Consider the following 288358-nt stretch of genomic DNA (forward strand, 5'->3'; position numbering starts at 1 on the left):
GCGGTTGCGAGCCGAGGGCGGGAGGGAAGTCCCGGCGGAGGGGGCGGCGTGAGAGCCGCGGGGCGGAGCGGGGGCGGGGCCAGGCGTGCCCGCCGCCGCGCGCGGGGGTTTGTTTATTTTCTCGGTTGGTTGCGGCGCTGGCGCGTGGGTAGAGGTTCGCCGGTGACGTGAGCGCCCAGAGTTGGGGGAGAGAACCAGAACCACCTGCTGGAGAAGGGGAGCTACGGGGGCCGGGCAGGGTCCAAACGGCTCGCGTAGGCGGCGGCGCCGCGGTCCTCGGGGTTACCGGGAAGAGAAGGGCTTTCCCTGGGCGTTTGGAAGGAGGGAGGCCTCCCGAGGGAATAGGGCTCCAGGCCACTCCCCGCAGTTGGGCAGTTTCACCTGCGTCGCGGAGAGCAATCTGGGGCCTTGGAGTGGAAGAGGGTCGTGGGACCTGGTGGACCGGGTTTCACGTCCCGTTAGTGAAGTGAGGATGGTTCTGCAAATGAAGATTTCAGTAACAAGACTGCATCTGCTCTCCCGTGAGGAAAATAACCAACGTAGTTCAGTTTTCTGTAGAGTTACACAGCACTTTAGCGTTCTCTGTCTCTTGGTGCTCCATCAGGTAGTAGGATTCTCATTTTACAAGCCAAGTAACTCACCCAAAGCCTCACAGTTAATAAAAGTCAGAGCCGGAACCCTGCTGTACTGACTTCAAATTCTGTACTGCTTACCATCGATCACAAAATCTCCCTAAATCACTTTGATTTAACTAACAGTAGACATATACACTCCTATAGGTAACATCTGCAGAGTTAGGGAGGCTAAAGATGTTATTCTTGCCTTCAGAGACTAAGAAATAAAGATAAAAGTTACAATAAAAGACAAACCGTGATAAGTGCCTTATGAAAAACACAAAGAGTACTGAAGATTTAAAAAAAAAAAAAAAAAACTAGTTGTGTGGGATATCAGGAAAGAAAAGGCAGCATGGAGGAGGAGGCATTTGGGATTAACCTTGGAGGAGATGGGAATGGTTTCACAGCAAGAAGGATAGCATGAGAACATATATGAAGACTGATAATGAAAGTCATGGTCAGGAAAAAGCAAATGGTTAAACTCCAGGACATGTTGAGAAGTGGCACAGACAAACAGGAATGGGGCCCTATGCCAAGTGGGAGAATTTTGTATTTAATACAGTACTTTGAGTTTTCGTGGTTTAAAAGCCTTCCTTTTCTTTGACATCTCTGTGAATGGATACAGAAATCAGAGGTGGGAAAACTGCCAAACAGACCTGCAATAGGCCAGGTGAAAGGTAATGATGAGTCTGAACTAAAGGTAAGGCAGGAAGGATTTAAAAGAGCTTGGTTAGAAGATGATGTGGAAGCAGCATCCACAGAATTTGGCGATTGATAAATTGGTTTTACAGCGAGAGGGGATAACATGAGAACATATATGAAGGTGGAAGAGAAAAATCAAAGATAGTGGAGGCTTTGAGTTTAGGTAATTGTAGAAGAAATAGAGATAGAAGTAGGAACTGCTTTTTGAAAGATCAGTTGAGATTTGGACACTTTAAGAGTTTGAAAGATTGTTGAGACAGCCAGATAGAGGTGGATAGTAAGAAGTTAGAAATAAAAGCTTTGAAATATAGGAAAGAGGGTTGAACTAGAAAACAGGTTGGTAAGTTAGCAGCCTATCAATGATATCACTGTGAGAGAAAAGAAGAAAACAAAGGGTAGAATCTTGGAGAACATCTTCACTAGAACTTTGCTACTTGAAGTGTGGTCAGTGGCCTAGCAGTACTGGCATGACCAGGGGGTTTGTTGGAAAGGTACAATCTCAGTCCCCCTCATCCCCAACTCGTGCTAAATCAGCATCCTTAACAAGAACCCCAAGTGATTTGTATCACATTACAGTTTGAGAAACTGTGACCTAGGTAAGAGAAGCCAACAAATAAAGAAGGGATCTAATCTAGATGAGGGAAACCAGCAAAGAGAGAGGGAGGAGGAAGCAGGAGGGGAATCAGGATAATGCAGAATCACCAAAGCAAGGTAAATTGGAGTTCCATAAAGGCAGGGGCAGGAAGAAGTGTTTATTGACAATATCTAATACCACAGAGGTTAAAGTGCACGAGGAAAGAAGGTATACTTGAATTTTGTAATTGAGTGGTATGATCCTCTGACCGACCATGTTCCCATTGAAAGCTTGGAAATTGCTCCTTTGTGATAGGGGACGACAGCCTAGAAATATAATCCCACCTCCCATCCCCCAGTCCCCACATATATGAGACATATGGAAGTAGGCAGGCTTATGGATTTGATAGAAATTCTTTTCTAACTGCTTCTATTTTCTCTGTGAACTAAGAAGCAAGATCATTCTGGCAGACTGCTAATTGTCCGTCACAGGCTCTTCTCCCTTGTTCCTGGGCACACAGACTATATTTTTCTCAGCTTTTCTTCCAGTTAGTATGGTCAAGTATTAAGTTATTGCTAGTGGAATGTGAGCAGAAATGATGTCTGCCACTGCCAGGCCAGCGTGTCTCCATACATTTTTCCTTTCCACCAGCTGGATTATGCAGATGACTACCAGCCCCTGGGGGTGACAGAGCCACAAGAAAGAAGGTGCCTGGAAGAAGGAGAGCTGCCCACTGACCAGGAACACCCACTGCCAATTATCATGTGAGCAAGATATACATTTCTCTATTAAGTTGGAGCTGTAACATTTTGGGGTCTACTTAGCCTCGTCTAGCTAATGTAGTCAATAACTGAAGGAGGGGGTTGGGAGGGGGAGGAAAGGTGAAATAGTCTGACTGTGGGAGAGACAATTGACTAGGGAAGCATAGTAGGGTTTTCAGGCACTATTAAGGGTCTGCCTGTGTGAGTGGTCATGAACTTACAGTCAGACCAGTCAATATGGTTGTGCATTTTCCTCCAGCCATATTCTGTTGCTTATGTGCAAACACTGAGTAGGTGGTTTGGGATTAACCAGGACAGAGATTCAGCCAGGTAAGTATAAATGGGGAGTGATAGACAAAGAGGCTGAAGGTAGAAGGAAAGGAGGCATCATAATTTCAGGCCAGATAAGAGGTAAGACTATGAGAGGGGTAGGGAAAAGTGCAAAGATGGTAGGGTGTATAGACTGGTGTTTCTGATCAGGTTGAAGAATGGAGTTTTGGTACTCTAGAGAGTGACCTGAAAAGATAAGAGATGGATTGGAGAGGAGGAGCCTTGAAATTACAATTAGACGAAAATTAGATGTGGGGCTGTGGTTGTCAGCAATGTCAAGGTGTAGGGAATGATCATGAGAGTGGGTTGCTGAGATAGCAGATGGCATAAGATCATTTGAAGGGAGCTGGTCAAGGAATTGAAAGACAGGAAGGGTTTGAATGTATTTATCTCACAAAGGACTGTTAGTCATGTTGGAGTAGTGAATAGCCTTGGAGAGAGTGGTAATGAGCCTGGTGCCAAAATCTTCAAAGAATGAGGGGTTGAGTTCTCTGAATTAGGGTGTTCCAGGCCATCAGTGCTTTAGTGTGTTAAACTCTTGCAGAGGTCATGTTTCATTTAAACAGGCGCTTTTAAGTTTTGTGTTACTAATGTGGGATTTGTGATTGCTTCTCTTTGACCTCTCAGATTACAGATGGTAACTGCTTTCTTTAAGAGGAAATGCCCATCTGTCTGTATTATAAAACAAACACATGCCAGGCTTCCCAGTTTAAATGAATGCTTTAAAATTTGTCATAAACTACTCTGTTCTACCTCCAACATATATCCTCAAATAGATACATCAAACGTGATACTAGCTAACTATGCAGCATCAAATAATGGGCTGTAAATGTTCAAAATCTGCATGAAAAACCTTAGGTATAACTTAACAATAAATAGCAATTCACTAGAAACCTGACCAATTGAAAATAACAAGATTACCTCTAGTTTAGAAAATGATGCACCACATTATCTACCTACGGGCTCTGGAGTCAGACTGATGGGGGTTGAATCACAACACCCATCTCATGGGTTATTGTGAGGATAAGATATATAATATATAATATACAGTACATAGAGGCATTTAGAAGACTGCTTAGCACATAAAAGCGCTCAGTAAAAGTTATTGTATCTAATTCTTATGGAATTGCCTATAACTATACTTTGACTTTTCCAACTTAGAAAATATGTGCATTACATCTATACATGTTAAGACCTAACAGTAAGGAGACTTCCAGTTAAACATGGTACATTGAACACAATTTTTTCTCCACTTACTTCAGACACCTCATTAAAATGACAGTGAAGCAGGGGCTCCTGGCTGGCTCAGTTGGTAGAACCTGCAACTCTTGATCTCAGGGTTGTAAGTTTAAGCTCCATGTTGAACGTAGAGATTACTTAAAATAAAATCTTAAAAAAACAGTTAGGCAATAAAAGTATAAACCCATAACATGAACCAAAGAGGAAAAGATCCCTGCTGAAAAAGGATGTCAACAAACCTTAGGAACATGGAAAGCAGATGGATGAATAATAACTTACCGAAACTGAGAAAATTAATACCTAAGCTTTTGGGAGGGGGGGGTAGAGCCAGCCAGGGTGGACCCATTCACATCATAGACTCTGATGAGGAAAGGCTCTGAAACTAGAGCTGCCATAACTCTGAAAGCAGAGGTGAAATGGGGCTGAAAACCGAAATTTATTGTGAAAGTTGTATAAAGAACAGTCAGATCCTTCCTTCCCCCGAATCCCTTCTCCCATTCCACACTGCCTTAACTCAGTAGAAGATAGGATGTTTACTTTCTGAAGAGGTTGACTCAGAGCTCCGCTGGATACCAGGCAGAGCTGAGGACAGGGGTGACTCACTCCACAGAAAAGCAGAATTAAATGAAGTCATACATATTAAATCATGAGACATATTTCCCCTGTGTTATTCCCAAATTCAGGTTCTAGGTATTTGAAGAAACCTTCTCACATGAAAGGTCCTAAAATGAACTAACAGAAGAGAGAGAAGTAGAGAGAGTAAGGGGGAAGGAAGAAGGAAGGGAGGGAGGGAGGGAGGGAGGAAGGAAGGAAAAAAAGAAGAAATAGAGCAAATAGAGCTAATGCAGGAAACAGAAAAAGATGTCAAAATGAAACAAAAATCTCAAAAATTTTAACTCACATATGCTCAGGTAGCTACTGGAGGGAGATACCCCACCAAGATCAGGGTGTAAAATAAGACACGGAAACACATAGGACCTGATAAACAGGAGCTACAACAAAATGAGAAAACAGAGAATTCCCAAGATGAAGGTGAAGAGAGAGGTTCCAGGATAACACCTATGTAGCAGCCTGGAAGAGTAGCCAGTCCATTCCAACACAGGACGATGGAAGGCTCCAGAAGGGATGTCACCAAGAAAAAACAAAAACACAGAACTGATCGATTACCTAACATGTCTGAACCTTAGGAACAAAACTTCAAAGCTCTTATAGAACATATAGAGATGAAATGGTGACAAGTATAGAGGAAAGTAAGCAACCCCAGAAAGAGGGGATTATAAACTCCAGGGGAAACAAAAGATTGGTGGTGGGCTGTATGACAGAATATTTGATGTTACCTCCCTGGAGGAGAATTGTACTTCCCTGCTCCATTGTGAGTTGCAGTGGCCAGTGACATAGGGGCACAGTGAATATGTCACTCCAGCCAGAAGTTTCAAGAGCCTTGTCTCTGTCCTTGAACAGATGGGCATTGTTCAGATAGAGGCTGCCTCTGGCCATGTAAGTCCTGAGTAAAGACACCATGGAACAGAACTGCAGCTGACCTGCCATCAGATAGGCAGTAGAAATAAGAAGTCAACCTTTATTGTTTTAGGCCACTGAGGTTTTGGTGGTAGTTTGTTAAAGCGGCATAATTAAAAAAAAAAAATGTTTTTTAATGTTTATTTATTTTGGAAGGAAAGAGAGACAGAGTGAGCAGGGGAGGAGCAGAGAGAGAGGGAGACACCGAATCCAAAGCAGGCCCCAGGCTCTGAGCTGTCAGCACACAGCCTGATGCAGGACTCAAACCCATGAACTGTGAGATCATGACCTGAGCCAAAGTCGTACGCATAATTGACTCAGCCACCCAGGTGCCCCTAAGGCAGCATAATTAATCTCTCCTGACTGACACAACATGGGGCACTGTGTACAACATATAATAGACATTAGAATATATATGATAAATACTGAACAGTGTGATAGAAACATACTGGGCAATTAGTAAATGGCACAAAGTGACTAAAACTGAAAAACTAAGATGTGGCAATAGAAATATGATCTTTCAAAATGTGGAATTAAGTAGCAGAACAACTTTTCTTTGGAAACAGCCATGAGAGTAATGATAGATGGAGCAGGGACTTCTGTTTATTGTCATGAGCCTAGTAATTATTTGACTCTTAAACCATATACATTGTCACTTTGAAAAAAATAAAAATTACATCTTTTTAAAAAATTAATGGTAAGTGGAAGGAGGGGAAGGTTGTATTGTTGTTTTTAATTCAACCAGTTTAACAGACTGACAGTTTATCATCCCACAGAAATACTAAGATTGTAAGTAGAACCTAATTTTTGATTAGGACTTTAAAAATACCCTTTTTCCCCCCAGAATATTGAATAAATTGAGGCACTGAAAGCTAACCTTTTTCATTCTACCTTCACACTGTCCACTGCAAAATAGAAATGTTAATGCTATATTTTGATTCAGCTACCTCCTTCCCTTGCCCTTACTGTGATGTTATTTATAGTGTACTATTTATATGAAGTCAAATGTCACTAACTTGAACTTGAAAAATGACCTACATGTATATGGAATTATGTTGTGAAATATTATTTTATACTTCCAAAAATAATTTTTAAAAATATCCTCTTACACTAGACCAAAAACTTTTTTCCTCAGACACCTTACAGTGATTAAAATTGATGTTATGTATAGTTACAGATATATATATGTATATATGCATATATATATATGAATAGAGATATATATCCTGTATATATATATATGGATAATGGGTATATATCTGAACTATAGGTGAACAATGGATATGTATCTGAACTATAGTTAAAAATAATATAAATTACTTGTAAATAAATTATTTGTAAATAATTAGTTCTACTTAATGGGTTTGTAGCTCTCTTCTGGTATTTTGTACATCATTTGTCTATGTCTAAAGGATCTGGAGCAGCAAAAGTAGACCAGTCCAAATTGCTGTATAAATTGGACAGAATAAATGTAGTAGGCTTTCCATACTTTGGATTCTTTGGTGTGGGCCCGTTGTGGTCTGAGCTGTCTTCCTATCCTCATTCCCAGCCATCCCCCATACCCAGCACTAATTCAGCCATTCAACAGATACTTATTTGGGGTCCCCAATGTACTAGCATGCGGTTCCTTGAGTATGTGATGTTTTCTCCCACTTAGCCTTTGCAAAGTGGTTTCCTGATCTGAAATGATATTCCTCTCCTTCCTATACCTTCTAAAAGCCAACTTTTCCATTAAGATACAAGGAGCACCTTCTTGCAGCCACTCTGGAAAACAGTATGGAGGTTCCTCAAAAAACTAAAAAGAGAACTACCCTACGACCCAGCAATTGCACTACGAGGCATTTATCCACGGGATACAGGTGTGCTGGTTTGAAGGGACACACACACACCCCATGTTTATAGCAGCACTATCAACAATAGCCAAAGTATGGAAAGAGCCCAAATGTCCATTGATGGATGGATGGATAAAGAAGATGTGGTATATATATATACAATGGAGTATTACTCAGCAATCAAAAAGAATGAAATCTTGCCATTTGCAACTACGTGGATGGAACTGGAGGGTAGTATGCTAAGTGAAATTAGTCAGAGAAAGAAAAAAATCATATGACTTCACTCATATGAGGACTTTAAGAGACAAAACAGACGAACATAAGGGAAGGGAAACAAAAATAACATAAAAACAGAGAGAAGGACAAAATAAGAGACTCTTAAATCTGGAGAACAAACTGAAGGTTACTGGAGGGGTTGTGGGAGGGGGGATGGGCTAAATGGGTAAGGGGCATTAAGGAATCTACTCCTGAAATCATTGTTGTACTATATGCTAACTAATTTGGATGTAAATTTTAAAAAATAAAAAATAAAGTTTAAAAAAAAGATACAAGAGGCACCTTCTTGGGGTAGCCTTCCCTTACCCCTAAAAGTTAAAAGCCATTCCTCTATACTCTCATAGTACCCTCTATATTTTTATCAGAGCCATTATATTCTCCTTTATTTTGTGAGCCCCATTAAAGCAGGAACTTGGCCTGTTTTACTCACTCGTATGTCACTACAGTGCCAGGCTCATTGTGTACATTCAAATGGTCAAAATGTTATTGTCTGTCCTTCCTCAACATACCATATGCTCTTTGGTGGATGGGTCTGTGATTTATTCACCTTTTTTTTTTCCTTTAGCATTTAGCATTTAGCAGAAGACCTAGCCCATAGAAATTTGTTGAATAAGTTAGCTTTTTCTGCATTATCATTAATCTTTAAAATATACACACTGAGGACTATATAGAAATATCCTCATGATACAGAGAGATGGGGTGCTGAGGATTATTCCTTTTGTGTTTTACTTAAATAGGAAAAGTACATGTGAAAGACCTAAAACTGGAGATTACAAATGCCAAATTACTTAGCTGTGCTCTATGATCTTACCACCCTTAACCCAGATGAACAAAATAGAAATAATTCTTGGAGGAATAATTTTAAAATAACCCGCTAAAAATTTATCAACAGAAGCAACAACAGGTTGGGATTTCTGCTCATTTAGTCAGTTTGTATGGGTAAACATTACCTAAATCCCTTGATTTGTGGTATGGTGTATTTCTAGCAATCAATGGAAACCAAATTATCAATATACAAAAATCAGTTGTATTCCTATACGTTAGCAATGAACAATCTGAAAAGGAAATAAAGAAAATAACCCCAGGGCGCCTAGGTGGCTCAGTTGGTCAGGCATCCGACTTCAGCTCAGGTCATTATCTCATGGTCCATGAGTTAGAGCCCTGTGTCGGGCTCTGCGTGACAGCTCAGAGCCTGGAGTCTGCTTCTGATTCTGTGTCTCCCTCTCTCTCTGCCCCTCCCTCAGTTGTGCTCTGTTTCTCTTTCTCTGTCTCTGAAGAATCAATACATGTTAAAAAAAATTTTTTTTTAATTAAAAAAAGGAAAATAAGTCCAGGGGTGCCTGGGTGCATCAGTTGGTTAAGCTCAGGTCATGATCTCGTGGTTTGTGGGTTCAAGTCCTGCATCAGGCTCTGTGCTGACGGCTCAGAGCCTGGAGCCTGCTTCTGATTCTGTGTCTCCCTCTCTCTCTGCCCCTCCCCCCTCCCCCCCATCTCTCTCTCAAAAATAAACATTTAAAAATTATTATTTTTTTTTTTTTAATTTTTCAACGTTTATTTATTTTTGGGACAGAGAGAGACAGAGCATGAACGGGGGAGGGTCAGAGAGAGAGAGGGAGACACAGAATCGGAAACAGGCTCCAGGCTCTGAGCCATCAGCCCAGAGCCTGACGCGGGGCTCGAACTCACGGACCGCGAGATCGTGACCTGGCTGAAGTCGGCCGCTTAACCGACTGCGCCACCCAGGCGCCCCTAAAAATTATTTTAAAAAAAGAAAACAAGTCCATGTATGGTAGCATCAAAAACAATAAAACATTAAGGATCAGATTACCCAAAGAAGCATAAGACTTTACACTAAAAACTACAAAACATAGTTGAAAGAAAACAAGATCTAAATAAATGGAAAGATAGCCCATGCCCATGGATTGGAAGACATAATACTGTTAAGATGATAGTACTCACCAAATGGAGCTAAAGATTCAATGCAATTCCTATCAAAATTCCAACAGGCTTTTTTTTTTTTTTTTGCAGCAATGCATAAGCTGTTCCAAAATTCATATGGAAACTCAAGGGACCCGCAGATAGCCAAAACAACATTGAAAAATAACAAAGCTGGTGGACTGACACTTCCCAACTTCAGAATTTACTACAAAGCTACAGTAATCAATATAGTGTGGTACTAGCAGAAGGAAAGACATAAGCCAATGGAAAAGAATCAAGGGTCCAAAAACAAATCCAAACATCTGTGATCAATTTTCAACAAAAGTGCCAAGATAATTCAGTAAGGGAGAAACAGTTTTTTTCAACAAATGGTGCTGGGACAACTGTATATCCACATGCAAAAGAATGAAGTTGGATCCCTATCTCACATCATATGACAAAAATTAATTCAAAATGTGCCCAAAATATAAATGTAAGAGCTAAAACTATAAAACTCTTAGAAGAAAACATACATGTAAATCTGTATGATCTTGAAGTAGGCAATGGTTTCTTAGCTATGACAACTAAAGCACAAACAACCAAAGGAAAAAATATAAATTGGATTTCATCAAAAGTAAAAACTTTGTAATACAAAGGCAACTATCAAGAAAGTGAAGACAACCCACAGAATGGAAGAAAATATTTGCAAATCATAAATCTGATAAGAGACTTATATCTAGAATATATAAAAAACTCTTACAACTCAACATTGAGGAGACAAATAATTTTAAATGGGCAAAGGTTTGAATAGACATTTCTCCAAAGAAGATATGCAAATGGCCAATAAACACTTGAAAAAATACTGTGTCATTAGTCATTAGGGAAATGTGACTTAAAGCCACAGTGAGATACTACTTCACATCTGTTATGATGGCCATAATAATAATAATAATAATAATAATAATAATAATAAAAAGAGACAATAATAAATGTTGATGAGCTGACCCTCATACACTGCTGGTGGGAATGTAAAATGATACAGCTGCTGTCCAAAACTGTTTGACAGTGTCTCCAAAAGTTAAACAGAATTACCACATGACCTGGCAGTTTCACTCTTAGGCATATACCCAAGAGAATTGAAAACATATTCACACAAAAACTTGTACACAGATGTTCGTAGCATGGTTATTCATAATAGCCCCAAAGTGGAAATAACCCAAATGTTCATCAGCTCATGAATGGATAAACAAACTGTGGTATATCCATACAATGGATTGCTATTCAGCTGTAAAAAGGAGTGAAATACTGTTACATGCTGCCTGAGTGAATCTTGAAAACATTATCCTAAGAAGGCAAATGCTAAAGGATACATACTATATGATATTGATATGAAATGTCAAGAATAGGCAACTCCAAAGAGACAGACAGTAGACTGATAGTTGCCAGGGGATGAGGGAGAGGGGAAATTAGGAATGATTGCTAATAGGGAAAGATTTTCTTTTGTGGGGGTGGGGGGGATGAAAATGTTCTGGAATTAGTATGATTGCACAACATACTAGGTATACTAAAAACTATTGAATTGTGCACATTAAGATGATAAATTTTATGTGAATTATACCTCAATTTGAATTTTTTTAAGTGAAATGTGATCCTAAACTTGGAAAAACATCATAAGCAATTGTGAGCAAAGCAGTAGATCTAGAGCAGTTTTCTATTTATGGAAGGGCAAATGGCCCTGAAAAATTAGTGCTCTTGCCCTCTCATAAAAACTGGTTGGATGTGGGGGCTCCTGGATGGCTCAGTTGGTTAAGCATCTGGCTCTTCATACCCACCCAGGTCATGATCTCACAGTTGGTAAGATAGAGCCCTTCGTGGGGCTCTGTACTGACAGCGTGGAGCCTGCTTGCGATTCACTCTCTCCCACTTTCTCTGCCCCTCCCTCATTTGAGCTATCTCAGAACAATAAGTAAACTTAAAAAAAAAAACCGGTTGGATATGATTTCTGTGTTCAGATACAGTTTTTGATGCTTGCTGTTTTTGAGCATGTGTACCTTTGGTCAATTGAAAAGCACTTTTTATGTCTGTGAGTTTACAGCTTTATGTGTGTGCCTGGCTCAGAAGCATTATTTCCTTCTAAAAAAACCTCCTTGGAGCACCTGGATGGCTCAGTAAATTGGGCATCGTTAGTTGGGTGTTTGCTCTTGATTTTGGCTCAGGTCATGATGTCATGGTTCATGTGCTCAAACCCCACCATCAGACTCCATGCTGCTGCTTGGGATTCTCCCTCTTCCTCTTTGTCCCTCCCCCATGTTCTCTTTCTCTCAAAATAAATAGACATTAAAAAAAATAAAAATAAAAAACCCTTCTTGATTCTCTATTCCTTACACTGCTTTATCTTCTCCATAGTACTTATCATTGGAATGTAAGTTCCCTGACAGGGCTAGAGTTTCAGCTCTGTCCTCAACAATAATAGGTTAGTTAGTAGAAAGCACTAAGCAGGAAAAATGCTTTATTTATAAAATAAAAACTATGGAAAATTTCAATCTGTTGTATATAGATGCCCTTTTTGTGATGTTTTCAGAATACAAGTAACTTCCGTTACTGGTTCACCCTTTGGAAGAGGCACAGATCCTTCCCCACATAAGAGTTAAATCCCAGGACGCTGGCCCTGGTTCTAAGGGGTGTTTTGGTTTGCTGTGGCCTGGTCAATTAAACTCACACAATCAATTCCTTATACCTACTTCCCCTTCTCCTGGGAGGTAGTAAACTTTGTAATAAACCTTAATGAGAAGACCTCAGTACCATTGAAGGTAACTCTTCCAGGGAAAGTGTACATTAGTATTCTTCCCTTCCGATTTATTTGTTCACAATCCACTAGAATACTTCTGACTGTAGGTTCCATTACTCTTCAAGTCTTGGCCTGTTCTTTGATTACTTGGCTGTGCAGGTCTTGGGTGCTCTGATCTAAAAAGAAACAAAATATTCTGTAACACTGGCAGATACTTGCAAACTGAGGGGAAGGAGCTTCCCTTAAAATGCATATGAAGGAGAGACCACCATGGTAATGTCAGATTTAATTCTAATCTGCTTCTTGTATATAGTAGCCAAGAGCATCAAATGCCAAACAAAGACTAACTTTGCTGTTAATTTGATCACATACTTATACATGTACCCAAAATTAACTTACTGTTTTAGTTTCCTTGAGGGGAAAATTTGAGTTTAAAACATCTTTGTGACTACCAAATGGAAAACATTCTTCTCAGTTTTAAGAAGTTACTTTCTGCCAGATTTCATTAATAACTCACAAATGTAACTGTTACTTAATAAATAAGGAACAAATAGGCAAAAAAACAAAAAAACAAAAAAACTGGTGGTTAAAAACCCAGTGAAAACATACTCTTTCATTCATAACTCAAATTGTCATGAAGCACTTCTTACGCCTATAAAACAGACTCAGCCAAGTCTTTAAAATATTTTCTTGGGAGAATAGATTTCACATGAAACTTTTCCAGAGAACACCATTGTTTCGACTGTTGCTAACAAATGTAACTAAAACTCTGATAATTTGTTTAAAAATATTTTAGGATGGGGGCGCCTGGGTGGCTCAGTCGGTTAAGCCTCCGACTTCAGCTCAGGTCACGATCTCACGGTCTGTGAGTTCGAGCCCTGCGTCGGGCTCTGGGCTGATGGCTCAGAGCCTGGAGCCTGCTTCCGATTCTGTGTCTCCCTCTCTCTCTGCCCCTCCCCTGTTCATGCTCTGTCTCTGTCTCAAAAATAAATAAACGTTAAAAAAAAAAAATTAAAAAAAAAAAATTTTAGGATATATGTATAAGATAAGCAACCACATTTGTGCTAAAATGTCCCACTTTGACAGCCAATTCTATGGAAAACCTACTTATAATTCCATCATAAACATATATGATGCTTTAGTTTTCAAAGTGCTTTCATGTATTTGATAAAGTAACAGACTATGTGCCTTATAAAATTAGCAATTTCCCTCCCAATTAATTTAATTACTTTGAGTTGCATTTGGTAAGATTTTGATTTAAAACACAAGGGAGTGATTCATAAATTGCTTTTTTTTTTTTTTTTTAAGAGAAGGCTGGTGTTTCAGAAAAATATTATTTAATGCACTCCATTAAGATGTTAACCTGAGTCATTCTGGTCATGTTGTGGTTGTATTTTACAATCGGTGACACCTGGTACTAGCTGGGAAAATGTCCAGTGAAACAGATAGGCTTAGCTCCAGGCTTCAGATGGAACAATTCAGACGCTGCCCAACCCCCAGTTTGATGGGGATTTCAAAAGGAGATCAGCCTCTCAGTATATAAACATGTTACCCTGTTCGCATTCTTCCCATCTAGAAAAATCATGCTAGAGAGTAAAACAAACAAACAAAAAACTTTGACCATTTTAATACATATCATTTATTACATAAGTCAGCCAAATTCATGGTGGACAGTGAAATGCCACTGCAGACCACAAACAAAAATGAATAACATCAATTCAGCCTCTCAGGCAGGCCAATAGCTGCCGGTTTATAATCATGAATGGGAGTCTTTTATCCAGAGGTTTTTCAGTAGAAATATTCGAGGATATTTTAGCAGACAGAAAAACTAAGCAAAATGGTTACGTGTTGTATAAAGATAAATCCTGGCAATTTTGCCTACAGTGTTTGTTTTGGCATACTATTCATGGCTCTTCAATGGTAAAATCGCTTAACTTTATTTTCTTTGGTTTATGTCTTGGCTGTTGGAATCTATCCAAAACTGTTTTTTGTAATTCTCTATTGAATAGTTCCACAATTTCCATCCTATCAAGGATGGCTTCTTTTATATAATCCTGAATTTTAGCAATCATAGGAAAAGGAACTGGTATAAAGACTGGGATGTATATTTTCAACTGGCAAATTCAGTACTAACTGAGAGTATTCTTCAGGGTTTAGAGATAGCCGAAGATTGAAGTTAAGCTTTAGTGTTGTTGCCAGAGAAATAAAATATATTCTCTCAAAATATTTTTTAAAACTCTTTTCTGGTCTACAGAATGCTTTAAAATAAACCTTTTTACCTAGTGTTCTTATCAGAGCTATTTGAATCCTAGAACATTATGGGAAATGAGGATTAAGTAAGCCATAATTGTCCTGTAATTTGTTGTTGATAATTGGGAAAGAGGGGGGAGGGTCTAAAAAGTGGTTCTTTTAAAAGACTTTCGGATCAAATAAATTCTAACAATATTTACTACTTTGCATTTAAAAAATGATACTTCCCTTTGTGGGGCGCCTGGGTGGCGCAGTCGGTTAAGCGTCCGACTTCAGCCAGGTCACGATCTCGTGGTCCGTGAGTTCGAGCCCCGCGTCGGGCTCTGGACTGATGGCTCGGAGCCTGGAGCCTGTTTCTGATTCTGTGTCTCCCTCTCTCTCTGCCCCTCCCCCGTTCATGCTCTGTCTCTCTCTGTCCCAAAAATAAATAAACGTTGAAAAAAAAATTAAAAAAAAGATACTTCCCTTTGTATATACTGTAATAAGCTTGAAAACACATTAATACAGTATACAAATATTGTTTTAAAATACATTTTTGTTCTACTTGGATTACACAAGTATTAACTAATAAATGGAGTTTTAAATTTCCAACAATCATAAGTATGAAACATTTTTTTTAAGTTTTTTTAAACATTTATTTATTTTTGAGAGACAGATACAGACAGAGCATGAGCAGGGGAGGAACAGAGAGAGAGGGAGACACAGAATCCAAAGCAGGCTCCAGGCTCTGAGCTGTCAGCACAGAGCCTGGCGGGGCTCAAACTCATGAACTGCGAGATCATGAGCTGAGCCGAAATTGAGTCGGACCCTTAACCGACTGAGCCACCCAGGCACCCCTGAAACATTTTTCAACGTTTATTTATTTTTGGGACAGAGAGAGACAGAGCATGACCGGGGGAGGGGCAGAGAGAGAGGGAGACACAGAATCGGAAACAGGCTCCAGGCTCTGAGCCATCAGCCCAGAGCCCGACGCGGGGCTCGAACTCACGGACCGCGAGATCGTGACCTGGCTGAAGTCGGACGGTTAACCGACTGCGCCACCCAGGCGCCCCCCTGAAACATTTTTAAAAATGTTTATTTTTTTACTCTTCTGTTGTGAATGAACTTGTTCCTTGGGCATATAAGGATCTTGCTCAGTATTAACAGCCTGTGAGATTGTTGTATTTTTCTTTTAAAGTACTATACAGGGGACACCTGGGTGGCTCAGTTAAGTGTCTGACTCTTGATTTTGGCTCAGGTCATGATTTCATGGTTCATGGGATTGAGCCCTGTGACAGGCTCTGCACTCACAGCGTGGAGCCTGCTTGGGATTCTCTCTCTCCTTCTCCCCCTCTCCTGCTTGCTCTTGCTCTCTCTCAAAATAAATAAACATAAAAAAATAATAAAGTACTGTAGATAAAACTCAGTAGAAGTGTGTATCACAATTTACCAGTAGAACATAATAGCTAAGTCTAAGTCAATACATTTAGATTCAATCATATTACACTGCTAACATTTCACATAGGGGCTTTTCTCTTGACTCATTATGGAAATTCCTAGGGAAAAAAATATTAAAAGGGACAAAGAACTATGGAAAATATCAAAAGTCAATATTATAACATCAATTTTTTTTTAAAAGTTTATTTTGAAAGAGAAAGCATGTGTGAACAGGGGAGGGGCAGAGAAAGAAGGAGAGAATCCCAAGCAGGTTTCTCACCACCAGCACAGAGCACAGCCTGAGTGGGGCTTGAATTCATGAACCATGAGATCATGACCTGACCTGAAATCAAGAGTCAGATGCTTAACTGACTGAGCCACCCAGACGCCCCAACATCAAGTTTTTCTGAGCTTTCTTTTGATAATTTCTCATGTTCTGATTACCTCCATGTTGGGGTATTGTTGGGGTCAACACAAAGGTCATGATAAAATCAAACACCATGTATGCACTGCATTCCAAGAGCAAGGAATGCAGGCAGTCCCTCCTGGTGCCAATGACAAAGGGGTGCATTGTTTGTAGAGTATTTAAAACATTGAAACTTATGAAAAGTCAGCTTGCTTTTAATTGTCAGCATCGAGATAAACAATGACAGTGATAAAATATTCCTCCCCGCTGGGCAGATGCCCCTACTGCCCTTTGAAAACACTACTGCCCATACGAGCTCAAAAGTATTACATATCTAATGCACTTGAGATGTTTATTGTGGAAGGATCCATTCCCACATTTCTTTTAAAAAAATTGTTTTTATTTATTCATTTTTGAGAGAGACAGACAGAGCACGAACAGGGGAGGAGCAAAGTGAAAGGGAGACAGAATCCCAAAAAGGCTCAAGGTTCTGAACTGTCAGCACAGAGCCAGACACAGGGCTCAAACCCATGAATGGTGAGATCATGACCTGAGCTGAAGTCAGATGCTTAACAGACTGAGCCACCCAGGTGCCCACCTTTGTCTTCAATTTTTGAAAATGTAAGTGTTGAAGAATGTGTTAGTATTAATGAAGGGAGCCTTTGGCCTGTTATAAATTTAAATGTAAAATATACATAGTTAATATTTTTTAATATTCCAGTGAAGTTGAGAGAAGAATGGTACACAAGCAGACACTGAACTTTCAGATATTGATGCACCAGTGTTTTAAGAGTCACATGTACCTAAGGGAATAAATGAAAGAACAAAACGGGTCATTCTTGCATTTGATGCATGAGAATTTAGGTTGACTATAGAATCAAAACTCCCACTAAGGATGTGACTCCCTAGAAATTCATTCTAAGACTTACTATAAGACCTCTATTAACTTCTTTCATATAAGACACCTATTCTTTTTTTTTTTTTTTTAAGTTCTTATTTATTTATTGTGAGAGAGAGAGAGAGTGCAAGCAGGAGAGGGGCAGAGAGAGAGGGGAGTGGAGAGAGAGAATCCCAAGCAGGCTCCACACTGCCAGCACAGAGCCTGAAGTGGGACTCAAACTCACAGGCTGGTAAAATAGCTACTCTTAAATAAGCATTTACCACATTATTGACCTGAACTAATACAAATAAGCCAACGACTAATGGCAATAAAGTCCACACTACTGAAGATCATTTGTATTTTTGCTGACTCTTCGGGCAAAGTCCACAAAGATATGAAGAACACAGGGACCAAAAATCAAAACAAAAACACCACAACCAAAAAACCCATTAGCAAAAGAAAACAAATATTAAAGCACAAAATCACCTTCATTGATATTCTCGCCACCCAGAATTCCCATACTTATACGATTCTCCAACTCTGTTACCTGTAACACTCTGATGTTACAGAAGGAACTAGTACTTTACAGAGGCAAATGTTTCCTTCCAAATGCTCTAAGTGGAGAAAAACCTGTAATGAACACAAAAAGAAAACCACACACATTTTATATACACTCTAAAAGGCAAATACAGTGACAAAATTGTTAGACTAAGGAAAGCATATGACTGAGTAAAATTTATTAGTAGCATTTGTTAAAAAATAAGTTTACTTGCCTTAGGGGAAGTGTCATAATTCTTCTTTCCTTTGTGAGGGCACTAAGCTAGAATGACATGGAAGTTCACTTCCAGAACATATTTATTGTTCAGGACATTACTTATAGGTATGTGTTTGTGTAGGTACATGAAATCTATTATACCATATAAAGGATATATGTTTAACCAAAAGGAAGAAAAATTGTACCTTTCTTATTTAGAAGTCAGTTCACATTTGCATTATCAAATCTAATCACCGTTGGTTTGATATAAATTTTTTTGCTTTGTTAGTGAGTTAGCTTTTAGAAAATACTTTTATGTTTCCACAGGCAAAACAAGTATGTCAATTTCTTAGGGAAGCAAGATTCCAGAGTTAGAATATATTCTTATATTAATAATTTCTAAATCATTACTTAATTTATAAGGAATTTACAATTAGGACCTTAATTAATAACTATGCATTCATTAATAAATATAACATTGTTGTGCTTTGTTAAGGCACTGGCCTTTGCCATTATGTGTGTATATATATATATATATTACACATGCTATATATTGAGTATATATCCTACAAACTAAAGGCAAAAAGAAGAAACTAGCTTAAAACCAGAATCTGACTTGAAATAGTCTCTGCTTAAAATATATTTTCCAAGTTAGTTTGTAAATTCCTTGTCTAAAGTTGTTTCTCATTGGGCCAATATCGGACATTGTGGTAAGTCCATTCCCAGGTAAGTCCACAGCAGTCTATTTAACCTACATTTTTTTTAATGTTTGTTTTTGAGAGAGAGAGCAAATGAGGGAAGGCAGACAGAGGGGACGCCAGAGGATCTGAAGCAGGCTCTGCACATTCAGAACAGAGCCTGATACGAGGCTTGAACTCACAAGCCATGAGACCATGATCTGAGCCAAAATCAGATGCTTAACCAACAGAGCCACCCAAACACCCCTATTTAATCTACAATTTAAATGAATTTCAGTACCATGCTTAAGAGATACACAAACTATTCACTGATTTAGAAGTTTGTTTTGTTTTGGTTTTCTTCTCCTCTAGGAACTGGTTTTTAGCAATGAGAACAAGGAACCCTACTCCCCAAGGCCTAGAAACCAGAAAAACAAAACCATAAGTGTTTGAGCACAAAGGGACAGTTTGGGTCTTAGGTAAGAATGGGTAGGGTCAATAACAACAGAGGAAAGGACAAAAGAAAAATATTAGTAGCAGCATCACATAAGAAAAACTGGAGTCAGCAAGGAAGTGGGTGACTCTAATTGAGTAAACATCCATACGTCAGGGTGGTTTTACCACTGCCCAACCCAAACAGTAATTAGTTTAAGAAAAAATTTTATTTTACAAGTGAAAATGTGGAAAAGTAACACAAATGACAACAGCAGCAACAAAAAGTAACAAAATACCTCTGGTCATTATAATGGGATGTTTTCGTGATTAAAAAGTATGATGAAAAAGTACAAACCGTTTGTTGGGCCAATCAGTGGTCAGTTCTTAATTCCAAACTGAAGTTTAGATTATATAGTAAGATTTAGACTAAAAAAAATCATGAAGAAAAGTTTTCATTTACATATTTACAGTCCCAATGCAGTCTGGCCTGCCTGTGTGCATGACCTGACCTAGGAGGCCGTAGAAAAAAATCTCCCAGTAAGCCCAACGGATCATTAGCTATAGAGCCTCTGGTTAGACGTCAAGTTTATAGTCATACTCCCTGTGACCAGGTGTCTTTTCCTTGAAATGCTGGAATGCTTTATTGTTATTCTATTATTGCTTCCCTGTGGCAAGGAACTGCATTCTTTCCCCCAAATCTAGTAGCCTAATGAGATATATGTTGAATACACAGGGTGGGAGAGAGACGAAGACTTACATTCCATAATATTAGCAAACCAACAATATGACATTCTGAAAACAATCTCAGAAAAAGCAGAGAACCATGTTTAAAAAGTCAAGACTGATCACCTAACCTCTGTGGACACTGAGGACCATAAATTAACTTTAACCATAAACCTAATCAGTTGCCTTCATCCACAGACTGCATTTTGGCACAGATTTTCAGCTATGCCAAAACATATGCAGCAGGAGACTCCCCTGCTCATACAAGGAATATTTAACTGCATCTCTCCAAAATAACAAACACATATTTATATTTGAGAATGATAATAATATGAACTTGTACGATATAATTAATGTATTAAAACATACTTTTATATTATATGGCAATATACATTTGATGGATATTTTAGTTTATAATCCTACTTTTATGTTTTGTTCTTTATATATGCCTGGAAAGAAATTTTAAGCAAAGTTATAAGGGGAAATATTTAAATATTCCATTATCTGATACTATGGGAAAACGTGTTCATTTCGTTATTATGGAAATATCTGCAAGTCATTAAAACTCCCCAAATATACCACAGAAGATACACACGTCTATAGTATATAAAATGATTCCTTCCTTCCCTTCTTCCTTTATCCTGAGGGAAGAACTAGTGAGCATAAGCTTTAATTTCTAACAGGTTAGAAAAAGGAATCTTACACCTCTACTAAATTGAAAATTGTATTATCAAATGCCTATGTTTTAAAGTCACTCGGCTTCCTAGCTACTTCAATGGAATCAGGAGTCATAGATCCAACCCCAACTCCAAGACTGGAACGCCGTAGTGATAGTTCCAAGGCAGAAATCTGACGTAACTCTTTACGACATAACTTTACAGATGTGACACCATGAAGCTGTCCTACGTTTCCCACTGGCTGGATTTGGGGTGATGGTCGACTGTGAGATTTTATGAAATGATACTCGTCTATTTCTTTTTTATCCTCATTGTTTAGCAGATGCCCACTAGTGGGTGCTAAAAAGCTACAGATTGGAGGTAATTCCGGGACCTCTTCCAAGAGCTTCTGAGGATTCAGTTGTGTTCTTAAGCTGCTTGTTGAACTGTCTAATTCTCTTTCTCTTCCACTTAACTTTATACTTTCAGTTCTGGATGCCCATTTTAATTCTTCTGGAACCATGACTGCTTCTTCAGGGTTCAGGACTCCATCTCCAGCATCACAATCTTAAAAATAACCCAAAAAGCAAAAAAAAAAAAAAAAAAAAAAAAAATTAGAGATTTCCTCAAAAACAGGAATTTTAATGATATCCTATTATTATCACTCAATATAAATGATGTCTTTCAGATTAAAAAAACAATTTTTTTAAATCTTTATTTATTTTTGAGAGAGAGACAGAGTGTGAGCAGGGGAGGAGCAGAAAGAGAGGGAGACACAGAATCCAAAGCAGGCTCCAGGCTCTGAGCTGTCAGCACAGAGCCCGACACGGGGCTCAAACTTGTCAAACTGAGAGATCATGACCATGACCTGAGCTGAAGTCAGATGCTCAGCCGACTGAGCCACCCAGGCGCCCTTTAAGTGACTTCTTTAGACAAACAGAAGTGTGAATACGAATTATTATTTCACTTATAGACATTTTGAATGTGAATAGCTGAGAACTTTTAATTCATGGAACAAAAACTGATTTTGTTTCTCCTTGGAAACACAGGAGTACTTTGGGCCTCTCTGGTGCCCTTCCATGCCTGCCCTCCACTGGGCTTGCCACTGTGAACCACTTAGTCCAAACCTTGGCTAAGTGAAGCCAGCATTGGAGAATACTGGCTCTATGTCTGGGGAATCTTTGGGGACATGGCATCACGTGTGTGAAAATCTAATCTTGGTTAGAAGTCCCAGCATGATGGCAGGGTTATGCTCTCTCAGGGTATTCTGGGGATCCACCATCAAAATGGAGGTGACAGTGTATCTCCTCAGTGGGGATACCCTGATGGAATGACTGACAGGAGTGAGTGAAGAGATCAAAGCTAGAGGTCTTCAAATCAAAGAACTATCTAATATCAAAGATAAAAATTTACTTAAAAGAAGTCCATATAGGCCCTAGACCTAATATGATGAAAAATGCCAACTCTAACATACACTGGCATGTGATTAGTACTTTTTGTCCTATGAATACCAAGTTTAAAAACAAGTTGCACACTGGCAGCTTCCAAGCCAAATCTGGCCCACGGACGTGCTTTATTTAGCCTATGAAACAACATGTGACCCCAACATTTTATTTTTATTTTATTTTTCCTTATTGTGTGTATTTTATTTATTTTTGTTTTGTTTCTTTTGGGGGGTTGGTTTTTGTTTTGATAATTATTTTTTCTTTTTAACCCCAACATTTTCAATTGGAAAGTTACATATAAAAATATAGATTTCTGGGGCACCTGAGTAGCTTAGTCGGTTGAGCATCTGACTCTTGATTTTGGCTCAGGTCATGATCTCATGGGCCTGATCCTGCGTCAGGTTCTGCACTGTGTGTGGAGCCTGCTTAGGAGTCTCTCTCTCCCCCTCTCTCTCTCTGCCCTTCCCCCACGTGCCTTCTCTCTCTCAAAATAAATAAATAAACAAATAAAGAGACTACTTTCAAAAACCAATGAACTGAATACCAAGCCAGCTATGTATTAAGGATACTGAGTACTAAATGTATAATACTTTTTAGGGAATTCAGAATTTGATATATTTAAATTGCTGTATTTATAATTCAAACAAACCTTGTTTAATGTCATTATATTAGAGTAGCATTTTGAGATAGGATATATACAGTACAAGCTATATCTCAAATAGGATTCCAACTGTAACTTTTTTGACATTTGTATGGGGACAATATTGAAAAGAATTATGCTAACTGTTAATGGTTGTGGGTAGAATTATGGGTGATTTTTTTGGCTTTGTCTCTATATTTTCAAATTTTTCTACAATAACTATATTACTTTTTAGAGCCAAAAAAATAAAAGTATTTAAGATGTTTCTAGGGGTACCTGGGTGGGTCAGTCGGTTGAACGTCTGACTTCAGCTCAGGTCATGATCTCATGGTTTGTGAGTTCAAGCCCCACATCGGGCTCTGTGCTGATAGCTCAGAGCCTAGAGCCTGTTTTGGATTCTGTGTCTCCCTCTCTCTCTGTCCCTCCCCCACTCACACTCTGTCTCCCTCTGTCTCAAAAATAAATAAACATTAAAAAAAATTTTTTTAAAAGGTGTTTGTAGGTGGGACAGCAGGTTAGCTGAACTAATATCTTCAACATTACTATCAAGACTAGCCTTTTCAGGGCATCTGGGTGGCTCAGTCTATGAAGCACGTGACTCTTGATCTCAGGGTTGTGAGTTTCAGGCCCACATTGGGAGTAGAATTTACTTAAAAATGGATAAACAAATAAAAAAGACTAGACTTCCCAAGAAAATTGGTCAGACAGGTGTCATCACTTTATATATTTTCAAGATTATTTAACTTTTCAAAGTTTTTTGCATTTGTCTCATTGAAGAGCAGGACGAGGATCCAGGACAAGGATTAAACCTCTATACCACCACACCACACTGGCATTTTAAGAGATGTCTAGTTGACTCAGTAATACAAACATGGGACATTGAAACACTAAATATCTAATTTCAGATATCTTAAGTTCGAAAGTGGATTTTTTTAAAGCTAAAATGGCCTTATGCTGATTGTTCTGTTTGCTACTTAATACCTGTTTCCATTTCAAATTTTTATAAGTCATGTTTCAAGTACAAGGTTCAGCTATATAGTGCAGGCAGTATTTCAAGTAAATGTTTTAATTATATCAGTACCTCTCCATTACTACCTTGAAAATAAAAAAAATGTAGTCTCTCTGGCAGGATCTGCATGTTTGTATCACATTTCTATCTACAACAACTTTTATCCTAGAATATTGAACCAGGAGTCATAAGACAAAAGACCTTAGACTATGTTCTAATTACTGTTGTGTTTGTAAGTTACTTGACCTAAGTTTCAATTCTCTTCTCTAAAAATGGGATTAGCAGACACTGGCCTACCTTGAGTTTGAGGGTTGAATGAACTACTCATGAAAATGTCTATAAATTATAAATATCATAAATATAAGGTAGCATTAGAACTACTTGTCTAAGATATTACTGTTTTAAACTTTAAAGCTATGTTAATTCTGCTTACATTATATATTCAGCATGTATCTTTTCATTATGCATATATATAATTTTTCACTGGTCTCTTTACAATCTTGTTGTACCCATCTTTAAGTGGTCTTCTTTATAGGTACAAAATAGGTGTGTGTTCCTAAAAGGTTGTAAAGTCAACTTTGCATGAGCCATACTTGACTTATTAGAATACTTTCTCTAAAGGAAGGCTAATTCTTTTACGAAATGTAAAATATACTATTTTAGAAATACTGATTCTTCTCTCATTGGCAGACTTGAGGAGGGTATATTTTAATCATGGCACTTTCTACTTTGCAAGATTTTGTATCATTTCATTTAGGAAGGTGTTACTTCTACATAACTACATACAATTAGGCAAGAAAGCATCTTTGTCTCAACAGTGAGTTTTATTATATTTTTGAATTTCAAGAGGTCATGGTGAAAAAGACCTGACTGATCTTAGAAATATACACAATATACCTTTACTTGTAGTATTCACTATTTATTTTACATTTTTGTGATTATCAGAACACTTAATTTACGATAATATAGGAAACAACAGCTATCTTAGATTATAGGGTTACTTTAAGTAAGGGGATACAAAAGGCCATGGCACATGACAGCCAATAAATATGTGACATTTCCTTCACACATCTACATTTGTTTCTTCGTTCACTTCCCCTGTGATTCTGTGGCATCCACAGATTAGACAATTTAAAAATTTTAATTCAGTATATTAACATACAGTGTTGTATTAGTTCTAAATGTACAATACAGTGATTCAACAATTCTATATACTGCTATGTTAAGTGTACTCTTAATCCCCTTTACCTATGTTACCCATCCTTCCACCCATCTCCCCTGTGGTAACGACCAGTTTGTTCTCTATAGCTAAGAGTCTGTTTTTCTGGTTTGTCTCTTTTTCAAACATTTGTTTTGTTTCTTAAATTCCACATATGAGTGAGATCATATGGTATTTGTCTTTCTCTGACTTTTTTCACTTAGCATTATACCCTCTAGATCTACCCATGTCCTTGCAAATGGCAAGATTCCATTCCGTTCTTTTTTATGGAATATTTTATGAATATTCCATGGTATATATGTATGTATATATGTATATATACATGTATATATGTACACATACATACATATGTATACATACATATATACCATGATATATATGTACTGGACACTTGGGTTGAGTCCATAATTTGGCTATTGTAAATAATGCTGCAAAAAACATGAGGGTGCACATATCTTTTTGAATTAGTATTTTCAAACTTTTGGGTAAATACCCAGTAGTGGAATTACTCGATCATATAGTAATTCTGTTTTTAATGTGAGGAAACTCCCTACTATTGAGGAAATCCACAGTGGCTGCACCAGTTTGCATTCCCACCAGCAGTGCATGACGGTTCCTTCTCCGCATCCTCGCCAATACTTGCTGTTCCTTTTGTTGATTTGAACATTACATATAGTTCCTGACAGGTGTGAGGTGGTATCACCTTGTGGTTTTGATTTGCATTTTCCTGATGATCAGGACTAGACGACTATTTTTGTTTACCGAGACCAACACAAGTTAAATATCGAATTCTAAATAACCACATCAATTGGAAAAGGCTAAACTCCAAGTCAGTCACCAAATACTAGATACACCAAATACTGTCAGCGTGACAAGTAACACTAAAGGTCTTACGTTCAGATGGTACTTGTTGCCGCCGAACTGTTTCCCCTACCAATTCCTTAAGTTTCTTCTTAAGATCTCGGCTAGTTTTCTTATAGAAATAAAGGTCTTTTTCCAGCTGCTGGATTTTATCTTCATATGTTTTGAAAGTTTCCATAATGCCTTCCCCCTCTTGCTCTATGAAATAGAAATTTACACTTCAAATCAGTTTAAAATAAATGGCTGAAAATTATGTTCTAACATAGTTTCCAGACTATACTTAATGAGTCAGAAGTATGTTACCTGTATCTGGTACCTGAAAGGATTTGTTTTCAGCTACAACTTGGATTCTTCTAGCCTTAGTCACCTTCTCCACCCTACCCCCTATCAATTACCACATTTTCACAATTCATAACTGCTTTTTGAGTAGCACTCACTAGATTTATCCTTAGAACAGCATAAATAAGGTGTTTTCCATTAAAAGTTCATGTCTGGAACCTGTCCATCAGTTGCATCACTTAAACTTCCTATCAGGAACTGTGGATGTATGGAAAGTCATAGGCTCAAGAAATCTACAGCCAAGCCTCTACCTCTAAAAAAAAAACTCCAAAAACCTGTCAAAAGAGACTACAGAAAGATTAAATAACAAAAGCAAATACCCATACAAAAAGACAGGAAAATAGCATAAGTTGTAGTTTATGCTACAATATAACTTAAAGCTTCTAATTAATATTTATGAATGTCTAATAAACTGTCCCTATTGGGTATGTTTTAGAATCAGTAAAACCTAGTTATTGACCCTCTGAAAATAAATACTTTCCGACCTACTTTTTCCTATTGGTAAATTTACAAAATGGTCCTACTGCTTGTAATGATCCTTTGTTGTAACTGGCTGTTTTGAAAAATGTGATCTAAGTATATTGGGTATTTTAAATTAACTCATTATCTTGTATTTAAAAATACTTTAGGGGCACCTGGGTGGCTCAATTGGTTAAGCATCTGACTCTTCAGCTCAGGTCATGATTTCACAGTTCATGGTATCAAGCCCCGTGTCAAGCTCTGATTCTCTTTCCCTCTCTCTGCTCCTACCCTGCCCACTCGTGCTCTCTCTCTCTCTCTCTCTCTCTCAAAAATAAATAAACTTTAAAAAATACTTTAAATTAGGGGTTCATGGCTAGCTCAGTGTAGTGTGCAACTCTTGATTTCGGGGTTGTGAGTTTAAGCCCCATATTCGATATAGAGATTAGTTAAAAAAAATCTTTAAAAAATACTTGAAGTTATTTCTCTCTCTCTCTAAAACAAAAACAAAAACAAAACAAAAACCCCACAAATCTATTAAAATATCACTTTATAGAGACTTAAGACAGAACTAAAATAAGGTAAGGAGAGCTGTTTGAATGAAGTGATGTATAGGATCCTGTCAAGGAAATCCTGTCATCAGACAAACGCTTGCTAATTAACTGGCTACAGAATTAACTTAGCGGCACACTGCTTCAACACTCAAATTTATATATTTCCCAATTTTCTGCTTGCTCAGGTTGTTTCTCCATTGTTTAACCCATTTCCAGCTATAGATTCACAAGAATCAAGACCAAGCAGCTAAGCAGCCTGGATTGAAGCATTACTAGCATCGCCAGGCAGCGCTTCTGTTGCCATGGCAACTACGTACTGGCCAAATGCCAGGTAACATGAGGACCAACTGCTATGACTGCTCTTTCCACACCAGAGTTGACGGCTGAACTACTGTGCACTGATTAACAGTATGTGTCCACTGATGGTAGACTAATTTTGACCTAAGAAATAATCTTGATGCATAAAACTTACAACTAACTGAGAATTGTAACAAATATAACTAGAAATCTGACAAAGCCTATCGCTTTAATTTTCTGGAGGGAAAGTAATTTAAATATCAAGGTCCTATATCCTTGGGTGACAGAAACTTTTCAACTGTGTACCACAAAGCTAGAAGTCATCCCACATTTGTACATAGAAAACAGACCAACAACAGGGCACCCGGGTGGCTCAGTAGGTTAAGCGTCTGACTCTTGATTCGGCTTAGGTCATGATCTCAGGGTTCATGAGATGGAGCCCTGCGTCAGGCTCTATGCTGGTAGCGTGGAGCCTGCTTGGGATTCTCTCTCCGTCTCTCTCTGCCCCTCCCCCATTCATGCTTGCTGTCTCTCAAGATAAATAAACTTAAAAAAAAAAACAGACCAACAACAAACTGAGGGGGGTTCTTGTGTGTAGCACTAGGGACAGGCAGAGGGATGGCATTTCAAGCATGAATAGCCCTACATCACAGTCAACTCTCCCCACGTGTGGTAACCCAACTATCCCCTACGTGTGGTAAACATGCAAAGCACAAAAACAAGTACAAGTAGTAACTATTTATTCATGTTTGACTTTTCATGTTGGAGTTTTCATTAATCAAATTCTGTCCTATCTTCCTTTCCTAGCCCCTCTGACACATCATTTTTCCACAATTGACCAGAAGGGGCAGGTACCTTTAAAATGATGTAACAGCAGCTGCAGTTTTTGCTCATGTTCCTTTTGCTGGAGAGTCAGTCTCCGGTCGCACTGCAATTTCAGATGTTCCAGTGCAGATTCCAACTCACGAACCGTATTATCCCGTTCCAGAATCTTCATTTTAACTTCTTCATTCTCTAACTGTAGTTTCCGTTCAGTTTCTCGCAAAATGACCACCTAGCAAAGAAATTTTTTGACCTTTTAACTTTGTCTTAAATAGCCTAATATAATAAGCCACTTCTCTCAGGCTACCTAAAGAACTCCCTTAGTCCCCATGGAATAACTAAGCGAATGCTTTGTAACATACCCACAAAATAACCCAATAGTCTTTTGAGTTTGTTGGGATTCTGAACTGGTTACAAGCTTCATTTTAAATATAATGTGGCTCTATCACCCCCTCCATCATCTCTTAGACATGGTCTCTACAGTTTATATTTGCAATCCTATAACTATTTCTCTAGTCTAAGAAGATAACAGGAACCTAAAGACTCTTGTAACATCCAGGTAATTCCCAGTTTTAACTCCAAAATGGATGTTATAAATAAGTAACAGACTTTTCTGAAACTGTAAATACAGAGTTCAGTCTCAGACTGTGCATTTAGTCCAATGGGTTCTTCTCTGCACTGCTGTGAAGTGAAGATACTTCACGGAACTCACTAATGTAATGACCTTCTGTCTAGGAATAAATACTCAGGTTCCCAGGGTCAGAAAACCCACTGACCTTAACCTGGGTGCTTTGGGTTAAGAACCTGTGCTCTAACCCGTGAGTTCTCTATATCAGAGCCTCAGACAGCACCACACCATTTTTCTGCCCTTCATACATGTGGTGATAAGGATGCACTCTGATCAATGATAGTAGCTTACTACTGACAGTCATTATTCAAGAAGAGGGCTGTGTATAACATTTCCATTAATTTTTTCATCTTTATTTCACTTGTCTAACAGAACTAGAATTTTATTTTAAAACTCCAGTGTTTTATTTTTCATTAATTGTCTGATATTCCCTTACACTGAATATACCTTTCAGAGAAAAGAGTTATCTGTTTAACACTTCATAATATATACCTTAAGAGAAGACATCATTCAGGTTAATGCTAAAATCTACTACTATCTTCATTTCAGTTCACAGGTCTGATGATAATGTACAGGTACAACCCCCCCCCCCCACCCAGGAACGAAGGAAAGGGAACCCAAAGTTGGAGGGCCCTTGATTTTTCATGAATGCTGAGCAGCAACAAGCAAATCTAGAAAATATCCAAGAAATAGTAACTGAGGAATAGAACTTGAATTCTTCGGTTTTTAAAACTATTACAAAAAGCCCTTCTTTCAAAAGGCCCTTCCAACTTTAAGAACCTCCCAAAGTTGGACATGCACAAAACTTTCAGATGATTACACTCAGTACTGTGAATGGGAAATCATACTTCAATGGTATTTATGCCATCAAATTTTTAGGCCTTTCAATTTCTTAAATGTGAGACATATAAGCATCCTGACCCACCCTTCTATAAGAAAATCCTGTCCCTCAGGAACAAACCTTATTGAAATATCTGAAAAGAATAGCTCTAATCTCAATGGGACTCAGGCAAATTAGTTTTTCCAAGACATTTGCTTCACTACAAGAGAGGTTTTGGAATGAAGCTCTGAGCGAGTTCTGGCGACTCCGGATACTTTCATTCTTGTATTCAATTGCAGCTTCCAAAGCTTCAATCCCTTCTTCAAGTTGGAAAAGAACATGTTCTTCCTAGATATAATAGAAATCACCCATTTTAAATGTAATACTACAACTTGGACTTGGTCATACACTAAGATCTCAACTATGCTATCGGAGTCTAACGAACATTACCATTTGTCTACTGAATTTTAGTAACGTTTATCGAGTGCCTGCAATGCTACACAATGTATGTGTATACACACATATATAAAACATAGAATCATTGAATCCTTGCAATAAACTTTGTGTAGTAAAATGGAAGAGGCAAAAGCTAGGTGAGTTATGAAACGTCCCAAGGTCATACGGCAAATGCCAATAACCAGGAAATACACTTGAACAAAGCCTCAGCCTCCAGGACCAGCACTATTGCCAGGTGTCTCCTTCCACAGCTCCTAAAGTGTATATTATGCATCCGAGAGATCTGGATACTCCCTAGTATCCCTTCAAAGATCTATCGAAATAACAGACTGCCAGGAGGGAAAGAAGAAATAGATTTAGAATAAATTATTAAGGACTAGTCATCAGAAGAGAATCTCTTAGGGAGAGAAGATTATGGCATAAAAAAAAAAGTAGTGAGAATTTAAGGACATGAAACATTTCATAAAATTCCTATGAGATGTCATTACGGGGCAAACAAAGGCATTAAAAATGGTGGTGGTACAACTTTTTTCATATGCTAGAGAAGATTTCCTTCATAGGAAAAAAGAAAAACACAACAAACCTGATGAATCCCTGTCAGTTCTTTGGACTATCCAAACACATAATATTTGGGGGTGTCCAAATTTCTGGCAAGAAATTATTTTAAACTTAGTGAGACTTGGATACATATTTCTGTATACCTGTATGTGTGGTGGAGGGTTACCACAACTTTGAGTTCCTTGAAGCAGACCATCTTGTCCATACTCAAGTCCTTACTGCCTGGCACAGTACCTATCATACAGTTTAAACTCAGTAAGTATCTGCTGAATGAGTTAATGAGGAAAAAGGAGAAAAAAATATTTTCATATGTCTGATTATGTGATCGAAATATTTCTTTCCACTCCTTCCCCCAGCATTTCAAGAGAAAATAAGGTTAATATTTCTGATCTACCTAAAGAATAGACTGACTTTCAGAACTCCTTTTCTGGAATCCAGGGAAAAGGTATGTAATAACTCATTCCAGTGGGAGGTTGAGTAATACTTATTAAAAAAAATTTTTATAAAATATCTCCTGAAAGAGCCATTTTGTTTCTCTGTGCAATCACTAACCATCAAGGATTTGATGATTTGATAATCACTGCGTCAGGAAGAAAATAATATTCACCTTTTTAAGAAAAACAAACTTAAGTCCTGAAAGGTACATTGGTGAACGGATAAGAGGAACCAGAAAATAAAAGTGGACTATCCAAAGAACATATTTAACTTTTGAATGCATACTATATTTTCCAAAAACAAATGTGGCAAGAGTTTACCTTTATATATGTCTGAGAACAATTTGGCCCAAATTTAGTTCCTATAGTTTGCATCTAAGTTAGGGAAGTACTGAGATAATATAAGGTATGAATACAGAACCCTGAGGATGGCCCAATCCAGTGAGGCTGCAGTGTATAAATATTCGTGATTCCCTTGAACCCAGCAATAGGTGTGGGTTGGCAAGATGAATGGCAATGGGAAACTGTTCCAGGATGAAAAATGGCCTGGAGGCAAATGACAGATTATCAAGAGTTGACTAATGTTTTATCACAGAGCACTGCTTTTTCACACATGCACCAGGGATCTTGTTAAGATGCAGATTTCTGATTCAGCAGGTCTGGGTGTGGCCCAAGGCTCTGCATTTCTAACAGGCTCCCAGGTGAGGCTGCTGCAGATCCAGAAAGCACACTGAGAGCAACAAGCACCTAAAGCAGGGGGTCTCCAAACAGTTTAGATCACACATCCCTATCAGTGAAAAACCAAAACCAAAAACAAACACACATAAACACTTTTAAGCACTGCATATATGTATATTTCTCCGTAAGTTATATGCATGTTAGTGATAAAACATGAAATTGAAAGTACAAGTGAAATAAACATAATAGTTCTTATATTTTCTCCTATGCCCCTCTCACTGAGCAACTGCTGTATATTATTTGAAAAATGGAGGAGTTGAAGTATTTTTTTAAATTTGTTTACGGAATTTACCCACAGAACGAAGTATTTGTCTATATTAAGTTGTTGCAGAATCCTGTACTAGTATAATCTAAAATCTTTCTATCACTTCCCATTATGAAAACGGTTTTAATCTATTGTGGCAAGAGAAAATAATTCTAAACTAGTTTAAAGACATCGAAACAGCCAACTATTGCACCTAGATTTTACTGATGTCTTGTGTCACATCACAATCTCATGTTCCTGATCACCTGCTATTGGCAGATCTGTTTGGTAATGTTAATCTTGGTGTTAAGACAGTAGTGAGAGCAGAGCCCACTTGAGACTGACACTAAGAAGAACCAACCTTGTGGAAGAAGGCTGCACGGAAGCTCCCATGGCTGACGGAACCCCACGAATTGTAGGAGGCTCAGCATTCCCTCAAACCAATCCAGACTGGCTGCTACACAGGTATTATGCATGGTGCTGTGTTTTCCCCACAAAACCCTAAATAATGTTTTTTAGTTACAGAATTCTATATGAAATAGAAATGTAAATGTTTGGGGCGCCTGGGTGGCGCAGTCGGTTAAGCGTCCGACTTCAGCCAGGTCACGATCTCTCGGTCCGTGAGTTCGAGCCCCGCGTCGGGCTCTGGGCTGATGGCTCAGAGCCTGGAGCCTGTTTCTGATTCTGTGTCTCCCTCTCTCTCTGCCCCTCCCCCGTTCATGCTCTGTCTCTCTCTGTCCCAAAAATAAATAAACGTTGAAAAAAAAAATTTAAAAAAAAAAAAAAAAAAAAAAGAAATGTAAATGTTTCTTGATAGTGACAATGGAACTTCTACCCTTTCTGCAAAAATAATTTGCTCATTCCCTTCTCCATGCCTTATTCTATCTACAACGGCCTTCTTTCTTGTATCTACCAGTATTGTGGTTTTCATAATTCAGCTCAAGTTTCTTTAAATTTTTTTTTTTTAACATTTATTTATTTTTGAGAGAGCGAGACAGAGCCTGAGCTGGGGAGGGGCAGAGAGAGAGGGAGACACAGAATCCGAAGCAGGCTCCAGACTCTGAGCTGTCAGCACAGAGCCCGATGCGGGGCTCAAACTCATGGACCGTGAGATCATGACCTGAGCTGAAGTTGGACACCCAACCGACTGAGCCACCCAGGCGCCCCTCAGCTCAAGTTTCTAATGCACCAAAGTTGCCTTGATGAATCTTCCCCCCACATGATCACTGCATTGCTTTGTATAAATAATATAATAAGTATAGTTTTATTACATTATTATAACTTGCTTTTTTTATGTTCTTCAGGGTTTAGAGTTTTCTTATATTTGTCTCTTTTCCCCAGATAGAGTATGAATTTCTCAAAAGAAGCATAATGCTTTTTACTGTTTTGGTTTCTTCTATAGGGTCTGGTAACAGTCTTGGGCAGGCAAGAATTCCTTAAATACTAATATTATATTTTGCAGTATCTTAGGCTCTCATACCTCTTGATCTACAAGGCCAGGCTCCAATTTAACAGCCCCAGGAGGACTGTCTGATTCTGTGATCCTCTCAGCTACTCATGTTATTAAACTGGGCAGTGAAGCTTATAATGCCACAGAGCCCCCAATCAAGTTAGTCTTCAATTTCTTTCATCCACACAGTGAACAACAATCTCATTTATGAAATCTTTGCTCTTGTTCCTTCTTACCCATCCCCCTTAACTTCCATCTCCCATTTGCTCCAATCTAAAACCATACGAGATTCGGCAAGGTGCGTGATCCCCAGCTACTCACTTTCCCTTAACAATCTTCTCTTGCTTTGGTCATGACAGGACAGCAACAATAAATATTTGCATAGAGGGGCATGTGGGGGGCTCAGTTGGTTAAGCGTATTACTCTTGATCTTGGCTCAGGTCATGATATCACAGTTCGTGAGCTTGAGCCCCATGTCCGGCTCTGCGCTGACAATGCAGAGCCTGCTTGGCATTCTCTCTCTGTACCCCTCCCATGCTTGTACTCTCTCTCTCCTCTCAAAATAAATCAATAAACTTACAAAATATCTGTAGAGAACACGTAGGCTCAAAAATTCATACTTGTCTGATAAAGTAAGGGATAAGTACCATTGCCAACTGATGTAAAATTTTGAAAAAAGACAAAGTCTGGGACAATTGTGACAGCCAGTAAATATACTATCTTTTATAGAGTTTAAAAAAATAAAGGTGAGAGGAGCCACAAGCTCTCCCAAATGAAAACTGCAACTGAAAGGTATTTTTATTGGGATTTGAGTTCTATGCATCTACTTGGGCTGGAATATGCTCCTGCAGGCTGGGCCTTTCTGAAGGAATTAACCCTTAATGTCTTAGTCATTCATGTATGTAATGAATTACTTAGTATCGTTCAAGAAAGTTGCAGAGAGAGGAGGTAGGTGCTCTCTTTGGAAGAACTGAGAAAAAGAGTTCTTCAGCTCATCTGTGTTCTGTGATGTCAGATGAGAAACCCCAGCTGAGAAAGTCCCTACTCAAGGTAAATGTTAGTTTCCCATCCGTGGAGATGCCAGTAGGAGGCCATGTTCACGGACCCCTGTGTGAGGATATCACAGTCTCTGGTCAAGCATGGCTTATGGCACCTAATGGGTGCCAGCTCAACTCATTACATCTGACAAAGTCTCAAGAAAACAGAGTTTACCAGATTTATCCATTTTTATGTTTAAGTTAACAAAGACGGAGGAAATCATCCAAGTGACCCATCATAGAGCACTTCCAGTTCTAAAGAATACTGACTTACTTCAGGTGACAACACACTACCATTTTTAAGTTTCTCGTCCACACTGTTTCTTCGTCTCTGTAGCTGATCCTTCTCTTTCTGGAGGGCATGAACTTGTTCAGAAATCTTTATTTTCTCCTCAGCCGTGCTGCGTTGCAGCTCTACATTCTTTTCAGACAACTCTTGGTCCAACAAGTTCAGGCGAGTTGATATTTTCAAACTATCTGTGTTTAAGACCTAAAAAGACACAATCAACCAAACACCCCAAAAACAGTTATTAGAAACCCAAACTGCATATAAATTAGGAAAAACAGAAAAAAGTTACTAACTGAATATATTTTGAGCTTCCACATTATTGTTTTCTCTTATGGAGTTTTTTGGGCTGGGGGGTTCATTTTTTAAAATCTTAAGTCGAATGCCTTTTTTTTTTTTTTTTTTAATGGAGATTCCAATGATGAATTTACTGCCAAGTATTGCTTGGCTATACCAGACTACAGAGTATTGGTTTTAAGAGGTAACATTTTTTTGGGGGGCGCCTGGGTGGCTCAGTCGGTTAAGTGTCTGACTTCCGCTCAGGTCATGATCTCATGGTCCGTGAGTTTGAGCCCCGCGTCGGGCTTTGTGCTGACAGCTCAGAGCCTGGAGCCTGTTTCAGAGTCTGTGTCTCCCTCTCTCTATGACCCTCCCCCGTTCATGGTCTGTCTCTCTGTCTCAAAAATAAACGTTAAAAAAATTTTTTTAAAAAAAGAGGTAATATTTTTCTTTTGTATTATTTTCTAAATTAAACTTTTCTTCCTTGGCCTGTTACACAGTTATATGGTCTGTAACTATAAGTTCTCTATAGGTTGAGATTTGGTTTGTTGTTTAAACATATAATTTGTTTCTGCTCTTATTTCATTCTGGTCAGAAAATATGGCCAATTAGAGTAATGGAGATCTTCATTATGGCCTAACTTAAAGGAATTTTTTTTTTAAGAAAATTTTTAAGGGGCACCTGGGTGGCTCATTCGGTTAAGTATCCAGCTCTCGATTTTGGCTCAGGTCAAGATCTCACAGTGAGTGTGAGCCTTGCGTCAGGCTCTACGCTGGTAGTGTGGAGCCTGCTTGGGATTCTCTCTCTCTTCCTCTCTCACGACTTCCTGGCTCATGTTCTGTCTCTCTCAAAATAAACAAACATTAAAAAAAGAAAATTCTTAAAATGGATTTTCATCTAAGTAATTACATGTATATATACCACAGGTTTAAAAGTTTTTAAAAAAGCAGTCTCCCTACCCCACCCTCTTACCTGAGTCCCACTCTCCAGAAACAACTATCTTCAACCTTTCTAGCTATTTCTGCTTGTGTTAATGTCCATGTTTCTAAATAACATAACCAATTTCAAATAGTGCCCACAGATGGACTATTATGGAAGACGAGCACTTGGCACTATTATGCCTCCTCTACTTCCCCTCCCTCTAGTCTCCCAGTATAAGGTGTATTACAGTTTTATGTTAAATCAATATTCAGTTCACATAGCTTTGTGAATATTATTCACAGCTCAAATGTCTCATATAAAATTATCATTTTCCATAGGGTATGACTGCTGGTATGTTCTACTAATTCTTCTCCAATACAATTATACAGTTCCTCTCAGTGCTGTTTTTTTTCACTTGACCAAAACTTAAATCAGGTCATCTTTTTGTTCTATTCTTTTTCTGGAAACATTTTGCCTGAAATCTCCATCCTCTTGCTCCAAACTGGACTAGTTATTCTGGAACTTCCTTTTAGTATTATCCCTGGAATTTCCATGTTGGATCACACTTTCAGTACCCCAAGTCTTCCTTTTTCATAGCTGATGCCCTCATTTTTGTGGAGCATATCCTCTAGTAGTTTCCTGAGAGATGAGGTCAGAGATCATTCTTTTCACTTGAAAATGCCCTTATTCTGCCTTCATATTTGATTCAGAGTTAGGCTCAAAAGAAGTCTTGATTGGAAATAATTTTCCTTGTGAGTTGGAAGATTGCTGCAGGTCTTTTAGTGTCTACTGAAGAAGGTTGAGAAGTCCAATATCATTCTGATTGTTGAGATTTACAAGTGACTCATGTCTTCTATCTGGTAGTTTTCAGGATCTTTTTTTTTTTTTCCTCAGTATACTTAAAACTTCACAGTGATAAGCTTTTGGCACTCATTTTGCTGGGCCCTTGATGACCAATTTCCATCTAGAGTCTCACATCTTCAGTGTTGGGAAAATTTTTTGTACTGTCTTTGATAGTCCCCTCTTCTGTTTTCTCTGTTATAGCTTTCTGAAATTCCATTTTTGGACGTTGGACTTCTGGATTTATCTGCCAATTAAATATTTTTCTCTTATTTTCTATTAATTTATTCTTTTATTTATTTTCTGGGATATTTTCTCAATGTTATCCTCCAACGCTTTAAATTTCCAACAGTTCTCGGGGTGCCTGGGTGGCTCAGTCAGTTGAGCATCTGACTCTTGATTTCGGCTCAGGTCATGATTCCAAGGTCATGGGATTGAGCCCTGTGTTGGGCTCTGTGATGAGTGTGGAGCATGCTTAAGATTCTCTCTATCTCCCTCTCTGTCCCTCTCTCCCTCTCGCATGCTCTTTCTCTCTCTAGAATATAAAACATATGTTGAAAAAATTAAAAATAAAATGTTTAAATTTCTAGCAGTTCTCATTTTATGGATAGACTATATAATCTTTCAACACCTTGAGAATATTAAAGGTTTTTTGAAAGTTTTTTTCAGCTCCTTCCTCTATTTCTGATGTCTCTGAGCTTCTTTTTTTCTTTTGGCCTCTGACTTTCATGTTAGTAGCATTCCTGACATGGGTGTCACATTTAAGAGTTAGGTATGAAAATGCTGATAAGTTCTGTAGCAGGTATACTTTGTCACCATGGGATGTATCTGGGGTCTGGCCACTTAGTTGGGGGCCCCCAAGGGTGTTTTTAGGTCTTTCTTCATGGACTGTTTCAGAAAATCCAACAATGTCTTGTTTGGAAGTATAAATTTGGCTGTCAGCATTTTGGGATCCAAGTAGGTGTTAGGAAATGGCTATCTCAGGATTCCTATGTAGACTGACTTTTATTCATTACCTCTTTTGAGTATTCTGACTTAACGTGACCATCTGCTGTACCTGGTTCAAGCTTCAGAAAATAAACTGTCTGGTCTTCAAAGTGAGAAAAGGGTGGTTTCCTGATAATGTCGTTTCCATCCTATGCCTCACTTCTGCCTTCTGAAAATCTTAGTCCCTTCATTTCGGAGTCTTTTTGTATTCTATGTGAATTCTATCTCATAAAGGTATCATTACTAAAAAAAAAAATGTTTTTTTACATTTATTTATTTTTGAGAGACAGAGCACAAGTGGGGGAGGGGCAGAGAGAGAAGGAGACACAGAATCCGAAGCAGGCTCCAGGCTCTGAGCTATCACACAGAGCCTGACGCGGGGTTTGAACCCACAAACCATGAGATCATGACCTGAGCCGAAGTCGGATGCTCAACCAACTGAGCCACCCAGGCACTCCTCTCATAAAGGTATTATTAAAAAAAACAAAAACAAACAAACAAAATACTAGGGGTGCCTGGGTAACTTAGTTGGTTAAGGGTCTGACTTTGGCTCGCGGTCTGTGAGTTTGAGCCCCACACTGGGCTCTGTGCTGACAGCTCAGAGCCTGGTGCCTGCTTTGGATTCTGTGTCTCCCTCTCTCTCTGCCCCTATCCCGCTCATGCTCTATCTCTCAAAAAAAAAAAGCTCATGCTACAGCTCTCATTCATGTCCCTCTTAAGCTCTCAAGGCATTTGGATTCCAGCCTCTTCTGCTAAGTAAGTAACTACTTACCTATACCTTCCCATCTTACATTTTTTGGTAATCTTTAGTCTTTTGTATCTTTTTTTTTTTTCCTTTATGGGCTTATAGCTTTTTTTTGAGTAATAGCTTTATTGAGATCTAATTCACATACCGAACAATTCACCTAATAATTTATTTTTAAAGATTTTATTTTAAGTAATCTCTATACCCAATATGGGTCTTGAACTCCCAATCCTGAGACCAAGAGTTGCACACTCCACAGACTGAGCCAGCCAGGCGCCCCTAAGTCCCCGATTTAAGTGTATAATTCAATGGCTTTTAGTATACTCACAGAGTTGTGCACCCATCACCACAATCAATTTTAGTTTTCATTGTCCTCAAAAATAAAACCCCATGCCCCCTAGCAGTCATTCCACTCCCCATTCCCCACTCAGCCCTAAGCAACCATTATTCTACTTTTTGTCTCTACAGACTTGCCTCATCTGCACATTGATATAAATTACATGTACATACAACATGTGTCTTTCGCGACTGGTTTCTTTCCCTTAACACAATTTTTTTGGGGTTCATCCACGTGGTAGCCTGTATCAGAACTTCATTCTTTTCTATAGCTGAGTAACATACCCTAGTATGGATATACCACTTTCTGTTTATCCCATTCATCGGCTAATGGGACATTTGAATTTTTTTCATTTTGAGGCTATTGTGAATAATGCTGTTATTATGCACATTCATGTACAAGCTTTTGTGTAGACATGTGCTTTCACTTCTCTTGGATATATACCTAGGAGTGGAGTGGCTGGGTGACATAGTAATGCTATGATTAACCTTTTGAAGAACTGTAAAATAGTTATCCAAGGCAACTGTACCATTTTACAATCCCACAAGCAGTGCATTAAAATTCCAATTTCTTCATATTGTCGCCAACACTTAGTATCTATTTTTCTGACTACAGCAATCCCAGTAAGTGTGAAGGAGTATCTCGTCCATGTTTTGATTTGCATACCCCTGATGGCTACTGATGTTTCATATGTTTATTGGCCATTTGTATATCTTCTTTGAGAAATGTCTACTAGATCCTTCACCCATTTTTAATTGAATTGTCTTTTTATTACTGAGTTAAGACTTCTTTATATATTCTAGAGACAAGTCCTTTATCAAGTATATGATTTGCAAACATTTCTCCCCATTCTGTGGGTTGTCTTTTCAACACCAACTTTCTTGATGGTGTCCTTTGCATAACAAATGTTTTTAATTTTGATGAAGTCCAATTTATCTAATGTTTCTTTTATTGCTTTTGCTTCAGGTATAGCAAAGAAACTATTGCTTAACCCAAGATCACAAAGATTTACACCTTTGTTTTTTTCTAAGGGTTTTATAGTTTTACCTCTTACATTTAGGTCTGAGACTTACTTTGAGTTGAAATCGTATATGGTATGAAAATAGGTTTTTTTATATCACATTCCATGTCCAAAATGCATAGGATTGAACCTTATAAATATTTCTTAAAACACTGGAAAAAAATGTAATCTATTCACACCTTTTGTTCAGAAAAGAACCCAGCAGTATAACATCACCAAGTTTCTCTTCTGTTTCATTAAAACAATCTTCAAAGAATCAATTTTGCTTTGCTCTGCTGTGGGTTTCATTTATTTGTACTCTCTACTTACCTCAGTATGTTCTTGCTTCCTAAATTTTACATCTTGTTCAAAGTAGAAAACTTCAATTTTTCCCCCCCGTATCATGAAGTAAACTTATTTTAGGAGAAAGTTTTTTTTTTGTTTGTTTTTTCCTCTTTTTTCTTTTGTGATATGGAACATATAGTAAAGGTCCCAGTTTATTTTCTTCTATTTACACATTGATATTTAAATGTGTTCATCTCTCTTGCTGTCATTTACATGTTTTGAGGGGTAGCTTTTCAAACTCGGCCCTGACAGGGGCACCTGGCTGACTCCACTGGAGGAGGGTGCAACCTGTGATCTCAGGGTAGTGAGTTTGAGCTCCATGCGATGTGTAGAGACTGCTTAAAAATAATAATAAACTTAAAAAATAAAAAAATATATATAAAAGTAAAAATAAAACTTGGCCATTACAGCCAGCGTGAGCAAGCTACCTGATATGGCACCAACAACAAGCCTGGTTAGAGGGGCTGCCCCTATCCCTGGGTGCCAATAGCTATTCAACATGAATGGGGAAAGGAGGACAGAGCAGAGGTAAGTTCAGGTTTCCACACTTGTCTGCCTGTTGTATTGAGGTGGAGAGGCTAAGAACACATGACCATCATCTCAGATCTTACTGGTCTAGATGCAGCCTGAAAGGAAGGTCTACTAAAGAGGCAGGTCATTGATCCTTGCTGTTCAATTACTCAATGTATAGACTGTCCTCGGCCTGATGGGCAGAAAGTCTTCCTCAAGTCTGGGGCAAGCCAGCTTCATTTTCAGATGCTGTTATTGCTATAGTTGAAAATATACATAGCTACATCCAAAAAACGTATCCCCTGGTTCTTCTATTCCTTCCATAATCATTCCTTTTTCAAAACCTGAAATTGAGGCAAATCCCTTCATAAAAATCACTCCTTTGGCTCATAAAACCCACGTTCTCCAGCAAAAGTTCTTGTAAAGGTCCCCAAGTCATTATAATTTGAAAACTGAACAAATCTTCATCACGTAAAATCTCTCTTTTACAGCAACCCTGCAAACCCCTAACTTTGGGTAGTAGTGATAGCTAGATCATTTTTTTTAATGTTTATTTATTTTTGAGAGAAAGGGGGAGACAGAGTGCGAGGAGGGGAGGGACAGAGACAGAGGGAGACACAGAATCTGAAGCAGGCTCCAGGTTCCGAGCTGTCAGCACAGAGCCTGATGTGGAGCTTAAACTCACAAATGGTGAGATCATGACCTGAGCTGAAGTAGGACACTCAACCAACTGAGCCACCCAGGCACCCCAATAGCTAGATCATTTTTAAGTCTATTTTCCCAAATTACCAGTGTTCTCTATACAGCATCAAATGGTACAATTTATTTCTTAAATATCCACTAAAGTTAATAATAGAGGTTGCAGGGAGAAAAGGAGAGTTACTGCTTAATGGTTATAGACTTTCTGTTTGGGGTAATAAAACATTTTGGAAATAGGGTGATGGTTGTGTAACATTGTGAACGTAATTAATGCCACTGAATCACACACTTAAAAACGGTCAGAATGGCCAATTTTATGTTATGTCTATTTTACCATAATTTTTCAAATACCCAAAAATGTTAATAATAATATACTTGGCAGAACATTGAACCAATGAACATTGAACATTCGACTTCAAAATTGCAATAGATTTTAGTGGTGGTCATTAAATAAGCACTAATATGCAAAAATACATTGAAAACCAGAAGAGTTTTCTTTTGGTTTCTAATTTCATAGTAGTATGCTTTACTTCTTAGAGAGAAAGGTAATCCTAGTTTATATGGCTTACACCCAGAATCCAAGAGCATAACAAATAGCATACCTGGCTAGATCTCAACTTCTTATTTTCCAGGTGGCTCTTCTCCTGTAACAGGGCCTCCTTCTTACAAACTATGGCCTCTCGTTTTTTTAAATCTTCTTCCAGCTCCTCCAATTCTTGGCGTTGGTTCAGGACTTTTTCTACTTCTTCATCTAACCATTTCTTTTGCTCATCCAATTTCTACATTAAAATTTCAAAGAAACGTTATTACATCATTTGTTTTTCTTCTGCCATAGGATGTATATTGTAATAATGTAATTTCAGATTGGCTAAAATACCTTAAATGAACATTTAAAAACTATTGGTGAGAATAATAAAACAGTGTTCCTGTCTAAAATCATTAGGAAGTGGTTCCAGTTAACATCTTGCTGTGTTTTATAGGGAATTAAGATGTATTCTCCAAACATGTTTGAGTCTGGGATTTTCTAAGTTGACAAGAGGACTGACAATTTTTCCATACATATATTAAGAGGTAATTCTGAGAACAGGCTGGGGGATCTTTTTCCCTGTCGTACAGGAACATACCTCCATCACAGCACTTAACACTGTTTGTTGCTCTACAGTCTGTCTCCCCGACTGAGTTCCTTGACTGACTGGACAGACTGTCTTTTCTAACTCTCTATCCCCAATGCCTGCTATACTTCCTGGCCCATGACCGGCCTTCAATAAAATGTTATATGAATGACTGAATGAATGCCTGATCCAACTAACTAATCAACGAAGTAAGTAAACGAATACATAGTGGAAAACACATATAATAGAGCATGGAAATCCACTCTGCACTGTAGCCTGTCAACATCAATTATAAGATAAAATGAGCTGGAAGGAGTTCCAAAACAAGTATCTTAGTATTCTCTCAAATCGAAGATACCCAGAAAGAAAAAAATATGAATGGAATATGACTGTCCAAGGTCAGCTCTACCAAGTGCCCATCCGCACTGTGGACATGGTAATGAAGCAATGCCAGATAAACAACAAATAATAGGGAAACAAATCATTCAGTACTATTTTCCAGTTCTTCTCCAATTGATGAAAATGGTGCTTAGAAATCTATATTTAAAAAATGAGATGGGGTGTCCGGGTGGCTCAGTCCGTTAAGGGTCTAACTCTTGACCTTTGACCCAGGTCATGATCTCACGGTTTGTGAGACTGAGCCCTGTCGGGCTGTGTGCTGACAACACAGAGCCTGCTGGGGGTTCTCTCTCTCCCTCTCTGCCCCTCCCCCGCTTGTGCTCTCTCTCAAAATAAATAAACATTAAAAAAAACACAAAACAATGAGATAGTGAATATGCATGAGGAAAAGAGAGTGAAGTGGCCAAAGCAAAGTAGATCCAGTGCTATGCAGTCCTCCATCCAGACCTAGATAGCATGGCCCTATAAGCACTATCGCATCCAAATAATATTGAAGTAATATTGAAGCCTATAATAGTAGCTCTACAGTTTATAAGAAACAGGAAGGATATCCCAGAACAACTATGGAGACACTTTTGTTTCGTTATATCCAGCTCTACCTTAGAAACTCCATACAGGAGAACCTATGAAGTCTAGCAATTAGCTAAAACATATTCTATGAACATTCCTTGACTTGGAGTGGGGTTTGAAAAATTAATAACAGATCTTTTGTAAGGTCCATTCCAATAGGAGGGAAACCTGAAAAATTATGATTGTTGCTAATAAATGCTGTGTACAGCTAACTCCCAGGTACCATGTCAGCAAAAATGGAGTGAGGGACTGAAATGGCTCTAAGAAATGTCAGTACTGGCCTCACAGAGTAAGAAATATTTTGGCAGTGCTTTGAAGAATGGGTAGGAGTGCACATAATACAGGCTTTTTAGGGAAATAATAAATGAGTGGATTTTTCTGCATTTGATATAATAAAGGTTATGATTTATACAATTCACTGTACCTTAGTAAGTTTTCTGAAAATTTCTTGATTTGTCTTTTCTCCTTTAATAGCAAAGGTTCCTATCACACAGTTCCTATCACACAATTCAAAAAATACTTCCTCATAAAGGAGCTTCATAACAAATCAATATCCTATTCTAAGCTCTTTGGATACCCATATTGATTACTTTATAATCTTGTTCTTATTTAGGGTCAAATTCTGGAAAGTGGGTTTTTCTTTTGCAGTGTTTAAAAACATGAAGTTTTGTTTTTGTTTTATTAATATTTTTAACCCAATATAGTGCAAGCTGTGGAAATCTTTTTATTGTTGTATTCATTTAAAATTTAGATCCTTAGTATTTTGAAAAACAGGTCTCACTGCTCTGTGCGTTCCTACCTCTCCTACTCTCTGCCCTTTCTGCCCAGAAATGTTATTACCAAGCAGCACAGAATGTCAGAGTGATAGCGCTTAACCAATGTCTAAAACATACTAGGTAAAATAAATAACTCGGAATACGTTCATGTCCTCAATTTTACATTAAAATACATAAAATTTAAGAAAGAGCAAATAAATTTTTCAGAAGGTGATGTATTTAGCATTTGAGTGTAATTAGGTTTAATTGCAGTATTTTTAAGATTTTTAGAATTGTCATTTTGAATTTACATAAAAATACAATTTTGTTTCCTTGAACTTTGAGTTAGTTTACAGATATCACTTTTTAAATGTGGCACTAAAACAGGGTACTTGGGTGGCTTAGTTGGTTAAGCATCCGACCCTGCGGTGTTGGCTCAGGTTGTGATCTCCCAGTTCATGAATTCGAGCCCCACATGGAACTCTGTGCTGATACTGTGGAGTATGCTTGTGATTCCCTATCTCCCTCTCTCTCTCCCCCTTCCCCACTCACTCTTTCTCAAAAATATATAAACATTTAAAAAAATAAATGCGGCACTAAAACAATAACTTTTAATACATCATATATGGTGCATATATAATTTGGTTATGTTTGAATGGAGGGCTCTGATTTTTAGAAATGTATTGTTTCCATGGGAATAAATACAATCCAGTGAACATGGATTTCATGTTTACATTCTACAACATTCAAATAAATGCATTCTTTTTTTTATGTTTATTTTTGAGGGGGGGGAGGGGCAGGGAGAGGGGGAACCACAGAATCCAAAGCAGGCTCCAGGCTCTGAGCTGTCAACACGGAGCCTGATGTGGGGCTCGAACTCACTGACCACGAGATCATGACCTGAGCCAAAGCCTGATGCCCAACCAACTGAGCCACCCAGATGCCCCCAAATAAATGCATTCTACTGAAAAAAGAATACAAGCACATTTCTGGATGAGAGAGTAATTTTTTTTAATGTTTATTTTGTTTTTGAGAGAGAGATACAAGTGGCAGAGGGGCAGAGAGAGAGGGAGAGAGAGAGAATCCCAAGCTGTGCTGACAGCAGTGAGTCTGACGCGGGCTCAAATCACAAACTGTGAGATCATGGCCTGAGCCAAAGTTGGACACTCAGGTGCCCGAGAGTAATTTTTTAATAACAGAAAAGCTTTGGGAGAAATATTAGAAAATTTGTAGTCCAGTGGTAAAGTCCAGTGTTTGAAGATTTTATTCAGAGTACACCACTTTTTACCTCTAAACAACCATCAAAGCAAAGAGAAAGCAGGAAACACTAAACAGAATCGACAAACCTGGAATTGGTCTATACTTCCAAATGAACCTTTTCTCTTTTTCATCTTAAATGCATCAAGGTCCTCGGTTTCCAGTGTCAGAGAGTCTTCCTGTTCTGTTTTTGACTTTAGTTCCTGTAGAGAACAGAAATTAAAAACACCTTATTGCTTTTACTTCCTGGCCATCATTAAATATTTATGCAGATAATAATTTTCTTCACATTTACTTTCTTCATTGTAAAAAGAAAGAAAATGCATAGATGAAGGTTGGGGCTACTGGAGAGGAAAATAATGTTAGCCCCTCGTTGAAGCAATAAAATCTCACAGCAAATCAAGGTTTACTAACATCACTTGGTTTTTTTTCATTGTTTGCCAGTGTTATAAATCAGCACAGCAGGTTAAGAGTCTGAAAATTACAAATGTGCTTTTCTCTTCTGCCTTTCTGAGCTCATGACCTTTTAGTTAGTCTCCCCAAGGCACCCATCTGCCATGGGGATACTAGAAGTTATGACAGTAGAAATATGAAAAGTAATATTCAGTTTCTGTCATTCAGAAATAGGATTTTGTGCATGAGAACAGCCTTTCAAGATAGATGATGGGGGGTGCTTGGCAGGCTGAGTCAGTATAGCATGCAGCTCTTGATCTCGGGGTCATGAGTTCAAGCCCCACGCTGGGTGTAGAGATTGCTTAAATAAATAAACTTAAAAAAAAAAAGATATGGGGCCCCTGGGCGACTCAGTCAGTTAAGTGTCCAACTCCTGATTTCGGCTTGGGTCGTGATCTCATGGTTTGTGAGACTGAGCCCCGCATCTGGCTGTGCTGACATCACAGAGCCTGCCTGGGACTCTCTCTCTGACTCTCTCTCAGCCCTTCCCCTACTCGTGCTCTCTCTCAAAATAAATAAATAAATTTTTTTAAAAAGATAGATCATGGTCCTTTATTTTCCATCCACATTTTAAGAAGCCTCAGGAGTTCTCCTGGGTTTAGAGATGATGCCTCTGTCCACCACTACCTTAGCAGGAATAAGGAAGGAGGCCATGAACCAAAGTGGGCTGGTCTGCATTACTATTGCTTATTGGTCCATGATGGATAAAACTACAGAAATTGAAAGTGTTTAGAAACCTTTATAAAATTGGACAGAATAATTTTATGTCTGTTGAATATCAATAGTTACAATAAATAATTAAAAGATTGACTTGTATTGTATATTTTAATTTTTTATTTCATTTTCATTTTAATACTAAAATGGGCTTGACAAGCTAATAATAAAATGAAAACTGCACCTTCTCCACAGGTAATTTCAGAAGTACTGATATAAAGGAAGTAAAAGGAAACTCTATCATGTTCTAGCCCTGGGAATGGCAGAAAGAAAGAAAGAGATGGTAAGAAAGATGTGTGTTCCAGTTTTCCTCACTCCGAATTTTGGCCCAGAAAGGGGGTGATAAGTAAGGTATATCACTGGGGGCAGAGGGGCAACACGCAGACGGTAGTGCAGAGGACCCACCCACAGGGGGCTGCCCAGCCTTGCTGAAAGAGCAGAAAAGTTCAATCAGGGAAAGAGGGATGAGAGGTGTCTGGGTGGCTCAGCGGTTAAGCATCAGACTCTCGATTTTGGCTCAGGTTATGATTTCACAGTTCATGAGTTTGAGCCCCACGTCGGGCTCTATACTGACAGTGTGGGACCTGCTTGGGATTCTCTGTCTCCCTCTCTCTCTGCCCCTCCCCTGTTCACGCTCTCTCTCAAAAATACATAAACATTTATTTAAAAGAAGAAGAAGAAAGAAAAAGAGAAGAAAAAACGGAAAGAGACTTATCATATAGACTCCTTGGCATCAAGTGATGTGGATCCTGAGAACCAATGACCATTTCCCCACGATAACTGACCCCAAAAGTGAAGAAGAGGACAGGCCACTGGGCTAGCAAGATAGATGGGGACCTAGTAGCCTCAATGGGGATTCATAATGCCAGAGGAGGTGAGATGAAGCCAAAGCACCTCCATGCTCTAAACTGAAAGTGAGACCAGACTACAAGTTTATGCCAACTTGGGGCTTCATCACTGGGACCCAGCAAAGAAAAGCAGACAAGAGAGAGCACGTTCCAGCCAGTCACACCCAAGGACCAACTGAAATTCAGGTGATCCTTTTCTCTTCAACTCCATATGATGCAATAAAAGCTGTATACCTGACCATTGCATACACTGGACTGAATATTCTTATTCAAGAGAGCTGAGAGTTACTTACAGGAAATGGTTAAATTACCAGAGTAAGGTTTGAACAGATTGGACATTTAGTTTGTTCCTAGGCTTCCAGCAATTATCGTGATGTGGACTGGGCAGGGTGAGAGGGGTGGTGGTGTCACAAAGAACACAGGTCTGCTGCAGACTAAATAAAAGAAATTTTCTCTGCTCACCTGCATTGTATTACAAGTGAATATGACCCTGTTATATTTACCCATTAATTTTTTCGTGCTTCCTAGCCTCTCGTCCGTAGTTATAACTTAGTCCCCGTCATAGTCGCAGCAACGCCAAGATGCTGAAATAAAGGCACCTTATAGTTGCTTGGAGCAGACTCTCTGCCCTTCCTCTTCTTGTGAGTGTACTATAGTAGGTGTCATCCTCTCTACATGTTACTCTAGACGTTATTGCCATTCTCTTACGATATAATTCCTGTTATAATATTAAAGTAACTGTTCACCAGGTATGATGCCAGGCTTTTCATATCTATTTAATTGTCCCATTTAATCCTCACGATAATCTTCTGAGACAGGGACTATTAAAAACTCCATTTGATAGCTGGAGAAAATTGGTGTTTAGAGAGGTAAAAAGCTCAAGATCACACCATGACCCACAGTTTCAAGGGTTCCCACACTTTTTCTTACAGCCTATGCACGGACTTCAGTTAAGAACTGGTACTCCAAGGAGAACCTACACAGACGTCGTGGTATTCTCCGGAAATGGTTTAGTCAAAGGGAGAATGAAGAAACAGGCATGTTGGAAAGTTAGCCCCAAACAGAAGACTGTGAGCAGCTTTTCTGTTTTTGCATGAAGTAGTGGAAACTTTAATATATCTCTGGAATAGACTTTTTCCTTTTTCTGGAATACTCGTTCTCCCTTTACATAGGGTCATTTCCCTAGAATGAGAGATATGGCTAGAAGAAACAAAACTGCCCTAGATGAAAATGTAAAAAGTTTAAGTTACAGGCAGATTTGCATTCCAGAAGACTATGTATGCACTCTGACCAAAAGAGTTTTCTCTTTTCCCAAAATAGAGACTTAGACAGTGCTATGTCTTGTTGGTTTAAACCATGATGTAAGAGAGCTGAGAAGCTGAGACCCAAAGATCATGTGACTGACAGGCAGACCTAATCCTCACATTGGAGGAAGGACCATAAGAAAGAGACTAGGTTGTTGGTAGTAGAAATGAGAACTGAATAGGTTAAAGATATTCAGAAGATATAATCTATATAGGACTTAGTGGTTCCTTCTTAGGAAGAAGACAGAGTCAAGGATGATTGCTAGCTTACCTATTTGAATGGATTGAAATGTTAGGTAAAGCACATGGAAAACTATGTATTTTCCCCTATGAAGGGAGCAGGGAGGGGAATTGTGGTGAGATAAGTAAGGAAGATCATGAATTTAATCTATAAGACAACCTAATGAGGATGTCAATGGTTAGATACAGGAATCCAGAGCTCCAAGTACAAATCTGGGGTTAAGGATTAAATTTGAAAGCTGTCAGAGTTAAATTGTAGCCATGGAAAAAGATGAGGTCATCAAAGATAGAAGACAGAAGAGGCATAAGCCTAGAGGTTTGGGGAATTCCTATATATTAAGTACTGATCATGCAGGATGAACTAGCAAAGACAGAGATTAAGCAGTCAGAGGGAAAAAACAAGAATATAATTTCACAAAGGCAAAGGGGAAAATATTTCAAGAAGGAAGGAGTGGTGAACTATGCTGGATGCAGCTGAGGTTTTAAGGACTTTAGTGACCGAGAAAGCACTAGTGAGTTTCTCAAAAGCTTTGAAGTAGATGGTAGAGACAGGAACCAGACACCAAACTGGAGAGGATGAGAGAATGAATAGAAGCAGAGGAAACAGAAACAGATGCAGTAAACTTTTCCAACCAGTTTGGTTATAAACGTGAGAAGACAGAAAGAGAAAAGCATAAGGCTAAAGAAGGATAATTTTAAGATGAGAAAAATCTAGGGGCACCTGGGGTAAGCATCTGACTCTTGATTTCGGCCCAAGTCATGATCTCACAGTTTGTAAGTTCAAGCTGTGCTCTGCACTGACAGTGCAGAGCCTGCTTGGGATTCTCTCTCTGCCCCTCCCCTGCTTGCTCTGTCAAAACTAAAAAACTAAATTAAAAAAAAAAACAAAAAACAAAGGGGGCATCTTGGTGGCTTAGTTGGTTAAGTGTCCAACTTCAGCTCAGGTCATGATCTCAATAGTTGGTGAGTTCGAGCCCTGCCTTGGGCTCTTTGCTGTCAGCATGGAGCCTGCTTTGGATCCTCTGTGACCCCCCTCTCTCTGCCCCTTCCCCCTCTCTCAAAAATAAACATAAAAATAAACAAACAAACAAACAAACAAAGATGAAGGGTGCCAGGACGGCTCAGTCAGTTAAGTGACCAACTCTTGATTTCTACTCAGGTCATGATCTCACGGTTCATGAGTTCAAGCCCTGCATCAGGCTCCATGCTGACATTGTGGAGCTTTGCTTGGGATTCTCTCTCTCTGTCTCTCTCTCCCTTTTTGCCCATTCCCCACTCGTGCACACATTTGCACACTCTCCCTCTCTCTCTCAAAAATAAATAAATAAACCTAAAAAAAAAAAAAAGAGAGAAAAAACAGATGACTCAGATCAATGGAACAGAATAGAGAACTCAGAAATGGACCCAAAAACGTATGGCCAACTAATCGTTGACAAAGCAGGAAAGAATATCCAATGGAATAAAGACAGTCTCTTCAGCAAGTGGTGCTGGGAAAACTGGACAGGGACATGCAACATAATGAACTTGGACCACTTTCTTACACCATACACAAAAATAAACTCAAATGGATGAAAGACCTAAATGTAAGACAAGAAGCCATCAAAATCCTCAAGGAGAAAACAGGCAAAAACCTCTTTGATCCTGGCTGCAGCAACTTCTTACTCAACACATCTCTGGAGGCAAGGGAAACAAAAGCAAAAATGAACTACTGGGACCTCATCAAAATAAAAAGCTCTGCACAGCAAAGGAAACAATCAGCAAAACTAAAAGGCAACTGACAGAATGGGAGAAGATATTTGCAAACGACATATCAGATAAAAGGTTAGTATCTAAAATCTATAAAGAACTTAGCAAACTCAACACCCAAAAAAACAAATAATCCAGTGAAGAAATGGGCAAAAGACATGAATAGACACTTCTCCAAAGAAGACATCCAGATGGCCAACCAACACATGAAAAAATGCTCCACATCACTCACCATCAGGGAAATACAAATCAAAACTACAATGAGATACCACCTCACACCTGTCAGAATGGCTGACATTAACAACTCAGGCAAAGACAGATGTTGGCAAGGATGCGGAGAAAGAGGATCTCTTTTGCATTGCTGGTGGGAATGCAAGCTGGTGCAGCCACTCTGGAAAACAGTATGGAAGTTCCTCAAAAAAATTAAAAATAGAACTACCCTATGACCCAGCAATTGCACTACTAGGCATTTATCCAAGGGATACACGTATGCTGTTTCAAAGGGACACATGCACCCCCATGTTGATAGCAGCACTATCAACAATAGCCAAAGTATGGAAAGAGCCCAAATGTCCATCGACGGATGAATGGATAAAGAAGGTGTGGTATATATATACAATGGAGTATTACTCTGCAATCAAAAAGAATGAAATCTTGCCATTTGCAACTACGTGGATGGAGCTAGAGGGTATTATGCTAAGCGAAATTAGTCAGTCAGAGAAAGACAAATATCATATGACTTCACTCATATGAGGACTTTAAGACACAGAACAGATGAACACAAGGGAAGGGAAGCAAAAATAATATAAAAACAGGGAGGGGGACAAAACATAAGAGACTCTTAAATATGGAGAACAGAGGGTTACTGGAGGGGTTGTGGAAGGGGGAACGTGCTAAATGGGTAAGGGTCATTAAGGAATCTACTCCTGAAATCATTGTTGCACTATATGCTCACTAATTTGGATGTACATTAAAATAATAAAATTAAAAATAAAAAAAGAAAAATCTAAGATGTTTAATTTTTTTTAACTGTGTATTTTTATTTTTGAGACAGAGAGAGACAGAGCATGAATGGGGGAAGGTCAGAGAGAGGGAGACACAGAATCTGAAGCAGGCTCCAGGCTCTGAGCTGTCAGCACAGAGCCCGACATGGGGCTCAAACTCACAGATCGTGAGATCATGACCTGAGCTGAAGTCGGACACTTAACCAACTGAGCCACCCAGGCGCCCCAAAGATGTTTAAAGAAAGAATCCAGGAGGGGCGCCTGGGTGGCTCAATCGGTTAAGCATCTGACTTCAGCTCAGGTCATGATCTCGCCATCCGTGAGCTCGAGCCCCACGTCAGGCTCTGTGCTGACAGTTCAGTGCCTGGAGCCTGTTTCAGATTCTGTGTCTCCCTCTCTCTCTGACCCTCCCCCCGTTTATGCTCTGTCTCTCTCTGTCTCAAAAATAAATAAATGTTAAAAAAAATTAAAAAAAAAAAAAAAAAGAAAGAAAGAATCCAGGAGAAAAGAAAAAGTTGAAAAGACTGAAGAAAAAAAGAAACGAGAGAAAGCACATACTGCTTAGAATAGTATTAACTGAAGATAAATGTTAACTGGTGCTATAATAATTACATTATTAAGACTGAGTACTTCAAAGAAATTAAGAAAGTAATTCCATTTACAATAATATCTAAAAGAATAAAATATCTGGAAATAAATTTAAGCAAGGAGGTAAAAGACGTGTATAACAAAAATCAGAAAGGATTGCTGATAGGAATTAAAGAAGGGGGGCTCAGTTGGTTAAGAATCCAACTTCAGCTCAGGTCATGATCTCACAGTTCCTAAGTTCAAGTCCCGTGTCGGGCTCTGTGCTCACAGCTCAGAGCCTGGAGTCTGCTTCAGATTCTGTGTCTCCCTCTCTCTCTGCCCCATCCCCACTAATGCTCTGTCTCTCTCTGTCTTAAAAGTAAATAAAACATTAAAAAAAATTAGAAATTAAAGAAGACCTAAATAAAAGACACCCCATGCTCATGAATAGGAAGCCTTAATATTGTCATGTGGTGTCAGTATTCCCTAAGGACTCTACAGATTCAGCCTGATCCATATTAAAATTCCAATGGCCTTTTTTGCAGAAATGGAAAGGGTGATCCTTAAATTCATATAGAATTGCAAGGGGCCTCAAATAACCAAAACAACCTTCAAAAAGGACAACAAAGCTGAAGGATTTCTTTCCAATTTCAAAACTTACTACAAAGATACAGTAGTAAAAATAGTATGGTACTAGCATAAGAACAGACATATACACAAATGGAATAGAACTGAGCTAAGAAATATATCCATAATACAGTCGATTGATCTTTGACAAGGGTACCAAGTCCATTCAATGGGGAAAAATAGTCTCTTCAACAGATGATGCTGGCACAACTCAATTTCCACATGCAAAAGAATGAAGTTGGACCTCTACCTCGCACTATATACAAAAATTAACTCAAAATCAATCAATGACTTAAGTATAAAAACTAAAACTGTAAAACTCTTAGAAGAAAACAAAGGGGGTAAATCTTTGTGACTTTAGATTTGGCAATAGAATCTTTAAAGGATACCAAAAGCACAAGCAACAAAAGAAAACATAAAATGGACTTCATAAAAAATGTAAAATTCTGCTGCATCAAAAACTATTTTCTTTTTTTTTAACATTTATTCATTTTTGAGTGTGAGAGAGATAGAGCATGAGCAGGGGAGGGGCAGAGAGAGAGGGAGACACAGAATCCGAAGCAGGCTCCAGGCTCTGAGCTGTCAGCACAGGGCCTGACGTGGGGCTCACGTCCCCTCAAGTCACGGACCGCGAGGTCATGACCTGAGCCGAAGTCGGACACTCAACCAACTGAGCCACCCAGGCACCCCTCAAAAACTATTTTCAAGAAAGTCTAGGGGAACCTGGGTGGCTCAGTCAGTCCGACTTCAGCTCAGGTCATGATCTCACAGTTCATGAGTTTGAGCCCCACATCGGGCTCTGTGCTTAGAGCTCAGAGCCTGGAGCCTGCTTCAGATTCTGTGTCTCCCTCTCTCTCTCTGCTCCTCCCCAACTCACGCTCTGTCTCTCTCTCAAAAATAAATAAACAAAATTTTTTTTTTTATCTTGCAAATCTTGCAGACAGGAATTCACCTGCTGTTTAAAAAAAAAAAAAAAAGTTTAAAGACAACCTACAGAATGGGAAAAATGTATAAAAGTCATGTATGTGAGAGAGTTTAATGTCCAGAGTACATAAACAAACTCCTACAAGTTAAAAATAAAAAGATAATCCACTTAAAAAGTAGACAAAGAATGGGGCGTCTGAATGGCTCAGTCGGCTGAGTGTCCGACTTCAGCTCAGGTCATGATCTCACGGTCTGTGAGTTCAAGCCCTGCGTCTGGCCCGCATTGGGCTCTGTGCTGACAGCTCAGAGCCTGAAGCCTGCTTCGGATTCTGTGTTTCCCCCTCTCTCTGCCCCTCCCCTGCTCACACTCTGTCATTCTCAAAAAATAAGTAAACATTAAAAAAAAATTTTTTTTAAGTAGACAAAGAACTTGAATAGACATTTCTCCACACAAGTAATACAAATGGCCAATAAGAACATGAAAAGATGCTCAACATCATTAGTCATTAGGGAAATGCAAATCAAAACTACAATGAGATACCACTTCACTCACACTTGGATAACTATAATAAAAAAGAAACAGAAAATAACACATGTTGGCAAAGTTACAGAGAAATTAAAACCCTCACACATTGCTGGTGGAAATGGAAAATGGTGTTGTCACTATTGAAAATGGTGGTTCCTGAAAAAATGAAACATGAAATTATCATATGACCCAGCAATTCCACTCCTCGAACTTAAACAGTTAACTTACAGGTCGATTTTTACCACAGTATGATTCACAGTAGCCAACAGGTGGAAGCAACTCAAGTGTCTACCAACAGATGAACAGATGGACAAAATGTGGTATGTCCACAAAACAGAATATTACTCGGCCACAAAAAATAATGAAGTTCTGATACATGCTACAACACGGATGAACCTTGAAAACATTATGAAAAGTGAAATAAGCTAGACACAGGCTAAATCTTGTATGATTCCATTTTTATGAAATAGCTAGAACAGGCAAATTTAGAGAGACAGAAGCAGATGAGAAGTTACCAGGGCACTGGGGGAAAGAGGAGAAAAGTTTTGAAAACAGCTAGTGGTCTCAGTTATACAACATTATGAATGTAATCAGTGTCATGGAACTAACTGTACACTTAACTTGATTAAAATAATAAATTTCATGTCTATTTTGCCAAACCTTATAAAAATTAATAATGTAATATACCCAAACCCACTGAATTGTTTATTTTACATGGGTGAATTTTATGCTATGTGAAGTATATCTCAGTACAGCTGTTAAAAAAAAAGAATCAGTAACTTGGCTTAAATTATGTTCCAAGTCTTGGGTTCAGCTTAACATTTCAATAGAAAAGAGCCCGGTACCTAATGCTAGATGAGTATTTGTTATTGCTGTTGCTATGATCATGATCCTCCTCCTCTTTTTCAAAAAAGTCCTGTGAGGTAAGTATGATTGAGGCCATTTTTGATAAGTATAAACAGACTCAGAGAGGGTAAGTGATTTTCTCAATAAACAATCCAGCCAGGAACCGAGAAGGCTGGGGTTTGAACCCATGCTGGCCTGGCCCCAGAGCCCAGGCTGACACCATTAGTTCCTCCACAGCCCAATCCATTCTATAGAACTGCTGGGCATACAGGTCTGATCACTCTTCTGTTCATTATGAATGAAATGGTACTATTTTACCTTGTGCTTTTTCCCATGATGTCACATGGAGGTCAAAGCACTTTGGAAATGGGAAATCCTATCAAATGTCAGGTATTTTTTTTAGAAAGTCAGCTTTATGTTTTTGACAGCCTCAAGTAAAGGTCCTAGTCAGAGAAACTGTTATCACTGTACCCACCTTCTTCTATGAAGTGAAAGCCTTCAAGACAGTACTCAGAATTCAATAAATAGGTTTTACTATGTAAATGAACCAAGCATTAAGTGAATGAGGACAGCAGCCAAGGAAAGGGCAAGGTCAGATACCTCAGAAGCCAAGTGGCTTCATCAGCCCTGAGCCATTTAACATTTCATACTTATGCTTGCAGGAAAGTATGACAATATTACTTTGATTTTTTGTTGATCCCGCTGAATTTCTGCATCCAGTTGCTTCCTTTTTTCATTTTCTTCTCGAAGTCTCTTTTGCAGCTGTACCTTTTGATATTTCATGTGATCGACATTCTGCTCTAGTTCATTAGCACGTTTCTCATTTTGGATTGACAATGATGCCAATTTCTTACTATTTTGTTGCTTCTTCTGTAAGACCTGTGAGCATATGGAATATTTCAAAATGAAAAGCTAAATCTCCCACAGACCTCAAGTAAACTTAAACTTTTCATTCTATGGCGAAGGCAGGCATTTGCCTAGATTTTCGTTAGTTTTGATAGGTTCATAATTGTTTTCTACAAGTCTACTTTTACAATTGGGCCACCATCATAATTTTCACCAGATACAGAGAATGATGAGACTCCCTGATACAGACAGCCAAACAGAACAAATTTGATGTCTCTGCTTTTTTACTGCGTGTTTTAGTTTAAAAATGATAAAAATTAAAAGAATATAAAACTGAACTATATATTTAAAGACTTATCTCTGACCCGAAATCTACTGTCCTGCTCCCGACACAAAATTACCAATTTCTTTCTTTTTTTTTTTTTTTTTAATTTTTTTTTTTTCAATGTTTATTTATTTTTGGGACAGAGAGAGACAGAGCATGAATGGGGGAGGTGCAGAGAGAGAGGGAGACACAGAATTGGAAACAGGCTCCAGGCTCCGAGCCATCAGCCCAGAGCCCGACGCGGGGCTCGAACTCACGGACCGCGAGATCGTGACCTGGCTGAAGTCGGACGCTTAACCGACTGCGCCACCCAGGCGCCCCGAAAATTACCAATTTCTTAAATATTCTTTCAGAAATAATTTATATGCATGCAAATGAATTCAGATATATTCTAAACAGACTGATTTTCACCTTCCTTTTTTCCCACTTATCTTAGAGATCATCTCACAGAGATCTGTTCTCTTTATGTGATTGCAAAGTAGTCCACTGTGCTCTTCTTTTATAACCAGCTATAGCCTAAGTAATTAATCCTGGAGTTAAGATGATCAGTACAGATACCGTTTTCCCTGACAGTGAGCAACTGTTATAATTACCAGTTTAATTATTTGAAATAAAGCTTCTCCTCATCTAGCTCAAATATAATTGAATAGCATAAACAATGTTGAACATTTACTAAGAGTTTATACTAATATAAAATATCAGTGTTCCAATTTACTCCTGAGCAAACATATTAAACGTGTATTATGTGTCTTAGCATTGCACTAAGTACGTGTTACGTTACATAAAAAAGTTAAAGTGAGGTCATTTGTAAATTGTGCAAACTACAATTAATTGTTCCCTTTATTTTGGCAGTAAGTTGTCGGCAAAAACATATTTTGTTTAAACTCAACTAGGTATTCACAGAGGCACTGTAACTTACAGCACTACTGAAAACTGTAGTCTGTGAACCAGTACTAGTCCCAGACTCATTGTTAGCCTGCACCGCTAAGCATGCTATCAGATTCAGCTGACGCTGTTTACGTCAAGCCTTTTTTTTTTCCAAATACATAACATTTATTATTAAAAATTTTTTTTTAATGTTTACTTATTTTTGAGAGAGAGAGAGAGAGAGAGAGAGAGAGAGAGTCAGAAAAGAGCAGAGAGAGAGGGAGACACAGAATTCAAAGCAGGCTCCAGGCTCCGAGCTGTCAGCACGGAGCCTGACGTGGGCCCAAACACACGGGCTGTGAGATCACGACCTGAGCCGAAGTAGGATGCTTAACCGATGGAGCCACCCAGGCGCCCCATACGTTAAGACTTCTTTGATGAAGGGAGCTATGCTCCCATTTGCCTTTATCTCGTCAGAGACCAGAAACAATCTGCAGACAAACTACTTTGAGTCCCACCAGCTTGGAGACCACAGGACTCTGTAGTTTCCTATCCCTAAATCTGGACAGTGGCTTTGCCACACTTACTTTTGATAGTAATTGCAATACTGCAGCAAAAATGATAATATTAGCAGTTTGGTGTCTTTCCACATAATACTGAAGGTATAGGTACTGATAATCTTATTTAAAAGTAAGACAGGTTGCCGTCATCTTTTGTATTTATTCCACACATTCTCAAAAGTGCACCTTTAATGCTATTAGTATTAAAGAATTAATGCATCATATAGGTCTCTGTATATATCTTGACATAAGAATACAGATTTTAGGGGCACCTGGGTGGCTCAGTCAGTGAAGTATACGACTCTTGATTTCAGCTCAGGTCATGATCTCACGGTTTATGACACCAAGCCCTGTGTCGGGCTCTGTGCTGACAGCATGGGGATTCTCTCTCTCACTCTCTCTGCCCCTCTCTTTCTCTCAAAATAAGTAAATAAAAATTTTAAAAAACCAGATTTTAGATTTTTTAAATTAAAACAATTTAAGTTTTAAAAACTGACATAACTTTATAATACTAATAAAAACACTAGTATTTCAACATTTAAAAATGGTATGAGGGGTGCTTGGGTGGCCGTTGGTTAAGCATCTGACTTTTGATTTTGGTTCAGGTCATGGTCTCACGGTTCATGAGATCGAGCCCCACATTGGGCTCTACTCTGACAGCATGGAGCCTGCTTGGGATTCTCTCTTTCCCTCTCGCTCTGCTCCTCCCCTGCCTGTGCTCTTTCTCTCTCTCAAAATAAACAAACATTAAAAATAATAATAATTAATTAAATAAAAATGGCATGAGATGTTAGCATACTGGAAACTGTTACTGTCACCTCCACTATGAGATTCTTGAGCTATTCTACCTTTTTACAACTTAGTTTCCTCATTTGTGAAACAGGGTAAAAATATTCATTCTAAAGGGTTAAATAATGATTAAATAATACTTGTGAAACATCTGGTATGTAGACACTTAGAAGCTGGTAACTATCATCCTCCTCCCATCCCCACCACCATCCTCATCATCTTTATCGTCCCCATCCCCACTGGGTGTACATGAATAGGTCAAAAGCCCAGACATTTCTAAAACTACATGGGAATCCCGTTTCAGTCCTCGGCTATATGGGATATTTCTTTTGAGCTTAACTGTGTTCTGTGTCTTCTTTCCTTTCCTTATCAGTCCTCTTAGCAGAAAAGAATATGCAACAAGAAACATGGAAAACAAAAAACATGATAATTCTCAAACCCTATTAATAGCCTTTCACTTAGAGGCATCTGAGTGGCTTAGTCGGTTAAGTGCTCTTGATTTCGGCTCAGGTCATGATCTCATGGTTTGTGGAATGGAGCCCTGAATCAGGCTCTGTGCTGACAACACAGAGCCTGCTTGGGATTCTGTCTGTCTCTCTCTCCACCCCCCTTTCCTTCTCTTCTCCCCTACTTGCACTCTCTAACCTTTCACTTAATCTTTTAATTCAATCATTTTAGCTGTGTGAAACTGAACATATAATCTTTGCTAAATCCACAAACAAGGCTTAAACCATACATGTATATGATAAACTACCCCTTTTGAAACCAATCATTCTGGCTATTATTGAGTATAAGAATTACAGTCAGAACTGAAGCTTGGATATAAAACTATGAAATTATAAGTAAAATTTCATAATAAACACAAAGGAAAAATCTTAACTTTTGTTCTACTAATATTTTGTTAAAAGGAGTATTTTGTTAGACATTGCAGCCTTAATTTTAAGGGTCAAGAAGTGAAAAAGAACAGATCCCAAGACTCTCTGAGGTGAACTGCTAAATGGAAATATGTATTCTGAAAACAAGTACGGTGAAGGAAAGTAGCCCTCCTCTAAGTAGTTCACACGTTAAGTCATACTATTTTAACTTTGTGTTGAGAGGCTACTTAGCTAAACATTTTAGTGGGGATGGCCAAATGTTGGAGGTGGCATTAAAAACCCTAGAAGGAGGGTTCCTAGGGGGCTCAGTCAGTTGAGTGGCAGACTCTTGATTTCAGCTCAGGTCATCATCCCAGAGTCATAGGACCAAGCCCCTGTGTCAGGCTCTGCACTAAGTGTGGAGCCTGCCTAAAATTCTCTCTTTCTCTCTCCCTCTGCCCCTCTCCCCCGCTCACGCTCTCTCTCTCAAAACAAAACCAAAAATTTTTTTAAAAACCATAAAACCCTAGGAGGAGGGATTTGGTTTTTGGTCTGTTCATATGCAATGAACACGGCCCTTGTTGAGAGAACAATTGTGGCACAGTTTCAAAAATAAATAAATAATGCTCTGAATAGGTGAATGACAATTCCATTCTACCTACAGTGGAAACAACTTTAAAGTAAATAGATTATGAATGAAAAAAAATGGAGACAACATTCTAGCAGATTCATTATAATCAGACTAACAAAGCACTCTGGTCATCCCAAAAGCATCTGAAGACGGCTTCATTATACACAAAATCTTTCTGTAATGGAATATTTCTCATAGAATACAACTTTTAACGGTAGCCACTTCTGAGGCAATAGCTAAATCCGGCATTAGGAAATCAAGGATGAGATGTAGGAGTCAATTACTAACCTTTCGTAAAGCAATCCGTTATGGTTTCAGAAAACTATCTGAAATAATTAGCATTTGTGGCATGTCTACAAAATGCCGTATACATCCCAGATGTTTTACATATATTCCTTAATCATCAATCTTTTGTCCTTCAGAAAAGAACACAACTTCTGTGGTTATCTTTATTTCTTACCATGGTTTTTGACAAAAAGTTTAAAATAATACACTTTTCAAACAAAGGGTGTAGTACCCAGATAGAAAGCAGGCAAATCTGCCAGCACACCGGAAAAGAAAAGCTGCCATCCACTTCCTCCTGCTGGGAAAAACTGAATCCTACTTCTTTCCCAACCAGGTACACAAGCAGTAAACCCCTAAGGAAGTTTGCTCAATCACATTTTTTAAATTACCTGGACTCTTAGCTTTGCGGCGTCCATCTTTTTGCGGAACTCCTTCTGTAATTTTACCTTCAGGGCGATATCAGAAAGATCTTTGTTTTCTAGTTCCTGCAGCTGCTTCTCTGTTTCAGTTAATTCCACTTTCGCCTGTTCTGCTTCGTGCTCAAGTTTTGTTACTTTCAGAGAATACTGTTTGCTTACAGACTTGGCATGGTTACCTTCACCACAGTGGTAACAATTAGAAAGCATGTTAAAAAAAAAAAACAAAAAAAACAGCCAAGTAAAATAGCAAAATCTTTAAAATGCTCTATTCTTCAAAATCCTGCTGGGCAGTATATCTATTTAAGGCAGAGCATTACGTATCCAGCTGTCCCCACCCATCTCCATCAAACACAACTTGCCACCTGGCCTCTTAATAATTAGTCGCTCAATGGCTGTTCCTGTCTGGTGCCATTCCGTCACAGGTTCATCTTTGTGTGTGTGTGACATTTCTGATTTTCTGAATTTGCAGTGTAGCTTTGCGGGCATCAAACTCCAGGTAAGAAAATATTTGGGGTGACTCTGGCTTTTTGCTAACTACACTTTGGTTTCTTGCTACCTTTAAATCTTTTTTTTCCTAGTATGAGAAATTCCCAACATATCAAAAGTAGAAAACTAACATGATGAATGATGAACCCCCCATCACTGAGATTCAAGAGTTATTAAAATTTTGCCATAGTTGCTTTATCTATGTCTTTCTTCTGTTTTTATTTGCTTAAGGATTATAAAGCAGGGGCGCCTAGGTGGCTCAGTCAGTTAAACATCCAACCTCGGCTCAAGTCATGATCTCATGGTTCATGAGTTCAAGCTCCACATCGGGCTCGCTGCTATCAGCACTGTGCCCACTTTGGATCCTCTGTCCCCTCTCACTGCCCCTCTCTCACTCATACACACGCTCTCTCTCTCAAAAAAAAAGCCAGGGGCACCTCAGTGGCTCAGGTCATGATCTCATGGTTCGTGGGTTTGAGCCCCACACACTGGGCTCTGTGCTGACAGCTCAGGGCCTGGAGTCTGCTTCAGATTCTGTGTCTCCCTCTCTCTCTGCCCCTCCCCCACACATGCTCTGCCTCTCTCAAAAATAAACATTAAAAAAAAAAAAAAAAGATGTCATCTTACCTATACATACTTCAATACATCTATATCAAACACGGACATAGCCAAAACTTCTTTCACACCTAACAATATTAATCCCTACCTGAATCTATTCAGACTTCCACAATTGTCTCAAAATGTCTTTTACAAGTGGTTTATTTTAATCGCCATCCAAAATGGCCCACAATACATTTGATTGTTATGTCTCTTATGAAACTTTCATTCTAGAGCTGGCCCCCTCCTTTTCCACTCAACTAAACTTGTTAAAGATGAATTCTTTTTCAATGCTTTTCTTATACTTGGAACAGAGAGGAAAAAGAATATAGATATTTCGGTATCTCTCTTCATTCTAAGCTACTAGGCCTAAAAATTTGGTTTTAATCTGTTCTGAGTAGTCAACTTATCCTTGAACTAGACTAGCAAACTCATGGCAATGGAAAACTGAGTTCAAAGCTCATGGGATGAATAATTACCAGGGCCAGTTTGTTCTGCTACACTGAAAATCTCTAATTTTTATTAGTAAAAAGGAGTTACTGAACTAAATGCACTATGAGTTTTCTTCTGTCTCTATAACTCTCTGATTATTTGACTAACATTAAAATGCACATGACTACTATATTTTAATTAATTAAAGACCCCATATATTGCTCAACACACCAATATTTTATGAGTCACCGAGAAAAAAGGTACAGTGCCCATTATACCAGTTACATGGCAAAATGCCAGGATGCCACTGATGGTAACGGTGCATCCTGATTTCAGAGATATTCAAATGTGAAAGAATGTGATTAGAATTAATGAAATACAGTATAGTTGTCACTTATTGTTGGCTGAAATAGTTGCTACTGGGGGGAAGTCTTCAGTGAGGAGGATTTGAAAAGCAAGCACACATTGACCCTTTTTCTCGTCACCATCCCTAAGGGCAGCTCCAAACTGCCCTTGGTTCTCATAAGTAAGAAGAGGACCTTCTCTGTGTACATTCAGGTAGCCTCTATTTTGAGGCAACCAGGATGAACATACTGGGCTACAAGAGCGTGCTCGTTTAGTGAGAGATCTCATGATGGTGTGACCTATCTAAAAATCATTTATTCCAGAAGGTACATATCCTTAACTTTCACAGGCAGTACCCTGATGGAGAAGCTATTTAAACCCCTAAATCAGGGGCGCCTGGGAGGCTCAGTGGGTTGAGTGTCTGACTTCGGCTCAAGTCAGGATCTCATGGTTTGTGAGTTTGAGCCCCGCGTGGGGCTCTGTGCTGATAGCTCAGAGTCTGCAGCCTGCTTCAGATTCTGTGTCTCCCTCTCTCTCCTGCTCATGCTCTCTCTTTCTCTCTCTCTCAAAAATAAACAAACATGAAAAAAAAAATTTTAAATCCTAAATCAGTTCCTAGACATTCCTACGAGAAATGTACTGGCATTGATCCTGCCTATGAGGAAGGAACATAGTCAAGCTCAATTAAACATCTGGGACCCCGTCTGGGTGGCTCAGTCGATTAAGCGTCAGATTTCGGCTCAGGTCATGATCTTGCTGTTCCTGAGTTCAAGCCCCTCGTCGGGCTCTGTGCTGACAGCTCAGAGCCTGGATCCTGTTTTGGATTCTGTGTCTCCCTCTCTCTCTGCCCCTCCCCTGCTCACTCGCTCGCTCTCTCTTGAAAATAAATAAACATTAAACAAAATAAAAAATAAAAAAACAAAAAACCCATCTGGGACACCTAGGCCTGGAACGGTATATAGCACATTCGTCACTAGGACTGAGGAAGGAAAACACTTTGGCACAGCAGTTATGGAGTGGAGGATGAGAGACGCCAGCCAGACAGAAAACAAGCTCATCAGAAAGAGGAGGGAAGTGGGAAGGCAAGTTGCCCTAGGAGCCACCATAATTCATGTAATCTGAGGGTAATTACAGCCTTGGCTTAAGGAAAAGGAAGATGATATTTCCTTCAGTTCCTTTAAATGGGACCAATGTTCATTGGAACTGAGAAAAAACTCTTATCCCTTCAATTCCTTACTGAATTTCAAAGCAGTCAAAGCTCACACTTTGAGTCTATTGGGGGGGGGGGGGAAGCCTGAGATGTGCTTTCCAAGGCAAGCCTGATAATGTAGCTAAGGGTGAGGGGAGGATGTGGGACATATGCCCAACCAGGCAGAATCTGAGACTAAGGGGAAGAGCTAAAAGCTTGGCTCACTGAGAGAATAGCTCTCAAGAATACATCCTTACATCTTGAGAGAAATAAAAATGATCTACATTTAAAATATAAAGTTTAGGGGCGCCTGGGTGGCTCAGTTGGTTAAGCGTCCGACTTCGGCTCAGGTCATGATCTATCTCATGGTTTGTGGGCCCCATGTCGGGCTCTGTGCTGAAAGCTCAGAGCTTGAAGCCTGCTTCAGATTCTGTACCTCCCTCTCTCCGCCCCTCCCCTGCTCGTGTTTTGCCTCTGTCTCTCAGAAATAAAAGTTAAAAAAATTTTTTTTAATATAAAGTTTATAAATAACGTTAAAAATGAACTATCCAAGAGAATCAGGACTAATAATTTAAAATAAGTATTAAAGTGGGTTAGAAAACATCTTAGACATATTCCCAGGTACCTAGTATAATGTTTCTTAAAAAGTGGCAAAAAACATTAAATGCCCATAGACTTGCAACACAATACAAAATCCACAGAATTCTCTCATTCGCAGATGAAATCCCAATGTAACCACGTTCTTCTGGTAACTAACCTCCACCTACTGGCTATGAAACACACCTTGTTATACCAAATTCTAAGCTACAGTGGATAGTCCTCAGTGTCAAAAACTAAAGTAAATGTTGCAACATCAGAAGCAATTTTAGGGGCGCCTGGGTGGCTCAGTCGGCTAAGCATCCGACTTCGGCTCAGGTCTTGATCTCGCGGTCCGTGAGTTCAAGCCCCGCGCTGGGCTGTGTGCTGACAGCTCAGAGCCTGGAGCCTGCTTCAGATTCTGTGTCTTCCTCTCTCTCTGACCCTCCCCCGTTCATGCTCTGTCTCTCTCTGTCTCAAAAATAAATAAACGTTAAAAATTAAAAAAAAAAAAGGCAATTTTAGACGCCTTTCTTATATAAGCTGGTTCACAGGACATTATTACCTGTTTTTATTAATTCTTTAATTAGATCTTCCTTCATCTTGATGTTAATTGTAAGTTCTCTCATTTTCTGTTTGGCTTCAGTAAGTATGATTTCTGAATTCCTTAATTTTTGCAAATTCAACTCTTGACTCTCCTGGAGACATTCAATCTTTAAATCTTTAAAGAAAAAGAAGCAAAACTGAGAAATAAAACTTCCTGCCCATAGAATTTTCCACAGAAGTGGAGTTAAATAAAAGCAGAAAGAAGCAGTCTAGAGGTAGCAGAGGAAGAGACAAACATAAAGGGAAAGAAAGAAAGGAAAAAATACATGGCAATTGGGACTTTCATTTTCTAGCTGACAGCAAGTTTTAGTCACATCCTGTAGGTTCTGATACATAGGTCATCATTGTCCTTAGGTATGTGATTTGAGTTTTCCTTTAACCTGAGTTATTTAAGAAAGGTATAAAATCTCCAGGTGGACACAGAGTTGAAATTTTTTCCCACTAACTTCTACTTTAATGGTCATCAGAGAATGTGGTCTGTCTGCACCACGCTACCCAAGGTGTAGTCCAGCACTGTTGGTTACTGGAACGTAAGTCAACTATGTCACTGTTTTAATTCAGCGGACTTTTTTCCCCCACAGCAAGACTCCCTCAGTGAAGAAGCTAGTGCACTGATTTACATTCCGGCATGAGTTTCTTACCTGGCTGTAGACCAGTAACAAACAGCTCAAGGATGGCTACTTGAGTAGCACTCTATACTATTTATACATATTTTTTTAACGTTTATTTATTTTTGAGACAGAGAGAGACAGAGCATGAACGGGGGAGGGTCAGAGAGAGAGGGAGACACAGAATCCGAAACAGGCTCCAGGCTCTGAGCAGTCAGCACAGAGCCCGATGCGGGGCTTGAACTCACGGACCGTGAGATCATGACCAGAGCCGAAGTTGGACGCTCAACCGACTGAGCCACCCAGGCGCCCCTATTTATACATTTTTAAATTTATTTCAGTTTTATTTGTGACATAAAGTCAATGCTTTGTTAATAGAACAGGCATAGGCTCTTTAAAAGATAAAATGCTCTCTATTTTCATAGTGGAGGACTTATCTATTGTGTTATTTATATTTGCTATGCTCTTTTCTGTGTGTGTGTCTGACCACTCATAGGCCAAGAGAAATGAGTTAAAAATCTCCTACTACAACATAGTTTTGGCAACACAAACATTTTTTATGCTTATTTGATGCATACAAATTCTCATCAGCTGTGTAGTACAACATTATGAGCACTCAGCAGACGAAGTTGGCTCTAAGGTCACATACATCACTACTGGAAGGCAGGTGTGCCAGGGAAGCAGCAGATACCTGGTACATTATTTAAAATGTATTTTAGGGGCACCTGGGTGGCTCAGTCAGATAAGTGTCCGGCTTCGGCTCAGATCATGATCTTGTGGTCCTTGAGTTCAAGCCCTGAATCGGGCACTGTGCTGACAATGCAGAACCTCCTTGAGATTCTCTCTCTCCCTCCCTCTGCCCCTCCCCTGCTCACACACACTCTTTCTCAAAATAAATAAATAACCCTAAATAAATTATTTAAAAAAAATTTTAATGTATTTTACTGTCATCAATGAACAATGTGAATATCAACTCAAGTTTGGGTACAAAAATCCCCATTCTGAGACATTTATCCTGTAACTCTAGCCAGAATTAACTGGGGACATTTTTTTTTTTTTTAATTAAGGAGTAGCAAGTGAAAACTTGGAGGGAGAACAGAGAACAATAAGGAAGTTCTCCTACCAAGTTCCCATCTTTGAGAATTAAATTATTGACTAAAGAAAAAGAGAAGTGTCATAAACATTAGATCTAAATTACTTGAGAAAGTCTGTGTACCTTCATTCCCCAAACTTGACTTTTGTGTTTGATCCTGAATATCATTCAATTCAACAAGAGAACAAACAGAACTTCGCTTCTGAATCCACGAGCGACTTCTACGTCTAAAAACAAAAAAATCAGGATCAAAGGTAACTTGTCTGTTAGTGTTTTCTAATATGCCCTCAAATTAGTTTCCCCAGAACTGACCACAATGTTAAAAAATTATTAATTACATAAACAGTTTTTTCTATTATTCCTCAAAATAAAAGGATATCTCCCTCAGGCTGAACTCAGGGGAAAATTCATGTTTGTTGCCACTGTGGCAGTAAAATCAGGAAATCCAAACACATTCTCTCTGAAAATTAAAATCCAACAGCTATAAAAGCCCTAAATGCAAAAATATTTTCAATTTTAAGATTGATGACTTGTGTTCAAATGCTGGTTTCATAACACATTAGACACAGTAGACAGTGCTTTAGGCAAAACTTATATTAAATGGTAAAGATACATGTTAATGAATAAAACTCCTATATCTATCTATATTTATTGCACCATATATTATGCTTATGAAATCAGTCTATATTTAACATACCTAATTTCAGATTTCTCTTGGCCTTCTGATTCTTCATCATCACTGTCATCAGAAAATTGGCAGTGGAGGACTTCATCTTGTTCTTCTATATGACCCAGCAGCATCTGACTTCGTGTTCGAAATCCGGCAACTACTCGATCCAGAGAGTACACAGAAGGACTTGTGTAGACCTTACAAGTGATTACCCCACCCAACAACAGAAAAAAGTGATTTTTTATGTTTATTTTTATCCTATTACTCAAAATATTTTTAAAGAGGTTATTAGATAGTTACATGGAAACAGCCAATCACCGAAAATATCCATTCTCCCAAAAAAAGTCAAAGTAAATTTCACCATGCTGTTTTACCCCATAGACACATACTTCCTTCGGAACCTACACAGCTCTTCCTCCTTCTAGAAAGCTATCTTCAATGATACCTTCATGGAAAACAGTATTCAAAAATGAAACCAAAGAGAGGCACGAGTGAAAACATCACTGCTCTTAAACATTGCACGGGTACTTCCCAACAAAAGTGAAACCCAGACACAGTGTGATAGGAGGCAATGACCTATTTGTACTACACTGGAGGAAATCCACATGCATGTATTCACACTTTACAGGTGGCGGTTAGGGATAGCTGACTTAATGCTCTAAAGTGACATAGTTAATATGTATCATGGATAAATAGATTTTCCTGGGCTAGCCTGGGAGCTTTCCATACGATAACATGCTTCTATTGGCAATGCGCCTTCAGCTCTCAAAAAATGACCTTGGAAAACAACAACAGAAAATAGAAATTGCCTTTATACTCTTCTTCTGGTTTTTGTTACAAGTATTTCCTTTTTCACCACCTCTCTGTAACCAAACCTCAGAGTAATTTCTCAAAAAAGGCAGATAATAAAATATTAGAGGAAACATTCCATTTATGAACAGATTTCATTAGAAGCTATTAAAATTATGACATATAGTGGAATGTGTATATCACAGAGTATCAAGATTCAAGTGATGGAGGTCCCTCACATAATCCCTCCCAGAAAAGCCCGCCTGATATGGAAGATTCCTTGATACCTGATTTCTGTGCCTCTGTTGTTGGCCACCTAATAAGGTCACATTGGTACCATGATGGACACAGAGTAAAGTTTTCTAGGTGGACTCCCAATCCTGGGGTTTGAGGGAGGGGGAGGGGAATTATTTACAGAAGAACCAACTCAATAAGTTTTTCTCTAACAAGCACAATTACCCCGCATGTCCATTTTGCCCCAAAACAAACAGGCATCAAGGTTTCTCTTCATCAGAGGAATGTGAATTATTTCAGGAGCAAATAATACTTTCTGTTCAAAGTCAAACATTGTTCTCTAGAATTGTAATCTGCTTTTAAAATTTTTGTCTACAAAAAACCCCAAAGGAGCCAGCCTAATAATGAACACCAAATATATTCTACAACAATCAGTAATATTTAGTAAATTAATTCCTTAACAGTCATTCCACCCAATGCAATAAAACCTGGCACCTTCTCACCTAAGTACTGAGTCCTGCTTCCCTTTAGTTGCTTCTGCGTTCCATAGCTCCCCGCTTTAGCATTTTCAACCACACCCCAAACAGTACTAATCACTAATGTAAGTACTCAAATAAGCTGATTAATATTTCAGATTAACTGAGGTGTATACACTAGAAGCCAACATTTTATTCTAACCATTTTCTTCCCTAGAATTATATAGCCATAAAGCTAGAGAGAATTTTAAAGCTTACTGAGTTCAACTATTCTACCCATATTTGGCTCTTATTTATAACATGACCTCTGCTGAAGCACTGGCTGCCGGGGCCCTGGGGCCTCTGGAATCATCTTTGGCAGTTTTTTTCTTCTTTTTTTAACATTTATTTATTTTTGAGAGACAGAGAGACAGAGCATGAGTGAGGGAGGGGCACAAAATCCGAAGCAGGCTCCAGGCTCTGAGCTGTCAGCACAGAGCTCGACGTGGGGCTTGAACCCACGAACTAAGGTCATGACCTGAGCTGAAGTAGGACCCTTAACCAACTGAGCCACCCTGGTGCCCCACATCTTTGGCAGTTTTAAGTGAAGTATTCCCTTAGCACTTCTTCTCCCTGGTCCTGGAGAGTCCAGATTTTTTAAATATATCCCTTAAGAATACTTAGTCGGTTTTCTTAGCATACAGTTGTATGAAGTACTAAAAGTGGTATTAGTTACCTATTGCTTTTATTTCCACTCCATATCAGATTCCATTGAATCTAAAATGCCATCAACTGTAAGAGACACCATTATTTTTATCCCATCAAGAAAGAAAAAAAGCTGTCAAACTATGACATGCCATCAATTATAAAACATATCCTGGCATCAAAGATGATAAAATGTGAAAACAATGTGAGTCTTACTATCAATGAAACATGGCAGATTTTCATCAGTATTTGTGATATTGTATTACACCTACGCATTGACTGACCCCTCTAATTTTTTTTCTCTCCAAAGTGCCCTCTGAGTGGGTATAATACTGGCTCTTGGCCTCAAGTATATCGTATTTACCATGTTAAGAAAGTAGACACCTCTGTTATATTTTTTCTTTAGATTTAAATCAAGATTCAACTTTACATTTCATTTGATGAGCTTTGGTATCTATTGAGACAAAGGAGTTTTTTCTCTTTTTTCCTATTAGTTTGATAAATAATACTAAAACTTTTTCTTTTATTTACCTATACACTACTTAGTTGTGAGGGGCAATTTCTTTAGGAATTCTGCATAAGTAGATATGTTCTATAATTCCATTTTGGTGTTTAACTTTTCAGATTAAGAACTAGTTGAAAGCAAATGTGCAATAATAGGAAAAAGTACACAAGATAAATATTATTTAAAATACAGGGGCGCCTGGGTGGCGCAGTCGGTTAAGCATCCGACTTCAGCCAGGTCACGATCTCGCGGTCCGTGAGTTTGAGCCCCGCGTCAGGCTCTGGGCTGATGGCTCAGAGCCTGGAGCCTGTTTCCGATTCTGTGTCTCCCTCTCTCTCTGCCCTTCCCCCGTTCATGCTCTGTCTCTCTCTGTCCCAAAAATAAAAATAAAAAACGTTGAAAAAAATAAATAAAATAAAATATTATATTAAATATTTAATATAATAAAATATATTAAATAAACACTTAAGATAATATATCTCAATATATTAAGATAATATGTTAAGGTAAATATTATTCAGCCATTAAAAATCATGATATATTATAAAAGAATATTTAATAACTCTCAAATGTTCATGATATATTAAGTGAGAAAAGCCAGTAATGAAAGTATATGAGTATATGCATAATATAACAAATAATACATTAAGATCTTTTTGCTCTTTTCCCTCCAATATGTATACAGAAGCATTTAAGAAATATTTTTAAGGTGCCTGGGTGTCTTAGTCAGTTGAGCTGGACTCTTGATTTAGGCTTAGGTCAATATCTCATGGCTCATGGCTTTGAGCCCCACATCAGGCTCTGTGCTGACAGCCTGCTTGGGATTCTCTCCCTACCCCTCTCTCTTTGCCTCCCCTCCCCCCCACTCATATTCTCTCTCTCTCTCTCAAAATAAATAAATAGACTCAAAAAAAAAAAAAAGAAAAAGAAAATATTAGCTAGATTTCTGCCAAGGAGATAGAAATCCAGGAGAAAATGAAATGGTATTTCAGATGTCCTCTTGGGAGTAATTTAGTTCATTTCGGTATTCAATATGAAAACTTCCCCTCACTTTTAGAACAAGCAGGACACCAACAAGGCTTGGCATGCCATGTGTCTTCCCACGCAAGCCTGCCTTCTCATGTCTGCTGCAGTAACCAGCCCAAACAAGAAAAGGGGCCTAGATTCTTGGACACGTGGTAGGAACAAGAGTTCTTAAAACTGCCGATCATATGACTTTTGCATCTTCTTTCTTTTCCCCTCCTTTTAATGGCTAGCAGAGATCTTTTGGGGTAGAAGGAAAATTGTAAAAACAAAACAAAACTCATAACTTGATAATTTGAAACAATAACCACGGAAGTCGTTATTCCACTCATGCCTGTTTCAGGCCTATTCAAACAACTAGAAATAAGAACAAGGGTCTAACTTTTCTCAAGAGCCCACAGAGCTCTATCTCCTCACAGAGTGTACGTGTGTGTGAATGTCTAGTAAAAAGAAGAAAGAGAGACTGAGAGGGAATAAATATGTACAACTTTTGTAATCAGGGGAAAACAAATGTTCCTTAAAAAAAATAAAAGAGGGGCGCCTGGGTGACTCAGTCGGTTAAGCGTCTGACTTCAGCTCAGGTCATGACCTCACGGTTTGTGAGTTCAAGTCCCGCATCAGGCTCTGTGCTGACAGACAGCTAAGAGCCTGGATGGAGCCTGCTTCGGATTCTGTGTCTCCCTCTCTCTCTGCCCTTCCCCACTCATGCTCTGTCTCTGTCTCTCAAAAGTAAATAAACATTAAAAAAATTTTTTTTAATAAAAAATAAAAGAATAAACAGAAAATTTATTCACATTACTAGCCAAGAGTTAATAAATAAATCACTTAAATACAGAAGACGATATATAATTATTAAGTTGAAATCATAGTTATCAAATTTGAATCCTGCAAAAATTTACCTTTCATCCCATATGTTCTATGAAAATTTACTGTGTATTCACCCATAAAGAAAATATCAATAACTCAGGGGCACCCGGGTGGCTCAGTCGGTTAAGCGGCTGACTTCAACTCAGGTCATGATCTCACAGTTCGTAACTTCAAGCCCCGCGTCAGGCTCTGTGCTGACAGCTCAGAGCCTGGAGCCTGCTTCAGATTGTCTCCCCTCTCTCTCTGCCCTTCCCCCGCTCGTGCTCTCTGTCTCTCAAAACTGAATAAATGTTAACAAAAAATTTTTAAAAAGAAAATGTCAATAACTCTACAAAGGAAAACTGAAATTAATAAGAACAGTGATTTAAATTTTAAAACTCAACCACTCAGAGCTAAAAACCACACAGGTAAGGATAGCACCTGTCTTACTCTGAAGCACGGAGCCTGGGACACAGTAACACACCCCATAGGCGTGTGTTGAAGACACAGTGTACCAGGCAGTTTTAGCATCACTATCTTATGTAAATCCTCCACACACACCCACATTTCCCCCAGTCTGACAGATAAGGAACCGGGGGCCCACATGGGTTTAGGCACACGTACAGGTCTATACAAAGAGCTTGTGTTCACACCCAAGCCTACCTGACTACAAAGCCCATGACGCTTCCCATATTTCTTACCCCTTTAATGGTAACCATCACATGGCCTTTGGATCCTTTCCAGTCATAAAATTAATAAATAGACACCAAAATTCATGAATCTGCTACTTAGTCTTCTCCACTAGAGATTTCCATTCCAGTAGAGATTCCTTGATTTTTCATGAGAAATCTGTGTACATATATTTACCACCCACACACATATTTATAAATAAAAATTAAAATGAAACTTCATACTGATCTCCACACAGTCTTGATTATGTCAGCTTGGCAAGACCGGATAATAGATAAATATCATTTTGAAAATAATAAAACAGACCAAATAAATCAAACTAAGCACCCTCCAATCTCATCTCAACTTGGTGTGGTTAAAGACAGAAAAAAAATTAATGAAGATATCAGACTAAAACATGAAAATATGAAAATATGATGGCATCTGAAAATATGATGGCAAAGGATAGCTTTTTCTCCTTGGTGGATACAGACATCACCTTCAACTATTCCTTCCAAATAAAACTATATATTCTCCTATTTATTCATTTTTTGTTAAAAATAAGCATGACTGAAAGCAAGAATATACATAAAAGTCCATGAAACCAAACAGAAAAAGAGAAGGTGCTGAGACTGTACAAATATCCTGTGATATTATACATATTTTTTACGTATCAAAACCAAAACCAGAAAGAAATCAATGTTTAGACATTACCTTCCTGGAATCTGATCTGGCTGGGATAAAAATATAATGCCCCAAACGAGTATCAAACGGTACGGTACATGGCCTCTTTCCAGGTGTCCTGGTGTCTGGCCCGTCTCCACAAGTTTCAGTAGCTGAAGATGTCATTGACGGATTAAGTCTTGCTAGTTCTTCACTCAGTTGATCCACAAGAAGTTGTTGTTCTATTATTTTTTCATTCTTTGTAAAAGAGAGATGAACATTTTTAAAATAGAGAACCCCAGTAAGTGTGTAATGATTAAAAATAAATTGTACATTGCCCCAACTCATGACTACCTTAACAGAACCATAAAACCTCACTGCTCCACAGACTAGCCTTCTGGTGTTCACCAGACGGTTCTGAGTGATAAAAACTTTTGAATAGTAAGCAGTGACAAAGAGAGACTGAAGAATTAAATACTCAAAGTAAATGCCCCATACATTTTGATTGGTTGGTTTGCCAACCTGAAGCATTCTGATTAGCTGATCTCTATAAATGTTTGGCCTTCCTGAGTGAAATCCAAGCAGTAACAGGAAAGAAGAAAGTTGAAAAGGGGAGAAAGAACTACAAATGGCAGAGGTGGCTGCAAAGGAGACTAACTGGTAACAGGTGCAGTGAAGTGAAAGCCTTTACTCAGGGCAAAAGAAAGCCTAAAGCACAAAGAGATAAAAGATAGGTAGCTGGTAGTCCTGGGAGGAAAAAGAACTGGAAAGCAAAGGCTGAACAAATTGTGTCAGGAGTGTGTGTGTGTGCGTGTGTGTGTGTGTGTGTGTGTGTGTGTGTGTGTTAGCTTTCTATGTATCCTCTAGAGAAACTTTGTCAACTATACCCAATCCAGAAAGCTCTAACATCAATCTCTGTTTTATCAGCACAAAATTATGTAAACAAGAAACTGTAATTCATCTTAATACTTCACACGTACTACACTGTTAAATAGGGAAAAAAAAAACCCTAAAGTTTTACAGTGCTCATGCTAAGCTATAAGAAAGCAACCTTATTAAAAATTCATATATTCAGATAATTAAAATATATGCCAATGGCATAGAAGTTGAGGCAGGGGGTGTGATATGGAGTCTTTACACTGTCTGGGAAAGGGTGAAAATACCAATAATATTAGACTTTATTAAATCAAGAGTGCATGGTACACTCTCTAGGGTAACCACCAATAACTAAAAGAGTAAAAGTACAACACCTAAGCTAACGAAGTAAAAATAGAAAAATTCAAAAAACACAATTAATCCAAAAGAAGATAAGGAGAGAAAAAGGAATGCAGAGCAGTTAGGATAAGTAAAAACCACAATGGTGGGATTATAACCAAAATATGAAAGGAATTATGTTAAATTCAGAAATGAACTAAGTAATCCAATTAAAAGATTACAATATGTCAGGGGATTGTAAAATTATCTAACTTGCTGCTTCCAAGAAACACAACGAAAATGGACCCACGAAGATTAAAAATAAGGTGGAAAAGAGACACCAGGTAATGTTAATCAAAAGAAAGCTGGTAGAGCTATGTGAATACCTAAGTAGACTTTAAGGCAAAAGCCACTGGAAGAGGTAAAAAATATTAAAAAGGTCAATTCACCAGAATGATGTAACAATCGTCATTTCTATGTACTTAATAACACAGCTTCAATATGTATAATGCAAAAATTGTTAGTACTGGGGAGCCAGGATGGCTCAGTTGGTTAAGTGTCTGATCTCACAGTTTGTGAGTTCAAGCCCTCCGGCCAGCTCTGTGCTGAAAGCTCAGAGCCTGCTTCAGATTCTCTGTCTCCCTCTCTCTCTCTCTCTGCCCTCCCTTGCTTGTGCTAAGATAAATAAATAAACATTAAAAAAAATTGTTAGTACTTCATGGAAAAGGAAGACAAATCCAAAATTGTAGCAAAAGATTGTAACATCACTCTAAATTACTGATATAACAAAAAGACCCAAAAATGAATAAAAATATAGATATGATTAACAAGATTACCACCACCCAATAATTACAGAATACATATTCCTTTCCAGTACATCTGTAATACCTACAAAAATTGGCCTTATGCTAAGCCATGACGCAAGTTTCTTTTTTTTTTTTTTAACGTTTATTTATTTTTGAGACAGAGAGAGACAGAGCATGAACGGGGGCAGGGCAGAGAGAGAGGAAGACACAGAACGGGAAGCAGGCTCCAGGCTCCGAGCCATCAGCCCAGAGCCCAACGCGGGGCTCGAACTCACGGACTGCGAGATCATGACCTGAGCCAAAGTCAGACGCTCAATCGACTGAGCCACCCAGGCGCCCCTGCAAGTTTCAACACATTCAAAGGACTGAAATTATATGGACCACAATGCAATTAAGCCAAAAACTCATAAAAAGAAATCCTCCATGTGTTGGAAATAAAGTAACTTATTACCCATGAGTCAGATAAAAGTCATAGTAAATATAAGGAAATATTTTGAGCAGGTAAACTTAGGAGGAAATCTATAACTTAAATGCACATATTATAAAAGAAGAAAAGCTAAAAATCAATGAACTAAGAATCGTACTAAAGAATTTAGGAAGATTACCAGCAATGAAAGTGAATCAGTAATCAAAAAACTCCCAAAAGGGGCGCCTGGGTGGCGCAGTCAGTTAAGCGTCCGACTTCAGCCAGGTCACGATCTCGCGGTCCGTGAGTTCGAGCCCCGCGTCAGGCCCTGGGCTGATGGCTCAGAGCCTGGAGCCTGTTTCCGATTCTGTGTCTCCCTCTCTCTCTGCCCCTCCCCCGTTCATGCTCTGTCTCTCTCTGTCCCAAAAATAAATAAACGTTGAAAAAAAAAAAAATTAAAAAAAAAAAAAAAAACTCCCAAGAAACAAAAAGTCCAGGACCAGACAGCTTCACAGGTGAATTCTACCAAACATTTAAAGAATAATTCTTCTCAAACTATTCCAAAAAATACAAGAGGAAGGAAAACTTCCAAATTCACTCTATGAGGCCCAGCATTACCCTGATCCTAAATCAGATAAAGACACCACAAAAAGAGAAACCTACAGTCCAATATCCTTCATGAATATAGATGCAAAAATCCTCAACAAAATACTAGCAAACCAAATCCAACAATACATTTAAAAAAATCCTTCAGCACAATCAAGTGTGATTTATTCCTGGGATGCAAGGGTGATTCAATATTCACAGTCAATGTGATATATCACATCAATAAGAGAAAGGATAAAAACCAAATGGTCATTTGAACAAATGCAGAAAAAGCATTTGACAAAGTACAATATCCATTCATGAGAGAAACCTTCAACAAAGTAGGTTTAGAGGGAACATACCAAAACATAATCAAGAACTTATATGAAAAATCCACAGAGAACATCAATGGGAAAAACTGAGAGCTTTTCCTCAAAGGTTAAGAACAAAACAAGAATATCCACTCTTACCACTATTTTTGTAAGTTTATTTATTTATTTTGAGAGAGAATGAGAGGAAGACAGCAAGGGAGAGAGGAGCAGACAGAGAGGGAGAAAGAGAATCCCAAGCAAGCTCTGCACTGTCAGCATGGAGCCCGATGTGAGGCTTGAACTCACAAACTGTGAGATCATAACCTGAGCTGAAATCAAGAGTTGGACACTCAATCAACTGAGCCACCCAGGCACCCACCACTTTTAAAAAAATATTTATTTATTTTGAGAAAGAGAGAGGTAGAGAGAGGGGGGACAGAGAGAATCTCAAGCAGGCTCCCATCAGCACAGAGCCAGATGCGGGGCTTGATCTCATAAACTGTGAGATCGTGACCTGAGATGAAACCAAGAGTTGGATGCTTAACTGACTGAGCCACCCAGGTGCCCCTCACTCTTACCACTTTTATGTACTGGAAGTCCTAGCCACAGCAATCAGACAACAAAAAGAAATAAAAGGTATCCAAATTGGTAAGGAAGAAGTAAAACTCCATTTGCAGAGGACATGACACTATATATAGAAAATCCTAAAGACTCCACCAAAAAACTGCTAGAACTGATCAATGCATTCAGTAGTCACAAGATACAAAATCAAAGTTCAGAAATCTGTCTCATTCCTCTACACTAATTATGAAGCAGCAGAAAGAAAATTAAATAACCCCATTTATGACTGCACCAAAAATAATAAAATATCTAGGAAGAAACTTAACCAAAGAGGTGGAAGACTTGTATAGTGAAAACTATAAAATATTGATGAAAGTAATTGAAGACACACAAAGAAATGGAAAGACACTCCATGCTTATGGATTGGAAGAATACTGTGAAAATGTCTATACTACTCAAAGCAATCTACACATCGAAGGCAATCCCTATCAAGATAGCAACAGGATTTTTCAAAGAACTAGAACAATCTTACAATTTCAATGGAACCACAAAAGACCCTGAATAGCCAGAGCAATCTTCAAAAAGAAAAACAAAACTGGAGGCATCTCAATTCCCAAGTTATATCACAAAGCTGTAGCAATTAAAACAGTATGGTACTGGCACAAAAATGGACACATAGATCCACAGAACATAACAGAAACCCCAGAAAAAAAGCCACAATTATATGGTCAATTAATCTTCAACAAAGGAGGATAGAGTATGCATGAAAAAGACAGTCTCTTTGACAAATAGCATCAGAAACACTGGAGAGCTACGTGCAAAAGAATGAACCTGGGCCTCTTTCTTTCATACACAAAAATAAATTAAAAATGGACTGAAAGCTTAAATGTGAGACTGGAAGCCATAAAAATCTTTGAAGAGAGCATAAGCAGTAATCTCTCTGACACTGGCCATTAGCAACTTCTTACTAGGTATGTCTCCTGGGGCAAGGGAAACAAAAGCAAAAATAAACTATTGGGACTACATCAAAATAAAAAGGTTCTACAGTGAAGGACATAATCGATGAAACTAAAAGGTAAACCTACTGGATGGGAGAAGATATTTGCAAATGATATACTCGATAAAGAATTAGTATCCAAAATATGTAAAGAACTGATAGAACTCAACAACCCAAAAAACAAATAATCCAATTTAAAAATGTGCAGAAGTCACAAACAGACATTTCTTCAAAGAAGACATCCAGATGGCCAACAGACACAGGAAAATTTGCTCAACATCTCTCATCATCAGGGAAATGTAAATCAAAACTACAATGAGATACCACCTCACACCTGTCAGAATGGCTAAAATCAACAACACAAGAAACAGCAGGTGTTAAGGAGATGTGGAGAAAAAGGAACCTTCTTACACTACTGGTGGGAATGCAAACTGGTGCAGCCACTGTGGAAAATAGTATGGAGGTTCCTCAAAACATTAAAAATAAAACTACCCTACGATCCAGTAATCACACTACTGAGTATTTATCTCCAAAATACAAAAAGATTAATTCAAAGGGATACATACACCCTTATGTTTATAGCAGTATTATTTTTTTGTGTGATTTATTTGTTTGTTTTGTTCAAACGCAAGTTAGTTTCTTCAGGTGTAGAACTTAGTGATTCATCACTTACATATAACACCCAGTGCTGATGCCAACAAGTGCCCTCCTTAATGCCCATCAACCATTTAGCCCATTCCCCCAACCCAACACCCCATCAGCAACCTTCAGTTTGCTCTCTGTATTTAAGAGTCTCTTACGGTTTGACTCCCTTTCTGTTTTTATCTTATTTTTCCTTCCCTTCCCCTGTTTGTTTTGTTTCTTAAATTCCACATATGAGTGAAATCATATGATATTTGCCTTTCTCTGACTATTTTGCTTTGCATAATACATTCTAGTTCCATCCACATTGTTGCAAATGGCAAAATTTCATTCTGACTGCTGAGTAATATTCCATGGTGTCTGTGTGTGTGTGTGTGTGTGTGTGTGTGTGTGTATTTGTATAATTTGGCTATTGTTGATAGTGATAGCAGCATTATTTACAATAGCCAAGAAATGGAAGCAGCCTAAGTGTCCACCAATAGATGAATGGATAAAGAAGATGTGGCATTTACACCTATAGCATATATATACACATCATATATATATAATGTGTATATATATGAATATTATTCAGCCATAAAAAAGAATGAAATCCTGTCTTTTGCAAGGACAAAAATGGATCCAGAGACTATAAATGCCAAATGACATAAGTCAGAGAAATACAAATATATTATTTCACTCATATGTGAAATTTAAGAAATAAACAAGTAAAGGAAATTTTAAAAAGAGAGAGACAAACCAAGAAACACTCTTTGCTATAAAGGACAAACTGATGGTTACCAGAGGGGTGGTGGGTGGGGAGATGGGTGAAATAGGTGAAGGGAATTAAGAGTACACTTACCATAATGAGCACTGAGTAATGTATAGAATTGTTGAATCACTATATTGTACACCATATAACACTGTATGTAAATTACACTGGGATTAGAATTTAAAACTTAAAAAAAAAATGAAACTTTCATCAGCAAAACTAAAAGGCAACTGACAGAATGGGAGAAGATATTTGCAAACGACATATCAGATAAAGCATTACTATCCAAAATCTATAAAGAACTTATCAAACTCAACACCCAAAAAACAAATAATCCAGTGAAGAAATGGGCAAAAGACATGAATAGACACTTCTCCAAGGAAGACATCCAGATGGCCAACCAACACATGAAAAAATACTCAACATCACTCATCATCAAGGAAATACAAATCAAAACTACAATGAGATACCACCTCACACCTGTCAGAATGGCTAACATTAACAACTCAGGCAAAGACAGATGTTGGCAAGGATGCGGAGAAAGAGGATCTCTTTTGCATTGTTGGTGGGAATGCAAGCTGGTGCAGCCACTCTGGAAAACAGTATGGAGGTTCCTCAAAAAACTAAAAATAGAACTACCCTCCGACCCAGCAATTGCACTACTAGGCATTTATCCACAGGGATACAGGTGGGCTGTTTCGAAGGGACACATGCACCCCCATGTTCATAGCAGCACTATCAAAATAGCCAAAGTATGGAAAGAGCCCAAATGTCCATCGATGGATGAATGGATAAAGAAGGTGTGGTATATATATACAATGGAGTATTACTCGGCAATCAAAAAGAATGAAATCTTGCCATTTGCAACTACGTGGATGGAACTGAAGGGTATTATGGTAAGTGAAAGTAGTCAGTCAGAGAAAGACAAATATCATATGACTTCATTCATATGAGGACTTTAAGAGACAAAACATGAACATAAGGGAAGTGAAACAAAAATAATATAAAAACAGGGAAGGGAACAAAACAGAAGAGACTCATAAATATGGAGAACAAACAGAGGGTTACTGGAGGGGGTGTGGGAGAGGGGATGGGCTAAATGGGGAAGGGGCACTAAGGAGTCTATTCCTGAAATCATTGTTGCACTGTATGCTAAGTAATTTGGATATAAATTTAAAAAATAAAATTTAAAAAAAAAACCCGAAACTTTCAGAGAAATAAAAAAATTAACAACAAACATTGATAAGCATGTGGAACAAGAGGCATACTCATACAGTACCGGTGTGAGTGTAAACTGGGAAAAGAGTGTGATATTATTTGTTAAAGTTGAAAATTCGCCTTCCCTATGACCTACCAATCCAACTTCCAGGAACAAATCCAAAACAAATGTATGTGCGTGTGCACCAACAGACACCTATGAGAAAATGTCCATCCCAGTAAGGACTGAGTAATGTACAGAATTGTTGAATCACTATATTAGACACCTCAAACTAATACAACATTGTTAATTATACCAGAATTAAGAAAAAAAAAAGAGAGTACCTAGCTGGTTCAGTCAGTAGAGCACACGGCTCTTGATCAATGAGTTCAAGCCCCACTTTGGGTGCAGAGATTACTTAAAAAATAAAATCTTAAAAAAAAAAACAAAGAAAAGAAAATAAACACAACGTCCATCACCAAAAAACATTCATTAAGAGTAGAAGAGAAACATAAATTGCCATATATTCATACAATGAAATCCTATATGTCTATAAACCTAAACAGGCTACAGTTACACACATGATAGGTGAATCAGAACAAAAAAAAAACAAAAAACTTTCAATAAAGGTAACTAGATACTAAAGAATATATGTACTGAATGATTAAATTTCTTAAAATTCCAACAAGTAAACTGTAGTGTTCAAGGATATAGAGTAAAACCACAAAGCAAACCAAGGAAAGCAATACTATCAAGTGAGGAAAGCGGCTCTCTGATCATGACCAACTAAGGACTTCTAAGGGGCAGAGAGCTGACTATTTTTTGACAGTTTACTATTTACCAGCTGGTTACCCAGCTGCTGCTCTCTTTGTGATACAACACTGCATGGTACATTATGTTTTGTTTATGTTTTATGTTTTTAAACTATTATAGAATGAGAAGAGTTAAAAAAGGAAACAAAAATGAAATGTCAAAATCAAAATCTAACTTGTGCTGGATCAGGTTATTCCTCCCTGATAGGAACCTAAAGGCTTTAAATGAAATTAACTGTTTGGGGCTGTGGGAAGTGCCCCACCACGGATGGGGGTGGGGGTGTTCACAGCCGAGAAGTATAATATTTAGGGACATTAGGGAAGCTAAGATAGAAAAGTAGAAAGATTTAACCAAGGTTAAAAAGCAAATCACTGATAAGAGTATAAAAGGATTATCTAATAAATTTTAAAGTATGTGTTTACTTTCCAACTCTTAACAACATCATGTTGCCTATTACCTTGGCAAACAGCAGAATGGAAAAACATGGAGAAAAGGTAACTGTAATATGATATGCAAATTAAGGTGTGTATCACCTTCATATTTGTGAAAGTCAGGCTAACAATAAAAATGTTTTCTCCTCAGGGGGCCTGGGTGGCACAGTCAGTTAAGCGTCTGACATCAGCTCCGGTCACGATCTTGCAGTCCGTGGGGTCAAGCCCCACATAGGGCTCTGTGCTGACAGCTCAGAGCCTGGAACCTGCTTTGGATTCTGTGTCTCCCTCTCTCTCTGCCCCACCCCCGCTCATGATCTCTCTCTCTCTCTCTAAGATAAATAAACATTAAAAAAAAATTTTTTTTAAATAACTGGGATGAGAGGTGCCTGGGTGGCTCAGTCGGTTGAGCGTCCGACTTCGGCTCAGGTCAAGATCTCGCGGTCCGTGAGTTCGAGCCCCGCGTCAGGCTCTGTGCTGACCACTCAGAGCCTGGAGCCTGTTTCGCATTCTGTGTCTCCCTCTCTCTCTGACCCTCCCCCGTTCATGCTCTGTCTCTCTCTGTCTCTAAAATAAATAAACGTTAAAAAAAAAAAAATTTTTTTTTTAAATAACTGGGATGAAATATTTCCTTTAAAAAATAAAATTAATAAAATAAAATAATAAAATAAAATAAAATAAAATAAAATAAAATAAAATAAAATAAAATAAAATGCTATTCTGGGGCGGCTGGTGGCTCAGTCAGTTAAGCATCTGACTCTTGATTTTGGCCCATGGTTCGTGACATCAAGCCCCACATCAGGCTCTACACTAAAAGTGTGGAGCCTGCTTGGGATTCTCTCTCTCCCTCTCTCTCTGGCCCTCCCCTGCTCTCTTTCACTGTCTCTCTCTCTCTCTCAAATAAATAAACTTAAAATGCTATTCTTTTAGCCAAGTACTATTCAACTAAATCTACAGCACTAGATAGGTCAAGAAACTCTACCTGCAATCTATTGACGTTTTGTGCTTCTTTCAAAGATACCACGTGTCCTTTGTTTTCCTGGACCATCATTTGCACTTGATTCTTCAGTTCCTTCACCTGCAGTTCCTTCTGGTTAAATACAACTTCATCAGCAGCCAGTGCACACTGGGAGGAGGGAAAGAAAGCACAAGAGATTCACCACAGAAAGTACGCCAGACAGCCCAGAAAATACCACAAAAACTGGGATTTCATGATGGTTTGACAATGTCTCTCGAAATTTTTCTCATCCTATTCATTTTCAATTTGTTTTGCTTTCTGTAGAAGAAAGGCAGAAACAGTTCGAGGACCTGTCATTGCTATAACCTAAGAATTAATTACCATAAAGATACAAAGACTTTCCTGGTTTTTATTTCCTGAATTTTAAAACAAAAACAGTCACTTGATTTCTAGACTACACTCAGGAGGAGTTATTTTTACAAGTTTGCTAGAATTGCCATGAGATTTTTTTTTTTTTTTTTTGCCATGAGACTTTTAAATGTGGGTTTTTAAAAATCAAAGAGGTCACATTTTCCAAACTGACCTATAGAGTTAAGAACACATTTGGATCTTTTAAATAAAGAATATTTGGTAATTCAAAAAAAAATTTTTTTTAATGTTTATTTTTGAGAGAGAGAGAGCACAAGCAGGGAAGGGGCAGAGAGAGACACACACAAGATCCAAAGCAGGCTCCAGGCTCTGAGCTGTCAGCACAGTGCCTGATGCGGGGCTCGAACCCACAAGCCATGAGATCATGACCTGAGCCAAACTCAGACACTTAACTGACTGAGCCACTCAGTCACCCCAAATATTTGGTAATTTTATGCACTTTCACTATGAAGAGATATTTTGAAGCTATCTAAAAATATGGTTAAACAAATAGTTTTCTTAATTTCCAATGAATTATGCCTGTTTTCAAATAAACTTGAGATATGCAAGTAATAATTTTAAAACAATTTTTAAATTAAATAAACTGAAAGAAATTTAATATTTGTTGAGTGAATTTTATGCTAGGGGCGCCTGGGTGGCTCAGTTGGTTAAGCGTCCGACTTGATTTCAGTTCAGGTCATGGTCTCACAGTTCATGGGATTAAGCCCCCCATTGGCCTCTGCACTGAGAGTGCAGAGTTTTGCCTGGGTTTCTCTCCCTCTCTCTCTTCCCCTCCCTCTCTCTCTCTCAAAATAAATAAATAATTTTTTTAAAGTGTATTTTATGCTAGATAGTGACTTGACATTTTTTTTTTTAAACATTTTTTTTTTTTTTTCAACATTTATTTTTGGGACAGAGAGAGACAGAGCATGAACGGGGGAGGGGCAGAGAGAGAGGGAGACACAGAATCGGAAACAGGCTCCAGGCTCCGAGCCATCAGCCCAGAGCCCGACGCGGGGCTCGAACTCACAGACCGCGAGATCGTGACCTGGCTGAAGTCGGACGCTTAACCGACTGCGCCACCCAGGCGCCCCGACATTTGACATTTTAAAAATATCTCACTGTGGGGCGCCGAGGTGACTCAGTCGGTTCAGTGTCCAACTTCGGGTCAGGTCATGATCTCACAGTTCATGAGTTCAAGCCCCACGTCGGGCTCTGTGCTGATAGCTCAGAGCCTGGAGCCTGCTTCGGATTCTGCGTCTCCCTCTCTCTGCCCCTAACCCACTCACATTCTGTCTCTGTCTCTCTCAAAAATAAATACACATTAAAAATAAATAAATAAACATTAAAAATAAATTTTAAAAAATCTCACTGAATAGACATGATTCTTTTTTCATGAAGAAACCAAGAGATTAAAACCTTTTCCCAAGATGACCCAGTAGATAAACCAAACTCCTGACCTTCAATCCCAGGGTCTTTCTGGATCAAACCCCATGCTCTTTCTACTAAGCTATAGGAAAACACAAGAACAAGAGCTGATTTACAAAAATAGTGTTCCCTTTACAAATAAGATTTAATTCACAAAAACAGAGTATGTATGTGACTACTCAGGCAATGGCATAGAGGGGTAGATGGGCCCCTGTACAGAGAACCCACAGACCAAGGCCAGCCTTGATTTGCCACAGTCTCATAGCACCACTTAGGGCAAGTCCCTTCTTTTCTCTGCTTGGGATCCTCAAGTGACCAAATGAGGAGAGGACACATGACCCTGATGGTCCTTATTTTCATATGTTTACATACGACCTATGTGACTTCTTTCATAAAATGAGATTAAACTATAATTCTCGTTGGTTAATACCCCTCCCATGGTAAACTGTACATTTGAGCTTAAAATGTAATTTGTCACGTAGTACTGCATATTCAACTATTTTTACATATGCTTTACAGACTACAGCTATATTATTTATTATTTATTTCAAGTGTTTAACTGTTGAGTAAATTCATGTTCACATACTGCTCTCGTATTCAAAATTTGGAATAAAAAGGCAACGAAGTCCTTCAAGAGGTGTTTATTAGGATATGGAGTATTCCAATAATTGACTAATGGCAAAAACCAAGGAATACAACACTACCTGACACAGGAGCACCTGGCTGGCTCACTGGGTAAAATGTCCCAACTTCGGCTCAGATCATGATCTCATGGTTCATGAGTTCGAGTCCCACATCAGGCTGTCTGCTGCCGGCACAAAGCCTGCTTCAGATCCTGTCTCCCTCTCTCTCTGCCCCTCCCCCACTTGCACGCGCGCTCTCTCTCTCCCAAAAGTAAACATTAAAAAAAAATTAAAAACAAAAAAAAGAAACACTACCTGACAGCATCTAACAAGGAGAAGATGGTGAAGTTCAAAGTGACACTTCCTTAGCAAAAATCTGGTGGTAATTCTACCTGCGATATGGCCCATGATCTCCTGTTGGCTAGGAATTTTATTTTAAAGTACTTACCTGCTTGTGTAACAGGCTCAAGGAAGCAGGGCTGAGCAAAGAGAATGTCCATGCCTCTCCCTGCACAGACCTGCTGTCTTGCTAAGTAGTTTATCAAGCTGACTTCACAGTAACCCCTGGCATGTGGCCCCACATACAGCTACTAAGTCCAATCACTTAGCTGCCACTGATACATAACCTCAGCACAGGTAGGTGAAAAATAAATGAGAGGAGATAATAATGAGCTGCCTTTATTGAGCCTTACTCCAGGCCAGGCAGCCTTCTCATCGTTTTATGGGAACTAGTGTTTTAATAATCTTCACAGGAACCCTACAAGGTGCTTGTTATTATTGTTTAATTAGCACAGAGAGGTTAAGTATTTTCCCAAAGTCACAGAGCAAGTAAGCAAAGGAGTTGGGATTCAAATCTTAGGAGTTTGGTACCAATGTTCTTAACCACTATGTTATTCTGTCTCAAACAGAAAGTCTAGAAAACTTTTTAATTTTTTTTGTTTATTTATTTTTGAGAGAGAGAGAGAGAGAGCAAGCAGGAGAGGGGCAGAGAGGTAGGAGACACAGAATCTGAAGCAGGCTCCAGGCTCTGAGCTGTCTGCACATAGCCCGATGTGTGGCTCGAACTCACAAACTGCCAGATCATGACCTGAGCCAAAGCCAGATGCTTAACCAACAGAGCCACCCAGGCACCCTTAGAAAACAACTTTTTAAGGAGACATATGGGGTGAGGATTTAGTGGTATCCAAGATTACTACTCCTGCAAGACTTCAGACCAAAAAAAAAAAAAAAAAAAAAAAAATCTGTTTTTTTAATTGGGAAATACTGAATATTGTATCTTTCACATTGAGATTAATTACACTAGCACTTTGAAAGTTCTGAGAAGTCTTGGGAGTTTTGCAATCTAGCATTCCCCAAAGACATCTGATCATGGTGCCCTTTTTCATCAAGACTGTTAATATCCTGGGGCTCCTGGGTGGCTCAGTCAGTTAAGCATCTGACTTCAGCTCAGGTCATGATCTCACAGTTTGTGAGTTCAAGCCCCACGTCGGGCTCTGTGCTGACAGCTCAGAGCCTGGAACCTGCTTCCGATTCTGTGTGTCCCTCTCTCTCTGCCCCCTGCCCTGCTCACACTCTGTCTCTGTCTCTCAAAAAGTGAATAAACATTAACAACAACAACAAAAAAAAGACTGTTAATATCCTTGGGAAATCTTAATCTAGAGTACATAATCTAGAGCAAGTTAATTCAGAATTTCCAACAGATGGAGAGAAAAACTTACTACCCCGCCATCCTCAATCAGGAGGTTTTATGGGCTTCCATTTCAGCCACCTTAGAAGGATGAAGTACTCCTTATTGTCAACTCCTATAGTGCTCCAAAGTTCAAGCTTCCCATCAACCGTATTTCCTGTTCTGCCACTTTCTTATACCAAACAGGAAGGGTCAGGCCTGCTCTATTATGAAGAAGGTAGAGCAGAGTTACTGCTTTAAAAAAAAGACCCTCTCTCTCTGCCCCTCCCCTGTTCATGCTCTGTCTCTCTCTGTCCCAAAAATAAATAAAACGTTGAAAAAAAATTAAAAAAAAAAAAAAAAAAAAGGGGCGCCTGGGTGGCACAGTCGGTTGAGCGTCCGACTTCAGCCAGGTCACAATCTCGCGGTCCGTGAGTTCGAGCCCCGCGTCAGCCTCTGGGCTGATGGCTCGGAGCCTGGAGCCTGTTTCCGATTCTGTGTCTCCCTCTCTCTCTGCCCCTCCCCTGTTCATGCTCTGTCTCTCTCTGTCCCAAAAATAAATAAAACGTTGAAAAAAAATTTAAAAAAAAAAAAAAGAAAAAAATCCATGATTTTTGGGGAACCTGGATGGCTCAGTCAACACAGCATGCAACTCTTGCTCTCAAGGTCATGAGTTCAAGCCTCATATTGGGGGCAGATTACTTCAAAACAAAAATTAAAAACTCCATTATTTTAAAGTTATGACTTTAAATGCTTATACTTAAGTATCAGATGTTGTGAGATAGGGTGCCTGGGTGGCTCAGTCAGTTGAGCGTCCAAATCTTGATTCTCTCTCTCCCTCTCTTTCTGCCCCTTGATTGGAAGATGCACGTAACTTAGTAAACAAATATTTTCCAAATGATCGATGGGTGATGATTGAAAATCACGTGGATGAAAGATCCATTCAAAGTACAAGATAAAGGGGAGCCTGGGTGGCTCAGTCAGTCAAACAACTGACTCTTGATTTCCACTCAGGTCACGATCTCACAGTTGTGAGATGGAGCCTTGTGACAGGCTCTCTGCTGGGCGTGAAGCCTGCTGGAGAGTCTCTCTCCCTCTCCTGCTGCCCCTCTCCTGCTTGCGTGCGCACGCGCTCTTTCTCTCTCTTAAAAAAAAAAGCAAGATAAAAATAAAAATTTTAATGTATAGATCTTAACGTAACAAAAATAGTTTCAAATCCCACATTGCAAGTAACCTTTAGGATGCCGCTACTTGTTGAGTTTTGGTGCAATAACAAAGAAGAATATCCATAATTATCTGAAAAAAAATTAAAATGTTCCTCTTTCCAATTACAAATCTAAATGAGGCTGGATGTTCTTCGTGTACTTCAACTAAAACAACATATTGCAACAAACTGTATGCCGAAGCAGATATGAAAATCCACACATCCTCTATTCAGCCAGACATTAAAAGAGATTTGTAAAAATGTACAACAATTCCACTTTTATTAAGTTTTTTTATTTGGAAAATAGTTATTTTTCATGAAAAAATGTTTTTACTTAACATGTCATTGGGTTATTATTTTGAGTGAATTAATAGCTTAAATTTTTGTGTTTTAATTCTCATATGGTAAATATCAATAGATACAACCCACATAAACAAAAGCTCTTTAGGGGACCTCAATTTTAAAAATATAAAAAAAAACAAACCTTGTATGGGCACCTGGGTGGCTCAGTCAGTTAAGTGTCTGACTTCAACTCATCTCACGGTTTGTGGGTTCGAGCTCCCCATTGGGCTCTCTGCTATCAGTGTAGTGCTATCAGGCCCACTCCGGATCCTCTGCTCTCTCTCTGCCCCTCCCCTGTTTGTGCTCTCTCTCTCTCAAAAATAAATAATATTAAAAAAAAAAACAAAAAACCTTGTGAATAAAAAGTCCAAGAACTGCTGCAATAGAGGTTTCTTTCTAATACATATAAAGAGGTACAGAGGAAAGATTTCTAACTAGAAAGCTGTTTTCAGGGCACCTGGGTGGCTCAGTCGGTTAAGCATCCGACTTTGGCTCAGGTCATGATCTCGCGGTTTGTGAGTTCAAGCCCTGCGTCGGGCTCTATGCTGACAGCTCAGAGCCTGGAGCCTGCTTTGGATTCTGTGTCTCCCTCTCTCTCTGCCCCTAACCCACTTGCATTCTGTCTCTGTCTCTCTCAAAAATAAACAAACATTAAAAAAAAAAGAAAGAAAGCTGTTTTCCTATTTTCAAAAACTGGCAGAATACCTATTTGCCCAACAGAATGCAAACTCCACGTAAGCAGAATAGGTACATCTTGTTTTCCATGATTTCCCTAGGGACACGAAATCTTCAGGTTTTTGAATGGAAAGTGACAAATGTATTTCGGAACTCAATGTACATATATGTAATATGTACACATGTACATACCTACATCCCTTAAATATTGCCACATACAATGATTTTGTTTGTTTAAAAAAAATCAACATTCCGGGGTGCCTGGGTGCCTCAGTAGTCACTTAAGCCTCTGACTCTTGATTTCAGCTCAGGTTACGATCTCGCAGTTCATGGGTTCGAACCCACATCAGGCTCTGCACTGACAACACAGAGCCTGCTTGCGATTCTCTCTCTCTCTCTCTCTCTCTCTCTCTCTGTCCCTCCCCCGCTGTACTCTCTCAAAATAAATAAATAAATAAACTTTTTAAAAAAGCTCAACATTCCACACTCAAGGGGTAAAGTTTTTTTTTTTTTTCTTCAAGAACCACTGACCCAAAGAGGGATAAAAACTCAATAAAGTACTTCATTTTCTTTCTGAAATTACGTTTCTCTTCACCCTCTAAATTAATGACCAGGTCCCCAAGATTCTACTTCATAAATGTAACAAGTTAAAATACTGAAAGAGAGGGGCAATTGGGTGGCTCAGTCGGTTAAGCATCTGACTCTTGGTTTCGGTTCAGGTCATGGTCTCGAGTTTCCGGACTTTGAATCCTGTGTCAGGCTCTGTGGTGACATTGTGGAGCCTCCTTGGGATTCTCTCTCTCCCTCTCTCTCTACCCCTCCCCCACTTGCTCTCTCTGTCTCTCGAAATGAATAAACTTAAAAAAATTAAAAAAATATTAAAAGAGAAAGGAAAATGAGGACAAAGCAGTAGGAAAAGGGAAAAAGAGACTGAGCAAAAGGCAAATGAGAATTTACACATAATCCTTTTTGAAAACTTCTGGAATCCCAAAATGACCCTTGCCCAAATAAACGGAGTCCTTAAACAAGTCACTAACGGAAGTGGTGTCTACGTACCTGGCATTTCCTAAGCTCTCGCTTCAGCTGGAGAACTGTCACATGCTGTGGTCCTTCTTCCAGGTTGCCGACACCGTGGCTCCCTCTGAACGAGGTGAACATCGCCTTCCTGACATCCTGGGTCATGTTAAACCACTCCTGCAGTTTGTGTTGCTGCTGTTGGTTCAGTCTGACAGCACCCTTTAAGTCCACCAGGAAGGTAAAGGCTTCCTCTACACAGGTTTGGTAACTCTGACACTCTCCCTGTAGCTGAGCTACTTGTTCCTCAAGAGACCGGATCCTGTTTTTATCAGGAGTCCCCTCTTGATGGATCTGGCTGGTTTGGCTGATGCTATCCTGCTGGCTTTGCAGAGCTTCTCGAAGCAACTTGATTTCAAATTCCATTTCGTCCATACGGTCAGACTCGGGGCTGAAGTTTAAGGTGGGTTTGTTTCTAATATTGCGTGCTCTGTTGGCATATTTGAGGGAATTTAAGGACTCGTCAAAATCTGAGGAGGATGGGCTGACGCAAGTGATCATGACAGTCTTGGCACTGCCTCCCAAGGAATCTTTCAGAAGCCGGGTGATTTTAGCATCCCTATATGGAATATGGGAGCTCTTCCTGCGTGGGTCCCCAAGAGCACTGATTACATTTCCTAAAGCCAACAGCCCACTGTTGATCTGAATGGATTCTTTGAACCGTTCGCCAGTATTCCCGGTTTTAGTTACTCTTTCCGAGCCCGCCAAATCCACAAAGTGGAACTTTGAGACAATATGCCGATGGGAATACCACGATCCATCTTCAGCTGCCTCTGTATTTTTCTCTACTTGACAAATGCTGATTGTAAAAATTGCATGTGATCTACTGGAGTGCTCGTTCATTTGGGTGGTACCTGTATGCCTGGCTGCATTCCCCATCTCCAGGAGACTCATCACCTCATCTGCATTCTCCACGTGACATTCCTTGGCCCCAACAATCACTTAAAATAACAACAGCAAGTTTTTAAACCAAATTTTAATCAAAACCCAGTAGAGTTAAACTTAACCACAACAGTTATTATTTGCTAAACTTCCCAGGCTAAGAACATGTCTTAAAAAATCAAGAGCATTTCAAACAATAGTGACAGCAATATCATTAAGTAATTTTGGATAATCTCCCAAAGGAACTATTTTAATAGACAGCACTCATTTTGATATTTAAATTCTAAAAGATATTATATATGTGTGTGTGTGTGTGTGTGTGTGTGTGTGTGTGTGTATTAAACAATCTGGTTTCTTTGGAGTCACACATATGTGACTCCAAAAGAAAAGTCATTCTTTAAGATGACTGAGAAAAGAAAAACCTTTTAATCCAGTACTTTGACTTATAGAGTCTAACAGACTTATTTAAATAGATTAATTAAATATTAACTCAAAAGAATTAACTAGTAGTAGATTAATTAAAAGAAATCAGTTTTTTTGAGTTTTCAAACCATCCTTAGGTTTAAGGGTTTTGGTACTGTGTGGTCATAACCAACGATACACGAAAATTTCAGCATAAATACATTGGTTATTCATTTTAAAAACAGGCTTAACCTACGTAATATCAGAGTATAAGATAAACAAACATGTTGGCAATTCACAAAAAGCAAAAAAGCAGAATAAGAGCCAAAAATAAACCAAAGCTTACCACCCACATTATTTGTTTATATCCAAACATATTTCAAAAAGAAGAAGGTGGATTTGGGCTTTGAATCAGAGTCATAAAGCTCCTGATTCTGTGCTTGAATTACAGAGCCATGGTTCCTCTTTATTCAGATCCGGTTATGTCACTGTTTTCTTGAAAAATAATCATTTTGCTTTCATTATTTCCATCATGACACTTTCTTAACAACCTAGTTCATTGAAAGTTCTAAAGTACTTATACTACAAACAGGGAATGCTAACATATCACCAATTATAAAGTATGACAATCTAACTGTAAATCAAAGGATCACTTTCATAAAGTTTTTTAATGTTAGGCTACAGCTTAGCACTATCCATGGTCCTCAAACCTAGCAGCAAATCATCTGGAAGCTTTATAAAAGAGAAAGTACTGATGCCCAGGCTCGATCAGACAAATTCATCAGGATTTCTGAAAAGCAGGGCCCAGAAATCAGTTTTTTTTTTTTTTAACTTTTTAAATGTTTATTTATTATTGAGAGACAGAGAGACAGAGAGCGTGAGCAGGGGAGGGGGAGAGAGAGGGGGAAACACAGAATCTGAAATAGGCTCCAGGCTCTGAGCTGTCAGCACAGAGCCCGACGCGGGGCTCGAACTCACAAACTGCGAGATCATGACCCGAGCTGAAGTTGGTCACTTAACCAACTGAGCCACCCAGGCGCCCCTGGAAATTAGTATTTTTTAAAAAGCTTCCACGGTGATGCTAATTGTGCAGCATCCAGGTTGGATGCCAACCAGTGCTTTACACGAAGGAACTAAATAAGGATGTCAAAGAAATACATTTTGGTTGTGAGTGGAATACCGTATAAAACATACGGCAATTTGTCTTAAGAGCATTTGTCACATCTTTCCAAAACTTTTGCAGGACTGATAACAGCTATTAAGTTTATCAGGGGTGACAGCATATGGGCTATTTTACAATAAATATGTATTATTATTGTATCTTTAACAAAAAATGAAAACATTCAAGAATTACCTTTTATATGATACAGAAGCTCAAAACACTGGCCTGGATTCTGTCCAGAAAAGATAAACTACACTGAATTATCTAATAAGACCATAGACTACCATGTATGCTTTCTTTCTAAAAAACAAAACAGGGGTGCCTGGGTGGCTCAGTCGGTTAGGCGACCGGCTTCAGCTCAGGTCATGATCTTGCAGTTTGTGGGTTCGAGCCCTGCGTCGGGCTCTGTGCTGAAAGCTCAGAGCCTGGAGCCTGCTTCGGATTCTGTGTCTCCCCCTCTCTCTGCCCCTCCCCAGCTTGTACTCTGTCTCTCTCTCTCAAAAAATAAATAAAGGTAAAAAAAAAATTAAAAACAAAACAAAAACCAATTTTTTCAAACATTGAGGAATTCCAGGGCTGCCAAGCCAGGGCTAAAAAGGCAACAAACTTCACTGCCCCCTGCAGGCAGTTTGAACGACCTTACATTCCTACTGCGAGGAGATTCCCTCAAGGGGACACTCCTCAAGCAGGATCCTTTTTCTCCAAGAAGGTTCTACCTAAGTATCCTTTCTTAGAAACACATCTAAGTCATTGTTGTTAATAATAATGAAACTCTGGAAACTGTTTAAATGTCCAACAATGGAATATTAAAGTATAATACATTTAGAAGACAAATTACCACATGACCATGGAGACTCATAACTTTGAGAAATATTTAATGTTGTGTGAAAATGCTCACCATATAAATATTACATGAAAAAGTAAGATGCGATGCTATATGTAGGGTTGCAAGTATATTAAAAAAAATTAGGGGCGCCTGGGTGGCACAGGCGGTTAAGCGTCCGACTTCAGCCAGGTCACGATCTCGCGGTCCGTGAGTTCGAGCCCCGCGTCAGGCTCTGGGCTGATGGCTCAGAGCCTGGAGCCTGTTTCCCAATTCTGTGTCTCCCTCTCTCTCTGCCCCTCCCCCGTTCATGCTCTGTCTCTCTCTGTCCCAAAAATAAATAAACATTGAAAAAAAATTAAAAAAAAAAAAAATTATACATGCATGGGAAAAGAAATCTGGAAGGAAACACACCAAAAACAGAAGTTACTTTTTCTGGGTTCTGGGATTAAAGCTGATCTTTAATAACTTTCTTCCTTAAACTTTTCTATGTTTTCAAAATGTTCTATGTTGAACATATAACCCTTTAAATCAGAAAAGCAGGAGGTGCTATTCTTTAAAATACTTGCATTTTGACCCATTCGAACCTTCTCCCATTTCCAAACAAATTGATATTTAATGAGATTAACAAGTTGCTAGCATAGAAAGTCAGATCTTGAAAAATACAACAAAGTACAGGACAAAATCAAAGAGGACAAAAGGAGAATTCTAGATCGACTTGGACAAACACCAAAGGGAGAAGCCATCTCCAATCTGGGAGAAACTCTGGGAGAAAAAAAAAGTACAAATACTAATTTACCCTATTTCAAAGTCTCACTGATCTTCAGCCCAGAGCGGGAACAATTATAGAATATAAGTATCTTGAATTACAACTTACTAACTTCATCTAACCAACCAGTCTGAACTACTTTTCACCTGGGTGATTTAATGGATATTGGGAATCAAAAAGGTATTCAATTTTAAAGAAAAAACAAATTCCTTTTGCTTCTATGTCTGTTTTAAAGATTCTTTGCAATATATCCAGAAACTGAATTAAATCACATCTTTTTGGTAATGAAGGCAGTCAATGCTATTTACCTGTGTTTCCTTTTTCATCTTCTCGGATGTGAAGATCCTTCATAGATGTTTCCAATTCTAGAAGATCTCTTAGGTCTTCCTTATATACTTCTATATAAGACACTTTGATATTAAAGTCAGTGCTAGAATTTTCAGAGATGTTTTGAAATATTTCTTGGATAGCTCGAGGAATGATACCCTTTTGACCCTCCACAACTGAAGCTAAAAATTTAGAGAAAGAAAGGACATCTGAAAATTAAAATATAAGAAAAGCCAAAACCCCAAATTTATAATGTATACATCTATTTTCTTACATTTCTCTATATTACAAATTTTTTAAAACTGTAAACCATAATATTGATGTGTAAAAGTTTCCACAATTTAAAAAAAAATTTTTTTAACGTTTTATTTATTTTTGAGAGAGGGAGAGACAGAGCATGAACAGGGGAGGGTCAGAGAGAGGGAGACACAGAATCTGAAACAGGCTCCAGGCTCTGAGCTGTCAGCACAGAGCCCGACGCAGAGCTCAAACTCATGGACTGCGAGATCATGACCTGAGCCGAAGTCGGCTGCTTAACCGACTGAGCCACCCAGGCGCCCCAACAATTTTTTAAATAGTTTTAAAAATTACAAGGTAAAGTGTGAAACAAGTCAAAGAACAAATTGGGACTTAAGGTTAAATAAGTTAGGTTAATTTAGAAACCTACCCAGCATTTGTAGCATTGTTCCATAGAAAATATGTTTCAAGCGCAAAGGGTTGGCTTGCAAATGAACCTTAAAAATAACTAGCTTCCAGGTTGAAAATTACCAATGTTTAGATTTTTGGCAACAAACATCCTGAAAATGTGAACCTCTATTAACTTGGACTACCTTTCACCTAATTTAAGATGCAAGACTGCCATCGTGTGGCAAATAAAGGAAGCTGTAGCTTTTTCTAATACAAGAGAGAGTGAAGATTCTTTTTTGAGAGTTTCCAGGAACTAGCCAATAGCATTACCTATGAACTACAGTGCAATATACACATTGTAGATTACCCAGAATATAAAGTCGATTAGAAACAGCTCATTCATTTCCCACTTCAAAAGATAACAAAACACAATAATTCAAAACTTACCAAAACACTGAATTTCAAATATTTATCATAAAGCTTCAATAGGTATTTTGGTAACCTAAATGCCATATTTTCAACGTTACACTTATATTCCGGACACAGCTTCGGAGAGAGAACTTGTAAAGTTTTATACATCAACAGCTATCATTTAGCTATTGTATGTTATTTAAAGAACACACAAAAGTTTCTAGAGAATGTTCTAGTTTCTGGTACAAGTCAGTAAATCCAAGGTTCTGAGAAGCAGGAAAATGACTATTAGTTTAAATAGGCATCCTATTGAAAAAAAAAAGATTATTCTGCCTCAGGGCCTAGCATGGTGCCCTAGGCACTACAAATGCTCAACAAATTATTTATAGGAGGAAAAAACAGCATTATTTAAAAATCAGACAGCAGGGGTGCCTGGGTGGCTCAGTCGGTTAAGCATCCGATTTCGGCTCAGGTCATGATTTCACAGTTTGTAGGTTTGAATCCCACATTGGGCTCTGCACTGAAAGCTCAGAGCCCGGAGCCTGCTTCAGATTCTCTCTCTCTCTCTCTCTCTCTCTCTCTCTCTCTCTCTCTGCCCCTCCCCTGCTCTCTCTCTCTCTCTCAAAAGTAAACATTAAAAAAATAAAGTAAAATAAAAATAACAAGTAGCAACAATGAACTATTGGGACCTCATCAAGATAAAAAGCTTCTGCACAGTGAAGGAAACAATCAGCAAAACTAAAAGGCAATGGACGGAATGGGAGAGGATATCTGCAAATGACATATCAGATAAAGGGTTAGTATCCAAAATCTATAAAGAATTTATCAAACTCAACACCTAAAAAACAAATAATCCAGTGAAGAAATGGGCAAGACATGAATAGACACTTTTCCAAAGAAGACATCCAGATGGCCAACAGACACATGAAAAAATGCTCAACATCACTCATCATTAGGGAAATACAAATCAAAACCACATGAGATACGACCTCATACCTGTCAGAATGGCTAAAATTAACTCAGGCAACAACAGATGTTGTCACTTATATATAACACCCAGTGCTCATCCCAACAAGTGTCCTCCTTATTGCCCCTCACCCCTTTAGCCCTTCCCCCCACCCAACACCCTGCTGGCAACCCTCAGTTTGTTCTCTGTATTTTAGAGTCTCTTATGGTTTGTCCCCCTCCCTGTTTACATTATTTTTCCTTCCTTTCCCTTATGTTCATCTGTTTTGTATCTTAAATTCCACATATGAGTGAAGTCATATATTTGTTTTTCTCTAATTTTCCTTAGCATAATACCCTCTAGTTCCATCCACGCTGTTGCAAATGACAAGATTTCATTCTTTTTGATCGCCGAGTAATATTCCATTGTGTGTGTGTGTGTGTGTGTGTGTGTGTGTGTGTGTGTGTGTGTATACATATATATATATACACACACACACACACACACACACCACATCTTCTTTATCCCTTCATCAGTCAATGAACATTTGGGCTCTTTCCATACTTTGGCTATTGTCAACAGCACTGCTATAAACATTGGGGTGCACATGCCCCTTCGAAACAGCACTCTTGTATCCCTTGGATAAATACCTAGAAGTGCAATTGCTGGGTCATAGAGTAGTTCTATTTTTAATTTTTTGAGGAACCTCCATACTGTTTTCCAGAGTGGTTGCACCAGTTTGCATTCCTATCAGCAGTGCAAGAGAGTTCCACTTTTATTCAACATAGTACTGGAAGTCCTAGCCATAGCAATTCGACAACGTAAAGAAATAAAAGCCATCCAAATTGGTAAGGAAGAAGTCGGTTTAGTGTCTGATTTCGGCTCAGGTCATGATCTCATGGTTTGTGAGTTGGAGCCCCACACTGGGTTCTGTGTTGACAGCTCGAAGCCTGGAGCCTGCTCCAGATTCTGTGTCTCCCTCTCTCTCCACCCCTCCTCTGCTCACACTCTATCTCTCTCTCAGAAATAAATAAAAACTGGAATGGAGGAACAATGGTCCATTCCAATTGTAGAATATTATATAGTCTGAAAAAATGAGTAAATTTCTATGACACAAAAGTGAAGAAATGAAATACTTTATATTGTTAAATGCAAAAAGAAAGTTATAGAAATAATGGTATAATAATTCATTAAACAAAACAAGAAGAATAAAACTACATGCATATTTGTAAAATGCCTAGAAAAATGTCTAGAGCACTCTAGAATACTATACATCAAATGGTTATTTCCTTGGGATGAGACTGGTTTTCATTCATTTTAGTTTCTTTTTTTTTAATGTTTATTCATTTTTTTATGGGGGAGGCAGGAGAGGAGGACAGAAGATCCTAAGTGGGCCCTGCACTGACAGCAGAGAGCCCGATGCCGGACTCAAACTCACAAACTGCAAGATCATGACCTGAGCCAAAGTCTGACACTTAACCAACTGAGCCACCCAGGCACCCCTAATTTACTTTCTTAAGCATCACTTGCAATTCTTTTTACAATGCACATTATTATAATTTTTAAAGAGCCAGGGAATAAGTTTCTAGAAAGATTCCTTTAAAAAATGAGAGAGGGGGCGCCTGGGTGGCGCAGTCGGTTGAGCGTCCGACTTCAGCCAGGTCACGATCTCGCAGTCCGTGAGTTCGAGCCCCGCATCAGGCTCTGGGCTGATGGCTCAGAGCCTGGAGCCTGTTTCCGATTCTGTGTCTCCCTCTCTCTGCCCCTCCCCCGTTCATGCTCTGTGTCTCTCTGTCCCAAAAATAAATAAACGTTGAAAAAAAAAAAAATTTAAAAAAAAAAATAAAAAATGAGAGAGGACCCAAATAAACAAAATTACTAACAGAAGGGAAGAAATAAAAACCAACACCATAGAAATAAAAGCAAATGTAATAGAATATTATGAAAACCTATATGCCAACAAACTGGACAACTTAGAAGAAATGGATGAATTCCTAGAAACATATAATCTATCAAAACTGAAGCAGGAAGAAATAAAAATTTGAACAAACCAATCACTAAAAATGAAATTGAATCAGGAATCAAAATACTCCCGACAAACAAAAGTCCACAACCAGACAGCTTCACTGTGAATTGTACCAAACATTTAAAAAAGAGCTAATACCCATTCTTCTCAAACTATTCCAAAAAATACAAGAGGAAGGAAAACTTCCAAATTCATTCTATAAAGCCAGTATCACCCTGATACCAAAACCAGATAAAGACACCACAAAAAAGACAACTACAGGCCAAGATCTCTCATGAATATGGATGCAATCCTCAACAAAATATTAATAAACCAAATTCAAAAATATATTTTAAAAAATCATACACCACGATCAAGTGAGATTTACTCCTGGGATGCAAGAGTAGTTTATAAGCTGCAAAATAATCAATGTAGTATGTCACATCAGTAAGAGAAAAGATAAAAACCATATGATCATTTCAACAGATGCAGAAAAGCATTTGACAAAGAACATCATCCATTCATGATAAAAACCCTCTGCAAAGTAGGTCCAGAGGGAATATATCTCAACAAAATAAAGGCCATATATGAAAAGCCCATAGCCAACAAGATATTCAATGGTAAAAAACAGAGAGCTTTTCCCCTGAAGGTCAGGAATAAGACAAGGATGACCACACTCACCACTTGTATTCAACATAGTACTAGAAGTCCCAGCCATAGCAATTTGACAACAAAAAGAAATAAAAGAAATCCAAATTGGTAAGGAATAAGTAAAACTCTACTGGCAGATGACACAATACTATATATAGAAAACACTAAAGACTCCACAAAAAAACTCCTAGAACTGATAAATGAATTGAGGAAAGTCACAAGATACAAAATCAATGTTCAGGCATCTTTTGCATTCCCATACACTAATTATGAAGCAGCAGAAAGAAAATTAAATAATCTCATTTACAATTGCACCAAAAATAAAATATCTAGGAACAAACTAAACCAAAGAGGTGAAAGATTTGTACTCTGAACACTATAAAACATTGATGAAAGAAACTGAAGACACACAAAGAAATGGAAAGACGCTCCATGCTTATGGATTAGAAGAACAAATACTGTGAAAATGTCTATACTACCCAAAGCAATCTATACATTAAATGCAATCCTTATCAAAATACCAACAGCATTTTTCACAGAACTACAATAATCTTAAAATTTGTATGGAACCACAAAAGACTCTAAATAGCCAAAGATATCTTGAAAAATAAAAACAAAACTGGGGGCAGTTTTGGGTAGCTCAGTCGGTTGAGCATCCAACTTCAGTTCAGGTCATGGTATCACGGTTCATGAGTTCAAGCCCCACGTCAGGCTCTGTGCTGACAACTCAGAGCCTGGAGCCTGCTTCAGATTCTGTGTCTCCCTTCCTCTCTTCCCCTCCCCTGCTTGCATTCTGCCTCTCTCTTTCTCTCTCAAAAATAAATAAACATTTTAAAAATTTTTTAAAAAGGGGGGTGCCTGGGTTGGCTCATTGGTTAAGCATCAGACGTCGGCTCAGGTCATGATCTCACAGTTCATGGGTTCAAGCCCCGCATCGGGCTCTTTACCAACAGCTCGGAGCCTGGAGCCTGCTTCGAATTCTGTGTCTCCCTCTCTCTCTGCCCCTCCCCCACTCGCACTCTGTCTCTCGCTCTCAAAAAATAAATAAAAAACATTTTAAAAATTTAATAAAAAAATGTTAAAAAAAAGAAAGAAAAACAAAACTGGAGGAATCACAATTCCAGACTTTGTTACATTATAAAGCTATAGCAATCAAGACAGTATGGTATTGGTACAAAAACAGACACATAGATCAATAGAACAGAATAGAAAACCCAGAAATAAACCCACAATTATATGGTCAATTTATCTTCAACAAAGGAGGAAAAGAATATGCAATGGGAAAAAGACAGTCTCTTCAACAAATGATGTTGGGAAAACTGGACAGCTACATGCAAAAGAATGAACCTGGACCACTTTCTTTCACTATATACAAAAGCAAACTGAAAGTGGATTAAAAACCTAAATATGAGGCCTGAAATCACAAAAATCCTTGAAAAGAGTACTGCCATTAATCTCTCTGACATTGGCCATAGCAACTTCTTACTAGATACATCTCCTGAGGCAAGGGAAACAAAAGCAGAAGCAAACTATTGGGACTACATCAAAATAAAAAGCTTCTGCACAGCAAAGGAAATAATCAACAAAATTAAAAGGCAACCCTACTGAACGAGAGAAGATATTCGCAAATGACATCCAATAAAGGGTTAGTATTCAAAATATGGAAAGAACTGATACAACTCAACACCCAAAAAACAAATAATCCAATTTAAAAATGGGCAGAAGACATAAACAGACATTTCTCCAAAGAAGACATCCAGATGGTCAACAGATACCTGAAAAGATCCTCGAGGGGAACCTGGGTGGTTCAGTCAGTTGAGCAACTGACTCTTTAAAAAAAATGGTTTTTTTGGGGGCGCCTGGGTGGCTCAGTCGGTTAAGCGTCCGACTTCAGCTCAGGTCACGATCTCACGGTCCGTGAGTTCGAGCTGGCGTCGGGCTAAAAACGTTTATTTATTTTTGAGACAGAGAGAGAGACAGAGCGTGAGTGGGGGAGGAGCAGAGCGAGAGGGAGACACAGAATCCGAAGCAGGGTCCAGGCGCTGAGCCATCAGCACAGAGCCTGCCACAGGGCTCAAACCCACAAGCCATGAGATCGTGACCTGAGCCGAGGTCTGACGCTCAACCAACTGAGCCACCCAGGCACCCCAGCAACTGACTCTTGATTTCAGCTCAGGTCATGATCTCACAGTTCATGAGTCCGAGCCCCATGTTGGGCTCTGTGCCGACAGTGTGAAGCCTGCTTGGGATTCTCTGCTTCCCTCTCTCTTCCCCTCCCCTGTTCGCACTCTATCTCTCTCAAAAATAAATAAATAAACACTAAAAAAAAAAAAAAAAAGATGTTCAACATCCCTCATCATCAGGGAAGTGCAAATCAAAACTACAATGAGATATTGCCTCATACCTGTCAGAATGGCTAAAATCGACAACACAAGAAACAAGTGTTGGTAAGGACGTAGAGAAAAAGGAACCTTCTTGCACCGTTGATGGGAATACAAACTGATGCAGCCACAGTGGAAAAGAGTATGGAGTTTCCTCAAAACCTTAAAAATAGAACTGCCTAATGATCCAGTAATTGCACTACTGGGTATTTACCCCCAAAATACAAAAACAGTAATTCAAAGGGATACCCCTTTGTTTAAACCCCTATGTTTATAGCAGTGTTATTTACAATAGCCAAACTATGGAAGCAGCCCAAGTATCCATCAATAGATGAATGGATGAAGAAAATACCACAGATATATATAATGGAATATTATTCAGCCATAAAAAATAATAAAATCTTGCCATTTGCAAGGACATGGATAGAGCTAGAGTGTGTACTGCTGAGCGAAATAAGTCAGTCGGACAAAGAAAAATACCATACAATTTCACTCATATGTGGAATTTAAGTAACAAAACAAATGAGCAAAGGAAAAAAGAAAGAGAGACAAACCAACAGACTGTTAACTATAGAGAATAAACTGACGGTTACCAGACGGGAGGTGTGTAGGGTGATGGGGGAAAGAGGGGATGGGGATCAAAGAGTACACTTAACATGGTGGGAAAAAAAATGATTCTTTTAAAAAATAAAAAGATGGGTGCCTGGGTGGCTCAGTCGGTTGAGCGTCCAACTTCGTCTCAGGTCATGATCTCACAGTTCGTGAGTTCAAGCCCACGTCAGGCTCTGTGCTGACAGCTTGGAGCCTGGAGCCTGCTTCCAATTCTGTGTCTCCTCCTCTCTCTGCCCCTCCCCTGCTCATGCTCTGTCTCTCTGTCTCTCAATAATAAATAAACGTTAAACATTTTTAAAAATATATATTAAAAAAAATAAAAAGAATAAGAAAACCGAGGGGATAAAATAAAAAACTGTTTCTAAGGGTGTTATCAAGTATAAAGTACTTTAGAGCAGCTATAATATTTTTTTAAGTTTATTTATTTATTTTGAGAGAGAGAAAGAGAGAGGGGGAGGGGCAGACAGAGAGGGAGAGAGGGAGAATCCCAAGCAGGCTCCGCACTGTCAGTGCAGAGCCTGATGCAGGGTTTGAACTCATAAACAGTGAGATCGTGACCTGAACCGAAATTAAGAGTCTGTCACTTAACTGACTGAGCCACCCAGATGCCCCAAGAATAGATAAACTTAATAACTTTTTCCCTTAAAGAATTAAAATTGTATGTATGGCTTCTTAATAAAAAACAATATAGCTATACTTAAGTCACCAAGCTCTAAACATAACTCCTATTAGTAAAAAGAACATACTGAGTCTTAAAGATCAGAAAACATTTGCCAATTAAAAAAGGGGCTACAGCCCTAAAAAAAAAAAACCCACAACTTATAACAGAAAATTTGAATTTTTTGAGACCCTAAAATAACCTAGTATCTTTAACCTCTTAATCCTATGTCATACTGATTCTAAAAATGGTGGTGTGGGGGGGTACTGGGCACTAACGGCCTCTCCATTTAATCTTTGCAATCAGGGCTTCCTCAACTCAGCCAGACTCCAACTCTACCCCTCACCAGTCCCTACATGTAATTAGAGATGTTTCTGAAAGTCACATATTCTATATTTGAGAAGCAGGAAAGTAGAAAATACGTTAAGAGTCATTACACGTATACAGAACGTAGCAATAATTTTAGACAATAATACGTATATATGTACAACATTCAAAAGTTTGCATTTAGTAAAAAAAAAAAAAAAAAAATCAATACAGTAAACGAGTCCTCAAAAGAGGACTTGGCGGGGCGCCCGGGTGGCTCAGTCGGTTGAGCATCCGACTTCGGCTCAGGTCATGATCTCACAGTTCGTGAGTTCAAGCCCCACGTCGGGCTCTGTGCTGACAGCTCAGAGCCTGGAGCCTGCTTCAGATTCTGTGTCTCCCTCTCTCTCTGCCTCATCCCCCTAGTGTACTCTGTCTCTCTCTCAAAAATAAAGATTAAAAAAATTAAAAAAAAAAAAAAAAAAGAGGACTTGGCATTCAATCCCAGCTGTCACTAGCCCTCTAGCTGAGCAAGCCCTTCAGTGATTGCTCCATGGCTGGAGCTCCTCACTTATAAATAAAGAGAGATGATTTTCAAGGTTCCTTCCAGCTCTACAAGAAATCCTAACAATTTCACCTTTTCCAAACTAGAATTACAAGCAGGAGAAACTATATTCTAAAATATTCAGTATTTAAAACAGAAATCTGTATTTATATGTGAGGTGATGGATGTGTTAACTACATTGGAGGAATCCTCTGACAACGTTTACATTCATCAAATCATGATGATGCACACTTTAAATATCGTGCAATTTTATTTTTCAATTGTACCTCTATAAAGCTGAAAAAATAAAATAAAAATTGGCTAAAAAATAGGGGGAAAAAAGACACTTTAAACCACATAACAAATTCTACCTATTGCTCTAAGTCTTGGTTGTAAGACTCTGATATTTACAAGTGGACTATGTTAAAAGACCAAAATCTGGTCATGTTAACTATTTCTTTCTACTTGAAGTTCTGTTCAAAATGGCAAAGGTTTGTCAGAGGCAAGGAGTGGGGGAAATGGGTGAAGGTGGTCAAGATGTAAAAACTCTGAGTTATAACTAAGTTCTGAGGATGTAATAATATACAATATTGGTGACTGCAGTTAACAACACTGTATTGTGTATTTGAAAGCTGCTAAAATATTAGCTCTTAAAAGTTCTTATCCAAGAAAAAGAAATTTAGAACTATATGATGTGATCGATGTGAACTAAACTTACTGTGGTAATCATTTTGCAATATAGACATGTATAGAAATCATTATATTGTACACCTTGGACTAATATAATGGTATATGTCAATTATATCTCAATAAGACTGGAAAAAAATGGAAAGGGCTGAACATTGTCTTAAACTTGTTTCCTCAAGCAAATACAATAAAAAACTGTTGACTAAAACACCAATATTTAAAAATAAATTTTTCAAAGATGATGGTCTTATGAACTCATCTGACTATCCTTTATTTCATTCAAGTAATATGCTGAGCACCTACTATGTGTCAGGCACTGTCATATTTTAGCTTGATTCTAGTGTCTCAAATAAAAGTCAAAGGTAGGACGAGAATCTTACCAACATGGCCTCCTCCAATGGTGTAGGTCTTCCCGGATCCAGTTTGTCCATAGGCAAAAACGGTTGCATTATAGCCCTCAATGAGCGACAACACTAGTGGCTTTATACATGCATTGTAAACTTCATCTTGAGTGGAATTCTTGCCAAAAACAAAATCAAAAGTAAAGACTCTATCTCTCCCAATGATAATTTGCTGGGTGTTTGGAATAACTCTCACACAAGCTTGATGATTATGAAGAACTTCTTTGCATAGCAGAGGTCGGATTCTTACAGCAACTTTTACTGGTATTTCTTCCATAGCAACTTAGATTTTACTTAATATTCAGTATCTAGTGTGAGAAATATCCATTTTATGTAATTTCTGGACTCCTGTGTAACAAAATAAAAACAAAATTTAGTTATTGACTTCTCTATCCTAATAAATTAACCATCTTCTCAAGCAAAGTCCATTAAAGCAGGTTTTCCTCCAATAGAAGTCGGTTACGAAGAGTAAATCTGTCTTATAAAAATACACCTATAATTTACAGATGAAATGTCTGGATTTATTGCAAAACAATCTAAGGAGTAGAGGCCATGAGTTGGTAAATGATGCAGCAAAGTGATAAGTGCATGGGATTCTATTGTGCCATTCTTTCTGTAGTAAAAATAGGTTTCCCAGTCCATTAATCTAAATACTGAATAACTGGAGAGTTAGAAAATTAAGACAAGGAAATAACCGAATAATTGTACAGCCGTGTTGAAAGAAAACCCTTTACTAGATTTTATAGCTATGTGCTGGAAAGTAACATCTTTTTGCCACAAATATCAGAAATAAATCCATGAAAATAGTTTCCAGGATTTCTATGATATAACTTGAAACCAAGTTATTGATTATTCAAAAATAATCAAAACTAACTGAAACACTGCTTTTCTACTTCTAAAATATGGTATACTTATTTCTGAAGACTTCTGGTAGAATTAATACATTAAAAAATAAATTGCCCACTATACTTATAAGGAACCTGAAAAATTTTTAAAAATTCCACTTACAGTAGCATCAAAAAGAATATAATACTGGGGTGCCTGGGTGGCTCAGTCAGTTAAGCAACAGACTCTTGATTTCAGCTCAGGTCACGATCTCATGATTCATGAGACTGAGCCCCATGTCAGGCTCTGCACTGACAACACAGAGCCTGCTTGGGATTCTCTCTTTCCCTCTCTCTGACCCTCCTCCACTCACACTCTCTCTCAAAATAAACTTAAGGGGTGCTTGGGTGGCTCAGTCGGTTGAGCATCCGACTTCGGCTCAGGTTGTGATCTCGTGGTCTGTGAGTTCAAGCCCTGCATCGAGCTCTGTGCTGACAGCTCAGAGCCTCGAGCCTGCTTTGGATTCTGTGTCTCCTTCTCTCTCTGCCCCTCCCCCATCATGCTCTGTCTCTCTCTCTTGTCGAAAATAAATAAGCATTAAAAAAATAAATAAATAAACTTAAAAAAATACACAGGAATAAGTTTAATAAAAGACATGTAAAACTTATACTCTGAAGATTATAAAAGATTGTTGAAAGTAAAGAAGATCTAAATAAATGGAAAAACATCTCATGTTCACGGACTGAAGACAGTATTGTTAAGATGGTAATATTCTCCAAACTGATCTACAGATTCTATGCAACACCTATCAAAATCTTAGCTGAACTGCAGAAATTGACAAGCTTATCCTAGAATCCATATGGAAATTCAAAGGACAAAGAATAGCTAAAACAATATTGAAAAAGAACAAATTTGGGGGACACATTTTCCCAATTCTAAAACCAAGCAACAGTAATTAAGACAGTGTGGTACTGGTATAAAACAAACTAAAAGATCAATGGAGAAGAATTGAGAATCCAGAAATAAACCCTCATATTTTGGGCAAATGATTTTTGACAAGAGTGCTAAGACATTTCAATGGGGGGAAAGAATAGACTTTTCAATAAATGGTCATAGGACAACTGGATGTCCACATGCATAAGAATGCAGTTGGATTCCTACTCACATCATATACAAAATTCAATTCAAAATCATTCATAGACCTAAATGTAAGAGCTGAAACTTATAAAACTCTTAGAAGAAAACACAAGAGTGACTCTTAGTAACGTTGGATTTGGCAATGGTTTCTCAGGTGTAACACTAAAGCAAAAGCAATAAGCTTTATAAGGAAAAACAGATAAAATGGATTTAATCAAATTTAAAAGCTTTGTTCCTCAAATATATAAAAGTGGTTAATAAGCACAGGCAAAGATGCTCAGCATCATTAGCCAACAGGGAAATGCAATCAAAACTACAATAAGATTACTACTCTAAACCCACTAACACAGCTATAATCAAAAAGACATCATATAGCAAACAGACACATGAAAAGATGCCCAACGTCACTCATCATCACACAAAGGCAAATCAAAACCACAATGAGGTTATCACTTCACACCTGTCAGATGGCTAGAAACAAAAAGACAAGAAATAACAAGTGTTAGCAAGGAAGTGGAGGAAAAGGAACCCTCAAGCACTGCTGGTGGGAATGCAAACTTGTGCGGCCACTCTGGAAAACAGTACGGAGGTTCCTCAAAATATTAAAAATGGAATTACTATATGGTCCAGTAACTCCACTACTGGGTATTTACCCAAAGAATATGGAAGTACTAATTCAAAAAGACATATGTACCTGTTTCTTGCAGCATTTTTTACAATAACCAAGATATGGAACTATGGAAGCCACCCAAGTGTTAATAAATGAATGGATAAAAAAGACATGGTATATATGGGGTACCTGCGTGGCTTAGTCGGTTAAGCATCTGACTCTTGATTACAGCTCAGGTCATGATCTCATGATTCGTCAGATCAAGTCCCAAGTTGGGCTCTGAACTAACAGTGCAGAACCTACTTAGGATTTTCTCTCTCCTTCTCCCCAGGTCACACACACACACCCTTTCTCTAAAAATCAGTAACTTAAAAAAAAAAGATGTGGGGGATATAAATATACATAGTAAAACCTTGGTTTGTAAGCACAATCTGTTCCAGAAACAGGCTTGTAATCCAAAGTACCTGTATATCAGAACCACTGGCTCAGCTGTGATCATGTGATGTTTGGCATCATGTACTACTTGTATTGCAAGACATCACTCATTTATCAAGTTAAAGTTTACGAGAAATGTTTGCTCCTCCTGCGCAACACTCACAGACCAAGTTACTCACAATCCAAGATTTTAGTGTGTGTGTGTGTGTGTGTGTGTGCACGTGTGTGTGTAGGTAATGGAATATTACTCAGCCGTAAAAAATGAATGAAATCTTGACATCTGCAACAACATGGATGGACCGAGAGGGTATTATGCTAAATGAAATAAGTCAGATAGAGAAAGACAGATACCATATGATTTCTTTTTATTTCTTTTTTTTTAAGTTTATTTCTTTCTTTTAAGTTATCTCTACATCCAATGTCAGGCTTGAACTCACAACCCTGAGACCAAGAGTCCCATGCTCCACTGACTGAGCCAGCCAGGTGGCCCCCATATGATTTCACTTATATGTGGAATCTAAAAAACAAAACAAACAAACAAAAAGCAAAATCAGATCCATAAATATAGAGGACAAACTGACAGTAGTAGAGGGTAGCAGGATGGGGGATGGACAAAATGGGTGAAGGGGAGTAGGAGATAACAGGCTTCCAATTATGAAATGAATGAGTCTTGGGGATAAAAAGTACAGCATAGGGTCAATGGTCTTATAATAGCACTACATGGTGACAGATGATAGCTATATTTGTGGCAAGCATAGCATAACATATAGACTTTCTGTTCACCTGAAACTGAAGTAACATTGTGTGTCAACTACACTTCAAATTAAAAAAAGGCTTCAATTAAAAAAAAAAAGCAACTCTTGATTTCGGCTCAGGTCATGATCTCATGGTCGTGAGATCAAGTGCCGTGTTGGGCTCCACACTAGGTGTGGAGCCTGCTTGAGGTTCTCTCACTCTGCCTCTCCCCCACTCGCTCGCATTTTCTCTCTCTCTCTCTCTCTCTCTCTCAAATAAAAAGGATATTAATATATTTAAATTTTTTTAAGACAGTTCAAAATAAGTATTAGGATGTATAGAATATGGAACCTTCACATACTCCCAATGGAATTGTAAATGATGCAGCCACTTCGGAAGAGTCTGGCAGTTCCTCAAAAACACAGAGTTATTATTTGACTCAGCAACTCCACTCTTTGGTATATACCCAAGAGAAATAAAAATATATGTTTTTATGAAAACTTGTACATGAATGTTCAGTCTTGGTAGGATAAAGCTTACACCATATAAAAGCTAAAAAGAAAATGTAACAAACAGTCTATGATAATTTTCAAGTGCAGATAATGAAAAATAATCAGTTTGGGGTGTGGCTGGGCTCTTTCGAGAAGGAGAGTCTTGAACGCTATCATTAAGTAACCTAGTAGACTATTAACAGACTAAAATAACATTTTTGGCACTACTTGCTATGGAGATGATAATGAAGACATATTTAATATTCACTAGCCTTTAAAAAACTCTGCAGCAGTACTTCAGATTATAATTTCGTGAGTGGGAAAGCCTGAAAAGGATCACAGTAACAAATACATTAGTCTACTAAAAGCTCAGAGAGTAAAAAAATACCAGCTCCCTTGGGCTGTAAAATCCCAAAACAGAGTCAACATGCTATGTGTAATGGCCAAAACAAAGAGATGCACCCAACCTTGTCACTTTTAATCATTCTAGTTAAAACCGGCTGTGAAAAAATACTCATATGTATGATAAATCCTTTCTTGTATCCTATAGGACTCCACAGTCACTTGGTACTGGAAACTTTTCCAAAGAAACTACAAAGATGCTGAATGAGTTGGTTCTCTCAAATGTCTCTGAACATCTATATTTGAAGTTTTTTATCATACAGATTAGCTTTTCAAAGTTTGTTTATGGCATCACATTAAAACAAAAGTCATAGTCTATGCTAAGTCAAACTAACTACTTCCAACAAAACTGCTAAAAAAAAAGGTGCAGAGTGTAACTGGGATATTTTCACTTTCTTGGTTTTTGCAATAGGAAACAATTTTGCTACAAGGGCAAATGAAATTCTATTCTATTCCAATAAATAAAGGCCCTTAAACATATGGCTTGTAAAAGAGTAATATTCAAGAATTTAAGCATTTAAAAAATCGATAGCATTTATACTTTAGATTCTGGTCAACTGCAGTAACCAGAAGCATGTGTATTGTCTCGCCAAGAAATGTAAAGAAAGGTGAAATCTGATTGGTAATATTTAGGCATACTCAATGGAGTTTTGAAATTGAGTAAAGGCAAGAGAATCTTTGATCAATGATGCCATGTCACTCACTGATCAAAAAGAAGTGTCTTCTAATACTGTTTCTATCCTGTGCCCACGGCTTTTCAGAAGTAGTGGGTTGTCTAAAAATTGTGGTCTGTTAACTATATTTTTGTAAGAAATTTCCCAGCAAATTAACAATGAATCACAAAAGGATCTCAGAAAAGGTCCCAAATGCATAAATGACTAGATAAAGAATATAGAAAGTGAAGTGGAAAAACAAAAATTTGACAATTTGGAGGGGGCGAAGTGTTATTTAAAAAGTGTTTTGGTGTGCCTGCCTGGCTTAGCCTCGGAATCTGCTACTCTTGATCTCCGGATAGTGAGTTCGAGCCTTATCTTGGGTGTAGAGACTAAAACAAAAAAAAGTGTTTCAAACAAAGAATTTGGGTACCCTCTCTTTCTCAATCAACCGTGCCTCTGAGGGAGAGGGCTTTCAGACTTCTACAGCGTTGCACCAAAGTTTCAACATCCGCAACGGAAAAAGGAGACCAGCGACAAAACGAAACCCCCAGGGGGGATGGGCCTTCCCATCCCGTTTAGCTCCCGAAGTTGGAAGCACCGGCACAAAAAACACACAGGATCAGCCTCGGTGGGGTCCCGTCCGGCGTTCGCTCACGTCCCTAATCCCCGGGCCTGTCTACCTAGGGGGACCCAACTTCCCCATGCCGTTCTCCAGGGGTCCCAGCAACGACCTCAGCCCCCTCCGACGCCCTTCCTCGGCTTTGCCGGCCCCCCAACCGCCCCCGTCCCCGAGCCGTCCCGCGGCGGCCCCTGACTCCCGACCCCTAGGCGGCGCCCCTCCCCGAAACGGCTAGAGCGCGGGCGCTGCGGCACTAGGGCGGGAGGGCGCCGCACCGCACCCGGCCGCATCAGCCCCGCCAGGCCGGCACGCCACTTACAGACCGGCTCGAGAAAGCCCTGATCTCCGGCGGCGAGCACAGTACAGGACTCCCCAGCTTCGCTCCGCCGGGCCGCAGCCGCCGCCGCCGCCCGCGCCTTTTGTTGTCGCGGGTTCTCCCGGCAACGGCGAAATCAGCAGCCAACGCGCCCCCTCCCGGCCGGCCGTTGCGCCGCGCCCCCGACGAGCCCCGCCCCCGAGGAGCCCCGCCCCACCGAGAAGAGTGTTGCGCTAGCCGCCTAGAGACCACCTCCAGGTGTGGTTTTAAAGCCAACTCGCAGGGGACTGCTTTCTGCGTGCCGGTCCAAAGTCACTCCCTACCAGTTTGTAAACTGAACGTAAGAAAGATTTACGTTGCGTTTCCATATTTTAGCTGCTAATTCAGTTTATTTTTATTGAAGTAAAGTTCGTATAACATACATCGAGCCGCTTTAAGGTGTACATGAAGGCATTCTCAATGCTGTGCAACCATCACCTCTGGTTCCAAAACATTTTCATCACCACAAAAGGAGATCCCCGTGTCAGTTTGCAGCCTCTCCAGTTCCCCTCTGATGCAGTCCCTGGCAACCACTAATCTACTTTCTCTGTCTGTATGAATCTACAGATTGGGGGCACTTTGTATTCAGGGTATCATACAATTTGTGGCCTTTTGTGTCTGGCTTCTTTTGCTAAACAATGTCTTCCGGGTCCACCCATGTTGTAGCATGTATCAGTAATTTTATTCCTTTTGATGCTGAATAATATTCAATTGTGTGGACTTACCACCTTTTATTTATCCACTCATCTCTTGATGGATACGCTGGTTGTTTCCACTTTTGGCTAATATGAATAATGCTGTTAGAAACATTCATGTACAAGTATTTGTGCATGTATTTGTTTAACATCTGTTTTCAGTTCTTTTGGTATAGACCTGGGATCTGGGTCATATGGTTATTCTATGCTTAACTTTTATAATTTACTTAAAAAAATTTTTTTTTAATGTTTATTTATTTTTGAGAGAAAAAGCATGAACAGGGGAGGGACAGAGAGATTGGGAGACACAGAACCAGAAGCAGGCTTCAGGCTCTGATCTATCAGCACAGATAGCCCATGCTGGGCTTGAACTCAAGAACTATGAGATCATGACCTGAGATGAAGTCGCTCACTTAACTGACTGAGCCACCCAGGAACCCCTCCTATTTACTTTTAAATGCCTCAATGCCTCCCATTTTTAATAGCACAATCTAAGTGTTTTCTCCCAAGAGATTTTTCTTTTCTTTTTTAAAGTAATCTCTACACCCAACATGAGGCTTGAACTCACGACCTTGACATCAAGAGTCGCATGATCTACTGACTAAGCCAGGCAGGCACCCCTCACAATCTAAGCATTTTTTTTTTTAATAAAAAAAAAATTCTTGTTTTACATATATTTATTTTTGAGAGACAGAGACAGAGCACAAGTAGGGGAGGGGGCAGAGAGAGAAGGAGACACAGAATCCGAAGCAGGCTCCAGACTCTGAGCTGTCAGCACAGAGCCCAACGCAGGGCTCAAACCCACAAACCATGAGATCATGACCTGAGCTGAAGTCAGACACTCAACTGACTGAGCCACCCAGGCGCCCCACAATCTAAGCATTTTCAAAAAGCATCCCTTCTCTCATGGAACTTAGACGTGAAGGTGGAAAAAAAAGTGCTTAGTTATTAAATTGAATTACAAGTATCCCCTGCTTTTCAAAAGTTCACATTATACCTCTTGGCTGAAAGATCTACATTAGTTACCTCTTTTCATTAACCGAAGAAATCTGAAGAGGATTTTCGCTTTTATGATAAAAGCCGAAAGCCACAATAGGTTTGTTTTGCAGCCAATCTTTATAGTATAGAGGCAGCAGGCACCCGGGAAACAAGAGTGGCCCCACCAACTGCCTTCAAGGGAACTATACTGAGCACCTCAGCATCAAGCCCCCATAGCTTTGAACTTGTCTGTGAGCATCTATGCTTTATCTCGATTTATTTTGTGCATCTGTTAGCAAGATGTGCCCTAAGGTATCAGAAAAGAATTAAGAGAAGGTATTTTGGGGTGCCTGGGTGGCTCAGTCATTTAAGCGTCCGACTTTGGCTCAGATCATGATCTCACAGTCTGTGAGTTCGAGCCCCGCATCGGGCTCTGTGCTGACAGCTCAGAGCCTGGAGCCTGTTTCTCATTCTGTGTCTCCCTCTCTCTCTGACCCTCCCTCGTTCATGCTCTGTCTCTCTCTGTCTCAAAAATAAATAAACATTAAAAAAAATAAAATAAAATAAAATAAAAAATAAATAAAAATAAAAGAGAAGGTATTTGGGAGTCTTGGAATGCTCAAAATTTTTTCCATAAAAATTAAGGGTAATTGCTTCTTTGCTTTACACTGTTTTGGCTTACAATTTTTGCAGGACCATGCTACTTCCAGGTAGCAGGGAAACCTGTATTTTGAATTTTTAAAACCCAAAAATGTGAATTCACTAATTATTTTGAATCTTTAGAACTCCTTTTTTTAAGGAGTTCCCCAAACTGTAAAGTGGGTACCAGTCATTGTCTGGTAGTTCCCCAAATCGTAAAGTTCCCCAAACTGTAAAGTGGATACCAGTCATTGTCATCTCCTCCCACACCATCCAGGATGACAGCAGAACAAAGCTAAAGTCCATTCCAACTCCAACCCTATCTCCTTTCAAAGTCTTTATAAGTGGGACTTGGAAGTGCCAAGGAGAGAGTCATGGGGTCTCGGCCTTGTGGCGTGGGGAATAGAGGGTTCACACATGAAAGGCTTTCCTACTAAGTCAAAGGAGGCTCTAAGAGTGACCCAGAGAGCTGCACCAAGAGGAAACTGGCCTTCTGGTGTCCTTCCCGCGACTAGGGGTAGAGGCTGGTTAATGGGCCTCTGTGCCTCTCTAGACTGAAGCAGAGCAGCTGAATGCGGCAGGTGGTTGGCACTGGAATGGAGCAGCCTGCACTTTCACACTTGGCAGGGTGAGAACCTATGATTTCTCCATGTCTCCAGTCTTGCCCTCACAAATCCATCCTCCACACCTTCTCTAGTGATCTATGTAGGACACAGATGTCCTTTTCCTGTAGCCTTTCTGTGATGCAGCCGAGCACAGAAGCACAAGAGCACCTAGCTCAGGGAGGCCCAAACCGACCAGGTTCGGCCACTCGGCGCTGACAAAACCCAAAGGCAGAGAGACTAGTGGTGGTGAAACAGGAAAGGAATTTATTTCAGTGAGGCCAACACTGGGAAGACAACGGACTAGCATCTCAAAGACTGTCTCCAAAGTGCTGAAGATGCTTCCACGTTTAAATAAGGGAAATGTGAGTCAAAAGTTTGGTGGGTATGTGCAAGTAGGCAGTGAAGGTCAAGTTAATCATTGTCTTGGGGTCAGTCATGTGGGGTTTTGCTTGCTCAGGGCAGTCCTTATTGCTTGGGGGGAGGGGGGTAGTTTCGATTCCCATCAGGGGATGCTTTGCTCACAGGATCCTTTGCCTGAGTTAAGAGATAAGCTGGAAAGGGGCACGTGGGTGGCTCAGTTGGTTAAGCATCCAACTCTTGGTTTCAGCTCAGGTCATGATCTCACAGTTCTTGGGTTCTCGCCCCACATCGGGCTCTGCGATGACAGCATGGAGCCTACTTGGGATTCTCTCTCTCCCCCTCTCTCTCTGCCCCTCCCCTGCTCACACTCTTTCTGTCTCTCTCAAAATAAATAAATAAACTTTAAAATGCAGGGCAGGGGAGAGATCAGCTGGAAAGAAGAACTTAATTTGAAAGTTTGAGGTCAAAACGGAGGTAGTTGAAGTCCTCTTTCAATGCCATGGAGAATATTACCTTTTAACAGCTGGAAAGGAGAGACACAATTTTGCTGAGAAGATGCTTTGCTAGTCCACAGCTGGGTTTGAGTTGGCTGGTACCCAGGCTTCAGGAAAGAGGATAATGTTGCTCATATGAGACCAAAAGAAGAATTATTTGAGTGCTCTTGAGAAAGAATGAGGAAGATGGAGGAAGGGGAAGGTGTTGAGAAGAGGCTCAGAGAAGAAGGAGAGGATAGCTGCTGAGGGAATTCCAGAGAGAACAGAAATGGCCAACAGGGATCTTTAGGTTGTATGCTGAGAGGTGTGCAGCATGGACCCTTCCCCTCTCTCTCCTGCAAAATCTTTAATAAAGTCTGTGTTGCTAACTGAGGCATTGTGACAGAGGGTTGTTTTGCAGGGACTTAAAAGATATGCTAGTCCCAGGGCACCTGTAATAAAAATAAGCATATAAACAAATAAACAAACAAACAAATTAATTAATTAATTAAAGATATGCCAGTCCTCAAGTCCAGTCTAGTGCTGGACAAAACCAGAGATTGACCATGTGGACCTAGAAGGCAGATTACAAGAAAGCTGAAGTCTGGCTTGCATTTCAGTGACATTTTACTTCACTAATAAATCAAGCAATGCAAATTAAAACAACAAACCATTCTCACCTGTAAAGTTGGCAGCAACTTTTCATAATGTAAATGCAAGTATTTAGGGAGACAGTCACTTTTATACATAATGGCATCTCTTGTCATCTTCCTAAGAAAATAGATAAAGAATCATGTGCAAGAATGTTTATTATACTATTTGGAATATCAAAAACTTGGAAATTACATATATGTTCGATGAAAGGGATTGATGAATTAATAGTGCATTTAAAAAAGAATATTATGTACTCATTGAAACTCATATTTACAAAAAATTGGTATAGGAGAATGGTCACAGATTAAGGATACAAAATAATATCAACTTTTCTCACCTGAAGAATTGGGATAAAACTTGCCCCTACTTCATAAAGTTGTTGTGCAGTTTGAAAGTAGGAATAAAGCACATAGAACTCAAAAATTGTTAGGTAGCTAGAGGGGTACCTGGCTGGCTCCGTCAGTGGAACATGTGACTCTTGATCTCAGGGTTGTGAATTTGAGCCCCAGGTTGGGGGTAGAGATTCTTTAAAAATAAAATCACTTAAAAAATTGTTAGGTAGCTAGAATGATACTTTTCTCAATTTTGTTCAGGGGAGAAATACACATATAAAAACACAAGATAGTAAAAATATTCAACAAAATTCACTGAAGTGGTAACTGTCAGCAACACTGGGTTAATGGTCATTTTTTAAATGATATTCGAAATACATCACTGATCTGGGTATTTTTAATTTTTTTAATGTTTATTCATTTTTTGAGAGAGAGAGAGTGTGAGTGGGGGAGGGCTCCAGGCTCTGAAACAGAGCTCCAAAACAGGCTCCAGGCTCTGAGCTGTCAGCACAGAGCCTGACATGGGGGCTCAAACCCACAAACCATGAAATCATGACTTGAGCTGAAGTCAGATGCTTAACTGTCTGAGCTACCCAGGTGCCCCTAAAGGTTATTTTTATAGTTGAATCAATTAGAGTCTTCGTTCCAAGGAACAGAAACCAACTTGGGTTTACTTAAGAAAAAAAACAAAACAAAACTTTGTTGAAGAGTTTATCATTAGCGTGCTTTATGTTATGAGTAACAGAAACCCCAAGTCAGATTATTTTGAATTAGAAAATATATTTCATATAACTTCATATAGTTCATGTATATAGAAGTGAAATGTCAAAAACAATTGTCTTAGAACCAATGAAATAGGACAAACTCCCACATATTCATGGGCTTACTTGAGGGGTTCTCTATTCTGTTGCATTGATCAATTTTCCAGAATCAGCAGAGACCATGTATTATTTTTTTGTCCACACTATTGAGCACAGTCAGTGTTTAACAGAGAGTAAATATTCGGATGCCTGGGTGGCTCAGTTGGTTGAGCTTCTGACTCTTGATTTCGACTCAGGTCATGATCTTATGATTTGTGAGATAAAGCCTCACACTGGGCTCTGTGCTGACAGCAAGGAGCCTGCTTGGAATTCACTGTCTTCCCCTCTGTCTGCCCCTCCCCAGCTCTCTTTCTCTCAAAACAAATAAATAAATTTTTAAAAATTATAAATAGGCTCAGATCTCTGGAGAAGGATCTCCTCTGAGTCTGCTGGTGTAAAATAAAACTCAGATCCACCAAGAAAAAAAAATTATAAATAAGTAAATAAACATTTTTAACGTTTTTTTTTGTTTGTTTTTTGTTTTGTTTTGTTTTATTTTTGAGACAGAGAGAGACACAGCACGAACGGGGGAGGGTCAGAGAGAGAGGGACACACAGAATCCGAAGCAGGCTCCGGGCTCTGAGCTGTCCGCACAGAGCCCGATGCGGGGCTCGAACTCACGGACCGCGAGATCATGACCCGAGCCGAAGTCAGACACATAACCGACTGAGCCACCCAGGCGCCCCTGCATTTTTAAAAGATAGTAAATATAAAGCTCATTGCAGAGATTCAATAAGTGTTTACAGAAGTTAAAAAATTAAAAACAGGGGTGCCTGGGTGGCTCAGTTGGTTAAGCATCTGACTTCAACTCAGGTCATGATCTCATGGTTCATGGGTTCGAGCCCCACATGGGCTCTGTGCTGACAGCTCAGAGCCCGGAGCCTGCTTCGGATTCTGTGTGTCCCTCTCTCTCTGCCTCTCCCCTGTTCACGCTCTGTCTCTCAAAAATAAATAAATGTAAGAAAATTTAAAAAAAAATTAAAAACAGAAAACAAGTAATTTGCTCAAGGTTACATGGTTGATAAGTGACAGAGGCATGACTGAAGCCTGGGTGTGTCAGATGACAAAGTCAACACTGCCTCCCCAAAGATTGAACTCAGGTGTCGCTCTCTACATAATGTATCCCTCTCCCTTGCTTACTCTCTAACAGTGTATTTGATCAAATCAGGTCCACATGTAGCATTCAGTTGATATGTCCCTTAATTATCTTGTATTCAATGACAGTTATCTTCTACCTTCTTCAAAATTGTGGTAAAATACACATTACATGAAATTTTCCATCTTAACCATTTTTAAATGTACGATTCAGTAGTATTAAGTGCATTCACCATTGTTATGCAGCCAGTCCCCAGAACTCTCTTTATCTTGCAAAACTGAACCTCTATACCCATTAAAGGTACTCAAGATTCATTCATGTTGTAGCATGTGTCAGAACTTCCTTCCTTTTAAAGGCTGAGTAATATTCCATTATACAGATATACCACATTTTGTCTCTTTACCTGTCTCTCATTGGATACGTAGGTTGTTTTCCAACTTTTGACTATTGCAAGTAATGCTGCTATGCACAAGCATGTACTACACATTATCTCCTCAAGATCCTGCTTTCAGGAACACCTGGGTGGCTCAGTTGGTTAAGTGTCTAAGTCTTGATTTCGGCTCTGGTTACGATCTCACCGTTTATGGGATCGAGTCCTGCTTCAGGCTCTGTGCTGACAGCGTGGTGCCTGCTTGGGACACTCTCTCTCCCTCTCTCTTTCCACCCCTTCCCCAGTCACACGCATATGTGTGTGCATGTGCTCTCTCTGTCTTTCTCTCTCTCTCTCTCAAAATAAATAAATGAACTTAAAAAAAAAAAAGGATCCTGCTTTCAACTTTTTTGGGTATATACCTAAAAGTGGAATTGCTGGATTATATAGTAATCCTATTTTTATTTTTTTGTGGGACTGCCATACTGTTTCCACAGTGACTATACTGATTTACATTCCCACCAACAGCACACAAGGCTTTCCTTTTCTCCACGTTTTTGCCAACCCCCATAGTTTTGAAAAAAATATATATTTAAAAAAATTAAATAGCTTTTTAAAAAAACCTTTCATCTATTGAAGAAACAGCACCATTTGTCCTTCAGAACACTCACATTCTTAGATCTGGCAATCGCATCTTTGTGTTGTCATTTAATTTTAACTTGTTCCTGTATTTCCTACATTTCCTGAAAACTAGCAGTTAGATCTAGATTCCTGATTAGATTCATAGTTCAGTGTTTCTGGCAAGAGTAATTCATATACACAGGTCTGTATACTTCCTGTTGTAACACACCAGGAAGCACATAATGTCTGCATATTCCACTTTGAGCAATGTTAACAATACTAGTGAGTTCACATGCCTCCAGCCTAATCCATCCATTTAAAAAGTTCTCCATCAACATTTTACCTCATGGCTTGAACAGACATTGATGATCATTTTCCAGATCTATTATTTCACTGGGGATTCCAAAATGGTAATATTATAATTCTAATTTTCCTTTTCACATTTAGTAGCTGGAATTATTTTATAAAGAAGAGTTTCCCAGTGTGGAGATTCCTCAAAAAATTAAAATAGAATTACCCTACAACCCAGCAATTGCACTACGAGGAATTTATCCAAAGGATGCAGGAGTGCTGATTTGAAGGGGCACCTGTACCCCAATGTTTATAGTAGCACTATCAACAAATTATGGAAAATTATGGAAAAAGCCCAAATGTCCATCAACTGATGAATGGATTGAGAAGATATGGCATATATATACATACATATATATATATGTATGTATATATATATATATATGTATATGTATATATACCACATATATAAGAAGATGTACACACACACACACACACACACACACACACACAGTGGAATATTACTCAGTGATGAAAAATGAAATCTTGCCATTTGCAACAATGTGGATGGAACTGGAGGGTATTATGGCAAGTGAAATAAGTCAGTCAGAGAAAGACAGATATCACATGATTTCACTCATATGTGGAATTTGAGAAACTTAACAGATGATCATAGGGAAAGGGAAGGAAAAAGATAGAAACAGAGACGGAGGCAAACCATAAGACACTCTTAAAGACAGAGAACAAACTGAGGGTTGATGGGGTGGGGAAAATGGGTGATGGGCATTAAGGAAGGCACTTGTTTTACGTAAGCCATGAATCATTGAATTCTGCTCCTGAAGTCAAGACTGCACTGTATGTTATCTAACTTGAGAATAAAAAAAAGAAAGAAAGGGCTCCTGGGTAGCTCAGTTGGTTGGGCGTCCAATTTTGGCCTAGATCATGATCTCACATTCCTGAGTTTGAGCCCTGCATCTGGCTCTGTGCTGATAGCTCAGCCTGGAGCCTGTTTCAGATTCTATGTCTCCCTCTCTCTCTCTCTCTCTCCCTCTCCCCCACTCACACTCTGTCTCTCTCAAAAATAAATAAACATTAAGAAAAATTTAAAAAAAAAAAAAAAAAGAAGAAGAGCTTTCCCTCTATGGGGTTAATCTGAAAACAGTACAGCAGTCAGTACAGGAATGACAGGATTCGTGCTTGATTTTTTTCCCTTCCATTTATTGATTTTGAGAATAACGAATTGGTCCCTAGCAAGCTCTAAAGTCAACCAATAGGGTTTCTTCTTTTGGAGTATGGGGGAAGGGTGATTATGAACTCGTAGATTTTTATATTTTTTACTTACTGTCCAAAGACCATTTTCACTCTTCAGAGTATTTCTAGACTTCTTATTAAACACCATTAGGAAACCATTATTGTTTCTTTTCATTTTAACTCAGCCTTCATCAAAGTTATTGTGCCTTAATAATTGAATTCCATTCCTGCAACCAAAGAACACTAATTAATTCACCTACCAAATAATCCTCAGTCTATCCTGAGAATGCTAAAATAGGAATAGTGAAAGAAGGGAGTTACTAGGTTTTTCCCACCTTCAGACAGGAAATTGAATTAGTTGTTTTCTTAGACCAATTCAGAATGCAGCCCTACCCCTTTCCCAGCTTTTCTTCGGCAGAGTTCCCAACTTGAAATGATCCTCATCTGCTGAAGAGTTCTGAACTTCCAAAGGTGCAGAACACAAGGTTTGGGGGCTGCCTACCATTCCTCTTCTTCCTACCTTCTCTATTTCCTCAAGAATTGCCCCTGTTCTACCTGCTAGGCCAGCCAATCACTTGGCCTTTGCCCCAGGCCACAGCGGGGACACAGTGGTAGGGGACTTGGGACTCAAGCCAGGCTCAGCAGCCAAGCCCCAGGCTTTGGCTTGTGCTACTGGCAAAGATTTGCACTCTGTGACCTGGAATCACTAGCTGTTAGAGTGAGCTCTTCCAACTGTGCAAGAAGAAAAACAAGGTGTGGTCTTTGTGCATTTTAATCTCTGGACCATAACTAGGTATGGGGAAAGCCAGGCCTTTCCCTGGACTTTTTTTTTTTTTTTTTTTAAGTATTTATTTATTTTTGAGAGAGACAGAGCACAAACAGGACAGGGGCAGAGAGAGAGGGAGACACAGAATCTGAAGCAGGCTCCAGGCTCTGAGCTGTCAGCACAGGGTCTGACGGGGGCTCGAACGCACAAACCATGAGATCATGACATGAGCTGAAATTGGATGCTTAACCGACTGAGCCACCTAGGTGCCCCTCTTTTTTTTTTTTTTTTATATATCATTATACATTTCGTTTTTCACTAAGCTAGTTTCAGCCTGGTTTCTTTCAGTTGAAACTAAACCCAGTGGGATAAATCAAAACAGAAAGGGGCGGGGGGTGCCTGAGTGGCTCAGTTGGTTAAGCAACCAACTTTAGCTCAAGTCATGACCTCACGGTTTGTGAATTCGAGTCCCACATCGGGTTCTCTGCTGTCGGCCTGGAGCCCACTTCAGATCCTTTGTCCCTCCCTCTCTCCATCCCTTCCCTCCTCTCTCTCTCTTACTCTCAAAATAAAGACATTTTTAAAAAGCAGAAATGAAAAGGAAAAGAAGGAATGTAGTTTATGGGAAAAAGAGAAACTTGGATGAATGCCGTAATAATATATTTCTCCGAACTTCTAATGACTTTAGTCAGTGAATTTTATACCAGAAAGAAATCCTGCAAATGATTTAGTCCCACCATAAATTTATTAATTTTTAATCTTATATTCAATATTCTTGGGGCGCGTGGGTGGCTCAGTCTATTAAGCCTCCAACTTGGGCTCAGGTCATGATCTCATGGCTTGTGAGTTTGAGCCCCGTGTTGGGCTCTGTGCTGACACCTCAGAGCCTGGACCTTGCTTCGGATTCTGTTTCTCCCTCCCTCTCTGCCCCTCCCCTGCTCATGCTCTCTCTCTTTCTCTCTCAAAAATAAATAAAACATTAAAAAAATTATACTCAATATTCTTGAGTTAGATAGGAGCTATTTTGCCATATTACTTATTCATACCTGTATTAGGGTTCTCCAGAGAAACAGAAACAATAGAATATATAGAGAAATGGAGATAGATATATAATCTATATCTGTCTATCTACCCGTCCATCCCTCTAGAGAGAGAAAAAGTGAGGCTTATTCTAAGGAATTGGCTCGTGTGATTGTGGGAGCTGGCAAGCCCCAAACCTGATGGGCAAGCTAGCAAACTGGATATTCAGATAAGAATTGATGTTATGGTCTTCAGTCTAAAATCTGCATGAGCAAGTGGGAAAGTGAGGCAGGGTTTCTACGTTTCAGTCTTGAGGCAGAGTTGTTTCTGCTTCTGAAAACCTCCGTTTTTGCTCTTAAGGCCTTCAAATGATTGGATGAGGCCCACCCATTTAATAGAGTGTAGCTGCTTTACTCCTCTATTGATTATAAATGTTAGTCATATCTGAAAAATATCTAGACTGGTGTTTGACCAAACCGCTGGCCACTGTAACCTAGCCAACCTGACACATAAAATGAACTACCACAGTCTCATCCTTCCTCATCCTATAAATGATTTGAGGCATGCATATATTTTATAAAATGATTTAAAAAGGAAATTGGGGGATGCCTGGGTGGCTCAGTTGGTTAAGTGTCCAGCTCTTGTTGCTGGGTTAGGTCATGGTCTTGTGGTTCATGGGATCAAGCACCGCCTTGGGCTCTGTGCTGGCAGCATGGAGCCTGCTTGAGATTCTCTCTCTCCCTCTCTCTCTGCCCCTCCCCTGCTCATGCTCTCTCTCTCAAAAATTAATAAATAAACATTAAAAAAATAAAAGAAAATGAATAAAAAGGAAATTGGAACCAGAACTAAAAAATCAGAGTCAGATTATCCCATTTCATATGTAAATTAAATAGACATAGAGATTTTAACTGATTTGTTCAAAAGCTGATGACAGAACCAAGGCAGTGAGCATATAATGAGTCCCCTGAGGGCAACCCGGGCCCTTGGATCTTAACTCCAGACATTTTATACTGTGGAGAATTCACAGTTCTGGACTTCCTTACTTTGAGGGTCATTACCTCCCATGGTTTGAGAGCAAATAAAATAAATGAGCAAATAAAAATGTTGTCTAGGCCGTGACAGCCTAATTTATTTCCAACCAATTACCCAGGCACAAGAAAGAATTGATGGTGACAACATTCAACCTGAGGTCTGTACTTTAGGAAAACACTGACATTAAGTTTCTCCAAACTTTACTTTTTAACTTTTTTTTTTTTTTTTAACATTTATTTATTTTTGAGAGACAGAGATAGAGCATGAGCGGAGAAGGGGCAGAGAGTGAGATACAGAATCTGAACGAAGCAGGCTTCAGGCTCTGAGCTGTCAGCACAGAGCCCGACACAGGGCACGAACGAACCCACAAGCCGTGAGGTCATGACCTGAGCCCAAGTTGGACACCCTACCAACTGAGCCACCCAGGCACCCTGAGACAGGGTGCTGTCGAAAAAGACCACCAGATGCCGAATAGAAGCGAGGCAAGATTTTATTCACAGCCGGGCCAAATCTGATCTGATCTTAAGGAGGAAAGTGCAGAGAATGGCCCCAAACAAAGGTAGTAGTGAGCTTATATGGATTTTAGCAAGTCAATACGTAAACAATTACAATTTACAACATTTCATGGTAGCCAATTATATTGTGACACACAGACGTTAGTTTGGGCGGGAACCTATCAATTTAAAGGTCTTTGTCCTAAGAGGGTTTAAAATGATCAATCATAGTTTAGACACCTAAGATGCCTCGGGGCAGCGAGTACGTGACTTTTTACATGTTGGTCTTGCCTAGGCCAGATCTTGGTAGAAGGGGTGGGGGAGCGTTTTGCATCCTAAGTTATCTATTTAGCAAGCAGGCGAGGTTACAGAAGTGAGATAGGGCGGTTAGTAATTTCCGATAACCCTAGTAGGGGACTATATAAGCCTTTTATCTCAATTATTTATGAAAGGTGAGTTTAAGCCAAACTTATATACAATAAGCTTTCCGATATAAGTTGACCTATTACACGCCCCTCTCCAGACTTTTGTTTTTTGAAATCCCCCACCCTTTTATGTTCTGGGAAACAGTTTATCCAAAAGGACCACCCTTCTCTAAGTGACTTAAATAAGATTAACTATTGAGTCTCAGGTCTCCCTTGTTCACCTGTGACAGAGTCCAACACGTATCTTTTCCCTTTTGCCTAAACCTGCTAACAAGGCCAGACACAGCCTCTCCAATTCCTCATTCTTTATATTGTTAATGATTACCTAAGATTAGAACTGTCTGTCCCCCTGAAACTAGCTAGACACGGAGATAATCACTGGGAAATCCTGTCCAGTGAACTGAGACTTCTGGTTGCAAAACAACCCACCTGTAAATCCCCCCACCTGTAACTTGTCTACTCCTCCCTATAAAAGGAGGCATCACCCTGCCAAGGGACTCTAGTCTTTGGATCTGGGGTGCCCTTCATATTGCAAATACTGAACAAGATCCATTCCCTTACTTGTTCAGGTTTTATCTTTGATAGTGGCATCGAAAACCAAAGTTTAAAAAAATTTCTTTAATGTTTATTTTTGAAAGAGAGAGAGAGAGAGACAGAGTGCGAACAGGGGAGGGGCAGAGAGAGGGAGGGAGACACAGAATCCAAAGGGGGCTCTGTGCTTACAGCAGACAGATAGCCCTATGCAGGACTCGAACTCACGAACGGTGAGATCATGACCTGAGCCCGTCGGACGCTTAACCGACTGAGCCATCCAGGTGCCCCTAAAACCAAAATTAAAAAAAAAAAAAAAAAGTGATCTAAGAGATCTGGGAGAGATGGATCACAGACTCACAAGGAAAAAGAAGGTGCAGTTGCCTCAGGGCTGATTCCTAAATAGCATACTGTGGCTCATAAAACCTGTACCTCCTCAACCAGGTTATTAAACTATTACCCATTCAGCTTCAGGGGAGGGAGAACAGTGAAGAAGCCCAATAAACGATTTCTGAATTCAATCGAATGAAATCTATTAATTTCTTTAGCACTAATCAGGGGGAAGCTAAAGGCTGCAGAAGGGACAAAAACAGCCCCTTACGAAGGCTGGCCTGGTACAGCTCCACGTGGTGTGTTCCTGCTGAACACAATCCCCCAGAACACCCACATCGGACAAGGTTACTACCCAAGACTATGATAAAGTGAGGTGAAATAAGGCCCCTTGATAAATGTGTCCAAGCACAGACAAAAACAAGGCCATGGTGCCATGCACGTGGTACCAAATGTCCTTCTATCTTGGCTAAAGTGAATGACATCTGTCTTACCAATTTCAACTTTTTCCTCGCTCTAGCCTGCCCTCCTTATAGACAAGATTTATTGAGATAGCCAGGGGTCGAATTGCCCGTTTTCTGACAGCACCCAATCTAGAGAGAACGCGGCTTCTTAAATCCTCGCCCTTGCTTTGGCTGGAGGACACTGACTTGGTCCCATGGCTAACGTACTTGAGTTTATACAGGCAAATCATCTGGCGGCCACTGAAGAATTAGTGAAATATGAAAGAAAAAAAAAAAAGGCCAAAATGTTTTTGAACTTGTTACAAAGCAAAAGCTATTAAAGGAAACCGAGTCATCAAAGAATAAGAACTAATGCTCCAGCTATGCTAGTGACAGTAAACCAAGTGGTCTCTAGATGGAGGGCTCTGATGAGGGGACTCCCGGGGCTGTGCACATGCACATTAACTATCTTTCAGAGGGTGTGTAGAATGAATCAACACAACCAAAACAAGAGACAAAAATCAAAAAAAAAAAAAAAAATTCCAGATCCTATTTCGATATTCTTATCTTCCAGAATGCCAGTGGCCAGCTCCACATTCATTATGTTCCCCAGACTACCCTCAAATCCATCAAGAGTGGTTATCCTTGCACCAGACCCACAAAACCAAGAATGTTAGAACATTACTATTTTGCAATCCCCAGTGAAATAATAGGTCTGCAAATTGATCAGCAGCTGTTAAACACATCAGGTGAAATGTTATTTAAATTCTTAGCCCGTATCAGGTATGAAAGTTCCAAAATCCAGGCATGGTGGTGAAAACTTGCTAGTTGCCGATATCCGTCCATACTTCTTCCAGAGCTTAGCTGGTACACAACGCCTAGAATACGGACTACTTTCCTGCCCTCTCCGGCAGTGAGTTGTGGTCATATGACTAAGTTCTAGTCGGTGACACGAAAGCAAAAACGCATGTGGTAGCTGCTAGAACCTTCCTGGCAACACTTGCACTCTTCAGCTTCATTGCTTCTTAAGTCCTGCTGCCTAGATTAGAATGCAGTCATTTTGGGTCATGAGTCCAAGCTATGCTCAGTGGCACAAAAGAAGAGACAGCTGTCTTGGACACCAGACAGCACCATGTAGCCCTGGGCTGCTTTCCCTGTCTTTACATGATGGAGTAGGCCTGGAGGAGGAAGGAGAGAGGAAACAGGAGAGGAGGGAGAGGGAGAGGCAGGATAAAGGGAGGAGGGGGAAGAGAGAAAAAAGAGGAAAGGGAAGAAAGGGCACAGGGGTAGGCAGGACAGGGAGAGGTGCAGGAAGGGCCGCAGAAGGAGTCTCCTGAGAGCAGGTTAAATTGGAAACTATTAGTTGTGATATTTTCTAGTACAAGTTCAGAAGGCTAATTCAAAATGATAGCAATAATAAAGTAATGTGTTTATTATCTCAGGAATGATGTCCTTGGCTCGGACAGGTTCAGGAAGGGCAGGTGTAGCAGGGCTCTGGCTCCATACAATGGCTACTACGGCTTCTGCTTAGAGAAGAGGGACCTTCTCCTAGTTCTCTTTCTTCAAAGTGAAGAAACCTTTTCCCAGAAGCTGCCCTGCAGACTTCCCCTTTGATGTCTCTGGCCAGAATGAGATTAGATACCCACTACTAAAGCAATCACAGGCAGAGGATAGGATTATCACGAGTAAACCATTCATATTCAGTAGGGTCCACCTTTGGAAATGGGGATGGGATCACCTTCCCCGAGTCACGGTAGGGGAGGGGTGGAAACAGAAGGACGGTGGTGCAAGTTGTGCAGTGCACAACAAAGGGGGCTGGGAGGGGCGTTCACCTTCACTCATTGCCACTTGTAGGATTTTTATGATCAATTTTCAGCAGATGGCAGTAAAGTGCTTGGGGAAAGGATGTCTTTTTTCTCATTCACACAAAGTCAGGGTGAGCTGACAAGGTTGGTAACTAACAAAAACCAAGATTACGTTGGAAGGAAGGTGGGGGGGGGGGGGTAAAGGTGGGAAATGAGTGCTTGGTAGATATTGAGATTTCTGTAACATAAAGTAAATAATCAAATCTGTAAACCTTTAAAAATTATATGTAGTAAATTCTATTTTAATGAAATAATCCATTCCAGGCTTACGAAAAAATTTTAAAATCTTTATTCAATTTCAGTATAGTGGCTCTGGAAAATAAAAAAAAAAAAGAATTCTAGACAGATATCCTAAGCTGCAAAACCCACTGTCAATACCAATAAAACGTTTAAAATTAGCTGTCAAGATTGATTTGTACAAGAGCAGCAGCATTCAGACAGCAAAGACCCTACCCCCCCCACCCCCCATCATATCACATGATTAAGGTATGTAGGAAATTACTACATCTTGAGGAAAAATACCAGTTGAATGGATGAAATATTATCACTGAAGAGTAAACACATTATAAAGCATGATTCATTTTAAGAAATCTGAGATTTAAAGAAAGCATTACAGTTCCTTCATACTCCTGTCATGTGTCCACAGAAAGAGAAAATATGACCAAAACTCAACAAGAAGGCAAAGTTGGGAATACAGAGTGATACGTCAGGAAACTTTTTTTTTTAAGTGAGACTTGGTAATCAATTTTCTTGTTGCTATAACCTCTGCCACCTTCTCTTAGTACCAAGGCACAACTGTACAAGTGATTATGGGATATAAAAATGCAAGGAGTTTTCTTTGGGTCAGTTTACACTTTGGATCAGTAATAAATACAACGCGTGTGATGAAACGGAATTCCCTTCATATCTTCCCTGTGGTCACGGGCATAGTCCCACAAGTAATAATCCAGAAGAATGGAATTGATCTCGCCACTGGTTTTTTCACCCTTGTTTTCAATAAGCTCCAGAAGACAATCCCGGATCAGTTCAACACACCACAGTGAGCACCCTCTGATTTCCACCTCTTGCCTATTCCCATACGAGAGCATTTCTCCTGCAAGGGGGGAAAAACAGAGCAGGAAGTACTAAGTCAGTGATATAAAATCTACTTAGACTTTAAACCACTTCTAAAATAGGCATTAATTCTAAATTACAAGTTCCACAAGAGCAGGGACGATGTCTGGCTTGTCCTAATATTCCTGGGACCTAGCATAGCACCTTGTACATACTAGCTCCCCAATAAATATTTGCTACATGAATTTGGGGTAACCATAAATTTAAAAATATGATGACAAGATTATTAAATTCTTGAAAACAAAGGATTTAAAATTGGATTTGATAGCCAGGAAAAAAAAATTACAAAATTTGGAGGACTCCAAGGGGACCAAAAAAACAATACCTCCCTTCCCCACTTGAAAATTGAACATTGTTGGTGCACCTGGGTGGCTCAGAAGGCTGTGTCCGACTTCAGTTCAGGTCATGATCTCACAGCTTCTGAGTTTGAGCCCTGAATCGGTCTCTGTGCTGACAGCTCAGAGCCTGGAACCTGATTTGGATTCTGTGTCTCCCTCTCTCTCTGCACACCTCCCCGCCCCCCCACCCCACTCACGCTCTGTCTCTCTCTCTCAAAAGTAAATAAACATTTAAAAACAAATTGAACATTGTCTTAGGTACATCCTAAATGCATCAAGGAGAACCCAGGAAATCAAAGTTGTTAATCTGAGCAAGGAAAACCCCCATTGTTCTTTGGATTCAGGATCATTCCACCAGCCCTGCCTTAACACGTAGCCAAGAGCTCCCATAGGACTTGCAGTCTCTCCAGTGCCCCACTCCGGGGTGTATCTGATCCTGCAGGATGGGCATTGACTATGTTTTGCCACTGAGACTAGAACTGGGCTCAACAACTGAACTGCCTGTAAGGATCAGAGAGACAGAGTAAGTGAAGGCAGCAGCCAGATGCAAACTGGTGAGGTAGAGAATGTGTGCTGCCCTATCTAAAGGTAAGTCCACATTTCTCTACTTTTACAAAAGTCAGAAAGCTTGATTTTCATGTCAAGTGTTAGTAACTAATTACAAGTGCTCAAAACACTGTGGAGTCCAGGGCACCTGGGTGGCTCAGTCCGTTAAGCAGCCAACTCTTGATTTCGTCTCAGGTCATGATGTCACAGTTCGTGAATTCAAGCCCTGCTTAGGGCTCTGAGCTGATGGCAGAGAGCCTGCTTGGACTCTCTCTCCCTCTCTCTCTCTGCCCCACCCTGCTCATGCTTGCTGGCTCGCTCTCTCTCTCTCTGTCAAAAATAAATAAATAAACATTTAGAAACAAAACAAAACATGGTTGAGGACAAACAAAACACACCTGCAGGTTACATTTGGCCTCTGGCCACCAATCTGCACCCTAACACAGAGCTTCAGAGTACCTAAAAGGCCCTGTGATCCACTGAAAAGTAGGGCAATGCCCCAGCCCCACTAGGTTCCACTCTGTCACCTCCAGTCTTAAATGGTATTGCTTAGGGGCGCCTGGGTGGCTCAGTTAAGCATCTGACTTTGGCTCTGGTCATGATCTCACGGTTCGTGAGTTTGAGCCCCATGTCGGGCTCTGTGTTGACAGCTCAGAGCCTGGAGCCTGCTTCGGATTCTGTGTTTCCTTCTCTCTCTACCCCACCTCTGCTTGCATTCTGTCTCTCATAAATGAGTAAACATTAAAAAACAAAATGGTGTTACTTATATCCACTCCATCCAATAAATAACTATGTTGAACTGTGTCCCCCAAAAAGTCACATTCAAGTCTTAACTCCTGGTACATGTGAATGTGTCCTTACTTGTAAACAGGATCTTTGCAGATGTGATCAAGTTAAAATAAGGTCATACGGGATTAGGGTGGGCCTTAAATGCCATGACTGGTGTCAGCCCTAGAATCACAGTGAAGAGTATAAATTTAGCCAAATTGCACAGTATTTATAAATGGTTAAAAAAAATATGCCTTTGATGAAGAGGGGTTAAAGATAAAATGGACAGAAAAAACATCTAAATTCATACTACAGTGAAGAGACCACATTTATTTAAAAAAAAAAAAAAAAAAAAAAGATAAAATGGACAGAAATCTGGGTAGGTCTTCCAAGGGCTGCCCTGGAGATATTCAGAAGAAAAGAGAGGAAAAACAATATAAGTGTGTAGCACAACTCAAATCTGGAAGAAGTATCATTGAAGGCCAGTTAAGGAAGGTTCTACCTCATCTAGTCAAGCTACCTGGTTCTAGATTTCACTTTAGTTTTTAAAACTTAGTGTACTATACTAGTGTGTACTCCTTTATGTTTATAGTTTGTTTCTCTAGTTTGCTAGGAAAGTACTTTTGGAAAAAATCCAACTTTGCTTAAATAAACTAAGAGACAGAGAAATTAGTTCGCGCTACGTCAGACTGGCTAAGGATGAAAGAACAAGCCTTTCAGAAGCTGGACAGTTGCAGCTGGATGCCTGGGAAATGGCCTTGGGAATTGAAGTGGACGGCACAAGAATGGTCAGACAACTTTGTTCAGCTATGCCGGTGATCCCTCCTCAGCAGGGTTTTCCTCACGGTAGCAGAGACAACTGGGTGCTACATACATTCAGAAGGAGACGGACAAGTTATAAAGAGCTGGAAAAAGCTAGGCGGAGGAGGCAGCATTTGAGCTAAGCCCCTGCGGGTGTGTAGGATTTGAATTGGAAAAAAGAGAATTTGGGTGAGGGAAACCAGGCAAGAGCATGTTTACAGATAGGGGCGAGCAGTGTATACACCAAAAAAAGATCAGCTGCATATGGCTACATGGAAAAGAAGCCCTGAATGCTTAAATGTTTAAGGTATCCAGCAATTAATGATCCAGGATGTGAGCATTATGACATAAAATAGCTTGTGATGTTATTCTGTGTTATTCCTGTTTTGGGTGATTGAAATTTATTTCACAAGAGAAAGTTAGACATAAAAACTACTTGCTTTTAAAAATAAAGAGTAGCTGAGGGGCGCCTGGGTGGCGCAGTCGGTTGAGCGTCCGACTTCAGCCAGGTCACGATCTCGCGGTCCGTGAGTTCGAGCCCCGCGTCAGGCTCTGGGCTGATGGCTCAGAGCCTGGAGCCTGTTTCCGATTCTGTGTCTCCCTCTCTCTCTGCCCCTCTCCCATTCATGCTCTGTCTCTCTCTGTCCCAAAAATAAAAATAAACGTTGAAAAAAAAAAATAAAAATAAAGAGTAGCTGAAAAGATTGCATCCCAAAGAGATAAATTAATGTGAAAATTATGTAATTATTTTTCTTATACACAGAAATGTTTAAAACACAAAAAGCTGGGGCACCTGGGTGGCTCAGTCAGTTAAGCATTCAGCTTCAGCTCAAGTCATGATCTCACAGTTCATGAGTTGGAGCCCCGCATTGGGCTCTCTGCTGTCAGTGTAGAGCCTGCTTCAGATCCTCTGTCTCCCTCTCCCTCTGCCCTTCCCCCGTTCGCGCGTGCTCTCTCTCTCTCAAAAAAAAAAAAAAAATTTTAAAAATTAAAAAAAAAACCACCAAAAAGCTAATTTTCACACAATTATCTATACTCATCTATTATAATAAGGCTCCCACTCTTGAGAATGATTCCTCAAATCCAATAATGGTAAATAAATAAGCCTAGAAAAGTGAGTCACTTAAGCAAGGTAACCCAGCGGCAGACCCTGGGGACTCCTGACTTGAAACCCACTGCATATTCCCTATCTCTCAGCCCACCTCATATTTCACAATATAGTGTGCTTTTCAGTGCTTAACTAACACTCTTCAGATACTGCACCTTCAGGACTTCAGTGTTGCACACCTTCATGTCAAAGAAATTTGGATTTCATTTTATCGTGAGGCCCTGAAATTATAATGTCCAAACGGCACAATTTCCTACAATATCCATATTCCATTGCAGTGTAAACAACAACCAAAAGCAATTTTCTCTGTATTTCAATTACCCTGGCACTTTTCTTTACATGTGCTTTTAACACTAAACAGTGCTTTTTTATTTTTATTTTTTAAAGGAAAGGAGAACTTCTATGAAAGAAACTAGATAAGAAAGACCGTCTTCATTAAGTTGGCAAACCTTTGAGAAGCTTCTCCAGTAGTTCCTTTGAGTATTTCAGGGCTCCCAGGTGCACAAGAACCTGAGGTAATCTATAGTCAGCAAACATGGTGATACTGGAGATGTCCTTAAAGCAGCCGTCTCCTTCTCCCTCTAACACACTCCACGTATCTGCCACGAGGATTTGGGCCCGTTTGTAGAAAGAAATTTTCTTCCCCTGATGAATGAAAAAAATATAAATGCTACCTGGGTATCTGAAAGCTTTATGCATGCTATAAAAAGAAAGGCACACATTGAAAACATTTTTCAAGGGTGCAATAATTTTACGGTTGGTGAGAATTTATAGACCTTGACTAGAAGAAAAAGGGAGTCTAATAAATATTAAATTATCTTTCACTCCAAATTTACTTCCTAGATTTTTCAAGGCACATAAAATATAATTGTGGTAATTGTGGTATTATTTAGTGTTTCTTTTCAATGACATTACTTCACATACTTATTTCTGCACCACTATAACCCACCTGCTTATTCTTTTTAATGGCTAGACAGTATTTATTTAGACAGTTTCTTAAATTTTTCTGATTAGAACATAATTCCCACTAATTGTGTAAAATACAGAAGAGTATAAAGAGGAAAACAATCATCCTTAAACTCACCTCTGAAGAGAATCACAACATTCATTTTTTTAACTATTATCTTTCAGATTAACTTACTTCAGAGATAAAGACATAACTGCTGAACAGCCAGAATTTATCAAGCCTACCTTTCTGGAAACAGTCAATATCAATTTGTAAACCCACAGAACAAAACTACCTTCCAATTATATTTACACAAGGAAGAAACAAATTTAGCCATGCATTATAGGATATCGGGTTATAATTTAACTAAAAAGTTCTCCATAAAAGTACAAATACAGATCAGCATAAACTATGGAAAAACACAGATAATTAGAATCTACTCCTAGTCCTAATACCAAAGGTAATAATCTCAAATCATCTTTTTTTAAAAAAATTTTTTTTTTTTTCAACGTTTATTTATTTTTGGGACAGAGAGAGACAGAGCATGAACGGGGGAGGTGCAGAGAGAGAGGGAGACACAGAATCGGAAACAGGCTCCAGGCTCCGAGCCATCAGCCCAGAGCCCGACGCGGGGCTCGAACTCACGGACCGCGAGATCGCGACCTGGCTGAAGTCGGACGCTCAACCGACTGCGCCACCCAGGCGCCCCTCAAATCATCTTTTATAACTGCTTGTCTGCTAAAGGAAAATAATCAGTATTATTGGCTCCCAAAATTTGTCCTGACCACCTTGGAGAATGTGTTAAGAGAATGGAAGTAAGTAAAAAATGAAATTAAATTCTTCAAGGAAAGGCTCCATATGAAAATTCCTTAGGATGATAATACAGATTCCTTTACTTACAAGCAAAACAAAACAAAACCAAAAAACACTTCCAACGATACTTTGTCCCAGTGAGAAATAACTTAACATTGCCTGACCTTAAGGTATACCCACTGCAATTGATCCAGACCTACTTTTACTAAGTCAATTGTTGAAGGCCACCTTTAAGAAATTCAGTATTTTGTTTTCCAGGGCAAACACATATGCGCATTTTCTGACATGATGTAAAGTCTGTAAATTAAATTGAATGCTGTGGGGGGGGTGGGGTGGGGGGGTGGAACAAATCACCATTAAGAAGTATCCCTACATCGTTTGGGAATAACATTCCCAAACCTATCAAAATATGACAGGCTGGCAATTGTTGGACTGGACTTACATTTGGGAACTAGGTTTATATTCAAGTCTAGTATATTGACGAGCAAGACATAAAAGTTAATATACAAAACAAAATTGTGGGGGCACCTGGGTGGTTCAGTCGGTTAAGCGTCTGACTCTTGATTTTATCTCAGGTCACGATTTCACAGTTTATGAGATCTAACCCTGTGTCGGGGTCTGCACAGACAGTGCAGAGCCTGCTTGGGATTCTGACTCTCACTCTCTGCCCCTCCCTCACTCGCACACATGCTCTTTCTCAAATTAAATAAAAAACATTAACATTTTTTTAAAAAACAAAATAGAAGAAAACCCAGAATAAAATTGTATATCAGACACAATTAATACATCATGCTTTCTGTAATAGATAAAAGCTATTGTCTCCTGTTTTTAACAAGATTCACAGATCAAACTAGAAAAATATAAGAACCAGACTTATGTAACAAAATCAGTGCTAGCAATGGAACAAAACATAAATTGTCACATCATGACCACTGTTGCCATGGTAGCCAACTAGGATATCACAAAGATTAGATTATAATACCTTAAAATGAAAAAATAAAACAAAAGATTCAAGTGAGGAATCTAAAAACAAATTCAAGTCATCAATAAAACATTTTCTTAACAAGCTGATACGGTTTGAGTAATCAAATGATTTTAGTAATCAGTCTTCATCTCTAAAATATTAACTGATCTCACTGAAAATACCAGCAAATCCAAAATAACAATTCTCTATGTGTTCTATAATATTTCTTTGTGAATATTTTCAAAATAGTAACTTCATAAAAAATTATCAATGAAAAAAATCCATGACCATGAGTTGATTTTCTTCAACAAATTTATCATGAACAAATTAGAAAGGTCAAAAATTACAAACGTTTAGGGGCGCCTGGGTGGCTCAGTCGGTTGAGCGTCCGACTTCAGCTCAGGTCACGATCTCGCGGTCCGTGAGTTCGAGCCCCGCGTCGGGCTCTGGGCTGATGGCTCAGAGCCTGGAGCCTGCTTCCGATTCTGTGTCTCCCTCTCTCTCTGCCCCTCCCCCGTTCATGCTCTGTCTCTCTCTGTCTCAAAAATAAATAAACATAAAAAAAAAATTAAAAAAAAAAATTACAAATGTTTAAGAGAAACATAAAATGTTATTGATTAAAGTATCAAAAAAGTTCTTGTTTTCATGTATGTTTATCAGTATGTCAGAGTAAAGACTATCACCTAAGGAAAGCAATTTATTAGGACTTTTTTTTTTTTTAATTTTTTTTTTTAACGTTTATTTATTTTTGAGACAGAGAGAGACAGAGCATGAACAGGGGAGGGTCAGAGAGAGGGAGACACAGAATCTGAAACAGGCTCCAGGCTCTGAGCGCTCAGCACAGAGCCCGACGTGGGGCTCGAACTCACAGACCGCGAGATCATGACCTGAGCCGAAGTTGGCCGCTTAACCGAGCCACCCAGGCACCCCAATTTATTAGGACTTTTAACATGGTTACCAAATAATCTAATTCAGAGCTGCTTTGGAAGTACATATACAGTATCTGAATTCTAAAGCTTCTTGACTGACTCTAGAATACAGCCGGGTTAGGAAATCCCTAATCTAAATCTGTCTGCATTTAAACTTTCTAATTTTATCAATTTATTTATAATGTTTAAAAACACAAATGATAATCTCAGTAAATAAATATCGATGAAAAACAATTATGACTATTTTATGCAACTTGTTAAAGATTTAAAAACATAGCAACCAATACCATAACCATGTTATGAAGGAGCCGGGAAAAGGGCATTCTCATATGCTGCTGCTGATCATCTTTGTTATTATCTTTTTGGAGAACCGTTAGCATTTTTATGTATTACAAGTCTGAAAATCCAGGCCATGCTCTGACTCAGCAATTCCACTACTAGGATTCCATTCTAAGAAAATAATTACAAGTGTTAAACTATTGTGCAGTATTGCTTATTATCACATACAACTGAAAACAACAAGACATAAAATTCAACTTAAAAAATAAAACTGTGGGGCGCCTGGGTTGGCTCAGTCAGCTAAACTTCCGACTTCAGCTCAGGTCACGATCTCGCAGTTCGTGGGTTCGAGCCCCGCGTCGGGCTCTGTGCTGACAGCTCAGAGCCTGGAGCCTGCTTCAGATTCTGTGTCTCCCTCTCTCTCTGACCCTCTCCCATTCATGCTCTATCTCTCTCTGTCTCAAAAATAAATAAACGTTAAAAAAAAATTTTTTTTTAAATAAAAAATAAAACTGTGTATCAAATAGAATTACTGTGGTAAAATAGTTGGGCAAATAAATATGGGATTGGATAGCCATACAGTGGAATACTGTGAAGTCATTAAAAATGGTACTATGCGAGGTGTGTGGGTGGCTCAGTTGGTTAAGCATCCAACTTTGGCTCAGGTCATGATCTCATGGTTTGTGGGTTCAAGCCCTACATTGGGCTCTGCACTGACAGCATGGAGCCTGCTTGGGATTCTCTCTTTCCCTCTCTCTCTGCCCCTCCCCCACTCACGCTTTCTCTCTCTCTCTCTCTCTCTCTCTCTCTCTCTCTCTCTCCTCTCTCGTAAAAATAAGCTTTAAAAATTTTTTTTTTTTAATTTTTTTTTTTCAACGTTTATTTATTTTTGGGACAGAGAGAGACAGAGCATGAACGGGGGAGGGGCAGAGAGAGAGGGAGACACAGAATCGGAAACAGGCTCCAGGCTCTGAGCCATCAGCCCAGAGCCCGACGCGGGGCTCGAACTCATGGACCGCGAGATCGTGACCTGGCTGAAGTCGGACGCTTAACTGACTGCGCCACCCAGGCGCCCCTAAAAATATTTTTTTAAATGGAAAAAAATTGTGCTGTGAAAGAACTGACATAGAAAAGATGTTCATATGTTGACTTTTAAAAGTTTATACAGCATGATCCTAACTGTCCCCAGCCCACGGTATAGACATTCACACAAACACACACTTGTAGAAAGACCAAATTATGGACAGTGATTACCTCCTGGTAGAATAGAGACTGCTTCTCTGTACTTTTCAAATGCTATAATAAACATGTTATACTCTTGCAATTAGAAAATTCTAAAACATGAATAAAAACATACACTTTCTGAAATTCAAAAGTAGTCCCAAAAGGTCCAGAATTCCTCCAGATTTGGAGTTAACTTCTCAAAGTACTTCAATTATTTACGTATCTTTTATTTAATTAACTAACTTTTGAAGACTTTTTTTTTTTTCTTTAATTTTTTTTTCAACGTTTATTTATTTTTGGGACAGAGAGAGACAGAGCATGAACAGGGGAGGGGCAGAGAGAGAGGGAGACACAGAATCGGAAACAGGCTCCAGGCTCTGAGCCATCAGCCCAGAGCCCAACGTGGGGCTCGAACTCACGGACCGCGAGATCGTGACCTGGCTGAAGTCGGACGCTTAACCGACTGCGCCACCCAGGCGCCCCTTGAAGATTTTACTTTTAAGCAATCTCCACACCCAATGAGGGGCTCAAACTTACAACCCCAAGATCAAGAATTACACACCCCAGGTGCCCCTTATTATTTACATATTTTTTTAAATTTTTTATGTTACTTATTTATCCATTTTTACTTTAGAGAGCGAGTACAAGTGGACAAGAGGGGCAGAAAGGAGAGAGAGAGAAAGAGAGAATCTTAAGTAGGCTCCATGCCCAGCACCAAGCACAACACGGGGCTCTCCAGCCCACAATCCTGGGATCATGACCTGAGCGGAAATCAAGAGTCCAACGATCAGGATGCCTGGGTGGCTCAGTCAGTTAAGTGTCCAACTTCAGCTCAGGTCATGATTTCATGGGTCATGAGTTTGAGCCCACGTCAGGCTCTGTGCCAACAGCTTGGAGCCTGGAGCCTGCTTCGGATTCTCTGTCTCACTCTTCTCTCTGTCCCTCCCCCACTCATGCTCTGTCTCTCTCTCTCTCTCTCTCTCTCTCTCTCTCAAAAGTAAACATTAAAAGAAAAAATTAAAAAAGGAAAAAGAGTCAGGGCTCAACTGATTGAGACACTCAGGCGACCCTATTTATGTATCCTTTCAATGAATATGTAAAGATAACTATAAAATGGACAAATTGAAGCATTTAGTGAGTACCCACTACGTGCGCAGCATCATGTTAGAAATCATAGGAAATATGCTGCTTTTGGGTAACACTAATGACAATCTTTTGGAAAAAAATGAAAAAGTGTAATACTCCTTTAAGAAAATGTCAGAATCCTTAAGTATGATTTTTGTTACTTTTGGGGGATTTTTTTTATAAGAATGTGTTTTTTTTTTACTTTTTTATAATTTTTTAAGTGTTTATTTATTTTTTAGATGGAGAGAGAGACAGAGCACGAGCAGGAGAGAAGAGAGAGGGAGACAGAATCCAAAGCAGGCTCCAGGCTCTGACCTGTCAGCACAGAGCCCAATGAGGGGCTCGAACTCATGAACCTCAAGATCATGACCTGAGCCAACCGAAGTTGGACACTTAACTGACTCAGCCACCCAGGCGCCCCTATAAGAATGTATTCTAGAAATAAGTACTGATGGGAAATGGTTCAGGTACTAATATTCACTTTAAAATATGTCAGCCTTAAAATTAATCTATACCCTGGTACAATTTTTAAAAATTGAGGGGCACCTGGGTGGTTCGGTCGGTTGACGTCGGACTCTTCATTTCAGCTCAGGTCATGATCTCACAGTTCACGTGCGGCTCTGCGCCGACAGCAGGGAGCCTGCTTCAGATTGTCTCCCTCTCTCTCTCTGCTCCTCCCCCTGCTGACATACGTGCACAAATGTTTGTTCACTTGTACTCTGTCTCTCTCAAAATAAATAAACCTTTAAAAAATTTTTTGAGCTTTTCAGCAAAGCAAACCATGTTTCAAATAAAATAGAAACTCAGCACATTTGCTTACTAACTTGGAATTTTAAGCTACAAAAAAAGTTTACTCTTTCTTCCACAAAAACAAAAACTCACGACAACTTCAAAGCAAACTATATGCTGTCATGAGTTTATCCCATTCTGAAATCATGTTAAATTTACTCTTAGCCCTTCTACAACCATGTCGATTCTGGAATACATGGATTCTTAGCCACCTTTGATTTCTTTTATACACTAATACATTTAGATGACCTGAAGGATGCACCAAAGAACTTGATCCACAATTTCTTTAAAAAAGGCTGAAATGACACACTTTAAAGACAAAGATAAATCTCAAAGTAACCTCTGCATTAGCAAAATGCTTAGAACAAAATGAAATTCAGCAGTGGCCTAGGGCTTCTTTTCTAGGAACTGCCTCTGCCCCACTCAAAGCCCCTGCAGCCGCACATAATTGGTCATAATCCATGCCAATTCAATCAGCGTTTGCCCAGGAATTTTAGAAGGTACCTGAGAGAGGGTGTCTACTTCTCCCTCTCTCTCTGGTGGCTGAAGCAATAGGATGCAAATTCATGAACCTTTTCTACTTCATGGAGAAAGCCAGCCTGCAGTCAGAGAAATATGGAGCCAAAAGAAACAGAGAGACTGAATCCTGATGGCACTGAGTCCCTGACCCTAGATGTTCCTATCCCTAATACCCATCCCAAATTCTTCATTTTGCTTAAGCTTTTTATAGTTTTGTGTCTGTCTCTTGCAATTAAAAGAATCTTAACAACACCACCACCAACAACAACAAAGGAATCTTAACATATATAACCAAGCATCTCTCACTTTACAGGAGAATTGAAATGCTAGCTATTTATTTCCTGACTAAGTGAAATAAAATAAACCAGTTAACCTTTCTGTTTAGACTTTGGTTCCTGGTCTGCAAACAGGACAATAATGATCCTTGACCTTAGGCCCACAGAGCTCTTCTATGGATCAAATGAGAGTGTACAGGCAAACACCCTGTAAATCATAAAGAGCAATTTAAACAATATTATTGGTAATTATTGTTAGTTGTTGAATTGTGATTTCAAAAGGGTAGCTTAAAAATGTCAATGTGACTTAAGCATTCATTAACTTATTCAATAGATTTATATTATGCGATTCCTCTCAAGTTGCTTTCACTTCTATGTCACAGTGACACAAAATACACAATGATAACAAATTCGAAAAGAATTTTACAAAAACAGGGGCACCTTGGTGGCTCAGTCAGTTGAGTGTCCGACTTCACCTCGGTTCATGATCTCACAGTTCATGAGTTTGAGCCCCATGTCGGGCTCTGTGCTGACAGCTCAGAGCCTGGAGCCTGCTTCAGATTCTGTGTGTGTGTGTGTGTGTGTGTGTGTGTGTGTGTGCCCCTCCCCCACTTGTGCATGTGCATGCTCTCTCTCTATTAAAAATAAATGAACCTTAAAAAAATTTTTACAAAAACAGACTCTGGGTGTATATTGGGAGGGTATACCAAATGTTAGCCATTTTAAAAGTACATCATCTATTTAAAGTAAATAAAGAAAATAACACTGTTAAAGTACTCTGTGTGAAAAAGAAAACACACAATATGTATATATACATTAGATCTGCCCAAAATTACTTTTTATTAGAGAGAATTTAGAAATATTTTCTGATTTTCATCCAATGAACTAAATTTTTGGAAGTTCCAGAAGGCCCTCATTATTCCTCAGTAGCAACATCATATTGAAGGTCCAGTGTTTTTTATGTTTGAAACATTTTAAAAGGACAAAGAAAAAGGAACAAAAGAATAAAGGAAACACACTAACTAGAAAACATAAAAGAAGTAACCTCTTTGAAACACTACCTAACAATTTTGTTCCTGTTCCTTGTCCACAAGGAAGGAACTTCAAATTTTAAGTGTTTATTCTCAAAAGTAGTTCTGGAAGTAAAAGAGTTAACTAGGAGAAGATAATTAAGAATTCTAAAGTCCCCAACAGAAGCAACTCACCTCATACTGAGTCACATCTCTGTAAGAAGGAAAGCTTTCGACTACCAGGTGCATTAACTTCTGAGCGCTTTTTTCACTTTTTCGGACACAATTAAGAAAAGAGCCTTCAAACTTCTCAAGCAGAATTTTCCCGGTTTCATTAAGAATCCGATGCCTCTCTTCTATCAAAGGCATGGGAACGTCCGTGTCAGAACGGAATATGTGCTGAACCTGATCCAGGGTCACTGTGGCATAGTAGGAAGCACTAGTTATCGGGATCCCTTAGGGAGAAAAGAAAATGCAGAGGAACAATGTCATACTTTTACATTCACTAGACCCTAGCTTTTACAACATACAATAGGAGAGCAAATGAGTGTTGCAGGAATGCACGAAAAGTGGATGAAGATTTTAAAAATCAGAAGCATTTTTTTATTTACTCATCTGTATTTATTCATCCGTTTCTAACAATTGTCATATTACATCAGATGTATTTTGACTGCATAAAATGTTATAGGTGTCCCTTTGTTCTTCAGATGTCATCAAAGTGACATTCTTTAGAAAACTTTTATTCTTAGCTGAGCTGATGATAAACATTAGGATCATTTCTCACTGAGAATGGACTTATAGTCAGCCTCCTCTCACACTTCTATTTTAAACAGAGAAGAACTGCTTCACTTTAAGCAATGAAGAACTTCAAGTTCGCCGTATTAACCCAGACGCCGGACCCGTTCCCTGGGACCCTCCCGCTGAACTGAACCCTGCTTCAGGTCTGACAGGGGGCACCAACCTTCGTCGAGGGCTCTGTTGACCGCGGCGCACAGGGACCAGTACCCGCTGTACGTTTTCCCCCTGTACCCCACCAGACATTTGTGCTCCTCATGCTCCGACCAGAAGGAGAAGTTGAGCGTGTCTGTCACGAACACCCAGTTGACCGCGGCCTCGTCGGCCGCCCTGGGATTCAGCTCGTGAAGGGCCTTCCAGCTCCCCAGGCGCAGCTCGGGCCCCGAGGCCTTGGCGAGCAGCAGCTGGGCCACCCTCCGCACGCCTCCGCCGTCGATGAACACATCCCGACTGTTCTCTGCAATGAATTTTGCAGACTCCCTGGGAGGAAGGGGCCCGTCCATTCCGCCCCTCCCTTTGGGACTGGGGAACGTCGCTTTCACCCGCCGGCTGGCCAAACTCGCTTCCCTCTCTGAGCGGGGGAAGGGCGCGGGTCCCTCTGCAGCTCTCCTTCCCTACCCACCGTGGGATCGCTGCCCTAACGGGGTACCGCCCTCGCCCAGCCGCACCGAAACCGGACAGGGCGGCCGCGTTCTGGGCCCCTCCTTCCACCGCACTCCCAGGCTGAACAGCGGAGGCCACGGGGCCGCGCCCCCGGCCGGGACCGGAGGCACTTCCGGGAAGGCTGCCCCGCCCACTCTCGCCCAGGCGCGCGCCTGGGACCCGTTTCCGGTTCCGAAGACCCGGAAACTCCCCGGAGGGGTCCGGCGGGAGCTGACAGGCAGTTTTCCTCCCTCCTGCCCCGGCGTACTGCTCCGCCATTTTGTGCACGTTTGCACCCTCTCTTCGGGCACGTGGTACTGCGGCTTGGCGCGGTGGCCTGAGTCGCGATGACTGCGAGCGGTGCGCAGCGTTGCCTTCGGCTCCGGCCCCTCGCCACTCCGGGTGGGTGACGTGGGGGCAAGACGCCCTCGGCGACCCCCAGCATCCGGGTTCCTGGGCCGCGACGAGCGTGACGGCGCCAGTCGTTGCAGGGGGCTGAATCGCCCCCAGGCTGCGACAGGGATTGGCGGGTACCCCACAACCCCATTTCCCAAGCACGCCTCTTGTGCTAAATTCCTGGCCCATTTGGAGGCCATATGGACGTTTAGGATTAGTTGGGAAATTTGGAGAAATGGATGAGAAAACAAGTGTATTAAATTGTTAGGTTAACATTATGTGCCTGGAATTGTGCTTACTTACTGACTCTTTTAGTCCTGGCTGTGACAAAAGCGGCGGTTGTGTTCCTTGTTTTGAGAGAGCTGTATGGTTCAGTGGTTAGTCCCTGGTGACAGCAGTGTTCTGGGTTGAGATTCAAACCTTTGTTCATCAATCCCCAGCTCTGGGGCACTTTCTGTGAACCAAACTCACCAATGCCAACCATTCAGGTCAAGTATTAGTGGCCCTGCTGAGGAGACATTGTTAGAGGAAGTATCACCTTACAGACCCAAACTTAAAAAAAATATTTTTTAATAGGATGAGGAGAGAGGTACCCAAGTCAGTTTAGTGATGACCCAAATTTGCCTAGTGATGAAAATTTAGTATATGTATTTTCATATAGAACAAAAATGTATTTTTGTTGTTCTTCAGAGACTTAAATCTCCATGGATAATATGAAATGTTCACACCTTGAAACTCAACTATTAAAAATAATCAACAGTAGTCATCTCTAGTTATTGACAGTAAGGAATCTTGGAATTGGAAAATTTGGGGAGGATTTGGAATTTTTAAGTTTGACAACTGTGCCCCCAGAGAAGCAGAACATCATCCCTCCAGTTTCTTCATTTTGGTAAGAAAAAAACTTTAAGGACTTCACTATGATTTGCTTTTCCAGACAAAGTCACCAGCACATTAATATTGTTGAATAAATGTAAATCTGTTGACTTGGGATTTTTCCTGTCTACCCCAGCAGCTCTAAGTCATGGGAGTCAAAGAAATTGATTAGCAAGAAAAATCTAGCAATCTCAAAAGAATCCAGGACGGTTATATAATTTAGGCTGTTTTCTCTCATTGACAGAAAAAAACCAACAATTTAAATTCCTACTATGTTCAGGATATTGAGTTAAACACTAGGAGTAGTATACATGAGTAAAACATGCTTCCTTCTCTCAACTTCTTGTTGAGATAAATTATACATTTTGCACAGTAGGTTGGTTTATTTTTTTAATATACAAGGTGTTGAGGGGCACCTGGATGGCTCAGTTGGTTAAGCATCCGACCTCAGCTCAGATCACAATGTTACGGTTCATGGGTTCAAGCCACGCATCGGGCTCTGTGCTGATGGCTCAGAGCCTGGACCCTGTTTCAGATTCTGTGTCTCCCTCTCTCTCTGCCCTCCCCTGTTTACGCTCTGTCTCTCTCAAAAATAAATAAACATTAAAAAAAAATTTTTTTGCCTTCCCCCGCTCCCCAAAAATATACAAGATGTTGGAAATACAAAAAGGGAGTCCTTACCTACTCAGCATTCTTTCCCTCCCTTCCTTCCCAACAGAATCTTGATGTTGTTCAGGAATCCCTCTTACAGCTCACTTAGCTCAGCATCCTGAGCTCCAGGAGTGGTCTGGACTGGTCTAAGGACAATTTCACCCTCTTGCAGGGGACTGGGTTAGGGTCATATATGTTTCCCAGTTCACCTCAGTGAATTGCAAAGATAGGTATGTAGGATGCTTCCAGAAAAGCTTTTCCAGGAGAACTTAGAAAGTGATTCATGCTCCCTCTGGACGTGATTGAGCTTGGATATGAGGTGTGAAATTGCTACCGTCCTTTTGACGGGCAACCTGCGTGTGAGGTTAACACACGGAGGAGGCAAAAAGAATAGCAGAGTAATGGAGCTGGAGTGATGGGATTATGTCAACTTGTTTTTTTAAAGATTTTTTAAAAATGTTTACTTATTTTGAGGTGGGGGGCAGAGAGAGAGGCAGAGAGAGAATCCCAATCAGACTTTGTGCTTTCAGTGCAGAGCCAGATGCAGGGCTCAATCCCATGAACTGTGAGACCATGACCTGAGCCAAAATCAAGAGGTGGACACTTAACTGACTGAGCCAGCCAGGTACCCCTGAATTATGTCAACGTTTAAGTCTTTCTCACTTTTGGATCTTGTTATGTGAGTTAAACTTCCTTATAGTTTAAGGCAATTTTGAGTTTTCTAGAACTTCCTATGAAAGCTTCCTATCTTACAGGTAGCAAATATAGACGTGGTTGCTGACGTCTCATGATCTGGTGAGGAAGGCGGACAATCAAATGGCTGGGTAGTATTGTACTTCGACAGAAAACCAGGCTATAGTGACTAAATAAAAAGGGGATTTTCCTATATAATAAATCCAGAGGTAGGCACTCCAGGGCAGATGCAGCCATTTGAGAATGTCAGCAAGGAACTAGGCTCCTTGCTTTTGGTCTTACTCTCCCTCGTATATGACTTTTGTCTTTATGGTTGTAGGATGGGCATTGTGTCCACAGGATGATGAAAATAAAAGGGCAAAGAGCCAAAGGAACAGGCTGGCTGAGTTTATTTCTTTTGAAAATCTTTGCCAGGAGCTCTACGCACAGGCATAGGCTTTTGAAGACATCAAGATGACCTCTAAATACTCCCTAAGCTTGCATTTTCAAGGTTAACAGAGGGAGGAGCCTTGATCAATGATGTTCTGTCCCCATCACCTTTCCTCTACTCCTAAACAGTATCCAAGCTAAACTGTTCTAGTCATCAAGAAGGCCATCATTCTGAATAGCTACATTAAATGTCAAGCTTTGGCAACAATCACTGCTACATCTTCTGTTTTCTGTCATGATAAGGTATGGCAGAAACTTACAGCAATAGTGGGTTAATGGGGCACTTGGTTGGCTCAATTGGTTAAGTATCAGGCTTAGGTTGTGTTGTCAGGGTTCGTGAGATCAAACCCCATGATAGGCTCTCTCTGAGCTGGAATCACGAAGCTTGTTTGGGATTCTCTCTCTTCCTCTCTCTACTCCTCCCCTTTGCTCCTCCCCAGCTCATTCTCTCATTCCCTCTCTCTCTCTCCCTCCCTCCCTCTCTCTCTCTCAAAATAAATGAGCGTGAAAAAAAGAAAAGAAAAGAAAAGAAAACAGCGGGTTAAGAGGTACTCTGGAGGAAAAGTTGCAAAAGTTGGCTAGAGCACCATATAGACAGTAGGAGGCTGTAGTTTTTCATACATACAGAAGGAGGAATGTAAAATGGATTTTTGAAGATAGGACATCTGTATTATTTTCATTTCCCCTGACTCTATTGAAGTGATCAATAGACTAAAGCCCCTAGAAAGGTTAACAGAAAAGAGATGGTTCACTACTGTGTAAGTTTCCTCTGTTTCTTTTCTTTTTGATTAATCCATTTATAGCATTTAAAATTGACCACTTCCAGGGCACCTGGGTGGCTCAGTCGGTTAAGCATCTGACTTCAGCTCAGGTCATGATCTTGCAGTCAGTGAATTCGAGCCCCACATTGGGCTCTGTGCTGACAGTTCAGAGCCTGGAGCCTGCTTCGGATTCTGTGTCTCCCTCTCTCTCTCTCTGCTCCTCCCCTGCTTGTGCTCTGTCTCTGTCTCTCAAAAATGAATAAACATTAAAAAACATAAAAAAAAAAAATAAGATAAAATTGACCACTTCCTTGAAATTCACCCTTGGCTTCTGGGGCATTATATTATCCTGGTTTTCTTAGTACCATTTGAAGTTCTTTCTCTTCTTATTGTGTGTAAAGTGTTCCATCTATAGGCTTTGGCTTAGGAACAGAGTGGACTCTTTCTGGTGAACACTATGAGTCTTAAATAATTCAATTTCTGTTTTAAAATATTTAGTTATTGGGGCACCTGGGTGGCTCAGTCAGTTGAGTGTCTTAATTTTGGCCCAGGTCATGATCTCATGGTCATGAGATGAAATCGAGCCCTGCGTGGGGTTCTGCGCTGACAGTCAGATTCTCTGTCTGCTTGGGATTCTCTCTTTCCCTCTCTTTCTACCCCTCCCCTGCTCTCTCTCTCTCTCTCTCTAAATAAATAAACATTAAAAAATATTTAGTTATAATGGAATAAACATATCATCTTCATGATATATCATTATCATTACAGTTGAAAACCAATTTAGAAAATTTTGAACCATGGGTTGCTTTTAACGAGTGAAATGTATATTTCCTACTTAGGAGAAATCACTAAACATCATAAGTACCAGTGCAGAGCTTCCAGCTGATGAACATTTAGAGATTCAGGGAGATGGGGCGCCTGGGTGGCTCAATCAGTTGAGCATCTGACTTTGGCTCAGGTCATGATCTCACGGTTCGTGGGTTTGAGACCCGCTTGCTCAGAGCCTGGAGCCTGCTTCAGATTCTGTGTCTCCTTCTCTCTCTACTCCTCCCCTGGTCGTGCTCTCACTCTGTCTTTCAAAAATAAATATATGTAAAAAAAAAATTTTTTTTTTCAGAGATTCAAGCTCTGTGCCCCTTCCCACATAACTTGCCTTATATGTCTCTTCTATCTGGTTGTTCCAGAGCTATAACCTTTTTAACAAATCAGTAATCTATTTGTTTCCCTTGCTGTCTAAACAACACAAAAAAGTTGTGGAACAAATCACACAGTCCTTGAGAGGTTCTCTGAGTTCCATTAATGCTCCTTTACAAGGTTATGCACAAGACTTAAATGTCATCAAAGAGGTGACTTGAGTGATGTCGGTCATCATCAGTTCCTGCCGGACAGATTGTCTTGCACAACCCGAACTTGGTGTGTGCACTGCTTTACAATTGATATCTCTTTGAATAATCTTGAACTCACCACTTCAGGATACAATGTAAAATATTGATCAAACAATCACCTTCTCTAGCTCAGGGTTGCTAGAAGCTGAAGCTGAGCTGTCAGTGGAATGGGTTCTGGAAATTGTCAAGCAAGAGGTTGTTGCACAGACAGTTGGAGAAATTTCCAGAACCCAAATTCAAATATGTGGAAGGGAAGCAGCAGGCCTTCTAGTTATTTTATTTCTGGGAAACAGAAGTAGACAGATTGCCTGGTGTATCTTCTATTAAGGGGGATCACGCAAATGTGTTTCCCTTGCACACTTTGATTTGGAGACTCGGTGCCAGTTGGTAATAAATCACTCAGCTAGACTGTAGGGCAAAAATAGTGAGCAGAGCAGGGCAGGGTTGAGGGGGAGGAGAGGACACTCAACAATAATAAATGTAAAAGCCTGCTTTTAAAAAAAGTACAAAAAAGTAAACAGATACAAAGGAATATTTATTTTGAAATGGGGCAGGATTTACCTGGGGCAGGGATTAAGTGCCGATGTTTTATTTCTGAGGTGCAATCTGAGGATATCGACAGTGAAGGAAAGGAGAAAGGAAGTTTCAGATGGAAAGTAATATAAGGGGATGTGATATTGTGCTAGCCACTGCTTTGTGGCGAGCCTTGGAGAGACACAGCTAGTCTTAGTGTAGGAGCGTGGACACAGTCTATGTTATATGGGACAAACTATAGGGAGAAACTGCCTCAGAGCCGTTTGTGAGAGGAAGAGAGAGGAATTTCCCATCTGTCTGTTTCTGTGTCTCTCCCTCTTTTTGGATATTTTAGGATTTTAATGTCCTTCACATATTCAACATAAAATACTGACCATGGATAAACAATAGGGGGAAAGACTCCTAAGCAAAGATCTTCCAGAACTCACAGCATCATTCTGGTCAGACAGTATAAAGAGAACAAAGGATAAGGAAGTTTAACAGAGAATTTTAGTTCAATGGCTTACCTAATTAAAAAATTTTTTTTTTAAATTTATTCTTGAGAGAGAGACAGAGAGACACAGAGCACGAGTGGGAGAGGCGCAGAGAGAGAGGGAGACACAGAATCCAAAGCAGGCTCCAGGCTCCAAGCTGTCAGCACAGAGCCTGACACGGGGCTCAAACTCACGAGCTGTGAGATCATGACCTGAGCCAAAGTCAGACACTCAACTGACTGGGTCACCCAGGAGCCCCTCAATGGCTTACCTAAAACATAAAGAACCAACTATCCAACCTTCTCTTCTACCCATTGGAAGGAAAGCAAGAGTGAATTGGAGAACTTCTAAATCATTTCTGTGAAGCAGCTTAAAAGGTGCAGGGCAGGGTGAGGGCCACAACTGTTACTAATGTAATGTTATAATGCACAGTGTCAGGGACTCTGAGAACTGTATTCTTAGAAATATAAATGCATAAAGATATAAACTATTTGGTATTAAAACAGATTTTGCTATATAAACATATGTCACTTTTATCTCTTTATGAGAATAACAGGATAAAGAAAGATCCCCAGTTTGCCCTTTAGCTTAGAACCCCTAAACTACTCACCACACAGTCAGTGTAAACTTGTATTAACAGATGTAGAACCCAGGAGACCCCACTATGTCATTTTGGAAAGGATCAAGATTCGGTACCCAGAGGACCCCATTCACCCTGCTGTGTCTTTGTGTGTCTCCAGAAGCAATTAACTGCAATTTGCATAATTAAGTCCACAGACAAGTTTGAATACTGGGATCCAGTTAGAAAAAGTAGCAACAAAGATACCATAAACAAAAAACACACACACACACAAAAGGGAAAGACAACATAAACTAGATTTTGTTAGCAAAGCAAGAGGAAGATTCTCTTAAATGTTTCCAGTTCAAGTCAGAATTAAGGTGTCTGTTAAGTCCCACCAGCTTTGCAGAGCTGTGAATGTTTTGCTGTTGTTCTTTGAAAAAAAGAATCCATAATAAAATTTTCATTCAAGAAAAATACCATGTTTGTTAACTTATTGCAGCCATTCCCAAGTAGCTTTAAATTTTGTAGCTTCTTCAAGGGCAGAGTATATATTGGTTAAGTTGTGTTCATAGCTGTAGTAGAAATAAAGTAAGGGAGCACCATTTCTAGAGTCTATGGCTAAAGGTTCAGAGTAGGGAATGTTCACATTTGAAAGCTATGTCCTAAATTAGCAGCAGTATTTGGAGGCTTTGTAAAATATGGACTTTGCCACAGGTTCAATCCCTAGACTGCAGGAAATTAGGATATTGCCTCCATAGGAATGTACATAAACGGGGGGTGGGGTGGGGAAGTGAAAGCTAAGAGGTACAATCCTGTGGAGTTTTTAATATTATCAGCTTTAGTATTTCTATGATTGTGTTTAAAATTGACACAAGATTCTGTTTGTAAAGTTATTCTTTATTTCTCTAGAGACTCATGGGGAAGTGATGATTGCCTTGATATAAGTCATTTTCCTTTTGATTATCATTTTCTTTTTTTTTTTTTTTTTTTAATTTTTTTTTTTTTCAACGTTTATTTATTTTTGGGACAGAGAGAGAGCATGAACGGGGGAGGGGCAGAGAGAGAGGGAGACACAGAATCGGAAACAGGCTCCAGGCTCTGAGCCATCGCCCAGCGCCCGACGCGGGGCTCGAACTCACGGACCGCGAGATCGTGACCTGGCTGAAGTCGGACGCTTAACCGACTGCGCCACCCAGGCGCCCCATTGATTATCATTTTCAACAAAAATTTATGTTGGACTATGAACTTAACTGTTGAAGCTGTCCTCACAATTACATTATTATCATGTGGTTAGAAATGTATATCTGAGATAAACTTATTAAGTAATTAAACCTATTAACTGTTAATAGTGAAAAAAAAATGTGTTCATAGCTGATGCATCTCCAAAGAATTTTTCATGAAGGCTGCCAGATTCTGAACATCTTCTTTCCTGTCAGCATTATACAGAGAGGCTGGATGCCTCCCACAGACCCACACCCTTTCAAGGAGATCACATTGAGTTCAAGAGCTCTAGTGAGTAATCTTTTTTTCCTAAAGCATCGTCTCCTTTGGCATTGCCAATGCAGAATGGAATATTCATCTTGCTTCTATTCTGGGATCCACTGGATATACATAGAATCCTTGAGACTTATCAATAATATCATAAATCATTTGTGCTTTGATGGAGCTGAACTTCTCCACGGCTGTTCTTAATCAATCCAGGACCAAGCCTATGACACAGATGCTGAAACACACAAGGGTGTTGGATGTGGAAATCACACCAAACTAGGAAACATCCACCAGCCTGGATAGGAAGTTTGAGGGCACATAGCAAACCAGCACTGCTCCCTGGACATCAGAAATCAAGGCAAACTCTACTCTGTGAATGGTCTCGTTGGGGCAGCGATGTACATAGGAGGTTCCATGGGCTTGGATCTGGAATGTTCGCATAACTCCCAAGCTTAGGATAGGCAATATTCACATTCCTAAACTTTTAGGCTTCTTTTGCTGCCTTAGCTAACCAAGCTCCTGTCATCTCGTAGGTAGCACACCTCTCTGACCAATCAGGTTTAAGAGGACAGCAGTGAACTGGCCTTGACATGCCTCTTTGCACAGAAATAATTTTGTAGTTGTCTGGAACAACTGACAATTTCCACACAAGATTTTCTGTGTTGTTATTAATCTTAGCAGAGGCTGATGGCCTGTGGCTCATTTCAAGAACACTAGTGCCAATTCCAATTGTACTCTAATAATTCTTCTTGTATCTCTAAAAACACTGAGTACAGCAGCTTAGTGGCTGGGGCAAAACTGACCACATGCCTGGGGCAGTCCACCAGGCATCTGATCCACTGGGCGAGTCGGCTGGAGGCCACAGATCACCCGGCGGTGCGTCTCTCTCCTTGCTCTTATTTCCCTTTGGTCAGAGTTCTCTCCTCCAGAGTTGACTCCTCTTTCATTCCAGATCACATCATCCAGCCCCTTTGGTAGCTGCTCCAGAAGTCAGTTCCCTTCTCTGTGACATATGGCATTTGATTCAAGTCTGAAAGGGGAGGAAAAAGCCAGAAACTTGAGGCAAGTTATTGCACTGAATGTTCAGTGGCAGCCTTGAGAGAGCCTGGCAATGATTGATTTATGCCCCAGATGGCATAACTGTGAAGACCCAAGTGACATTGGTTGGCAGCAGTGGCAGCTGAGACCCGTGCTTTTTGCCCCCCCCCCCCCCGAAATTAGCAATGCTGCCTGCACAAGATAAGCCTCTTTGACTGATGGGCTGCATGTAACAGCAACTGTCTAATTAATTTAAGCAAAAAGAATGTTTTGAAAAGTTATGAGAAAGAAGAAGTGAAGGATAGAAGAAGGGGAGGCTGGGGAACCAGTTTGAGAAACTGCCCAAAGTTTTCTTCTACTAGTGCTGCTGAAAAAACTCACCATGATCATTGTAACTTGGCTTGCAATCAATCATTCTGCTCAAGATTTAAATTCCCAGGTCAGGCAAGCCTTGGTCAAATGCCTACTCTCTTGGTGTGATAAGGACTCTCCCAAGGACCAGGATATAAACAGCTGAGAGAGAAACCTCCAAAAGCAAAGCTGGGTCCTATTAGAAAGGTCAAAGTGAAGCTGTGTTGTTTAACAAAAAGGTACATTATAATTCATTCCTATGGCTATTCAGTATCCAAATAATTGTTGGCATATGTATACTTTCAAAAACACCGCTAGCAAAATGCAGTTACTCTTTATAAAAAATTCTCATCCCTTCCAGAGAAGGAGAGAACTCAATGTCTCATTACTTACTGCATCAAAATCTAAGTCAGGGATGTCTCAGTCGTGTAAATTTCTGCTCTTGCTCCAGCTCAACTGTCTTAGATCAAGTCCCTAGAAGCAGAGCCCTGGTCAGGAATTCTTGTGCCAGTGACTCACTGGAGGAATGTTCTCAGGTGAAAGGAAGCCAGGGAAGCAAGCAAAGGAATCATGAGTGAAGCCATGATTTGGTCGCAACTGGAGATTAGTGTCAGCTTGATCCCACAGAGTTCTGGAGGCTGAATTGTACACAAAATTGGTGCCAGTTTGAAACACAGGTATGAATCAATAATCTAGATAAAGCTACCTGATCTACCAGATGAAGGCTCCAACCCAACTGAGGCTACCTCCACCTAGAACTTATGGTTTGATTGTATTTGCCTTACTTTTCTTGCCTTTTACCTCTTGACTTCTAGGGCTCTCAAATTCCCATATGCCCTCTTTCTCTATACGTTCCCATTCCCATTGATGGTAGAAAAAAACCACATAAACTTGCCAAATTAAATGCAAGTTGAGGTCTTTTCCAGTTTTAAATGGTCTAATTTAAGGGAAATAATTATTCAGTTAAAGGTCAGACCCCTTATTAGGGATGTTTTTTTTTTTTCTAAACAGTCTTTTACCTCTACCTTTCCAAGACCTCCCAGAGGTCTTCTGGGTATAAGGTGTTCTGATAATAGGAGTAAAGAGCCTTTAGCATCAAGTGGTCTCTGCTCAAGCTGAGGTGTAGGTTTGTTTGGGATCTTCTGGTGTCTGACTTCAGTTACCACTGAATGGACCAAAGCTAGTCTTAGCTGGTTTCTCAGCACTCGGCCTAGCTTTCTTCTTGACTAACTTGATCTCATTTTGGCTTTCATCATGAATATTGACAAACCTTTGAAATTCTGCTGTCTCCATCCACCCCCTGACTAGACTATCTTCCTTACAGCCTCTGATATGCAGTAACCTTCCTCTTCACCGTGATGACCCCATGGCAAGCCCATTAGCACTCAACTGGTGTCCCTCTTATGCCATATGGGCATCAAAGGGAATACTGTGGAGTGTGTGTGCAAATCTCAGGGTTTCTCTGTCCCAAAACATGATTGCCTCAATTTCTGCTCTGCTTTACAAGCCCATGTAGTCATGGGGACACTTTGCAGGGCTCCAAATAGGAGTGAGGTTTAAGCCTTCTCTTTCAGCTTCCTAGTCAACCTACCTGGAGTTCCTGCTTCCACTAATCATCCTCTACTGGATGAACCGTAGGGAGGTTTCTGAAGGACCTAGCTGGTACTTTCTATTCTGTTCCTGCCTAATCTCTCTTTACTATCTAAATGACTTTTGCTCTGATGAACAGCTGTCATATGCCACGCTCCCCCCCCCCCCCCAAACACCCCGAGCCTTGGCCCGACCCCACAGACACTTTTGTTCTAAGTGAACTGGCCCTTCTCTTCCAGGAAGCCTATTCCTTAATGATAGGAGGACTTCAAGGAAGAAGGGGGAAAAGGGAGATAGGATGACTGAAAGAAAATATTTCTGAAAGGATTCTGGAAGGTTTATAGTTCTGGTGACATACTTTTTCTCTCATAACTACAGGTGTGGGGGTTACAGGTCTGAGTTTGGGGGAGCAGGGGGCAGTGAGAGGAGCACGGATTCTGGGCAGAAAATGAGGTGAAGACTAGGAAAGTTTGAGGTCACAGGAGAGCTGGTCTATCAGTTAACCACAAGCTTGTTGCTAGTGCCTGTTACGCATTTGGCAAATGGGAACCCAAGCCTACAAAGCATTTACATCTTAGATTTTCCAACGTCCTTGACTCAAATTAGCTCCCCATTTTAAATACAGACAGATGTGAAATGTTTAATTTTCTAGGTATTCTTTTTTTTCCCTCAGGTCGGATTTCTTCCCTGACTGGAAGTGCTGAAGCCTGGTTTGGGCAAATGATGGCCAGCTGTGTACACAAGCGGCATCTGCTAAGAGGTGAAAGGGATAGAATTTTGGGTTAACACAATGGGATTTCTCTAGTTTTAGTTCTACAGTGTGTCCAATCTGCTTGTGAATGTGTACACCTGTATGTACAAACACACATTGGTTTCTGCTTTCCTAAGCACATCTTTTTTTTTTTTCCCCCCTAGTAGATGGTTACTGAACTGTCTCTCCAAAAAAATGGTTTCTAACCACTGCATCCTTAGGGCCCACCGCTGTACCTGTATACGTTGGAAACTAAATAGTTAATGAAAAGGTATGGAAACATTACTATATATTGCTGTATTACACTGGTCTTTAAACTGTTCAGTTTGTTAAATATGCAGATTCCTGGTACCTCTCTCTGGAGATTGTGACTCAGTGGAACTGAGGTGTGGGGGTCTAGATATTTTTTTAACCAGCACCACTGGCGATTTTAAAGGTAGTCCTAGGAACAGTTTGAGAAATACTGATTAAGCTTTTTTTTTTTTTTTTTTTTCAACATTTATTTTTTGGGGGGGACAGAGAGAGACCGAGCATGAACGGGGAGGGGCAGAGAGAGAGGGAGACACAGAATCGGAAACAGGCTCCAGGCTCTGAGCCATCAGCCCAGAGCCCGACGCGGGGCTCGAACTCACGGACCGCGAGATCGTGACCTGGCTGAAGTCGGACGCTTAACCGACTGCGCCACCCAGGCGCCCCTTGATTAAGCTTTTTGTAAGTTCAGTGCCTCCATGAAGAAACAGTTCATGTCATCTCTAACTTGCCAGCAACAGGCAAACCTTGCTAATAGGAGATGCAAAATATTTATAATGGATTTAATTTACATTTAGCCATCATCAAGACTGAATCCCTTTCCAAAAATCCAAAATCCAAAATCCAAAAAAAAGCATTAGACACTTAAAATCCTACTTTGTCAACAAAAACATTTTCATTGGCCTGTAAGAGAAAATTCAAAATGTCCCTTTAGTAGCAAGCTTCACATTCGATTTGTTTGTGGAACAGTGATTCCATTTTGAGCACAAACAGAAGACACTGTAAACAAACCACTAAAATGATTAAGAGAAATATTGCCATGTTCATTTCCCTCTTCAGTCTCTAAGCATTCCAGTAGTTATCAGTGATCAAAGATTTAGAAGTAACTACTAGATCGTTCAACAAAATTGAAATGTTTTACATTACAGTCTCATTTTAAAGGCAAAATTTGAATGGCAGGGAAAGGTTTTAAAACCTTCATTCCTGAAAAACTTTGGTGCAAGCTACATGATTTCCAACGTTTGTTGGCATTTTGGTAGTAACTTTCAAAATGTTAAGTTGAAAACATTTTAGGAATCTCATGTTTAAATTTTTAAAGCTTTAACAAATCAGCGTATGTATTACTCACTTCTTATAAAATTGGTTCAACGTTCCATTTAAGGGTATTTTAAACTTCATGTTTGCTTCTGATAAATTTCTCAACCTAACTCAATTTCTAGCCCATATTCCAACACCATTTACAAATACGTAGCAACACAAAAGACCTCTCTCTTCCCAAGTGGTACATCCAACTTTCTAATGGCAGATATTCTCTCATCTATTTAATTTTTTGGTAGGTTTATAGGTTCAAGGTCAGAATTCTTTGTAAAAGGCAAAAGTTAAAACCCTTTCACACTAATAATCCAGGAGTAACTTTTGAATGACCAATGAGTGCTCTGAAAGCCAGTGTTCTCCAGGGATGTCCTCCTCCAGTAAGACTAACAATTTGACTAAGTAGCACCTGTTAATTTTTCTGTAGGGGAAGGGCTCATTTCAACAGAAGGCTGTACTACCCTAAACAACTCTGCATCAATCACCCATACTTAAAATACCCAAGGGGGATGCTTAAGTAACACCCATGTGGCAATACAGCCTAATTTCTCCTTTTGGGAAACTACACATGTAGCATTCAGTAGTTTTAAATGATGTTTTGACACTTATTTCAGTTATCAAGGGAACACTCAATTCCTCTCCAAACTAAAAAAGGAATGAAATTCTGCCTTTAAATGATGCTTGCATGCACGTACTGCTTAATGTATACTCCAGAAAACCCCCCTACTTCATCTATATGTCCAAGTCTTTTTTCCTAAACCTATAAAAGCAGAATTGCATCCTTGATTGTTCTTTGTAGGCTTGAACTGTTCTCATGCTTTCTAGACAGTCGGAGGTTAATAGAAATTTTTAGAAATTTATGAGCCAGGAACCATACATAGCAAGGCAATTGTTACATTATCTGTCAGCATTTTCAATCATCAAACTGCAGCTATTTTAAAGATAAAAACCTAAGAAATCCAAAATTTCTTGTAGGCAGTGTTGAGAATAGGAAGATCTGTACAACTGGATAATCATGACTCAGCTCTCATTATGCTAGACTCCCCCTTTTAACAAATTAAGAGCTTAATCACTGGGATTTTATATTTACCACCCCTGCCAGACTTCATTTATAAATGCTAGAAACACACTTCACACAAAAAAAATATAATTTAAGATTACTGTATTTCCTTACAAGAGGAACGTTTGAACAAATTTTACAGGTAGTCAATCAACCCTTGTTCAAATTGGGCACACATCAAATCTAGCATTATGGGAGTTTTATTTATTTGGAAGTGAACTTTTAACTATCAATACAAATGCCAAGATACTACACAAAACATCCACAGGAACTTTTTTCATCGTTTTTTTTTTTTGAATTGTTCACAAACATTTCCTACATAATCCAACATACAACAGAGAAATGGTACATCTTTTTCCTTCAGTTTGCATACAATGGAAAAACAAGAATATATATATATTTTACAAAGTTTAACTAATAGACACTAGCAGGCTGACAGTTTGTCTATAGGTGAGAAATTACCTAATAAAAAATAATAAGAATTTATTTAGCATCAGTCACTTCCATAACCAAGTATTATTCTGATTAATAAAACTTGTTGCCATTAGGCTTCTGGCATATATTTAAACCATTACTGAATTTGTAGTATTGCTCCCCACCTCGGTTCTCCTTCACAATTACTAACATAGAAAACTGTTGCAGAGTAGGGGCAAGCATTTGCAAAAACAAACAAAAAATCCCCAGCTTATTATAAGCATGAATGTGTATGACAAAATTTCTTTCCAAGCAATGGACTTTCAAATCATCAAGAAATCACCAGAATGGAATTTGCCAAGATATTAAGCCTAAGTCCAAGAAGAGATGCATTTATTTATATCCAACAGAGGAGCTGAAAATCAAACTTAGTGTTTAGTTTGGGGTGGGTTTGGGAATCCAGCCATTTGAAAAATGACTGTCTTAAAAAAAATGACCACCAAAAATAGGTTCACTAAATTTATTTTAAAAATCATAAAACGTTTCTTACAAAAGAGCATTACATTCTGCACACTGCTCTGAATAGATGCCAGGGACATATGGACTATTATTGTTACTTTTCCTCCCTGTCCCACCCCCCAAAATGTTACAGTGACCACAAAGCAAAGTGTTCACAATAATTACATGGGGGGAATATTTTTCCTTTAAACCACCAACAATGAACAAAAATTAAAATTCACTCACTCTGCTGCTGTTTCAAAATTTCAATGTTAGTTTTTGCACGCCCTTCCCCCCCCCACCCTGTTTGTAAGGAACTAAAACATTACATCTGGTGAACAGCAAAGATTTCACTACACCTCAAATGCAGAACACCTATGAAGCAGAGGAATGTTGGCTTTTTAAACAGAAGCAGATAAAAAAAAAAAGATGCAGGACTCCTTCAGTTCTTCACTAGTCTTAGAAAAACTTTCCAGAATACTGCTTCACACTATAAAAAAGAAAAAATATCTTGCATTAGAATCCTTCAACATCTGCATACTGCTTCACACTATAAAAGAAAAGAAAAAAAAGTACGAATTAGAATTTTTGTTCGTAACATCTTAATCAACATTAAGACAATTTCAATGCTAAATTAAAATGATAAACATGTCCATTACAATTAGAAGAATTAAAACATTAGCAATTACAAAATTAGAGCAATGTAAAATTCAAGAAAAATGATTAATAGTAAATCAGACATTAGTAGAGCAGAATTAGGAAAATGAAATTAAAAGTTGTTAATATTTGGTAGAGAAGACAAAGAAATGCCAGTAAGGTGTGAAATGCTGCGTTTTACAGCACCAATCATTTGTCCTGTAGAGGCATGGCCTGTGCCATATGGCAGACTGTGATTTGTTGTCGATTTAGTTATCTAAAAACAACAAAATCACTAGTCTTCCACACAGAACTAGACCAACATCCATTGAATCTTCTACATTTTCTACAGGCTCTGTATAATTTATAACAAGTGGTTTTGGCAGCAGTTTTCACCAGAGAAATGAGAAGTTTGCTTGGTTAAGGCTTCTTCCAGCAAGATTAGTATTGAATGTCTTCGTTTTTAGTAAGAAAGCAGAAGAAAATTAAAGCAAAGCTATTAGAATGTTTAGAAGTTAGGTCCCCAAAAGGTTGAGACACCATGGCTTCTAAAAGAAAAATCAATTGAGAAGAAGGCTTTTTAAAGTTTTAGTATGTATAGGTTAGCACAAAGCTAAACTCAAACTGACCTGTTCTGCAGCAAATACTGTGCATTCTGTATCTGGTCCTGTGTTCCTGTAATGGTAATGATCCGATCTTCAGACCCTTCTAAAGGTTCATCAATTTTGATCGAAGCTCCTGACTCATGACGGATTTGTTTAATCCGCTGACCACCTTTGCCAATAATAGATCCAGCCAACTGAAAAGATTTTAAAAACAAGTGTTTATGATATACTTTCAAAGTAACCATATTACCTGTATTTTCAATGAATATCAAGAGTACTAACTTTGCACAGTTTATTCTAAGATTACTTAAGGCCCTCTAACCAATCAAGGTTTGAATTATAATGTTATTTACACAGCACACATCAACACTTCCTTTAATAAACAAATCAAGGGCTTCAAAACCCTCAGCTTTTAAAAACAGTGCAAGACTCAAGCCGGAGAAAGATACCTCACTAAAGTCTGTAAAACACAATTTTAATCCTAAAATACAGTATTTTTATTAAGACCTTTTATTAAAAGTCAGGAAACTAAAGAAAAAGACTCATTAAATGTTCCTTGTTAACATTACAAGAATGTAAGAATTCAAAGAATACTCACATCTTTGGGAATAGTTACTTGTGTAGTAATAATAGGTCCACCAAGATCACCATATGAGCCACGACCCCCTGCATAGGAATAATCTGATTTAAATAATGAGCATTAAGTTCATTTAGAAAGCATGAAATAATGTTTTGATTTCACAAAGGAAAAAACTTACCATATCCGGAGCCACCCTAAAAATGGAAAGAAAAAATAAAAAATTACTTTGCCTTCAAAACTACCCTTCAGGTATTTTAACATTCCTAAAATCTTAGTTTAGGAAACTAGAGTCCTCCCATATTCTCCCTAGGTTTTAGAAGACAATCCTTGGGGAAGAAAACACTTCAGGTACATAGCACAAAAACAAACACATTACAGGAGGGAAAAACACTTACTGGCAAGGAGGTAAACATTTTAAGTTATTATTGACATGAATGCAAACACCCATGATACTCAACCTGTGGTTCATATGCCATTTGCCATTCTGATGGGCTCCATGTATCTATTGCAGAGTCCCAAGTTTCATCAGCACTGAAACCAACCTGTGTCAGAGATAGAACTTGTTAACATAACCTGGACTATATATTTCAGCCATTTTATAAGGTTCATTTCTATTTCACTTCACTCTAATATTTATTAGCACCAATCATACATTGTGGGGAAACAAAAATGGCTCAAAAAAGTCTTAATATTTCAACAAACAACTGACAATGATTTAACTAGTTATCTACCAAGTCCACTGGTAAAGCAACCTTTTCAATTAACAATCATCTTCAACAAACTGTCAACTACTTGACTTTAAAACCCTTTACAGGCCCTCACATATACATTGATGATAAATGAAGAGTTCTTACCATGCCGTCATAGCGGTCTCCAGGTCTTCCTCTTCTGTCATAGGCCATTAGATCTCTGCAAGCACAGTACGTGTTGTAATCTCAGTTTGTTTACATGTCACACACAACAAAAATCTATCTACCCATCAAATGTAGCCGGCTGTAAGTTAACTGTGTGGATGTAATAAACTTACCCTCCTCTAGGTGGTGGTGGAGGAGGAAGAGGAAGATTCCGAGCTCTGCTACCACCCCGGCCACCTCGTCCAGGAGGCGGTGGAGGAGGTCCTCGACGAGGGCTCATGTCGTCATAATCTCTTCTAGATGGAGGCATAGGACGCCCACCCCGACCAGGAGGCATTCTATCAAAACCGCCTCTCCCCCGCATGGGAAATCCCACAGGACGTCCACGGCGGTCATCAAACATCATTGTAAAACCACCATAATCGTAGGTTTCATCGTAAAAATTGGGATCGTAAGGCTGTGCACGTCCTTTGATGGGAGACTAAAACAAAAATGTAGCAACGTTAGAGAAAAGAACAAGGAAAAGAGACTGGTTTCATACTAAATGTTAACAAGCCAAACATTTCAAGTCCCTTATCTCTCCTGGGAGGTACTTGGGACAGAAGCAATCAGGCAAAAGGTTAATAGGAGGAAAGAAAGTATTTTTTAAAAAAGCAGTATTTTTGGTGAGTCTGAAAATTTTACTGGCTTGTGGGGGAAGAAGCAGCAGCCTTTTACCCTCAGATCTCAAGGAAGAGAACACAAAACCCCACCGACACATTTCACAATGGGGTCTTTAAAGGAAAAAAAAAAACCATCTCAAGGGCTGAAGGGATCAGTATCCTGGGTAAGCCTCTAACTCATGCTGAAGGACGTCAGTTGGGAAGCTATGCAACGTAGTACTAGTACTATAAAAAGTACTTGAAGGATCAAAAATTATTAAAATTCTCACCAGTAATCAAATAACCACCATCTCAAAAAACTTTTAAATTAAAATATCCAAAAAACAAGAAAACCCCAACGGGTAAAGGCATAAGACAAAAGCCATTTGTCTAAACATTGTGACACTACTTTAGAATAAAAATTTGTTGCACAGAATTGAATGTAAATGAAGTACCTCCGAAATAAGATCAAGGATGATCTTGATGCACTCTACAACCCTATCAGGTTTTCCTCCAATAAGAACGACTCTGTCAGTGGAATGAGGACAGCATTCCTGGAAAAGCTTGATTGTTGTCTGTGTGTTCTGTAATAAGTATATAGTAAAGGGAAGCATTAATTAGAAGACATTTAAAAATACATGAAATACACCAAAAAAAAAAAAAAAAAAAAAAAAAAAAAAAAAAATCCTAGGTTCAGAGAAATTTACATTCATATTCAGTACCCCCCCCCCCCCACCTGACCATATAAAAACCCTGTTAAATAGCTCTAGGACCTTGCCAGTGTATAAAAATTTTGGCAAAAAACTCGCCCAAGCATGTCCAGGCCGTTGTATTTTAAAACCAAACTACATGAACAAAGAAGTGATAAGGAATCTTAGGGAGGGAGGTCAAGTGGGGGAAGGAGAGAAGTCCACTGATCCAACTGTGTATGAACAACTATTCTCTAGTATACAGTAGGAGAAGAAAACAAACAGTGCCTTTACCTCTCGAAGTTCTTTGATTTTAGCACCTTTGACCCCAATAATGCCTCCTGCCAGACTCTGATGAATCAACAGTCTCAACTCGCAGTCAAAGTCGCTTCCTTTATAGTGTTGGTACTGCAGAGGGAGAGTTATAAGATTTTAGTCCCAAATCAAAGAATCCCCAATACACACTTATCTGCTATAAGCATGACAATATACTGTTGCAGTGAGCAACCTGAATTTATATTTCAATAACTTTACCAGTTATGTGCTTATTATCCTCAATAGCCAGGCCCAAAAAGGACATTCTGCACCACCTTAAAAAACTATTTTATTTTCAGGTCCTGCAACACCATACCCACACTGCAGCCATTTAGCATGTCGCTGTTACCACAAAATTATTATTAACATTCAAATAACACCATAATAAAAATGACTGCAAAGCACTTTGCAAATGTAGTTAATTCCCACTGCAGCATGGAGCAGGGTCAACAGTGAGTTGTAAGACCATTCATTTCTCTTGTTTTTAAGCCTTTTTCTATAGAGACGGGATAAGTACACTATGTTAAAAATAAAATTGATCCTATGGGCCAGGCTCCATACTTCAGTGGGGTTCAATGGCACTATGACATACATTTAAGCATTCCACAGCATCAGATTCGAGCGGGAGCTGGCTGGTTGCAGTGGGTGATGGCAACTGCAGGCCCTGAAAGTAGAAAAATAAGAGTAATAGGTTAAGTGTCTAGTGTGATCAGGCTATTGTCGCATATATTGGTAAAGCTACTACAACATATTTCATATCTATACCATTAAATTCTTAAGAATCAAAGAGTAACTTTTTTTCTATATATCCAATAAATACATGAATATATAAAATTAAAAAAATCTAACACAGTCCTTTCCAACACAGTCCCCACAATCAATATTCTACCTTAAAAAACACCTCTTCTAGGACTAGAGCCCATAAAATATATGCTACACCCATATGCAAGACCACAGGTAGTTCGTATTTACTCTGGAGTGGCCAAACTACATTTTTTTTTTCCAGATTACATTTTAAAACACACACATGGAGTAGTAACCATGCACATTATGTAGCAGTTTATATGTCGCTGCTACAAACTGTCACAGCCACTGTCTCTCCACCTCCCCTATTAAGCCCCAATAAAACATTTTAAATATTCCCCCCTCAATTGCCAAATACATTAAAAAAAAGAGAGCCTACCTCTTCCAAGGTAGGGATGATTTTCTTCAGAATTTCTCCAATTGTTTCAATATCAGCACTGATACTCAATATGCTGTCAAACATCACAAATACCAGATAGTACAAAAAAGGTGGAAAAGAAAAAATGAGTTTTGTGTTCATCATCAGTAGTCATACAAACTTTCACAGAGAAGTAACATACAATTATTTAATCTCCCCATTTAAAGTAGCCTATTTATAGGTTTTTCACATGCATTTTGTTTTATGCCCAATACAGACATGATAACAATATTAGGAGACTTGCAGAGAGACAGAGAGAATGGGCTCTTGGAAGGGCTCAGATTAAGTGGGCAATAAATTGACCAGAACTGAAGCAGAGTTGAATATTTATGTTCCCCGCCACCACTAAGTTAATTAAGGATACCCTCGCTGTTACATTGGTAAAACTGGCACACCTTCTCTTAGGCAAAAGTGGGGGAATATGCAAGTGGTGAACATTATATCTGGAGTAAGGTTATGGATACCAGTTAGAAATTAGATCACTAATGGGCTCTGCAAGAAAACAAATACAAATGCGAGACAAAACAAAGACAACACAAATGAGAAGTGAAGGAAAGTGAACCAGAGTTAGCATTTCATCAGAAAAAATTATGAACAGGCAATGTTGGGAAGCAAGGTGGGCCACAAAGACAGAGCGAGAGACTATTTTGGTAACAATTTGATTTACAATGCAGCAAATATGCAACACTTGAAGCTGTGCTCCTTCCATCGAAATAAAATTAGTGGATCGTTTGGGTGGGCAACTCACGGTAAAAGTTCAGTGACAAAAAGACTTAATGGGGAAAATAAGACAGAAACTTGAAAAACAATACACCGTCTAAAGGGGATACTATTTAATTATATAAAAGGCAGGTAATAAAATACATTTCTCTCTTTCTAATCAGGCAGTGAGGCATAAACTGTTGGGACATACCGCTCGGGGCCACTGCTGTCTGGGACTGAAACACTGGCATTGTACTGCATTGGTCATTGGCGTTCGTGGATGTTGGCATTGGGCATGGGCATTCAATCAGAAGTTGTCAAGTATGGTACCCGTTTGGCAACGAGCACATTTTTGGGCATAGCCAACCAGGGTTTTCACATGGGCGTTCAGGGGCGGATGGGCCAACGTCATGGTGGGCAACGCAGGGGTAAGTCGATCCAGTACATGGGCAACGGAGATATATGGCCAAAAAAACAAGGAGAGGGAAAAGGGGGAAAAGCAATAAATTTTAATTTAATACAAACTATACTCATACTCTCAATTAATGAAACAAGCTTAAGTTGTTCTGAAGACTAACACAATAATGGACTTCTCTAAATCTGACTGTGGCTTAACATTTAAGGACCTTAAATGATGGTACTAGCTATTTTTTTTTCTTTTTAACAAACGATGTTTCAGTAGCAGGCTGGCTCATGAGGGTAGACACAAAACCTGTCATGACTCAGTTTACTAAAATTCTTGAGGAAATGGGGAAATTGATAACCCAGATAATTATATAGAACATCTGGATTAAGAGGAGAGAGGTTTGTAAAAGACAAAACAAAAATTCCCACACCACCAAAACCCTATCTCTTAAAAGACCAGTTTGGTTTCCTGGAGGTTTAAAACGCATTCCTAGATCCTAGCAGGCAAGTTTGTAAAATTTAAAACAAATTTTCAAGTTCAGTTTACAGGAGGAACATACAAAGATCTGCGACCAAGAGAGAAATGAAATACTATCAAATAAGTATTCAACACAAAGTTATTATTTGCCTCAACTTTAGCAAAGAAACATTAAGAGTGTGTACACTATGAGAAAAAAATTTAGGAATTTTGGTGTAGCCAAGTCCTATAAATATGCTCGCTTCTGGTGATACCAACATTTAATGTGTCTAATCACAAGAGTCAACCCACTATAAAATATGAAGACTCAAACAAATCATTGGCATTGACAAATGGTTTCCCAATTATAAGATTAGGCGTCTATTCTTTACCCATATTTAAATCATGCAACCTCAACATTAATCTCTTTGTGCTCCATGTGCAAGCTGTTAAACAGATGGACGATTAAAAAATAAAAATTTTGGAGTTTAATCAGCCACCTGCAATGGTTTTTGTAATACTGTAATTGATTCACACACGGTAACTAGTGCAATTAAGGGTTTTTACACTGTCGTTATTTCTAATTAAAATGTTATCTTGAAGTGAATAATTTGGTGTAAAGTTATCAGAAAGGGAAGAGGTTTAATACAGATCCCCCCTCCCCAAACTCAATCTGTGCTTTGTTAAATCAGGAATGGCAAACCTTGAAATCAACTATGTATTCAATTATTACAAATGGCTTGTATCTAGACTATTGAATGATTTCTATGATGCAAATCTTTAAATTCCTACAAACACATAAATTGAAGCTGCTTGTGTAGTTTAAACTCTTTAATACTTACGTCTGTACGGAGAGCCTTAATATTCTTGCCTCCTTTTCCAATCACTGCCCCAGCATTCTGGAGAAGATATAAACACAAAAAATTTACTTTCCCTTATATCAACAGGTCTTCCTATGCTTTTAAACTGCAACCAAACCCTTCCACCCCTCAAAAAAACAAAAACCCTAACAAAACTCTAACCTCCCCTTTTTGGTTATAGAGCTGAAAATCTATCTGGGTATCAAAATCAAAATCATGAAGTTAAAAAAAAAAAAAAAAAAATCGAGAGTCTATTGAGTTTTGGGGATGAAAACACCAAGACAGCTTTGCAATATTAAGCATGCCAAAAATACAGAGCGTGAAAATTATGTACTGATTAACTTTATGGTATCATTCCGAAAAAGGTAATTTAAACACACTAGGTACCTTCACACTGTGATGTGATAATGCCCATCAAGTCAACTGCCAGCTAGGATATTTTCCCCACAATGCAATCAAGGTATAATCTTTAATCCATTAATGCTTTAATCATCACCTATACCCTTTCTCCTACTTTTACTCATAGCGTCACTGTATTAAGGGCTTTCATTTTAATTGTCATCCAAATAACACAGTTTACCAATCTGTTTAAAAAGAGCCACACACATCTTTTACATTCCTTAATCTGTAAGGCTCAGGATGCTTCCCAGAGGGCCAAACCAGAACTTATTTTAATTTCTACTTTAGTAAGAACTACTTTAAGATTTTCAAGAGTAAAATTTATACCTTGCTCTGAAGCAGAATGCGTAGTTCAACCATCTCATCAGTGTTTCTAGATCTTTTAAAAGCTTGCTCCTCTTCCATATCTTCTGCAGGGCGTTTACCTAGAAATTAACAGTTCAGATGTCAAAGAAAGCACCAGTAAACAACAAGAAAAAGCCCCTTTAATCCAATTACAATTTAGTTTTAACCCACAGGACAGAGAAAGCAACTCCATTCTGTTTGGAGATTTGTTGCTAACTGAAAAGGCCAAAGCCGCTCAGATTCTAATTTTTTTTTTTTTTTTTTTTTTTTAAATTTTTTTTTCAACGTTTATCCATCTTTGGGACAGAGGGAGACAGAGCATGAACGGGGGAGGGGCAGAGAGAGAGGGAGACACAGAATCGGAAACAGGCTCCAGGCTCCAAGCCATCAGCCCAGAGCCCAACATGGGGCTCGAACTCACGGACCGCGAGATCGTGACCCGGCTGAAGTCGGACGCTTAACCGACTGCGCCACCCAGGCGCCCCAGATTCTAACTTTTAATTAAGGGAATCAAAGCACGTTCCCTTCCAAAAAACTCTTTCTAAACACAAAACAATGAAAGGGACAAAATAATTCAAGGGATTAAAAGTTGTAAAACGCAAAGAAAAATATTTTTTGTTGTCTTTATCTTAAGTTTACCGTCAACAACACAAAAGACAGTTGCATATAGTTCCTAAGTAGAAGAAAACTGACAGGGATGTCACACTAAACCGTTCTAAATAATGAAACAGAATAGAAAACACAAAAATTGCTGAAAATGTGTTCTCACCAAATTCACCATTGGTTTCAGTGTTGGGGAAGGTTTCCTCTGGCTGTTCAGTTTCCATTTTCTTGAATTAAATGGACACACCAATCTGTTGAAAAATAAAGAGGCTAGTACATTTGGTTTATTGGAAAGTAAGCTTTGTGTCTCGCTATATAAAAGAAAAGGCAAAGAAATGACTCTGCTTCTAGAACGTACCAGGTATTATATATCCTTGCAGAGCAGAACTGAAGTGTTCTGGGCGGGACCAACTGACACCCTAGTGCTGCAGTAGCCTATAAAAACCAACATAAATCAGTTTTGCTTTTTGGTTGCTCATTACTAAATACTAATGAACAGTGATCTGAATACAAATAAACTAAAGAGCTCTTTCTAAAACTTGTTTTAGGGTCTTACACTCTCAAGTGAGTGTAAGCCTTAGGAAAAAAAAGTAACCAAAGGACTCTGATTTTTTTGCAAAAGGGAAACCACGAATTTTTAGCCATTGGACTGAGTCCCACCACGGCAACTAATGGTTTTATACAATAAATACAGAAACGACAAAGACCTGTAATAAGCTCAGAGTCTCAATTTTGTCCCCAAAGGTATAAATTTATAGGTACACAAAATTGATTATACTGGAATTTTAAATTGCTCGTGGGTCTCTTCCCATTGCTGACTTGAAAGGCCATTCTCTGAACTCTCTAAAGTTTACAAGCGAAGGCAAATTCAAGCTATATCCAACAATCAGGTCAAAGTACCGGAAAATTAAATCTTAAAAAAAAAAAAAACCTTATAGGGAGCAGACCCAAACCGCTAGCACTGCTCTATTACTCAAATACAGCTAATGGAACCCCAGAACGCTAATACTGGCCCCATAGAAATAACTGAAGTTAGGTTAAAACTCTCTGCATCGTAACAATTATTTCTTTAATGTCAGCGTGATAGGACCGCAAGTCGCCTTTCACCAGCCCTCACAGGACTAGCAGAAAAGAAATAGTCAAGTGGCTTCTGCCAGACAGCCTAAAGCTAAAACTCGAGGATACGTTTTATGCCTTTCATTCTTTCATAACATTTGTCGACAAGCTTCTCTTTTAACGACTAACTGAAACGCTATCCTTACGGCCCATCCTTCAGCTAAGCGTTGGAGTATGCTGGAAAATTTAGATAAAAACGTTGCCGCGGTTCATCGTTCAAGTCTTTTAGTCACCATTCCTCAGACCGTGAAAACCACTAATTACGGGCGCGACTAGCCGAACGCAAACATGCTCCCCCCCCGCCGCCCCGCACGATACCGGGGATCCGCAACGGCCGAGTAACAGGAGTTGAATAAGCCGAAGGCGAGACCAGAAGCGCCGCGCCGCTCCTCACCCGGACCCGACAGGAAATGGCGGCCCGCGTAATGGCGACTACGTGCTACTAGGCGGAGCCGAGCGCGGACCCCCTCCCCCACCCACCACGCGGTCCCGAGATCTCATCCCCCGCACCCTCCCCCCACCGCGGGAGAGACAAAGCAACGGAGGCAGCCTCGACCGTTCCATCTCCCCCACTCCAGCTCCAAGCCTGGGGCCGGGAGGGCCGAAGTGCGGGGGGCCCACACAAAGAGAGCGGCGGCATTCTCCACCGCCCTCGGGTCCCGCCCGCCGGCCGCCTCTTCCTACACAAGATGCCTGATTTCAAGCTTGCAAAACTACAGATCATCCTACAGGCAGTTGCCTCGCAATTCCCCCCCGCAGCCTCTAGCACCACGACGCGGACTGCGGATACACGCTCAGGGAAATGGCGGAGGTGGGGGGAGGGGAAAGCGGGCAACGTTCCCTTCTGAGAAGCGGCCAACCACCAAGCAGCCCCCAAACGCCTCCCTCAAGCGGCAAACTTGGTCTCCGATCCTCGCCCCCACGCACCGTTCGCCCTGCCCCGTTCCTCACCGCGCGAGGCCGCCGTCCCTGTGCCGCCGAGCCGCCTCAGCCGGTCACAGCTAGACAGAGAACGAGCGCAGGCCCCCGCCGCCTTCCCCCGCCTCCCCGCGCTCTCCTACCCCGCCGCCGAGCCCAATTGGTTGCCCGGGCTTCAGCGGTGGCGCGAGGGCAAAGCGATTGGCTCAAGGCCGCGTCAATCAAGGCGCCGAAGGAGGCGACGCCACGCCTCGCGCCGGCGCCTCCCTTCAGGTTGTGAGGCCGCTAAGGGCCCGAGAAAAGCCGGGCTTGGGAGAAGTCAACGCAATCTTTAGGGAGGCCAAACCCCTGCCTGAATCTATAATACCCTAGCGCCGAAAACCCCAATTACCTATAGGCCGCAAAAAAGCGGGACGTAGGCAAGACGTCGAGGTTGCAGCAGCAGAGAAACAGGGAGTAATGGCGTCTGCAGTGCTTTCGCCTGGAGCGCCCTCCTCCTTTCTCGTTCGCGCACTCACTAGAGGCAGAGGAGAGGGAGGGGGGGAAACCTCTCGCGATAACTGAAGGCTACCTCGTTCACGCGCACAGGGAGGGGGCGGGGAAGGGGCGTTTTCGGGGCCTACGGAGTCTTTTAGGTTTGGAGGAGGGGTGTGAGCGCGCGGCAAATCGGGCGGGAAGAGGCAAAAAAGGATTAGGGCGCGCGCCGTAGCGGTTCCTGTTCTCACAGTCGTGCGGCCCAGGGACCGCTGTTGCGCGAGAGGAAGGCGGGACGCCCAGGTCGGTGCTAGGCCCAGACGAATGCCCCCGTTTCCACAGTCCACACTCGCGTCTCCCTCCCACCCAGCACCCCCGTTCTCGCCCGGGCTGCGGGCTGCCGGGCGGTCTGCGCGGCGGTGAGTGCAGCCCGCCCGCCGCCGGCCCCCGCGGCGGAAACCCGCTGTTTGTAACGGGCCAGAGCGGCCCGGGTCGGGGGCCTGCTGGCGGTTGGCGGCCCGTTGTCGGCTCGGACGGGAACCCAGGAAACGCGTGCCGGTCCGCTTGCCTGCGGCCAGGCGGCCTCGGAGTCCCGGAGAACTGGTCTTCCTTGCTTCCGACTCCCCGCCAGCGCTCCCGGAGATCCCAGGCGTCTTCACAGGCTTTCTGACGAGACCATTCTTTTTTCCCCCCTGTGTTCTTCCTTTCCCCCCATTTTTGTTAAATGGGACCTGTGAGAAAAGTATTCGGTAGTGTCGTCGCTGCAGTTTGTGGAAAATTTGCTGGAAGTATTACATTCTATCCCCTAAAATGAATGCGATTCGCACAATAAGTTGTAGACGTCCGCGTTCTGTTTCTTGCAGCTGTTTAAAGCTCCGACCGAGTGAGTGGCGGTGTTCCGCAGTGATTAAACCCCCAAAACCTCCTCCTCAAATGTGTCACAGATCTGGCGTATTCAAGTTTGCGCTTGCTTTGTGTTCGGTTACTTCTAAGGCCCTTGTGCCAAGCTTTGATGACTGCTTTTGTTAAGGCTCTTAAGGTCATTTCGAATCGGTGACGACCCTGGGAAATCGCCTGGCCTGGTAGTAGCCAGTCGCCACATCCTCACTCTTCTACTCTCCAGCCTTCACCCACAACCCCAAATAGGCGTCGAAGCATAAAGATGTTGTGATTTACATATAATTTTAACTCCACCATTTGCAGAATACATATATGTGTATTTTGTCGTGATGAAATGTGCCGTTCCATCTTACTGTAACTTGATTTCCCTCTTGAATAATTTGCAGAATGGATGTAACCAGCACCTTTTTTGGTATGATTGCATTCATCCATGATCTTTCACTCGCCTAATGAGGAAGAAACTCTTGTTGGAGGAGCCGAGGACTTCATGAAGCCTGAACATTTACTGGCTAGGAGGATAGTTAAATACTGTTAAAAGCATAGTGTCTGCGATTGTGGAGTTTATAGAGAAGGTCTCTTTCAGTGGCCATGTAATTTTTTTAAACGCCTTCCTCCATGATGAATGTATCTTCACGAAGAACCTTGGGAGGGTAAAACTTGGTTCACATTTTGGTTTTATATTATATGGTTCAGATCTTTATTAAATATTCAACCATGAATTGATGCATGTATGTAGGGGTTGAGAACACTTGTTTTATAGAGATTTCATCTGCCAGTCAGAATTTGCAGTATTTAATTGACTGCCTTAAAACCTGGGACATTTCACTAACACTTGAAGGGACATATAGGGGTACTGTACTAACGATACTTTCTTTCCATCTAGTATTTCTGGTGTAATTATCAGTTTCTACCCTGATAACGTGAAGAGTGGTGAGCAGGAATGCAAATTAAACAGCCCTATCTAAGAACTTCCTTCTCCGAGTTTCACTGTCTTCTGACTGGACCTTAACTGGTGAAAGCTGTTACTTACCTTTCCTAGATAGTACTGCCCGAAAGGAGTTTTTTTCTTCTTTTTCCATGTGTTTCCTCTTTATCTGTTTTAACTATTAGTTTGCTCTTGAACAGGAAAGTCTCTTTCCACCAGTTTTTCATCCTCTATTGTTTTCAACCAAACTACTGTGTTGTACTTTTGCTCATTCAAGGACTTTAGCAAGTCCTTGCCAAAGTACCCATCAAGTTGGATACATCACTGGCTCCTATCTTGTATAATTTTATGGTCATTTTGAACTCCCAGTGAATTCAGAGCTAGTATTACTTAGCCTTGGGGTTTACTTTAGATGAACTCATATAATTCAGATTGTACACTAGCCAGCTGGATGATTATTTAAAATATAAGTACTATTTCCTAAGGTTCCCAACTATGTGCCCTACCTTGTGCTGGCAGTTTAAAGCTTACTACAGTCCTGCGAGTAAGTTGTGGTTATCTGTTTTATGGATAAGAAAACTTAAGACTGAGAAGTTAAGGAATATGTCTGAGGTCACATAGCAGAGGTGGAATTCTCTTTTCCTATTCTCTTTTCCTTACAGTAGGTTATGGAAGATCCACGAACAGCTCCACTGATAACTTCTTCTGATTTCAGTCATTAAATATAATTTCCCCCCCTAATTTTCAGAGAATATCTTCTCAGAATTTTAAAGTTAGCCTTAATGAGTTTTAAGACACTTTTATTTTTTAGATGAAGCTAGTGTAAACATGGAGTAGTTATGATTTCAACATTTGTTAGTGCTTGTAAGTCTCAGCTGTTGGTTAAATGCCACATGTGTCCAAAAGGATGGTACTTCTGCCGTTTGTTATATTTTTTTAAAAAAGGGGAATAGGTGAGGCCGACTGAAAATTAACTTATACATCAAAGATGCCTAAGTCTTTGTGATGTACGATAGGATTTTCCTACTCTGTTCTTTCCTGGTCAGTTCCTGCAGTCAAGAACTTGAATGTAGATTATTGTGTTTAGTCAAGTTCAGAGAGTATAAAGTCAGCTTTTTAGAAAACATTTTTTCATGATTATAAAATTGACAGGGATTAAGATATATATACATATATGTGTGTGTGTATATATATATATATATATATATATATATATATATAGTTTTATACCTGGCCTTTTTCTTAATAAAATATGAACATATTTTCATGTTATTAAACAGACCTGTAGAAATTTTTTTAAAGACTATAACCTATTTCATGGATCCAGTGTAGTGTATTTAATCCCCGCTTCTCTCCCCCGCCCCATTGTTGAACATTTAGATTATTTCTGTTTTTTTCCACCCTATACAAATACAATGAATGATAAACACTCTGGCACTTAAGTCTGTCCTTTGTGATTGCTTTCTTAAGATTCATTTTGGAGAGAAAAAGAAGTGATCATATGGTATGCACGTTCTTAATGTACAATTTAAGAAACATACCTTTCCATGTTTTTCTTTTCTTGGACAGTGATGCTCATGAGGATCACGGGCTGTTCTTTTGTGTCTGAGTGGTTGGGAAATTGTGCTCCCTAGCTCACACCTCCCCTCTAAGTCGTTTCTACCTGCAGTGACTGTGATTACTCAATTTCTCCAGAAAGAGAGGAAGGAAAACCTTAAGAATTCTCTGAAGAAGTAGATGCAAGTAATACAATTTATTAAATTATGAAGAGGCTCAGTTATTGAAACCCAGTGTAAACTTCATCATGTAGATTCCACATGATAATACTTTTTCCATTTAATTAAATTTTTAAATAAAAATTTCTTTCTATCCTCTTCTTATTACAATTATGATAATATGCAGTTGGGGGGGGGGAACTACATCCATGTTTCTGATTAGTATACCCTACACTTACTTTGCTTTTAAATGAATTCTGTGTAACAAATATTTATTTAGCAGTCAGTTTTTCCCCAAAGTTCTTGACTTTTTGGTAAAATATTGGAATGTAGCTATGTTTGAATGCTTGCACAGGGTTAAGAATCTCGTCACATTTACTTGTGTTTTATATATGTCTCGGTTATCTTTTAGGGTTTTAATCAGAATTTTTTTCTTTGCCTAGTATGGTAACATTATTATAAAATTATAGTATGTCAATTAGCTTGAGAAGTGGAGATTTAAATCCTAGAGGATAGTACTTGGAGAGAATTATTAATTAGGACTGTCACACATTAATAGAACAATTTAGTTGTGGTTCACTGAGCTGTGTTTCTCAGAATTTGTCCCAACTGTCATTTAAAAGGAGTTTGTCACTTGCCATGTTCAACAACACTAACAAGGAGGTACATGTTTGAAATAAGGAAAAAAATGAAAAAAAAAATGGATACATAAGACTTAAAATATCAGTTTGTAATTTTAAAAATTTTGAAATTGTTTTATGTGGTATTTTAGTAGTTATAGCAAAGGAAAAGTAGTACTTAACCATGGCACTGTTGTTTTAAAGCTGTCATAAAGATAGATGCAGTGGGTGATGTTAAGTTTTTCTTTCACTTGACTTTGTACGTGAAATAATTTATAATGCACTAGAGGAACTTATTACTTAAATGTGATCTGAAAAAAGTCTGTTCATTATAACAGCAGTATAGTGCTCTTATAGAATGACTTATGTGTTTTATTTGTAAGTGGGATTTGGTATATAAATGAGGGACTGGCTATACTTTCCCTTTTCACATAAATCAACAGGGTCTAGCAAAAGGCATAAGAACGGAAATTAGAAGAACTTATGTTCTAGTTCTGAGCCTGCTTTGATACATGATCTTAATATGTCTTAATCTTCAAGCTTCAGTTTTATTCACTTAAGTAGATGACAGAACTTACTCTATCATGTTATTTTGAGGTTTAGGTAATACTACAGATGTAAAAGTATTTTGAAAAAAGCTAAACCTCTTACAGATAGGTTTTAACTTTTATTTTCAGCAAACCTTTATCTTTATCTCTGTTTATATAGTTGTACTTACTGGGATCCAGGATTGATGTCTCTGAAATTCATCCTTGTTCATTTCATGTCCTGTCCAGCCTTGACCTTTTCAATTCACAGCCAGGCCATCTTTCTTCCTTTCCCATTTTTTCCTTCCTTCTCCTAGAAGTAGCCATAAAATTATCTCCTGTTATTTAACAGGTTCAGCTAGAACGTGCCATTTGTGTTATATGGCTGCATGTACTGTAATAATTTTAGGGATGTATACTGTACCCAGAGTGATTTATAGTACAAAACATTCTGCAAACAACTTAATTGTAATTGTGGCATTTATGCTTGATAATTCACTTAATTTATAACTCAACTGAAAGTACTCTGTCCTGATTTCCGTTTACTTAATGACTATCATTACATTAATACAACACCTTTGCAAATTATACTAGGCCCATCTGCCAGTGCTGTCGTGTTTAAATTTTAGTGGAGGAAATAGGTAACTTACTGAATGAGCATACCTAAGACCCATGGATCTGGCTTAATTTTTGAGGTTAAAAAATATGACAACAGATGCAATCAAATGGCACTTTGGAATCAGGTTATGTAAGTACAATTGACTCCTGAACAGAGCTGGGATTAGGGATGCTGACCCCCACCTAGTTGAAAATCTGCTTGTAACTTTTGACTCCCCTATAATTAGCTACCATTAACTTACTGCTGACCACAAGCTTTGCTAATAACAGAAGTAGTCAATTAGCACGTATTTTGTGTACTGTATATACTGTATTTTTACAGTAAAGGAAGCTGGAGAAAATATTAAGAAAGTTTAAGAGAAAATACATTTACAGTTCTATAATTATTGGAAGAAATCTGCATAAAAATGGGCCCGCGTAGTTGGAACCTGTGTTCAAGGGTCAGCTGTACAGATCTCTCTGTCTTGAAGATGTCCCTAAGCTATGGCTTCATGAAATCATGCTTGGTTTTAACATGCCTTTATTTTAATTAATTTTATATTCAATGTTATTTTGTTTTAGGTCTGTCTTTTAAGCATACAACTGGATTTGGCTTATTCATTTTGAGAGTATCTTTTAACAGGTGAGTTCATCTATATTTGTTACGATTGCTGGTATATTTAGACATGTTTCTACAATTTTATTGTTTCTATTTATGGTGGTTGGCTGTTTGTGCCTTCTGTTAGATAGTTTTCTTTGTTTTCCTCAGCATGTTTGAAAGTTGTATTTCTAGTTTTTTGGTATTTACCTTCAGTTTTTCTTATTGAGGTAAGTTAAAAAAAATTTTTTTTAATGTTTATTCTTAGAGAAAGAGAACGTGAGTGGGGGAGGGGCAGAGAGAGAGAGAGAGAGAGAGAGAGACAGACAGACAGACAGACAGAGACACGCACAGAATCTGAAGCAGGTTTCAGGCTCCGAGTTATCAGCACAGAGCCCAATATGGGGTTCAAACTTACGGAACTGCGAGATCATGACCCGAGCTGAAGTCAGACGCTTAACCGACTGAGCCACCCAGGCACCCTGAGATAATTTACGTACAGTAACATTTATGTTTTTCTTGGTGTGTATCTCTGTGTGTTTTAACAAACATAGGCATATCACCATCACTACCAAGATCATGATATAGAACAGCTTCATCACCGCCCACATTTCTTTATGCCCTTGTAGTCAGTCTTGGGCAACCACTGAACTGTTTTTTATTGCTAGTGTTGCTTTTTCCAGAATGCCATATAAATGGAATTGTACAGTGTTTGTCTGGCTTCTTTCACTTCACATACTGCATTTGACATTTGTCCTAGTCTGTTCAGGCTGCTCTAACAAAAATACCATAAACTGGGTGGCTTGGAAACAACAGAAATTTACTTCTGTGGAGGCTGGGAAGTAAGTCCAAGATCAAGGTGTCAGCAGTTTTGGTGTCTGGTGAGGACGCACTTCTGTGTTCATGGACAGCCATCTTTTCACTGTAACTTCCCATGGTGAAAGGGGCAAGGTAGCTCTGTGGTGGTGGTAGGGTGGGGAGCTCTTACAAAAGCCATAATCTCTTTCATGAGTGTTCTACCCTATGACCTAAATGCATCTCAAAGGCCCTATGCCTAATACCTTCACATTGGGCATTAGAGTTTCAGCATATGTATTTTGGTGGGGACACAGTCTATAAATAGCAACATTTGTCCATGATAGTGCATCTATTAGCTTATTCATTTTTATTACTGAATAGTATTCCATTGCAATGATGTACCGTAATTTATTGATCCATTCACCAGTTGAAGGACATGTGGGTTTTAAAGCTACTATGCAGTCACACATGCTACCGTTGGGCCATGAGGCTATAAAGCTACTGTGAACATTCACATAGAGATTTTTAATTAATGTAAGTTTTCATTGCTCTTGAGTAGATACCTAATAATGTGATTGTTGGGTTATATGGTAAGTGTGTGTTTTTCTAAGAAATTGCTTGTTTCCCAAAGTGGCTGTGCTATTTTGTATTCCCACTGGCAATGTATGGAAATTTCTAATTTTTGGTATGCTCAGTTATTTTTTACTTTAGCATTGCTAATAGATGTGTAGTATCAGCTGTGATTTTACTTTTCCATTTCCCTAATGTCTAATAATATTGAGCATCTTTTAATGTGTTTATTTGCTATCTGCATATTTTCTTTGGTGAAGTATCTATTCAGATGTTTTATTCATGTTTGTTTTCTTTTTATTCTTTTTTTTTAATGTTTAATTTTGAGAGAGAGAGAGTGCATGAGTGCATACGCATGAGCAGGGGAGGGACAGAGAGAGTGGGGGACAGAGTTTCTGAAGTGGGCTCTGTGCTGACTCAGCAGAGAGCCTGCTGCAGGGCTCGAACTAACAAACCATGAGATCATGACCTGAGCCAAAGTTGGAAATGTAACTGACTGAGCCACCCAGATGCCCCAAATAAGTTTGTTTTCTTACTAAATTTTAAGTATAGATTCTTCTGTATTCTGGGTACAAGTCTTTTGTTAGTTATTTCTCTCAGTCTGTGGTTTGTCGCATGTGTGTGGCTTTATATTCTTTTTTTTTTTTAATTTTATTTTTTATTTTTTAAAATTTACATCCAAATTAGTTAGCATATAGTGCAACAATGATTTCAGGAGTAGATTCCTTAATGCCCCTTCCCCATTTAGCCCATACCCCTTCCTACAGCCCTTCCAGTAACCCTCAGTTTGTTCTCCATATTTATGAGTCTCTTCTGTTTTGTCCCCCTCCCTGTTTTTGTGTTATTTTTGTTTCCCTTCCTTTTTGTTCAACTGTTTTGTCTCTTAAAGTCCTCATATGAGTGAATTCATATGATTTTTGTCTTTTTCTGACTGATTACTTTCACTTAGCATAATACCCTCCAGTTCCATCCACGTAGTTGCAAATGGCAAGATTTCATTCTTTTTGATCGCAGAGTAATACTCTATTGTATGTATATATGTATGTATATATATATATATATATATATATATATATATACCTTATCTTCTTTATCCGTTCATCCATCGATGGACATTTGGGCTCTTTCCATATTTCGGCTATTGTTGATAGTGCTGCTATAAACATGGAGGTGCATGTGTCCCTTCGAAACAGCACGCCTGTATCCCTGTGGATAAATGCCTAGTAGTGCAATTGCTGGGTCGTAGGGTAGTTCTATTTTTAGTTTTTTGAGGAACCTCTATACTGTTTTCCAGAGTGGTTGCACCAGCTTGCATTCCCACCAGCAATGCAAAAGAGATCCTCTTTCTCCGCATCCTTGCCAACATCTGTTGTTGCCTGAGTTGTTAATGTTAGCCATTCTGACAGGTGTAAGGTGGTATCTCATTGTAGTTTTGATTTGCATTTTCCTGATGATGAGTGATGTTGAGCATTTTTTCATGTGTCGGTTGGCCATCTGGATGTCTTTGGAGAAGTGTCTATTCATGTCTTTTGCCCATTTCTTCACTGGATTATTTGTTTTTTGGGTGTTGAGTTTGATAAGGCTTTTTATTCCTTTTTTTATTAAAAAAATTTTTTTAATGTTTTTATTTATTTTTGAAGGAGAGAGAGAGAGACAGAGCATGAGTGGGGGAGGAGTAGAGAGAGAGGGAGACACAGAATCCAAAGCAGGCTCCATGATGCGGGACTTGAACTCATGAACCATGAGATCATGACCTGAGCTGAAGTCAGATGCTCAACCGGCTGAGCCACCCAGGTACCCCTATAAGGCTTTATATTCCTTACGGTGTTTTTCACAGAGCAGAATTTTAAAATTTTGATAAAGCCTAATTCATTAATTTCTTTTATGAATTATAGTTTTGTTGTCCCCAAGAAAACTTTTTTAAAAGTTTACTTATTTACTCTAAGAAAGAGAGCACAAGTGGGGAAGGGGCAGAAAGAGAGGTAAAGAGAGAGAATCCCCAGCAGGCTCTGCACTGACAGTGCAAAGCCCAATGCAGGGCTTGAACTCACAAGTCGTGAGATCATGACCTGTGCAGAAGACACTTACTTAACTGACTGAGCCACCCAGCCACCCCTCCCTAAGAAAACTTCTAAGAAACAAAGGTCACAAAGATTTTGTCTTAACTTTTCTCATAGCTTTTCTATAGTTTTAGTTTTCATATTTAGGTCAATAATTCATTTAGAGTTAATTTTTATATATAGTGTGAGGTATTGGTTGAGGTTCATATTTTTGCATATGAATTGTCCAGTTGTTTCATCACCAGTTGTTCAAAAGACTATCCTGTTTCCATTGAATTGTCACTGCAACTTTGTAGAAAACCAATTGACCATATTATGTGTGGGTCTATATCTAGACTGTCTTGTCTTTCCATTAATTTCTGTGTTAATCCTTTTGCCAATACCTTCCTGTCTTGATTATGAAGTTTTATACCAAGTCTTGAGATCAGATAGTGTGAGTCCTTCAACTTCGTTTTTTGTTTTCAAAATTATCTTGACTATTCCAGTTCCTTTGCCTTTCCTTAGGAATTTTAGACTTAGCTTGTCATTTTTTACAAAAAACAGATGTTGGGATTTTGAATGGAATTGCACTGAATCAATCTCTAGATCAGTTGGGGAGAACTGAAACCTTAAGATAGAGTCTTCAACACAGCTGGTCTCTTCATTTGTTTTGGTCGTCTTTGATTTCTTTCATCAGTAATTTGTAGTTTTCAGGGTAAATATCCTACATGTATTTTTGTTAGATTCATTTTTTTCCATATGACACATTGCAGCTTTGATGCATTTATGAACACTAGACAGCACTTCAGCACTATGCTGGGGACCATTTTAAACAGTGAAATCGTCAACAAAAAGCACAAAAGTGTGAAAAATGGAGCAGGAAAAAGATGTATCTTGTTAACTCATTTATTAGGCGATGTAGCTATTTTGTAGATTCTTTGGTGCTTTCTTGATAAATATTCATATTATCTTTATTTTAGGAGTAATTTTCTTTTTTTCTTCTTCCTTCTTGATTTCCCTCTCTTTTTCTTATTGTGGAAAACACCTACCCTCTAAGCAATTAAAAAAAATTTTTTAACATTTAATTTTTGAGAGAGAGAGTGGGGGGAGGGGCGGAGAGAGAATCCAAAGCAGGCTCCAGATCCGAGCTGTCAGCACAGAGCCTGACGTGGGGCTCGAACTCATGAACTGTGAGATCATGACTTGAGCTAAAGTTGGGCGCTTAACTGACTGAGCCACCCAGGTGCCCCATCCTGTAAGCAATTTTTATTTTAACAATTATGATATTGTTAACTATATACACGTTGTTATACAACAGATCTCTGTAACTTTTTCATCTTGCATGAATGAGATCCCATATCCATTTTTCCTTCCCCTGTCTCTGGCAGCCACAGTTCTACTTTCTATTTTTATGAGTTTGATTACGTTAGATACTTCATGTAAGTGGAGTCTTGCGGTATTTGTCCCTTGTGATTAGATTATTTCACTTAGCATAATTCCCTTAAGGTTAATGTACATTATTCAATATGACATGATTTTCTTCCTATTTCTTAAAGGCTAGATAATATTCCTTCTTATCTATATACCACGTTTTCTTTACCCATTCATCCGTTGTTGAACAATTAGATTGCTTCTATACCTTGTCAGTTGTGAATAATGCCACGGTGAATGTGAGTATGCAAATACCTATTTAAGATTATTTTTGATTCTTTTGGATATATACCTGGAAGTGGGATTGCTGGACATATGGTAGTTCTATTTTTCGTTTTTTGAGGTACCTCCATACTGTTTTCCATAGCTGCTGTGCCATTTTTCAATCCCACCAATAGTGGGTAAGTGTTCCAATTTGTCCACATCTTCACCAACGCTTGTTATTTTCTGTGGTTTTATTTTGGCTAGTTGCCATTCTGAAGTGTGTGATGTGATATCTCATTGCAGTTTTGATTTGCATTTCCCTTGTGATGATGGTGTGCATCTTTTTATATGCTTGTTGGCCATTTGTATATCTTTGGGAAAATGTGTTTTTTGCCCATTTAAATTTTTTTTTGTTATTGTTATTGGCTTCTTTATATATTCTGGGTATTAACCCATTATCAGATAATGGTTTCCAAATGTTTCTCCTATTCTGTAGCTTGCTTTTTTATTCTATTGTTTCTCTTGCTGCACAGTTTTTGAGTTTGATGTAGTCCTATTTGTCTGTTTTTGATTTTACTTGTTCTTTTAGTGATATATCCAAGAAATCATTGCCTGTTCCAGTGTCTTGAAGTTTTTCATCCAATATTTCCTCTAATAGTTTTATAATTTTAGGTCTTATGTTTAGATCTCCATTTTACCTCTGTGCTGACAGTTCAGAGCCTGGAGCGTGCTGTGAATTGTGTTTTGCTGTCTGTCTGCCCCTCCCCTATTCATACTCTGTCTCTTTCAAAAATAAACATTAGATCTCCATTTTAATTTTTGAATATGGTATAAGGGTCCATTTTTATTCTTTTGCATGTGGATATTCAGTTTTTCCAGCACCATTTACTGAGGACCTTATCCTTTCTTTGTTGTGTAATCTTGGCACCCTTGTTGAAGATTATTTGACTGTATTTATGAGAGTTTATTTCTGGGTTCTGTATTCTGTTCTATTGGTCTGTATGTCTTTCTGCATGCTATTTTTTTTTTTTTTCTGTTTTAACTTATAAACCTTTTATTTCTTTATTGCACTCACATGGGCCTCCTGTAAATGTTAAAATGTTGAGAGTAGACATCTGCGTGTGTGTATTGTTGTTTAGTTTTTATTTCATAAAAGCATGGAACGCTTCACAAATTTACATGTCATACTTGCACAGAGGCCCCTGCTAATATTCTGTATCATTCCAATTTTATTATATGTGCTGAAGTGAGTTCGATGTCTGCCTTCTTCTTCTTCTTTTTTTAATGTTTATTTATTTATTTTGAGAGAGAGTGTGCAAGCAGGGTCAGAGAGAGAGGGAGAAAGAGAATCCCAAGCAGGCTCTGTGCTGTTAACGCAGAGCCTGGTGTAGGGCTTGATCCTATGAACCGTGAAATTGTGACCTGAGCTGGAATCAAGAGTCGGACGCTTAACTGACTGAGCCACCCAGGTGCCCCCATCTGCTTTATTCTTGATCTCAGGGGACAGTATTTTGTCTTTCATACCATTAGTTTTTTTTCTTTTTTAATTTGAGTTTAGTTGACACACAATATTACATTAGTTTCAGGTGTACAACACCTCTCTCTGCCCCTCTTCTGCTTATGCTTGCTCGCTCTCTCAAAATAAATAAATAAATAAACTTTTTTAAAAAATTAAAAAAATCTGTATAGCTAAGTTAAAATTTTTGTCAGGTTAGTATTCAGAGGGTCTGTTATGAACACATATGTTATTTATAACTAAGCTTAGTAGTATACTAGTACTGCTTTATCTTTCCAGTACAACATTTTCTTTTCTCTTGAATGGCCTTGTTTTGTTTTCTCTATATTTTTATCAGCTTAACCCCTAACTCCTACAGTTACTTTTATCTGTCCCCTATGTTGAGATATATTGATGCTCTAAGAGAAGTGTAAACCAAGAAAAAGACATGAGATTCTGGAAATAGTGGTCTTACAGGATTTATCTTCTTGAAAAATAATTTCTCTTTGGACCTTCTGGGCTGTTTGTCTTTACATCACGCACATACTTTTTGCTATAATGCTTTTCCTCTCATTTCTTCCTCTTTCTTGGTTTATTTCTGTTATAATAGTGCAGTGCACATCCTCCTTTACAAAAATTGTTTTAGACAATGCTGATCTGAAAATGTTTAATTTCACTGTCATACTTGATTGATAGTCTGCCTAGGTAGAAGGTTGGAAATAATTTTCATTAAGAAATTTGAAGGAATTGCTCATTTACCTTCTAGCTTCTATTGAGAAATCTAAAACCATTTGCATTCATTGATATTTGTCATCCTTTTCTGGACGCTTGCAGCATCTTTGTCCCTGTCTAAAATTTCATAAAGATAATGCCTTGTTACATGTCTGTTTTATTCACTGTATTGGGTTCTTTCCATCTGGAAGCTCTTTTCTTTAAGTCCTGGAAATTGTAAATTTATTTTTGATTAATCCTTCCTTCTCCCTCCTTTGTTTTCTCTTTTTTGTCTTTTTGGAACTCCTAGTCTGTTAGACTTACGGGGCTTTTTTTTTTTTTTTCCCCTTGTGTTTCATTGATTTCTTTGGAAATGAGTGTTTTACTTTTGGAAGAGATTTTATTAACTTTATCTTCCATTCAGTGTACTGTGTTTCATTTCTGCTATCATTTTAAATTTCTAAGAGTTGTTTTTGTCCTATGAATATTTCTTGTTACAGAATCCGATTCTTATTATCTGGATATTATTATCTTTCTGATGATATTAAAAATAGCTTTTTTGGAGTTCTTGGCTCTCTTCATAGTCATTTCATTGCATTTTTTATTTAATGTGCCTATTGTTACAAGATTGTCTTAGAGGGGCGCCTCAATGGCTCAGTCTGTTAAGTGTCCCACTTTGGCTCAGGTCATGATCTCACAGCTCCTGAGTTCGAGCCCTGCGTCAGGCTCTGTGCTGAAGCTCAGAGCCTGGAGCCTGCTTCAAATTTTGTGTGTCTCTCTCTCTCTCTGCCCCTCCCCCACTCACACTCTGTGTCTCTCTCTCAAAAAAAAAAAACAAATATTAAAAAAAAAAAAAGAAATGCTTAAAAAAGATTGTCTCAGATGTCTTGTTGCAGTTAAGGGAAGGGAACTAGAAGGCTGGTTGGAACTCTGAGTCTGGGGGTACCTGGGTGGCTCAGTTTGTTAAGCGTCCAACTCTTGATTTCGGCTTAGGTCATGATCTCATGGTTTGTGGGTTTGAGCCCCACATTGGCCTCTGTGATGACAGTGGGGTGCCTGCTTGAGATTCTCTCTCTCTTTGCCCCCTTTCCCTGCTTGCACTCTCTCCCTCTCTCTCAAAAATAAACAAACACTAAAAAAAAAGAAAAGAAACTCTGAGTCTGTAGATGCATTCTCAAAATGGGCTGTTTAATTGGAGAACCTCTTGTGTTAGTATCTTTAGGTCTTTTCTTTTAGGGTAGTAAGATTGCCCAGAGAAAGATTTTCTAGTCTTTCTAGGAGAGTATAGTCGCTGGTATTTCTGGGTGCTTTGTAGGGTAGAGAGTAGTGTGTTTAGGATTTAAGAATTTATTTGTCCCCCTTATTTTCAGCATGGTTCCTCCACTTCAGAGGTACTCTGGTGTCCCTCAGCCCAGAGGTACTCATGGTTCCTCCACCAGAGGTACTCTGGTGTCCCTTAGCCCAGAAGCAGTCTCTGTGACTTGTGATAAGGATACCACAGTCTTTTCTTTTTTCTTTTATATATATATATATATATATATATATATATATATATATTTAAATGTTTGTTTATTTTTGGGAGAGAGAGAGAGACAGAGCATGAGCAGGGGAGGGGCAGAGAGAGAGGGAGACACAGAATCTGAAGCAGGCTCCAGGCTCTGAGCTGTCAGCACAGAGCCTGACGAGGGGCTCGAACTCACTGCGAAATCATGACTTGAGCCGAAGTCGGATGCTTAACCGACTGAGCCACCCAGGAGCCCCGGGGATGCCATAGTCTTAAATGTCTTTATTAAAGAGTCTTCTAATCAGTCTTTACATGGTCTATTTTTATCACAATAATTAAAAAAATATGTATACATTCTCATTTTCTTCACTATAAAGATTCACTAGTTCTATAATGATAATGACCTTTTTTTTTTAGCTCCTCCTCTAAAATGTTATTTATGTAATCCTCACAACTATAACTCCTTTAAATTTTAACCATTTGTTAATAACATGACCACTTGTTTAGGGTCACAGAGTTTATAAGTGTAATTTGGCTCCAGAGTTGTATTCTGAACCACTAGATTATATAGTGGCTCTTCCATCTGTTTTGTTTTGTTTATTTATTTATTTTGCATGATAGTCTTTGCTTTTAAATGATTATCAGCATACCAAGTAATAACAGGTAGCCAGTTCTTGAATTCTGTCGTCTAGTAATTTTGATTAAGAGAAACTAAAAGCAGCCCAGACAATTATGCTAGTATTTATTGTTCTAACTCTTAGGTGGAAAAGACTATTTTAAGGCTGTCTGCTGCTTAACACAGGTTACAAATAACTATTTACTACTTTCTCATAGATAAAGCCCCTGACTCTCAAGAAAAACTTTTGGGGGAAAAAACATTAAACCCTTTTCTTTTTTAAAAACATTTTTTTTTAAACTACATCTAATAAAGAAAAAGTCAGTATTGATATATGTTGCTTAAGCTAAAAGACATAGGGGACCAGACGATGTATACTCATTAAATTTCTAAGAGACATGAGGTAAAAAAATGAAGTCTTTCAGTAAGCTTTTTTGGTGTCTTTTAAAAATTGAAGTGTAATTGATACAAACATTATATTAATTTCAGTGGTTCAACAATGATTTGATATTTGTGTACATTGCAAAATGACCACCATAGTAAGTCTAGTTAATAGTTAGCATTCATCACCTTATATAGTTACAGATTTTTTTTTTCTTGTCATGAGAACTTTTAAGATTTACTTTCTTGGGGTGCCTGGGTGGCTCAGTCGGTTGAGCTTCCAACTTCGGCTCAGGTCATGATCTCACAGTTTGTGAGTTCGAGCCGTGCGTCGGGCTCTGTGCTGACAGCTCGGAGCCTGGAGCCTGCTTCAGATTCTGTGTCTCCCTCTCTCTGACCCTTCCCTGTTCATGCTCTAACTCTCTGTCTCAAAAATAAATAAACATTAAAAAAATTAAAAAAAAAAGAAAGATTTACTCTCTTAGCAGCTTTCGAATACAGATAGTATTATTAGCTATAGTCACCATGTTGTACATTAGGGTAAGCTTTAAGTTCACATAAAGAAGCTAGATTTGTTATTCTCCAAAAACTGAAAGGACCTACTGTATAATATACAGAAATAATTTAATGCCTTTTCATGAGAATATAATTCAAGCTTTGCTAAAATTTCATATTCCATGAAGGCATGTAAAATTCCGATCCTTTGAATAGGCACTTCTTTCTTATTCTCCTGTCCATTTATGTGGTAGTTTTCATGGATTTCTGCTTGATGTCTTAAAGTCTAAGAGGTTATCTAGGACTTCATCCCTGTTTTGCTGGAATTAGGTCTAGAGGATGGTCATCATCTCCTGGGCTGTCTCCACTGCTGCAACTACCATGGGATCCCAGAGCCACAGTGTCCTCGGCCTTGGACACTTTTCTCTCTCTGTAGGCTGTACTGTTCTGTTTCAGCTTGAGTTGGTTTTGCCTGCTTCAGCTTTCATTTCTTTTGCATGTGGACCTTGGACACTTTCTGGGCACCCACTTCTCAGCCTACAGAAGCTGCTGTAAACCCTGTGACTGACAGGTCATGGTGGTAGGGATGCGGAGTTCAGCTGGATCTTCCCTTTGGGTCAGTTGACCCAGCTGCCTAAGATACGTGCCTGTGCCAGTGCCCTGTGGGCCATCCTCTCCTATCTTTAATTTTTACAGTAGCCCTGTGAGGTTAAGCATATAGATAAAGAAATACACTAAGAGGGAGTGTGTAAATTTCTCATGGTCACTTGCTTCTATTTAGCTCACTCAAAACCTCATGTTTTTATTATTTTACCTTTACTCTGCCCTGATTGATAATAGGAACCCCCAAAACCATACCACCAAACTCTTAACACTCATACAGATAGACCAGTGATTCTTTCTGTGGCTTTGCCTTATAACCCTTACCACTTCTTGTCCCAGGGCCATTTCTGAACAGTAGAGGTTACAATTACTCCACTGAACAACCAGTTCCAAATCCTATCATCAAATCCTATATGTTCCTGTTCCAAATGGTAAGTTTTCTTGTGGACATGTTAAAACTTTTATAAATTTTAACTTTTAGATATTTTGATCTGTGGGAGAAAAAATATACTTTTGTGAACACAGTGTTAATTGGTGTTTGCTACTGCTTTTATATTGAGAAATCAGAAGTACATTTATCTCGTATCTCGTAGGAAGGACCGTTGAGTTTTATTTAGTGAAACAAATGAGATACTTTACATCAGCACAGTCTATTGTTACTATATTTTTATGCATAGACCACATATTTAAGTGCTAAATGGGCAAACAGAATGGTAAAGTGTTTTTTTTTTTAATTTTTAAAAAATGTTTATTTATTTTTGAGAGAGAGAGATAGATTGTGAGCAGGGGAGGGGCGGAGAGAGAGGGAGACACAGAATCTGAAGCAGGCTCCAGGCTCTGAGCTGTTATTACAGAACCTGACGCAGTCTTGATTGAGCTCACAAACTCTGAGATCATGTTCTGAACCGAAGTTGGGTGCTTAACTGACTGAGCCACCCAGGCACCCTAATGGTAAACATTTTAATAGAACATGAATTATACATAGGAGAACAACCTTAGCGACTATTGTTTCTTGACTAAATTTTAAATGATTAGAATCTGGTTATTAATATAATAACTACCATTTACTGAGTGTCTTTCATAGGTCTGACATTATGCTTTACAAATGTTAATTGTATAATCTTCACAACAACCCTGGAAGATAAATGGTGGTATTGACATTTTACAGATGAAAAAACTGGGTTAGAGAAGTTAAGAAATTTGTATTAGGCCACAGAACTTGTAACTTGACAGAACTAGCTTTCAAATCGGAATATATCTGTCTCAAACCTTTTGCTTTTCTCATTATATAATCGGATTACTTGTGGTATTTGAATTTGGCCATGTAGAAAGTCAAAGAATTTTAAGATGTTGAAGAGAGAAAAATCTAAAGGGTGTGATTATACCTGTGCATTGTAGAGAATTGTAGAAACTGTATTTAAATATACTGAATTATCATAATTTTTTTTTTGTTTTTTGTTTTCAGGTAATACATGCGTAATATTTCTTTTATTTTAAAAGAAATGAGTGTAACTAATATTGCATTAAGAGTTGAAACCTGGCTTTTAGCTACGTGGCATGTTAAAGTACCTCTAATGTGGTTGGAAGCTTGTATTAACTGGATCCAAGAAGAAAATGATAATGTTAATTTGAGTCAGGCACAAATGAATAAACAAGTGTTTGAGCAGTGGCTCCTTACTGACCTGAGAGATTTGGAACATCCTGTTTTACCTGACGGCATTTTAGAAGTTCCAAAAGGAGAACTGAATGGATTTTTTGCTTTGCAGATTAATTCATTGGTTGATGTAAGTCAACCTGCATATTCCCAGATACAAAAGTTGAGAGGAAAGAATACAACGAATGACTTAGTTACAGCTGAAACACAAGTAACCTTAAAACCTTGGGAAGCAAAGCCTTCACGAATGTTGATGTTACAACTAACTGATGGAGTTGTACAAATGCAGGGAATGGAATATCAGTCTATTCCAGCTCTTCATAGTGATCTTGCCCCAGGTACAAAAATTTTGATTTATGGAAACATTTCTTTCCGTCTTGGTGTTCTTTTATTGAAACCAGAAAATGTGAAGATTTTGGGAGGAGAAGTAGATGCCCTTTCAGAGGAATATGCCCAAGAAAAAGTACTTGCAAGATTAATTGGGGAACCTGATCCTGTAGTTTCAGTCATACCAAATAATTGTAACCAGACCATCCCTGGAATTACAGATGTTCTGGATCCTGCATTAGGACCTTCTGATGAAGAACTCTTGGCAAGTCTTGATGAAAATGAGCTTGCAGCAAATAATGACACCTCCTTAGAAAGAAGATGCTTCAGCACAGGTAGTTCCTCAAATACTGTTCCCACAAGACAGTCAAGTTTTGAATCACGACATATTATTTCTCCAAAACCAAAGGAGAAACAACCAAATCAACCTATGCATTTCACTGATGGGGAATTAGATGACTTTTCATTGGAGGAGGCCTTGCTTTTAGAAGAAACTGTCCAGAAAGAACAAATGAAGACTAAAGAATTACAGCCATTGACTTTGAACAGAACCCCAGATGAAAGCATAGAGAGATTTTTACATAAACCTAATACTCCAAATAATTTTTCTTTGATTTGCAAAAGTGGAAACTGTAATTGGAATGAAAAAAATGTATCCAAACAAGTGACTAATGAAGACAAATTATTTAGTTGTCCATCTGTTGAAGACAAAAACAGTAGCGTTTTTTCAGTTCATAGTAATGTACCCCTACCCCATGATTTTACAAATAAAGATAAGGACTCAGAGACAGGTAATAAAGTAAAACAAACCTTCAGCAGTGCAGATGGACATTCCTTAAATAAAATATCAAAGGGAGAGCTGGTAAATTATGTACCAAAAAGGAGTTCACACATTTCTAATGAAAATGATCATCATTTACAGTCTTGTTCTTTAAGACCATCAGAGAACAACACTAATCTTTCTATTGCCATGGATTTGTATTCTCCGCCCTTTATCTATTTGTCTGTCCTAATGGCCAGCAAACCAAAGGAAGTTACAACAGTGAAGGTCAAAGCATTTATTGTAACCTTAACTGGAAATCTTTCAAGTTCTGGTGGCATTTGGAGTATAACAGCAAAGATTTCTGATGGTACTGGATATCTAGATGTAGACTTTGTGGATGAGATACTTACTAGTCTGATAGGGTTTTCAGTACCAGAAATGAAACAGTTAAAAAAGGATCCTCTTCAATACCAAAAGTTCCTGGAAGGTTTGCAGAAGTGTCAGAGAGATTTAATAGATTTGTGTTGTCTAATGACGATTTCATTTAATCCCTCCTTGTCTAAAGCAATCGTACTGGCATTACAGGATGTTGAAATGGAACACCTTGAGAACCTAAAAAAGCGGCTGAATAAATAATTTACTAAGATAGTATCAGAAAACAATTCCAAAAAAAAAAAAGAAATATTTAACATTAAATTTAACCTTTTATGTTTGAGACTTTGTTTTGTAAAAGAGAAAAAGGAAATTTTATAACATTTTAGTTTAATTTTAAAATGTTTAATCATGAATGTGTATTTAGGTTTCTTAAATAAATTTTTTTTACAATAACTGTTAGACGAAAGAATTTGGTGACCCATTGTTATTGAGAGTTTTGTTTCTCACTTGTCATTTCACATAACGATTGCTAAAGTATTGTGTTGGTGTTTACTGATGTGTCATATTGTTGGAAGTTGGCAATTATAAATAGATAGTTGTACTTCTAATGTGTTGAGTACCCAAAGAGATTTTTTTTATATTACTATACTTAGGAAACAATGTTAATCCAGTGGATTAGAATGTCAGGCTCTCAGATACAAAAATACTTCTGCTGGTTTTTATTTTGTAAATATTTGTCTGGTATACTTAAGGCAAATATTATATTAACTAGGTACAATTGCAGAGATTATGTTGCATGGTTTAAACATGTTATTTTCAAGGATAATTTATTTCGAATTGTATATGGAAAACTTGAATATAAGATTCAGTAAATACTTTTATTGGGGGAGTTAAAATAAGGTGGTTGTCCATGTCTTTATGTACTATCTGAATTAGCTCAACATGTAAGCTTACCTTTAGTTTTCTTGGGAATATTGTTTTTTTGTTTGTTTTGTTTTGTTTTTTTAATGGAGACGGTTTACCACTTTTCTATTTTGCTGTTAAAAAGTCACATTTGAGGGGTGCCTGGGTGGCTCAGTCGATTGAGCGTCCGACTTCGGCTCAGGTCATGATCTCGCAGTTCGTGAGTTCAAGCCCCTCGTCGGGCTCTGTGCTGACGGCTCGGAGCCTGGGAGCCTGCTTCGGATTCTGTGTCTCCTTCTTTCTGCCCCTTCCTGCTCAACATGCTCTGTCTCTCTCTGTCTCTCAAAAATGAATAAACATTAAAACAAAATTTTTAAAGTCACATTTGAAAGGTAAAGTTATTCTTATTAATCTTTTGTCTTTGCAAACTTAAAACATTCTCAGTTTTTTTTCTTTTAAATGTTTTTTCTGAGAGAGAGAGAGCATGAGCTGGTCAGGGGCACAGACAGAGGATCGGAAGCAGGCTCCATGTTGACAGTAGAGCCTGATATGGGGTTAGAACTCATGAACCACAAGATCATGACCTGAGCCAAAGTCAGATTCTTAATCAACTGAGCCACCCAGGTGCCCCAGTTTTTGTTTTGTTTTGTTTTTTGTTTTGTTTTAAATAAGATATACACCCAGTGTAGGGCTTGGGCTCCCTACCTTGAGATCAAGAATTGCATGCTTTACCAACTGAGCCAAATAAGTGCCCCTAAAGTGTCTTGAGTTTTAAAACCTTAATCAAATACTTAAGTAAGAGAAAACATGGTTTTGTTTTAATTAAAATAACATAATAGGAAAATATCTAGAAGTTAAGGTAAATACTTATATGTAAATATGGTATAGATGTAATAAATATTTTAAAAATCTTTGCCATTATATTTGAAAGATGATAATCAGAGTTCAAGGTACAACACAGATTTTACTGATATGTGCTCTAATAGTAACCTCTTCTGTATACTTGCATAGCCTTTTTACTAGAAGAGATCTAAATGAGATGGCATTATCCTACACTATCTTTCTTCTAAATGTTTTGTGGTACTCTTATCTCTGACTAGTGCTTGAAAGCTGGGATTAGACCTTATTTCCTTTTCATATTCAGTCCCTGAAGACTGGGTACAGTACTTTACCATATTAGTCCATCCTTCTGTATTGGTGCTGTGATTCTGGCTCTGGTCTTCTCTGGCTTTGATATTCCAGCAGATTTACTAATTGATTTGTGCCTTATTTTGTCCTCATACCTTTTCCCATAATTCTGCCTGAATGACCTTTCTAGAATACATTTACCGTTTTTTTCTTTGTTAACCTTCTTATAGGGTGAGGTATAAACTCTTCATCTAGTATGTAAGGTCTTCTGTGATCTGGCCCTTGCCTTCTTTTTAGTCTTCCTCCATTATTCTCCACCTACCTAGTCTGCCCCTAAATTTTAGTCATATCAATTTGTAATTCCCCAAACATGTGGGGGAATATACTTCATGTTCTCATACTCAAGCTCATAGTGATCTCCCTTCTCAAACTGTTTCATATGATTTCCAACTTAACTTAAGCTTTAGGTGTCCATTGAAGTGTTAAATTCCCCTGCCTACTTTCATGCCATCCTGTACATTGTACAGACTAATATTATGTATGTTTTACTGTACTTATTGCTTCTCTCTTATTCTGTTAAATGCTGGATAAAATTCAGTATAGAATTAGGAATTTAAAAAATAAAAACAAAGCTAAAATTAAGAATTTAGTGAGCGAGTTTAACACCAGATGAAATACAGCTGAAGGAATTGTGAATTAAGTTTGGTCAGAAGAAAAAAAATTCAGAATAATGTATAGAGAGTCCAAAGGATGGGAGAGAACCAGAAAAGAATATAACACAGAGATGGGCCAACATTAATGTAATTGCAGTTCCAGAAAGACAAGAAACAATATTTGAAGTTAATTCTTTAGAAACCTTTAAATTTTATGAAAATCATCAAGCTGTAGTGTTGCGACCGGCGCAACAAACACCGAGATCAGGGTCCTGAGGGTAGGGGAATGTAAGAAAAAAAAAAGAGAAGAGAAGCCAGCCTGGGAATAGGAGGGTCCCCTGGGCTGATGGCCCAAGTGACGGCTTTATTGTTGCTGTACACGATCTTATTTATAAGACTCTTATGGATCAGGTCATTCTAAGAACAGGTTTCACATGATCGCTGCCAGCCAAACCATTTAGTTCTGTGTACCTTGTGAACTTCCTTTCTTTTTTTTTTTTTTTTGAAATTTTTTTTAACATTTATTTATTTTTGAGACAGGGAGAGACAGCATGAACGGGGGAGGGTCAGAAAGAGAGGGAGACACAGAATCTGAAACAGGCTCCAGGCTCTGAGCTGTCAGCACAGAGCCTGACGCGGGGCTCGAACTCGCGGACCACGAGATCATGACCTGAGCCAAAGTGGGATGCTTAACCGACTGAGCCATCCAGGTGCCCCCCTTGTGAACTTTCTAAACGGGTCACAACAAGACCTTGTTGATAGATTGCTAGCAAAACACAGTTCCCATGTTTGTTTCTATTTGACCTGGGGTAGAAAAGGGGGGTAACATTACTGCCAACACCCACAGACCACAGGCTTCAGGAATTCACTTTCTCAGCCTTGACAAGGCTTTCGTATGCTTTTGCAAATGGGGGAATGGAAGGGGGAACCACTGGGTTGGCTGAGTCAACAGGGAGCTGTTGCTCCACACGGTCTCAGCCTGGCACCGGGGTCCGGCCTCCCACACTGTAGGTTCTGGAAGTGCCACAAACCTCAAGCAAGATACATTCAGAGAAAGTCATAATTATGTAAATATTACCATTTTTAAGAACTAGGGAAAAAAGTCTAGAGCAGTGGAAGAAATGAGGCATGTTCCAAAGGAGCAAATATATGATAACAGACTGTAAAACCAGTGGCAATCAGAAGACAATGGAATGGCATCTTCAAAGTGATGGAATTAAAATAACTGCAAATCTAGATTTCTATACCAAGCAAAAATGTTAATAATAAGAGTGTGAAAGGTAAAATTAATATTCCTACTCTCCACACTGAGCATGGAGCCTGCTTGAGATTCTCTCTCTCTCTCTCTCTCTCTCTCTCTCTCTCTGTCTCCCTCCCCCCCCCCCCGTCTCCTGCTTGCATGCATGCTCTTTTTCTCTAAAATTAAAAAAATAACATATATCACACAAAAAGTGAGAAATTTTTCCTAACCACAAAAATGATGTCATTAAGTAGAAGGAAAATGATGCCAGATAGAAGATTGGAGATGAAAAAAGGAATGAGGAATAACAGAAAGGGTAAATATGGGGGTTTAAGTTAATAGTGATTTTAAAACAGGGGCACCTGGGTGGCTCAGGTGTTGATCCATGCAGAGCATGGAGCTTAAAATTCCTTTTCCCTCTGCCCCTCCCCAACTTTCATGCATTCTCTTTTTCTCTTAAAAAAAACAAACATATATATATATATATATATATATATATATATATATATATAGTGATATTAAACCTAAAGTAGTATCTTTAGCATTAAAAAGAAAATAGGACTAAAGTACATGAAAACAATGTTATGTAAATTGAGAGGAGGATAAATGGAAAAGTTTTAAAATTATGTCTGAGGAAAGGTTTAAGCCATCATTTTATATTAGACTTGAATATTCAGAGTTGCATGTTGTAATATTTAGGGTAACCACATTAAAAGATTTGTAAAGGTATATTACTATATACTAGTGGGATAAAATAGAACAACGGGAAAAAAAAGTACTCAACCTAAAAAGAAAGCAAGACTGAAAACCCGGGAAAAGTGACAAGGAAAATAATTGTTAAGGTGGTATGTTTAAATCCCAATATATCAGAAATTGCAGTAAGTGTAAATGGAGTAAAATCCTCCAGTTACATTTTCAGATAATGATACAACCCAGTTATATACAAAAGAGACCCAAAATGTCTACAGAAAGGTGAATAGTGAAAGGATGTAGACATATAAACACTAAATGGAAGCTGCTGTGGCTATATTAATATCATAATTTCAGGCAAAAAACTCAGAGAAACAGTTGATCATGCGAGGACTAATTCGCCAGAATGGTTTAGCAATTTTAAATTTATAGAATTCAATAGCTTCTAAATTTATCACAAGAAATAAGAGAAATCCACAGTCATAGATTACACAGTCATAGAAAAAAGGTTGGCATGGTTATAGCAAATACAGGAGCCCTAACCACCATGTGTAGGCTACTGTATTTGACAAATGTATAATACATGTTTTTTTCATGTACATGTGGGACATTTACAAAAGTTGACCACCTGCTTAACAGAAGGGAAGTCTAAAGAATCAAAAAATTATCAATCTTAGTACATTCTCTGACCATAAATAAAATAAGGAGGAGACACCTGGCTGACTCAGTCAGTGAAACATGCAACTCCTGATCTCAGGGTCGTGAGCCTCATGTGGTCATAAGGATTACTTAAAAAAGGAAAATGAGCTAGGGGAAAAAAAGGCTAGAAAATACCATATTTAGAAACTACAAAACATACTCCAAAATCATCTTGAGTTAAGGAAAAAATCACAGAAGTTAGAAAAATTTTTACTATAAAAATAAAACATCAAAATTCATGATGTATAGATGAAGCTGTGCTTAGAGGGGACTATTTATTACAAGGGAATAAAAGCTAAAAGTCAATGAATGGCTTCAAGTTATTAAAAACTAAAGCACAAAGAGGGAAGAAGGAGCTTAATTTATTGGAATAGAAAGTGAACATATTAGAATTAACAAAGTTGAGTCATGTTGAGAAGACATCCACAGCAAGACAAATGAAAAAAGTGTGAAGGAACAAATATCAGAAATGAAATGGAGGGGTGCTGGCTGACTCAGAAGAACATGCGACTCTTGATCTTGGGGTTGTGTTGAGTATAGAGATTACTTAAATAAAACTTAAAAAAAAATGAAATGGAGACATCACTCACTGCTTCTGCATTCATTAAAAATCTTTCAAGAAGGTATGAATAAATGCATGTTGCTGCATTTAAAATTTTAGATGAAGTGGTCAAGTACCTGAAAAAATACAGATAAGAAAATCTAGGGGGTGCCTGGCTGGTTCAGTCAGAAGAGCATGTGACTTGATCTCAGGGTTGTGAGTTCAAATCCCACTCTGTGTATGGAGATTTCTTTCTTTCTTCCTTTTTTTTTTAAAATTAAAAAAAAAATTTTTTTTTCAACGTTTATTTATTTTTTTTGGGACAGAGAGAGACAGAGCATGAACGGGGGAGGGGCAGAGAGCGAGGGAGACACAGAATCAGAAACAGGCTCCAGGCTCTGAGCCATCAGCCCAGAGCCTGACGCCGGGCTCGAACTCACGGACCACGAGATCGTGACCTGGCTGAAGTCAGATGCTTAACCGACTGCGCCACCCAGGCGCCCCTAAAATTTTTTTTTAAAAAAAGTTTTATGTATTTATTTTGAGAGAGAACACGTGAGCAGGCTCTGCACCATCAGCGCAGAGTCCAATGTGGGGCTCAAACTCACGAACCGTGAGATCATGACCTGCGCCAAAACCAGGAGTCGGACAGTTAACTGAGCCACCCAGGTGCCCCTGTGTGTAGACATTTCTAAAAAAATAAAAATCTGAATAGCTCTGTATTTGTTAAAATAGTTGAATCTATCTGATGAACAGAACTAATAGTCTTTTCAACAAATGATGTTGAGACAACTGCATAGCCTTATGCCAGGGAATGAAGTTGAATCTCTCCCTCACACTATCCCAAAATTAACTCAAAATGCATCAGATACCTAAATTTAAATGCTATAACTATAAAACTCTTTGGTAGAAAACATAGTTGTCTCTGTGACCTTGCATGAGGCCGTCATTTCTTACATATGTGAAGCACAAGCAACCAAATGAAAAATAGGTAAATTGGACTTCATCAAAATTAAGAACTCTGTGCTTTAAAAGACACTCAAGAAAGTCAAAAGACAACTCCTAGAATGTGAGAATGAAAGAATGGAGCAATGGGAGCAAATCACATATTTGTAAGAGACTAGTATCTAGAATATATGAACAATTCTGCAACTCAACAGTAAAAAGACAACTCAGGGTAAAAATGGGCAAAGTATATGAATAGATATCTTTCCAAAGAAGATAATAAATTGTCAATAAATACGTGAGATGATGCTCAACATCATTAGTCATTAGGGAGATCTAAATGAAACCACAATGAGACACTATTTCATACCTACTAGGATAGCTATAATTGAAAAGACAGGCAACAATTGAAAAGACAGGCAACGGCAGTTGTTGGCAAGGATGTGGGGAAACTGGAACCCTCCTATGTTGCTGATGGGCTATAAAATGGTACAGTCACTTTGTAAAACAGTCTGGCAGTTCTTCAGAAAGTTAAACATAGTTGCCATATGACTTAGCATTCTTCCAATCTTACCCAAGAAAATTGAAAGCATATCCTCACACAAAAACTTGCATGTCAGTGTTCATAACAGCATTAGTAATAACCCCCAAATTGAAACAAGCCATATGTATATCAACTGATGAATGGACAAACAAAATGTACATATGTATGATGGAATGGTATTCATCCATCCAACAACATGGATGAATCTTGAAAAACCTTATTCTAAGTAGAAGCAATGTAAAAGACTTCGTAGAGTATGGTCCCACTTATATGAAATAATTCGTAATAGTTCACTCCAGCAGGAGGGAGGATGATTGGTGAGTGACTGCTAATGGATGTGGAGTTTCTTTTTGGGATGATTTAACTGCTCTGGACTTAGTGGTGATGATTGCACAATTTAATGAATACACTAAGTGCAACTCAATTTTATACTTTAAAAGGGTGAGTTTTATGGTATGTAAATATATATCTAAATAAAAAAGTAATCAAATCTGTTACTTAAAATCCTCCCACCAATTCCAGGCCTTGATGGCATCCCCACTGAATTCTTTCAAATGTTATATCAAGTCTACATAAATTCTAGGGATTAGACAATGAGAGAACATTTCTGAACTCTTTTTACCAAGCTGACATAACTTTGAACATACATAGGAGATTAAAAGAAAGAATTACAGACAACTCTTTCATGAATATAATTCCAAAATACAAGTTCAACCTAAGTACAATATTAGCAAATTAAATATTAAAATATGAAAAAGAGAATACATGACAAAGTGGGTTTTTTTTTTTTTTCAGGAATGCAGAGATAATTTAACCAATGTACTTCACATTGAAAAAAAACTATAAGGTCATTTCAATAGGTGCAGAAAAAGCATTTGATATTCATATTAAAAACTCACCAAACTAGGAAGAGGGAACCTTCTTTTTTTAATGTTTGTTTATTTTGAGAGTTAGCATGAGTGGGGGAGGGGCAGAGGGCGAGACAGGGAGAGAGAATCCCAAGCAGGCTCCACCTGTCTGCCCAGAGCCCAACCTGGGGCTTGATCTTAAGAACAGTGAGATCATGACCTGAGCTGAAATTGAGTAAGACACTTAACCAACTGAGCCACCCAGGTGTCCCAAGAGGGAACTTTCTTATTTTGATAAAAAATATTGAGGCACCTGGGTGGCTCAGTTGCTTAAACTTCTGACTCTTGATTTTGGCTCAAGTCATGATCTTATGGTTTGTGACACGAAGCCCTGCCTCAGGCTCCGTGCTGACAAGTGGAGCCTGCTTGGGATTCTCTCCCTCTCTCTCTGCCCCTCTCCTGCTCACGTGCACATGCTTGCTCTCTCAAAATAAATAAAAATAAAAAAAAGATCTCTGTAAAATCTACAGCAGACATCATACTTGAGATTGGGAATAAGATCAGGATGTCTGTTACTCAACATTGTTCTGAAGGTCCTAGTCATAGTAATAAGGCAAGAAAAAACAAAAACAAAAAACATGTCAGAGAGGAAGAAATAAGCCTCATTATTTGTAAATGACAGAGTGTGTATGTAGAAAATCCAAAATCTATAAACTATTAGAAGTAGTAAGTGTACTTGGCAAGGTTCCTATTACATATAGAACAATATTTAAAAAATATTTTAAAAAAGTTCTATTTTCATATGCCAAGAAATGAGAAATTGTTATTTATAGCAGCATAAAAAAATCTGAATCTTTGGAATAGATATAGGGAGAGCTATGCAAGACTTGTCCACTAAAAACTACAAAATACTGAAAAACGCTAAAGAAGATCAAAGCAAATTCAGTTATTAACTGAATACTCAACTGGAGTACTTAATATTTTAAAGATATCCACTCTCTTCAAATTGATCTATGGATTCAATGCAATATCATCCTCAGCAGGATTATTTTAGTGTGCATCAAGCTGATTCTAAAATTTATATGGGAATGCAAATTCAAGTCATATTACCTCCAAATAGTTGAGCAACACTTCCCATAAACAGTTATAATAAATGAATATAATCAGAGTAGCACCATCAAATTCAGGAAATATTATGTTACTACCATCTAACTCTTAGACTTCATTCCAGTTTTTCCAGATGTTTCAATAATTTTTTTTTTTTTATAGCAAATGGATCCATCCCTATTTAAGCCCAGAGACAAGCCCTGGCTAGCACCTTGATTGCAGTCTTGCGACCCCAAGTATGGAACCCCCTAATCTGCGCCTGACTCTTCACCCGCAGAAATTGTGGCATAATAAATGTGTGTTTTTTTAATTTTTTTTTTAATGTTTATTTATTTTTGAGACAGAGAGAGACAGAGCATGAACGGGGGAGGGTCAGAGAGAGGGAGACACAGAATCTGAAACAGGCTCCAGGCTCTGAGCTATCCGCACAGAGCCTGACGCGGGGCTCGAACTCACGGACCGCGAGATCATGACCTGAGCCGAAGTCGGCTGCTCAACCGACTGAGCCACCCAGGCACCCCAAATGTGTGTTGTTTTAAGCTACTAAGTTTGGGTTAATTTGTTACATAATAGAAAATTAATACTCATCCCTTTCCAATTGCTTTTAGTTGGGTTATTTCTTTTTAAGTGTATGTATGTATGTATGTATGTATCTCCTACACCCAACGTCTGGTTCAAACTCATAACCCTGAGATCAAGAGTTGCGTGCCCTTCCAACGGAGCCAGCTGGGCACTCTGATTTTAGTTGGGTTGTTACCTCCTGTCTTGATCCCTCTAGCCGTAGGGGTTAGCAGCTTCCTGCTTTCTTTGCTCATCTCTGCATTGTCTCATGATTCCCTCAGGCTTGTCAGTATTTTCAACTCCTTTGTAACTAGTTCTCCATATTAATTATATTAATACATGTGGTTAAGAATTGCTATTCTCGGGGCGCCTGGTTGGCTCAGTCGGTTAAGTGTCTGACTTCGGCTCAGGTCATGATCTCGTGGTCCGTGAGTTCAAGCCCGCCGTCGGGCTCTGTGCTGACCGCTCAGAGCCTGGACCCTGTTTCAGATTCTGTGTCTCCTTCTCTCTTTGACCCTCCCCCGTTCATGCTCTGTCTCTCTCTGTCTCAAAAAAAAAAAAAAAAAAAAAAAAGTTAAAAAATTTTAAAAAAGAATTGCTATTCTCTTACCACATTAAAAAATTTTTAAAGCGGGAGGGGAGGGAAGAATAGCTATTATCTATATATCTATAGCAGTGGTTTGATAATAGGCAATATTCTTTAAGTATTACCTCCAGAACATAGCTCCAATATATTTACTCTTCCCCATCACATTGGAATTTTTATTTTTAAGTTTATTATTTTGAGAGAGAGAGAGAGAGAGTGAGCATGAGCAGGGGAGGGGCAAAGAGAAAGGGAAAGAGAGGATCCCAAGCAGACTCCCTGCTGTCAGCATGGAGCCTGAAGCGAGGCTCAAAACCACAAACTGAGATCATGATCTGAGCCAAAATCCAGAGTTGGGTGCTTAACCAACTGAGCCACCCAGGTGCCTCCATGTTGGGATCATTCTACCATAAGCCACCTTTATCTCTTGATTAAGGATGCTCAGGTAATAGGTTTTCTAACAGATTTTCTCTTTCCCTTGACCTTTGTGCCTCTTGATAGTAGTATGGAAGTAGTTGGAGAGATAGATACAGAATTTTAAATATTCTGTGTTGGATATGCTTCATTTAATGCAGAGTTACTGGTATAGACCTATCTTTCTATAATAGGTTAAAATACTTTTTGACTTTGTTGCTGAACAGTGCATTTCAATTATCTAGTGAGTATGAACTATAATATCAATTGATTTCCAAGATCAATTGTAGCTCAGAGAAGAAATTAAAGTAGGATACAGACTGAACTGTATCCTAAAGAGGTAAAAGAATGAGTAAGGACAACCTGTGATTCTATTCTCCAGTGTTGATTACCTTAAGTCATTTTCAGTTAGCTCTTTCTAGGGCTTATTTAGTTATATGTTTGTTGTGGATATGAATCTTTATAAACTCAGAGATATGAGAAATCTTACATTTATTACCTTCTGTGAAAAAATACTTTACAAAAAAGTAAATTCACGGGTACCTGAATGGCTCAGTTGGTTTAGCCTCTGACTTTGGCTCAGGTCGTGATCTCGCAGTTCATGGGTTCGAGCCCCGTGTCGGGCTCTGTGCTGACAGCTTGGAGCCTAGAGCCTGCTTTGGACTCTGTGTCTCCCTCTCTCTCTGCCCCTCCCCTGCTCGTGCTCTGTCTCTCTCTCGCTCTCTCAAAAATAAATACACATTAAAGAAAAATTTTAAAATAAAAAATAAAATAGTAAATTCAGGCTCTCAGGTATAAAATTGAACAAACTTTATAGATGTTATTTAACTTAAGCAACGAAGGAACAGGCAGATGTTATAACTGGTTGAGAGGAAATACTTAAAAAAACCCACAAATGTTTATGTAGTAAAGGAATGTTGAAATTAATGTATAAATGGAGGCAAAACTGGTCTTTGCACAGTGGCGGGATGGGTGAATGCATCTGTCAGATAGGGCAGAATTCGCATGTCTGTAGACAAGAATTATTTTGCACTATCAGTTATCTACAATTTACAGACTTGTAAAACAGCTTCCATATGATCATTATAACCAGGAGGGGTGTTCTCTAGACAAGACAATTTTCTGTTGCAGCACACATTTTCTCCTATATTTTTAATTTGACTGGACTGATAGAAAACTCAACCACAGATAATAGTTTGCTTTCCATTCCTTAAATTCATGTGACATTCCCAGAGGGCTTTGGAAAGAGTTGAAAGCTTGGTGAGGCCCCACTGATCCCTCACACTGTTTACCTGCTGATATATTTATGGCATTAGCCCCAAATGATTCTTTTTGTGCTATGCGAGGTATATCCAGGTTTGCCAAGGATAGAAGCTCTAGAAATAGCCTAGGGAGTATAAATGGTGCAGGAAGATGAAGAATAATGTAGTGTTTTTTTGTTCTCACTGGAATTTTCAAAGACTTGCTTCTTTTCAGCTTTCCCATAAATTGGCCGTAAGGCTGTTTGACTCCCTTTACTCTGGTTTCTTTAGGTGTTTGATCCCTGACCGCAGTGCCAAGCCTAAGTTTCCTGGGTGCATCCGGCAGCCATTCCTTTTGAGTCCTGTCACCTCTTGGGGCACTGGCAGGAAGGGGGACATGGGTCTCTTCTGTGGGGTCCCATACCCCACCATTTGCTTGGGGGAATTCTCCTCCTCCCCTTTCCGGTTTCTTATTTTTCTCCTTTACCTCCCTCTAGCCTAATTCCTTGAATGATTTCAGGCACACTCTTAACAAAAACTAGGAAGGGAAGCTGAAGCAAGGGAAAGCTTTCCTGGGTACTTAGGGGATTTAAAAGGGGAAAAATCCAGAGAACAAAAAATGCTTATGCCATTTATTTTTTGTTCTTTTACACTGTAAACAAATTAATGTTTCATTAAATGTTCTTGCTACTGTATTTCCTCATTCATTCTCTCAAACATTTAACATTTATTCAGGATTTCTGGTATTAGGAGCTGGAATTATAACAAATTCTTCATCTCCAGGATCTTATAGTCAGGGAGATAGTCAAAGGAGTAATCAAAATGACAGCACAATATTTTAAAATAAACAGAGCAAGATCATCGTAAGGAAATTTAGCTCTTTAAGAGTTAAAAAGTGTAATTACAACATTACAAAGTCAGTTTGTATCACGGAATCTCTGCTCTCTTGGTAGGTTATAAATAAGTTCAAACCTGATTCCGAAGACCAATTTGTCATTTAAGTGACAACCCAAATTCTAGTTTTGTATTAATATAATTGCGGACAAAACTCCTACTTGTTGCAGGTATGAATCTTAGTTCACACACTTGAAGGTGTGAGAAATGTTACTTTTTTTGTGTGTTCTTAAAATCAAATTAAATTTGACTATGAACCTAGCAAAGTCACCTATATGGGTGTGTGACCTGTGTCGTCTTGGCTGCATACCCAGCAGGGCTCCCTTCACTTGGTTCAATGCTCTATGTTGCTGTCTTGAAATTCTTGATAATTTTATCTTTGTTTGGACTTGTGTTTGTAATTGAAGTCCAATAGGACTGCAGAGTATGCACTTGAACACAGGGAAAAGGCACCATATGTGTATCTGATGCTGTTTCTTCCTACCCTGCTGGCACGTAGCATTTGAGGTTCCCTGTGATTTCAGAATTCCAGTGGACACACAATGCATGAGTCAGCAAGTCTCAAAGGAGTACAAAGTTAGAGTGTTAAGTCTATCACTGAGTAAGAGGTAAGGTGGAGCCATGCTTTCTTTTTGAACCAGAACTTCCTTTGCAGAAAGAAGGCAATGACCTATTAAACAACCAAGGAATGCTATCATATTCTTTCTTACTTGTGTTACTTCCCTGTGTTAGCCAACCACTTACCCTGAAAATGGTGACACAGACGGAGAGGCAATGATAGTGCAACCCATAGATCTTTTTTCCATCCTTTCTTCCTTATTCATCAGTAAGCTAAAGGTAGAGTATTAGTAGAATGTGTGCATATTAAGTGAAATAAAAACAGTTGCCTTTTGCACAGTGTTTTCACTGTTCTGGTAAGAATAAGATACATAAACATGTATGAACTACAAAATAAGAATTAGGTAATTTTGGTGATTCCACATAAAGCTACATGTTCTTATATTTGCATTTAAAACCGTCATTGCACAATATAAAGGTGAATGGTTAAATCCATGCTAATAATTTAAATTTTTTCTTTACTTGCAATGACATTAAGTGGCTCAGGTGGTTGAGTGTTCGACTCTTGATTTCAGCTCAGGTCACGATCTTGAGGTTTGTGAGATCGAGCCCTGACTTGGGCTCTGTGCTGACAGCACAGAGCCTGCTTGAGATTCTCTCTCTCTCTCTCTCTCTCTCTCTCTCTCTCTCTCTCTCTGCCTCTTCCCTGCTTGTGCACACTTTCTCTTTCTCAAAATAAATAAGTAAATAAACTTACAAAGAAGGACAAGTAAAAAATACCATGACAAGTTTAGAGATAGGAAACAGCTTTGTATTTTAGTACCTTTAACAGTATTTAAAAGCATTTAAGTAGTGCTTAGTAACTTTAACAGTATTTAAAAGTGAACAACACTTTTTCTCCTGCATTTTCATTTCTTACTAAGCCCCAGTGAAAGGTCCTGAGAAGTCTTACTTTGAGCAGACTAGTTGGACATCTGGTCAACTAGTACACTCTATTGTCCCGACCTGGAAGTAGGTAGGCTTTGAAGATTTTGTGCCATACATAGATGAATAATATATACATACAAGAATCTTTGCCTAAGTGTAAGCTCCTTGCTGAATGCCAGGCACTGTGCTAAAATGCTTTACAAAGATTATTACATTAAAAGCTTTTCAGAACATTACCAAATCTTTTATCAAGGTAGCACATAAATATATTTAACAAAATTGCATGGTATGGAACGACCCATAATGAAAAGTAGCAGTCCTCTTTCCATTCTCTTCCAACCCTGCTCCCTTCTACTCCCTAACTCCTAACTCCTACACTTTGTTTTTAGTGTATCTGTTGATTTTTCCCTACTGTCTAATTAATTTGAGAATTTCCATTATTTAGATGCCTGTCTATGAAGTTCCAGCCGTGATAAAGTTTTTTAGCTTATTTGATTTCCCCATCTCTCTTGCTCTCCCTATGCTCTGGGTAATTATATCACTCTTTTTAGTTTCTCTATTTGTCATAGGAGGAGAGGAAAAACTTCTCCCCTCCTAGGTTATGTGGTTGGGCCGCAAAATTAAACTGATGTAAGACAGATAAACAGGAGAAAAGCATGCAAATTTTGTATAAAATTTTTAGGTTGCACACAGGAGTCTTCAAAAGGAAGACTTTTAAAACAAAGATTAATGAATTGTGAGGAGGTGACAAGACAGGGACTTGAGCTAGGGGCTAGTAAATTGTGGAACAGTGACTAGGAAATACATGGGAGAAAGTAATGGAAAGTAAGGGTTATTTTAGTAGGTTTGTTTGTGTAGGTCCATTTTGGAGTTGACTGTCATGGTGTTAACAAAGTACTCTTCCTGGTACAGGGAGGGCACCTTTCTTGTGGGAAATTTCAAGACTTGCTTTTAGGTAGAAAAGGGGAGTTAGGGAATCTTTCCTGCATCTCCTTCCTGTTTCTCAAATGCTTTCAGGTCAAAATAATATGCCAAAGTGGCATATTTTGGGGTGACATGTTCTGAATCCCTTTGTTATCCTTAAAATGTGAAACAATGGGGTGCTTGGGTGGCTCAGTTGGTTAAGCGTTGGACTCTTGCTTTTGGCTCAGGTCATGATCTCACAGTTTCGTGAATTTGAGCCCCCATGTCAGGCTCTGTGCTGGCAGTGCAGAGCCTGCTTGGGATTCTCTCTCCCTCTCTCCCTGCCCTTTCCCCATTTGTACTGTCTCTGTCTCTCTCAAATAAATAAATAAACATAAAAAAAAAGAAATGATGAACTTACTCCTTGATTTCTTCTATCAACTATAAAATTTTTTTAATGTTTATTCATTTTTGAGAGAGAGAGAGAGAGAGAGAGAGAGAGAGAATGAGTTGGGGAGGGGCAGAGAGAGAGGGAGACACAGAATCCAAAGCAGGCCCCAGGCTCTGAGCTGTCAACACAGAGCCCAATGCGGCACTCCAACCACAAGCCTCAGATCAGTTGGACGTTCAACTGACTGAGCCACCCAGGCGCCCCTCTTCTTTCAACTATAGACCATTTCTTCTAACTGCCCATTACGCAGGAGGATCATTAGTAGTCATGACTTTCCCTTCCATTCATATCTCCCCATTGCACCTCTCAGCTTTGGGCAGTTATACTTTTACTTAACATTATCATACCATTACCATTTGCATTCTGTTAATCAGATTTATGACATCTGTTTTTTTTCTATAAGCTTACTATAAAACTTGAAAATGAGCAGTGATCACATTGTTACAACTATTTAAGTATTGTCATTGCATGAGTATATGTAGTATATTGGGATTGCCAATCTTTTTATAGAGTGTGTGTGTGTGTGTGTGTGTGTGTGTGTGTGTGTGTGTGTGTGTGTTTAGGAGAGTTTTAATTGTCTTTCCACTTTTAGGGAAGTTTTCCACCTTTATTTCATTATTAACTTCTTCCAACTTATTAGGGACACTGTCTAATCTTTTGAATCTCCCCCTTTCCTAGATACCTCTTTTTTTTTAATAATAATATACATTTTAGATTTACAGAAGAATTGAGAAGATAGTACAGACTTCTTAAACATCTTACACTCAGTGTCCCCTATTATTAACCTCTTACATTATTAGTATGATAAATTTGTTACAATTAATGAAACAATATTATTACATTTTATTAACTAAAATCCATATTTTATTCAGACTTTTTAGCTTTACCTTATGTCTTTCCTCCTCCAGAATGCCACATTACATTTAGTTGTCATGTCTCCTTAGGCGTTCCTTGATTTCTTTCTTTCTTTATTTTTTATTAAAACTTTTTAAAAATGTTTTTTTTTTTTTTTGAGAGAGAGGGAGAGACAAGAGCACGAGTGGGGGAGGGGCAGAGAGAGAGGGAGACACAGAATCCGAAGCAGGTTCCAGGCTCTGAGCTGTCATCACAGAGCCTGACAGGGGCTCAAACCCATAAACCATGAGATCATGACCTGAACCACCCAGGTGCCCCTAGGCTTTCCTTGATTGTAAGTTTCTCATACTTTCCTTGTTTTTGATGACTTTGACAGTTTTGCTGAGTGTTGCTCAAGTGTTTTGTAAGATGATCTTCTGTTGGAGTTTTTGTATTTTTTTTTTTTTTTTTTTTTTTGCCTGATTATACTGAGCCTCTGGGTGTTGGGGAGAAAGACCATAGAGGTAAATGACATTTTCAACACATCATATTAAGGATACACACTATCAGCATGATTCATCACTGCTCACATTCACCTTGATCATCTGGCTGAGATAAAATTTGTCTGCTTCTCCACTGTAAAGGTACTCTTCCACTCTCCCCACAACTTTCCATACTGTATGCTTTGGAGAGAAGTCCACTATGTGTAACCTACACTTAAGGAGTGGGGATTTATGACCCTACTCTGCATAAATTATTCAGAATTCTTCTGCATGAAGATTTATCTCTTCTCTCTCGTTCATTAATTTATTCAATCATATCAATATGAACTCATGGATATTCATTTTATACTGTGGGTTATAATTCAACATTATTTTGTTGTTCAAATTGTTCCAGCTTTGGCTATTAGGAACTCTTTGTCTTGACTCCTGTGACATTTTGACACATCCTTTTTTTTTTTTTTAAACACTTCTTTACTTTCTGGTGCTGTGAGATGCTTTATAGTTCCTGCTAGAGTATAGGGTCAGCCATTTCTCAAAAAGCCCAGTTTCCTTTTATTAGAGAATGGTATTAGAAACAAAGATCTAGATACTAGGTGTTAGATACCTCTTTTGAGAGTCATTACTTCAATTTACTCAGTATTTTCTAAGCCTGCCTTTCAGCTTTCATCCTAGATTATTGGCCTTTTTTCTTCTGACTTGGATCTGTAGTTTCTGAGATTTGGTTTTATATGCTCTAATTTTTGTGGGAGTGAATCCTCAAGTAACTTTCTAAAAATGGGGCATTGGAGGTAAATTTTCTAAGTCTGGCATGTTTTAAAACTTCTTTATTCTACACTTACAATTGATGGAAAGTATGGCTGCCTAGGTTGAAATAATTTTCCCTCAGACCTTTGGTGCTGCTCTGACTTCTAGCATTTAGTGTGATTGATGAGAAACATGCTGTCTTTGTAAATGACCTGCATTTTTCTCTCTGGAAGGTTTGAGAATTTTATCTTTATCCTTGGTGTTCTGGTATTTCACTTTGTTGAATCTAGGTGTAGTTATTTCTTCATTCATTAAGCTAGTCTTTTCATTCATTAGTAGTTATTTTCATTCTGAAGACTCATTCAGTTCTGGAAATTTCTCTGGTATAATGTATTTAAAGATTTTTTCCTTTCCTTTTTCTTAAAACAGCCTACTAGTTGAATATTAGCGTCCTAGATTGGCCTTAGTTAGTGCCTATTAACTTTCTCTTGAGATTGTCTGTTTTTCTTTTTTCTTTTTTTTTTCTTTTTGTCTTTTGGTTCCTTCTGAAAAATATTCTTGAACTTCTAACTTTATGCATGTGGTTTTTTTTTTTTTTTTTTTTTTTTGGTGGTCTAATTGTTTATCTACAAAACTCTTTCTTGTTATTTAAGTGAATTTTTACTTTATTTCCTAGCAGTCTATTGTGGTTTTATAAATGTGGTGTCTCCCATGTATCGCTGGTAATATCTACTAGTATTTTAAAAATAGTTTTCTTATATTTTCTGAATTGTCTTATGTCTTTGTTTCTTTTAATTCATTTCCCTGTTTACTTTTATATTTCTCATTCACATTACAGATTTTCTTCAAAAGTCTAGCAATCCTTGAGCCCATTTACTTTTAAGAATGAGGCAGTAGAGGGGCACCTGGGTGGCTCAGTTGGCTAAGCATCCAACTCTTGGTTTTGGCTCAGGTTATGACTCATGGTTCGTGGGTTTAAACCCTGAATCCAACTATGTGCTGACAGTACTGAGCCTGCTTGTGATTCTTTCTTTCTTTCTCCCTCTCTCTCTGTGTCTCCCTGCTTCTCTCTCTCTCTAAATAAATAAATAAACTTAAAAAAAAAAGCTTAAAAAAAAAAAAGAATGAGGCAGTGGAAAGACTTTGAACTTTGTATACCTGGGTGGACTTCTAGGGCAACAATGCCCAGTTTAGTTGCCCTAATTCTTCTTAGATGGTCTGATACATTTCTTTATAGAAACTGCTTGTTAATTTATTATCTTTTTTTCCCCTAGAAGATAGTCACCTGCTTGATAAATATTTTGCTCTCTGGATTTTGAGAGGAGAGTGAGTGCTTTCTATATGCGGGCTTTAAATAATACTGCTGCTTTCAGACCCAGCTCTCACTTGTGTTGTCCCTCCTAACTGGAGTTTCCTAGTTCTAAGGAGTTTGGGATTCTCTGGATAAGATTGCTGCCCTCCCCCATGGCCATCTTCTCTGCTCAGAATGTACTCTAAGTAGTGGCTCCTCCTGCCCTCCTCATCAGTCATTACTTCTCCATCCTCTTTCCGTTTCCCAGAAATTTGTTAAAATCAGTTTGCTGATGGCTTTCCTTCCTCTCTCTTCAATGTTGTGGATTTATATCCCAAACCTAACCTTTTCTATTATTTAAATACGGTCTTAGGAGGGACTAGTAAGCATATAGCTCATCATCTTGGAAAGGAACAAATTATCTAATTCTTAGAACAATCCTATACCTTTCTATTTTACAGATTTGGAAACATTGGTACGGGAGGTTAAATACATTTCTCTCAACCAAATAAGCTGTTTAGTGATGGATTGGGGATTAAATCCCAGGAGATCCACTCCAAAACTTCTTGTTCTTGTTTTCTCTTGAAATTTACTACAGTGAAATCCTAAGGCATTTGGAAATATCCTAGGAAATAACAGAAATGTTGTATTTTGGACTGTTTCATTTTCAAAGACCCAGAAGATATCTGGTTAAGTATATGACTCCTAATTAATTAAGTTTGGCAGATAATTCTAAAATGAATCAGGTTATCTTTGCTCTGGATTATTCCACTTTGTATCCATCATTAATTGCTACATATTACTTGATTTATTTAGGAACTGTTTTTTATCTGTTTTAAAAATGTTTTTAATCATGGAAGTGTAATGGAAAAGAACAGAATATCGTTTGGAGAAAAAAACAATAACAGGAAAGTGAGGTGATTCTAAGTGCCATCATAAAATATAAGTTTGTTCTTATATCCTTTCCCCTGGCAGGATTATTCTTAAGCGACTTCTATAAAACAGAATGCATCAGATGGCAATGCTGAGAGCTGATTAACACTTTCCGGCAAATACTTCTTTGTAAACTCTAGCAGAGACCCGTATGTTTGAATATAGTAATCTATATATTGAATACCAGAAACCTGATTTTGAATATTCAGTATATATCCCGGCAAATGACCACTGAGTAAACTCCTTGATTTTCTCTTCAGTTTTGCCACTGAAAACGAGCAAGTCATGTTTCTCAGAACCTCAGTTTCCTTATTTTATACAGTGAAGAGGCTGGACCAGATGATCTCAAACAGCTTATCCTTCCATGAAATTTTGGTTTATCATCCAGCCCTTCTTATTTTTTTTCTAGTAGTTCTTAATATGCCTTTTAATCAATATTTTATTGCTATGTAACTTACATATGGTTAAAGACACAAATTTTAAATATATTGCTTATGACAACCCAGCTGTTTTGAGATATAATTATCATACCATGAAATTCACCTGTTAATGTGTATAATTCAATGTTTCTTGTCTATTTACAGATTTTGTAACTGTTAACCATAATCCAGTTTTAGAAAATTTCCATCCTCCCCCCCAAAGAAACCTTATATCTATTAGCAGCCACTCCCTGTTCTCTTCCTCCCTCCTTCCCTCTCAGCCCTTGACAACCACTAGTCTACTTTCTATCCTTATGTATTTGTTTATTCTGGATGTTTTATATAAATGGAATCTCACAATATGTAGTCTTTTGTGACTGGCTTTTTTCATTTAGTACAATGTTTTTGAGGTTCAGACATGTTATAGAAAGTGCCAACACTTTATTCAATACTTTGTTCCTTTTTGTTGCCAAATAGTATTCCATATATTTTTTATTTTTTAACCCATTCATTAGTTGATGGCATTTAGGCTGATTCCATTTTTAGTTATTATGAATAATGCTGCCATGAAAATTTATGAAGATGTGTTTATATTTTTCTTGGGTAGATACCTAAAAATTGTAGGGTCATAATGGTAGGTTTGTTTAACATTTTGAGGCATTGTCAAACTATTTTCCAAAGTAGTTGTAGTATTTTGCATTTCCACCAGCAATGTATGAGGGTTTACAGTTCTCTACTTCTTTGCTAATAACACTTATTGTATTTTTAATCCATTTTTATTATTTATTTATTTGAGAGAGAGAGTGCACACCAGCTGAGGGGAGGGGCAGGGAGAGGGAGAGAGAATCTTAAGCAGGTTCCACACTCAGCACAGAGCCCGCTGAGGAACTTGATCTCATTACCCTGAGATCATGACCTGAGCCAAAATCAAGAGTTGGACACTTAACCTACTGGGCCACTCCGGACCCCTTATTAACGCATTTTTTTAAATGTTTACTTAAAATGAGCACAAGTGGAGGTGGGGCAGAGAGAGAGGGAGACAGACTCCCAAGCAGGCTCCACACTGTCAGTGTAGAACCTGACGTGGGGCTCCATCTCAAAAATCTCATGAACTGTGAGATCATGACCTGAGCTGAAATCAAGAGTCAGATGCTTAACCAACTGAGCCACTCAGGTACTCCCTTTAAAAAAAAAAGAAAATGTTTATTTATTTATTTTGAGAGAGAGTGAGAGAGACAGAGCCATTTTGGAGTATATTCTTCTTGTCTTTTTAAATACCTATATAGTTTTTAATAAAAGTTATACTATATACACTACTGTATATCTTGCTTTTCCCACTTAACATGGGACTAGCTTTTTATTTTAATAAGTATAGAGTTATACTGTCATTTAAAATAGCTGAATAGTGTTCTGTTGCCTAGGTGCACAGTGCACTGAAACTAGCCATTTAGCTGTTTTTGAACCTTTAGTTTGTTTCCACTTGTCCTTTTTATGATTAATTAATATTACAGTGGACATCATTGTACAGATATAATTATATATTTATTTATTTGTGATAAACTCTAGGGATAATTGCTGGCTCAAAAAAATAAATTTTAAAGACTTCTGATATTTGTTGCCAAATTGCATTCTGGCTCTGTTTTTTGTTTGTTTGTTTTACTAGCTTTGTGTCCTTGGGCATGTTTCCTCATTCATTAAATGGAGATAATGTGAAAATATATTATTAAAAATTTTTTTTAATGTTTATTCACTTTTGAGAGACAGAGTGCAAGTGGGGGAAGGTCAGAGGGAGAGGGAGACACAGAATCTGAAGCAGGCTCCAGGCTCTGAACTGTCAGCGCAGAGCCCGATATGGGGCTCAAACCCACAAACCCTGAGATCATAACCAGAGCCGAAGTTGGACGCTGAACTGACTGAGCCACTCTGGTGCCCCCAAAATATATTATCTTAAAGCATTTAGTACAGTGCCTAACAACACATGGTAATGACTCAGTGGTAGCTATTATTAACTTAAAAAAAAAAGTTTTTCCAGTTAGTATTCCTGCCTGGAGTGTTTAAGAGTTTGTGGCTTCTCAACCTCTCAAATACTTATATTAAAAAAAGTCCTTTGCCAGGGTGCCTGGGTGGCTCAGTCAGTTAAGCATCTGACTTTGGGTCAGGTCTTGATCTCACAGTTCGTGGGTTTGATCCCTGCATTGGGCTCTTTGCTGACAGCTCGGAGCCTGGTGTGACTCCCTCTGTGTCCCTGTCTCTCCCTAGCTTGTGCTCTCTTTCTCTTTCTCTCTCAAATATAAATAACTAGGGGCGCGTGGGTGGCTCAGTTGTGTCTGACTTCAGCTCAGGTCATGATCTCGTGGTTTGTGGGTTCAAGCCCGGTGTCCAGCTCTGTGCTGACAGCTTGGAGCCTGGAGCCTGCTTCAGATTCTCTTTCTCCCTCTCTCTCTGCCCCTCGAACCACTCATGCTCTCTCTCTGTCTCTCAAAAATAAACATTAAAAAGATTGTTTAAATAAATAAATAATTTTTTAAAAAGTCTTTTGCCTGGAACCTGCTTTGGATGCTGTGTTTCCCTCTCTCTCTCTCTGCCCCTCCCCAGCTTGTGCTCTCTCTCCCTCTGTTTCTCTCTCAAAAATAAATAAACATTAAAAAAAGTCTTTGTCAATCTGATCAAAAGCGATTTCTTATTCACAAATTGTTTTCTTCTCACAGCATCCTTTTGTTTTATGGACCTAGTGTTTTCTTAAATCTTCCTGAGGATATGATTATAACTTTAAGAGCTTTTTTTGTTCTTCCTCGATTCTATTTTCCAGGGTCATTTTTCTTCTTTATTTTGATTTTTTCCCCCATGTTTCCAAACTTGTGAATACTCTGTAGTATATTGATTTCCAGCAATAGAAAACTATTCAGGCAAACTTAAAATAACATTTTGTTTCATTTGCATACATTTTAAAATAGTGTTTTCACTTTGCGGAATTAATAAAAACATATAATTGGACAAATAATAAGATATATATACTTAAGGATATTCACACAGCTTTATTTTTAGTAATAATGATAGCTAGCATATATTGAACAGTTTTTATGTGCCAGGCATATATTTACGTGCTCTGTATTTTTAAACTCAATTGTCACAACAACCATTTGAAGTAGATATTATTATTCCCATTTTGTAGAGGAGGAAATAGATCCAGAGAGATTAAGCAGCTTGCTCATGATTGGATGGTTAGTAAGTGGTAAGATTCTGACTCAGGCGGAGCATCCAGAGTGAGTGTTCTTAACCAATGAGTAATAGCAGTGATATAGTAGGGAAAGATTAGAAATAGTTAGACCTAGGAATGCCTGGGTGGCTTAGTTGGTTAAGCATCTGACTTGATTTCAGCTCAGGTCATGATCTCACAGTCATGGGGATCAAGCCCCATGTTTGGCTTCGTGCTGAGTGTGGAGTCTGCTTAAGATTCTCTCTCTCCCTATGTCCCTCCCCCACTTGTGCACTTGTGCTCTTTCTCTCTCTCTCTCTCTCTCAAAAAAAAAAAAAAAAATTAACCTAAATATTAATAGTGATTATATCTGGGTTGTGTGATTATGAGTACCATTTTTGTGAATTCCCTTTTATATAAGTTAAAAAGTTTGGAATCATGGGTATATATAAATTTTTAACTTGCTATTTTAAATTGAGATGGAAATCATGTACCATAAAATTTACCTGCATAGGGTGTACAATTCAGTGGTTTTTATATGTTCACAGAGTTGCATGACCATCATCACTAATTGTAGAAAATTTTCATCACCCCAAAAAGAAGTCCTGTAATCAAGAATCAGTTACTCCTCATTTTCTCTTCTCCCCAGGCCCTGGCAATCAGTTTGTCTCCTTGCTATCTTTATGGATTCACCTATTATGATATTTCATATAAATGGAGTCATATAATATGTGGCCTTTTGTGTCTGGTTTCTCTTAACAAAACTGTTATCTACCACCTCAGGCAGCCAAAAAAAATTTTTTTTAATTTAAAAATTGTTTCTGATTTTTTTGATAAATGCCCATAGGGAAAGGTTGTTAGCACCGGATGACTTCTGAGTTAAGTCAAACAAAGACAGCCTTCTGAGTGGCAATTTCCAGGGAACTGTCTGGTGAGACAGGTATCTGTGAGTAGGGCTTTGGAGTTTTAACCCCTCTTTTACTTCAAGTGGCTGCCAGACTGTTGGTTTTCACTGTGAATGTGGGACATTGATTTTCGAGGTTTACTGTGGAGATAGGGAAAGGGGGATGGGAACAGGGCAAGTGAAAATGCCCCAAAACTTGCTGTTCTTACCAAGATCAAGCCATTTTTCTGGAATAAATGCTCTGTGGATGGCTACAAGCATTTGATTGCTTTCCAGAGTTATGAAAAAGTTGATTCTGGCTCTTTTTTGCTGGTGTTTTCACTGCTTTTACGGAGGAGAGAATTTTCAAGGTCCTTACTCTGCCATTTTTGTTGATTTCACTGATTACAGCTATTTTAACATTTATTGTCTTTGTGCAGTTTTATCTAATTTTCCACAGTGAGCTAGTATTGTTCTTGCATTGAGCAGGACATTATTATTATTATTATTATTATTATTATTATTATCATCATCATTATTTTGGTTTAAAACAATACAAATTTGTTCTCTCACAGTTCTGGAAACGAGAGTTCTGAAATCAAGGTGTTTGCTGGGCCGTGATCTTTTCAAAACCTCTGGAGGAGGATGCTTCCTTGCCTCTTGCCTCTTCCAGCTTCTGGAAGAAACCCAGACATTCTTTGGTTTATGGAAGTGTCACTCCCGTATCCACCTCCATCTTCACATGGTGTTCTCCCTGTGAGTCTGTGAGCAAGACATACTCACTTGAGAAAAACATGGGGCACCTGGGTGGCTCAGTCAGTTGAGCGTCTGATTTTGGCTCAAGTCATGGTCTCGCCTGATTTCCAGCCCCACGTGTGACTCTGTGCGTACAGCTCACAGCCTGGAGCCCGCTTCGGATTCTGTGTCTCCCTCTTTCTCTGCCCCTCCCCTGCTCTTGATCTGTCTCTCTCTCTCCCTCTCTCAAAAATGAATAAATGTTAAAAAATTAAAAAAAGAAAAAAGAAAGAAAAACATTACTTACTGAATATATAATTTTCAGCTCTGGGTTTTGTTTTTGACATATTTTGTTTTGATTTTTTACTAGAGTTAGTGCAGATAGGTAAAGGAATGCTTCAGAAAGAACACAATGACACTACTGTTTATAAAAATCAGAATCAAAAATCAAAATCACTGATTTTTAATCTCGTGGACTAACAGATTTTATTGTCTATTATGTAACTTAAAATCAGTATTTATTAAATCTCATTGTATTAAGTTTATAATGAATTTTAATCTGTTCTTAGTCAATTCTTCTTTTTGGATTATCCGTTTTCTCCTTTAAAAACTAAGGTTTTTGAAAGTCTGTATAGGTTCTGCAGTGTTTCTGAAATTGTTTTCACTGGTTGTTTCTATACCTGACAAGCTAAGATTTAGGAGTTTCTATATAAGTATTACCTGTTAAGACAAACAAGTAGCAGCTTGAAAAAGATGTCCCAAATTTCAATCAAGAGAAATGAAAGCATATGTGAATACTAAGAATTGTAGATGACTGTTCATAGCACCTTTATTTGTGATAAGTAAAAACTGGAAAACAGCCTAAATGATGAACCTGTTTAGGACTTTTAAAACTGGTAACACTTTAATTACCTCGTCAAGTTCTCTAAGGTTTTGGTTTATTTGGATTTTCAACCTCTTTATTTTTATTTATTTTAAAAAATTTTTAACATTTATTTATTTTTGAGAGAGAGAGAGAGAGAGAGCGCGAGCGCACAAGTGGGGGAGGGGCAGAGAGAGAGGGAGACACAGAATGTGAAGTGGGCTCCAGGCTCTGAGTTGTCAACACAGAACCTGACGTGGGGCTTGAACTCACAAGCTGCAATCATGACCTGAGTTCAAGTCCATTGCTCAACCGACTGAGCCACACAGGTGCCCCTGGATTTTCAACCTCTTTTTAAATTAATTTTGATAATTTATATTTTCCAAAGAGAAAAAGATCCGTTTCATCTAGATTTTCAAATTTCTTGTATTTAATCTTATAATCATAATCACAGCATTAATATTAATCCTACTTCTCCCTGTTTTTCTCTTGTTTTTGTGTTTTATCCTTTTCTTAATCAAACCTCTTAAAAGTTGTCTATTTAATTATTTTTCTTTAAAAGACAGATTTTTGCTTTTATTGATCTGCTCTGTTATATGTTTTTATTTTCCACTTCCATAAGTTCTACATTTATATATATATTTTTTTTCTTAAATTTTTTTTTTTCAACGTTTATTTATTTTCGGGACAGAGAGAGACAGAGCATGAATGGGGGAGGGTCAGAGAGAGAGGGAAACACAGAATCGGAAACAGGCTCCAGGCTCTGAGCCATCAGCCCAGAGCCTGACGCGGGGCTCGAACTCACGGACCGCGAGATCTTGACCTGGCTGAAGTCGGACGCTTAACCGACTGCGCCACCCAGGCGCCCCTCTACATTTATATTTATTTAGTTATCTTTTGTAGTTTAGATTTGTTCTATTTGTTTTTTTTTTTTTTTTTAATGCTTATTTATTTTGAGAGAGAGAGAGTACGCATGTGTAAGCAGAGGAGGGGCAGAGAGAGAGGGAGAGAGAGAGAGTCTCAAGCAGGCTCCACTCTGGAGCCAACACGAGGCTCCACCTCAGGACTGTGAGATCATTACCTGAGCCAAAATCAGGAGTTTGACCCTCAACTGACTCAGCCACCCAGGTACGCCCCTCATCTTATTTGTTTTGTACTTTTTTTTTCTTTAAATGTTTATTTATTTTTGAGAAAGAGAGAGAGAGAAAAAGAGCATGAGTGGGGGAGGGGAGAGAGAGGGGACAGAGGATCTAAAGTGGGTTCTGTGTTGACATCAGAGAGCCCAGTGTAGGACTCCACTTATGAACTGTGAGATCATGATCTGAGCCAAAATCAGACGCTTAACCAACTGAGCCACCCAAGTGCCCCTGTTTCCTAGCTTTTAAAATTATATGCCAAATTCACTTATTTTTAGGGTTTTTAATTTTCTTATAACTACGTGTTGAGTATTGTTTTGGCCATATTCTGTATGAGATGTAGTGTTCAATAATGTCCTGAATATTTCATTTAGTTTTTTCATTGTTGTTTATTTCAAAATTAATTTTTAATTTTTAATTTTTAATTTTTAATTAATTTTGAATTTTGAATTAAATTTTGAATTTAATTTTTAATTAATTTAATTTTAATTTTTTAAAGGCGCTTATATCATTAAGTACAAAAAGATTGATGACATCATTTCTTGGTAGATAGTATTTTCAAATTATTATGCTATAGCCCTTTTTGTTATGCTTAATGCTTCTTGCTTTGCATTTTATTTTGTCTGACATTAATAGTGCTATATCTGCTTTCTCTTTGATAGTATTTTATTCTCTAATCCCTTGAAAACATTTATTTTGAAATATTTTTGGACTTACAGATAATTTGTAAAAATAGTGCAGAAAATTCCCATACAGTTGGCCCTTGAACAATAATGGGTTTGAACTGCATTGGTCCACTTACATGTGACTTTTAAAAAAATATATATACAGTACACTACTGTAAATGTATTTTCTCTTCTCTATGATTTTCTTAATAATATTTTCTTTTCTATAGCTTACTTTATTATAAGAATACAGTATATAACACGTATAATGTACAAAACACATATAATGTGTTAATCAACTGCTTATGTTATTGGTGAAGTCTGGTCAACACAGGCTATTAGTAGTTAAATCTTTGGGGAGTCAAAAGTTATACATGGATTTTCAACTACACAGGGGAGGTCAGTGACCCTAACCCCTGAGTTGTTCAAGAGTCAGCTGTATACTCTTTACCCAGCATCCTCAACTGTTAGCATTTTACTATTGCTTAATCATTGTATGTGTGGGATAAAGATAAACACTTTTTCCCCCCTGAAATTTGAAAGAGTTAAGTTCCACAACTTAACTGACATGATGCCCTTTTATTCCTAAATCATTCTATATTTATTTCTTAAAAACAAAGGCAAAAAGTATCAAAATTAGGAAATTAGTATTGAGATAAAATTATTTTCTAATCTACAGATTTTATTGAAGTCTTGTTTCCACTAATGTTATTTAGCAAAGAAAAATAATGTTTTCTCTGGTGACAGATTAGTTTAGGATCACATGCTTAGTTAGTTGTCATTTCCATTCCTTTTTGTCTTTTTATATGATTTTATTTTAGGTGTGTCTCCTTTGAGTAGAATATAGCTGGATTGATATTTTTTTACTCACCCTAAAATTCCTTGAATTTTATTAAGGTAATCTAGCCCATTCATATTATTGTTACTACTAATTCATTTAGAGTTTCCTCTGTCATCATTTATATTTTCTGCTTATTTAATGTTATCTCATTGTTTCTTCTTTTCCTCTCTCTTTTTTTTAATAATCACTTCTTAAAAATGTCTATTTATTTATTGAGAGAGAGAGAGAGAGAGAAAGAGAGAGAGAGAACAAGTAGGGAAGGGGCAGACAGGGAGAGAGGAATCCCAAGCAGGTTCCACACTCATCACAGAGTCCAATGTGGGGCTCGATTCCAAGAACTGCGAGATCATGACCTGAGCCAATATCAAGAAATCAAGAGTCAGGTGCTCAACTGACTGAGCCACCCCGATAGCTCCCGCCGCTTTTTTTCTTTTTTGTCTCTTATTAAGTTAATGTGTTTTCTTTGTTTATTTATTTATTTTTTTTAGTGACTTGAAGATTGAACATTCAATTTCTATCCTTATAATGGTTAGTTACTCTTAATTCTTTAACATACATACTTAAGTATTTTTTTTCTTGAAATCCAGGATTAATAATTATCTACATTTCTCTTTAATAAGATAATAGTCTTAGCAAGCTCTATCTTGCTTTTCCTACCCTTTTGGCTAGGTCTGATATTGAATTCACTTAAGATTTTTAGTTCCAGATTGTCATTTAAGAAGCAATTAATAATAAATCAGTAAGTTTATACTTTTTAATATTTTACTTTTTTTTTCTTTTGGTCACCATTGTTTCACATATACATCTTTGTATTTTTCATTTTGTTAGATGGGATCTATAATTCATTCTGAAATAATATGATGTTGTTAACTTTCTAAGTTCCTGAATATGTGAAAATAGTTCTCATTTCCCCTTATATTGAATGCTAAGTTTGTTGGATATATAATTTTAGAGTAAAAATCTAAAGAAGTCTATCTTCTAGCATCCAGATTGCTAATGAGAGGTCTGACTTCATTCTGATTCTTCCTCCTTTGTAAGTGAAATATTTTTTTTTTCTCTTTTCATTGGTGTTATAAAATTTCACCATAATGAGTTTGAATATGGGTCTTAAAGAAATCATCTTGTTGGGCACTTGTCAGTTTCAGTTTCAAGACTCATATCTCTTTAATTCAAGCCATCATGAATTTCCTCTTAGTTAGAATATCATAAATATGTAGTCTTCTAACTAGTTTCTCTCAATCTCTTTATGTCCTTCTCAAATCTATTCTCCACAAAACAGCTAAACTGCCTTTGAAAAAACTCTTTATTATGGAAAATTTCAAACACATAAAAGTGGAGAGAATGGTATAATCAACCCCTATGATCCCATTATCCAGTTTCAACAGTTATCAACTCAGAACAGTTTTCTTTCACCTTTACCTTCCCTACTTACCCATCTGATTATTGTGAAGCAAATCCCAGATATCACATCATTTCATCTGTAAATATTTCTGTTTTGAAAAACATAATCAGAATGCCATTAATACATTTAAAAACAATATAATAAGATATCCAGCTAGTAGTTAAATTTTTCTCATTGTCTCATTTTAAAAAATGTATTCAAATCAGGATCCAAAGAAGAGCCATACTTAACAAATGATCAGTATGTCCCTTTGTTCTTCTTTAATCTTTTTGACTGGATCCCCTCCTCCCCAATTTTTTTGCAGTTTGTTTATTGAATGAACCAGGTTATTTATTATGTAGAGTGTCCTATAGCATATGTCTGTGTTTAATGATAATTGCATAGATCCATTAATTAATTAGGAGTTGCAAAAATGATATATTAATTTTATAATTCCTCTTTATTTGTTAGCCAGAGATTTCTGTAAGAGGAACTTATTTTGCTCATTAACTATTTAGTTACCTGAGATACAAATTTTATAGGAAAGACAGGATAAATGATTGATTTTTCCCTTTTATTTTTCTATCAGTTTCAAAATAATGAGCTTCCTAGCATCTTCCAGTAACCAGTGAGTTATTTTCACTTTTAAATTATTTTTTGTTATCATTATAAACTTATGGATTTGAAATGTGCAATGTAATTTCAATCCATGGTAGTTATTCTTTTTTTTTTTTTTTTTATTAAATTTTTTTTTTTTTTCAATGTTTATTTATTTTTGGGACAGGGAGAGACAGAGCATGAACGGGGGAGGGGCAGAGAGAGAGGGAGACACAGAATCGGAAACAGGCTCCAGGCTCTGAGGCATCAGCCCAGAGCCTGACATGGGGCTCGAACTCACGGACCGTGAGATCGTGACCTGGCTGAAGTCGGACGCTTAACCGACTGCGCCACCCAGGCGCCCCAGTTATTCTTATTGAAACTCAAATTGTTCCACCTTTGACCAAAACCCTTCGTTTCATGATGGTTCTTGAGCCCTTTTAATATGACTCTGTTAGTCTTTGAAAACAAGATATTCCAGGCTTGTCTTGTACATTTATTGCTCTAGACATGGATAACCATTATTACCAGAAGCCCTTGCTTCTTGTAGTGGAAAATGGTATTTAGAGACTATAATCTGGGCATCAGGGATACTCTGCTATAGGGATTATTATTTTTACAGGTATTTTCAAATTCAAGAGCAAGAACATTTAATATCTTTTTTTGTAATATAAAATACATTGTGAGATTATGCTGATGTTTCCAATTTAAATTTAGGACACAGGCTTTTAATTAATCTCATGTGGTTTACTTTCGTATATATTTTCTCCCATGCCAAAAAATCTCAGTTCCCATTGGCACCACATCAACATAATAATTCAGTTACTTTATTCCATAACATACACATATTAGTATCAATGTAACAATACCAAAACTATCACTAATGAAATGATTACTGAAAACAGTTTAAGACTTTTAATTTTAATTCTGTTTTCCTTAGGGTATATTACACTAATGATATACAGTCAAAGTAATGTTTAAAAGCACTTGAAAACATTCTTTTCTGTGTGGTCATGCCCCAAACTTAGCACACAGATAAATTTATTTTACTTTGCTTTCTTTTTTTTTTTATTAAAAAAATTTTTTTTTCTTAATGTTTTTATTTATTTTTGAGACAGAGAGAGACAGAGCATGAGCAGGGAGGGGGCAGAGAGAGAGGGAGACACAGAATCGGAAGCAGGCTCCAGGCTCTGAGCCATCAGCACAGAGCCCGATGTGGGGCTCTAATTCACAGACTGTGAGATCATGACCTGAGCCGAAGTCGGACGCACAACCAACTGAGCCACCCAGGTGCCCCATTTTACTTTCAATTTTTAGAGATTGAGAGAGAGAGACAGACAGACAGACAGAGAGACAGAGTGTGAATGGGGGAGGGTGAGAGAGAGTGAGGAAGACAAAGAATCCAAAGTAGGCTCCAAGCTGTCAGCACAGAGCCCAACACAGGTTTCGAACTTACTAACTGCGACATCATGACCCGAGTCGAAGTTGAATGCTTGACCACTTGAGTCACCCAGGTGCCCCCGTTTTTTTTTTTTTTTTTTAATGTTTATTTTGAGAGACAGAGCACCAGTGGGGGAGAGGCAGAGAGAGAGAGAGAGAGAGAGAGAGAGAGAGAGAGAGAGAGGAAGAGAGAGAGAGAATCCAAGCAGGCTCTATGCTCTCAGCACACAGCCCAATGTGGGGCTCAATCTCATGAACCATGAGATCATGACCTGAATGGAAATCCAGAGCCAAAAACTTAACCGACTGAGCCACCCAGGCGTCCTAGAGATTGTTTTTTTAAATTAATTTTACTTTATAGTTATGAAATACATTTACACAATATTTAGTTTAAATTAATAAAATGAGTTGTATTTAAAAAGTCTTAGTTTCGGGGTGCCTGGGTGGCTCAGTTGGTTAAGCGTCTGACTTCAGCTCAGGTCATGATCTCACGGTCCATGAGTTCGAGCCCCATGTTGGGCTCTGTGCTGACAGCTCAGAGCCTGGAGCCTGCTTTGGATTCTGTGTCTCCCTCTCTCTCTGCCCCTCCCCCATTCATGCTCTGTCTCTCTCTGTCTCAAAAATAAATAAACATTAAAAAAATTAAAAATAAATAAATAAATAAATAAATAAATAAAAAGTATTAGTTTTTAAACTTGTTTCCCCTATCACCCTGTTCTCTCCCTCTCCATGTAGTTAACCATTTTTTAAAATTTATCCTTCCCTTAAAAAAATAAATATGTATTATATATATTTAGCTTCACAATAATATGTATACTGACACATATATGTATATATGCATGTGTGTGTGTGTGTATACAGATAAGATTTCTAGGTTCATCTATTAGATAAGTAGTAACATATATACACATACATTGATCTTCTAAAAGTGTCAATAGAGTCATGATATAGTCCTTGGTCTAGAACTTTTCAATAAATTTCCATTGTTCTTAGGATTAAAAAAAATCTTGTAATGGTCTTTGTGGACTGGCCTCTGTCTACTTGTCTATTTTATTTTATTTATTTATTTAACTTTATTTATTTATTTATTTATTTATTTATTTATTTATTTTGAGAGAGAGAGTGAGTGAGCAAGCTGGGGAGGGGCAGAGAGAGGGAGAGAGAGTCCTAAGCAGGCTCCACACTGCCAAATCAGAACCTGATACAGGGCTTGAACCCAGGAACCGTGAGATCATGATCTGAACCAAAATCAAGAGACCAATGCTCAACTGACTAAGCCACCCAGGCAGCCCTTGACTATTTCATTTTAAACCAAGCAAATCTCTTTTACCCTGTAAACTGCAGCCACTTAAGACTTCTTTCAATTCCTTGAAAATTCTCTGTTCCTTTCTACATTAGTATGTTTTCACATGCTGTTCCCTTTGTTTAGAAGGGTTTCTCCTCTCTCATTCAAGTTAGATAATTTCTACTTATTTTTCAGTTTTAAACTTAAAAGTCACTTTCTCAGAGGAACTTTTGATGCCTCATCAGATTAGGTTAGGTATTCATTGCTATAAATTTTCTTAATATTTCATACTTTCTCACAGTATTTATCATAATTATAATTTAAATGTCTTAATGGAAAATTTCAAACTTAGAAAAATGTTGAGAGAATAGTATAATAAATCCCTGCATTTCTTTTTTTTTAATATTTATTTTTGAGAGAGAGAGCATGAATAGTGAACGGCAGAGAGAGAAGGAGACAGAAAAATCCAAAGCAGGCTCCACGCTGTCAGCACAAAACCGCACATGGGGCTTGAACTCACGAATCGTGAGATCATGACCTGAGCTGAAGTTGGATGCTCAATCGACTGAGCCACCCAGGCTCCCCTAAATCCCTGCATTTCTATCACCCAATTTTAACAAAGAACTCAATTTCAGTCTTATTGAACTATATACTGTCTCTCCTCTGATTATTTTTTTTTTAATTTTTTTTTTCAACGTTTATTTATTTTTCTTGGGACAGAGAGAGACAGAGCATGAACGGGGGAGGGGCAGAGAGAGAGGGAGACACAGAATCGGAAACAGGCTCCAGGCTCTGAGCCATCAGCCCAGAGCCTGACGCGGGGCTCGAACTCACGGACCACGAGATCGTGACCTGGCTGAAGTCGGACGCTCAACCAACTGCGCCACCCAGGCGCCCCTCTCCTCTGATTATTTTGATGGAAATCTTAGACATCATATAATTTGATTACTAGTATTTTGGTATTATAATTATTATTTGATAATTAATTGTGAACTCTATTGTTCACTGACTATTTCTACTACAGAACGTAAATTCCCTGAGCTCAGGGATTTGGCTGTTTATTCTAGCTCAGTGCTGTGAATGAATGGAATGTTACAGATTACTGGAGAAAACGGAATATGCATTTAGCATACATAGCACTCAGCACAGCATTTGTCATGTTCTCCCATAGAATGGTATGGTCTAGAGTTAAAAACAAAGGGATCCATTTCTTGTTGATTGATTGCAGCCAAATGGATTAATGAGATTTTAGTTTTTTGTGGTGTCAGAGGATTCTCCCCATGGTCTACTCTTGTTCTGTATATATATATCTTTAAAATCAGTGACTTGGTTAGTAGAGAGGACAATTTTCTCAAATATGGGAGGCATTTTTCAATATTGGAAGATTGGAAGACAGAATCAGAACTCAGAGATGATTTTGACAGCTTGAGGTGACAGAAACCAGTAAGATAAATTTAATAATAACTTAAAAGTCTTATACTTGGAGCCAAAAGACACAATTGCAGGAGCCTAGGGGGGTCACGTGGCCTAGCAGCAGCATGTATTTAAAATTACATGGTGTCCATAATGTAGTCACTTCAGTGAGAAGATAATTCAAACTGGATTTTCAGCATTATAAGGGTAGTGTGACAATTCCAGCCTTCCTACTTCCGCTGGGTGCTGTGCTGACATTGCCTGGGACCTTGTAAAGTGGCTAGGTCCCCATCTGGCTCAGCAAATCAATGCTCTTGTTACTCTTGCTTTATTTTTTAACCGCCCCCCCCCCCCCCACAGGACAATCAAATGATGAGTTGAAGGCCCATAAAAATTAGATCCCATTTGTTGAGTACAGTGCTAAATGCTGTATACGCATTCTGCATGATTATGAAAATGAAAGGAAATGAAGGGCTTTAACATTTTATTTATTTTATTATTTATTTATTTAATTTATTTATTCTTTTGAGAGAGTGTGTGAGCAGGGGAGAGGGGTAAAGGAAGAGAGGGAGAGAGAGAAAGAGAGAGAGAGAGAGAGAGAGAGAGAGAGAGAGAATTTTAAGCAGACTCCAAGCTCAATGCAGAGCCCAATGTAGGGCTTGATCTCATGGCTGTGAGATCATGACCTGAGCTGAAATCAGAATCAGAATATACAACATATATTTATATATGCTTGCAAATGCATGGGATATTTCTGGATAGATATATAGCAAACTGATAACACTTGTAGCTTCTGAGAAAGGGAACTGTAGGTGTAGTGATCAGGGATGGGAGGACAAACTACCTTTTGCTGTATATAATATACTATTTTGTATTTTTGGATTCTTTTTACTGTGTGCATTACTTTAGAAAAAATGCATTAATTTTGAAAAAAAATTTTAAACAAAATAAGTCCTATTAGATATTACACCTCCCATGATTAATACTTGGTTTCTGTAGCATTGGACCTTTGCAAATTTAACTTGTGACTTTTTTCCCCACAATGATCGAGAGGATAGTAATTACAATATAGTAAATGGATATGGATGAAAAGGAAAGATGATTACATTCTGAGCATACTGAGTTTGGGATGTCAGTAGGACACTCAGATGGGAATGTCCACCAGGCAGTTGGAAATGTGGACTGGTGCAAGTCAGGACTGAAGATTGGTAGAAAAGATTAGTAAAATTCCCAAAGGCGAGAGGGTAGAGAGAAGTAAGCAGTGGGCATAACCAAAGGGAGTCCTTACATTTGGGGTCAGAAGGAGAAAGAGAACCAGAGAATGAGAGGTGGATGTGAGAGTGAACAACATTGTAAAACATCAAGGGAGAAGGTCATATGAAGCAATAGGAGTTGTTGATAGTGGCTTGCTGCAGAAAGGCTGAGGGGGATGGAAAGTGAGAAAAGGCTGTTAGACATGCAGGCTGTGAGAAAGAAACTCGATAGTGAAGAGAAGGAGGGAGGAACAGGAATGTAGTTCAAGGAGTAGCCTGGTGAGTGGAGGTGGGGCATATGTGATGTATTTTAAGATGAGAAGCACCTCACAACATTTATTTCATTGGCAGGAAGCAGTCACCTAAGAAAGAATGAATATGTAATGGAATGTCATCAGGTTTGGGGGAATTATTGATGGAGTAAGGCCCTGGAGAATGGATGAGAATGAGGGCCACAAAGGGAAACAGAGAAGGGTCACCTCTTTTTTTTTTTTTTTATACCAATCACTTTTATCTATTTCAAGACATAAGATACTATTTAGACTCATAGATGGTATTAAATTATAACCCTGTGTAAATATCTATAGGATATTTTATTTTTCAAAGATAAGTTCTAAAAATCATAAAACTGAACAGATTAATAATATAACACATATCAAACAGACTTAAATGTAGGTCTTGGCTTTCATTCACTCAGTCCTACTGTTAGAGATGTTACAAAGATACATACTTAGAACACCACCCTGCTAGTCTCTCTTGAGAAAGCTCTATTCAAGTAGATAAGAAGTACCTCAATAATTGTAGACATAACTGTTATCCAAAGGATCTTTCACTGATTTTAGCAAAGAGAAACAGTCCAAATTTTATTTTTTTTGACTACTGACATGATTTAACTATATTACTTTAGCACATAGTCTTACTATTTCTCCCGCTATGGCAAGTTCTAGTTTTCTCAAGTCTTTTGACTCAATTTTTCTGGAAATAAAGCTTAAATATCATATATTTTAAAACTTCAAACTAAAATGTTATCTTTATTTATTCATGTATTAGGTTGATATATTTGCATATATCCTTTCCAATTTCAAGCTAAACAAAGACATGCATTTAGAGCTATATTAATGTATAATAGGAAAGGACAACCCAAGTTAATATCAAAAGAAATTGTGACCCCCACTGTAATGTTTGATAGAAAAAGCATAGATTTTTAAAAAAAGTTTATTTTTGAGAGGGGTTAGGGGCAGAAAGAGAGGGGGACAGAGAATCTGAAGTGGGCTCTGTGCTGACAGCAGCAAGCCCAATGTGGGGCTCAAACTCATGAACTGTGAGATCATGACCCAAGCCAAAGTTGGATACTCAACCTACTGAGCCACTCAGGCACCCCAAGAAAACATTGATTTTGAACCATTATTTTATTTTATTCAAATAGTGGTCTGGTCACACCCGGTTCAAGAACACTCAAATAATAAATCATGTATAATCAGATGTTCATGATTGGGCTTCAAACATTATAGCCAATGATGCCAAGAATGCCTATGATCTTGCCAACATAAAACCACATCCATACCTCAGAGGCCACCAAACCAGTCAGCACAGCTTCCTTAACTGTGAACTGTTTGAAGCTGCCAGTTTGAGCACTAGTGACTATTTTTTACAAGTCTAAATATTCATAGGGATCTCAGTAGAAATTGGAGGAACCAGCGTAACCCTAGTCTAGTGCCAAAATATGGCCAGTGTAGGCTTCAAGAGAGTCACAGCAGCTTTTCCCAGGGATGGAGGCTTCTCCATGAGGTAATGGACAAATTGGATCATGGTTCCAGGATGGCAAATTTGTCACCTGGAACCGGAGGGTTACTTCTCTCTGTGTGACTATAGTGAAGGAAGGGAGGATGGGGAAGAGACAAAGAAGTGATGTTAATGAGGAATCACCTCTTCATTTAATAAAAGAATGCGATCATCTGTAGGGGATAAGACAATGGAATGGAAGGGGTTTTACATTTATAGAACAGTCTTGTAAATTTTTATAATTAGAATAGATACAGGAGGGTTCTTCTTAAATTAGCAAAGCAGGTGGTGTGCAGCAGCATGATGTAATGGAAAGAACATTAATTTTGTGGCCAGAAAGACCTGAGTTTGAGTCCTGGCTTTATTCCTTCTTAACATGTTACCAAACTTTTCTTTCTCAGTTTCTTCATGGTAAAATGGGGACAAGAGTACTTACTTTGTCAGGTGGTTATACATGTTTAATGATGGGACATGTAAGTTGATTTCAGTTCCAACATACATTTATTGATCTTTTATTATATGCCAATATTCCATTATCTCTTTTTTCTCAAGGAGTTTGATGTCTAGGAAGGAATTATCTTCTCCTTCGTTCTCTTTTGGGACAATAAACTGCCCCCCAAACTTTTGCAGAATTGTAAGAGGATTTGCTGACTGCTTTCCTGTCTGTGTGCTTTTAGATACTAGACCAGATCTCATGTGCAAATGTTATTCCGGTCTGCCTGGATTTAGCCACTAATGCTGGGCAAGCCACTTCTCCAAGGCAGTGTGCCACGATTGTGACCTCTTGACCACTGGCCAGTAGGCTTGGCAGAGGGAACCCTTCGCAGCTGCCAGTCATGAGGCATGAGTGGCCTTGGACTCCTGACTCCAACAGTGATTCAGCCTGTCTCATCCTTATCTCCGTAATAAACTTGATGTGTATTTATTTTCAGTCTTCTTTTTGTTATGATTGTTTTAGCAGCTAAACATAGGGTTGTTTAGCTTTCAAATAGTCTCTCAGAGGGAAATGGTCCAAGACCGACGACCTGAGAGCCACTGACCACAATCATGAACTGTAATGATATTCATCTGTTTATTACCTCCATTACTTTTAGGGAGAATGAGTAAAGACATGCATCCTTGATTAGGGAGATTGGAATTAATTATAATGACTGGACTTGGAGTGTGAGTCTAGAGAAATATTAAATTAAATTCTAACAGAAATGCTTTGGCAGAAAGATTATAAATTAAAGCTTTAATGTGTGTATTCTAGTTGCTTAAGTGATTGTAACATCATCTAAGCATTTAACGGCAGTGAAATTGTTCCAATGTCATCTACGATTTGTGATGAAGATCAGCACGTCCAGATCAGAATTGGGTTAATTGAAGCTCATCACCAAGGAAAGGACAAAACATTCTGACCAATACCTGAATTGTGTAATAGACCTCATTCCCTTCTTCAGTCTTTCTTTTTTTTTTCTTTTTTTATTAAAAAAAATTTTTTTTAATGTTTATTTATTTTTGAGACAGAGAGAGACAGAGCATGAACGGGGGAGGGTCAGAGAGAGAGGAAGACACAGAATCGGAAGCAGGCTCCAGGCTCCAAGCTGTCAGCACAGAGCCCGACGCGGGGCTTGAACTCACGGGCCGTGAGATCATGACCTGAGCCGAAGTCGGACACTCAACCGACTGAGCCACCCAGGCGCCCCTTCAGTCTTTTTTCAATGCAGCAGAACATTTAGAAGGACTGACAGGGATCATTAGGTTGGCTCCATTTTTAGGACCCCATAAATATGAACCTTTCAAAGTTGGTGATTGACAGTTTACCGATTTATCTATTTCATACATGTGACCTCTCAGTTTTCCAGGCAGGCCTGTCTGTTTTCTGCAGGACTGATCTACTTGTTCTCATTGTCGGCCTTGCATGAGAATTATCACAGTGTCACAGGCATCCATAGAATGTTGCAGCTGACCTCAGTTAGGCCTTTGAGAAAAGATGGAAAACAAAAACAAAACAAAAACTGACAAGTGCCAAGGTACCTGCAGTGATTAACAATTTTCTTTAAACACTTTGTGATTCTGTTAATATAGAAGCAGAATGGAGAATGGCTTGCTTTGAGTGAGATAAGGCATGAAAGAAAGGCACTCGCTGAGCACGGGACCAGTGCTTAATAAAATGCAAACTCTTAATACCATTCTCTTTACTATTTGGAATGAATGTTGCCTAATCCTGTGCCTTCTCCCACTTTGGTCCTCATAAGCATCTTCCCTTTTCCTCTGAACTCCAATGGTGTGAAGGTAAAAAAACATTCATTTTCTTTCTAAGGACATGCTGCCCTGATGTTGAAGGTGATAGGACAGTCAGTGACCCTGGTAGCCCTACTCTAGAGTCCAGGTAATTTTGCTGGGTCAGCACAGCCTGCAAACTGGCAGCTCCCTGGAAGATTGAGGTCATGTTCTCCATTGGCTGACACGGGGGAATTGCTGTGTATAGCCAACAGTCTTCCCTGTCAGTAAGGAGTGAAGAGCAGCCCTGGACCCCACTTCACAGCATTCCTTTAAATGATACACCCATAAACCAGCACTCAAATGCTGTACTAACAGGGGAACCAGGTTTTGGAGAGTCAAAGGTATTCTGTCATAGAATCATTATTCAGGCCAAGCTAGAATTGCTATATATATGGTTCTGTTCAACTCACTTTATAGACAGAAGAGGAGAATTTGGAACGTCTATAGCTTCTAAAGCAACTTTTATTTCAATGCAGATGGCTCCTTGTCCTAAATAATATCCTTTATATTCTATGCTTCAGACTTGACATTTGTAACTTTTTAATTTTATTTTTATTATTTATTTATTTATTTATTCAATTTTTTTTTTAATGTTTATTTACTTTTGAGAGAGAGAGAGAAACAGAGCACAAGCAGGGGAGAGGCAGAGAGAGAGAGGGAGACATAGAATCTGGAGCAGGTTCCAGGCTCTGAGCTGTCAGCAAAGAGCCTGACGTGGGGCTCGAACTCACTGTGAGATCATGACCTGAGCTGAAGTCGGATGCTTAACTGACTGAGCCACCCAGGTGCCCCAGGGATGCCATAGTCTTAAATGTCTTTATTAAAGAGTCTTCTAATCTAGCTATGTGACCTTAGATAAAGACTTTGTTTTTCTCATCTGAAACATATGATAAGGCTTACTGTAATGTTTAAATGAGCACATAGGTCATGAAACAGAGACTATTGTTTTTATTTAAAAATTTTTATTAAAAATTTTTTTGCGTGTTTATTTATTTTTGAGAGATAGAGAGACAGAGTGTGAGCAGGGGAGGGAGACACAGAATCCGAAGCAGGCTCCAGGCTCTGAGCTGTCAGCACAGAGCCCAATTCAGGGCTTGAACTCATGAACTGTGAGATCAGGACCTAAGCCGAAATCAGGCCCTTAACTGACAGAGTCACCCAGGTACCCTCTATTTAAAACTTTTCAAATGAGGAAACTGAACCATGAGGGAGGTGAAACACCTTGTTCAAGCATAGCCAGGGCTGAGCTCCCCAGTGGTCCATCCCCATCCATGCTTTTAATTGTGTCTCTCTCCCTATTGCCTCCTGGAAGTGGGGACCTGTGGTCTGGGGAGACGGTAGGACCTCAGAGGGCAATGGCTTCATACATCTGCAAGACTGGATCCTGGGTACTAAGGACCCTGGAATCTTTTTTTTTTTTTAACGGTTTATTTTTAAAATTATTTTTAAAAATATAATTTATTGACAAATTGGTTTCCATACAACACCCAGTGTTCATCCCCACAAGTGCCCTCCTCAGTGCCCATCACCCACTTTCCCCTCTCCCCCAACCCCATCAACACTCAGTTTGTTCTCAGTATTGAAGAATCTCTTATGGTTTGCCTCCCTCCCTCTCTGTAACTTTTTTTTTTCTGCCTTCCCCTCCCCCATGGTCTCCTGTTAAATATCTCAAGATCCACATTGGGTGAAAACATATGGTATCTGTCTTTCTCTGACTGACTTATTTCACTTATTTCACCTTCCAGTTCCATCCACATTGCTGCAAATGGCCAGGTTTCATTCTTTCTCATTGCCAAGTAGCATTCCATTGTATATATAAACCACAGCTTCTTCATCCATTCGTAAGGACCCCAGAATATAGTGTCCCAAGACTAGCATGCAAGCTGTTCATCTTTGAGCAGCTGGACCTGGAGCTATAAACAAATGACCCCAATGGACTGAAGGTGAGGCCTGTTCATGTTTTCTTGGCATCTCATAGGTCTCAATGATCTTTGGGTGACCCAAGAAAAAGAGTCTAGGATCGATGGAGATTGCATTTTCTAGCACATGGGTTCTCATTGAAATTGAGTTAAAGAAAATAAGGAAATCGGTGTTTGCTTTATACTTTAGTTTGTCACTGTAGCATCATTTCTACTACACATAGAAAAAGAGCCTGAAAGGCATACACAATAGGTTTTTTTGGTTGTTGTTGTTTTCTCTCTTATTTTTTTCTTTTCTTTCTAAAAAAATTTTTTTTGAATGTTTACTTATTTTTGAAAGAGAGAGAGAGACAGACAGAGCTTGAGCAGGGGAGGGGCAGAGAGAGTGGGAGACACAGAATCCGAAGCAACCAGGTGCCCCTCTCTTAGCTTTTTCCTTTGGAGAAGTTTGGAGTTGGATCGGAGGAGCTCATACATTTTAACTTCATACACTTACTCATCTTTTTGGCCTGATAATAGTGGGTTGTTATGGACTAAATTGTATCTCACCATCCCCCTCCCCCCCCCCCCCCCCATATGTTGAAGCCTCAACCCCTGGTAATCTCAGAATGTGACTGTTGGAGACAAGGCCTTTAAAGAGGTAATTAAGTTAAATGGGGTCCTTTGGGCAGACCCTAATCCCATATCCTTTAAGAATCGGAGATAAGAAAAAAAAAAAAAGAAGAGATAAGGACCCAGAGAAGAATGACCATGTGAAGACACAGGAGAAGACGCCCTCTCTAAGCCAAGGAGAGAGGCTTCAGAAGAAACCAATGCTGCTGACACTTTGATCTCAGACTTCTTGACTCCAGAACTGTGAGAAGGCAAATTTCTGTAGTTCAGGTCCCCCAGTTTGTGGTACTTTGCTATGGCAGTCTGAGCTAATACATGGGCATTAGCTTAGGTTGGGTTTCCCCAGAAGCACAGAGGAATTTACACACCAGTAGCTTATTTGCGAGGTGATTGCAGGAAGCCTCGAATGGGAGACAGGACATGAGAAGAAAGGGAAGGAAACCCATCCAGAGCTGCTGGGGACAAGTGGGGCTAAGTTCCATGGCAGGCCTCTGAAGACTGTGGAGAACATACCTCAGATTGTGCCCCAGGAGGCCTCAGGATATGGGTTGTTCGCTCCCTGTTTGGGGCTGTGGTTGGCTGACTCCTTGGCAGCTCTGGCCTGCCTAATGCAGAGAAGCCCCAAGGCAGAGGTCTGGAGGAGTTTGAAACAGGAAGTTGCAGGCATGTGCAGTGAGTGCACACTTTATTTGCTTTTGCAATAAAAATCAAGATTTAAAAAACAGGAAAGTGGTTGTATGAGTTGGAGAAGTTGTATTTAATTTTAACATTATAATGAAGCGAGTGCCAAGTCCAGAGTCTGGAACTTGGCCTTGAGAGAAGAGTTGCCTTCTCCAGGCAGGGTGTGGAATGTAACATGAACCATCTGCTTTTAGTGCCCTGTGGCATCATTCATCAGGCCACAGTGCCAGCCTTGCTGTCATTCCTGAATTCCTAGGAATTGAGCTTTGTTGGTGCTAATGGTGTCTGTATGGTTCCTTTAAATCAGCGACATACTGATTGAAATAAGCAGTCAGACTTTCCCTTTCTTACTTAAGCTAGCTGAAGGCAAACAGCAAAAATTTTTTTCTTGTATCAAAATCAAAACAATGCTCAGTGTCCTGGGCCATCTAGAAATTGGAACTTCCTACCTTTCCCTCAGGAACTTCCTACCTTTTCCCATCGGTAAAAGAGATAGTAACAACTCAGTACCTTCACCTGTGAGGACTAAAATCAGTAATGCAGGTCAAATTCTCAGCAAAGGGTCTGGCTAATAACCGCAAACATCAAAGCAAATTGATAACGCTGGTAATTTGTGGATACACGTCTGGTAACCAGAAATCTCTGTGTTACATTAAAAAAACAAACAAACAAACAAACAAGAAAGAAACCTGGCACTCAGATGCTATTTCACGTGTGACTGGGGCAGAATTATGACTGTGGATCTTTTGTCCTCACTTAACTATCTCCAGGTTGAATTTTGGGAAGCTTTTAGTTAAAATGGACTATCTGGGGATCCTGGCTGGCTCAGTTGGTAGTGTGTGTGACCCTTGGTCTTGGGGTTGTGAGTTTGAGCCCCATGTTGGGTGTAGAGATTACTTAAAAATAAAATCTTAAAAAAAAAAATTCTAGGACTGGCCCTGGAGGAACGGAGAGGAACAGGGAGGAGGAAGCAGGCAGCCAGGTCCCCAGCCAGGAGTTGGGAGGGGCTGGCTGCCTCCCTCCTTGCGTCACTTTCCCCAAGTCCCCCTCCCACATTCTGCCAATTGTCCTAGTGACTTTGACAGATTGGTGAGGCAAATATAAATGACTAATGATATGACAAAAGTTGCTTGCCCTCATTATAAGGCAGAACATGGGAATTGAAGCAATAGATAATTGACTGGGGGCCTTAAGTAGGGGAAGGATATGGTTAGAAAACTTTATAAATGAATGCTTCATGACTGGAGGCATTACATGCAGCATATAATTCTTTGGATAAATCTCCAAATGAGATTTCAGATTAGGAAAAAACACTAAAATGACTTTATAGCAATAGAATGTGTTTCAGGCCAAAAAAAAAGAACATAGTGTATAATGCTAAAAACCCGTGCTATAGCCCAATGTCTGGCACAAGCCACATAGTTCATAGGTGTTAGTGACAATTATGATTATTGCCACTTCCAATAGGCATCTTTCCCGTGCAGTGTATCACCCTGCACTGCAGAAAATTCAACCAGCGTGGGAGGGTAATGAGTGGTGGAGACTCTGAAGTGAAGCGGGGATTGTGATCAGGCTCACAACACACACGCACATCAAATGACTCCAGTTACCCGGTGGACAAGTGTGTTCTCCAAAAGCCCTTTCTCTTCCAGGCTCTCTCTGGCTCTCCACTTCTGTTCTGCAAACATAACTTTGCTGTCGCCTGGCTTAGGGTTTTCTCCCTGTGCCCTCTTTAAATTCCTTTCTGTGAAGACCACAAACATTCACCTCAGCCCATTACAGTGTAGCAGAGGAGATATAAACAAAAATTCATTGGGTTATAAGAGGTCGGTCACTGTGATATACCAGAGGTATGAACAATAGGGGTTCGGGGGGGGGCAGGGGATGGCCTCCTGGGGGAGTGGTGTAGGCACTGGCCTTAAAGGGTGGATTGGATTTTGACTGAGAGCAATGGAAAAGGATTTTCTTGTTGGAAGAACAACTTGAACAAAGTCACAAATGTGGCCCAGCCCCAGGTCTGATCCTCTCAGCTAAGGAAAGTAGTGGGCTAGGGAGTTGGGGGTGCTGATCCAGATTTAGAGGATCTTGAATACCAAACTAAGGGATTTAGGCTTTATTCCATAGGTCATATTTTTGAGCAGCTCATCCAGGCAGCACTCTATTAGTCTTAGAGTGGTTGCCGTGAGTAGATGGAAAACGGTAGAGACTGAGGGCAGGAAGTCGATGAAGGGGGTCTTCCCACCAGTCTTCAGCTCTCAGGTAATCAGATGTAAACGTGATTCTTGTCACCTCAGAAATCTTTACTGCTTTTCCACTGCCCACAAAGTAATGAACAAACCTCTAAAAGTGGCCTTCAAGTCCTCTGTGTTAGCCAGCTTAGGCTGCCGTAACAAAATCAACAGGGTGTCTTAAATAACAGAAATCTGTTTTCTTACAATTCTGAAGTCCGGAAGACCAAGTTCAAGGTTGTAGCCGGTTCAGTTTCTGGCAAGCGCTCTCCTGCTTGCTTGCAGATAGCCACCTTCTCTCTTTGTCCTAACATGGCTTCTCCTTGGTGCAGAGGCGTGGGCAAGTTCTTCAGTGCCTCCTCTTATAAGGACTCTCATTCTGTCAGATTAGGGACCCACACTTTTTTTTAAATGTTTTTATTTATTTTTGAGAGACCAAGAGAGAGCGTGAGTAGAGGAGGGGCAGAGAGAGAGAGAGAGGGAGACACAGAATCTGAAACAGGCTATAGGCTCTGAGCTGTCAGTGCAGAGCCCAACATGGGGCTTGAACCCATGAACTGTGAGATCATGACCTGACCTGAAGTCAGATGCTTAACCAACTGAGCCACCCAGGCACCCCAGGACCACACTTTTGACAGCATTTAATCTTTTTTTTTTTTAATTTTTTTTTTTCAACGTTTATTTATTTTTGGGACAGAGAGAGACAGAGCATGAACGGGGGAGGGTCAGAGAGAGAGGGAAACACAGAATCGGAAACAGGCTCCAGGATCTGAGCCATCCGCCCAGAGCCTGACGCGGGGCTCGAACTCACGGACCGCGAGATCGTGACCTGGCTGAAGTCGGACGCTTAACCGACTGCGCCACCCAGGCGCCCCGACAGCATTTAATCTTAATTACTTCTTTAGAAGCCCATCTCCAAACATAGCAGCATTGCATGTTAGAGCTTTACCATATGAATCTTCGGGGTTTACAAATATTCAGCCCATAACAGTCTCCTATGATAACAATAACTACCGTCCATGAAGTGCCTGCTATATTGGAGGTTGTGCAAAGTCTCTACATGTATTATTTCATTTAATCCTCATGAAAACTGTGTGAAGTAGATGTTTTGTTGTCTATATCTTACAAATGAGGAAACCGAGTCTCAGGGAAGATAAATAATTTGTTCATGGCCACATGACCTTTAGGAGTGGAGGCATAATTTGAAGAAGAGCTATGTGACACCACTGCTCTTGCCTCTTGAAAGACCTCCTCACCCTTTCCATCCCCCAGTGCTTCCATCTTTAGCTGCTGCTCTGTCCTTCCCACCCCATACTCTAGTCCCACGGGGCAGCTCATTGTGCTCCCCAAATGACGTATGTCCTAATCCCTTGCATTTGCTCGTGCTGTTTTCTCAGATGAAAATGTATTTTTTCTTTCTTTCTTTTTTTATTCATTGTTTAAGTTTCACCTCAAGAGCCAATGCCTCCATGAAACCTTCCTGTATATCTTATTTTTTTTGTTGAATCATATATGTGTGAAGCCTTCCTATATATTCTATTCTGTGTCATTTCATTGCATTCTAGTTACCTTCTAAATGTCTGTATTTCCCTACCCTGCTACCAGATGATAAATATTTGGAGTATTTTGCAGTATTACACATGTCTGTATTTTCCACCATGCCCAGCACATAGTGGCTGCTTTAACAAACACTGAGTGTCCATATGAGAGGTAATGAGGGCATGAACTAGAGAAGTGACAATGGAAATGTAAAGGGGAGGGTAGATGTGGGGACTGAGGGAGGGCAAGAGGCAGGGATATCTTGAAGTTTGTATGTATGTATGTATGTATTTATTTTAGAGATAGAAAGTGAGAGTGGGGGAGAGGGGCAGAGGAAGAGAGAGAAAATCTTAAGCAGGTTCCGTGCTCAGTGTAGAGCCTGAGGTGGGGCTTGATCCCACAACCCTGGGATCATCATGTCCTGAGCCGAAATCAAGAGTCAGACACTCAACCAACTGAGCTCCTTGAAGTTAGTTTCGGGAAGAACGGCATTGTGATTATTGTAGCCAGGAGGTGTTGCTACTTGTGGGGAGAGAGAGCATTCTAGGGGCAGTAGTATTTTTGTGTGTGTAGTGCTCCTCACAGGTACGTTTATACATGCCACAAAGGCAACAACACATCTGCAGGTGCACAGCGACGCTCCATGTTCCCATCTAACAGCTGGCTGAAACTTACAGCCAGACTGACGTCCCATCTGATGTGTACTCCAGGTAAAGCTGGTTAATGATGACCATGAACAGGTGCCGGACTCGAAGATTTCCAAACTTTACTTCTTTTATCAGCACAACTGACTGAACCATTTGGGGTTCCACATGATTGTGTTTTAAGATTTTATATCCCCGAAGGCATTAATTAGGCATAGAGTAGAAGAAGCAATAGAATGGCTTGGGGTAGAAATGTGAGGAGAAGCTATAGCAGATTGCAGCAAGCAGTGAGGGGAGAGTTAGGGGATAGGTTTTTTCCAAAAAGGTAATAGATTGGACCTGTTCATTCTGACAATGGAGTGGGAGAAGGGAGGATTGTGTATATTAATATTATATTCCTGTGATATGAAGAGAGGGTAACAGATTTCTACCACTTTACCATGTTCACTAGGTCAGTATCAAAGGGATTTCATAAATGCTCAGAACGACTTAGCACGGGTAAAGGCGGTACAACAATAGAACATGGCAGATTTTTAAAGAATAGGGTAAATGGAAGGCCGTGTTTCCTAGATTGCATGGTGAATTTTCTTTTAGCTTTGTGACTTTATCGAAGGTGTGGATGTTCTTAGGTTAACACGTGTCAGTCCCATGTTCAGAAGAAGATAGGTTTAACTTCTGTATTGGAGAATAATTTACCCTTTCCCCCCATCTAAAGTGAAATGTAAGTTTTCAAAAATATCCTGCCCTGCAGTTGTTATAGCATTTTGATGTGCTTTTATATTTTAATACTTTTCAATGTAGTATATTCATTTTGATTATAAATGTTCCCACACACATGCCCACTGGTGGTAATATTATATGTTTACCTTCTCGTTTATACAGTTTTTGGAATGCATTCTGATAACTTATTAGGATACATGGCTGGAAAATTCTCATTTTAAAGTAGAATAGTTGTTAAGCAACATTAAAATTTAATTAGAACTGTTCACTGCATTTCATTATGAGGTTAGTCTGTAATTACTAAGCAAGTCCTGGTGTTTACTAATACAGAAGTGACAGCACATAATACTGCTAAATTATTGCCACGTCGCTAGAGAAGACAACTGGAAAATGAGGAACAGATAAAGGCATTGTTTAAAGAGCCCCAGGAGGAAAAATACAACCTCAGAGCATAATCCTTATTTCTTTTCAACTACCTTTTCCCTTGTCCATCTAGGCCAACATATGCATGTACACCTCTTCTATCACAGATTAAGTAGCCTACATATCATGCCTCCAGTCACAATTTTCACGTTGTGCACAAAACCTTTGTCTTGCAAGAGTAGGTATGAAGTGGGGCTTGGTAGATATAGTTCTAAACCACTCAGATGCATTATTTGTGGGGAGAAAATAAACCTCCAAGTAACTGCCATCAACTGAGGTTTCTAAGAAGCTTTATGCTTTTTTAAATAATCACATTTTATTCCTCATTAGCTAAGACATAAATATTACATTATGACCAGAGTAATGGTGTTAGAAAGTTCCATCAAGTGTAACCTGACCCTCTACAACATGGCCAGGGATGTGTGGGTTGCAGTTTTCATATATGGGCACATGGAAAAAATTTTTTGAATTTTCCTTTGTGCAGACCTCATAATCTTGCTGTTAATTTGGTTCCCTGCTTTCTTCCTTCCTTATGCCCAATACTGTCTCTTTACATTTAAAGAGAGTTGAGGCAACTATTTTTTTTTTTTTTTAATTTTTCAACGTTTATTTATTTTTGGGACAGAGAGAGACAGAGCATGAACGGGGGACGGGCAGAGAGAGAGGGAGACACAGAATCGGAAACAAGCTCCAGGCTCTGAGCCATCAGCCCAGAGCCTGATGCGGGGCTCGAACTCACGGACCGCGAGATCGTGACCTGGCTGAAGTCGGACGCTTAACCGACTGCGCCACCCAGGCGCCCCAAGAGGCAACTATTTTGATAATTTGGATGAAAATTAGTTTTAATGAAGACATTTAGGTAATAGGTATGACGTGTGTGTGTGTGTGTGTGTGTGTGTGTGTGTGTGTGTGTGTGTAAGTGAGGTTCGTGTTGGAGTTGGTCTGGTGCTGAGTACTGAGGTGAGGGGATGAGATAACATCTACGGAATGGATTATCTTTATAAATTACTGAACTGTCCTCTTTGTATGCCTTTTCACACTAGAATGAGAGAGCAGACATTCTTGCCATGTTTTTGACCTTGGAATGGGGGTGGTCAAGCACTCAGTCTTTCACCCTTAACGATGATGTTAGCTGTAGGTACCTATATTATTTTGTAGGTATTTGTATCAGTTTGCTAGGGTCACTATGACAGAGTACCATAGACTTTGTGGCTTAAACAACAGAAATTTATTTCTCATACTTCTGGAAGCTGGAAGAAGGAGATGAAGGTGTCAGCTGGATGGTTTCTTGTGAAGCCTCACCCTTTGGCTCGTACGCATTGACCTTCTTCTCCGTGTCCTTACGTGTTTTTTCTCCCCTGTGTGCATATCCCTAGTGTCCAAATTTTCTCTTCCTATAGGGACACCATTACAATTGGATTAGAGTTCTTGCTTATGGCCTCATTTTAATTTAATAACCTTCATTTTATGTAGTATATATGTATGTATGTACGTATGTATGTATTTATTTATTTATTTAGAAAGAGAATGTGCACTCCAAAAAGAGAGAGAGGGGAGGGGCAGAGAGAGAGAGAGAACATGCGCGAATCCCCAGCAGGCTCCATACTGTCATAGTGCGGCAAGACTACCCCACAAACTGTGGGATCATGACTTGAACTGAAATCAAAAGTTGGTCACTTAACTGACTGAGCCACCAAGGTGCCCCTATTTAATCACCATTATAAAAGGCCCTATCTCCAAATACAGTTAAGGCATCAACATAAGAATTTACGGGGGAACACAATTCAGCTCATAATAGTAACTTTCATCAGGTTAAGGAAGTTCTATTTCAGTTTGTGGAGAGTTTTTGTTATGAATGAGTACTGAATTTTATCAAGTGATTTTTTTGTGCATAGACTGATAGGTTCGTGTGTGTGTGTGTGTGTGTGTGTGTGTGTTTTCTTTTACTTTAGACTGTTATCATGATTACCCTTATTTTTGTATATTGAACTAGTTGTAGTATATTATTCTTTTTATATATGGCTGGATTTTATTTTGTAATGTTTTATAGTTTTGAAAAAATACTTATTAAGGAATATTGTTTTCTTTTCTTGTAATGTTTTTGTCTGACTTTGATATCAGGGCAATACTGACCTCATAAATGAGCTGAGAAGTATTCCCTCCTCTTTTCTGCAAAAAATTGTGTGGAATTTCTGTTATTTCCTCTTTAATTGTTTAGTAGAATTCATCAGTGAAATACTCCGAGCTTGGAGATTTATTTTTCAGAAGGTTTTTAACTACAAATTCAATTTCTTTTAATAGTTATAGGATTTTTCAGGTTATCTATTTTACCTTGAGTGGATTTTGGTAGTTTATGGTTTTTGCAGAAGTGCTCATTTCATCTAAATTATTGAATATATGTGTGTAGAGTTGTTTGTAGTCTCTTATTATACTTCTGATTTCTCCAGTTTGTAGTAATATCCCCTTTCTCATTCCTGATATTGGTAATTTGTAAATTCTTTTTTCTTTGTTGATATTATTAGAGATTTATCAATTTTATTGATCTTTTAAAAGAACCACCTTTGTTTCATTGATTTCCCTTATTGTTTTTCTGTTTTTTATTTCATTGATTACTGCCCTTATATTTACTCTTTTCTTCCCTGTGCTTACATTGGATTTATTTTTCTCCAGGGGGAAGCTTAGATTACTAATTAGAGACTTCTTTTCTAATTTGAGTATGGAACCCTTTAAATTTTCAAGTACTGCTTTAGCTTCATCTCACAGTGTTTGATGTCTTTTCATTCAGTTGAAAATATTTGTAAATTTCCTTTGAGGCTTCCTCTTCCACCTATGGATTATTTAGAAGTGTATTGTTTCATTTCCAAGTGTTTGTAGATTTTACTGTTATCTTTGTTATTGATTTCTGGCATAATTCCATTATGATCAGAGAACGTATTTTGTATAATTCAATTCTTTGAAATTTATTAAGGTTTGTTTTATGACTCAGGATATGCTCTATCTTGATAAATGTTCAAAAAGTATGTGCATGGAATTATAATCTGTTTAGGATGGAGTGTTCTATAAATGTCAGTTAGATTTAGTTGTTTGATGTTGTTGCTCACTTCTTTTATATCCTTGCTGATTTTCTGTCTACTAGTTCTATTGATTACTGAGAGAGTAGTATTGAAGTCTCCAACTATAATTTTGGATTTGTCTATTTCTCCTTTCAATTCATTCATTTTTGTTTCATGAAGTACTATTCGGTACATACATATTTATTACTATTATGTGTTCTTAGTGAATTGATCTTTTTATCATTGTGTAATGTCTCTTTATCCCTGGTAATTTTCTTTGTTCTGAAGTTTACTTTCTTATTAATATAGCTATGCTAGCTTTCTTTTGATTAGTGTTTGCATGGTATAGTCTTTCTATCCTTTTACTTTATCCTGTCTATATCATTTTATTTGAGGTGAATTTGTTGTAGACAGCATGTACTCTCATGTTTTGATTATTTCTAAATCCATTTATATCCTTCTAGAAATCTCTGTCTTTTAATTGGTATACTTAGAACATTTGTGCTTATTGTAATTATTGATACATTTGGATTTGGGCCTGCCATTTTATTATTTGTGTTCTGTGTTTTCCCTCTGATTTTATTTCTCCGTTTCCCCTTCCCTTCTTCTTTTGGGTTAATTGAACATATTTTAGTATTCTTTTTAATTTACACATTGTGTTTCTCACTATGTATTTTATGTAATTGATCTCAGAATAATAAAACATGTACATAACCTGCCACAGCAGACATTATTATAGCTTTTGATTTTGGCTGTCATACATATTTTTTTTATCTTTTTAAAAATGTTTTAATTTACTTTTGAGAGAGAGAGAGAGAGAGAGAAAGAGAGAGAAAACGAGTGGAGGAGGGGCAGAGAGAGAGGGAGACAGAGAATCCGAAGCAGGCTCTGTGCTGACAGCTGAGAGCCTGATACAGGGCTTGAACTCATGAACTGTAAGATCATGACCTGAGCCAAAGCTCGATGCTTAACTGACTGAGCCCCCAGGTGCCCCTGGCTGTGATACATATTTTAAAGAAATCAAGAGAAGAATTATCTATATTTGCTTTGCTCTTTCTTCATTCTTACTATGTAAAATTTTTTTCTGGTATCATTTCCCTTTGTCTGGGAACTTCTTTTAGCAATTCTTTTAGAGTAGGTCTGTAGACAATGAATTCTCATAATTTTTCTTATCTGAGGTATCTTTTTATTTATTTTTTATTTATTTTTATTTTTGTTTAGCTTTTTTTTTTTAATTTACATCCAAATTACTTAGCATATAATGCAACAATGATTTCAGGAGTAGATTCCTTAGTGCCCCTTACCCATTTAGCCCATCCCCCCTCCCACAACTTCTCCAGTAACCCTCAGTTTGTTTTCCATATTTATGAATCTCTTATGTTTTGCCCCCTCCCTCTTTTTATATTATTTTTGCTTCCCTTCCCTTATGTTCATCTGTTCTGTGTCTTAGAGTCCTCATATGAGTGAAGTCATATGGTATTTGTCTTTCTCTGACTGACTAATTTCGCTTAGCATAATACCCTCTAGCTCCATCCACATACTTGCAAATGGCAAGATTTCATTCTTTTTGATTGCCGAGTAATACTCCATTGTGTATATATTTACCACATCTTCTTTATCCATTCACCCATCGATGAACATACTTTGGCTGTTGTTGATAGTGTTGCTATAAACATTGGGGTGCATGTGTCCCTTTGAAACAGTGTAATGAGGTGTCTTTTTTTTTTTCAACGTTTATTTATTTTTGGGACAGAGAGAGACAGAGCATGAACAGGGGAGGGGCAGAGAGAGAGGGAGACACAGAATCGGAAACAGGCTCCAGGCTCTGAGCCATCAGCGCAGAGCCCGACGTGGGGCTCGAACTCATGGACCGCGAGATCGTGACCTGGCAGAAGTCGGACGCTTAACCAACTGCGCCACCCAGGCGCCCCATGAGATGTCTTTTTAAAAACAAATTATATGTTGTTTGCCAAATTTGGGAGGTTGTTAGCCACTATGTGTTTTTAAGTTTATTTATTTATTTTGAGAGAAAGAGAGAGAGAGGCAGAAGGAGGGAGAGATAGAATCCCAAGCAGGCTCCCAACTGTCAGTGCAGAGCCTGACAAGGGGCTTGAACCCACAAACTGTGAGATCATGACCTGAGCTGAAACCAAGAGTCAGGTGCTCAACTGACTGAGCCACGCAGGTGCCCCTAGCTACTATTTTTTTTAATGTTTTTTTTGGGGCACTTGGGTGGCTCAGTCGGCTAAGCTTATCCAACTGTTGATTTGGGCTCCGGTCATGATCTCATGGTTTGTGAGACCAAGCCCTGTGTTGGGCTCTGTGCTGACGATGCAGAGCCTGCTTGGGGGTCTCTCTCCCTCTCTCTGCCCCTTCCACCCCCAAATAAATAAATAAACATTTAAAAAATGTTTTTTTTTCCAGTTCTGCATGTTTTTTCTTTTTGAGATTCTTATGACATAAATGTTAGAAGTTTTGGTATTGTCCCACAGGTCCTGGAGGCTCTATTCACTATACTTTTAATATTTTTTTGTATTGTGCAGGTTGGATAATTTCTACTGATCTACTTTCAAGTTTACCAACTCTTTCTTCTGTCATTTTCATTTTGCTATTTAGATCATTCAGTGTGTTCTCAATTTTAGTTTTTGTACTTTTTAGTTCTAAAATTTCTATTTGGTTCTCTTATATTTTCAATTTCTTTGCTGAAACTTTCTTTCCATCTTTTTTTTTTTTTAAGTTTATTTATTTATTTTGAGAGAGAGAGAGAGATAGACAGAGACAGAGAGAGGCAGAGGGAGAAAGAGAGAATCCCAAGCAGGTTCCTCACTGTAAATACAGAGGCAGATACGGGACTCAGACTCATGACCCATGAGATCATGACCTGAGCTGAAATCAAGAGTCAAGCACTTAACCACTGCACCACCCAGGCACCCCTAATCTTTCCATCTTTTTAAAGAATATTTGCCATTATTTCTTCAAGCACTTTTTTCTTTTTTTAAAAAAATTTTATTTTTTATTTTTAAAAATTTACATCCAAATTAGTTAGCATATAGTGCAACAATGATTTCAGGAGTAGATTCCTTAATGCCCCTCCCCCATTTAGCCCATCCCCCCTCCTACAACCTCTCCAGTAACCCTCAGTTTGTTCTCCATATTTATGAGTCTCTTCTGTTTTGTCCCCTTCCCTGTTTTTATATTATTTTTGTTTCCCTTCCCCTATGTTCATCTCTTTTGTCTCTTAAAGTCCTCATATGAGTGAAGTCATGTGATTTTTGTCTTTCCCTGACTGACTACTTTCACTTAGCATAATACCCTCTAGTTCTATCCACGTAGTTGTAAATGGCAAGATTTCATTCTTTTTGATTGCCGAGTAATACTCCATTGTATATATATACCACATCTTCTTTAGCCATTCATCCATTGATGGACATTTGGGCTCTTTCCATACTTTGGCTATTGTTGATAGTGCTGCTATAAACATGGGGGTGCATGTGTCCCTTCGAAAAAGCACACCTGTGTCCCATGGATAAATGCCTAGTAGTGCAATTGCTGGGTCGGAGGGTAGTTCTATTTTTAGTTTTTTGAGGAACCTCCATACTGTTTTCCAGAGTGGCTGCACCAGCTTGCATTCCCACCAACAATGCAAAGGAGATCCTCTTTCTCTGCATCCTCGCCAACATCTGTTGTTGCCTGAGTTGTTAATGTTAGCCATTCTGACAGGTGTAAGGTAGTATCTCATTGTGGTTTTGATTTGTATTTTCCTGATGATGAGTGATGTTGAGCATTTTTTCATGTGTCGGTTGGCCATCTGGATGTCTTCCTTGGAGAAGTGTCTATTCATGTCTTTTGCCCATTTTTTCACTGGATTATTTGTTTTTTGAGTGTTGAGTTTGATAAGTTCTTTATAGATTTTAGATACTAACCCTTTATCTGATATGTCATTTGCAAAAATCTTCTCCCATTCTGTTGGTTGCCTTTTAGTTTTGCTGATTGTTTCCTTCACTGTGCAGAAGCTTTTTATTTCGATGAGGTCCCAGGAGTTCATCAAACACTTTTGTAATAGCTACTTTTAAGTCTTTCTCAGATAATTCCAATATCTGTGTCATCTTAAGATTGCTGTTTGTTGATTATGTCTTCCTTTAAAAAATTTTTTTTAATGTTTATTTATTTTTGAGAGAGAGAGAGAGAGAGATAGAGAGTTCAAGCAGGGGAGGGGCAGAGAGAGAGACACACAGAATCTGAAGCAGGCTCCAGGTTCTGAGCTTTCAGCACAGAGCCCGACTCAGGGCTCAAACCCACAAACCACAAGATCATGACCTGAGCCACCCAGGTACCCCATTATGGTTTCTTATGTGAGTTGAGACTTTCCTGATTCTTTGTATGTCAAGTAATTTTGGATTGCATTTTGGAAAATTAGAATGTTATATTGTGAGACTCTAGGTCTTTAAATGTTATGGAGAATGTGAGTGTTTTTGTTTTGGTTGGCTATTGACACACTTGGGTTCTGGTTGTAAGTTCTGCTCTGTCTTCTGTGGGTTATGGTTTTAATCTCAGTTCTGTTTTCAAAGGCTTTGAAGTGCTAATTGGATCAATTTTATGCATGCACCATCCAGTGGCCAATCTGGGAGCTGGGCAGTGGTCTATCCCAAAGTCTATGATATGCTGCATGTGTTGCTTGGAGGTGAGTCCAGGAGTTTGTAAACAGCTCTACATGATCATTTGCTCCTTCCTTCCTGCAGTCTCCTTTGTCCTTTCCAGTTCTCTGGCTTCCTTTTTGTTTTTCTAGTCAAAAATCTGGGGCTTTAGTTATCACACAGTCTGCCACATAATTCTCATAATCACGCCCATATCTAGGGCCAAGTGGCAGGAGGACAGAGAGAAAAACCCAACAAGGTTTATCCATCTTCTTGGGTGCATAGCTCCTCTGATGGGAGAGGAACATTTCCATTCTACAGAGTTGCAGGTGCCTGTGGGCCCTGCAGCTGCCCCTGTCACCACCAGTCTGGGATTGCCTAGGGTTGGGACATGATAGAGCTGAGATTAAAAAAGATAAAAAGAAAAATAGGGGATTTCTCTTCCACTCCCTGAGTATTAGGAGTCCCCTATTTAATTCCTGGAGCCAAAACTAGAGGGCTTTTCTTAGAGTTGTCCTTGTTTATTCTCTAGCGCCCATCTTACTGGGCTGGTGGTCCTTCAAATTCTGCTCTTCTTTCTCAATCTGCCTGCTACTATTGACTTTTCAGAGTCCTGAAATGGCTGCTTCATGCATTCTCTCCAGGTTTTATATGTCCATTCTGTGGCTGAGAGGGAGTGAACTTATTCCATTTTATTCAGAACTGGAGCTCTTGCAACTTTTCAGTTTGACCTACAAGGTCTCAGGGAAGGTAATTTACTACCACAGCAGTCTTTGTGGTAAATATATGAAATATATTTGACCTACCGGTTCTATTCCAGTGGTAATAGAAGCCTGGGCTGTTCCAGAAGCAACTCAGGAGACAACACTTACTCTCCCTCCACTATATTCGTACTTTGACAACTACCAATGATGCCTTTGGTGAGCCGTGTTATGAGTCTTAGCAGTGTTATGAGTTAATCCTGGGTAAACTTGGGAAGTTGGTTAAAGATGTCACATACATTCCAGCCTCTCCTCTCCACAGCCTTTGCCAACCTCAGTGGCCTCATGACACTCACTTCTTTATAGAAGAGTTCCTACATTTTTAAATTTCTGGGATGGGTAAATCAGGTCCAATCACACATGTATCAATTCTTGTAGTGTGCTATGTTGAGAGTAATTGTTCTGGTTCTGTTAGTCATGTCTGTTATGGTCTTTGAAGGGGCAGTGGGAGCAGACGTTCTGCTGTGTTCTTTGCCAACCTTCTTCCTCTTCTCACATAAAAGTCTTAACTGCAAAAAAGATGTGCTATTGTCAGTTTTTTTTTTTTTTTTTTTTTTTTTTTTGTATACATTTGGGATGATTTACTTCCCTTACCTCACATCTTTTCTACCATTATTCTGCTCTCTAATTGTGAACTTCAGGCCTGGTCATCTGTTTAAGGAATTTCCAGGACCAGTGAGCAGTTGTAGGCAACTTTGGAGGAGAGGACATTAGTGCATCCTGGTTGGCAGATTTCCCTTGAATCCTGTCATGATTCCATGTATATCCAGTAAGACCAATCATGTCCATCTGTGTGTAATAGCATGGGAACCTCCCCTAATTGGCAGAGGGGATGGACAGGCTCAGAGGGCAGGTCAGGCAAATGATATGGTGTTAGCTATTTCTTAGCAGTATCAGTGGCTCCTGTTCCTTTCCTGCTCCAAAAGTTACTCCATTAAAAAAAAACCCCACAACTTGCAAATGCAGCCCAAGGAGTCTTGGCCTTTGTGGAGGCAGGGTAAAAGCATCTGAGTGGGAAGGGCCTACCTGATCTGCACAAATGTGAGTCAGCTTAGAAGAGTGGCTTAAACTACAGCTTTGGCATAACACACACTTGGCGTTGAATCCTGGATTTACAACTCACTAAAGGTGAGGCTGAGACTAAGCTGCTACTTCTCTGAACCTCAATTTCCTCCTCTGTAAAATAGGATAATAATGTTTGTTCACTTCCTTTTCTGGATGATTGTAGAGACCAACTGATGTAATCTGAAGGAAAAAAATGCCTGGTACAGGCAGTAGGTACACAGCAAATGCTATGTTCTGTCTAATGGGGCGCAAGCAGGGACAAAATCATGAGCATTACCTTTCTTGGATGGGCAAAGGAGTCATCATGTTTTTCCTGTTGAAACTAAATCAGTCCCTTAATTCAAATGTTACCAGAACTAACAATGATCTACTTTTTTAGCAACTGCCATGACATTCAGAATAACTTTTAATTGTCTCTTTCTTTAAAACAAAAAATTCACATAAGCAAATGCTCCTATTTCAAGGAAATCCTTCAAGGGACTTTAATTGACACATGTAAATGCTGTAGTTCAATTTGCATTTAAATAGGCATTCTTAATATTTCTTTTTAAATGGGCTTTATTTCTGTCTTATAAAACTAAAAATTGATTTCTTCTTTTTAGCAAAATGGGTGCTTACTAGGGTTCATGGTTAAGAGATGTGGTGCAGCTGTTCTTTTATTTTTCCCACTCAGTGTGGAAATAGCCTTACCGGAGCAAGGCAGAGTGAACAATAGAAATAGTATTTTTTTTAAATGTGCTTCTGCAAGGGATTGATCAGTGGTTTAGCAAAAATTGACATCAGCATGACATTCTCTCCATAAACGCACAAGGCTGCGCAGAAAAATCTACCCTATTTAACAAGTACAGTCAATCTTCCCTCCCTGATTTCTCCTTGCTGTCACAGTGACTCTCTTAAAATGCACTGCAGGGATAATCTTTCTTTGCCTTTCCTCCCTCTAAACGGGGATGGGAGTGTTCCCCGAAAAAGACTTCGGTAATGGAGTTTGGGAGGTAGAATTCTCATCTGGAACTTATTACTAAAGTAACTCTTTTTTTTTTTTTTAATTTTTTTTTTTCAACGTTTATTTATTTTGGGGACAGAGAGAGACGGAGCATGAACGGGGGAGGGGCAGAGAGAGAGGGAGACACAGAATCGGAAACAGGCTCCAGGCTCTGAGCCATCAGCCCAGAGCCCGACGTGGGGCTCGAACTCACGGACTGCGAGATCGTGACCTGGCTGAAGTCGGACGCTTAACCGACTGCGCCACCCAGGCGCCCCTAAAGTAACTCTTGAACAGGTGTTTGGCACATGTTCCCAGGCTCCTAAGAAGGGAATTAAAGTGTGGAGTTTGGAATTTATTGAGTTCCCTTATTCAAGTGTGACCCAACTATTAGGTCTGTGGCAGGAAATACTAGGGGCTCGCCCAAATCCACGTTTTCCTTTCCATTCTGGGCACATAGCTGGACTACATTTCCCTGCCTGCCTTGTAGTTGGGTGTGGTCACATTACCCAAAACTGATACGTCCTATTTCCAGATTTAGTCCACGTAAGCTTCCCACAGGGTCTTTGCTCTTTTCTCCTACTGGCTGGTTAGAGCTAGGTGACTCCTAGGGCAACCTTGGAAGCCATGTGTTCAAGATGGCAGTGTCTCCATCAGCTTGGGTTCTCTGAATGACTGTTAGGCCAACCTGTTCACTTGCTCAGTACTGTTTTGTGAGCAAGAAATAAACTTCTGTTGACGTTGAGGCATTATACATTTAAGGGTTTATTTGCTGCAGCAGTTAACCCATCATAACTATAACTTACTCTTTTTCTACAGTTTAAGTTCTTGTGTACATTTTAACAGGGTATGAGGCATGAGTTCTGCTGACAACGAACCAGGACTCCTTAAGCATCTGGCGTAGCTCTTAGTCCTCACACATCCCCTTTCTTGGGAAGGTGAAGTCTAGATTATTGTCCAGAAATGCTAAAATAGTTCTCTCTCAGAATGTCTGGCATTCCCATCCCACCAAATCACTTTAAGGACTTTTCTCTGCTTGAAAATAGTTGCAATTTATTCAACCACCCATTCATTTTACCACTTGATGAATAAATCACCCATTCGTTTGATTATCTGTTCTCAAAAATGTTCCAGACAGGGAAGGCAATTTACAAGATGAATAAAATGCAACAAAATGGCCTACCCAAACCAGGAGTGAAATAAGAGAGGAAAATAAAGGTAGAATCAACAAAGTAGAGCCAGGAATATAGCTAACATACTTAACAAACATGAACATAGTTCGTCTTGTTAGCCCCTGCCCTCTCTGCCACCTTCCTCCTGAAGCTGCTGCTGGCTGCTTTCTCTTACCTCCTTCTCATAAATCCTCATTTCTTGGGAGACCATTTCTGTAAACATTTCCTGGTGGCCCCAAGTTTCCATCTGCTCCTTTGGGATCTTTGATGACTTCTTATTCCCTTAAATTTCATTTAGGCAGTCAATTTGACGTGGGAAGACTTAACTTGGGAAGTCATTCTTATCACTTATGAGGCTGAGTATTTTTTCATATAATGTACTTATTTTCCATTTACATTTTTTCCTTTTGTGAGTTTTTAAAAAAAGTTTGTTTGTTTGTTTGTTTATTTATTTAGAGAGTGAGAGCATGAGTGGAGTAGGGGCAGAGAGAGAGAGAGAGAGGGAGAGAGAATTCCAAGCAGGCTTCGTGCTGTCAATGAAAAGCCACATGTGGAGCTCAAACTCATGAACTGTGAGATCATGGCCAAGCCAAGATCAAGAGTCAGACATTTAACTGACTGAGCCACCCAGACACCCCCTGTTGTGAGTTTTTAATTCTATTACTGATTTTTCTATTGGGTTTCCTTTTTTTAAAATTGATGTTTAAGAGTTCTTTGTATGTGAACAATATTAATCACATTTTTAATATTTATGTTATGAATATTTTCCCCAGTCTGCTTTTTGTCTTGAAAAATATGTATGCAAATTATATATTTTGAATTTGTTCCCTTTTCTTTAAGTCTTTAGTTTTTTTAAAAAAAAATTTTTTTTTCAACGTTTATTTATTTTTGGGACAGAGAGAGACAGAGCATGAATGGGGGAGGTGCAGAGAGAGAGGGAGACACAGAATCGGAAACAGGCTCCAGGCTCCGAGCCATCAGCGCAGAGCCTGACGTGGGGCTCGAACTCAGGGACTGCGAGATCGTGACCTGGCTGAAGTCGGACGCTTAACCGACTGCGCCACCCAGGCGCCCCTAAGTCTTTAGTTTTTTGAGCATTTATAGATTAACTGCAAAACTGAGGGGAAGATACAGATGTTTCCCATAAGTCCCCTACCCCCCATACATGCATTGTCTCCACCATTACCAAAGTGGTACATTTATTACACTGATGAGCCTACACAATGATGAGTGACACATCATTATCACCCAGAGTCCATGGTTTACATTAAGGTTTACTCTTGGTGTTGTACATTCTATGGGTTTTGATAAATGTGTAATGACATGTATCCATCATTTTATTATCATAGAGTATTTTCACTGTCCTAAAAATTCTCTGTGCTCTGCCTAGTCATCCCACCTCTCCTGATGCCTTGTAACCACTGAGCTTTTTACTGCCTCCACAGTTTTGCCTTTTCTAGAATGTCAAATAGTTGGAATCATACAACGTGTAGCCTTCTCAGACTGGCTTCTGTCTCTTATGAATATGCATTTAAAATTCCTCTATGTCTTTTCATGGCTTGGTAGCTCACTTCTTTTAGTCCTGAGTAATATTCTGCTGTCTGGATGTACCAGTTTATTTATCCACTCACCTACTGAAGGACGTCTTGGTTGCTTCCAAGTTTTGGCAATTAAGAATAAAGCTGCTATAAACATCCATGTGCTGATTTTTGTGTGAACATATTTTCAGCACTTTTGGGTAAACACCAAGGAGAATGATTGCTAGATCATATGGTAAAAGTATGTTTAGTTTTATAAGAAACTGCCGAACTGTCTTCCAAAGTGACTGTACCATGTTGCATTTTCACCAGCAATGTATGAGAGTTTCTGTACTCTAATCCTTGCCAGCATTTGGTGTTGTCAGTATTCTGGACTTTGTCCATTCTAATAGATATGTAGTGGTATCTCACTGTTTTAAATTTGCATTTCCCTAGTGTCATCTTTTCATATGCTTATTTGTCATCTATGTATTTTCTTTGGTGAGACGTCTGTTAAAGTCTTTGGCCCATTTTTTAATTGGGTTGTTTGTTTTATGCTACTGAATTTTAAATGTTCTTTGTATATTTGGGTAAATCCTTTATCAGATGTATCTTTTGCAAATATTTTCTCCAGACTGTAGCTTGTCTTTTCATTTTCTTGACATTGTCTTTTGCAGAACAGACGTTTTCAATTTTAAAGAAATCCAGCTATCCATTATTTCTTTCACAGATTGTGCCTTTGGTGTTGTATCTGAAAAGGCATCATTGTATCCAAGGTCATCTAGGTTTTCTCCTCTGTTATCTTCTCGGGGTATTATAGTTTTGCATTTTACATTTAGGTTTCTGACCTGTTTTAAGTTATTTTTTGAGCAGCGTGCAAAGTCTGTGTGTAGGTTCATTTTTTGTTTGTTTGGTTTGCAAGTGGATATCCAGTTTTTCTAGCACCATTTGTTGAAAAGCCTATCTTTGCTTCATTGTATTGCCTCCTCTCTTTCTCAAAGATCAGTTGAGTATAGTTATGTGGCCTATTTCTGGGCCTCTATTCTGTTTCATTAATCGATTTGTCTATTCCTTTGCCAATACCACACTGTTTTGATTACTGTAGCTTTATAGTCAGACTTGAAGTTGGGTAGTGTCCGTTCTTTAACTTTTCTTTTCTATATTGAGTTGGCTATTCTGAATCTTTTGCCTCTCAATATAAAATTTGGAATTCTTTTCTTTTGCCCTCTATAGGTAGGATATTTTTGTTCCCTCTGGCTTCTTTCAGGACTCTTTTTTTTTTTCTTTTACGATTTTAGTTTTAAGTAATCTCTACACCCAACGTGGGACTCAAACTCATGACCCAGAGATCAAGAGTTGCATGCTCCGCAGACTGAGCCAGCCAGGTGCCCCTTAGGTCTTTTTCTTTAACTTTGATTTTCTGTAGTTTGATTTGGGCTGGGGCTGAATATTTCTCTTTCCCCAGGAAAGAGATGATAATACTATAGACTAGATTCTGGTTAAGTTTGTCCTGGTTAAGCAGGCCTTGTTGAGAAAAATAGAGTATTCCCATCTGTTTCAAAATGGTTTCTTTTTCCTTTCCCCTACCGGAAGCATGAGGAGATTTCTCTTTGATATTTAGTGTGAGAATCTGGTCGAACTCCTGGAGGTAAATCTTACAAAACCGTGGGAGTAACTCCTATGACTGTCCCCTGGTATTTTACCCTTGCACACTGAATATGCAGCAATTTGCCAATCACAGTTCAGATTTTCTTACTTTGGCACTGTTTCCTGGGATGATTTCCCCTTGTAAGCCTGCTCTGTTAAGCCATGACTCCTTGTGTTCACCTGTTTGGGTCTCCAATCTTGGGGACAGTGGTTTGCTCTTTGTCATCACCTCTCTTAGGGATCTTATAAGAGTTATTATTCTTTCAGTTTGTTGTGCTTTTTACTTGTTAAGATAGAGTGGTGACTTCCGAATGCCTTACATGCAGAACTAAAAACCAGAAGTCAAGTTATTATTTTTTACTTTCTAAAAAATTCCACCACCATTCTTATTTGTACAGGTGATACATTATATATACCTATGGAAATTAAAAGAATACAATTATATAAGGAAAATACTCCCTTTTAAACTTCTTTCCTGTGTTGTCATTTCACTTCCCTCCTTGGGGGGAGAAACACTTATCTCACAGGTTGGCATGTATCTATTGAGATATTTAATTTTCGTCTACGGCCATACCACCCTGAACGCGCCTGATCTCGTCTGATCTCGGAAGCTAAGCAGGGTCGGGCCTGGTTAGTACTTGGATGGGAGATATTTAATTTTCTATCCATTTACATGTATTTATTTATTAATTTACTTATTATTTTAGAGAGAGAGAGCACACACAAGTGGAAGAGAGGGCCATGGGGCAGAGAGAGAGAGAGAGAGAGAGAGTGAGAGAGAGAGAATCTTTAGCTGGCTCAATACTCAGGGTGGGCCCTGATGCAGGGCTCAATCCCATGACCCTGGGATCATGACCTGAGCCGAAATCAAATGTTGGATGCTCAACTGACTGAGCCACTCAGGCACCCCATCTCTACACTTACAATAGGAATTACATATTTATATGTGCAAAAAGAGGATCGTGCTGTATATATTATCCTGTGACTTACTTTTTCATTTAGTATATGTTTGGAGAGCTTTCCATGTTGTATATCTAGATCGCTCTAAAAAATTGCTGCACAATATTCCATTACACTTATCCTTTTATCTGTTGCTACTTATGTTGTTTTTAATCTGTTGTTATTATAAGTGATACTACAAAACATTCTTCATTCTACTTTGAACATTTTGGGAAGCATTTCTATAAGGTAGATATCGAGAAGAAAAATTGATGGGTATTTTAAACATTAAAATTTTTTTTTTTTTACAAATCTGATGGGTAAAAAAGTGTCCACTTGTTGTTTTAACATACATTTCATTGATTCCTAGTGAGATTGAGCATTTTTCTTTTTTTTAAAAAAAATTTTTTTTTTTTCAACGTTTATTTATTTTTGGGACAGAGAGAGACAGAGCATGAACGGGGGAGGGGCAGAGAGAGGGGGACACAGAATCGGAAACAGGCTCCAGGCTCTGAGCCATCAGCCCAGAGCCCGACGCGGGGCTCGAACTCACGGACCGCGAGATCGTGACCTGGCTGAAGTTGGACGCTTAACCGACTGCGCCACCCAGGCGCCCCGAGATTGAGCATTTTTCATATATTTATTGGCCATTTGTTTTTTTTTTTTTTATTTTTTTTTCAACGTTTATTTATTTTTGGGACAGAGAGAGACAGAGCATGAACGGGGGAGGGGCAGAGAGAGGGGGACACAGAATCGGAAACAGGCTCCAGGCTCTGAGCCATCAGCCCAGAGCCCGACGCGGGGCTCAAACTCATGGACCGCGAGATGGTGACCTGGCTGAAGTCGGACGCTTAACCAACTGCGCCACCCAGGCGCCCCAGGCCATTTGTAACTTTTGTTATTCTGGAATATTGATCTTTTGCACTGTATGTTGTAAATATTTTCTTTCTGTTTCTTTGCTTATGGTGTCTTTTATGCTTAGGTTTTTCTGTTTTATGAAGTCAAGTCTGCCAATTTTTCTTTTTTTTCCACTTTTTGGCTTAAGAAAATTTTCCTTGCCATAAGATTCCAAATATACCCTCCTAGTTTTCTTCTGAATAAAAATGTATAAACGAGGCAGAAATGGCTAGCTGTTCAGCAAACTCTTTTCCTTTTCCTCTGGGCACCCAGCCAGACTATATCCCAACCTTCCTTATGACTGGGTGTGGCCATGCTATTGAGATCTGAGATCTGACTAATGGAATGTGGACAGAGACAAATTACCATCTTCTGGGACTTACCTGTGTGATCTTTTATGCTCTTTTTATCTTTTGGTTGACTATAATCGATACAACCCCCAGGGAGAAATGGGGAGCTGTGTATTGAAGGCAGTGGAGGCACAATATGGAAGGTGCCTGGAACTGAATCACTCCTTGAAAAAGAGCTATTTGATCAAAAACACTTGTTCTGACTTTTACGTGAATTTCAACCACTGAGATTGGGAATTTTTCTGTCACAGCCACTAATTACCTGAACTAATATATGTTTTTACATATTTCTAATGTTTACTTCTTTAATACACTTGATAAATAACTTATTTTTATGTTTGGTACAAGATAAGGATCTAATTGAGTTTCTCTTCCCCCAAACAGGTAGCCAATATTTATAGATAATTTGTCTTTTTTTTTTTTACCTGTTTGAAATGTTACCCTTATCTTGACTGCATCATACACAATTGCCAATTTTCAACCATTTTGACCTCTAAAAACAGCAATTTCCATGAGTCAGTTTAATAATAAATTCCCTTATCTATTCTCACCCATCAGTCTAGGTCTCTTTTCTAGTAGCACACTGTTTTAATTAGTGTAGCTTTATAGTGTATTTTACATCAGGTAGGGCAATATGGACTTCAAATCATTTGGTCAAGATCTATAAAATGTTTGTTTTATAGATCTTGTTGGGTTTTGAGTGGACTTGCATTAGATTCGTATAGATTAATTTTTTCAAGACTCAGCATCTCTACGTTACAGAGTTTTCTCAATTGGGAGTGTGAACGTAAACAGGCAAGATAAAACTTGTTCACAAATAATTAGAAATGTGTGAGTCACAGCTCTGGGGAAGCAAGAGATTTAATGGCCACTGTTTATATCTTTCTAAATTATGGGCATTAAGGGCAATTTACCTACCATAGCATCCTAAACTTTAGGCTGTACCTGATCTCCTATGGTTTCTGTAAGGGAGAAAGAGAGGCTGTGGTATACTTATTTATTAATTTTCTGTGTCTCTCCACTAGGGTGTAAGCGCCATAAAATTAGGACTTTGCCTTCTTTATTCATTGTGGTTTTTCCCATGCATAGGACAGACCCTGACCTATCACAGACCCTTAATAAATATTTATTGAAAAAAGGAAAGAATGAATATGAGGGCTCTAGCCCTTAATGAAGGTGGTGGTTTACATTTAGCATGTGATACATAAGGTGTATGTCATGGCATAAGGGTGCTTATTTTTTCTGGCCCTTACTATGTTTTCATAGCTGTGTCTGCTGAGCCATGCTGATTTGTTATGGAAAAATGGTATATACATACATGGCAGTGATGATTAAAGTGTTCACAAGCATGGCCTTGGAATAAATATTGCAACAAGCACACAAGGTTACTCATTTCAGCATTGTTTGCAGTAGCGAAAGACTGGAAACAGACTAAATGTAAATTAGTAGGGAAATGGTTAAAAAAACCCAAACAACTATGGCATATTTATACAATAGAATACCATACAGCTGTTTAAAAAGCAAAAACAAGAGAAGAATCAATATGGAAAGATCTCTAGGATAAACTGCATTGTTAAGTAAAAAAAAAGTGTAGAGCAGACTATATAATACACAACCTTTTGTGGACAAAAGGGGAAGAAATAAAAATACATATTCATGTTTGCTTCCAGATGCAGAAAGAAACTCTAAAGGGATGAAAAGAAATTGATAAAAGGAATTACCTGTTGGAGTGGTGGTAGGAACTGGGGTGAGTGTGATACTTTTCACTGTCTGTTTTTATATATTGCTTGATTCTGAAACCATGTGAATATATTACCACTTAAAAATGAAATAAATATAGGATATAAAAAAATAAATGATGAAGATAATGATTATATTTCATCTAAGAAATTCTACCCACTTGTTGGTACAACAAAGAAATGAAAATTATTTTGGATTTGTACATAGAGGAATCGTACTTAGAGGAATTGGTGTCTCTGGCATAGCCGTTAAGCGTTTGCAGAAATAACACATTAGGCAGTGGTGGCACCATCAGTGGCCACCAGCAGTGGCCACAGCAGCCATATCACGTGTAGATTTCCCTTGTTGGGACCTGCTCATTGAGGAAGTTTTTTTCAATCTGTCAGCTCAGGTTAAAGTGCTTTTGTTCCTCATTTCAGACTATAAAGTTCATTGCCCATCAAATCATTTTAGCAAAGTTTCTGTTTTGATGCAAAGTTTTCAACCTTCTCCTCTTGGTCCAAGTTGGATCAACTAAATATCTCTTAATAATTTCAAGACAATAATAATAATAATTTCCAGAAGAACTAGTGTGTGACTTGCCCAAGGCTCACTCATTCGCCCAAATAATTAAATTTGTTAACAAATATGTGGAATTGCAAATATTGGACAGTCTCACTGTCTTGGACGGGTTCAGTCATCTTTCTCATTAATATTAAGCATTCTTTCCTATGTGATTGTAAGAGTCATTGTCTTTTAAATTCATATGGTGAACGGAGTTGATAAGGCTTGCTTATGGTGCTTGCTTATTTTAAAAAACCAGCTTCATCATTATAAAAAAAAAGTCATCCTTATCAGAAAGTATTATTCATTATGAACTGTATCAAGAGAATTTATATAAATTCAGCCAATACCTTCTAAATCACAGGGAAAGATTTTAATTTAAAATTGAAGCTACATAATATAGATTCAATAATAATTGTGAAAGTTCTCTGTGAAATGCATCATACAAATGTATGGTATTGTTATTTTTTTTGGCATGCATTGTAAAAAAAATTTTTTTAAAAAGGTAAAAAATGACATGGAAGGTGAATGGGTAATTCAGGCTGGGGAAGATGGATGAAACTAGTTCTACTAAAACACAATCAGCTTTCAGCTAGGCAGAAAGGCCCCACAAATGTTCAGGTTATTAGCTGATACTCACCAACCACTTGGTAATCATGCTTCTAATGAGAGTGAGCACTAATGGCTCAAGGAAATGTGAGTCAAATTATGAAGTTTTATTAAAATGTTTTCTCCATTTGTCTTCAATTATTTAGATCCAATCTAATTTTCCTTCAAAATTAAAGTCTGGGGCTCAAGCTAATTTATGTGACTGAACATTTAAAAATAGATGTCCTCTCTACCTGAATGTAACATCACCGAGAAAGAGTACGGTACGTTTCCACAGCACTGTCGTTGAAACACAACCATTTTCCCCCCTAAACTTATTCAAATAATGTGCAACGGAACAAGCATAACCAAAGCTTTGTCCCTGAATGCCAAAATGTGGAGAGCCTGCAAATGACCCTTTTGTCACCTGCCCCACCTGCTACTACTCTAATTACTTCTCAGTAGCTGTGGCAAGCTCCCTTGCACTTTTACTCTAACCCTTTGGCGGTTGGACACAGACAAAGCCAAGAACCAAGGTCAGAGTCTAGGTGAGTGAAACATTCAGTGTCCAGGGGAACAATACAAATTCAGCTTTTTGGATAATCATCACCGAACTGTCCCTAGAGCTGGACTCTCAGGGACCATTCAAGAAATAACCCCTTCCTGGTGTCTGGATGTCGGGGACTTATTTTATTTTGATGTGCAGCCCCTGGATGTCATTCAGCATTGGTCAGGAGCTGGTATGGCTACTTGTGGAAGGATGTGTGTGTGGCGAATAGCTTGCTGTCTTTCCTGGTTGAGGTACCTAATGACCAGCTAGCCTTCCTCACCTTCTCCTTCATCTTCTGTTCCTTTTCTCTATGGCTCTGATCTTCCTTCCCTCCTTGTCTTTATTTTTCTATGCAAAATTTACCTTTCCTTTAAGGCCCCAGTTGTATAGCAATTTGTTCGGAGGGGAAAAAAAAACCCCATTTTGATAGAACTGGAAAGAACTGGTAAGAATTTAATAACTTACTAATGTGAGTGTCCCAGGTTAAAGTAGTTATGAGTGTTTCAGGTGGAGTGACTTTTTCCTCAAGGGTAGGCATTGTCTTATTTGATTGGACAGTAGACGTATTTTAAGTCCTAAATGTCTACACTTCTACAGTATGCAGTGATTTCTCAGTTATCTGCATAAGAACGTTGACCAAATGAATCATTTGAAAATATTTGACATTGGAGTCCATGATACATTTTTTTTTTCTCCCAAGAGATTAGTTTCCTAATTACTTAATAATAATTTTACTTACTATTACTAATTTGGTTTGGACTTGTATTAAAAAAAAATACTTCTCTAGAATACACACCAAACTGCTTCAAAGGAGAGGCAATCTAGAAATAGTTGGGACGTAGGCAGTGGCCAAAGGGAAATGAAAAATGTTCAGAATCAGAAGACTCAACATTTAGTCAAATATTTATTTGTACCTTGCTATATTCCAAAAAAGATGTTGAGCTAGAATAGCAGCCATGCTTCATACTGGGGCATTACACCTTCTGAAGCCCAAATGCAAGATTCCAGCTCTTTGTCCAGTGTAGGATTTTGCTGTCTGATAATAACAACAGTAATCATTCCTCAACAGTCTACAGTGTCAAGTACTGTGCTGAATACTTGATATGGTTTATCTTAATTAATCTTCAAATTACTTGCTGCATCATTTTACAGATGAGACTCAGAGAAGTTAATTACTGTGCCCAAAGTCACACAGCTAGTACCTGGCAGAAGCATCAGTTGGAACCCAGATTGTGTGGCTCTGATGCCAGTGTTCCTAACACATTTGCCCTACTGCCTCTGTTTGTGTTGATGAAGATAGCTGTGCAGCTTTTTAGGAAAAAACAACCAGGCATTTTTAAAGTGGATCTCGGAGCCTGAAACACTGTCCACACTGTGAAGGAAGTAGATTTTGTTAGTGTCCAAGTATCCTATCTGAGAAAGGGGCTGTATTCATCTTACCAGGACAGTTCTGAGAAAACAAGTAGAACCCCAAACTTTTAATAATTGTCCAGATTCACTAGTTCCAGACAGGTGTAAGTCTTGAGATCTCTTTATGGCCACATGGTTTTGGCTTGACCAAAGGACCTGGCTGTGGAACTCCTCACCCTGAGTTGTACCTTCTTATTTGCCATTACATTTCTTGTATTATCCCCTGCTAAACGTTCTCCCTCAAATGCAGGTCTTTATCTGCCATGGGCTGTGCCCTAGCCCTAGGGTGGGAAGTACCAGTTGGTGGGCCTTAAACCCCACACTCTCCATAGGCTCTGCTGTCCAGGTGGTAGCCATTGTCACTGTCCTCTTAGTTCAACGTCCTGGCCTTACCTGCCACTTATCCTCCCCAGTTACGGTTGCTGAGAATTTAGTGGTGTTTGAGCCCATCTGTCATCTTTGGCGCAATCTCAACTTAGTGTACCCTCCTAGAGGAAGACTCCTCCTCAGGTTCTTTGTCTACTTCTCTCTTTCCCATCCTGCTGTCTACCCTCCACCACTTTCTTATATCTTAATACAGCCAGAATTAAAGAGCAATGAATATTAAGTTTTAGCTTTTAGCAGCTAATATCAATACTTCCTATAGTTGTAAAGTTTTTGGTAGTTACTCAAAATTGTTAGATTCAATTATACGCAGTTTTGTTTTTTTAATGGGAGAGAAAAAAAACCAGAACCTATAGTAACATGAATCTTGCTAAGCATGCACTCACCCGCCTCATGAAAATTACTTTGCAGAAACAATGCACAGTACCTAAATCATGTCAGTGCAAATCATTACTTTGTCAAGAAGTGGGGACTTAATGCTTGTGTTATTTTAAAATTGTTTTCAGCCTGAGATTGGCATACCTAATTGCTTTTTAAATACACTTGTTAAAGCATCAAGGATATTGCTGATGGTATTTAAACGCCTTTGGGTGGGCTGCTGTCATTAAGAAGCAAGGTTGGCATTTTCTTCTCTAACCTCGAACTTGATGGTTTTAATATCTAGGCTATTAAATTTACACCAGGAGGAACTCTGGCAGATAAATCTTTTACCAAAGCAATTTAAGTAAACAACAAAAATAAAGAAAAGGGTAAAGCATTTAGCTTTCAGATAACATATTCTCCAAGGACAGCCCTCTATTTTTGTGGCATTGTACAGATTTGAGAGGGAAGATGCTACATTTGGGGTTGACTTTTTGCGGAATCAGCTTCTGAATTCAACCCTGAAGCAAATGTTTTGGCTTCAAGTGTGGTGTTAATGAATCACTGGAGAAATTTCAATGGGAGGTAAAGAGCCTAAATTCTCTTTAATTATTTCTTTTTTGAAGGTCAAAAGTTAACTCCTTTGGGGAAAAAAGAAAACAAGATAAGACTGATTTACTTTGCTTCATTTAAAAATATTGCTTCGGTCTTCTCCTATCCCCAAAATCCAAGGGTCCTTCATTCAGCAAGTATTTATGGGCCATTTATGACATTCTCTGCACCAGGAAGTATAGTGACCATACCCCAGAAAGACACATCCCTGGGAGCTTCTCTGTACCAGTTTGATGATAAGTTAACCAGGAGAAACTTGGGCTGAGACTAACATGTCTTAGGAGAGTTGTGGGAAATAAAAGTATAGAGTTTTTGTTTTCTCTTCTGATACGCATTTCCATATGGATTCTATTTGCAAATGGTTTCTCATTTCTTTCTGGTAAGATATGCAACAAAGGAGCCCAGGCTGTTTTTAGAGAACTTGCTTGCTTTCTGTTGTTGAAAGAGTCTTATGTGAAGTAAAAGCACTATGCAAGACTAGGACTATTGGTGACAAACAGTGTTATTTGGATAGAGGAAATATGCTATTTTCCCCCTCCGCTGGTATGATGTGCATTTATTAGAGCATGTATCAAATAATTTGGTTTTCCAATACATTATCAGGAATTAGTGAGATTGGTTATGGACTTAATTATGCTTTTCTCAAAAATGTTTTTAGTGTGCTCTCAAACATTTTGAAGTGGACCTTTATTATAGTTACCAAATTGTATGAAAGCGCATTGCCCTCATCACATAAGGGTCACAGGTGGAACATAGCAGGGCTGAAATGAAGGGTAATGGAAAAATCCAGTACTTGTGTTTGCTACTTAAATGTCATGGCTGGGTAAATGGATTTCTGTACTTCCTAGGACTCGGCTTCTAGTACATTAGCCTGGCAAATTAGGGAGGAGAGGTTGCTCTGCAAATTGGCTTGGCGAACCATGTAGTTCATCTTTTTATTGTGCAAAACAGAAAAAATTGCTTCTAATCAATCCACTTCAACTTTTAGTCTAAAAATTATTTACCATCCCATCAGCTGAAAGTACCTATGAAATGGTCTATTTGAATTAACTGAAGGGAAGAGGTATTTGTATCAATAAGCTGATTACAATTATGGGGGCACAGTCTTACTATGGAATCAATAAAGAGACTGCATGATTATTGAGGTGTCCTTGCCAAATTGATTAATGCTTTTAGGAGAATTAATCTACATTTCAAATATAATTGGACTCTTATTAACTAAATCAGAAATGTACCATTTCATGACTGTTATGCTCAAAAGAGATAGGTTTTCCTCCCAAATAGAACATGATTAATTTTGCACTTTTTGTAATCTTTGCACTTGATTCACATGATTGATCAATCTCTCTGCTTTGTAATAGGATGTGACATTTGGGGGTGCTTAGATGAAAGTTTATTATTCTTAATTTTTTCAAAGCATAAATTAACAGAACTGGTGTGAGGTACAGGGAAATTTCCACTTGGCCAATTACCACCCTCAATGATTTAAAAAAGTGAATGAAAGAATTACACTTCTAAATGAAGTGTAATAATGAGTTTGGGGTAGTGCAAATTACAGGAGTAGACACTTTTAAGCTGTGCCTTAGCACAGCTGGCTTTGTTAGGAAAACACCAAGGATGTCCCGGAAGGAGGGTGTCCCGGAAGGAGAGGGAAGGTGGGATGAGCAGGATGGGCAGAGGGGCAGAGGGGCAGAGGGGCAGAGGGGCAGAGGGGCAGGTTGATGGCAAGGGATTTGTGAGATTCAAGCAGTCTGTGCTGGGTGGGAACTAGGGGACTGTAGGCTGAGAAACCTTGGCCTCATTTGAGAAGAAACTTCACTCACAGCTCCAAATCACGTGAATTTTGTTTGGCTTCTCAAAAGTCAAAGATTTCTTATGCAGCAGGAGTCCAAATTTCTGAACAAAAAAAATCTTAGGAGAGAAGAACAAAAAGTGTTGAAACAAAAAAAATTTTTTTGATGAGTTCTAATTCTTCTGATAGGTTAGATGAAAATCATCTAAAATTTTTTTAAAGTTTTTTGTTTTTTTTAAGAGTTGATTCTTTAAAGAAAAAACTCCCCTCTTTTAGAGGAATGTTAATTATACAATGGCGGATTAGGTAATATCTACAGATAATGTCATGTCTTAATTCGGATAGAGGTTCAAATTGTAAGCTCCCATTTCAAAAGAATCTCTTTAACCTTTCTATATATATATATATATATATATATATATATATATATATATAAAATAGAGCTCCATCAGAGAAGCCTCCCCTTTTGTGTTTTCTCCCTGACTTCCTCGCCTGCCTCCAAATGGGGCCGCTCATGTGCTGGCTTATGCCTACAGAGAGAGGGGAAGGGGCAGCTGGCTTTTGCTTTGATTTGAGCTCCATTCCCCTTTGTCACTCTCCCTCTTGTTACCAGGGCCACATATGTTATTAACACTCAACTAAAGCTTCCTACCTCTTGCAAGTGAGGAGGGTTTAGCTGAAATGGACATTTGTACATTTGGTGCATATGGGGCTGCCCGAGGGGCAGGCAGCCTGTTGCTTTAGTTCACCACTCTCCCCAGACGTGCCTCATTAGAAAACAAGGGCTAGTATTCAAGAAGAGGGAGAGAAGAAAGGAAAAGGGAGGGATTCCCAGATGCACTGCTTTATGCACCAGACTTAGGGCTCTTGGGTAACCGCAACAGTCTCTGTGAAGGACAGCTGCGTAGAAACTTTTACATGGCGGTTCTGCTACTTGCTGGTTAGACCTGTATGTAGGCTTTCAGGCTTTACTTGGTTCAAGGGCTGTTTATATCTTTAGAATTTAGTTCCAAGTGACAACCTTTCAGGGCTCTGTTCCCTGATTGCAAAGATGAGAAGGCTGACTGGATGGATGACTTCTTGGGTCCCTTCTAGACCTAACACTTAACGAAGTAATCTTGCAAATATCCCCCACCAATGTATTCAACATACTGAGAAAACATAATCAGGAATAAAAAGGTCGTGAATTCATATAGAATGGAATAGTACATTTTTTTTCTTTAATGTTCTCTTTCTAAGCCTATGTACACACCGAGTTAAAATTTTATTTGTATCCACTTCAGGCCTGCCCAAAGATCTGGTTATCTCTCATCAAACATTTCAGACTCAGGCATCCCTCAGGCCAAGGATGTTCTGAGCACGTTCATAAATAAACCTGTTTCCCTGTTTTCCACATTAAGAAATGACTGTTCATTCTCATATCCTTGCTCAAATGTTTTGTTTACTGAGAAGTGGGTGGTGGGGTGGGTGGGTGGATGGTGGAGTGGTATATAGTGTTTCATGGGCAAATGTGTAAAAATATAAAACAAAGATCTTTGTGCTATTCATCTTCTAAGAGAGACTACAGCTAACTTCTGTTTGTTGTGTGAGTTTCTTCTTCCCTTTTTTTCCAGAAACAACCTCTGGGGGCAAATGCTCAGGCACTTGTAGAGGTCAGAACCTTGGTGCAGATCATTGAAGAAAGAGTCTAATAATATTTGCCTTGAGAATTAACTCCCCCTCCCACCCCAAGGCTTACATTATTTTGAGCTTATCCTGGGTTAGTTAATTAAAAAATTAGAGGGGCACCTGGGTGGCCTAGTAGGTTAAGCATCCTATTTTGGCTCAGGTCATGATTTTAGGGTTATGGGGCTCTCTGCTGTCAGTTAGGGCCCGCTTGGGATTGATCCTCTGTCCCCTCTCTCTTTGCCCCTCCCCTACTCATTCTTTTTTTTTTTTCTCCCTCTCTCTCTCTCAAAAATAAATAAACATTTAGGGGTGCCTGGGTGGCTCAGTCGGTTAAGCGTGGGACTTGGGCTCAGGTCATGATCTCCCAGTTCGTGAGTTCGAGTGCTGCATGGGGCTCTGTGCTGACAGCTCAGAGCCTGGAGCCTGCTCTCTCTCTCCCTCTCTGTCTGGCCCTCCACCGCTCTGTCTCTCTTTTTCTGAAAAATGAATAAACTTTAAAAAATTAAAAAAATAAACATTAAAAAAATTAGAGTAGTTACTAAAATTATTGTCTACCTCCAGCTCCCACACTCACTCCATCAAGAGGGAGCCAGGTGGTGGGAGCGTGGTCGATTTGACATTACAGTTGGCCCCAGAGCACAGAAACTTAGGAGGCAAACTGAAAGTGTCTCTTGGCTGGTGAGATGTGTAAACCTTTAACCAGACAGGAAGCGCAGTGACCTGGGAAATTGGCACTTGGTTCCCAAGGCGCCCGCACTGGGCAGGTTCCCTGTAAACCCCTCCAAGGAGGGCGACATTCTCTGCGGTTGGAAACCTCCGACCCCTGGATATCACTGGGATCGTGCCGTGCAGTTTCAGGTTCCTGAAGGCAATACAGCATCTTGAGTCGACCAGTTAGCTTGTATTTTCCTGCCCTTTCTGAGTCCAGGTCAACGCTCCAGCTCTGCCGGCGCACGATGCAGGTTACTCTGGGATGACGCCCGACGGACACTTTCCACCGTGATACTCAGCTGCCGCGGCCCAAAAAGAGAAGTGGCCGGGACGGCATGCACGATGGGGACCCTTGTACGATTCCCCTCCCTGCCTTCTTCTGACGTTAGGGACAGGGAAGAAGGAGGGAGAAGCGTCCGCCTACCCAGCCCCTTTCTTAGGTTTAAAAAAATGCTTTTGTATAGCGAATGAAGACCGGGTGTGGGGTTGGGTTTGCGGCGGCGGGGAGGAAGGGGATCGGGCTTGTTTAGGAAGCTATGACAACCCCAGATTTCCCGAAGAGCGCTCTTGGCGCGCCTTTTTGGAAAGCCCGTCCGGAGCCCTCCTCCCCTTTTTTGTGCCGTTGACACAGTTTTAGATGTTTTTTGTGTGGTTTTAGAAGAGGGACAAAACCACAGCAAAACCCACATATAAAGTATAAGTACATACATCACACGGCATGTTAAATTGAGTTGAAAACGGGATTAAAAAATTCAAGTTTCACGATGGCAGCACTTGTGGGATTTTAACCTAATATTTATCCTAACAAAATGCTGTGATGCTCGCTGGGGGTGGTTTCGCTTTTGAAAAAATTCCTTTTTCCATTTGGTAGGAGCTTTCTCAGTGTTTATGAATGAGCTGGATGCTGAGGTTGGAAAACTATGGTGAATTTTAAATAATGCAGCATTTTATCATATGTTTGGAACTAATGAAAACTTATAGTATACGTATATGTATATGTGCATCTATCCGTATGAATAAATAAAATCTTAGAATTCTAGACTAGTAGGACTAACAGTGGCCTTTGTCCCCAAAGAGCAGCCCGATTCACTCACTTGACAGATGGGCTGATCTCACAGAGCAATTCTTTGTCTTCTTGCGGAGAAATAGTGCATTTCTGTTCCTTTGCAGTGGAGTGTTTTCTTAGAATTATTTCATGTCAGATTACTTTGATGACATGCCATATAGTGCTTAACTATATGCTTCAACTCATATTTTTTGAGAACTGAGAATTACTTTTAACCTCCACATTTCTGTTTTCCAAAGACACACACACACACACGCCCCAAACATAATCCTGGGCTCAGATTTTGTTTATGGGCACTGTTAGTGAAACAGGTGCAATGAATTTTCTAGTTTAGGTGTTCTTTTATTCCTGTCCTTACCCTGTATCCCAAGACAGGAGACACTGGAGCTGGGTCGGCTACCGGCTCTTTCCCTATGTCTATGAGGCATTCCAGAATATATGGGTTTGTGATGGTGGCAGTGGGAAGGGGCTATTTAATGAGAGGAAATCCAGAGTGAGTGGAAAGCCTTTCTGAGAAGGTTTCTCATTTCTCTGCAATTGCTGAGCAAGCACTGGCTTCCATTTCTGCCTCAGACTCTGGGGACCACAAAGAGCTTTTTTGGGAACGGCATCTCTAGTGCATGCACTCATATTTCTGCAGGTATTATAAAGATATGGTCATGCTGAGATTTATACACATGTCAGGGAAGACGGTGAGCACTCAGAATTCCTAAATAGGATTAAATTTTTAAAATACCATTCAGCTCCTCTTTTTTTTTTTTTTAAACTCTTATGCCAGTGGATATAGCTGTAGTGTCAAGTACTCCTTGCTTTCTGGTGCAACTCCTGTGACTGACTGTCAGGAATAATGATGGTGCAACTTACTGAGTATATGTTCTGTTCTGGACATGGTCCTAAGTCCTTTATATACATTATTTCATTTAATATTTACAACAATCCTCTGAGGCAGGTAACTTTATTTACAAATGAACAAACCAAGGTTCAGAGAGGTGAAAAAGTTGCCCAAATCCCATGGGAAATAAGAATCAGAACTGGGAATCAGATGTGTTTCTGACTCCTGAAACCGAGTTCTCAATCTTTGTGGAATCATTCAATTGCAGCTTTCATTTACTTTGTCATTTTAGAGCAATAGCTGTTAGTTCTCAGTTGTGTTCTAAGACGATTTCTTCTTATTTTGAGATGGCTCTAACACTCGAAGAAAAACAATTTCTTTTCATAATAATAACAGACATGTGCTTAGTACTTAGTTTCCAAAACCCTGTTCCACACTTGTTTTCAGTAATCCTGATGTCCATCCTGCGAGGCCATGTGTAAAAAAGATGATCCTTGGACTACCAGCATCAGGTTTAGAATTTAGAAGCAGGGTGGTAGTTTAAAATGCAGATTTCTGGATTCCTTGTGGACTGGGATGAGAAATCGGTACTCAGATGAGATTCGGGAAACTGCCTTTTAATAAGCTCTTCAAGCATACGAATAATTAGAGAAACATGAATTTTGGAAGGAAACCTTGATTTCTATCCCAGTTTTAACTCTTTTTAATTGTATGACCCTTAGGCAAGCTGTTTATAGAGCTGTAGTGAAGATTAAATTAGATTGTGTGTGTTGAAACAGTAATGTTTAAGAGCGCTAATAGTGATAAAAGCTAAGAGTGTTTTTGAGCACTTGCTATGTGCCACATGCTGAACTGGAAACCTTGCACATATCAGCACCCACATTAGGGAGGGCTGTCATTATTCCTGATTTACAGAAGAGGAGGCAGAAGCCTGAGCCAGGATTTGGTGTCAGGGGATCTGGCCCTAGGGCTTTGCCCTTAACCTCTGTACCTGCTGTCTCTCATAGTAGGTATTTAATGACTATTACTTCCCTTTGGACCGTCTTATAAAGGCAACAGCAACAAAAGCTGATAAAAATACTGGAGGGGAAACAATAAGAGCCTTTTTCTTTTGACCCAGAACATGTAAGTAAACAGTATATGGTACATTTCTTTTTAAGATTATTCGTTCATGGGGTGCCTGGGTGGCTCAAACAGATACCTCGGATCCTGGACTAAACTGAAGGAATAATCTTTTTTTTTTTTTTTTTAAGCTTATTTATTTATTTTGAGAGAAAGAAAGAGAGACGGAGGCAATGTGAGCTGGGGAGGGGCAGAGAGAGAGGGACAATCCCAAGCAGGCTCTGCACTGTCAGCACACAGCCCCATGCAGGGCTCAAACTCACGAAACTATGAAATCATGACCTGAGCCGAAACCAAGAGTCAGATGCTTAACCGACTGAGCCACCCAGGTGCCCCATATTAAATTATTTTTTTAGCCAATATTTTTTGCAAAGCCCTGGGAGACAGCTGGTCTCTTCTCTACCAGGTAAGGTGCTGGAAAAACTTTACTCTTGCCCCCGCGGGTGTGTCAGGAAAAGAGGTTCTCACCTCCCTTTGTGTCCAGAGGGATGGCTGTGTGTTGTGGCAATCACAAGGTGAGAATCCAGGGGTGTGAGTGCTGGAGTGGCTTCCATAAATGAAGATGCTCTGCTATTCATTTTCTCTGTGGGGGATGAGAAATGGCAGACTTGCTCCACTGAAAACAGCTTTGATCAAACCCACTTGGGCATTCTTTCATATTAAGAGCCACACATTCTGGGAAGTAGAACGGATACAGATTTAAATATAAATCTCATCTAAAAGCTATTTCAGGAGAACTGTGTCACAAATATTTCTATTTATTTCCCTATATGTGTCTCTTTTCTTAGAACCAGAACTTTCAGCTAGGTTTTATAGGGAATGCTCCAGGTGCCCCAAAAAGAACACTGGAGCCTTGGCAATTGGATAATTTCCTCTGCCTTCCTTCTCCTGCTGGAGATTTATTTTATAAATCTGAGTGAGAGAGCAAAAGCAGCAGGAGAGGCTATGAGATTTATATTAGAAAAGCTTCAAAAAGGAGAAGTTTTTGTTTGGGATTTGAGAGCTGCCATTTATGGGGAGGATATGACAGAAATGGGGAGAACAGATATTAAAGATGTTTTGCTATGTGTAAGAATTTACTCTCCTTCATTCCTGGGACCTTTAGTCTTTTGGATAAAAACCATCAAGATTTTAGTTGTTTTTTTTTGTTTTTGTTTTTGTTTTTTGTTTGTTTTTTTGTTTTTAATGAACTGTGTTTCTGAGAATGTGTCTCTATGAAGCACTGAATGGGGACCCAGAGTGTCCTTGGGTTGTACGAGCATAATTTTACTTGAGCTTCGGAAAAGGGAGCATTTATCAGTCTTTTAGAATTCAATAAGGTCACTGATGAGGTTTAAAAGAGGTGGTTGTGCGAAAGAGAAGGGGAAAGGACATAATCCAGAAGCTTGTAGGAAAGAATGAACCATCATTTCCTGGTAGTAGTGAAATAAATGAGGGAGGAAGTTTCTAGAATAACTTTAAATTCTTGCCATTAAGTTAGACTATAAAATGGTTGAGGATGATAAGATGTATTCTATTTTGTTCTACGTAACTAGTAGTTGGTATCAGAGTAGAGATCTCTTCTGAGGAATTGAGGACAAAGTCTTGATATGAGGTTAAGCATGGGTGAGAAGGAAATGAGAAGATTGAAAGGAGAGTAAATGTAAAAAAAAATTTTTTTTACTGTTTATTATTTATTTTTTGAGAGAGAGAGAAACAGAGCAAAAGAGGGGGAGGGCAGAGAGAAAGGGAGACACAGAATCTGAAGCAGGCTCCAGGCCCTGAGCTGTTAGCACAGAGCCTGACACAGGGCTTGAACCCATGAGCCGTGAGATCATGACCTGAGCCAAAGTCGGACACTTAACTGACTGGCACCCTACAGAAAGCAAACTTTTAAAAAAGTGATGGCAACATATACATAGCATAAAATTTACCATTTTAACCAATTAAGCATACAATTCAGTAGTGTTAAGGACATTCATGTTGTGCAACCAATTTCCAGAACTCTTGTCACCTTGCTAAGCTGAAACTCTATACCTCTTAACAACTCCCCATTTCCCTGTGCCTCCAGCCCCTGGCAGCCGCACTTCCATTTTCTGTCTCTATGGACTTGACTACTCTAGTTAACTCATATAAGTGGAATTATGTAGTATTTATCTTTTCGTGATTGCCTTATTTCACTTAATGTAATGTCCTCATGTTACATATTGTAACATGTATCAAAATTTTCTTCCTTTTTAGGGCTGAATAATATTCCATTGTATGTACACCCTATTTTGTGTATCCATTCATCTGTCGATGGACACTTGGGTTGCTTCCAACTTTTGGCTACTGTGAATAATGCTGCTATGAGCATATGTGTACAAATATCTCTTCTAAACCCTGCTTTAAGTTCTTTTGGATGCATAGTCAGATGTAGAATTGGTAGACTGTATGATAACTCTATTTTTAATATTTTGAAGAACTGCCACATTGTTTTCCACAGCAGCCATACCATTTTACAATGCCACCAATATTACACAGGTTGTACAAATTTCTCCACATCTTTGCCAACACTTGTTCTTTTCTTTTTTTCTTTCCTTCCCTTTTTAAAAATGGTAGCCATTCTAGGGGCACCTGGGTGGCTCAGTTTAAGTGTCCGACTTTGGCTCAGGTCATGAGCAGTTTGTGGGTTCGAGCCTGACTTCAGGCTCTGTGCTGACAGCTCAGAGCCTGAAGTCTGTTTCGGAGTCTGTGTCTCCCTCTCTTTCTGCCCCTCCCCCCCTTTCTAAAATAAATAAATGTTGAAAAAAATTAAAAAACGGTAGCCATTCTAACATCTGTAAGGTTGTATTTGTAAGCTGTAGCTGCAAAACACAACTTAGTGGGTTAAAACAACAAACATGTATTATTGCTCATGAATCTGCAGGGTGGCATCTTGGATTAGGATCAGCTGGGTGGTTCTCTGATCTTGGCTGGGTTCACTCACATGTCTGTGGCCAATAGCTAGATTGGCTGTTGAGGGAGGGCCTAGCCATGTGGCTCATCCCAGTCACCCAAGTAGGTGAGCTTGGGCTTGTTCACATGGTGGTAGCAGATTTCAGAAAGTGACAGTGGAAATATCATGAATTTTTGAGACCCACACTCAGAAATTGCTCATCCCTTACCTTAGATCACATTCACTGGAAGACATAAGATCCCAGATTCATAGGGTAGATTCATAGGGTAGAGAGACAGTTTTTTTTTTTTTTTGATGTTTATTTATTTTTGAGAGAGAGAGAGACAGAGTGCGAGTAGGGGAGGAGCAAATAGAGAGGGAGACACAGAATCTGAAGCAGGCTCCAGGCTCTGAGCTGTCAGCACAGAGCCCAATGCAGGGCTCGAACTCATGGATTGCGAGATCACGACCTGAGCTGAAGTTGAACGCTTAACGACTGAGCCATCCAGGTGCACTGAGAGACAGATTTTTAATCATAGGAGCTGCTATGTCACCCTGCCAAGAGCTGTGGAAACAGGGAGGAGTGAAGAACTGTGGCCATTTTTGCAGTGTGCATCAGGATTCTAGAATTTTGGTGGGAGTAGTAGAGGTAAGAAATTTGCCAGAAGATTATTAAAGATTCTTATAATAAATGGTTCATTTTGTCTGTCTAGTACAGATATTCCAGAACCCTTTAAAATATGGAAGGTAAGGGGCGCCTGGGTGGCGCAGTCGGTTAAGCGTCCGACTTCAGCCAGGTCACGATCTCGCGGTCCGTGAGTTCGAGCCCCGCGTCAGGCTCTGGGCTGATGGCTCAGAGCTTGGAGCCTGTTTCCGATTCTATGTCTCCCTCTCTCTCTGCCCCTCCCCCGTTCATGCTCTGTCTCTCTCTGTCCCAAAAATAAATAAACGTTGAAAAAAAAAATTTAAAAAAAAATATGGAAGGTAAGAACTGGGAAGTTATAAATGAATTTGGAATTTTTTCAGATAACCTTGGTATTTAGCAAAAAAGTACCATGTATTAAGTTTTAAAAATAAACTTTGTAATTTTGGAATAATTTTAGATTTATAGTAAAGTTCCAAAGATAGTACAGAGAGTTCCTGACTATCCTTTACTCAGCTTCTACTGTTAACATCTTATTATCATGATACGTATATCAAAACTAAGAAACCAACATTGGTACATTACTATTAACTAAACACCAGATTTGATTTGGATTTCACCAGTTTTTTCATTAATGTTTCTTTGCTGTCCCAGGATACAATCTAGGAAACCACATTTCATTTAGGCAATTATTACTTGAAAAAAAAAGACTTTATTTTTAGGGCACTTTTAGGTTCACAGCAAAACTGAGGTGAATGTACAGAGATTTCCCATATATCCCTGTATCTGCACATGCATAGCCTTCCCCATTATCAGCATCCTCCACCAGAGTAGTAATTTGTTACAAATGAGGAAACTAATTGACAGACCATAATCACCCCAAATCCATGATTAACCTTAGGGTTCACTCTCAGTATTGCACATTCTATAGGCTTGGACAAATGTATAATGACATGTATCCATCATTATAGTATCATACGGAATAATTTCACTGCCCTAAAAAATCCTCTGTGCTCCACCTATTCATTCCTCTCTCCCACTCCTCAACCCCCGGAAGATACTGATCTTTTGATTAGCTCTATAGTTTTGCCTTTTCCAGAATGTCATACAGTTGGAATCATTCAGCACGTAGCCTTTTCAGACTGGCTTCGATTACTTAGTAATAGGCATTTAAATTTCCTCCATGTCTTTTCATGGTGTGATAGTTCAATTCTTCTTAATGCTGAATAATATTCCATTGTCTGAATGTACCATGGTTTGTTTGTTTGTTTATTTATTTATTTATTTATTATATATACATATATATATTTTTTAATTTTATTTTTTATTTTTTAAAATTTACATCCAAATTAGTTAGCATATAGTGCAACAATGATTTCAGGAGTAGATTCCTTAGTGCCCCTTCCCCATTTAGCCCATCCCCCCCTCCCACAGTCCCTCCAGTAACCCTCAGTTTGTTCTCCATATTTATGAGTCTCTTCTGTTTTGTCCCCCTCCCTGTTTTTATATTATTTTTGTTTCCCTTCCCTTATGTTCATCTCTTTTGTCTCTTAAAGTCCTCATATGAGTGAAGTCATATGATTTTTGTCTTTCTCTGACTGACTAATTTCACTTAGCATACTACCCCCCCAGTTCCATCCACATAGTTGCAAATGGCAAGATTTCATTATTTTTGATTGCCGAGTAATACTCCATTGTATGTATATACCACATCTTCTTTATCCATTCATCCATCAATAGACATTTGGGCTCTTTCCATACTTTGGCTATTGTTGATAGTGCTGCTATAAACATGGGGGTGCATGTGTCCCTTCGAAACAGCACACCTGTATCCCGTGGATAAATGCCTAGTAGTGCAATTGCTGGGTCATAGGGTAGTTCTATTTTTAGTTTTTTGAGGAACCTCCATACTGTTTTCCAGAGTGGCTGCACCAGTTTGCATTCCCATACCATGGTTTATTTATAAATGCACTTACTGAAGCACATCTTTGTTGCTTCCAAGTTTGGGCAGTTGTAAATAAAGCTACTATAAACATCCATGTGAACGTTTTTGTGGGGAAATAAGTTTTCAGCTCCTTCTGGTAAGTATCAGAGAGCATGATTACTAGGTCATACGTTAAGAGTGTGTTTAGTTTTGTAAGAAACTGCCAAGCACTTCGAAAGTGGCTTACCATTTTGCATTTCCATCAGCAATGAATGAGAGTTCCTGTTGATCCTCATCCTCACCAGCACTTGGTGTTGTCAGTGCTCTGGATTTTGGCCAGCGTAATAGGCGTGTAGTGCTATCTCGTTGTTTTACTTTGCAGTTCCCTAATGACATGTGGTGTTGGGCATCTTTTCATTGTTTATTTGCCATCTGTATGTCTTCTTTGATGATGTGTCCGTTAAGGTTGTTGACCCATTTTTTAATCAGGTTGTTTGTTTTCTTACTGATGAGCTTTTTTTTTTTTTTAAGGCTTATTTATTTATTTTGAGAGGGAGAGAACACGCGCACGTGAGCCGGGGAAGGGGAGAGAGAGAGAGAGAGGGAGAGACAGCATCCCAAGCTGATAGCACAGAGCACAACACGGGGCTTGAACTCACGAACCTTGAGATCATGACTTAAGCTGAAATCAAGAGTTGGAGGCTTAACTTACTGAACCACCCAGGTACCCCTCTTATTAATGAGTTTTAAGAGTTCTTTGCATAGTTTGGATAATAGTCCTTCATCAGACGTGTCTTTTGCAAATATTTTCTCCCTGTCCGTGTCTTCTTGTTATCTTGGCTTTGTCTTTTATGGAGCAAAACTTTTAGTTTCAACCAACTTTAATTTTAACTGGTAAAAGTTCTCAAACTGAGTAGACACATTGTAACGAAGCTGCTCTTGACGAAAGACACGTTGGTTGTTCGGTGGGCAGTCTGCTGCTTGGAGTGGTACACCTTCTCAGGGCCTAGCTAAGTAACTGGCCACGTCTTACATTAGCCCAGTCAGGCTCCACCTCTTGGCTTCCTAATGTGTTGTAGCACTGAGATTATTTCCTTCTTTCCAAGCTTCAGAAAGCCTCTCTCTTTCCTGAGCTTCTTACAGACTCTGACCTTCCCTCTCTCAGGGGCCCTCCGGCTATTTCTTCACATCCCCAGCCGAGCTGTTTCTCAACCCCTTCTCAGGCCTCTCTTAAATGCCTAGAATTATGTGTATGTGACGGTTGGAGCTGGACCCCCCCCTGGATGGACAGTTTCCTTAGGAAAGTTTAATGGTCTTGGTTTACAGCTGTGAGTCTCAGTGGTGAGGAGGAGCTGCAAGGGAAAGGTTCTTCCACACGCTACTTGTCTTCCCTGCTCGCTTTAGTACTACTGTTATCGATGGGAATATGATATATCTTTTATTAGGTCCAAAAAAACAAAAGAAAAAAGAAAAAAGAAAAAAGACCAACCAAACAAACAAAACACTCATTTAGGGAGAGTTGCTGACATAGTTATCCTTCTGGTCTTTTTACAAATACAACAAATTTGTTCTAAAAGAACAAATAGCAGGTTCCTATTGTACCCCTGGTTTGTTCTATTTTTTTCTGCAGGTCAGTTGGAGACTTTCCCCCTATTTCGACTTCAGGGCCTTCTCCAGAGCCATAACTTTGTCAGGGCTGGGCTGTGCATGCCAGACCTGAGCTTTGGGGAGTGGAGCCAACAGAGGGCTGGTCCCAAAGGCCCTGGAACTTGTTTTCTTGACCAGTTCCTGATGTCAACGAGCCTTGTGGTCATTTGCTGCCTCCTCAGAAGGTAGAATGAGGCACGCACAGCTGCCCGACCCCTGGGTGGGATAATGTGCCTCCCTTTCTAGTGAACTAATCAGCAAGGCAAAGGCAGAAGCAGTTTTTTCCCCTGAGTGATTTTTTGCCTCCAGATAGTTATTATCTTCCCGGGTGTATTCAGTGACTCATGGCTTGTCAGCACCATTCAAAACATTATTATTTCTGTCCACATGACGCTATGCATGTGCCCTCACTTAGAGTTCACATTTTCATCGCACGCACACCCGATACCACCCAGTCAATGGCTCATCCCTACATGCATAATCATACTCGAGGTGCACAAGTTGGTAAGACAGGCTTGGATTTATATATTTCTGTAATAAACAACACAGTGTTCTTTGGGGTCACGAGAAGATCTCATATGAAAGCAAATTATTGCGTTGCTCAAAACACAACAGAGATTTACAAAGCAGCTGAAAGAAACCTTTAGAACTCACTATAGAGGTCTCTAATTAACTTGTGTGAAAAACTAAGTGGGCGTGCCAATCCTTTTTCCCCCCCAAACTGGTGTTTTCAAGCCTGGAGGGTTAGGTGTGCCCCAGCCCATTTTCCTCTTTTTGTATGCATTGAATTTTCTTCCTAAATATTTCATGTTGTCCTCTGTGTTCTGCAAGCCCAGCTGTCTGCTCTCTCTCTGTTAATTTGTGCAGTTAAACAGTTTGCAAGGTCTTTCTTTCCAAGTACCTCAATGTCAAGCTACTTCTATTATTCCTAAGACTTGCTGTCCTTGCTCCCATACCTTATAAGCTCATTGTCTCTCTTTTCTGTTTGGTTTTTCTCTATTTTCCATTCAACTGAGTTTTTCAACTCAGGATGGCCAGCACAGAAACACAAAACAAGCTGCTAGCAAATTTTGCTGAATAAATGCATTGAATGAATGCTCTCTTATTATCTCTCTGCTTGGTCTTTTTCTCGAGTACCTAATCCTTCAGTGAAAGTCAGGTTACCAGACTGCTTCAACAAAAATACCAGATCCTCTTGATACAAATTGCCCCCCAAATCCAAGATATTAGGGGTTTATAGAGGACAATGTATATCACGTTTTTCTATTATAACAGGTTGTATAACTTAGTATTTTTGTTTTTTTTTCCCAAACATTTGTCTTTTGCTTTTGAGCCATTGTGAGCCTTGTTATTTAAAACACATGCAAACACGGTTAAATCTCACAAGGTGATCATACCCAACGGCCTTTGATGTTTTAGAGTAAATGCCCAATTTAATCAGCAAAGGATTATCACTCTTCTTAGAAGTAAGGCCATCATGTTGGGTGAGATCAGATGCAGTGGACCTCAGCATGGCTTCCCTTGGGCCCCAAAGCCCCCAGTTGGGTGGGTCGGTTGAGGGACGCATCTGGATGTCAGGCATAGGGCTCCTTCCTATGAGGTACTGTCCTTACCAAGCCTGGGAAACTTGATTCTTATTTTGCCACTGCCCTTTTATCTTCACTCCCAATCTTTTGTCTTTTATCTTCTTTTTATCCTATATTCCCAATTTATGTGCTTCTGTTTTCATTGTATTTACAAACATCAGTTTCTCCTAGTTCTTAATCCAGATGCAGAAACCAGAAGCCCACATCCTCACCTGAGGTTGGAAAGCAGAGCCCAGGGGCTTCTGTAATATGTTTCAACCTCCAAGACCTAGTGTCCTGAGAAGCCCACTTTCCTGAGACTTTTTACTTATTTGACAATCTCTCATGATCAAAATCTTATTGGTTATCTGTCGTAATCACAGATTCTCTCCTGTGCTTGCTCTTGACAAAGGGATTCAGACAGTGTATTAGTTTATTAGGCCTGCCATAAGAAAATACCAGAGACTAGGTGGCTTAAACAACAGAAGCGCATTTTCTCACAGTTCTGGAGGCTGGGAGTCCGAGATCAAGGTGTCAGCGGTTTGGTTTCTCCCGAGGTCTATGTCTTTGGCTTGCAGATGGCCACCTTCTTTCTGTGTCCCCACAGAAATGTGGGGATGTGTGTTCACGTCCCTAGAGTCTCTGCTTCTTCTTGTAAGGGCACTGCTCCTATTGGATTAGGGCCTCATTCTTTTTTTTTTTTTTATCTTCTTAAAAATTTTATTTTTAGGGAGAGAGAGAACACGAGCAGAGAAGGGGCAGAGGGAGAGAGAAAGAATCTTAAGCAGTCTTCACGCTCAGTGCGGAGACAGACATGGGGCACGATCCCATGACCCTGGGATCATGACCTGGGCCGAAATCGAGTTTGACGCTCAACTGACTGAGCCACCCAGACGCCTCTAGGGTCTCATTCTTATGACCTCATTTGATCTTAATTACCCCTGTGAAGGCCTTTTCTCCAAATATAGCCACATTACAGGGTGAGGGCTTCAACATATAAATTTGGGGGAACACACCTGGGTCTATAATGGGTAGAATATTGGACAATAGTTAACCAGTTTGGAGTAACAGATCCTCTGCTAAAAACATCCTCTGCAAGATCCTCATGATCTCGCAGCCCATGAGTTTGAGCCCTGAGTTGGGCTCTGTGCTGACAGCTCAGAGCCTGGAACCTGCTTCGGATTCTGTGTCTCCCTCTCTCTCTGCTCCTCCCCCGCACATGCTCTGTCTCTCTCTGTGTCTCCAAAATGAATAAACGTTAAAAAATTTTTTAAAAATGAGTGATCTCATGAACACTCAGGGAATGGTACTGTGAGTCTTAAAAGGGAATCAATTTCTCCTATTGAGGATACTTCTGTTACATATTTATGTTCTTAGGAGGAGAGTGTTGGATTACTTGCTTGATAATCCTTCTGAGATGCAGATATGACTCTGGTAACATATATCACACATTCTCAGTCTTTTTCAGAATGAAAAGCACTTCTTTTCGTTTTAAGACAGCTGACTTAAACTTTTTCTTTTTTTTTTGTTAAACATTTCTTATGTTTAGAAGAGTGCTTCTAGTTAGAGAAGCATTAAAGGGAAGCAAAGGACACATTGCCTTGAATAGCACAGCTATGGAGTGAGTGCTCCCTGGCTGGTCAGGATGGACAAAATAACAGTAGCCAGGACTCCAGCATTCAAGCTCTTCTTGATTTCATAGCAGCGACCAAGTCAGGCTCATGTTGCTACAGTGGCCTCACAACACCGTCTGGAGAGCGAGTAAGGATATGTGTATACGTGTCATATCGTTCCACACTAGTGAGCCTTACTTAGGGGAGAATTTGTATCTGATAGTTTTCCTGTTTCTTGAACATGCCCAAAACTGAACCTCTAACAGACAACTCTAAGTGAGAGTCATGTTTACCTCTGAGAAACTTCTGTCATCATGAGGAGAAAATATTGTTTTTGGCAGTGTAACCAGGGAGATAGACTCCTCCACTCAGAGAATAAAACAAACCTTTTCTTTATGATGCTCCCTTTTTTGGCCCCATTGAATTAGGTGTTGCAAACTGGTAGCCCACAGGCCAAGTTTCGTTCACAGATGGGTTCCATTTGACCTGCATGGAATTTGCGCAGGTTTTAAATTTGAGCATGTTTAGACAGAGCGTGCGCTCTCCGATTTGGCGCAATGGCCTGCACTTGCTGTTGTCTTACATTGCCACATGCTGGTTCCCGCTCATTTATGTGACTGGCCTGGCTCCTAGATGCATTTAGCTTGCAGCCCTTGTTAAATCGTTCCCTGGACACAGTGAGAGACTCCTCAGTGCAGAAACAGGTTTTTCCTTTCTTTCTTTTTCTTTCCTTTCTTCTTTCTTTCTTTCTTTCTTTCTTTCTTTCTTTCTTTCTTTCTAAAGCTTTTGTTGCTTATTACATATGAATCAGAGAATACTTACCTCTGCATCTAAGATATTTGAGGGATTTGAAATAGTACTACCAATGCAAATCCTACTGTAGTCAGCAGGAAATGGGCTCCCAACTCCTTGATTTCTTCTACAACCTAAGAAGTGAGTTTGAGTGTTACAATTCACGCAGAGGTTATTCTTACTTCTGATGCTGGACCCGAGCTGTCCAGTATGGAACTGCTGGCTGCATGTGGATACTGGGCCCTTGGAATGTGGCTGCTCTGAACTGAGATGTGCTACCTACGGGTGCAAAGTGCACACTGGGTTTCAAACACCGAGCACAAAAATAATGGAAGACAACATCTTTTTATGTTAATACTTTAACAAAATAACATTTTTGAGATATGGGGTTAAAAGTTAATTTCATCTGTTTCTTTTTATCTTTTAAAATGTGTTTATTAGAACATTTAGGCTTGCATATGTGGCTCACACTGTATTTTTACTGGACAGTGCTAGACGGGAAGCTGACCAAAATGAGTTCTTAACTACATCAGGTTTATTAAGTCCACAGTACCATATGCTGAGTTTATTTATAACAATCCTTCTATAAAACCAGTAATGAATGATTATTTTCAATTTCCAGAAGAAAGCCCCTCTCCAGGTTGGGGCATTAAAGATGAATGGCCTTGCTGTCAGGGAAAAGGTGTGCTAGGAAGATTCTATGTTCAGGCATCAGGTGAACACAACAGAGGAGTTTGGGTTGGAAATTTGTTGTTGCTTTGATTGTGACATGATTTATCAACTTTGTTACTCATATATCTCTATCAGGCAGCTGCTGGGCTTGTTTTAATGTACTTGATCGCACACACACATGTGTGCACACATGCGCTCCCACACACACAAAACTGTGGCCAGGAGCCCCTCTTAGGGGTTCTTTTGGCATGTAATAAAAACACGTTACTGGTGGGATGTGACCTTGGAATTCTTTTAAAACTCTAGTGGCTACTGGAAATCATTCGTGGACTCTTTCTTGGTACAAAAATTAAAGAGACAAGGAAGTACTGAAATTAATATTGAATAGTGTATGAGTAGGTAGGAGGCAGATGGTATACTGGAGAGAGACTAGAAGCTGGAGGAGGGAGACAGAGGAGTTTGAGGGCTGGTTCTACCACTCTCCAGGCTGTACCCTCTGGGGTTTGCTGCTTCTCCTGTAAAAGGTGGTGCCAATGATAAGTCACATGCAAAGTTACTGTGCAGATCTAGGCACATAACAAATGTGAGTGCTTTTTATTTATTATTTTTATTATTTTAATTTGAGGAAGAGGTGAGGAGCAGAGGGAGAGAAGGAGAGAGAGAGAGAGAAAGAGAGAGAGAGAGAGAGAGAGATTGGGAGAGAGAGAATCCAAAGTAGGCTCCACACTGAGTCCCACTGCAGGCTCAGTCCCATAACCCTGGGATTGTAACCTGAGCTGAAATCAAGAGTCTGCCACTCAACCTACTGAGCCACCCAGATGTCCTGTGAATGGTTTTTAAACTCAAAGATTCCCAGGAGCCTGGGTAGCTGAGTCGGTTAAGCATCTGACTTTGGCTCAGGTCGTGATCTCACCATTCGTGGGTTTAAGCCCTGCGTCAGGCTCTGTGTTGACAGCTCAGAGCCTGGAGTCTGCTTCAGATTCTGTGTCTCCCTCTCTCTGTCCCTCCCCTGCTGACACTTTGTCTCTCTGTCTCTCTCAAAAATAAATAATAAGAACATGAAAGAAAAACCTCTAAGATTCCCAAACTAGTACTTTTATTAGGGAGTATAAGTATTTATTCTGTAATCACTGTTGTCAACAAACATTTGGGTAGCTATATGCAAGTTACTGTTCCAAGAGCAGTGCTTAGATTTGGAACAGGCTAAAGCAAAAGCTGTGTTCAGTTTTTGTATCTCCTGTGGCATCCACTGTGGCAGAGAAGGAATCTACTGTTACAAGTATGTTTCATTTTACAAGACCTTTAACCCACATTTTGCCATTTTGAGAATGGTGAATTTAACCTTGGTCCTGTTTGTTGTGCCCAATAGATTATTTAAAAATTGCTTTGCTATCCTTTTACTCAAGATAGGAACAGTTATGTCCTTTTTTTAAAAAAAATTTTAATGTTTATTCTTGAGAGAGAGAGAGAGAGAGAGAGAGAGACAGAGCATGAGTGGGGGAGGGGCAGAACGAGAGAGGGACACGGAATCAGAAGCAGGCTCCAGGCTCTGAGCTGTCAGCACAGAGCCCAACACAGGGCTCGAACTCACAAGCCGTGAGATCATGACCTGAGCTGAAGTCAGACACTTAACCAACAGAGCCACCCAACGGAGCCACCCCCCCGGCGCCCCCAGTTGTGTCCTTTTGATTGAAGCTCTAGAATGGACTTTTCTCAAGGATTGAACATATGTCACTGATGACTTCAGGAGCTGATTAATTTGGTTAGGGCTTCAAGCACTTGGGTTTTCTCCCCTCTACTCTTTTATATTGTAAATTCTTCTTTATACTCTTTTTAAAATAAATACTTTTAGCTCTTCTGATGCTGTGTGCCATCAGAGTAACTTTTCATTATTTCAAAGATCACGTTTCTAAAAACTTTAGAAGAAAAAATGTCCAGTGAGGGAGAAACGAAGCACAGAACGTAAACTGCCTTCTCCACATACTGCGGTGATTTTTTAACTTTTGTTTTAATCGGCCAACTCTATTCCAGTCTCGTTGGTTTTTAGCAGAAACATAAATCTTGGTGAGAGGAAAGAAGATGGGTAAAAGAGATGAGGTAGAAAATAAACCTTACCAGGAAAGAGGAAATGTCACTGTGGATAAGGAGATTAAAAGGCAGAGTGAAAGGTCAATGTGGTGAGCTGACCAAGGGTGTCTCCTTGACCTAACTCCAGCCAGGCTCCTCTGAGCCCTCCTCTCAACTAGGCCTCAACCTTGGTCTATAAAAACTACAGACTGTCAGCACAAATGATGCCATCCACCTCACTGTGCCTCTTCTGATAGCTCAAGTCCACATTCCTAGGATGACCTTCACACTGCTTAAAGTACCTGCCTGAGAGTTCAAGGTGCCCAAAGAATTTATTGTTGGTTCTAGTCAACGCTTGATAGTGGGCCCCTGACTATTCTTTTCTCTAGGGACTTTACTAAAAATGGCCTACATTGTGAATCTTTTGAGATGTAGATGTATATCTTAGGACTCAAGAGTGTCTTTCTCAAGGACCCAAAAGCCACACTTTCCTTTAAATGTAATCTTTTCAAATGTAATCCCCAGCAAGGATAGGACCTCTGTCTCCTAGTCTCTGGGAGGTCAGAATCCTAACTTTGATACTTAGCAGCTAACAGATACAGCTGGCCAAATTGCAGCTACACTGACCACCCTTTATAATTTTTCGTGTCCCTGAGTCTACAGAGTCCCTGCTTGCCCACCTTTTTATTTCCTCTTTCTCCTTTAAAACTCCCAGTCACCTCTGATCAAGTTGAAGTTAAGTTCAGTTCATCCTGGGCCCTCTCTCCTATTGCAACAGCATATTATTGTTACTTTAAAAAAAAAATTTTTTTTTAATGTTTTATTTATTTTTGAGAGAGAAAGTATGAGGCAGGGAGGGGCAAGAGAGAGGGGAACAGAGGATCTGAAGCAGGCTCTGTGCTGACAGAGATCATGACCTGACCCAAAGTCAGACACTCAACTGACCGAGCAATTCCAGCACCCGCAATAGCATATCATTAATTAAAAATCTGTCCTTATCCCTTTAACTAGCATCTGGTTTTGTTTATCTTCAGCAGAATGTACTCTAAGTTGACTCGCGATGAGTCCTGACCTTGTATAATTCCCTCCTCTTGAGTGTAACCAATGGAATATGGCAAAGGTGATCCAATTGTCACTCCCTTGATTAGGTTACATTGTGTAAGACTCCATATTAGCAGATGAGATCCTTCTATTGGCCTTGAAGAACAGTCTATGGAGAGGACCATGTGGGGGTCAGGGAACTGTGGGGGGCCTTAGGAGCTGAGGATGGCCTCTGGCATCTAGCTAGTTGAAGCTAGTAGGAAGCCAGGGTGCTCAGGCATACAGCCCTGAGGAGATGAATCCTGCCAACAGCCTCCAGGAGTGAACTTGGAAGTGGATTCCTCCTAAGTTGAGCCTATAGATGAGAATGTAGCCTAGGCAACACCTGGACTACAGCCTTGGGTGAACCTGAGTGGAGGACCCAGTTAATCCTTGACTGGATTCCTGATCGTGGAGGCTGTGAGATAAAAAGAATGAGTGTTTTAAAGTGCTAAATTTGGGGCACCTGGGTGGCTCAGTCAGTTAAGTGTCCAACTTCAGCTCAGGTCATGATGTCACAGCTCATGAGTTCAAGCCCCTTGTCAGACTCTGTGCTGACAGCTCAGAGCCTGGAGCCTGCTTCGGATTCTGTGTCTCCCTCTCTCTCTGCCCCTCCCCCCCTCACGCTCTCTTTCTCTCTCTCAAAAATAAATAAACATTAAAAAAAATTAAGAAACAAAATGCTAAATTTGTGGTAATTTGTTACACAACAGTAGAAAATGAAAAAAAATTACTACAGACATTTCTATGCTAAGATTATATTTTTACTTTTAGAGATATTTTGTTTTCATTTCCTTGCTATAAAATTTCAAACATAAAGTTGAAAGACTTTTATATGAATACCTGTATACCTAAAACTTAGATCCTACCATTAACATCTTACTATACTTGCTTTATCACCTATCCATCTAACCATCCTTCTATCTATCAATCTTATTTCTTGGTGCATTTCAAAGTAAAATTTGACATCAGTACCCTTTCCCCTAAACATTTCAGCATGCATATCATTAACTAGAGTTCAATATTCCTTAATAGTTTTTTCTTTTAATATACAGTTTACATACAGCAATGTGTACAAATTTTAGTTGTACATTCATCTGACAAATGTGTACACCTGTGTAATCCAGACCCCCATCACAATAATTAGTGGACCTTTCCATTACCCCACAAAGTTCCCTCATGTTTCTTCTCAATCACTTCCTGTTCCCACCCTATTCCCCAGAAGGAACCATTGTTCTATTTCCCCTTTATATTGCTTTTGCCTCTTCTAGAACTTCATGTAAATGCAATCATATAATATGCACTGTCTTGTACAAAGTTTCTTTTATTTAACATGATGTTTTGAGATATATCTGAAAACTTGAAGGGATAGTTTCTTAGGAGATTGTTTTATAATGGAATTGAAAAACTTATCAACTATTTACCTGAAAAAGGACCTGAGGGTCTAGAGGTGTTGGGGGGAAGTGATTTCAAATTGTCAACAAACATAATTTCTACATAGTTTAAATGATTTCTTAGCATAGATATAGATAGAAAACTGTTCACTAAGCTACCAGTACCCCAATACAAAAATCAATCAATATGACACTCAAAAAAGAAGATAAATGAATTTCACTTTTCAAAAAGCCTGAATACAGTATTAAACTGGATCAATATGCCTAATAAAAAATAATGCATAATAACCAAATAGAGGTTATCCCAGGATTGTAAGGATAGCTTAATATTTTTAAGAACCTATTAATATAATGCATAATATAATGCATATAATATAATATAATGCATAATAATATAATTAATATAATGCAAATCAAGATTTGATTATCTTGAAAGATGTGGTAGGAGAGGCATTTGAGGACTTTTAGTTAAACATGAAAGTGGAGCATGTGTTCAAAGACTACCAAAACTCCACTAAAATAAAAGTAAGGGAAATACAAAAGGGTAGAAACTGTAAAGGAGAGAGAAAACTAGGTAAGAGACTGTAGCTGACTAGGGAAGATAATGAAATTCTGGAAGGAAGAAAACAGATGGGAAAGAAAGGAGAGATGCGAACTAGAAACGATAGTTTGCACCACCTATGCTCAGAATAGCTTAGGAATGATGATGACAGGTAAGGATATGTGTGGGCTGAAAACAAGATGTTTTGCTGAAAGTTTTTATCAAGAGGAATTAGACCCTCAGATTCCCTCTTTACCTCCCATAGTCAAATGACTCTACCACTCTGGCCATGGAAGAAGATGGTTTATTCTCTGGAGATGCTGGGACAGAGAGATGTGGACTACCACATCAACTACCAGTGATAGTTGAAGCAGGGTGCCATGTTGGAAACAGGGTAATTAACTTAATGATGAAGAGACTCCAGGTTCCCTTTCAGTGCCCAGGACACTGATAGTTCCCTAGGAGAATAGAGCATTATTCTCTGGGGAAAAATGAGCAGGCCAAAAGAAAAGACCTATAGAAATCGATACTTGTGTTCCCCAATGGCATGGCTGGGTCCATGCCAATTACTCTGTGGTGAAGGCCATCATTCTATAAGCCTTCTCCACAAACAAAAATACAAAGGTTTTTGTTGTTGTTGTTGTTGTTGTTGTTGTTGTTGTTTTTTACATTAAAAAAAATTTTTTTTAACATTTATTCATTGTTGACAGACAGAGAGAGACAGAGCATGGGCATGGGAGGGGCAGAGAGAGGGGGAGACACAGAATCCGAAGCATGCTCCAGGCTCTGAGCTGTCAGCATAGAGCCCAACACGGGGCTCGAGCCCACGAGCAGTGAGATCATGACCTGAGCTGAAGTAGGACGCCCAACTGACTGAGCCACCCAGGTGCCCCGTTTTGTTTTTTTTTAGAGTAAAAAAAATAACTAAGAATAGTGCATTTAAGGAACTACCTTAATGTGAGAATATTTACAACGAAAGAAAGATGTTAAAACAGATAGAAAAAGAAACTCAGAGGAAAGAGAGATAAGACAGAAAGCACACTAAAACTTCAACAAGGCTATAATTAATATTCTCAGAAAGATAAGAGAAGATTGCGTTAATGAAATAAATGCAGGATGCTATAAGAAAGGAAAATTTGGAAACCAAGAAAAGCCTTTCAGATGTACACAACATTAACATGAATTAAAAAAAAATGAAAGGATTGGACGAGAAAGCTAATGAATCTTCTAGAAAGAAGGAGAAGACGTTTAAAGAAGAGAAAGAGAAGCAATGAGAGGCTTCCTTAGAAACCAGGTCTGAGAGGCAACATGGAAATGCTGGTGCTTTATTTCAGTCATAAACCTAGGGAAGACATGAGGACAAAAGGGATGTGAAGCAAGGGATGTCCAGAGATGTAAAGAAGTGATGCATTACCAGCCTGGCTACCCTTTGGTGACATGCCAAAGAAACAAAAAGGTTGGTCAGTTGGTAGGTCCACTCACATAGGAAATTTTTTCCAGGTAGGCTGCAAGGGGCAACCATATTTTAGAGGAATTGATGGGAAAGAGAAAGGAGAGGGAGTTGTTTCTGCCCAGATCCTTCCCAAATCTTGCTTCCCATTGGTCAAAAATTACCCCATGGTAGTTAACCCTTCTGCACATCCTGTTTGTATCAGTTTCCTTTTTAGAAGCTACCAAAGATGCCATATGTAGCGTTTAAAGCTATATAGTTTAGTGTTTCATTTAAGTCCTGAAGTGGAACAAGGAGCCAGAAACTCTGGTCTGGTTGTGCAGCTGTGGTCAGGGAGGGTCTGATATTCCCAGGGCAAGTGACCGGTTGGCAGCAAGTAGTAGAACTGGCCATTGGTGGTAACCAAGGTGAAGAGGTGGCCAAATGCCTGAGGAGGTGTATAAAATTTATCTAAAACTGAAGAATCAAGATAAATCAAGAAAAAAATGTGTATGCTATTTAGAAATAAAGATTTACATGTTTACAGTTAAACCTTTAAACTCACAGAGGAAAAATGTAAGTGAAAACTCATGTAATTCAGGGGTATAAAATTCTTTCTAAGTATAACCCCAATGGAAGAAAGCCATTAAGGAAATGATGGATAGATTTAAAACTTCTTTTTAACAACAATTAACACCACCTACTCAAAACATTTAAAATAAAATTTTGAAAGAAACAGAACTGGGTAACAATACATGACAAATAATATTCTTAAAATATATGTAACTTACAAATAAATGATAATGTGAACATCTCAATGGGAAAATGGGAAAAAGTTATGAACATTCAATTCACAAAATAAAATAATACAAATGGCTAGTTAAAAGACCAAGAAATAGTTAACAATTTTTAAAAATTTATTTTTGAGATGAGAGAGACAGAGCATGAGTGGGGAAGGGGTAGAGAGAGAGGGAGA

The 288358-nt window shown here is 39.1% G+C and overlaps 4 protein-coding genes, 3 long non-coding RNA genes, 1 other non-coding gene and 3 pseudogenes across 21 annotated transcripts; 3 read left to right on the forward strand and 8 right to left on the reverse strand.

Moving 5' to 3' along the window:
• Nucleotides 1–12255: 12255 nt before the first annotated feature.
• LOC123593605 lies at nt 12256–19107 on the reverse strand. The gene is made up of 2 exons (XR_006710398.1): nt 17990–19107; nt 12256–12727 (listed from the first exon to the last, which is right to left on the reverse strand). It is a non-coding gene; the product is annotated as an uncharacterized LOC123593605 (long non-coding RNA).
• On the forward strand, nt 12676–27786 carry LOC123593604. Its single transcript, XR_006710397.1, has 2 exons — nt 12676–12824; nt 27491–27786. It is a non-coding gene; the product is annotated as an uncharacterized LOC123593604 (long non-coding RNA).
• Nucleotides 19578–111682, reverse strand: KIF27 (kinesin family member 27). 3 transcript variants are annotated; one of them, XM_045469721.1, is made up of 18 exons: nt 111567–111682; nt 105313–105681; nt 95086–95286; nt 90722–91680; nt 83344–83487; nt 73718–73924; nt 67805–67974; nt 67231–67334; nt 65366–65521; nt 61146–61351; nt 56281–56478; nt 45890–46003; nt 42310–42486; nt 35033–35248; nt 29983–30189; nt 28427–28625; nt 25956–26120; nt 19578–21315 (listed from the first exon to the last, which is right to left on the reverse strand). In XM_045469721.1, the coding sequence occupies exons 2-18, from the start codon at nt 105608–105610 to the stop codon at nt 20831–20833; spliced, it is 4206 nt and encodes a 1401-aa protein (XP_045325677.1). In that variant the 5' UTR covers nt 105611–105681; nt 111567–111682; the 3' UTR covers nt 19578–20830. The 3 variants fall into 3 exon arrangements, with proteins under 3 accessions (XP_045325677.1, XP_045325676.1, XP_045325678.1); XM_045469720.1 differs by having other exon boundaries at nt 111563–111675; XM_045469722.1 differs by lacking the exon at nt 25956–26120 and having other exon boundaries at nt 111563–111675.
• A 117-nt stretch (nt 111683–111799) lies between these two features.
• On the forward strand, nt 111800–146251 carry LOC123593606. The gene is made up of 4 exons (XR_006710399.1): nt 111800–111899; nt 142110–142217; nt 143800–143998; nt 145744–146251. It is a non-coding gene; the product is annotated as an uncharacterized LOC123593606 (long non-coding RNA).
• On the reverse strand, nt 127996–142871 carry CD4H9orf64 (chromosome D4 C9orf64 homolog). 2 transcript variants are annotated; one of them, XM_045469727.1, is made up of 4 exons: nt 142238–142871; nt 141472–141731; nt 132853–133048; nt 127996–128822 (listed from the first exon to the last, which is right to left on the reverse strand). In XM_045469727.1, exons 1-4 carry the CDS (start codon nt 142572–142574, stop codon nt 128590–128592), a joined length of 1026 nt encoding a protein of 341 aa, XP_045325683.1. In that variant the 5' UTR covers nt 142575–142871; the 3' UTR covers nt 127996–128589. The 2 variants fall into 2 exon arrangements, with proteins under 2 accessions (XP_045325683.1, XP_045325684.1); XM_045469728.1 differs by having other exon boundaries at nt 142694–142849.
• A 4454-nt stretch (nt 146252–150705) lies between the features above and the next one.
• LOC123592689 lies at nt 150706–151821 on the reverse strand (annotated as a pseudogene).
• A 5449-nt stretch (nt 151822–157270) lies between these two features.
• HNRNPK (heterogeneous nuclear ribonucleoprotein K) lies at nt 157271–169876 on the reverse strand. Of its 9 annotated transcripts, none has more exons than XM_045469208.1 (17): nt 169737–169875; nt 167670–167746; nt 167478–167562; nt 166691–166788; nt 165947–166003; nt 164454–164497; nt 163502–163574; nt 162911–162982; nt 162298–162411; nt 161770–161898; nt 160847–161154; nt 160674–160728; nt 160278–160361; nt 159998–160013; nt 159838–159920; nt 159264–159433; nt 157271–158488 (listed from the first exon to the last, which is right to left on the reverse strand). In XM_045469208.1, the coding sequence occupies exons 3-17, from the start codon at nt 167533–167535 to the stop codon at nt 158458–158460; spliced, it is 1392 nt and encodes a 463-aa protein (XP_045325164.1). In that variant the 5' UTR covers nt 167536–167562; nt 167670–167746; nt 169737–169875; the 3' UTR covers nt 157271–158457. The 9 variants fall into 9 exon arrangements, with proteins under 9 accessions (XP_045325164.1, XP_045325157.1, XP_045325158.1 ...); XM_045469201.1 differs by having other exon boundaries at nt 157271–158548; XM_045469202.1 differs by lacking the exon at nt 169737–169875 and adding an exon at nt 169379–169491 and having other exon boundaries at nt 157271–158548.
• Nucleotides 169877–169935: 59 nt separating this feature from the next.
• Nucleotides 169936–190626, forward strand: RMI1 (RecQ mediated genome instability 1). Of its 3 annotated transcripts, XM_045469198.1 has the most exons (4): nt 169936–170122; nt 175686–175746; nt 186888–186979; nt 188014–190626. In XM_045469198.1, exon 4 carries the CDS (start codon nt 188021–188023, stop codon nt 189926–189928), a length of 1908 nt encoding a protein of 635 aa, XP_045325154.1. In that variant the 5' UTR covers nt 169936–170122; nt 175686–175746; nt 186888–186979; nt 188014–188020; the 3' UTR covers nt 189929–190626. The 3 variants fall into 3 exon arrangements, with proteins under 3 accessions (XP_045325154.1, XP_045325155.1, XP_045325156.1); XM_045469199.1 differs by lacking the exon at nt 186888–186979 and having other exon boundaries at nt 169978–170122; XM_045469200.1 differs by lacking the exons at nt 169936–170122; nt 175686–175746 and adding an exon at nt 185237–185255.
• On the reverse strand, nt 181895–181997 carry LOC123593887. Its single transcript, XR_006710576.1, has one exon. It is a non-coding gene; the product is annotated as a U6 spliceosomal RNA (small nuclear RNA).
• LOC123592690 lies at nt 186004–186521 on the reverse strand (annotated as a pseudogene).
• Nucleotides 190627–227260: 36634 nt separating the features above from the next.
• On the reverse strand, nt 227261–227717 carry LOC123593426 (annotated as a pseudogene).
• Nucleotides 227718–288358: the final 60641 nt, after the last annotated feature.

The sequence above is a fragment of the Leopardus geoffroyi genome, chromosome D4 (assembly GCF_018350155.1).
Source record: "Leopardus geoffroyi isolate Oge1 chromosome D4, O.geoffroyi_Oge1_pat1.0, whole genome shotgun sequence".
NCBI lineage: Eukaryota > Metazoa > Chordata > Mammalia > Carnivora > Felidae > Leopardus > Leopardus geoffroyi.

Coding starts and splice junctions, on each gene's coding strand:
- RMI1 (XM_045469198.1), top strand. CDS start 188,021: ATGCGTAATATTTCTTTTATTTTAAAAGAAATGAGTGTAACTAATATT.
- KIF27 (XM_045469721.1), bottom strand. CDS start 105,610: ATGGAAGAAATACCAGTAAAAGTTGCTGTAAGAATCCGACCTCTGCTA. Junction 56,479..61,145: donor CCGCAAAGCTAAGAGTCCAG/GTAATTTAAAAA, acceptor ATATGCTCACAG/GTCTTACAGAAGAAGCAACA. Junction 26,121..28,426: donor GCTGTTACATCATTTTAAAG/GTACCTGCCCCT, acceptor TCTATTTCATAG/AGCAAGAGGGGGAAGGCATT.
- HNRNPK (XM_045469204.1), bottom strand. CDS start 167,535: ATGGAAACTGAACAGCCAGAGGAAACCTTCCCCAACACTGAAACCAAT. Junction 164,498..165,946: donor TTAAGGCTCTCCGTACAGAC/GTAAGTATTAAA, acceptor TGACCAATGCAG/TACAATGCCAGTGTTTCAGT. Junction 162,983..163,501: donor TCATCCCTACCTTGGAAGAG/GTAGGCTCTCTT, acceptor TTCTACTTTCAG/GGCCTGCAGTTGCCATCACC.
- CD4H9orf64 (XM_045469727.1), bottom strand. CDS start 142,574: ATGGACGGGCCCCTTCCTCCCAGGGAGTCTGCAAAATTCATTGCAGAG. Junction 133,049..141,471: donor GAGATGTGACTCAGTATGAG/GTGAGTTGCTTC, acceptor TTCATTCATCAG/GGGAAGAAAATTTCTTTCTA. Junction 128,823..132,852: donor ACTGGAGAAGCTTCTCAAAG/GTTTGCCAACTT, acceptor CCCCCCTTGCAG/GAGAAATGCTCTCGTATGGG.